This window comes from Mustela lutreola, chromosome 10 (assembly GCF_030435805.1).
Source record: "Mustela lutreola isolate mMusLut2 chromosome 10, mMusLut2.pri, whole genome shotgun sequence".
Lineage (NCBI taxonomy): Eukaryota > Metazoa > Chordata > Mammalia > Carnivora > Mustelidae > Mustela > Mustela lutreola.
In genome coordinates, this window is record NC_081299.1 from 27148232 (window position 1) to 27416932 (window position 268701).

The 268701-nt window shown below is 42.8% G+C and overlaps 6 protein-coding genes across 14 annotated transcripts; 4 read left to right on the forward strand and 2 right to left on the reverse strand.

The window, feature by feature from the left end:
* The first annotated feature begins 18718 nt into the window (after positions 1–18718).
* LOC131809804 (protein argonaute-1) lies at positions 18719–57219 on the forward strand. 3 transcript variants are annotated; one of them, XM_059137227.1, is made up of 19 exons: positions 18719–18910; positions 23900–24083; positions 27538–27658; positions 28086–28267; positions 28666–28802; positions 29034–29168; positions 29319–29406; positions 30063–30210; positions 34013–34132; positions 34500–34631; positions 34762–34895; positions 38866–39050; positions 45704–45863; positions 46048–46138; positions 47207–47401; positions 49511–49645; positions 50190–50291; positions 50811–51010; positions 51247–57219. In XM_059137227.1, the coding sequence occupies exons 1-19, from the start codon at positions 18886–18888 to the stop codon at positions 51353–51355; spliced, it is 2583 nt and encodes an 860-aa protein (XP_058993210.1). In that variant the 5' UTR covers positions 18719–18885; the 3' UTR covers positions 51356–57219. The 3 variants fall into 3 exon arrangements, with proteins under 3 accessions (XP_058993210.1, XP_058993211.1, XP_058993212.1); XM_059137228.1 differs by having other exon boundaries at positions 18721–18910; positions 34500–34622; XM_059137229.1 differs by lacking the exons at positions 18719–18910; positions 23900–24083; positions 27538–27658 and having other exon boundaries at positions 28130–28267; positions 28584–28802.
* Positions 57220–62057: 4838 nt separating this feature from the next.
* On the forward strand, positions 62058–194669 carry LOC131809805 (protein argonaute-3). 4 transcript variants are annotated; one of them, XR_009345307.1, is made up of 19 exons: positions 62058–62588; positions 87610–87781; positions 107502–107622; positions 112428–112636; positions 113476–113612; positions 145934–146068; positions 150141–150228; positions 150359–150506; positions 150920–151039; positions 153808–153930; positions 154310–154443; positions 157644–157828; positions 168302–168461; positions 169948–170038; positions 175856–176050; positions 176384–176518; positions 179106–179207; positions 180903–181041; positions 187036–187172. XR_009345307.1 is itself a non-coding variant. In XM_059137232.1 (19 exons), the coding sequence occupies exons 1-19, from the start codon at positions 62570–62572 to the stop codon at positions 187899–187901; spliced, it is 2484 nt and encodes an 827-aa protein (XP_058993215.1). In that variant the 5' UTR covers positions 62059–62569; the 3' UTR covers positions 187902–194669. The 4 variants fall into 4 exon arrangements, 3 of the variants coding, with proteins under 3 accessions (XP_058993215.1, XP_058993214.1, XP_058993216.1); XM_059137232.1 differs by lacking the exon at positions 180903–181041 and adding an exon at positions 187793–194669 and having other exon boundaries at positions 62059–62588; positions 175856–175951; positions 187036–187235; XM_059137231.1 differs by lacking the exon at positions 180903–181041 and adding an exon at positions 187793–194669 and having other exon boundaries at positions 62061–62588; positions 187036–187235.
* A 15524-nt stretch (positions 194670–210193) lies between these two features.
* On the forward strand, positions 210194–214182 carry TEKT2 (tektin 2). Of its 2 annotated transcripts, none has more exons than XM_059137680.1 (10): positions 210194–210351; positions 211099–211311; positions 211393–211518; positions 211719–211924; positions 212599–212742; positions 212823–212937; positions 213105–213212; positions 213302–213445; positions 213618–213697; positions 213863–214182. In XM_059137680.1, the coding sequence occupies exons 2-10, from the start codon at positions 211156–211158 to the stop codon at positions 214074–214076; spliced, it is 1293 nt and encodes a 430-aa protein (XP_058993663.1). In that variant the 5' UTR covers positions 210194–210351; positions 211099–211155; the 3' UTR covers positions 214077–214182. The 2 variants fall into 2 exon arrangements, with proteins under 2 accessions (XP_058993663.1, XP_058993664.1); XM_059137681.1 differs by lacking the exon at positions 210194–210351 and adding an exon at positions 210364–210448.
* A 757-nt stretch (positions 214183–214939) lies between these two features.
* On the forward strand, positions 214940–220304 carry ADPRS (ADP-ribosylserine hydrolase). The gene is made up of 6 exons (XM_059136797.1): positions 214940–215153; positions 217568–217664; positions 217934–218141; positions 218240–218424; positions 218755–218855; positions 219470–220304. Exons 1-6 carry the CDS (start codon positions 214940–214942, stop codon positions 219760–219762), a joined length of 1098 nt encoding a protein of 365 aa, XP_058992780.1. The 3' UTR covers positions 219763–220304.
* Positions 220305–221515: 1211 nt separating this feature from the next.
* COL8A2 (collagen type VIII alpha 2 chain) lies at positions 221516–243903 on the reverse strand. 2 transcript variants are annotated; one of them, XR_009345229.1, is made up of 5 exons: positions 243774–243903; positions 235900–235944; positions 226298–226506; positions 223298–225711; positions 221516–223138 (listed from the first exon to the last, which is right to left on the reverse strand). XR_009345229.1 is itself a non-coding variant. In XM_059136795.1 (4 exons), the coding sequence occupies exons 3-4, from the start codon at positions 226488–226490 to the stop codon at positions 223793–223795; spliced, it is 2112 nt and encodes a 703-aa protein (XP_058992778.1). In that variant the 5' UTR covers positions 226491–226506; positions 235900–235944; positions 243774–243903; the 3' UTR covers positions 221516–223792. The 2 variants fall into 2 exon arrangements, 1 of the variants encoding a protein (XP_058992778.1); XM_059136795.1 differs by having other exon boundaries at positions 221516–225711.
* A 9642-nt stretch (positions 243904–253545) lies between these two features.
* Positions 253546–264996, reverse strand: TRAPPC3 (trafficking protein particle complex subunit 3). 2 transcript variants are annotated; one of them, XM_059136921.1, is made up of 5 exons: positions 264937–264996; positions 256333–256430; positions 255982–256081; positions 254740–254922; positions 253546–254282 (listed from the first exon to the last, which is right to left on the reverse strand). In XM_059136921.1, coding segments are annotated over exons 2-5 (405 nt in total). In that variant the 5' UTR covers positions 256335–256430; positions 264937–264996; the 3' UTR covers positions 253546–254162. The 2 variants fall into 2 exon arrangements, with proteins under 2 accessions (XP_058992904.1, XP_058992903.1); XM_059136920.1 differs by lacking the exon at positions 264937–264996 and adding an exon at positions 264783–264930.
* Positions 264997–268701: the final 3705 nt, after the last annotated feature.

Genomic DNA, 268701 nt, shown 5'->3' on the forward strand with positions numbered 1-268701 from the left:
ACTGTAAAGTGCCTCTCTCTCTCTGCCTCTCTCACTCTCTGCCGATGCACACCCCCCCTACTTTCCTACTACTTTTAACCTTGTTGGAAAAGCCCACGTGGCAAGGAATTGTGAGGGCCATCTAGGAGCCAACGGTGGCCTCCAGCCACAGCCAACAAAAAATGGAAGCTTTTGGCTATACAGCTGCAATGAACTGAATGCTGCTAACAAGCGTACAAGCTAGAAAGTAGATTTTTTCCTAATCAAGCCTCTAGATGAGAACCCAGCTCTGGCCTATGCTTTGACTGCACCCTCTGAGATGCTAAGCAGAGGATCTAGCTAAGTTATGCCTGGACTCCTGACCCACAGAGAATGCGAGATGATAAATGTATGTTATTTTAAGCCTCCAAATTTGTGGTAATTTTTATTCAACAATAGATAACCAGTACAATACCTGATCTTGAGACTAATAAAGGTGTAATAACCAAGACAGTGTGGTATTGGCATAAAGATAGACAAATAGATACATGAAACAGAAATATATATATATATATATATATATATATATATATATATATATATATATATATATCACCAACTGATCTTCAACACAAGTGCCTGGACAATTTAATGGGGGCAATCTTTTCAACAACTGCATAGACTTGTGGGGGAAGAAAAAGAACCTTGACCTTTATATCTCACTATATATATATATATAAAAAATAGCTCAAAATGGATCATAGACCTAAATGTAAAAGCTAAAAGCTTCTAAAACTATAAAACTCCCAGAAGAAAACATGGAAGAAAACCTTAGTGACCTTGCATTTGACAAAGTTTTTTTCTTTTTTAAGATTCTATTTTTTAGTAATCTCTACACCCAACATGGGGCTTGAATTCACAACCCTGAGATCAAGAGTTTCATGCTTCACCAACTGAGCCAGCCAGGCACCCTTTGGCAAAGATTTTTAAAACATAACACAAAAAGAGTCAACTGTAACAGAAAAAATGTCAATAAATTTGATTCCATGGAAATTAAAAAATTTTGCTATTCAAAAGACATTGTTATGAACACAGTGAGGCAAGCCATTACCTAAAGAAAATATTTGCAAAGCATGTATCTGCTGAAGGACTTGTATCTAGACTATATGAGGAATTCTTAACAGTTTAGTAAGACAGATAACCCAATTTATAAATAGCTAAAATATTTGAACAAACACTTGACCTAAGAAAATACACAAGTAGCAAATAAGATGCTACACATAACTTGTCATTAGGAAAGTGTAAATTGAAGCTACAATAAGATACCACCACATTCCCACTGGACTACTAAAATTAGAAAGACTGAGCATTCCTGGTGTTTGGAAAGATGTGGAGCACCTAAAATCCTCACATACTTCTGGTGAGAATGTAAAATAATGCAATCATTTGGAAAACAGTTTGTAAGCTTCTTAAAAATTTCCTTATGATTTTCTTTAAAAGTGGGGCACCCAGGTGGCTCAGTCTGTTAAAAATCTGACTCTTGATTTCAATTCAGGTCATGATCTCAGGGTCATGGGATCAAACCCTTTATCAGGCTCTGCACTCAACATGGAGTCTGCTTGTCCCTCTCCCTCTGCTCCCTCTGCTCTCTTTCAAATAAATAAATAAAAATCTTAAAAAAAAAAAAAAAAGATCTTGTTAAAGGTTATGCACCTGCATTAAGATCCAGCCATTCCATTCCTGGGTGTTTATTCGAGCAAATGTCCAAAAGACTTGCAGGCAAATATTCATAACTTTTTGTTTGTTTGTTGTTGTTGTTTTCAATTAATGTACAGCGTTATATTAGTTTCAGGTGTAAATATAGTGATATAATAATTCTGTATGTCACTTGGTGCTCATCAAGATAAATGTATTCCTAATCTCCTTCACCTATTTCACCCATCCCCCATATTTCACCACCAGTTTGTTCTCTATATTTAAGCATGTGGGTTGTGTTGTCTTCTTTGTTTATCTCTTTTTTCTTTGTTTTGTTTCTTAAATTCCACATATGAGTGAAGTCCTATTTTTCTTTTGTTTTTTTCTAAAGATTTTATTTATTTGACAGAGAGAGATCACAAGTAGGTGGAGAGGCAGGCAGAGAGAAAGAGGAAACAGGCTCTCCACTACCCTGTGGAGCAGAGAGCCCCATGAGGGGCTGGATCCCAGAACTCTGAAACCATGACCTAAGCCAAAGGCATAGGCTTAACCCACTGAGCCACCCCAGTGCCCCAAAGTCCTATTTCTCTTTCTCTGACTTATTTCACTTAGCATTATGCCCTCCAAATCCATCCATATTGTTGCAAATGGCAATATTTCATTCTTTTTTTAGGGCTGAGTAATAGTCCATTGTATATATACATAAATCACATCCTCTTTATTGATTCATCTATGGATGAATACTTGGGTTCGTTCCATAATTTGGCTATTGTAAGTAATGCTACAGTAAACACAGGGGTACACATGTATTTTTGAATTAGTGTTTTTTGGGGTGCCTGGATGGCTCAGTGGGTTAAGCTTCTGCCTTCTGCTCAGGTCATGATCTCAGGGTCCTGGGATAGAGCCCCCCATCTGGCTCTCTGCGGGGCAGGGAGCCTGCTTCCCTCTTCTCTCTCTGCCTGCCTCTCTGCCTACTTGTGATTTCTCTCTCTGTCAAATAAATAAATAAATAAAATCTTTTAAAAAAAAATTAGTGTTTTCATCATAGCTGTTTTATTTCTAATAACCTAAAACTGAAAACAACCCAAATGTTCATCAACATGTGAATGAATAAACAAATGGTCATATATCCATGTAATGGAATACTATTCTGCCTTAAAAATAGGGAATATTGATACAAGATGGGTGAATAGCAAAACAATTATGGTAAGTGAAAGAAGCAGCCAAAAACGAAACTTATGTTGGTAATATAACATACTATACAATGAAAACTAAGGGTATGTTGACAGGAAGCAGATAAGTGGTGGCGGGGGTATGAAGGCTAGGTAGAATTTGCAGCAGCGTTATAAAGCCTTAAAAAGAGGCTTTTGAGGATGATAGATAAGCTCACTTTCTTAGTTGTGGTGACAGATTTACCTGTGTATGTTTATGTCAAAACTCACTGGATTGCACATTTCAAATATGTGCAGCTCATTGACTTATCAATTGAACCTCACTAGAATGGGGTCGGGGCGGTGGGCGGGGGGGGGGGGGAATGTAAAAAAAGCAAGGTTTCAGGAGAGGTTTGCGGCGGGAATGAAGAATGGGGCGGAGCTAGGCTGCGCATGCTCAGTCTTTCCTCCACGCTCACCAATCAGATCTCTTTGGGGCAACCCGGCCTAGCTGCGGCAGCGTGCAGACCTGAGAGGACGCCATGGCGCGCGGTAGCTCTGCGAAGTGCGAGGTGCGGGGCCGCATGAGGCCAGCCCCAAATTCTCTGGCCTTTAATCATGAGGGCCCAGGGGAGCCCGTGAAGGACTCCAACCAGGCAAGTGGTGTAACAGTTTGAAATGCTGTTTTGAAGCTGTGTGGAAATTGGGCTCGAGAGTGGGGGACGCCGGAAGCTGGGGTAATTTGTTTTTTTCCTTTTGGTCTGTCTCCTCCTTCAACCGTGAACTCAAGGGAGAGGACTGTTTCGCACTTGTCACCCAAGTGCCGCTTACGTGCGTCCCAGCCCTGTGGCTCGAGGTCAGTAAACTTATGTGGAGGGGGTTGAATTGCCTCAAGTGACACAGCTTGTGAGTAGGAGCCAGCACTCAAATGTAGCGCTTTTTGACTCAGGACCCCGAGGCTTTTCCGTCTAAGCGTGAGGAAAAATCTGGACAATATTTGGGATTCATTTTGGGAGTCATCGGTCTGGTCGATGCGATGGCTCTGCGCCCTCCGAAATGCCTGGGTAAATCCTGAGGGATTTCGGAGATGGTGCGGAGCGACTGGTGTATCTCAGGAAGGACACAAGACTGAGGCAGCAGTTCCTAGGGCCCCTGCTCTTTTCCCCGCTGTGCGTTTGGCAGTGAACCTGTCAGTGGGGAGGGGGGGGACACTGTCACTGCCCTCCTATAAAACAGAGTGAGAAATAACCAAAAACGTGTGCTAAGTGCTCAGAGCAAGCTCTAAGCTCTCTCTCTCTCTCTCTCTCTCTCTCTCTCTTTTTCCCCTGAAATTTTGCAATTTGTGCTCTTACGCGAGTTTTTTTTTGTTTTGCTTTGTTTGCTTTCTAAATGGTCTCAGTGTGCTGACTGAGCACAGATTGATCCCTTTCTGGGCACTGGTGCCCTTTCCTTCTGAGAAAGTTTTTTGTATTAGATCTTTGATGATTTCTTCTCAATTTTTTTCCCCGTCCTCCTTCCTCAACTGGATCTTTTTATCTTTCAGATGTGGGACCTAATGAATGGCTCTTCTAATTTTTTCTTTTCTTTTTTTTTAATTATAAAGGTTTATTTATTTGACAGACATGGATATGAAGGTGGTGATTAAAAAAAGGAGGATATGTTGGGGGGCCTGGGTGGCTCAGTCATTAAGCAACTGTCTTGGGTTCAGTTCATGATCCCAGGGTCCTGGGATCCAGCCCTGCCTGGGGCTCCCTGCTGGGCTGGAAGCCTGCTTCTCCCTCTGGCACTCCCTCTGCTTGTGTTCCCTCTCTTGCTGTGTTTCCCTCTGTCAAATAAATAAATTTTTTTAAAAAAAGGAGTATGTTGAAAGAATGGTTAAAGTCTGCCCAGGTCGTCTTCAGATTTTACAACAGTCAGCTGAGTGCCCATCTGGGCTATATCCCATCTAATAGATGATTGAAGGTTTATTCTGGGGAGGATAAAACAAATCTTAGTCTGGGAGATATTAAGTACATTAAGATAAGAAGTACTGCACTGAAAATAGGCAGTGAGTGAATCTGTACACCTTAAGTCGAGCCATTGCTCTAAGCATTTTATATATATTAAACAATTTCATTCTCCCAACATCTGTATAGAGGTGGGTATTTTTTTTTCTAAGATTTGCAGATGAGAAAACAGATGAGGCCCAGTGAGACTAAATTGATTGTATAAGATCACACAGATAATTATAAAAGAATAGTTATAATTTATGTATGATATAAAGAAGAATGCTGTAATGAACACCTATTACCATTTAGTTTATCAAAAAAAAAAAAAAGGAAAAGAGAGGGAGAATATTACTTATACCATGTTTTTTTGTTCTGTTTGTTTTGTTTTTAACCTAATCTTTCAAAATGTGTTTCTTCAAAATTTAGTCATATTTTTCGTTTTAGATGTAACTACCATCTTGAAATTTGGGTTTTCCATTCCCTTGCTTTTCTGTATTGTTTAAAAATATATAATTGTACCCTGTAACCACATAGTTGACTTCTGCATATTTTTAACTGTTGTGTAGATTCATATTGTATGCATTCTTCTGCAGCTTGTTTTGCCACCATGTTTCTGAGATTTATATACATCCTACTTTATTCTACTATGGATGTAGTGAGCGGTGCCCGGCTAACTCAGTTGGTAGAGCATGAGACTCTGATTCTACTATGGATGTAGTTAGTGTTGTTTTCAATATCTTGAGTATTGAAAATAACAGTGCTATTTCGATTCTTTTTTTTTTTAAGATTTTATTTATTTATTTGAGAGAGTGAGCAAAACAGAGGGCATACGAGCAGGGGCAGAGGGCGGGGGAGAAGCAGGCTCCCTTGCTAAGCGAGGAGCCCAAGGCGGGGTTCTATCTCAGGATTCTGGGATCCTGACCTGAGCTGAAGGCAGACAGCTTAACTGACTGAGCCACCCAGGTGCTTCTGCTGCTTAGATTCTTACGAGTATCTCCTATTGGTGAAAGCAGAAGTTTCTCTGGACCAAAGTAGTTGGGTTGTAGTTTATGCACATTTTCAGCTTTATAAGATAGTGTGTTCGTTGTACCAGTTTACACTAACAGGATCCAAGAGTTCTCATTATTCTACATCCTTGCATTTTACCCACTTTAGTAGGTGAAGTTGATGTCTCACTGTGATCTTACTACTTATTTTCCTCAAGAATAATGAAACTGAACTTTTTTTAAAAAAGATTTTATTTATTTGACAGACAGAGATCACAAGTAGGCAGAGAGGCAGGCAGAGAGAGGAGGAAGCAAGCTCCTTGCCGAGCAGAGAGCCCCATGTAGGGCTCTATCCCAGGACGCTGGGATCACCACCTGAGCTGAAGGCAGAGGGTTAACCCACTGAGCCACCCAGGTGCCCCAGGTCTCCCATTTTTAATTTTTCCATATTATTGATTAATTTGTCCTTTGCCTAGTGGTCTGAAATGCCACTTCCATCAGTACTGCATCCATCCATGCATGGATCTGTTTCCAGACTACAGAGTTATTTAACCCTAAGCCAATGTATCTAACCCTAAGCCCCTATCTCACTGTCTGTATTTACCATAGTTAGGTAATAAAACTTGATATCTGGTAGGATGAATTCCTCCACCTTATAATTTTTCTTCATAAGTGTCTTTGCTATTCCTTGGGATGCTATTGATCTATAGATTTTAAAATAAGCTTTTCAAGTTACAAAACAAAGTCACAAAGACTTGATGGAACCTTTTTTTTTAAGATGATTTATTTATTTATTTGATGAGAGAGAGGAAACACAAGCAGGGGCAGAGGGAGAAGGAGAAGCAGGCTCCCTGCAGCAGGGAGCCCGACGCAGAGCTCAGTCCCAGGACTCTGGGATCATGACCCGAGCCAAAGGCAGATGCTCAACAACTGAGCCACTCAGGCGCACCAGTGATGGAACTTTTATTATGATTCTTCTAAATCTGTAGATGAGTTTGAGAATAAAATAATGAGATTATTTATCTAGGAGCAGAGTTTTTCCTCCATTTTTTAGGTCTTAAAAAAATTTTTTTTCGGGGCGCCTGGGTGGCTCAGTGGGTTAAGCCGCTGCCTTCAGCTCAGGTCGTGATCTCAGGGTCCTGGGATCGAGCCCCGCATCAGGCTCTCTGCTTGGCGGGGAGCCTGCTTCCCCCTCTCTCTGTCTGCCTCTCTGCCTCTTGTGATCTCTCTGTCAAATAAATAAAATCTTTTAAAAAAATTAAAAAAAATTTTTTTCTTTTTATTTATTTTTGTGACAGAGAGATACACAGCGAGAAAGGGAACACAAGCAGGGGGAATGGGAAATGGAGAAACAGTCTTCCCACTGAGCAGGGAGCCTAATGTGGGGCTCCATCCCAGGACCCTAGGATCATGCCCTGAGACGAAGGCAGACACTTAATCACTGAGCCACCGCGGCGCTCTTTTAAAATGTTTTCTTAATAAAATTTTTGTAATTTTTTTCCCTGTACACCTGTCCTGTACGCCTTTTGTCATATTTATTCCTTGGTACTTACTTATTTCTTTTGCTATTGTAAATTACTATCTTTTTCCTGCAATGGATTTTTAAGAATATTAATCTCTTATTTATCAGTCCTGCTGAATTCTCCTTTTTCATATGCAGTAATGTCCGTAGGTTATTTTTGAGTTTTTTTCATAGACAATTGTATCATCTGTGGATAATACATTCTATTTCTTTCTAGTCTTCTAACTTTTCTTTTGTTCCCACTGTATTGGCTAGACCTCTAGCACAATGCTGAAATAAGTAAGGACCTATTTGTCTTGGTCCAGATTTTAAAGAGAATGCTTCCAATGTTTTACTATTTTTTTTTTAATTTTATTTACTTATTCGACAGAGGGCGAGAGATGAGAGAGAGAGAGAGATCACAAGCAGGCAGAGAGGCAGGCAGAGAGAGAGGGGGAAGCAGGCTCCCTGCTGAGCAGAGAGCCTGATGCAGGGCTCGATCCAAGACCCTGAGATCATGACCTGAGCTGAAGGCAGAGGCCTAAACCACTGAGCCACCCAGTTGCCCCCCAATGTTTTACTATTAAGAACAAAGTTTGTTGGGGCACCTGGGTGGCTCAGTTGGTTAGGCATCTGCCTTTGGCTCAGCTCATGATCCCAGGGTCCTGGGATCAAGTCGCACCTCAGGCTCCCTGCTCAGACAAGAGCCTGCTTCTTCCTCCTCCTCTGACTGACACTCTGCCTATTTGTGCGCACGCTCTCTCTCTCTGTCAAATAAATAAATAAAATCTTAAAAAAATAATAAAGTTTATATTTTGTAATTATTATGTCTGGATGATAGGTATATGATGGGTACCTGGGAGGTCATTATACTAGTCACTCTCCTTTTGTGTGTGTTGGAACATTTTCACAATATAATATTAATTTATTTTTTTAAGATTTGTTTATTTATTTTAGAGAGAGAGAACATGAGTGGGAGGGGTAGAGGGAGAGGGAGAGAGAATCTCAAGCAGTCTCCATGCCCAGTTCACAGAGCCCAACTCAGGGCTCAGTCTTAAGAGCCCAAGATCACAACCTGAGCTGAAGCCAAGAGTCAGATGCTTAACTGACTGAGCCACCCAGGCACTCCTATAATATTAATTTAAACAGTGTTTGCTACAGGGTTGTAGTAGATACCTTAAAAAAAAAAAAAAAAAAAAAAAGGCTCCATGCCCAGTATGGGCCCAGCATGGGGCTTGAACTCACAATCCTGAGATCAAGACCTGAGCTGAGTTTAAGAGTGCTTAACTGACTAAATCACCCAGGTGCCCCTTAGTAGATAGCTTTTAATAGCTTAAGAAACTACTTTTTCTTGGTTTGCTGAGATTTTTTAAAGATTTATTTATTTGTTAGAGAGAAGAGAGAGAGCAAGCAGGGAGGGGGCAAAAGGAGAGGGAGAGAGAGAATCCTCAAATAGACTCCCCGCTGAACTCAAAGCAAGATTTGGGGCTTGGTCCCAGGACCCTGAGGACCAAGGACCGTAGCTGAAATCCAGGGTTGGCCTCTTAATCAGTTGAGTCACCCAGGGACACATAAGATTTTTTTAAAAATCATAAATAGATACTGAATTTTATTAAATGATTTTTCTTTTCTTTTTTTTAAGATTTTTTTTTTCTTTTGGCAGGGAGGGGCAAGAGGGAGGGAGAGAGAGAGAATCTCAGGCAGGTTGCATGCCCAATATGGAGCCTGACACTGGGTTTGATCTCATGACCCTGAGATCATGAACTGAGCTGAAATCAAGAGTTGGTTGCATAACCTACTGAGCCACTTAGGCACCCCTTTTTTAAGATTTCTTTTTTGGTGGGGGCATCTGGGTGGCTCAGTGGGTTGGGCCTCTGCCTTCGGCCAGGGCATGATCTCAGGTCCTGGGATCGAGCCCTGCATCAGGCTCTCTGCTTCCCCCCACCCCAGCCTGTCTCTCTGCTTACTTGTGATCTCTCTGTCAAATAAATAAAATCTTTAAAAAAAAATCTTAAAAAAAACTTAAAATCTTAAAAAAAAGATTAAAAAAATTTTTTTAAGTAGTCTCTACATCCAATGTGGGGCTCGAACTCACAGCCCCAAGATCAAGTGTCACATGTTCTACCCAGTGAGCCAGCCAGGTGCCCCATTAGGTGATTTTTTCTCTGCATCTGTAAGCTGGTCATTTTTGGCTTTCTTCTTTAATGCAGCATTTGCAGATTTTCTATTGTTAAATCATCTTGCATTCTTGGGATAGGTATAGTTTGGTCATGAGAAACATATATATGGTTATAGATCTGGTTTCCCTCTTTTTTTTTTTTTAATTTTACATCCTTGACTAAAACTACCTTGTAATAATTCCTTCCCTGTATAACCTTTGTTGGTTTGGATATCAAGTTCTACTAATTTGGGGAGTATTCCATTTTTTCTTCTCTGGAAAAGTTTGTATAAGACTCAGATGATCTGTTATTCCTTGGATGTTTGGCAGAACTCTCCTTTAAAACTATTTGATACACTTTGTTTTGTGGGAATATTTTAAACTACTGACTCAATTTTTAAAATCACTGTATAAGTATTTAATGATTTGAAATTATTGCCATGTTGCTTTTCATAGGATCATACTGGTATAAAATGGCACTGTACCAGTTCCATCACAGTATCTTTATCATTAAGTAGGTAATTAGATTTTAAAAAATTAATGGGTATATAATTATTATTCTTTGTTGGCTTTCTTTTGACTGAGTGATAATTATATAGTCCTACTTGTACCAACTATCCTTTTCCTTGGCCATTGATATACTGAGGCCTTATTTATTTTAAATATTTTTCCATTGATCCCCCTTAAGGATTAATGGAGGTGAAGGAAGATAATAGGAATTAATTCTGCCCCTAACCTTACCAGTAATCAACAGTGTGGTAACATCCACCCAGATAGATTCTGGGTTGAAAGTCGAATTGTTAGTTTATATTTTCTAAGAGATAAAGATAGGACACCACAGGCTTACTGCCATCTTTGGGGTTCATTTGTTATGGTAAATCTATATCTACTTTTTAAAAATATTTTATTTATTTATTTGACAGAGAGAGATCACAAGTAGGCAGAGGGGCAGGCAGAGAGAGAGAGAGAGAGAGGATAGCAGGCTCCCTGCTGAGCAGAGAGCCTGATGTGGGGCTCTATCCCAGGACCCTGAGATCACGACCTGAGCAGAAGGCAGAGGCTTAATCCACTGAGCCACCCAGGCACCCCTATATCTACTTTTATATCGAAGAGGACGCCTTTCTTGGTCATACCTGACTTCAGTATCCTAGAATTCTCTTCCCAGACTTGGATGTTCCTAAGATTCTTTAGCCCACTCAGGGCTAGCCTGTCCAAAGGGATCTTCTATTCTGCTAGGTCAGGTTTAGGTTTTGGGAACCCATCTGGGTCAGTTCCTTTCCAGCCTGGGAGGAAATGAACTATGAATCTGAGTGGAAATACATTGTGAGAATACCTTGGTTGTCAGAACCAGGGACAGCTCCTTCTGTCCCTCCCCCTGCTGCCCCTACCCTGGCTTGGACTGGGGAGAGAGTGGGCAGATTTGAGCATAGTATACTTCCCTAGGCTCTTCTCACTGTTCTTGCTTCCATCTTTATGCTGGAATATTACAACTGATAGTTCCTGGAATATGTGCTGTTTCTCACCTTCATGCTCTCTGCTAATGATGCTTAGTATGTTTCCTATCATCCTTCCTTTGCCTGGCTAATTCCTGCTCACCCTTCCAGGCCTGTTTAAGTAGGTACCTCTTTTAGGAAACCTACCCTGATTATTCCAGACTGCACTAGATATATGTCTTCTTAGTTCCTATGACATGTTGCCTCTGTCATTATAGTCAGAATTTCATTGAAATGATCATCTGTGTTGTCCAATATAGTAGCCGCTAGCCACAAGTATCAAACACTTGAGATATTGCTAGTCTGAATTGAGATGTACTACAACTGTAAAATATACACCAGATTTCAGATTTACATAAAAAAGTAATGTAAAATATTAGTAATTTTTATATGGATGACATGTTAAAATAATATTTTTGGATTAAATAAAATGTTTTAAAATTGATTTCACCTGCTTCCTTTTTGTTTTTTATAATGTGGCTAGTAGAAAATCTAAAATTATATATGTAGCTCACATGATATTTCTATTTGGTAGCATTGATCCTATATATTTATCTCTTCTTAGGGGTAGTGACTAGCAGAATCTATCCTTAACTCTTCGTATTTCTGGAGTGCAATACATGGGGATGGGTGGGGATACCTGATTCTAGTCCTCAGAACTTGAGACTGGAGTAGCAAGGATCCAAAAAAATTATTACATTATTTGGTTTTTTTTTTCTATTCAGGAGCTGGGCCTCTCTCTACTTAGGCTTTTAAGTGTCTCTTTATTGATTCTTATAGACTTTCTCGGTCACAAATATATTAAATTTATTTCTAAGTTTTTAAAAAAATTATTTATTTGAGAGAGAGGAAGAGAGCATGAGCAGAGAGGAAAGGCAGAGGAAGAGGGAGAAGCAGACTCCCTGCTGGGCAGGGAGCCTGATGTGGGACTCTATCCTAGGACCTGGCCCAAAGGCAGATGCTTACCTGAGCCACTCAGGCATCCCCTGAATTGGATATTTTATCATTATATTTTCTAATTGTTATTACTTGTGTGAGCAGTGAATGCTACAGATTTTTGCTTATTTTCTTGAAACTTTCCACTTAGTCTTACTAGTTTTAGTAAAATTTTATATTTTCTTGTTATATAATTGCATCAAGTATAATAAAGATATATTCTTTTTTTTTTTAAAGATTTTATTTATTTGACAGACAGAGATCATAATTAGGCAGAGAGAGAGGAATGGAAGCAGGCTTCCTGCTGAGCAGAGAGCCCAATGCAGGGCTCGATCCCAGGACCCCGGGATCATGACCTGAGCCGAAGGCAGAGGCTTTAACCCACTGAGCCACCCAGGCACCCCAAGATATATTCTTATATACTAGTTTATCTTACTTATCTTAGTTATGCAAAGTTTATATTTCTCGCTCTACCACCTGTGCCCCTCCTCTCTCTTTCCTGACTAAAATATCTAAACCAGTATTAAAATAGTGTAAGTGGGAGGAACTTGGATGGGTCCGTCGGTTAAACATCGGACTTCTTGATTTTGGCTCAGGTCATGATCTTAGGGTTATGAGATAAACCCCTGCATTGGGCTGGGTGCTAGGCATGGAATCTGCTTAAAATTCTGTTCCTCTCCTTTTCCCCTTCCCTCCCTTCTAAATAAAAGAAATGAAATAGTATTAGTGGTATATAGTGACCTTATTTATCCTTGTTTTAAAAAGAAAAATATCTACTGCTTCCCCATTAGCTAAAAGTATTATCTTGTTAAGGATGAGTGATTTTAATTATTTTCTTAAGAATGGGTATTAAAATTTATAAAATATTTTTATCTATTACTGTTACCATGTTTGTTTTTATTTTAACTACTTTCATGGCATATTAAGGTATTTATTTTTGAACCATCACTGAATTACCCTTATATTTGTGTTATGCTTTTCTTTTAATGATGTCATATAGTGTGATTAAGAGTATTGACCCTGGAACCCTCCAGCCTGAGTTCAAGTTTTGCCTCTGCTAGTTACAAGTTGTGTGATCTTTAGGCAAATTACTTATCTATGTCTCCATTATTTATTTATTTATTTAGATTTTTGTTTTGAGGGAGAATATGTGCATGAGTAGGGGGAGGGGCAGAGTGAGAGAGAGAGAATCTTAAGCAGGCTCCTTGCTCAGTGTGGAGCTTGACATGGGGCTCTGTCTCGATCCTGAGATCATGACCCAAGCTGAAATCAAGAATCTGATGCTTAATTGACTGAGCCACGCAGGCACCCCACTGTGTCTCCATTTTTAGTAATAATACCTGCCTGTGCTGGTTATTTACCTATTGCTTCTCAGTCCAAACCAACCTATCTGTTTTATGTTGCACCAAGATTTTTGTGAGGAGTATGTGAGTTAACATATGTCAGGTGTTGGAATCGTACCTGGCCCTTAATATTAAGTAAATATTTAATAATGTTAGCTATTATTGGGGCACATGGCTGGCTCAGTTGGTAGAGCATGTGACCCTTGATCTCAGGGTTGTAAGTTCAAGCCCTAAGTTGGGCATAGAGTTTATTTTAAAATAAAATAGGGGCGGGCGCCTGGGTGTCTCAGTCATTAAGTGTCTGCCTTCAGCTCGGGTCGTGATCCCAGGGTCCTGGGATTGAGCCTCGTATCAGGCTCCTTGCTCTGCAGGAAGCCTGCTTCTCCTTTGCCCACTACCCCTGCTGGTATTCCCTCACTGTCTCTCTCTCTCTCTCTCTCTCCTTCAGACAAATAAATAAAATTTTTAAAAAGAAACCCAAACAATAATATTAGCTGTTATTATTATTATTTATTATTATTTTAATCTCTTACAGAATTCTATATGCTAGTATTTGACTTGTGATTTTTGCATCTTCCATATTCTTGAGATCTCTTTTTATAATATCATCTGATAAGTGATTATCTTTATCTGCAACTGTGCACAAATAGGAAAATTCCTCTTCCTCTTATGTCTTAGAGCCATTCATATAAACGGAACAGAAATTATTTCTTTCAAGAATAGTTGAAAGTATTTTTTTTTAAGATTTAATTTTTAAGTAATCTCTACACCCAATATGGGGCTTGAGCCCACAACCCCCCAGATCAAGAGGTGTGTGTTCCACGAACTGAGCCAGCCAGGCACCTCAGGAATGATTGGAAGTATTAAGCAGTGAACCTTTGGGGCCAGATGTTCTTCGGTCATTTTTGATAACTTCCTCAATGTCTTCTGTAATTGTTGCTCAATTCTTGTTTTTGATCCTTGTTTTTCATTTTTTGAAGAAAAAGTATGTATGTAATGTACTTAGGGTTTCAAATTCTTTAGTCTTTTATTTTTTTTAAATTTAGTCTTTTATTTATTCCTGGAGATAACTTTTAAAATTTGGGAGTGGAAGATATGTTCAATGTCCTGATTGTGGTGGTGGTTTCTTAGGTTGACATGTAAGTTAGAATTAATTAAATCGTACACTTTATATAGGTACAGCTTATTATCTGTCAATTATACCCCAGTTTAAAAAGAGTAATTTTGGGGGTACCTCTGGCAGGACTCAGTCTGTTAGGTGTTGGATTCTTGATTTCCACTCTGGTCACAATCTCAAGGTCCTGAGTGAGAGTTCCACCTCTGGCTCCAAGCTCTGTGCAGAATTTGCTTGAGATTCTCTCTCCCTCTCCCCCTCCCCCAGCTCAAATATGCAGACTCTCTCAACTAAATATTTTTTTTTTAAAGTAATTTTTAAAAAGTCTACAAATTTCAAATTTCACAAGTCTTTTCAAAGTACGGGTTGACATTTATTAATTCCACTGTTCATGATTTCTGATTTTTAAAATTATCTCCTGAAATATATGAGAAATATATTAATTATAGATAACAAGAGATGGTACATGTGAGAGCTGTTGGTGATTTTTTTCCTGATATTAGGATGTATGATTTATTTTTTTTTACGATTATTTATTTATTTATTTGACAGACAGAGATCACAAGTAGGCAGAGAGAGAGGAAGGGAAGCAGGCTCTCTGCTGAGCAGAGAGCCCAATGCAGGGCTCGATCCCATGATCCTGGGATCATGACTGAGCCGAAGGCAGAAGCTTTAACTCACTGAGCCACCCAGGCACCCCATGATTTGTTTTATTTCTGTTATAATACCTTGATTTCATTGTTCTCAGACTATTTTAAATATAAAAAAGAGGAAAATATAGATGGCCTTTGATCTCATTGTTCGCAGGCTGAATTTTAAATATAAAAAGAGGAAAATATAGATGGAGATATAATCTTTTTCCCAGGCCATTCTTGATCTATGGCCAGGAAACTCTGGCTATAGAGAAGGTATATAAGTGGAAAGATCTGGGCTCTGGCCCACACAACAGAGGCCTTTGAGTGTGAGTTAGCAGTGGACTGAGGTGCAAGGATTGAACTGGAAATAGCCAAGGACTCAGTAGGTTTCTAGGAAAAGTACATCAGGAGTTACTGGAAGAAGTTTGTCTGCATAAAAATACCAACATATTGGTGCCTGGGTGGTTTGGTCCTTAGCGTCTGCCTTAAGGATCCTGGGATTGAGCCCCACATGGGGCTCCCTGCGAGGCAAGAAGCCTGCTTCTCCCTCTCCCACTCCCTCTGCTTGTGTTCCCTCTCTCACTGTCTCTCTCTCTCTCTGTCAAATAAATAAAATCTTTTAAAAAGGCCTAAGCCCTAGAATTAAAAAACAAAAACAAAATGCTATGCAGATTTCCCTTGAACTGTACCTCTTTGCCTAGCCTAGAGTGAAATCCTGGGTGATGGAGATGGTCTGCCAGGGCCAAGCTTGACTCCATTAGCCACTTTGGAGATGAGTCAAAATAGTGACTAATGCCTTTTCACAAAGTTAAGTGTGAGACTTTAGAATGGGGATTCCAACTTTTCTAATAGAATGCTTGGTTATGCTGAGGCAGAGGACCTGCTATTTCTGAGGATGTTTTGATGCCATCTCTTTGATTCAGATCCATTCATATTTACTGATCATTGTAGGCACAGCTTGTGCCAGGCACTAAAAGGGGGCAGAGATGGATCCGATTCGGTCCCTTTTCTTCAGGAACTTAGAATATTGTGCAAGAGGCAGATAATGGTTATAACAGTGACTAATACTTCTTCTACATTCTTCTAGGTACTGTTCTAAGGTCTTTGTATATATTAACAGCAGACCATTGAGGTAGGCTATTTCTATCTCTTAAAATGGGGGAGGAGGAAATTGAGATACAGAGAAAGTAAGTAATTTGCCATGGGGCCCCTGGGTGGCTCAGTGGATTAAGCACCCCCTTTGGCTCAGGTCATGATCTTGGGATCTGGGATAGAGCCGCACTCTCTCCTTAGTGGGGAGCCTGCTTCCCCCTCTCTCTGCCTACTTGTGATTTCTTTCTCTGTCAAATAAATAAAATCTTAAAATAATTTGCCCCATGTTACACAGCTAGTAAATGGCAACACCAGGATTAAAGCCAAAACAGGCTCGCTCTGGAGTCTTTTCTTTTCCTTTTTCTTTTCTTTTCTTTTCTTTTCTCTTCTCTCTCTTTCTTGCTTTTTTTTTTAAGATTTTATTTATTTATTTGACAGAGAGAGACACAGTGAGAGAGGGAACACAAGCAGGGGGAGTGAGAGAGGGAGAAGCAGGCTTCCTGCTGAGCAGAGAGCCCGATGCAGGGCTGGATCCCCAATGCAGGGCTTGATCCCCGAAAGGCAGAAGCTTAATGACTGAGTCATCTAGGGCCCCCTTGAGTCTTTGTTCTTAACTTTATGCTGTAGAGCATTAGTTCTAGATCAGCAGCCTCATCTAGCAACTTACTAGAAATGCACTGTGAAGGAAAAAAAAAAAAAGAAATGAACATTCTTGGGTTCTACCCAAGACCTATTGAATCACAAGCTCTGGAGGCGGGGCTCAGCAATCTTTTAACAAGCTCTCCAGGGGCACCTGGGTGGCTCAGTGGGTTAAAGCCTCTGCCTTCAGCTCAAGTCATGATCCCGGGGTCCTGGAATTGAGCCCCGCATGGGGCTCTCTACTCAGTGGGGAGCCTACTTCCTCCTCTCTCTCTGCCTGCCTCTCTGCCTGCTTGTGATCTCTGTCTGTCAAATAAATAAATAAAATATTTTTTAAAAAAAGTATTAACAAGCTCTCCGGGTGATTATGATGCTTGCTATTTGAGAACAAAGTACACTATGGTAAGTGTCAGAAATTAATATCCTTATGGGTAGGGACTGGGTATGATCTTTCTCTGAAGTTCCTAGTCCTCTGCACAGCATCTAGTGTAAAGTACACATCAAAAAATACATGTGGTTGAACACACATGAATATATGGGAATATATGGGAAAGCTGGGTCTCTTACCACCTCTCATCTGCAGCAAACTGTATGAGAGAAATGTTCCCAGAAACTGTGAGACTAGCAGGGAAGTGGCTGTGTTACTTTTGGCAAGGTGCGCACCAGCACCAACGATCTGCACTAAAACAAGGAGCCTGCAGAATGGTGGTGGTGGGGGGGTCATGTGGGAGCAAGTCAGGGGGGTAAACATGTCAGGACTTGGTGAAGTGCTGAATGGGGTCAAGAAGCAAGGGAGAGAATCTGTCATTTCTGGAAACTGTATCTATTTACAGAGGAAGGAGGCATAGAACAAGCACATTTGTGGGGGAAAGATAAGGAGTTTGATTTTGGACTCCATATTTGAAGTACTGGAGATCCAGGTGGAGCTGTCCAGCATACACTTGGAAATATGAGTTTAAGATGTGGCTGGAGATAGAGATTTGGAGGGATGGTTGAGCCATAAGAATGGATGAGACCTTCGAGGAAAAAGTAGAAGGTGCAATACGAGAGCTGGATTTAAAACCACAGTGAACACTGTTCTTTACTGGGGCAAAAAAGCAACGCATAACCCTTGAAGAAGACTGAAAAAGATTAGGCAATAGGAGAGTTTAGAAAATTCTGAAGCCAAGTAAGCCTCAAAAAGGAAGGAGAGGTTAGTGCCAAATGCTGCAGAGAAATAAGAATAGAAAATTATCCTTTGAATTTTGAGACAAAAAGTATTTTAAGTGATGTGATGAGGACAGAAGCAGATTGACCGCGTTCAGGAGTGAGTTCTGGATGAAAAAGTGTAGGCAGGTGCTTCCCAGATCCCCCAGATAGAACTCTGTAGTCGCACTTAAGTTGAGGCTGTGACATCTTACAGGGTAGGCAGGGTCTCTTTCGTGTGTGGTCTCAGCGCCCAGCACTCGGCCTGGAAGAAGAGGGTGGCGTCAGTGAGTTCAGTGACTAGGGACGGAGAAAGGCTTCGCGGAGGCAGGCGCTTTGCAGCCGAAGCTTGAAGGATGAGGGTGATTGGGAGGAGAGGTGGGAGGCAGGGCCCCTGGGTGATGGGGCGCTCTGAGTGTGTGTGGGGGAGACTGGGAATGAGGTGGGGTTCTTGAAATATGCTTTTGGCTGTGCAAAGGGGGAAGGCTGTGTGTAGGTTTGGAGGAACCTGTTTGGGGAAAAGACACACGGCCGGAGGCTGCTGCCCGGGGTGAGGGGGGGCGGTGGGGGCAGACCCCCTCCCCCCACCGCCCCACCCCACTTACGCTACTGCGCCGTTCCGCGGCGCCTTTACCGGAGCCCTCCCGCCGGGCTGCATGGCGACGGGTGACCGCCAGGGGCCGCTGCCTCAGGTCCCCGGTGCTCCCGCCCCTCTCCATTGGCCTTTGTTGCCGTCGGAGCGCCCCGCTTGACTCGTTCCCGTCCGCCCCCTGGGCCTGGCGGTCGCGCCTGCGCACTGGCAGCTGGCCGGGCGCTCGCAGGGGGAGCTGCTGCAGGCTCCGCGGCGGCGGCGGCAACGGAGGCTGCGGGGGCAGCGGCGCGAGCGGCCGGGCTTGGGGGGGGTGCCGAGCCCGGCCCGGAAGCCCGTGCAGCTAGAGTGCGGGGTACCTAGGCCCCTCACTCTGGACTCCACAGTCTCCGGGCCGCCTGACCTCCGCACGGGTATATGGGATGGAAGCGGGACCCTCGGGAGCAGGTAAGGGCCCCCGGGAGTGGGGGACGGTGCGTGCTCCAAGGACCGGGGGACTCCCGCGTGAAGAACAGGATTTCCGAGTGAGGAAAGGCTTCCTGAGTGAGGAGAGGGGCTCTTATGGGATGGGGGGCCCAGTTTGAAGGGGGGCTGTATGCAGTTCCGGGGGAAACCTTGTGAAGGAAGCCCTAAGACGGGGGCTGTTTATCAAAGGAGGCTGTATGCACTCCTGGAGGTGGGAAGTAATCTGGGAGAAGGGCCTGAACGTACGTAAGGACTCCCGGAGATCCCGGGAGGCCTACGGGGAGGCCCGGCAGGTGGCAGGGGGCGGGCTCCAGGTGTCCAGGAGAGGAGGGGGTCGACACAGATGGGCCCAGTGCTGCTGCATGCCGGGGGGCGGGGGCTGGGCTGGGCTAGTGTCTCTTGGGAGAAGGCGCCAGAGCTGGGCTGTGAGCTCCGCCCCAGCCGGGCCTGACGCTGGGGCTAGGGTCAGGGGGCGGTGGGTGGGGATCCAGTCCCGGGATTCCCCCCCGTGAGTCTGGGGAGCTGGAGCGGAGGCGCCGGAGCATGCGCGGAGGTGGCAGCTTGAAGGGGCAGCCCGAAGTGGTGGGGGCGTGGCTGCCCGAATCCCCCCCCCCCTCCCCCATCCCGCCCGATTTGTCTTGGAAAAAGGAGCCCGCTGATGGGGCGCGTTCTCTCAAACGTTAAGTTGGCAGAGTGCAAATAGAAATGGTCCCCTTCCCCATCTTTGGGGCTCTTACACTTGATCCTGGAAACCCTCAGTCAGAATTTGCCAAGAACGGGTTGAGAGAAACTGCCAAAGTGCCGCCGTATGCTCCTTGGATGAAGAAAGACTGGAACCAAGGCAGTGTCCTCCCCCTGAAGAGAGAACTTAGAAAGGGTGTTGGTTACTGAAGGAGCAAGGCCAGGACCAGGTTTACCTGGAAGGGGTTGTCTGCCTGGCTTCCTCGTTTCTGGTCCAACACTTTGTAGAGATGGGACCTTTTAATCCAAAGACGATGATTTTTCCATTGAAATGTCTCCTCACGTGACGGCCTACTCTCTTTCTATTCTTTAATATTTTTTGTGGCTTCTATCCCCCCCTGGATATCTTTTCTTTCTCTTCTCTTTGTTCCCCAGAAACTGTCAGGGCCTTGTTATTAGACCCAAGGTTGCCAAGTTAGCCTTTTGTCACAGATAAGTTGTTTGGGGGAGGGGGAGTTTATAGCTCTCACCCTGGTGAGTTCCAGGTAATAGCCTTAACTTCTTATTCACAGGAAATCAGGGTGAAAGGAGATGAGAACAGAGAGACTGGTGTAGGGCTACCTGAAGACCAGAGTCTCCAGGATGGGCTGTGGAATAGTGGCACCTCCTGTGTCCTAGATCTCTTACCCTTTGATTGGAAGGAGCATTCTGAACCTGGGAATCCTTTAGGTCTTGTTCCACTACCTCCTTCCATTTGCTCTAGGGGTGGAAATAGGATTTCTATTCAGGACAAGAATTTCATTTCTTTTGGGACATGAATTTCATTGTTGGTGGAAAAATCATTATCTTTTTATGCCTGATCTTACACTCCCCCCATCCTCCCCAACGTCTCCCCCCCATTCCCCCAAAGAGATAGCTCCTACCAATTTACTCAGCTCATCCATTTAGTGATCTATATGTACTTAGTGACTAATTTCCCCCAAACAAAAATGACTTCGTAAAGGCTGTGTAGGTCTTCATGAAGAATGCGGGGAGCACCTGACTTCAGAAAACTGTTTCTCCTTCCCTTAGGATTCTTTCTCCATTCTAGTAATTCTCCTGGTTTTCTAGGCTGGAGACTATTTGAGCAACTTGTGTACTAGATAGAGTAGGAGTAGGTCACAGAGGTCCAGATGGATTGCTGGGAGCTGGCACCCATACTACACTGCTAATGACTTCATTTTGATGAATTCCTAGTAGGCTCTGGAGTGATGAAGACATTTACTTTTTTTTCTTATTGCAAGATATAATCTTCTTGGGAAGGGACTAGAGCCTGGTATCTGGAGTCAGCTGTAGCCTAGTGGGACCAGCTTTACCTCATCAGAAGGCATAGTTGAAGTTCAGTCTGGAAGCTGTGAATGGAGGGACCCAATAACTGCCTCCTTCCCAGGCTAAGACTATTTTTTTGAAAGTTGGAGGACACAGTACACAAAATTAAAGGTACTGGTGCTCACTTTACTGGGCTATGTCCTGATGTGTGCTTTCTGTGCTCAGGTGTGTTCCAAGCACATATATTGGATTGGGAGCTTCAGGAGGGTAGAGGTAATACCTAATTTATCTGTGGAAACAGTGAGTTTCTAGGCCCTGACACAAAGTACACATTTAGTAAATGAAGTGAATCACATTCCATTGTGAACATAAATGGTGAAGCACATGTATGGATATTTAGTAGTTGTATATACTCATGTGTGGATAAATTTTTTTTAGGAGAGGTTGGCTTCTTAGTCTTTGCTTACTGGACAGCTAACGCAGCTTTGAGTTTGTGTTTCGAATAGGCAGTCTGGCTCTCAAGGAGGTATGTGGGCCTCAAAACTGCAGGGAAGGAATCCCTGAGCCAGGCCTTTCAGCTTGGTTACTTTTCCTTCTCAGGGCTGGTTAGGGATGGGGGAGGGGGAGTGTCCTTTTCATGGCCCCTCCCTCCTTGCTTTTGTCTGCAAGGAAGGGCCCCGCCCCTTTTCCCCCAAGGCCCAAGCTTTGTCCTCCGTGCGGGGGCCCTCATCTGCATCACAAAGTGGCCGTCTGTCCCTGTCTGGGTTTGAAGGGAAGTGTCTCCCTTTCTCAGACTAAAAACTGGGGGCAGGGTTGGCTAAGGGGGGGGACTCTGTACAGCTCTAAGGCTTGCTGGGGGATGGGATGGGAGAGAGGTTCTCCCTTTTGCCTTCCCTAGTTTGAGGATGAAGGGGAAAAGGGGGTTCTTCTGTTTTCTCAAAGCCTCCTTGGAGTGGAGGGTGCCTAAGGCTGAATTTGATGTGTAGTCCTATGTCTGGGGAAGAGAAGCCTTTGAGTGTCCCATCCCCCATCATTTCCACCCAGCCCCCAGCTCTAGGGGATGCCTTTTTTCCCAAGAATCCAAATGATTATTCAGCCTGGAAGGCTATGGAGGTGAATGGAATGTAAAAATTTGGGGAAGGGAAGGGTATCTCTTATATCCACCAGGATGTTTATTTTTTGCAGGGTGTATAATTGTTTTTTAGCAGTTTGCAGGTGTTTGAATGTTGTGTATGCATGTGTGTTCTTCATGATATATCTGTGGATATTTGTTTATTCATTTAATATCTGTATGTTGGACACCTCCTATATGCTAGGAGGCAAGATACAGTCCCTGCTCTTGAAGAACTCACCATCTAGGGCGGTGAGGGGTATATATATAAAGGTAAACTGTCTAGGTTTAAGCGTGTGTTTGGGTGTGTATGACAGGAATGTGTCTTACTATGTGTTTGCATATATCTATTGCTTATGTGTAATTTTTGTCCAGCTCTTTCTGGGGTAGGCACCCAGGTGCTAGTAGTTATGCTTTCACTTCCCTATGTAGCTTGGTCCTTGATGGCCCTGTACTCCCAGGCTGAGCCTCCCTTTCTGTCTGCATTTCCCTGTCTGCAGAGTGGGGCTGGGCTTGACAGGTAGTTAGAAGGAGACATAGCAGCTTAGCTCTGGGAAGCTTGCCCCTCCCGAGAATGGTTCTGACCTCTTCCTGACCCCCCAGCTGAGGATATGCCCCATCCCCCCTGCCTGGCAGACTATGAAAGCAGAGCTATGATGATGGGAGGTTCTGGGCTGGTTTATTTGTCTCTCCCACCTGGGCTGGTCCTCTAGTGGCAATGACGATAGTAGCTATGGACAGAGGCTTCTCTTAGGCAGTGTCCCTTTTTCTTCTCTTTCCCCTCAAGCTAGAAAATAAAACTAGGGGCAGCAATCTAGCTGGTGGCAAAAGAGGAGAAAGTAGTGGAAGCTGGCCCTGCCCTAGCCCTTTCCCAGGGGCCTGCTCTATCTTGAAACTGATCCCTTCTGTTACTGTCTGGGCTCTCTGTGTGGCAGGAGCTGTGCCTGTGCAAAGCACCTTATTCTCCTCCTCAGAGCCAGTATCTCATTCTTCTCCAGCATGTTAATGGCTGCCTCTCCTTCCCAAGTCCTGTACACTAGCCTATTCTTAGTCCAGTTTCCTGTGTTCTGCCTATCTTCATTCCTTAGCTTTTTCTTCTTGTGAACTTTTTCTTCTTTGTCTCCCTAGTTGCAGCGTTGCTTCTTGCTCAGGCTCCCAACTCTAACCTTTATGTTTCCCAGGCCTTAACTCCAGCCTTCCCTCTTTCCTAGATCAAGCCTCTTTCTGCTGTGATTTCCAGTTGTGGCCTCTTTGTCAGCTTCCTGTTTCAGCCTCTCTCCTTTCTTTTGTCTCCAAACTGTATTTTTTTTAGCCTTTTCAACTTTAATGTCTCTCCACCCTCAGCCATTCAGTTGCCTTAATCCGTTCTAAAACATTGTCTCCCTCACATCCCCCTAGCCTGACCTTCTTTGGATCTTCCTCCTGCTTACATTGCAGAGGAGCATTATGATGTTGCTATTTCATGTTCAGGATGGTGATAAGTGAAGTGAGCATCTGGCTGGCAGAGAAGAGAATTCTTGGTCTGTTAGATACCTGGTGGAGGCAGGTGTCTTAATCTAGTACAAGAAAGAAAGTTTTATTATTGGGAGCCAGATTTAGCTCCTCTGCTTAACATGTAATAGAAACATATTAAGTATTCACTTGATGAATCAAAGAGAGACAAGAAGGATAATTTTCCTATCTGGAGAGAGGTTTGAAAAAAATGAACGTGGGTTGTCTGAGTCTGTGGAACCCCTCAGTTGAGTTGGGTAGGCAGGAAGGAGGCTTCCCTTATACTCTCCTGTTTGGTTCCGGGAGGCCTTGTGCCTTCTCTGATCAGAATGATATGAAGATTGCTAGACTCTACCCTCACCAGCCTCTTTATCTTGTAGCTGCAGGCGCCTACCTGCCCCCCCTGCAGCAGGTGTTCCAGGCACCTCGCCGACCTGGCATTGGTACTGTGGGGAAACCAATCAAGCTCCTGGCCAATTACTTTGAGGTGGACATCCCTAAGATTGACGTCTACCACTACGAGGTGGATATCAAGCCGGATAAGTGTCCTCGCAGAGTCAACCGGTAAGTGACGCACATAAGCTGTCAAATCCAGGGGTCTTTACTGTCCTGAGTCTCAGAATCTTCAGAGACTGTCCAGAAAACTGGTAGAGGGTGGTATCACCAGATTCAAAGAAGTTTTTGAGGAGGAGATTCCAGGTAAGGTAAACACTGAAAAATATCATTGAATTTGGCTATTAAGAGATATTGGTGCCTTTTGCAAAGGAATTTCAGCAGAGTAATTGGGTTAGTTAGTAATCTAACTATAGTGAGTTGACGAATAAGTAGAAGGTAATGTGGTAAGGACAGTGAGAGCAAATAGCCTTTATTAAATAGCTTGACAGTGAAGCATGGGGAGAGAGAGAGACTATGTTGGCTAGAGAGGATTTATAGGAGTCAAGTACAGTGCATTGTGCATTGCAGTACTTGTTAAAATGAATGAATGAACTGAAAGTTTTTAAGAAGGAGACCTAGATAAACAGGAGAAGAAGCTAATTAAAGGTACTGGGCAGAAGGGAGAGGAATGAGTTCCTACTTATTGCTAAGGCAGAAAGACATTATAGAACAGAAACATAGTTGGAGGAATTAGCCTTGGAAAAAGCAATACTTCTTTCGTTCTTCCCTTTCTTTTTTTTTTTTTTTTAAGATTTTATTTTTAAGTAATCTCTCTACCCAGCATGGAGCTCAGACTTAGAACCCTGAGAATAAGAGTCTGATGCTCTTCCAACTAAGCCATCTGGGTGCCCCGAAGCAATATTTCTTTTCAGAATTAATTTATTTCATTATTACTTGAAAACTACATATGCACAATGTAAAAATAAATAAAATATTACAAAAAGAGCAGCAGTGAAAAAGGTCTCCTGTTACCCTGGTCCTTAGTCCCCTAGTCCTTTTCCCTAAAGGCATTCATTGTTACCATTCTTGAGTATGCTCCCACATATTTTTGTTTGCATATGTAAGCATATGTGTATATAAAATGTTTTTTAAAATGCACAAAATAGGGGTACTGGGGTGGCTCCATTGGTTAAGTATCTGCCTTTGGCTCAGGTCATGTTCCCAGGGTCCTGGGATGGAACCCCACATTGGGCGCCCTGCTCAGTGGGGAGCCTGCTTCCCCCTCTCTCTCTGCCTGCCTCTCTGCCTACTTGTGATCTCTGTCAAATAAATAAATAAAATCTTAAAAACACACACATACAGGGCACCTGGGTGGCTCAGTGGGTTAAGCCTCTGCCTTTGGCTCAGGTCATGATCTCTAGGTCCTGGGATCGAGCCCCACATCAGGCTCTCTGCTCAGAAGGGAGCCCGCTTCCCCCGCCCACCACCCTCTGCCTGCCTCTCTGCCTACTTATGATCTCTCTCTCTGTCAAATAAATAAATAAAATCTTTAAAAAACAAAACAAACAAAAAAACCCATACACACAAAATATAGAATCCAGTAAGCCTTGTTTGTACCTTGCTTTTTTTCCACTGAACAATATATATCAGATCATGTATACCTGCCTTAGTCTTTTACATAGCTCCATAGATATTCCATTGAATGGATGTATTATAACTTATTTAATAAATCTATGGAGGAACACTTAGCTTTAACCTAAACTTTTGCTACAAAAGTGAAACTGTTGAATATTATCAAATGTAGATACATTTTTGCACTGAAATATGAGTGTATCTATAGGATAAATTCCTAGGCGTGGAATTGCTGGCATAATACATTGAAAAATTTGGAGATACTACCAGTTGTTTTTGTTTGTTTGTTTGTTTTGTTTTGTTTTTTTAAGGTAAATTGTACCAATTTATACTCCCATTATCAGAGTATTAGTGCCTCTTCCTTCTGTACCAGTCCAGTGTATTGGATTTTTTGACCTTTGGAATTCTGATATGTAGAAAATTATATCTTGGATCAATTTTACTTATTTTTTAAAGTAAGTTCTTTGCCCAGCTTGGGGCTTGAACTTACAGTCCTGAGATCAAGAGTTGCAGCTCTACCAACTGAGCGAGCCAGGTGCCCCAATCTTGGTTTAATTTAATTTTATTTCTTTTTTAATTTTTTATTTTTTTAAAGATTTTATTTATTTGACAGACAGAGATCACAAGTAGGCAGAGAGGCAGGCAGAGAGAGAGAGGGAAGCAGGCTCCCTGCTAAGCAGAGATCCCGATGGGGCTCGATTCCAGGACCCTGGGATCATGACCTGAGCCGAAGGCAGAGACTTTAACCCACTGAGCCACACAGGCGCCCCTTGGTTTAATTTTAAATTGAGTTTCTCTATTGAGTGAAGTTGAACACATTTTCATATATTTAAAAATTACATATGGAGGGGACATTTCAAGTGTGAGAAGAAAAGAAAAGAGGTCTGCCTACATAAATACGTTTATTCATATGTCTGGGAACTTGAAGGTGGCCTTGCCTATCTTGTGCTCTTTTTAGAGTCATTAGAGTTGATTTTTTTTTTTTTTTTTAAGATTTTTGAAATTTATTCATTTGACAGACAGAGATCTCAAGTAGGCAGAGAGGCAGGCAGAGAGAGAGGAGGAAGCAGGCTCCCTGCTAAGCAGAGAGCCCCATGTGGGACTCAGTCCCATGACCCTGAGATCATGACATGAGCCGAAGGCAGAGGCTTAACCCACTGAACCACCGGGGCTTCCCTAGAGTTGATTTTTGATTGGAGGTAGAAACGGGTTCTGGAGTTAAAGGGTAGAGGAGAAAATTTGACACAGTCTGTGAGGGATGGTACTGATCAGGGACATGGAAAAGATTGCTTGGTAGCACTGAAGCCTAATTAGGATTGAAACCATGTATTTATTGTTATTTACAAATACAGTTTGAGGGTTTTTTTAAACCAATAGTATTCAAGAGCTTTGGTTTAGAAAGTAAAGAGGTCAGATTGTTGGGTGGAATGGTATTCTGAAGGATAAATGGACATTCTGGAATCTTAGGGGCAGAGGACAGGAAGTAAAATCAAGAAAGAGATGATAATGAGGTGGGACTTAGAGCTTCAGAGAGATGGAAGAGATAGGGTTCTTCCACGGTTTATTCCTATTTCAATTCACACCTTTTCCTCATCTACCTTTTTTATGTCTCAGTTTGGGGATTGGAGCAGCCTGGATTCTGTTCCTGATTCTAGATAGACCTTGGGAATGAGTCCTTTTCTTCTCTGCCTCCCCACTCTGCCTCCAGAAGGCACATGTACTACTCTTTCAGATTCTTTAGAGCCTTGGTGATCTGAGAACCAGAAGCATCACTTGATAGCTTATTAAGACTGTAGAATTTCAGACTTTGCTCTAGACCTGAATTAGAATCTGCATTTTAATAAAATCTCCAGGTGATTCATATGAAAGTTAACATTTGAGAAGCACTACCACAGAGTAGAGATTAGAGTAGCTGCTAGGAGGGGGTGGACATTACCTGAACATCGAATTGCCTCCAAGAGCTTGAAGTAGTAGTCTCTCAGCTTCCATAGGCTGCTTCTATCCCCTACAGGGAGGTGGTGGAATACATGGTCCAGCATTTCAAGCCTCAGATCTTTGGTGATCGCAAGCCCGTGTATGATGGAAAGAAGAACATTTACACTGTCACAGCACTGCCCATTGGCAATGAACGGGTAAGCTGGGAGTCAGGCTAGATGTGCCAGGGGTCTGGGGTGGTACACAACTCATGTAAGTCTATTTGGAGTCTGGCAGTTCAGAAATACCTCTCATCTTTTATGATGAGAAAGTGTGTTTTAGGGTGAGGGATGGGTAGATGCTGATGTTTATTTAGCCAGTGTATATCTGTCCTTGTCCCAAACACTGAGGTTAGACTTAAAATAGACCTAAAGACTTCCTGCTAAGTTGAGAGGGATAGAAGTACTAAGCTAAGGTGGCTAGAGACTAAATGTCTGGATTTCCTCTGAAATCTTCATTGTTGGCCCTGTCAGTTTAAGGAGCAAGTGCATGGGAAATCTATGTGGTGGGGGAAGCTGGGGCAGGGCAAGGAATGTTGGACTGTGTGGAAAGCACTGGCAATCCTTCACCTCCTTTCTTCTGAAGGTTGACTTTGAGGTGACAATCCCTGGGGAAGGGAAGGATCGAATCTTTAAGGTCTCCATCAAGTGGCTAGCTATTGTTAGCTGGCGCATGCTGCACGAGGCCCTTGTCAGTGGGCAGATCCCTGTTCCCTTGGAGTCTGTGCAAGCCCTGGATGTGGCCATGAGGCACCTGGCATCCATGAGGTACTGGGTTTAGTTTGTAACTGGGCAACTAGTGGTGGCATAATTGCTATGTGGGGAGGTGGGGAAAATAAGCACTTATTAAGGTCCCACAATATGCATTTCAAATAAAACATACATTGAAGCCCTACCATATGCCAAACAGTATGCATATATATTTAGGTGGTTTAAAGCCTTGGCCCTGGCCCTTATAGATATCTTTGGACCTCCACCCCATCTGTCCCTGCGGGACAGAGAAAAGATAGACTTGTGCAAGGTCAGTCATACAACTAGTCAAGGATCAGAGCTGGAATTAAAGCCCTGGTGTCCTGCCTTCCAGGCCAGGGCTCCTCCGTGCCCAGGATGCCTCACAGGGTGGGGGCCTGTGCCCGAGGGACCAGTTCTCTGCCTGTCCCTGCCAGGTACACCCCCGTGGGCCGCTCCTTCTTCTCACCGCCTGAGGGCTACTACCACCCGCTGGGGGGTGGGCGCGAGGTCTGGTTCGGCTTTCACCAGTCTGTGCGCCCTGCCATGTGGAAGATGATGCTCAACATTGACGGTGAGTGGGGAGAGCTATGGAGCCAGGGGCACCCTGAGTCCAGTGACCACACTCCCAGCCTCATCCCTCCCAGCTCTGCAACCATACTCCTAGTCTAATCCCTATAGCCCTGGGACCCCTCCCCCATCCCAATACCCTATAAGGAAGAGGGTGTAAAGAGCAGTGCCTCCATTTATTCTGAAAGACCAAACCTGAGCTGAGCTATATCCTATATCCACCCTGTCCCCACAGTCTCAGCCACTGCCTTCTACAAGGCACAGCCGGTGATTGAGTTCATGTGTGAGGTGCTAGACATCAGGAACATAGACGAGCAACCCAAGCCCCTCACAGACTCTCAGCGTGTGCGTTTCACCAAGGAGATCAAAGGTGAGGACCCAACCAGGTGGGGAAGGGAAACAGCACCACTTTGTCTTTAGTCCTAAAAGGAAATCCCCTTGGGATATATTCAGGGGAGAGGCCAAGCCTGGGTGCATGAGCAGCCTTTTCCAACTCTGACAAGCAGTGTGTGTATTCCAGGGCTAAAGGTGGAAGTAACCCACTGTGGACAGATGAAGAGGAAATACCGTGTGTGTAATGTTACCCGCCGCCCTGCCAGCCATCAGACGTGAGTTGACAGGCTGCTAAGCCGTACCTTAGTGGAAGAGGGCTGATATTTCAGCATAACTTCTTTCACTCTTGTCCCTCTCCCCTAACCCTAACAGCCTTGAGGATGAGGCGTTTTTTTCAAAGATAAGCTGTGGGAGTTTGCCATCCATCCTCCAAACTTCCCAGATCCTTGATACTCTCCTTGACATTTTTACCTTCTTGGTCTCTACCTTTCCTCCTTGGGCCTTTACTATAGAACAAGAGTATTCCCCTGACTGCTGCCTCAGTTCTGTAAATGTAAGGATCTTTCACAACTTACTCTTCGTTCTGAAAAAGAAGTCAGGGCTCCTGGGCTAGACCTTGGGGAATTTGTTATTGATTCTATCTACCTCCTTGACCTCAGACTGCGACTATGAGTCTCTGCTGTGTGTAGGACTTTATGGTCTGCACTAGAAATGCATATGAGTCAGATATGGTCTTGAGTATTGTGGAACTTGCCTTTCAGATCTTTTGTCTTCCCTCTCAGAGCCCTGTCTTGCCTGTTTTCCTGTGAACGGCAGTGCTCAAAGAGGCTGGATAGGGATGAAGCCAAGTCTGGGGCTTCCCGTGGTTGTAAGTCTAAAGAGGTGGGATTAAGTGCTGGGCTCTGACACTTCCTTCCCTTCCCCCGAACAGGTTTCCCTTGCAGCTAGAGAGTGGACAGACTGTGGAGTGCACCGTGGCACAGTATTTCAAGCAGAAATATAACCTTCAGCTCAAGTATCCCCACCTGCCCTGCCTGCAAGTTGGCCAGGAACAAAAGCATACCTACCTGCCCTTAGAGGTGAGGCTGCCAAGTAATGGCTGGGTTGGAGAACAAGCATTGTACCTGCACACTGGTGATCAGAGGTGTGTTCTCCCATTCATAGTCTCTCATTCTCATTTTGAAGCTTGGAAAATTGACGTTCTGAGAGGTATGAGGTCATTTTGTGAATTGTAGGCCTCATTCTTACCTGCTAATTTCTTTCGTTATTCCCCATCCTGCTATCATGTTCTTTTAGGACTGCCAGGTAAGGTGAAAGCTGTATTTATGTTTAATAACTAAGTAGTTCATTCAGGACAGAGATTTCAGATATCTGAATTCATTTTTATTTTTATTTCTCTTATCCTGTCTTAACTTTCGATATTTCTTATCTGGAGCTGGGGATCCTAAATGATCTAGAGATACAAGTATACCTTATTTTCCAGAAAATAGAGATATCTGTTAGTTATGATGTGAATCCTACTCACTGTTACCACTGTGGTGATCAGTGTGTTCCTTTTGAAAAGGTTTTAGCCCCAAGATTTATCATATCTTAATGCTTTAACAGATCTTTGAAGCCTGCAATTCAAGAATAGAAATGCTATTTAAATCCTAAAATACAAATGCAGAACCATTGGGCTATATTTGATTTGGTATACACTAGCCAAAATGTGTAATGAGAAGCTACTGCTGACTTCTTCATTGTTTAGTCCAGTACTACTCAAAGTGTGGTCAGTAGACAAATAGCAACAGATATTACTTGGGGGACTTGTTTGAAATGTGGGACTTGTTGAAATGTGAAGCAAGTGGGACTTGTTTGAAATGTGGAATCTCAGGTTCCACCTAGAACTGTTGAATCAAAATCTTTTAACAGAATCCAGAGAGGATTCATATGAACATTAAAATTGGAGGAGCACTAACCTAGAATAACATCTCACTCTGTTTCCACAGCAAGAGTCAAATAGATGGGACCAAAGCTCAAGCCTTCCATTAGCTTCTGGGAATTTAGAGCTAACCAGAGGAAATTAGGCAGAGGGAAGAGAAGATCCCCAAACCTAAGAACTCTGACTTTAGTTAATAGCTGTTGGTGTGGGCACCTGGGTGGCTCAGTGGGTTAAGCCTCTGCCCTCCGCTCAGGTCATGGTCTTAGGGTCCTGGGATGGAGCCCTGCATTGGGCTCTCTGCTCGACGGGAAGCCTGATTCCCCCTTTCTCTCTGCCTGCCTCTCTGCCTACTTGTGATCTCTCTCTCAAATAAATAAATAAAATCTTTTAAAAAAAAAAAAAAAAGCGTTGATGCACGGAAAGTGGAATGAAGACAGTATGTTCTCTTGAGGTGAAAGCAGGAGTTTTCAAAGACAATCCCAGCTAAGTAGATAGGCTTTAGTTAATATCTTCTGCAAGCTAAGATTTTTAGCAAATTAACATTACTTCTGTGTAAACATTAGTTTCCAAGGTGATTAATTTATATAATGACATATTTTTATTCTTCTTATTATTTATTTCAAATATTAATTGAGCTCCTGCTGTGTGTTATTTGCTCTTTTAAGTGCCGGGAATGTAGAGATTAACAAGACAGACAAGGTCCCTGTCATAGAGTGTAATATTCTAGAAGGGGGAGATAGACAATAAATAAGATATTTTGACATAGCTGTAAGTGGTATCAGAATAATAAAACAGATAAAGGGGACAGAAGTAAGGAAGGAGGGGTTTGGAGAGCCACTTTAGTTATGGTCAGGGAGGATCTCTTTTAGGTGACATTTGAGTCCTAAATTTTGAGTTAGAGACAACCTTCATTAACCTGAGGGAAGATCCTTCCAGGCAGGAAGTAAATGATAAGTACAAACTCTCTAAAGCATCAGGGAGCTTGGATTTTTTTAAGAGCTAGAAGGCCATAGTGCCTGGTGTGTAGTATATGAGGGGAAAAGTAGTAGGGGATGATTTCAGAGAGAGGTGCAGGGTCCAATCATGTCAGCAATTGTAGCCAGGTGGGTTTTTTTTTTTTTTTTTAAATATCACTGTTTAGAATAACTTTATCAAGATATAATTTGTATACATAAAACTTACCCTCTTAAAATGTATAGTTCAGTGGTTTTGAGTATGTTTAAAATTGTATAACCATCATTATTATCTAATCCTAAAATATTTCATCATTTCCAGAAGAAAACCCATATCCATCAGTAGTCACTTACACTTCTCTCACCAGTCAGCCCTTAGTAATCACTAATCTATTTCTGTCTTTGTGCATTTGTCTGTTCTGGACATTTCATATAAATAAAATTATATAATATATGCCCTTTTTTGACTGGCATATTCCACTTAGCATAATGTCTTAAAGGTTCATTAAATTGTTATCATGTGTCAGAATTTTTTTTCCTTTTCAGGGCTAAGTAATATTTTTTGGTACATATATGCCACATTTTTTAATCCATTCCTTCATTGATGGATACATTAGGTTGATTTCACTTTTTTAGCTATAATGAATAATGCTGCTATGAATATAGGTGTACAGATATTCTAGTCCCTGCTTTCACTTCGAGTACATACTCAGATGTAGATTTACTGAATCATATCATAATTATGTGTTTAACTTCGTGAGGATTCACCATACTGTTTCCACAGTGGCTGTACGATTTCATATTCTCATGAGCAACACACAGGGCTCCAGTTTCTCCATATCCGTGCTTTAGTTTTTTCCCTAATGTTGATTCTGTAGCTTAAATAATCTGTTAAGAGTGCAACAACTTTAAGGTGCTTTTAAGAAGGCAACCTCCTAAATTTTAACAATTCTAGATTTTTATTAATTGAATTGACCAATTTGTATATTCTTTGGGATATGGAATTTAAGGGCAGGTGACCCTGTCCTGGTTTTCCTACCATTGTTCACAATAAACTTCGGAAATTAGGAGGAAAACCAGTACTTAAATAGTGTTGGCCCTCCGTGAACAAATTATACATTTCATTTTGTGTAACTCCTCACAACAACCTTGTAGACAGCTAGTGTTTTATCCTGTGACTGAAATTAAAGAAGCAGAGTCTCAGAGTAGTTAAGAGACCTGCCCAAGGTAATATCACCTAGAAATGGCAAAGCTGGACTTCAAACTCAAGTCCTTCCAACCTGCTGGCTCTCTCTGCACTGCCAAAAGGCTTCCTGTTCACAGCATCTTGAATATAGTATATTGGGGAATGGAAGTCTTGTACTCTACTAGAAAGTCTTTTTTCTGATCTCTGCTGTGTTCTCTTGGGTCCCAAAACAGGAATGCATGGTGGGAACTCACACCAATAGAGGACGCTGTCAGCCAATAGAGACTGATTTCTGTAGTCCAAGGGCTTAGTGATCATCTGTAGGCTGGGGCTCAAGAGTTAAGAGCCATCTCCAGTTCTACTGGTGGATTGCAGGGGAGCATCTGACTGCTTGTCATCACTGAAGGGCTGTCTACTACCTTTGGAATCCAGTTTGTGTGTATTGAGTTTTTTAGTATTCAGAAGAGCTCTATACTGGGTCCTTTGGTAAATAATAATTTATGCTAGAGTTTACTATATGCGGTCCTTTAAGTGCTTTATTTTATTTAGTCTCTGAACAACTGTATTGGATTGTTACTGTTCTCCCCAGTTAACATGAGGCCTGAGCTTAGATCTGGCTCTGGATTCCAATCTGTTAATGACAAAGTGGCTATATTGCCTTTTGTATTGTACATGGATATTTTCTAACTTGTCTCTGCACAAGAAATTTTGCAATCCCCTTCCCAGGGCTGACAGCCAAGGTCTCTTTCCTTCTTGTGGGGCTCTGGGTACAGGGTGGACTGTACTCAAGCCAGAGCTACCTGTCCTTCTCGTTTCCTCAGGTCTGTAACATTGTGGCTGGGCAGCGCTGCATTAAGAAGTTGACCGACAACCAGACTTCGACCATGATAAAGGCTACAGCTAGGTCGGCCCCAGACAGACAGGAGGAGATTAGCCGCCTGGTCAGTAGGGCTGCAGAGAAATGTATCCTTGGTTGCTCAGTCATTGGGGCCCCTGGTAGCATAGATGCTTTTCTGCCTTGGCAGGATCCTCAGGAGAACACAAAGTCTGGATTTGTTGCCTGGGATTCCATAGGACTGCTCTTGTTTCTTGACCCTGTAGCTACTTGGCTTCCTATTTCTTTTTCCCTCCTGTATTACTTCCCTGTGTTATCCACTCCCACTTACTTCGTTTTCCACTTTCCCCCCCTTTTTAGGGCTATTACTTGCCAGCCCCAGCTGTTCTTCAGGGCTTTCTCCTTGGGACCCAGAGGGTGAGCAGTATTGCCAAGCTGCTGCTCTCCTGAGATCCCCTCCTTTTGTCTTGCAGATGAAGAATGCCAGCTACAACCTAGATCCCTACATCCAGGAATTTGGGATCAAAGTGAAGGATGACATGACGGAGGTGACGGGGCGAGTGCTGCCGGCGCCCATCTTGCAGTACGGCGGCCGGGTGAGCAGGGTCAGGGCCAGACAACATCTCTGGGGCATATGGGAGAGGGGAATTGGGTTTATATAGCCAGGGGCTTTTGCTCCCCTACTCACCTGGCTCTACTGAGGCTCACCTGGGCGCCCCCTCTGCCTATCCCCAGAACCGGGCCATTGCCACACCTAATCAGGGTGTCTGGGACATGCGGGGGAAACAGTTCTACAACGGGATTGAGATCAAAGTCTGGGCCATCGCCTGCTTCGCACCCCAAAAGCAGTGTCGAGAAGAGGTGCTCAAGTAAGGAGTTTTGGATGTATGGGTGGAAGGGAGGGAAGCACCCTAGAGCTGCCTACCTTCCCCTACCCACAAAGGGCCAAGATTTGATTTGTGGTCTCTTCTTTCTGACTCTTGACGCTGCTTCCCTGTGCTTCCTGGCTCAAACTTCTGCCTGTTCCTTTTCTGTCCATCTGTGGTCAGAAGTCTCCTATAAGTTGTATTTGTGTCAGAGATGATGATTTTAGGACATGAATCTCCTAAAGGAGACCTGAATTATTTTATTGTTAGAATTACTAGCATTGGTAGTAAATAATACAGTGATGAATATAATGTTGCAGCAACACTACTTAATTTTATGTTTTCTCATTTCATCTTCACAGTGAGTAGGTGGTGGTATTTCCATTTTCAGGAGACTGAGGCTCAAAGAGTATCTTGTACAAGGTTTGCATATCAAGAAGTTGTCAGAGTTGGGATCAAATCCGATCTGAGGCTTCAAAGCTTGTATTCCTCATTGGAAACAAAAGCTCAGCTGGTTCTCTGGGCTCTCCTCTCCTATATACAGAATTTATTCATTCAGGTCCAGGTGACCTGAATTAGATAAACATGAGTTGTAAGGGCCTCTTAGCTACCTGTGGCTGAGGGGCTAGGGACAGATGACAGCAATGAAGAAAATGATATCGCAAATGATTTAAAGGAATACATTAGGGGAGTAATAGTCTTCAGTGAATGAATGAATAGTAAAGTCAGTTTTTTTTTTATTGAGATATTTCAAGTACCGCAGAATTAACCCATTTAAAGTGTATAGTTCACTATTTCCTGTAGTCTTTTGATGTGGTCGCTTCTTATTTGGATCTAGAGTAGGGTCGAAGGGTCAGTGCACACCTAGACTGAGGAAAAGTTGGTGGAGCTGACCACTTTGGGTATTGACAAGGATAATAGAGTATGTGTCTGGCAGGTTCAGCTGGCATTGGGGATTTCATCAGAATTAGTTACAGTAGCTCCTGATGAATGTAGGGACTCTGGCTGCCCTACCTGTCTTTCTCCCTTCTCCCCTCATAGATATATAACTACCACCATCACACTTAATAGTTTATTTTATTATGTTTTTGTTTATTTTTTTAAAGATTTTATTTATTTATTTTGACAAAGACACAGTGAGAAAGGGAACACAAGCAGGGCGAGTGAGAGAGGGAGAACAGGCTTCCCATGGAACAGGGAGTCTGATGTGGGGCTTAATCCCAGCACCCTGGGATCATGACTGAGCCGAAGGCAGATGCTTAATGACTGACCCACCCAGGCATCCTTAATAAGGTTTCTTTTCTTTCTTTCCTTTTTTTTTTTTTTTTTAAGATTTTATTTATTTATTTGACAGACAGAGATCACAAGTAGGCAGAGAGACAGGCAGAGAGAGAGTGGGGGAGTGGGAGTAGGCTTCCTGCTGAGCAGAGAGCCTGATGTGGGGCTCGATCCCAGGACCCTGAGATCATGACCGGAGCCGAAGGCAGTGGCTTAACCCACTGAGCCACCCAGGCGCCCCAATAGTTTCTTTTTTTTTTTTTTTAAAGATTTTATTTATTTATTTGACAGAGAGAGATCACAAGTAGGCAGAGAGGCAAGCAGAGAGAGAGGAGGAAGCAGGCACCCTGCTGAGCAGAGAGCCCGATGTGGGGCTCGATCCCAGGACCCTGAGATCATGACCTGAGCCGAAGGCAGCGGCTTAACCCACTGAGCCACCCAGGCGCCCCCCCAATAGTTTCTTTTAAATGAGTTCCTCTTGTCCCCCTTCCTGGGGTTTGGGGATTTTAGCGCCATTTAGATCAGGCTATTCGTAGCCTTGGCTTAGCATTAGAGAGCTGGCCCTTAGCAATGTCGGAAGGGCTCCCAGCTCTCTGCTTTTCTGTTGTCAGCTTGTTGGTAGCTCTATTCTCTGTATGCGTCTCTCATTCTCATGCTTTTTCCCTGCAAAGTTCTTTTGAAAAAATCCTTTGGGGTGTTTTGGGGTACAGAAACTGATAAACCTAGAATCTCAGAGTTGGGCATCTGTTCATCAGACATTCCCTTCTCCCAGTGATTCCCCAGATGCAAAGGGTAAGAATATGACTTGTACACCTGGGTCAGTGGTACCCAGTTGGATGTTTGGTTCTGGGCTAAAGATTAAAATCTGAGTCTTGGGACGCCTGGGTGGCTCAGTTGGTTAAGCAGCTGCCTTCGGCTCAGGTCATGATCCCAGCGTCCTGGGATCGAGTCCCACATCAGGCTCCTTGCTCAGCAGGGAGCCTGCTTCTCCCTCTGCCTCTGCCTGCCATTCTGTCTGTCTGTGCTCGCTCTCTCCTCCTCTCTCTCTCTGATAAATAAATAAAATCTTTAAATAAATAAATAAATAAATAAATAAAATCTGAGTCTTTGGGTATGGTAGTGGATGACATTATCCAGGGAGAATGTTCAGGGTGAACAGAGGCTGAATATAAGAACTCTGAGGAACTGGAAAGTAAATAGAGCAAAGTTCCTAAGTGTGAGTGAGGGGATGGGATCCAGAGCACAGGAAAAGGCATCCTTTCTGCTAAGATAGAGGGAGAAGTGAAGATGGCTGTGGAGGTAGAGAAATTGGTAATTGGGAATGGATGAGGGAGTCCTATGGTCAACCCTTAGAATTTTTCTTTTGGCTAAAGAAGTTCTGTTACCTCCACAGTATCCCTTTTAGGAGAAGATTTCAAGATCTTCCCTATTGTAGACTTCTTTCAACATGTGACCTCCAGCAGAGAACACAATAGTTAAGTGTGATTTGGTGGTAGAGAAAAGATTGGGTATACCACTTTCTTTGAAGTAGAGACCCACTTAATAAATTTGACTTACTAAGTTTGATACCTTTATATTCTCTGTATTAGTTCAGTTCCTCCCTCTTATGTAGTCACTATCATGAAATATTATGACCTTCCATCTAATTTATGTTTTATGTACCTGTATATAAATGATTTTAAAACATTTTTAAAGATTTATTTATTTATTTTAGAGAGAGAGACAGCTCAGGGGTAGGGAAGTGGGGAAGTGAGAAGGGGCAGAAGGAATCGGTGAGAGAAACCCAAGCAGACTCCAAGCTGAGCGTGGAGCCCAACGTGGGGCTCAATCTCATGACCCTGAGATCGTAACCCAGCTAAAACCAAGAGTCAGAGTTCAACCACATATGTCACCAAGGCACCCCTCAAGTGATTTTAAATTTTACATAACAGTATCATACTGTATTTATCTGTTTGCTTTTTTTTTTTTTACTAAATATGTGAAAAAATAGTTATTTCCTCACTATATAGGCTTCTGAATCTATCATATTTGTATTTATATACTATATAATGTCCCCTAAGTAATTGGCTTTATTCTCTGTATGTTGCTTTTACTCTAAATGTAGGATTTTCAAGTTAAGTTTTCTGCTATTCATTTCAATCTATCATCGTATGTATGTAGCTTGATATTTTAAATCTGCATGTGTACCCTTTCTTCCAACTTTGTCTTTCTTTCCTAGGGTAAAGCCCCAGAGCCAAAGGAAAGAAGCTTGTTTAATTATTTGCTCTTAGGCTTAAAAGAATCAGTAGGGGAGGAGGGAGCTCATTTTTACTGAGTACCTCCTGTGCTTTGATCACTGTTGGAGTTTATTTTAATGTGATCAGAGGCCTGTCTCTTGGGCATTAGCCTATTGCTATGGACTTAGTGCCCACGAATCAGCTACTTGAGTGGGACAAGGTGGGGACTCAGAATTCCCACAGGTCCCTTCTCTGGGCTCCCTTGGCTCTCTGCTTATACCATTGAATACTTAGCAAGTGTGATTTTTTGTCCTACTCAACTATAAATTTGTTTTTTTACACTGGCGGTAATCCCGTCTCTTTTATGTCAGAATTTCTCATTGGCTGTCCTAGTCCTAGGTACCTAAGATAGTGGCATTTGTTCAGTGGTATTGAAGTGGGACTCACCGCCTCCTGTCATGACCATACTTGTGCTGCAGGAACTTCACAGACCAGCTACGGAAGATTTCCAAGGATGCAGGGATGCCCATCCAGGGCCAGCCTTGCTTCTGCAAATATGCGCAGGGGGCAGACAGCGTGGAGCCCATGTTCCGGCATCTCAAGAACACCTACTCAGGGCTGCAGCTCATTATCGTCATCCTGCCAGGGAAGACGCCAGTGTATGGTACAGTTCTCTGGGGACAGTGATAATGAAGATAGGAGTTTTCTCAGAGTAGCTCCCTCGAGGGGGGACTCAGTGTGGGTTCTTTGCTCTAGCCAGAGTTCTTCCTTAATATCAGCATTCATTTTGAAGGAGAAATATTAGCCTGTATGAGCCTTTGAGTTATCCCAGGTCCTGCTTATCTGCTCACATTCCATCCCAGTAACATTTACTGGGGTCCTCTGTGTGTTGATCTTCATGTGAGGCTAAGCTGAGCCAGATACAGATACAGGTCAGTCCAGATTCCTTCCTGTTCCTAGGAGTGTGTTGTCTATCAGGACATTGTGTAGCACACTCAAGCAGAATTTGTGGGGGTTCAGTAAGTGGTTTGTTGCCTGGGAATGACTTAGACTTTCTGAGAAGTTTTCTCTCTCTCTCACTTTTATTTTATTTTTTAAAAGACTTTATTTATTTATTTGACAGACAAGTAGGCAGAGAGGCAGGCGGGGGGTAGGGGTGGGCAGGAAGCAGACTTCTTGCTGAGCAAAGAGCCTGATGCAGGGCTCGATCCCAGGACCCTGGAACCATGACCCGAGCCAGAGGCAGAGGCTTTAACCCACTGAACCACCCAGGCACCCCAGTAGATCTCTCCCGCTTTTAAGAATAGGGATGGCTTTATATATCTCTGGCTCAGTTCCTTTACTCTGTGTTCCCAGCACCTCTCCTCTTACCTTATTAAACCCATGTATGCTTTTGTTCCCATCTCATCCTGCCACTTTTGGGACTTAATACCCTTTCATCCTCAAACATGTTTAGATTCCCCATCCAAGAGTACATTACCACAGTCATGCCATCTCCTTTAGCTTTTGTCTTCCTGTTTCTTGTTTTTCTTCATCATACATTTTGAATGAGTTCTCCACATTCTCTAGACCCACTTCCTCACCACCCACTTACTCCTTTGCTTTTTTCGTCTGTCTTACCTCTTAACTTTCTCCAAAACTTCCCTGCAGAGAGCCATCTGTGACCTTTCTCACTTTTCTTCACTTGACTTTCTCCTGTCTCTCTTTAATTATTTTTGTCATTACCACATATGCCTGGTATTTTCCAGATTTCTATACCCTGCCTTTTCTATCTTTACATTCTAGTGAAATTTTCATTTATGTTAGTTGTTTATATCATTACCTCTTATTAATATATATTATAATGTATTATTAAATCTTGGTCCAACCCTTGACCTCTCTCCTGTTCCCATCTGTCCCTTTGATCTTTCTCGCTTCTATAAGCATTTATTAATCACCCACTGTGTGTCAAACACTGTGCTAGGTTCTAAATACATTGGTGAATGAAACAGATGTAGTCTCTGCTCTTATAATTTGTTTTGGTGGACATCTCTTTAGTAGCTTGTCTTCTCTCTTTATCAGTAAGCTCTTTATGTCTTCTGTGTTTGACATCGTAATTGCTTCTTGGTACTTTCATCCAAACTCTGGAGGCAGTCTGTCTTCTCTTTGCTTCATCTCCATCATCATCTTTTTTACTGTCTTAAGATCTATTCTCTGCTCTCCACCCACACTTCTCAACTGAATTCTAACTTTTTTCTTAAATCTTTCTTGAATAAGAAAGGTTTTTCAGGGGCGCCTGGGTGGCTCAGTGGGTTGGGCCGCTGCCTTCGGCTCAGGTCATGGTCTCAGAGTCCTGGGATCGAGTCCCGCATCGGGCTCTCTGCTCAGTGGAGAGCCTGCTTCCCTCTCTCTCTCTCTGCCTGCCTCTCCATCTACTTGTGATTTCTCTCTGTCAAATAAATAAATAAAATCTTTTAAAAAAAAAAAAAAAAAAAAGAAAGGTTTTTCATTTACTGGATGAGACCTTTTGTGACTCTGCTCCCCCCAAAAAACCTTCATTGATATGAATTAACAAAATAAAAATTTTCAGGGCCATGATCTTAGCTTTATCTTGTACTATTCCCTCTGCCACACATACTGGAAAGATCACTTGTTCTGGAATTAGATAGAAGTAGATTTTAATTCTGGCTATGGCAGTGTACTGATTTAGGCAAAGTACCTAACCTTTTTGAGCCTCATGAATTAATTATATAAAAAGCAACATCTATGGGGCACCTGGGTGGCTCAGTCATTGGGCGTCTGCCTTCCACTTGGGTTATGATCCCAGTGTCCTGGGATCAAGCCCTGCGTCAGGCTCTCTGCTCAACAAGGAGCCTGCTTCTCCCTCTTTGGCTCCCCCTGCTTATGTTCCCTCCCTTGCTGTGTCTCTCTCTGTGTGTCAAATAAATAAAATCATTAAAAAAAAGTGACGTCTAGCACAGTGCCTGGCACATAGTAGATACTCTAAATGCCTTCTTTTTTCCTTCCTTCCTTCCTTCCTTCCTTCCTTCCTTCCTTCTTTCCTTTCTTTCTTAAGACTTTATTTATTTATTCATGAGAGATGGCGACAGAGAGGCAGAGGGGAGAAGCAGGCTCCCAAGGAGCAGGGAGCCCAATACGGGACTCAGTCCCCAAACCCCAGGATCGTGACCTGAACTGAATGAAGGCAGATGCTTAACCAGCTGAGCCACTCAGATGCCCTAAATGCTCATTTCTTGCCTGTGCTTTCTAATCTCTGGCTTTGTTTACATCATTTGCCTTTTTCTAGAGTATCTAACTACTCTTCTTCTTATCCCCCTTGTTCCCCTTAAAATTCTCTCAAGTCTCATTTTAAGTGTATTTATTTCTGGAAGCCATCTCTCATCCTACCTAAAGGATAAATCTTTCTGGATTCCTCTGGAAATTTTATCAGGCTGCTAATCAGTTACTGCCTTCCTTGATACTATTTTGAGCATGGAGTAGATCTTATTTTGCTCTGAAACCTTCTTCCCTCTGCACATATAAACTTAAGGTAAAGCCTTCCACTGACATGATACTCAGTAATTGCTTATGGAGGGAAGTTGGTTGACCTCCACTTCATGCCTCTGGGCCTTTATTGATAGCCCTTGGATGCAAAATAAGGATACTTATTAGGAGAACTGCCTTGAGTAATTATTCACATTTCTAGTTCCCTCCATTAAGGGAAGAGTCCAGTATTGGCTTGCTTGGGGAGTAGTATAGTACAGCATGCTTGGGGAAGACAGTGATTACTAAGAGAATTGTCCCCCGCCCTGGACTCAGTAATGCTATATTCTCTCTCCAGTCACAACCTTGATTAGGACCTTGGGTTTCTTCTACTTACATTTTGTTATTTGATTATGTGCCATTTGGACAATGAAGACAATTAATTGCCTAGGAATTAAGCCAGCAGATAAGAGTAGCAGTTGTTCTCAAAACCCTCACCTTCCCTTCTTGGAGGCCAAAGCAAGGTCTAGTTGCATTGTGATTGCCCTGAGCGTATAGAAGGACAGTGTTACATTTGTTCAGTTCTGATCTGGTACCACATCTCATCCTGTCCTTAGTATTTTTAACTCCTTCCTCTCCACTAAATAGATGATATTATCCTTTTTTTTTTTTTAATGTAAACTTTTTATTGTAGCATACATAAAGAAATCCTAAGAGTTCAGTTGAATGAATTTTTACAAAATGCCACAGCAGGATAAACAGTACCCATTTTTGCAATCAAAACATTACCGCAATCTCAGGCTGCCAGTCACTACAGCTCCCCATCAATGGTAATCACTATTTTGGCTTCTAATGCCATAGATTCATTTTAACAGTCTTTGAAATTTGTGTAAATGAATCATTTATTAGGTACTTCTTTTGTGTCTGGCTTTTACTCAACATGCTTATTATGAGATTCATCCATGTTTATTTGTGGTTTGTTACAGTTTTTCCATTAGATGAATATAACACAATTTATATTCTTCCATCAGTGGTCATAATTGTGTTGTTCCCAGCTTTTATTGTTACAAATAAAGCCTCAGTGAACATTCTTGTATGTATCCTTTGAACATATATACCCATTTCCATTGGGTGTATATCTAGCAGGAATTTTATTTATTTATTTATTTATAGAGATTTTTTTTCCTGTTTGTCAGAGAATAAGAGAGCATAGGTGGGGGAATAGCAGACAGGGATAAGCAGGCTCCCAGCTGATTTTATTTATTTATTTATGAAGACTTTTTCTGTTCATCAGAGAGTATAAGTGCATAGGTGGGGGAATAGCAGACAGGGATAAACAGGCTCCCAGCTGAGTAAGGAGCCTGAAGCGGGGCTTGATCCCAGGACCCTGAGATCATGACCCGAGCTGAAGGCAGAGGCTTAACTGAGTGAGCCACCTAGGTGGTCCTCTAGGAGGAATTTTATTTTTATTAATTAATTTTTATTTATTTATTTTTTTTTTAAGAGATTTTATTTCTTTATTTGACAGAGAGGGATCATGAGGGAGAAGCAGGCTCCCCACTGAGCAGAGAGCCCAATGCAGGGCTCCATCCCAGGACCCTGAGATCATGACCTGAGCGGAAGGCAGAGGCTTAACCCACTGATCCACCCAGGCACTCCTAGGAGGAATTTTAAATGTATAGTTTACACTTCCACCATCAGTGTGTGAGAATTCTAGATATTTCATATCCTTACCAAACTTGATATTATCTCTTCATTTTAGCTGTTTTTGTGGTATCTAGTGATACTATGTTGTGCTTTTATTTTTCTGATGATTGATAAAGTTGGGTATCTTTTTATATGTTTGCTGGCTGTTTCATTGGCTTCTTTTGTAAAGTTTTTACTCAAGTCTTTCCCTTTTCTTTTCATTGCCTTAAGTACCTTTTTTTATTGATTGATTTATAGGTGACTGATTTTAATTGATTTATAATTCTTTTGTTTAATATATATGTGTCTTATATATATCTTTTCTGCTTTGTGGTTTGCCTTTTTATTTTCTTAATGGAGTCTTTGTTGAGCAGACATTTAAAATTTAAATGTAGGCCAATTTGTGTAACATTTTTTCTTTATGGCTAGTAATTTCTGTGTCCTGTTTAAGAAATCCCCAAATCGTAACATACTAGTCTATGTTTTTTTTTTTAAATATGTGTTATTTTATTTATGTTTTTAACCTTTCACATTTAGAATTAGTCTGTCTCCTTCAGAAACTCTTGCTTTCTCTGTTCCCTGGCAGCTCCTCTACTGGTACAAAGCCTAGAAACAGCATGTATACCCAGGGTAAAAGCAGCTGCAGAAGATAGCTCACCTGGGTGAGATTCTTTACCTCTCTGGAAGTTTATGCCCCTTCAGTTCTTGTCTCAGCACCTTTCTCTTGCCTTCAGAGGATGGTTTCTGTTTTTGTCTGGCTTTTCGAAACATTATCTGTAGAAGCATTGGTTGGTTACTAACTACTCTATCTCTCTTGGTAGTGGAAATGATCCTTTTAGCTTTTTAAACATGTCCAGGTCTCATTGAAAACATATTAAATCCTTCACTGATCCCACATCTCCTCCTTGGCACTTTATATCACAAAATAGTTTGTGTCCCTGTGCGTCAGTTTTTTGCCTTGATATCAATTCAAAGGACATTTATGGGGGCTCTTGGTTGGTTCAGACTGTTAAGTTGTCCAACTCTTGATCTCAGCTTAGGTCTTGATCTTACAATTGTGCGTTTAAGCCCCGCATTGGACTTTATGCTGGGCGTAACAAACAAACAGAAAAACAAAGGATATTTCTGCTCTTTATTTTACTAGATCTCTTAGTGTTTGATTTTGTTGAATACTTGGTCCTTCTTGAAACCCTCTCTTCCCTTGGTGTTCATGATACAATACTGTCTTCCTCCTAGTTCTCTGGGCATTTCTCCTTTGCAGACCCATCTTCTTAACAGTTTGGCAAATATTAGAAGTTCCTCAAGATTCAGATCTAAGCTCTGCTCCTTTTACCTTTTCTCTTCCTTGATGATCTCATCAAGATCATGCTTTTAATTACTACCTGTATAAAATATCTAACAAATTTGTATCTTTTTTCAAGATGCTTTTGAGCTCCCAACTATTACTCTCATTGCCTAATTGATATCCTCACTGGGATGATCAAAAAGCACTTCAAATTCAAAGTGTTTCAAAAACAGCTTATGACCTGTTTTATTACAAAAACTAGAAGCTTGACGTTATCCATAAAAATTCTTTTCCCTTACATATAATATCTCTGAGTCCCTTAAATATTTATTGAATCTGTTTGTTTCTTTCCATCTAAGTGACTGTTTTCTTAGTACAAGCTGTTTTTAATTCTTGCTAGATCAGTCTGATGACCACATTCTTTTCTCTCATACCATGGTTCCTTTGCTCTCCTTTTTAGTTACTTTGGCTTTTTAGTTTCTCAAACATTTCTTCTATCAGAGTGCATTTTTGCATGCTGTTTCTTTTGTCTGGAATGCTTTCCCCCAACTCTGCCTCTCTTCTAAGAGTGCTTTTCTCCCTCTGGTAGAAAAGTGCTTTTCTACCTTTGGGTTTCATCTCTATCATTATTTAATCCTTTCCTGGCTGTTATTACCCCCTATTATATGCTCTCATATTTTCATGAAGTTTTCTGTTACAGCATTTATCATTGTTGTACTTTTCATGACTTTTAAAACTAATCACTAGACAGTAACCACTATGATTAGGGACCCTGTGTTTCTGGTTACCATTGTGTTCTTACCACCTCCTATCCTGCCTGACATCTAATCACCATTCAGTAAATATTTGTTGAATGCACTAATTATTTCTCTCCCTACTTATAGCTGAAGTGAAACGTGTTGGAGATACACTCTTGGGAATGGCTACACAGTGTGTGCAAGTGAAGAATGTGGTCAAGACCTCGCCTCAGACTCTGTCCAATCTCTGCCTGAAGATCAATGTCAAACTTGGTGGCATTAACAACATCCTAGTCCCACACCAGCGGTATGAACTGTGTTGCCCACTTGCCCTGTCAAGCAAGGTACCATGTTGGGGATTGACAAAAATATAGGACTCTGGCCAGGCAGAGTAAATCAGACACAAGAGAAAGATGACCAAAATGGGTGCTAGATGGTGCCAGGAAGAGATGACCGTACTCCTCCTCATTTGTTTTCTCTTCTTTGTTTAGCTCTGCCGTGTTTCAACAGCCAGTGATATTCCTTGGAGCAGATGTTACACACCCCCCAGCAGGGGATGGGAAAAAACCTTCTATCACAGCAGTGAGTGATACTCTCCAGCTTCTTCTTAAGGTTCTCATTTTAGCTCTGAGTGCTGAAGACTACATATAATCTCCTTTTCTCAGCTCTGATGCTTGGCCCTTCATAATAACTTTTTTTTCAGCTGGTCATCCCCATTATCCACTCCCTTGGTATCTTCATAAAACTAACTCTATATGGTATCTGTTTTTCAGAGAGAGCAGTGAGAGTGTAGGCGGTGGCCAGAGACTTTGGCCAGTCTCCATCACTCTTGCTCTGTGTTCAGATTTCTCTCTCTCTGTGCCTACTTCTGGGATATGGGAAAGACCATGTCTCTTCTCTGAAATTCTTATGAAAGTGGTTACTTAGTTGCTGGAACTGTCGTTTCTCCTTCCCCATTTCTACCCCTGGTCCATCTAGTAGATTAAATGTCTTTCCAGTCCCTCTCCTGACTTCTGTGCTCCCCATCCCTAGAGGCTTCTGAATTGCTAGTGGGATTAAGCCTTCCTTCCCACTTCTCTTTTCTCAACCCTCACATTTCTCTAGGCAGACTGGGCTAAGCACAGTAAATGCAGGGAAATCCTGTACTATGCTTAACCTTGTTCTCCTTGTGGCCATCTGTCCTAGGCTCTGGCCACTGTCCCGTTTGAAAATTATGTTACTCCTACCTCTTGCAGGTACACTCTTCACTTTGGTTCCTGAGTAGATTAGTACTTGAATTGAGAAAAGGACAAACTTCTGGCTCTTTGAGCTAGTAGTGCCAAACCTTCACATGCCCTCCTGCAAGGGGTAAGAAAATTGAACTTACTAGGTACTTATAGTGGGCTAGGTCCTATGCAAGGTTTTATACATGTACCATAATAGCACTGCCGGCAGGTGGCTTTCTTACCTATTGAGAGGAGGAAAATGATCAGGTGAATTAAATAACTTCTGCATGCATGATAGAGAGTGAAACCAGGACTTACTGAATCCAAAACCCTGCTAATTCGATTACATAGTTTTCTTGCTAAGAAGCTTCCTCAAATCTACATCCTAACAGTGTTGGAAGGATGGAGATTTTGGAGCCTGATCCTGCCTCTTTTTGATTGTTAGGTAGTAGGCAGTATGGATGCCCACCCCAGCCGTTACTGTGCTACTGTGCGGGTGCAGCGACCCCGGCAGGAGATCATTGAAGACTTATCTTACATGGTGCGTGAGCTGCTCATCCAGTTCTACAAGTCTACCCGCTTCAAGCCTACCCGCATCATCTTCTACCGAGATGGGGTTCCTGAAGGCCAGCTCCCCCAGGTAGGGACCAAAATAGGTGGAGAAAAACTTCACACTGGGGCCAGAGGGCCTAATGGGTGCAAAGTGTACTGCTCTTTTTCTTTAAAAGCTGTTGGCATTGGGAGGTGGTACTTCTTTGAGAGCTTTGCTAAAAATGCCAGTAGGCTTAGGAGCAGAGATTATAACTGAGAGGTGGTGTGCATAAGCATCCAAAGACCTGTCTTGTAACAGAAGAGCCTCAGTGCATATTTACTCATTGATTCATGTTGAACACTGATTCTTTAGACTAGTAGTTCTCAAAACTTTAACATGCATCAAGGTCACCTGAAGGGCTTGTTACAACAGTTTGTAGGGCTTTAAGACTTTCTGATTCATCGTGGTTCTTTTTTTGTTGATGTTTTGTAAGGTTTTATTTATTTATTTGAGAGAGAGACACACAGAGAACATGAGTAGGGGGAGGGACAAATGGAGAGGGAGAAACAGTCTCCCCACCAAGCAGGGAGCCTGACTTGGGGCTCTATCCCAGGACCCTGGGATCATGACCTGAGCCAAAGGCAGATGCTTAACTGACTGAGCCACCCAGGTGCCCTTGGAGTTTGTAGTTGAGAAGTTCCTAGGTAGGTGATGGTCTGGAGGCTGCACTTTGAGAACTGCTATTGACTTGCCTTCAGAATGTTCCTACTTTTCTTTGTCCCTGCCAAGCCTTCATATTCTGTTGTTAATAATATATAATGAATTGGTCTCCTTGACTGACATTTAATATTAATATAACTGTCATTTATTGGGTACCTCTTATGTACAGTGAATTGTGGTAAGCACTTCATGTGTGTTCTTTTTTTTTTTTTTTTTTAAAGATTTTATTTATTTATTTGACAGGCAGAGATCACAAGTAGGCAGAGAGGCAGGTAGAGAGAGAGGAGGAAGCAGGTTCCCTGCTGAGCAGAGAGCCCGATGTGGGGCTGGATCCCAGGACCCTGAGATCATGACCTGAGCTGAAGGCAGAGGATTTAACCACTGAGCCACCCAGGCGCCCCATGTGTGTTCTATTTAATGCTTAGAATAACCCTATGAAATAATAATTATTATTGCATTTGTCAGAGAGGAGGCTTGGAAATGTTAAATGATTTCTTTAGTGTCAACCAAGCTAAACACTCAGGGAACTGGGATTCAGACAGATTGGCCTGATTCGAGTTTATGCTCTTAACCATTATGCTCAGTTTTCTCCAAGTCATCCAGTGTTCCTAAACAGCCGATGAATTTATCCTATCACTTCTCTGTTCAGGAATGTCTAGTGGCTTCACATAGTCTTGGGTTAAAATTCAAACTACTTAGCAAAGCAATGAGCCATTATTAACCCCTAGTAGGTTTTCTATGCTTTCACTTAATCTGTTATATTTTTCACAACAGTTTTATGAGGCTGGTCTTATTAGTAACTTTAGTAGATTTGGAGAAAATGAGACTTGGAAGGGCTAAGTAACTTGCTTACAGGAATACAACTAGATAAAGCTTGGGTTTATATCCAGTTCTAATTGATTTCCATCCTATATATTTTTACCATACCGTTTTGACTCCCTATATCTGACTTCTAAGACAACAAGGCAACCATTATATATGATTATTTACTTGTGGGTTCTTCTTTAGCTAGTCCATATTCTTATAATCCTGCTTCTTTGTAGGACTGAATTCATCTACTCTGTCTGTACCAGTTCCTGAACTATGTGTCTGCTCTTCTCTGGTGGTCTCAACACTGTCTGTTGTTAAAGCTCACAGGGGAATTCCTGTATCCTCCTGATCCTGAAATTGACCTTACTTTGGGCATTGTGGTTTTAGTGATATCTTTGTGCTTTGTTTCTGTGTGTTGATATTAGGTCTCTTTATACATAGGAACCAGGTGAGTGCTCTCTGCTGATGCCAAGCCTCCTGGCCAATTTTTTATAGCAACATATCATGTGAACTGAGTATAAAGCTGATTTTGACAGAAAGGCTGTGTCATCTCTCTAATGGTTGCATGTCTGTTTATAAAGGGAGACTGAGCAAAAATCCATATTACAAATGGCAACTCTTTAGTTCACAAAGATGTGACTCAAGAGGAGTTATGTCTCTTTGTCTCCCTCCATATCCTGTGCTTAGATCCTCCACTATGAGCTGCTGGCCATTCGTGATGCCTGCATCAAACTGGAAAAGGACTACCAGCCTGGAATCACTTATATTGTGGTGCAGAAACGCCATCATACCCGCCTTTTTTGTGCTGACAAGAATGAGCGAGTGAGTGAGAGATCAAGGAAACCACCCATATCCTCTTCCTGTCTCCCTTCTCTTAATATGGAAGAAGCCCTTGAGATAAATCGGGATTTAGTCTTTGGTTTGTCTATCCTCCATAACCCCTTCCGCTAGCTCTTGTCCTTCCTCTGCCACCTCTTTCCCTTTTTTCCTTTCTCCCCGCCTGTCCTTATACTTCCTCTCCCTCCTTTTAGCTCCCTGGCCTATAGACCATATATATGGATCAGTTCCCAGAAAAGAGAAGGGAACTACTATTTATTGAACTTCTCTTATATGTCAGACACTGTGCAAGGTGTCTTCCTCACAGCAGCCCTGTGAGGTAGGTACTATTATTACCTCCAGTTTAACCTCAGGAAGCTTAAATGACTTACTAAGGTCATACAGCTAATGAATGGTGAAATCAGCACTTACTGAGAACAGGAACTTCTGCTTTACTTTTGAGATTCTGGTGGGGTCAGTAGAATTGAGTTGGGGCCCTACTTAGGGTGAGGCAGATCTTGGGATCTTGTTTGTCTTTGTCTCTATACAGATTGGGAAGAGTGGTAACATCCCAGCTGGGACAACTGTGGACACCAACATCACCCACCCATTTGAGTTCGACTTCTATCTCTGCAGCCATGCAGGCATCCAGGTAGCTGGGCTATCCAGGGGATTCCAGTGGGTCAAAGATGAGTTGATTATTCCCATTGCCTCTAAAATACAACAGCCATCACAGAGGGCATTCAGAACAGGATTATTCTCTTAATAATCCCTTAGCGTACTGAACAGAAGTACATTTTGAACATCTTAGGGGTGCCCATAACAAGAGTGTTTTATGACATACTTGGCTTTGTGTCTGCCTTTTTGTGGGTGGGTCTCCAACCACACTCTTTCTTTCTTTCTTTCTATCTTTTTTTTAAGATTTTATTTATTTGAGAGAGAGTGAGAGGGCACAAGCAGGGGGAAGAGCAGAGGGAGATGGAGAAGCAGGGAACCTGATGCAGGACTCAGTCCTAGGCCCTAGGGATCATGACCTGAGCTGAAGGCAGACATTTAACTGAGCTACCCAGGTGCCCCCAACCACACTCTTAACAGAACAGTGATCCTGTTTCTTAGCACTGGCCATCTCTTCTGCCCAACCTGGGGCCCCCTCACCTTCCTATCTTCCCAGGGCACCAGCCGACCATCCCATTACTATGTCCTTTGGGATGACAACCGTTTCACAGCGGATGAGCTCCAGATCCTGACGTACCAGCTGTGCCACACTTATGTACGATGCACACGCTCCGTCTCTATCCCAGCACCTGCCTACTATGCCCGCCTGGTGGCTTTCCGGGCACGATACCACCTAGTGGACAAGGAGCATGACAGGTGAGGCCTGGAATCAAGCTGGCTTCCCTTTTGCTTCCAGCTCTGGTACCACATCTCAACTTTCCTTGGGCAGAAGGAAATGAATATTGTACAATATGATACCCTTGGGCTCATCTGCCAAAATCTGGGTTGGGACTTTCTCTTAAGTTGGTAGGGGAATTGGTACTCTGGATGGGGGAATGGATTAGCAGCAGCTCAGTGCACCAGGAAGGACTTCTTTCATTTTTGCTTTTCAGTGGAGAGGGGAGCCACATATCGGGGCAGAGCAATGGGCGGGACCCCCAGGCCCTGGCCAAAGCCGTGCAGGTTCATCAGGATACTCTGCGCACCATGTACTTCGCTTGAAGGCAGAACGCTGTTACCTCACTGGATAGAAGAAAGCTTTCCAAGCCCCAAGAGCTGTGCCGCCCAAATCCAGAGGAAGCAAGGAGGAGGAGGGAGGGTAGGGAGGATTCAGAACGCCTTGTTTCCTTCTACAAGGGGGCAAAAGGGTGGGGAACAGGGCCAGTAAGCCAGACCACCAGCCAGAAATCTCTGATGTCCACCTCATGACCCCCACCCCTCACACCATCTTGTCACATCTGGCCCTGACCCCACTGGACCAAGAGGGGCAGCACTGGTGCCCACCATACACACAGGTGTCTCATGTGACTCGCAGTGCTAAAGACTCATGCCTGACAACTTGGTAAGGTCGGCTCTGCAGCCTCGCGGACAAAAGCTGGTAGGTTTGGGTTTGATACTTTAGATGGGAGTGTGAGGGGCTTGAGAAAGTGGGTGGGAGGAGGGAAGGATTTTTTAGGAGCCTTAATCAGAAAAGGTCTAGATTTGTTTATGAGGAAAAACGAAACCAGACCCAGATCAATATTTTAGAATACTAGATGTTTTAATGGGTTGAAAATCCAGTTTGTAGGAAGATTTTTAATGCTAATGATTTTGGTTTCTCCTTCCCCAGCTGCCACCTCCCCTTTCCCTTATTCCTTCCTCTCCACCTTTTCTACCCCACCTTACACCTCCTCCCTGACAGACATCCAGCCCCTAGTAAGACTTAAGGCACTATGGCACTTAGCTCTGAAGTGACACGACCCTGTCTTCCTTCCGCCTACTGGTGGGTAACCAGTGCCTTCCCTGTAATGGTAATGCTGCAGAACTGCAACCTTTTGTACCTTTCTTTAGGGGGTGGGGTGGGGGTGGGAGAGGAGGTAGGTGGGGAAGAAATACCCCTAACCCAACAAGCCTCCAGCCAGAGCGCCAGCTATTTTGCATTCAAAGGAATTGACTTCCATATTCATTGAGCTTTTAAAAAGATCACAACCTCAAGATGGTTAAAGTCCATTGACATTTGCACTTTCAGACACGACAAGTCTTGGAGCTGCTGAGGTGACTGGCCCCTGGCCTTTCCACTTAACATTTCCTTTTCTCCCTGTCTCCCAGCCTCCCCACCTTCCTGGGTCTGGAGTTACTTTCATAGCATTTCTCATTCTTGGCTTCTTTTTTCCCCTGATGGTCAAGTCATTTATGTTTCAATATTTCTTAACTGGGGTGTCTTATAACAAATGATCTTTAGTTCTAAAATAAGAAAAAAGAGCAAAAACTAAATGTTATTTTTATACCATAACTTGAGTCTATTGCCAAAATCTGGAAATCCCTCCCATGCCCAGTAAGTTTACATCCCAGAAACATTGAGCCATGTACTTGACTTATTCTTTGGCCTGGCTAGGTAGAGGGTGGTTATCTCCCCATGGAGGAGCTCAGGCTCCAGCCTTCCCCTGTGCAGATAATATCTTTTTTCTTGCTATATGCTCCCTCCTCTGCACTGCCCTGCACTCTTTCCTGCAAGTGCATCTTCCCTTTCTCTGGACTGTCCTCTGACACTTTGGCTCATCCCAGATTCCAGTGTGTCCTGTGGACAGGCTGGGGGATTTTGCTGCTTCCTATTGCTTCTGTTTACACAAATGAATTTTTCCCAGTTTCCCACTAGGGCATGTGAGTGGGTGGCATGGGCCTTTGTTTTGTTTTGTTTTTTGTCTCCCTGGATAAAGATGGGGTTTGGCTGTCTTGCAGAACTGGAAAAGTAGGGGGTTTCTAGCTTGGTGCCTGCTGGCTTTGAGGCAAGGCCCCCTCTTTCCTTAACTGTTCATTTTTGTCCTATCCCACTGCTTGGGATGAGGAGTTGCAGCTTCAGTGTGGAAGTTCCTCTTTTTGAGGAGCCTGGGCTTGGGTTTGCCCCAGTCTGGTGATGAAGCCATGACACTTTAGACCTAGCTCAGGCTTGGAGGCCGGCCTGAATCCTGGCCTGTGTGCTTAGAGCTACTATTTCCCCTTCCCAGCAGCCCTTGTACAGACCCAGATTTGCTATGCAAAACAGTCTATCCCAGATTCTGTTCTGGTTGGCTACTTTGTTCAGCGACTTCACAAAACGTAGCACAAACATTGATTATGGAGAAGGCATCAGGACTGTTGAGTAACTCCTCTTCTACTTCTTTCCTACTGGCTACAGCATGGGATGCCCCATGGGCACAGCCCAGCTGAAGAACAGAATGGAGGGCTCTGGGAGGAGGCAGCTCACTGGAGAGCCTACATTCCTTACACAAGTGCCTAAAGAGAGTGATGCCAACACTCCATCTGCCCTGTCCATCGCCTTCATATACTGTCTACTTCATGTTCAGTCACCCTTTGGGGAAGGGAGCTCTCTTGGGACAATGGGCTCTGCATGTTCTCTTCTTGGGTGCATTTAGGGGCTGGGATCAGGGCACTGTTCCTGGAGGGTCCAGTCATTCACCAGCATTTGCAAATATCCATAGGGAGCTGGTGGTAGCCACCTACTCTCAGCAACAAGTTTATGTTCTCTCCTTTTTCTCTCTTTGCCTCACTCTCTCCATTTGGGTTTTGAGCTGGGGCCTGAGATGCATTTTTTAGCCCTTTGGCATTGCACATGCCATTCAAGAAATACAAAGCAAGAGAAGTGGTTTGGGTAATGGCGAGAAAATGACTTCTTGCTCTGATTTTTTTTTTTTTTAAATTTTTGTGACTTGAAAAATACCCCTGACCTTGAGGATTATTCTTGTTTGAAAGATGGTGCATGCAGATTGAGAAGTGGTATTAGCAGCAAGCTTTGGCTTTGGTTTAAGTGGTGCTTCTTACTTGTGCTCTGAGGAAGTGTTGGGGGGACCCCAGCCTCATCCTCCTAAACAGGTCTCTTGCTCCCTTTGTTCTACTCTCTTGCCTCTCTTTTCTACTTCCCTTTTCCCTGGCTCCTTTTCCTTTTCCTTTTTTTTTTTTTAATTCACTAAGCTTGTTTGCTGGCCTGCCTACCTATGTGATGATGAATTCTCTGCATGGCTATGATAATCCCACTGTTAGCTAGCAAGGTCAGGTTTAGCTCTTTGGCTGCAGAAGACAAAGAATCTGTTCCCCAAGCCTTGGTAATGTTCTCTCTGGGCTTGATTGCCATCAACGTTACACAAGGGCAGCGCAGCAGATCTGCCTACCTGGCATGAAATCAGGAGGGCTTCTGACAACTTCCACATCTGTCCATTCCTTGGAGCTGTTTTTTCTCATTGCTTTTTCTAGATCTGGTTCCATTTCTCCATCTCGGGCCTCCCTTTTCTGAGGCTGTCATAGGGTTGAGCTACTTGGTTTCCAGGATTGGAGGGTTAGGGGGATGGACATAGGGGAAGAAGAGAGTGATGGGTAGAGAATGGAGAGAATTTGGATAAAAGATGGGAAAGAGCACTGTTCATTGATCATTTTTCCAGTCCAGTCTGATCCATTGGGGGTTGAGGTGCTACTGTTGAACTCGGGTTAAGCCTGGGGCTATTGTTGATGGGAACTTAGGTTTAGAATAATGTTGACAATGAAGATACCTAAAAGCATGAAACCTCCCTAAAAAGCTCCTGGTTCCCAGCTACTAGATAGCTCCACTGTGGCCTCCTCTTTGCCTAAGCAACAATATTCTTGGATGGGTTTTTTTTGTTTGTTTTGTTTTGTTTTGTTTTGTTTTGGAGGGGGTGTGTGTCCAGAATGCTGTAAATGAGGCTAGCACTCAGGATGGGCAGCCACGGGGACATTTTGAATTCTTAGCTGGCCCATCAGATATCTATCTGCAAGGCTGGTGGGGCTGTATTTTAGACCTGGCATCATGTGTAACGAAGAATGGAAGTTCCTTCCCCTTCAGGGTGGAAAGTCATCTCAAACTAGCCAAAATGCAGTTTTGGAAACTACATTGGGGGAAGTTACTTTTAATATTTACTGGGGCTAGGCCAATCCAAGATGGTAGCTGAGATGGCTTCCTTCTTAAAGTCTGATCATGGCAGGGATATGCAGGGCACTCTTTCCTATTTAGCCTTCTAAGCAGATTGGGGAGATGGGATTCTCTGGTTTTCTCTTTCCCCCCTTTTATTAGGACTTGCCTTCTCCCTAGGCAGGGAGAGAGGCTAGGTTGGTGCTCTCCCCTTAACTCTATTCCTACTGACTTAGAACCTCTGGCTGCTGTTTGGGAGCCTAAGAATGGGAGTGGAGGGAATGGGCTCAAAACAGAATAAGGTGGGGAAGGCAGATTTCCTTCTTTAGAAAGGAAAATAGAATACCCTCCAAGGATTGTGCAAGTAAAGACAATGTGTCAAATGCACTGAGTCCCCTGGTGTAGTAGCAATAAGGAAAAATGAAATGACTTTCCTGTGCACACAGTCCAACCTGATTGGTGTGTGATGTTGCACTTAGCAGCCATCTGGTGGGCATGTGTGACTACTCTGGGTTTCACTTTAGTTTCTAAACTTTTTATCCCTCTCAAGTCCAGCATGGATGGGGAAATGTCCCTGAAGCCCCACAGCTGTGTACTTGTTTGCATTTGTTTCCCTTTGAGACTTGTGTTTGTGTCCTGCTTTGAGCTGTACCTTGTCCAGTCCATTGTAAAATTATCCCAGCAGCTGTAATGTACAGTTCCTTCTAAAGCAAGCAACAGCAGCAGCACAATTCTGTGTTTTATAAAGACAACAGTGGCTTCTGTTTCTAAAGTGCGGTCTCTCTCTCTCTCTTTTCCCTCCCATTAGCAAAGAAAACTGTTGGGATTTATTATGTCTCCGACAGATTTTAGAGTATTAGATGGTTATAACAGCAGAACCATCGCTTCTGTAGGAAAGTGGATTAAAAACAGCAGAGTGTTGAAACTACAGATTATATGTAACCATACTTCACAAGGCCTCCACTTACTCTTCATTCAACAAACCGTGCAAAGTACTGTGTCCAGTAATATTGTCGGGGGAGAAAGGAAGCACAGTTCAGAAAGGAAAAAGACCATGTCTCTTTCCTTAAGGAGCTTAAAGTTTGGTTGGGGGGATATGAGGGGCAAATTGGTTCCCTAGCTCAATGATGAGGGACAGAAACAAGGCGGTAAAGCTATAGTAGTGAAGATAGGAAAGGGAAGATTTTTGAGATACCTCAAAGAATTAATAGTACTCAATAGATGATGGAAGGGAAAGAGAGTAGAGGCTAATAATGCTCAGGTTTCTGCTTGAGCAATGAGTATATTGGGACATTCTTCTATCCAAGACTGGGAGAGAAAGGAGACTATAGAAGAGAGCTGGTGAATTTTGTGAAGACAGGCTTGTTTAGACTGAGTTTGGAGGTTCCCATGATGCAACAAGTTTAAGGTTTCCATTAAACACTTACATTTTGGTGCTCAGGGAAGACTACAAAACTGCAATTGTAGATAATGGCATTCATACTCCTATAGATGGTAGGTAAAGCCATAGGAATGAACAAGATGTCTTAGAAAAAGAGTAGAGCAAGACAACATAGTGTGCAACTCCAGGAAACACAGTTTAAAGGATGAGAGGAAGCTGAACCTAAGAAGACTGTTAAGTCACTAGTAGATAACTTGTATATTTTTTACTTAATAAAGTGGGAGAAAAGTCAGGAGAATGGAATAGGATCCAAAAAGGGCATAATTTTAACAACATGAACTGCTGTCTTGAGGAGGAGGTAATTTTTTCTACTCAGTTTACCATCCTCCACCCTAGTTTCTTTGGCATCTTACAACTATATGGTCATTCTCCAGTATTTCTTGAAAATGAGCTTTGAAAAAAACCCAATTTAAATAAGGCTAAGACTAGGATTTCCAAGTTGTTCACCATAACCTCCACCTCCAGCTTCCTCCTGTCCTCAGGAAATACTTGTAAGAATAAAATAAACAAACCTAATATTGTTCCTAACCAGTGTCCTAGATGTTGTTCCAGTGCACTCACTAGAACTTAGCAGCTGACTTTATTTTCATGACTTGTTTTACCCAGAGCCTATGAATTCCTAGGAACAAAAACTACATTCTGTTCATTTCTTGTCATCTCAGGGCTGTAGCATATATTAAGGGATCAATATTTGTGAATAGAATTGAAATGATCTAGTAATTGTGGTTCATAAATACAGAGGGGGAGTCAAGAAGTGATATTGAGTGCACAAGATGGACTCAGCATTCCTGACTCTTCAGGTAAGTAGAAACTCAAGATTACCATCCTCTTTTCTTACTTTCACCCCGACTTGGAGGTTCTATGGTTTTGTACCTTAAGCTGATGGTACAGTTGTCAAGCATGCAGCTTCCAGCATTCCTGGTATTGCTAGAGCCCTGTTATTTCTGTGTACTGCGGGAAGATGGATCAGAGATGGATTCTGGCACAGGGCCTACTGGGAAATTTTCAGTGACAGCTAGTGTGTACATCAATGGGCCTAGCGTTCCTCTGGAGGCCCAGTGTTGTGACTTTCAAATTCCAAAGCTAACCTGTGTTAGCTACCACCTGTCAGATTTCCTTGGAAGCAATCTAGCCATATTGAACTCCTTTTCAACAGCAAGAATTGATTAGGTTGATCAAACTTGAGCAAATTGGAACATGTAAGAGATTTTCCTAGTTGAAATAAAACTTAATCTATAACCCTTAGTGAAGCAGAAATAAAGTATTTAGCAGAGTAAGTGGGAGGATGATCAGTATGACACATTTTGCCATAAATTTCAGTTTTAAAAATGATTGATATTCGGAAGGTCTCAGAATTTGGCTCTTGGTTGCTACTCAAGAGAAAGGTAGTGAGCTCCCAGTATCCTGATTTTTCAGGTCCTAGAGGTCGAGGTTTTGAGTCCTGGCTTGTCCTAACGCCCCTGGACATTCCTCTTTAGTATTGGTTGAGCAGTCTTCCCTTTGCCCTGTCAATTGGCAACATATACTGCAGCACATTCTTGTCTGGGAATTACCTTGGAGCAAAATGAGGCTGGGTATTTGTTGAGAATCTTTTGACTTAACAAACCCCAGAATCTCATGGCAGTTAGGGTGGCTAAAAGAAAGGGTTATAGTGCAAAGAGGAGACTTTAAAGATCTGAGCCTGGGCCATCCCTAGACTGCTGTCTACTGCTTAAATGGAAAGTAGCATTGAATTGTAGCAAATAGATCCCCCCTATTTGATTCTAGCTTTCAAGCCAATTTATTCCTCTGGCTACAGGCTTAGGAAACCTGGCAAGCTTAGATGTTGCAGAGTGTGACAGAAGCAATCCTTTAAACTGGAAAAGTGGACTTCCTGGGATACATTTAAAAGTTCTCCACTTAAGAGCCACAGCTGCCTTCCCCCAGGTATCATATCAGAGTTTTTGGAACACTGGTTTACCCTACAGGAATATACTGTCCCTTTGTTCTAGACTGCAGGACCTTCAGCACTCTCCTCTTGGCAAAGTCTTATTTGGACAATGAAGCCTTGTAGGACCTTTCTAGGGAGCCCTCCATTCATTTTCCCCACCTTCTGAAGGCAAGCTTTCCCTCTTAAAAGAGACAGTGGGAGTTCCCAGCCATGTTTTTGGAAAAGACCAATGGCTTGTTAAGTGATCTGACAAGGAGGAACTTGGATACTTTGAAGTATATGAATAGGTATAGTCTCTGTTATTTAATTGCATCCTCACAGCATTCACCTGAAGTAGTTTATCTGTTACTTTCAATTGCACATAACAAGCCACCAATTAAATTGGTTTAAATAAGAAACCTGTAACATGACAAAGAATTTTTGATTTAATATGGCTCCAAGGTTTGTTAATGCAGTGATTAAAGTGATAATACCAACAAAGGTTCTTGCAGTGACTTTCCTCTGCTATTCTGTGTTGGTTTATCCTCATGTTAGTTTGCCTCAGGGTCCCAAAGTGGCTACTGTAATTCCAGGAAGGAAGTGCTGACAGAATAATGTGTAACAGAAAAGGTACTAATTTTTCCTTACATTTCATTTTAAAGTAAGGAAATCCTTGGAAGCCCCAGCAAATCTGGCCTCCTGTCTTACTAGAAATGGGTCATCTCACTCCTGTCATTGGCAAAGCTAATGAGATCATCCATCATGAGTGGCTTAGATTAATTAGGAATTACACTCTGAGCAGTTATCCTGCTTCATCAGTCTGGTCTGATGAGGGCTCCTGGGTAGGTATCCAGCAGTGTCTTCTCTACTTGGGTATTCTGACTTTTAGAGATGTAGGTTTAGAGTGCCTTTTGGAATCACATCGAATAGCAGAGGGCCTTTAGTCTAAGCTCTGTCCCTATGGGCAGTATGTTTTATATTGTGTTCTGCTGCAATACAAAAGAACTTTCTGCTATGTAAAAACTCCTGATGGTCTGAGAGAAGAGATTTGAATTCGAGTCAAATTGAGTAACTTCAGCCCACATAAAAGAGAGGATTCTATCCAGTTGCTGTCATCATCCAGTGGTGGTGTTTCTCTAGCTCAGGAAGCCTAAGAATGCAACTTTCAGAGGCCACTGATTTCCTTGTCCCTCAGATGTCTGTGCTATTTTATAGTTTTCCCTTCTGAAAGCAACCAGTGCCACAAAGGATGAGGGCAGAGTTTTAGCCTGCTTCCTGAGCCCCATTCTTGAGAGCCCACTTACTAATCCATTCATCCCACAAATCAGGGAATGTTTCAATGTCACAGGCACTGGCACTGTTCTAGGCATTGGGGCTATGACAAGATAAAGACCATGTTCTATGGCATTAAGAACCAACTTGTTTGGGAATGAGGTTATCCAAAAATAGGGTGTGCATGTGGTTGGGGGAGAGCCTCATACAATTTGCTTTTGATAGAATCACTGGACCTCTTGCCTTCCCACTTTTTGATATTCTACAATTAACGTACCTTTTACATGGGCTCACTCTGAAGAGGTGGTGGGGTCCCTGAATAGCAGAGGTAGATGGGAAGGCATGGTTGATACTAAATCATACTGAATTAGGAGATCAAAATCCTGCTTAGTCAAGGTCAACAGAGAAGAACACAGCCTACCTCAAGGGTTCATCACCATCACAATGACTATTCTGGGAGAGGACAAGGCAGCAATCACTTAGGCAATCAGTTCCAGAATGAGAGTTTGAGGGTGTGATTGATTTTACCCTGTCGGGATGCTGCTACTGACTTGGATTCCGTATATCTACGTATTGAAAATAACTTTTAGGATAGTGTTTCATCCTGTGACATTTAATATTTTGAAATTGATGTTCTTAAAGGGTTAATGTTGGGAAGAAGTGAGGCAAAAATCAGGCAGATGACAGTTTGAATTCCATCCATTTATGAAACGTTTACTGTAAGGTAGGTGCATCTAATAAGTGTTTTAAAATGTTAATGATAGTAAGCTTTATTCACTAACATTTAGTTACAGAGGGTTCTGGTTTATGTACATTCCCTAACTTAACAACAGTTATGTAAGATGTTAGTCTCTCCATTTCTCAGATAAGAGGCTCAAGTGACTGATCGAAAGCCCCACAATGATTGGGGGGAACTGAAGATAGGATACATTTTCTTTTTATCCCAAACTTTAAAAAATGAAATACTTTGATTTTTTAAAAGTTTGAATAACGTTACTGATATTTAGGGACTTGGGCAAAAATCATGAATCTTCAGTCTGAATAGTATCACTTTTTCATTAAAGCGACATATTAAGGACCTGCTATTTCCTAGTGAGTGTGCTGGCCATGGTAAGCTTATAAAATTTACAAGCTAGTGCAGAAGGGGGCACACAAACTTGTTTAAGTGAAACAAATTACAGATGGGGAGGATTATTAGGGGAATGCTGTAACAGAAAAACGGGCCTCCACCGTAGATAAGTAGTCCGGAAAAGACCTCTCAGATAAATCAGGCTGAGATACAGAAAGAAGTGGACAGGGGAGGGAAGAAGAGAGGGTGAGAATGGAGGGAAAGGAGAGGTTCTGTTCCTTGCCAAGAGAACCAAGAGCAGAGGGGAGCCAAGTCGGAAAGGAATGCGTTTTGGCGGTAGTGGGAATTAGAAGCAGACTAATATAGCTGTAGTATAGTGATAGGGAAAGTCTTGCTTGAGAAATGAAGGGTCCGTTTACGCGGTGCGTTTTGGCTCTGCAAAGAGTTTGATCTCAGTGTGACACGCTATTAAAGCGTTTTAAACAAGGAAATTACCCGAAGTGAAGTTTGTGTAATGTCTCGTTTCTTTTTCTTTCTTTCTTTTTTTTTTTTTTAATTATTTTGTTTGCGAGAGAGAAATCACAAGGAGGCGGCGGGGGAGGGGGGGGGATGCAGGCTCCCTGCTGAGCAGAGAGCCCCATGTGGGTCTCGATTTCGGAACCCTGAGATCGTGACCTGAGCCAAAGGCAGAGGCTTAACCCACTGAACCACCGGGCGCGTCTAATGGCTCGTTTCTTAATACTCTTTCCCCAAGCTAAATTGTACAACCCTCGCACCCGCCCACGGTTGTCAAAGCAACAGACTTGGAGTGATCAATTGCGGTGGTCACTTGACCGCTTACTGAGGAGGCGGCGCGAGGTGCCGCCCAACCTGGGCGGGGCGGGAGGGCTCCGTAAGGAGGGTGGCTCTTCCCCAGACGTGCTCGTCCCCGTCACTCCGCTGCGGGTCCCAGCCTTGCACCACGGACCCGCCACGCTCCACGCACGCTCCTCCCCAGGTAAGCTGCACCGCCCTCTGCGACGTCGCCTCCGGCAGGCACCGCCCCACGGTGGGATGGTGCTGAGTCCAGCTCCTCCGGGTTGTCTCCGGCTGGCACGGCCCTGCGGCAGACGGTGGGAGGGCCCGCCCACCGCGCGTGCCCCAAGCTCCGCCCAGGCTCCGCTCCCCGGCACCTCCCCCGCGTCTTCCGCGCCGGCTGCGCCCGCACCGACGTCGCGCCCACTGGGCTTGGGGCGGAGGAGCGGAGAGGCGAGGCCTGGACGTCTGGCGAGCCCGGGCAGCGGAACTGACGCCAGCGGGCTTCCGGGGGCGGCCCCCGGGGAGGTCGGCGGCAGCGCCGCAGTCGTGGAGGGGCAGTGGGAGCGTAAGCGGTCGCGGCGACGCTAAGTTCCGCACGGGCTCTTTCTCGTCTCACGCTTCCCCTTCCTCTCGCATAGTCGCGTGCTCCCTCCCCACGGCGGCTCTTCCCGACGGGATCTTTCGGAGTGCGGTTGCTGAGGAGAAGCCATCGCCACCTCGTCTTGGGGCCGAGTGAGGGTGCCTGTCGCGCCGCGTCGCCTCCTGCGCTGCCTCCTTGCCCCCAGAGGTGGGCGCTCTTCTCGTTCGAAGCACTCCCCCCAGCTCCATGAATGGAAATCGGCTCCGCAGGTGAGCAAGTCCGAGGTGCTTGGCCCGGCGTGGGGGGGGGGGGGTGCCCCAGAGCATCGTCTCTCCCTCCGCCCCAACCCAGGTGCGCGAGTTGAGCGCGGTCCGGGCGGCTCCTCCTCCCGCCCCCCGCCCGTCCCTCCTCCGCCTCCCCGCAGCCCCGCCGCAGTTCCCCGGGGCCACTGAGTAGGCAAAACTGTGGGGAGGGGACAGTGCTTAAAGGATTGAAGTTTGGGGTTCTCCAGACGATATTACTCTATTTTCTCGAGTCTAGAAGGGTTTGTCGTCTGTTTTGTTATTCCGATTGAAGGTGTAACGGTGTGCGCGTCCTTTAACCGGGTTGTGTGTCCCAAGGAGGCGCTGGGCGGTCTGCTCTCTTACCTCTTAAGGTAGTTGTGAAGCGACATGAAGATAACGGTGAGAATTAAGTTTGAGATAGGTGTAAGCGCAACGTCAAATGCAAGATGGCATTTCCTCCATCTCCGAGTTCTCTTCTGTTGTTTGCGGCAGTATTGTATATAGTTGCCTAGGATTTCGAAAATGTCATATTGGTCCGAATTACTGCTTACGTGAGGAGGTGGATCTTAAGATTGCTGACAATATATATTTTTTCATTCCCTATACCCTAGAGAAGCGGTTATTATATTCTTGGAAATTGGGGATTTAAAAAAAACTGCTTTCTCTCCTTCGGAAAACGGCAGTCTTGAGAAAAATTGCAACATGGGCAGTGCTTAACTTGAAAAAGAATTACCATTCTTTATGATTCTGAAGTAATTGATAGACATAAAGTAGGTGTTACATAATGGTTTGCTTTCCAAAGGGTCATACTTAATATGCTAAGTTTGATGGTGTGTGCTTCATCCAGATGGTAACACGTTTATAAGTTAATTTTCAAAACATTGGGGGTGGGGGATGGCTTGTTACTGATGGGATCACAAATTCTTGAATTTCACATCTATTTTTGCCAGTTTGGGAGGTACTTGAATTTAAGAAAAACTTAAATAATAAAGGAAACCAGTGACCTAACGATAATAAAGGATCTGTTGATTAGGTTAAGAAGTATAATTGTCGATTGCCTCAGTGGCTCAGTCGTTAAGCATCTGCCTTTGGCTCAGGTCATGATCCCAGGGTCCTGGGAACAAGACCAGCATCAGGCACCCTGCTCAGCGGGGAGTCTGCTTCTTCCTCTCCCACTCTCCCTGCTAGTGTTCCCTCTCTCCTTGTCTTTCTGTCAAATAAATGAAATCTTAAAAAAATTTAAAAAGTATAAATGTCAGGAAATGCTGACAAGAACAAATTTGTAGAGGTAGGATGGGGAGAGGTGATTATTGCAACTTTTAGTATGTGAAATTTTCTCTGATTCTTTTTCCTGATTCTTTTTTGTATGCTTCATTTTTTTTAATCTTCATATTTTTAAAAAATCTATTAATTGTGAAGTTTTAGGCTTTCATTTGTTTATCATTGATTTATATATTTCTGAAACTGCCCTGCCTTTGTTTTTTAATTTTGTATCATACTGTTTAGAATATGATGGTCTAGGGCTATAGATGACTTTTATGTAACTGTCCTGGTGTCAAACCTGCAAAAGAAAACATGAAAGTTAAAAAATGTATTAAGCACCCTGAGTTTTAAAGATAGTTTTGAGGGTTTTCAAGTTTTTTTTAGTCTTTTTCTCTTTTGGGCTTTTTGTATGCAATTATGCCCCAGTGTGTGGACAACGTCTTAGAAAATATTTCTGAAATCCAGTCACCTAGCCCACTGGTCCAACTACCCAAGTATGATTCAGTAAATGCTTCTGTGAATTCTTGAGCTATAGATAAGTTTTACATCTTGTTTTTGCTTATGCCATTGCTGAAATATATACCCATTTAACTATTTTCATATCTGGGGAGGTAGAATGAGATAATATCAACCACATGCTTAGATATCTTGAAATTCAAAGTTTGCTCTTCAGTGTAGTTTATACATGATTAACTGTAATGTAATAATGAAGATAAAGTATAATATAGCTCAAAATTGTCATCATCAAAAACAGAATTTTCATTCTTCCTTAGGCTTACATACAGTTGTTACGCTGCATATGAAATTGAAAGCATATTTGGGCAAAACATGCAACTGAGTTTTAAGTGAAGAATTTGACAGGTATCAGGGCACCTGCTTGGCTCAGTGGAGAGTGAGACTGTTGCTCTCAGGGTTTTGAGTTCAAGCCCCACACTGGATGTGGAGATTACTTAAAAATAAAACTAAAAAGGGAATTTGTCAGGTACATACTTTGGTTTAAAATATTTTAGACATGGGTGCACCTTGATGTCTCAGTCCATAGAGCCCAGGACACTTGATTTCATTTGTGAGTTTGAGCCCCACCTTGGGTGTGAAGATTTCCTAAAAACATTTTTTTAGACATAAGTGTTCTCTGATAGTTTGTTGAGTCAGTGTTGGATCTTTGCACCAATTTTGTTCTAAGGTTTATGTGTGTGTGTGTGGAGATTCTTAGGTATTACCTTATGAAAGGATATTTTAAATTTTAGTTGTTAGGAAGATACATAGAAAACTTTATTTATATTGGAGGACTTGGAGTTAGAATACAAATGCCATATAATTGTTTCTTGGTGAATCATTCCTCACTAAAAGTTATTATGTCTTTTTTTTGCATGTAATATTTTAAGTTATTTTTTAAGGTGTCTTGTACATTGTACTGATTTAGAACTTTGTGAACTTTTTTTTGTTGTTGTTGTTGTTGTTTAAGATTTTATTTATTTATTTATTTGACAGAGACACAGTGAAAGAGGGAAAACAAGCAGGGGGAGTGGGAGAGGGAAAAGCAGGCTCCCTGCCAAGTAGGGAGCCCAACATGGGACTTGAACCCAGGACCCTGGGATCTTGACTGGAGCCAAAGGCAGACACTTAATCAACTGAGCCACCCGGTGCCCCAGTTGGGAGAACTTCTGATGAAACCCTATTTTTTTTAATAGTTTAGTTATATTTGGACTGAAAGTGTATTTTAATTCTAAATAAGTGTGAATAGAAGCAGCAGAAATTTTCATCAAGATATCAAGTTCTCCTGAGTAGTAATGTTTTAGAACCTTACTACTCTAGTATGTATTTTTAGGTGAAGTCAGACTATTGTTGAGGGCAGAAGAAATTGTCATCACCTACCAATGGAAGAAAAACGTTTACTGTTACTTTAATGATATGCAAAGTGATTTGATATGTTTGGGTAGTTGTATACAGTTTTGCAGGAGTGAATAGACCATGTTTCTTAGTGATACTTTTTTTTTTTTTTTTTTTTAAGATTTTACTCACTTATTTGACAGAGAGAGATCACAAGTAGGCAGAGAGGCAGGCCAGAGAGAGAGGGGGAAGCAAGCTTCCTGCTGAGCAGAGAGCCCAATGTGGGGCTCCATCCTAGGACCCTGAGACCATGACCTGAGCCAAAGGCAGAGGATTAACCTACTGAGCCACCCAGGTGCCCTCTTAGTGATACTTTTAGGTTCATGTTTGGATCTGCAAAGTGATTTTAAGGCTCTGCATTTTTCTAATAATAAAATCAAGGGTCGCCTGGGTGGCTCACTCCAAGTGTCTAAGTCTTGCTCTCAGCTCAGGTGTTAGTCTCAGGGTCATGAGTTCAAGCCCCACATTGGGCACCACACATGGAACTTACTTAAAAATAATAATATTAATAATAATAAATAATCTGGAAAAATCATTTGAGAATAAATTCCAAAGAACAAAAGTTATGTGTATGGAAACTAGGTTTGAATATGAGTAAAAGTTGTGGATTCAAAATACTAAAATATATAATGCCATTAGGGTCTCAGTTTAGTATTTAAAGTAATCATTATGGGGTGCCTGAGTGGCTCAGTGTTTAAGCGTCTGCCTTTAGCTCAGGTCATGATCCCAGAGTCCTGGGATCAAGCCCGGCTTGGGGTTCCCTGCTTGGCGGGAGGCTTGATTCCCCCTCTCCTACTGCGTCTGCTTGTGTTCCCTCTCTTGCTGTGTCTCTATCAAATAAATAAATAAAATCTTTTAAAAAATAATCTTTTTTAATCACTTTGGGGTATATTTTCTTGCTTTTAGATTTTTGTCTTGAAGAAAAATTGTCAAAATGCTGCTCTGTCTGGAGGGCATGAATTTTGAACATGCAAAAGGTTTTTCTGCTTGGTTGCCACTAAAATTTTAACTTGTACTGTTCTTAAGTGGCCATCATTACTTTTTCTCTACTATTTGCTGCTCTTGACCGGCAGTGGGTCTTAAAAATATGCAAAATTATTTTGATTTTTGTTTTAGAATTGGATTAATTATTTTTTTCTCCTGAGGGAAAATTGAAAAGGAGGCAAGAAACAACTTTGTTGTTCTAAACAAAGACTTAAAGGAGAAAAAGAATATGTAGGTAGCTCTCAAATGTAATTTGATTAACATTGATGGAAACTTTTAAACTTTATCCATGATTCCATTACCCTGATCACTCTTTAAATCTCTAAGCCAGATTTCAAACAAATATCTATTTTTTAAAAATTAAGGAATTAAGTAATTTAGGAAAGCTGTTAGAATAAATGAAATTATTTCAAGATGCTGCTCCCTTTTGCTCTTTTGGAGAATTTTATGTACTAAGTTGTGAATTTAGATTTAGCTTATATTCATTTATGTTTTCCAGTGGGAATACTGTGTTTGTTTGGTTCTTTCTATAAGTGAGGGCTGATAGCATGCGAAGAGGCCTGGGGCCCTGTAAAGGGGACATTTCCTGGAAGAGTTCTCTGTTGTATATGGAAAAACTATAGTTTAGAATTCTTGCTGTCATAAACTATTGTATTCTGGTTGAAGACTGCTTTTTTCATTTTATAGCCATCTTTTTTCACACAGGTTCTTATAGTCTTCAGATATCTGAGGGTCTGTCTGAAAGATGAAGTAAATATTTTGTTAATCTAACAAAACATTTTCTCTTATAATACTTAAAATTGGGATCTAAAATAATTTACAAGGTTTCTTTTTGATAGATGGGAGAATAAGGTAAGGTGATAGTTCATTTTGGGGGAAGATAAAACTAAAAATATCGTTTATTTTAGAATAATATCCTTCTAAACCTATGTAGTTTCAGTTTGTTGGGATAAACAGCACTCACCAGACATTCCTACTTCTAATTCAGTTGTCTAGGATACCCAACAGACCCCCATTCTTGGCTCATTAACAAAACAGATGTGAGAAAGAATATTGTGTGGTTTTTCAACCATAATGGTAATGCTGTTAAGATACATGAACAGCCTTTCTGTATTTGGAGTTTCTGTAGTTTTCTGCCATTATCTGTGTTAATATTAATAACTTTCTTTGGCTACCCATTGCTTTAAAAAAAAAAAAAAGACTATTGAGATTTAGCAAAACCATGTCATACAACTGATGTTTTCTCTTAATGTGGGCTTTTTGTCCTTTGATTACAATAAAATTTATTTACATTATTCTGAAATAATAGTGAAATAATTTGGAAGAATTCTTTATTTTGACATCAGCCAGTTTTTTTCCTATATTGTTTCTAAGTTGTCAAGTTCTCAAGAAATCAGAAGGTATCTATAGAATATAAATATGGGATATTTTTATGTTTTTCATTTGTGGAAGAAATTTTGCAAGAAAATGTTCTCAGTTGTTGGCTTATATACATAGTACTATTTTTAAGTGATTACCAATACTTGATATTTTAACGGATTTCTAAATCATCTGACAAAAGAAGTTCATTAGTGTATCTGAATTTTTAAAAAAGTTTAAAGAATAGATTGAAAAATGGGTTATACTTTAGCAATGAAGTAATTTTTTCTTTTAAAAGAAACTTCTGGTTTCTAAATTAAGACTTGATTTCTATCTATATATTTAACATAAGAGTGGCATTCCTCTAAAGTTACTCAAAAATTTTCTAAAATTTTTGCTTGGCTGATCACTGTTTTTCAGAAGCTACCCAACCTTTAATTATGAAATAATCTCAAGGCATTTCCGTAGTGCAGGACCTACTTGGGTAATGTGCTGTCTTGTTTTCAAGGGGCAAAATGCCTTTTTAGCAATTGTTCCTCAGTACTGCCATCTGAGAAATTTTACCCTTAGCAGGCTGAATTTCTAGAAGTGATTATTTAGCTATAGTGAAATACTAAATGTAATATGGTAGGGGCGCCGGTGAGGCTCAGTTGGCTAAGCGACTGCCTTAGGCTTGGGTAGTGATCCCCGAGTCCTAGGATGGAGTCCCACATGGGCTCCCAGCTCTGCAGGTGGTATGGTTCTCCCTCTGACCTTATCCCCTCTCATGCTCTCTCTCACTCTCTCAAATAAATTAATCAAAAAATAAATGTAATATGGTAATATGTGCCCTGTTTGTACAGATTCATTGAGTGAATAGGTAGAACTAGGTGGGAGGTTACTAAAATCTCATGCTAATGTTTAATGCTTAGCCTTGTGGGTTTATGTAGTAAACAGGCATTTTATTATGTCAAATTTTGACACCAACCCAATATATTTTTCCAAAACATATCAAATTTTTTCTTGGGTATAAAAATACTTGTTTATTTTTAAAATGCAAACAGTATAGGAAAGTCTAAAATAGAAAGTGAAGGGGCACCTGGGAGGCACAGTGGGTTGAGCCTCTGACTCTTGGATTCAGCTCGGGTCATGATTTCAAGATTGTGAGAGATGGTACCCCACAGTGGGCTCCTTGCTCAGTGGAGCCTGCTTGTGACTTTCTCTCCCTCTGCCCTTCCCTTTGTGCTCTTTCTCTCTCAAATGAATAAATCTTCAAAAAAAAAAAAAATAATATCCCATCATCTGGATAAAACCATTGCTAATTTTTTCTTGTATATCTTCCCAGACATCCATCCATCATATTAATTTTTTTAACTTGTATTTTCTACTCAGTAGTGTATCTTAGATATTTTTTCCATAATAATGCTTACATTTTTACAGCAGTATGATAATCTTTACTCAGTACGTATTTAACCAATCTAATTGATGGTGGTTTAGGCTTCTTTCTTTTTTGCTTTTCATTATAAATAAAACTCTGGGGACACCTGGGTGGCTCAGTGGGTTAAAGCCTCTGCCTTTGGCTCAGGTCATGATCCCAGGGTCCTGGGATGGAGCCCCCATCCGGCTCTCTGCTCAGCAAGAAGCCTGCTTCCCCCTCTCTCTCTCTGCCCAACCTCTCTGCCTACTTGTGATCTCTCTCTGTCAAATAAATAAGATCTTTTTAAAAATAAATGAGTAAATAAATAAATAAAACTTTTGTAAGTATCCTAGTATGTACGTTTGTATAGTGGTCCAGTGATTGCTTTAGGATAAATTCCTAGAAGTGGAATTGAGATGCATTCCATGAATATTGAAGCAGAAGTTCCCAGTGAAAATCCGTTATTTTCATAATAGGCTATAGTATAAGCTGTAGTTGATTTATTCACTGCTTTTCATCATTCACATTTGCTGCAGGCTGTTATTTAGCTTTGGACTCAAAACTAGTACATGTTAAAAAAAAAAACCCAAAAACTAATACATGTTAGACTGTTAGGTCAGTGAACAACATATACACAGATACCCTTTGAATATGTATTGTTTTATATTTGAAGTTTAATGTTGGTTAGTTGATATTAGCCCATACTTCCTATAGCTACTGAAAGAAACATTTGAAGTGGAGTTTCCAGATAGTGCTTTGTATTTCTGTGTAATTACATCTTCAGATCCAGTGGGCAATATATGTATTTGTTAAATAACTGAAAAGTGTTTCACTGGGTGTATAATTTGTTGTATTCATTAATTTACATTAAAATATTTTTTGGATACTTGATGATTTTATAATAACAGTAGTTTATAATAACAGTAGTAGTAGTAGTTACATTGCTTATTCATGAAAGTTTTCGGTTTTTTTGCCATTTTGTATAAATAGCACCCAGCAAAATAATGGGGGGAAAGATTGGCAGTGTGATGTAGTATACAAAGCATTGATTTTAGAGACCAATCTTGGCTCTTAAATTAACTGACTTGATAATGATGTGTCACTGTAGATTCAGTGATTGTAACAAATCTACCACTGTGGTGTGGGGATATTGATTGGGAGGCTATGGGTATGTGTGGGCAGGAGGCATATAGGCAATCTACCATCTGCTTGATTTTGCTGTGAACCTAAAATTGCTTTAAAAAATAAAGTCTAGGGGTGCCTGGATGTCTCAGTTAGTTGGGCGTCAGACTCTTGGTTTTGGCTTGGGTTGTGAGGTCAAGCCCCATGTCAGGCTCTGTGCTCAGTGCAGAGGTAGCCTCAAAGATTCTCTTCTCTCGCTCCCCCTCTGCTCCTTCCCCTGGTTGTATATACACATGTGCACTCTCTCTCTCTGTCTCTCTTAAATAAGTGCAAATATATATATATATACATATATATATATTTTTTTAAAGATTTTATTTATTTATTTGACAGACAGAGATCACAACTAGGCAGAGAGGCAGGCAGAGAGAGAGGTGGAAGCAGGCTCCCCGCTGAGCAGAGAGCCCAACAAGGGGCTTGATCCCAGGACACTGGGATCATGACCTGAGCCAAAGGCAGAGGCTTTAACCCCCTGAGCCACCCAGGCGCCCCAATGCAAATATATTTTTTAAAAATCTGTTAAAAAAGTTAACTGTGGGGCGCCTGGGTGTTTCAGTGGGTTAAAGGCTCTGCCTTCAGCTCGGGTCATGATCCTGGGATTGAGCACCGCATTGGGCTCTCTGCGCAGCAGGGAGCCTGCTTCCCCCATCTCTTTCTGCCTGCATCTCTGCCTACTTGTGATCTCTCTCTCTCTGTCAAATAAATAAATAAAATCTTAAAAAAAAAAAAAAGAATTAAAAAAAATTAACTGTGACTTTGGGTGGTGCATTTAATATTCCTTAACCTTAATTTCCTTGTTTGTACAATGGGATGGTAAAAAGAGTTTTTAAGTATATGCAAAGGAAATGGCAAATCTTTTCTTCCTATTTTTTAAGACTTATTTTATAGAGAATTGAGGATGTATACAAATAGGTAGAATTATATAATAAATTACCATATACCCATCACCCAAACACAACAATCATCAACCCACATCCAGTTGTGTCTGAAGATTTCCCATCCTTTGTATTTTTTGAAGTATATTCTACTCATAATACTATTTCATTCATAAATATCTACTATTTACAGAAGATACAGGCTTTTTAAATAAACCATAGTACCATTATCACTGCAAAATAATAATAATATATATCAAATATCTAGTCAGTGTTAAAATTCCTGCTTGTCTTAGCTATACTTTTGTTTTCATTTGCCTTTTATTTATTTTTTCATTTTTGAGTTTGGATCCAAATATGTTTCACTGATTGTGATTGATTGTCTTTTTTAAATTCCAGTATAAATAATACATAGTGTTATATTTGTTTCATGTGTACATTATAGTGATTCAACAATTCTATACATTACTCAGTGCTCATCATGATAAGTGTACTTCACCAGTTTGTTTCCTATATTTGGTAGTCTGGGTTTTTGGTCTCTTTTTTTTTTCTTTTATGTTTCTTCAATTCCACGTATGTGTGAAATACGGCATTTGTCTTTAACTAACCTGTTTCACATAGCATTATACTCTCTAGATCCTACCATGTTGTTGTTGCAAATGTTAGAGTTCTTTCTTTTTTATGTCTGAGTAATACTCCACTACAGTGGTGTGTGTGTGTACACATATCACCTCTTTTTTATCCATTCGTAATTGATATATCTTTCAAGTGTCTTTTAATTGGTAAGTTTTCTGTCCTTTCCCCCACCATGTTATTTATGGATTGTTTGTCCTTTTAGAGTTATCACAGTCTGGATTTTGCTGTTCCATCTACATTGTATAATTTAACATGTTCCTTTCAATTTTCTGTTAATCACTAGGACCTAAAGTCTTGATCATGTTCAGGGCATTCTTTTTGAACTTACTCCAGTGAAGTTTTGGTTTCCTCACTTTGCTGAAATTGCTCTTATCAAGGTCAACACAGAGTTTGCTAAACCCAGTCGTCAATTCCCAAATTTTTATTTTATTTGTCTTCATTTGATTAAGTTGCTTACTTATTGAAACACTTTTTAAAAATATTTATTTTAATTTTTAGAGAGAGAGAGAAAGCCTAAGCAGAAGGGGCAGAGAGAGAGGGAGAAAGAATCTCAAGCAGACTCTGCACTGAGTGTGTAGCCGACACAGGGCTCAATCTCATTACCTTGAGATCACAGCCTGAATTGAAACCAAGATTTGCATACTTAACCAACTGCACTACCCAGGTGCCCTAAAACACTCATTTTTCCATTTCTTTCTGGGTAGCACTCTCTCCAGGTTTTCCTCAACCTTACTGGATACTGCTTTTCTGCCTCCTTCTACGCCCTCTTCATTTCCCCAATCTCTAAACATTGGGAGTATTCCAGGGCTTAGGGTTCTTCTGTATCCTACCGCAGTCTGGGTAGTCTCTAGTCCAGTAGTTTCAAATACCATTAATATGCCGAGGACATTCATGTCTCTAGCCTGGACCTCTCCCTTGAACTTTATACCCATCTAACTGCTTACTAGACACCTCATTGTATAGACGCATCAGACTTAGCATGTCCTAAAAATTTTCTTGATTTCCTCTCTGAATTTGCTCCAGTCACTGAGTCTTTCTTTCTTTCTCTTTTTCAGATTTTATTTAGTTATTTGAGAGAGGGAGAGCAGGTGCATGAGAGAGGGAGAGAGAGAGAGAGAGAGAGAGAGCACAAGCTGGGGGAGGGGCAGAGGGAGAGAGAGAAGAAACAGACTTCCATATATCAGGGAGCCTGATATGGGGCTCCATCCCAGCACACTGGGATCATAACTTGAGGTGAAGGCAGACACTTAACTGACTGAGCCACCCAGGTGCCCTCCCAATCACTGAGTCTTTTCTGACTCAGTAAATGACACTTCCATTCTTTTAGTTGCTTAGACCGGGAAAAACAAAACAAAACCCAAAACAACCCTTGAGAGCTCTTTTCTCTCAATTCACCCACCTAATCCATTAGCAGTTTCCATCAGGTTTACCGTGTAAATATTTTCCACATCAACATTTTTTCCCCCAACTGCTACCACCCCACCCTAGCCAGAATTATCCTTTGCTTGGACAGTCAAACTAGCCTACTAACTGGTCTCTCTGTTTGTACCTTTACATACAGTTTTTCATACAGCAGCCAGAGTGATTGTTTAAAAAAAAATTTAAGTCAGAGCAAATGCTTCTTGACCCTTTGTTGGTTTCTTATATCTCAGAATATGATCCAAAGACCTCATCATGGTTTTCAAATACTGTATGATCTGATCTCCCATCATCTCTCTGACCTCATCTCTTATTCTCTTCTTGTTCACTGTGCTTCAGGCGTAGTGATTTCTTTGCAGTTGACCAAGCAGGCTTCTGCTTTTTCCTTTATATTTAATTTTTCCTCTGCCTGGAATATTCTTCCAGATGTCCACATGACTCTTTTTCTCACTTCCTCTGCTTTCTGCCGACTTGTCACCCTTTCAAAGAGGCCTTCTTTGATAAACTCCTCTAAATTGATTAACTACCTCTTCTGTTCCACCCCGCTTTCTATCCCCTTAACATATTGTATTTTATTTATTTGGCGGGGTGAGGGGCAGAGGGAGAGAGAGGATCTTAAGTAGGTTCCATGTCCAGCCCAGAGCTTGATGCAGGGCTCTGTCTCAACCCTGAGATCACCTGAGTGGAATCAAGAGTCGTCAGATGCTTAAGTGACTGACCCACCTAGGTGCCCCTATCCCCTTAATGTGTTTTATTTTTCTTATAGCTTAACTACTACGTGATTGGCAAAAAGAAGTGCAGTATAGTCTGCCTATCCAGCCCTCCCATAAATGCTTCCTGAGGACTAGCTCTTCATTAATACTATTAAAATTATTGTTCACCTGAGCCTGAACAGTGCTTGATAGTTGGAGGCAATGATTCGTTGAACAAATTAATGATTCAGTGGATGAATGACTTAATAATGAATGATAGACTTTCAGCCAGTGTTAGTTTGTAATAGCCTAATGGTATAATGGTATAGTGTAATGGTAATTTGTATAGTGTAATGGTTAAAAATGTAGGCTCTGAATCAGACTATTTGCAAATCCTGGCTTTGCTACTTCTGTGATAGTGGTTTTTAATCTCCCTATGCCTCAGTTTCCTCAATATAATATAGTGTAGTTGCCAGAAATCACGTAAAATATATCAAATATTTAGTAATAAAGGTAGGGGTGCCTGGGTGGCTCAGTCATTTAAGTGCCAGACTCTTGATTTTGGGTCAGGTTATGATCTCAGGGTCATGGGATTGAGCCCTACCTGGGGCTCATGCTCAGTAGGGAGTGTGCTTGAGATTCTTTCCCTTTCCCTCTGTACCTCCCATTCATGTGCATGTGCTCTCTCTCCCTAAAATAAATAAAATAAATCTCTAAAAAAAATATTTAACAATAAAGGTATCTATTGTTAATATTAAATTTCCTTATATATTAAGGTGGAATATCCCCCCCCAATATGTCCCCTAATATATTAGGAACTACTTAAATAACTGTGACTTATTACATGTGTCTATAAAAATTTGAAAGTAATTGTTCAATAAATATTTAAAGTAGATAAATGACCTTTTAGGTTTTTTATTTTCTTTTAAAGAAGTTTTATTTAAGCAATCTCTACACTCAGCATGGGGCTCACACTCATGACCCTGAGATCAAGAGCGATATGCTCCTCTGAGCTAGCCCAGGGCCCCTATGTTTTCAATTTTTAAAAAAAAGTATCTAAGAGGGGCAGTGAGTTTCATAAGAGAATGTGGTATATAGGAAGAGTAAAATACTATTTTTAAGCCAGTTTTGATAGTAATTACTTGTAAATAAAATAGCAGGAAGCTATTTTTAACACATAAAAGGTATTTTAAAATTGTAATACCTAATGCTAGAGAGGGTAAAAGAGAGATCTGTGATAATGATGTGTTCACTTGCTAGTTTGGCAGTAAATATCAAGAGTCAGGAACACATTTTTATTCCTACCCTTTGATTTGGTAAGTCTACTGAAATTGATATGAAGGGGAAAAAATTCTGTATACTGTTTCCTGTTTTTACCTCCCTTCGCATACTAGGTGCTTAACGCAGGGAAATGCACTTAGTGTACTGTGTGACATGTTGTGGATGCTTCTTAGTATGTGTTAAAGAACTAGTCGTTTTTCTTTTATAACTTAAAGCCACGCACATCTGGAATGTATAGTTTTGGGTTTTTTTTAAAGATTTTATTTATTTATTTGACAGAGAGATCATAAGCAGGCAGAGAGGCAGGCAGAGAGGGTGGGGGGAAGCAGGCTCCCTGCTGAGCAGAGCCCGATGCAGGGCTCGATCCCAGGACCCTGGGATCATGACCTGAGCCGAAGGCAGCGGCTTAACCGGCTGAGCCACCCAGGCACCCTGGAATGTATAGTTTTATCTCATTTTTAAAATAAGGCAGCCGAACATACCTCAACATAATAAAGGCAATACATGAAAAGGCCATAGCCAACATATTCATATTCATGAATACATATTCATATTCAACAGTAAAAAGCTGAAAATAAGGTCAGGAACAAGACAAGGACACTAACCCTTGCCACTTTCAAGATAGTACAATTAGAACAATTGAAACAGAACAATTAGGCAAGAAGAAATTAAAGGCATCCTAATCTGAAAGGAAGAGGTAAAGATGTCACTATTTACAGGTGACATACGTAGAAAACCTGGAAGATTCCACCAAAAAACTATCAAATCTTATAAATGAATTCAGTAAAGTTGCAGGATATAAAATCAATATACAAAAAGTTGCTGTATTTTTGTACACTAAGTAATGATCTATCAGAAAGAGAAATTAAGAAACCAGTCTCATCTTCAACTGAATCAAAAAGAACAAAATACCTAGGAATAAATCTAACTAAAGAGATAAAGCACGTGTATACTTAAAACTTTAAGACATTGATAAAAGAAACTGAAGACAACACAAATTAATGGAAAGTGCTCATGGATTGGAAAAATTAATATCGTAAAAATGTCCATACTGCCTTAAGCAATCTGTAGGTTCAGAATAATCCCTGTCAAAACTCCAATAGCATTTTCCACAGAAATAGAGCAAAGAATTCAAAAATTTGTATCAAACCACAAAAGACCACAAATAGCCAAAGCAGTCTTGAGAAAGAAGAACAAAACTAGACACATCATGTTCCTGATTTCAAACTACATTACAAAGCTGCAGTAATCAAAACAGTATGAGGGCGCCTGGGTGGCTCAGTGGGTTGAGCTGCTGCCTTCGGCTCAGGTCATGATCTCAGGGTCCTGGGATTGAGTCCCGCGTCGGGCTCTCTGCTCAGCAGGGAGCCTGCTTCCCTCTCTCTCTCTCTGCCTGCCTCTCTGCCTACTTGTGATCTCTGTCTGTCAAATAAATAAATAAAATCTTTAAAAAAAAAAACAGTATGATATTGGCATAAAAATAGATACATAGGTCAATGGAACAGAACTCAGGTATAAACCCACATGTAAATGGAAACTTCAAATTTTCATGCCTGAAGATGTGAAGTGAACAGAAATTAAAGTCCAGAGTCTGCGCATGATGAAGATTATACAGAAGACCTTCTGTGCCATCAAATGCTGTACTAAGGGTGAAACTAATCTTGAGATGAATGACCCTCACTGGAAGGCTATCCTATAATCTTGAATTTATGTTAAGTTGCACTGGACTGATAGTATTCCCAGGCACCTGACAGAAACAAATGGAGATCTTGAGGAATATATCTTTATCCTGGTTCTCACATTATTTCTACAAATTACTTTTCAAGTACAATGACCATATACACATGCTAACAAAATACCATGAGCAAGAAAGACAACAGACGATGAAAACAAAATCACAGATTTCAGATATGGAAGCTGTCAGTAGCAAACTGGAAAACAAATGTTTACAAACAACTATACATATATAACTATATATGTAATTTTTAAAAAACTTTTTATTTTTTTACGATTTTGTCAGAGTGTGTGAGAGAGCACACAAGCAGGGGGAGTGGCAGGCAGAGGGAGAAGCAGGCCCCTATTGAGCAAGGAGCATGATGCAGGATTCAATCCCAGCACCCTGGGATCATGACCTGAGCTGAAGGCAGGCGCTTAACCTACTGAGCCACTCAGGCATCCCAACAACTATATATTTTGTAAAAATTTTATTTATGTGACAGAGAGAGCACAAGCAGGGGGAAGGGGCAGAAGGAGAGGGAGGCTTCCTGCTCAGCAGGGAGGCCAACACAAGGCTCAATCCCAGGACCTGGAGATCAAGACCTGAGACAAAGTCAGATGCTTAACTGACTGAGCCACCGAGGCGCCCCTAAACAACTATATTTATAGGGCTATGGTGGCAACTGGGTTAGATATAGCATCCATGCATGCAGACTACTGAGGGCAAATTTTAGAGGTGTTTGAAAAAGATAAAAATAAATAACAGAGGAACCTTTCTGAAATACTGATCTCAATTGAAAATTAAACATGTTATGGGCACCTGGGTGGCTCATCCAGTTAAGCATCTGCCTTTAGCTCAAGTCAAGTTTCCAGGGTTCTGAGATCCAGCCCTATATCAGGATTCCTGCTCAGGGGGAACCTGCTTCTCCCTCTGTCTGCCCCCTCCCTGCTTGTGCATGCACTATATATATAAATGTTTCAACCTAACAGACCACATAAGAACATATTTATGGATTCTCAAGTTTCATTTATAAAGAATGCATAAGAAAAAGCTATCACAATGCCAAATACTAGAAGACCATGTCTGTGGAACTTTGAAGATCAAATTGTTGAATGTATGGGTTCATTTCAGGGAGTTTGCATATGACGGTAATATATGTTAAATGTGTGAAGGGTTGGAAAATCTCTTCTTACCCGCCCCCATGCCTTTTTGTATAACACTATTTAAAGACATGCATTAGAATAACAAAAGATGAATTTGAAACCTGAAGAAGGGAGACTATTGGGAGTTGGAAAGGATTGGTAGTGAGCAAAGAACCCGTATAAACTTAAATATATTAATGTATTAAGGTATTGGTTTTCTTATAATGAGATATTTTCTCCATATTTTTCTACAACAGTGAGTGTTGTTGTTATCCATTATTGTATTAGCTTAAAACAACAGCAGCAATTTATTATTTCTCAGGATTTTGTGGCTAGAAGATCAACTGGTACCATTACCTAGATAGAAGTGGGAGTCTGGGCTCTTTGTACTTTGGTCTTTCCATGTGGCAGATTGGGCTTCCTTACAGTATGGAGACTGGGTTCCAAGAAGTAGCATTCCAAAACAAAGGGAGAAGCTGCAGATCTTTTTAAGTCTCAGAAGTTACACAGTATTACTTCTGCATTCTGTGGAACTCCGGAGACAACCCAGATTCAAGAGGAAAGGAAAAGCCACCAATTCTTGATGGAAAGAATGGTAGAGAATTACAGCTGTCTTTTATTGTTACATGAGATACTCAATTACTGATTATGATCTCTTTCCCTGAATGTAATTTGGAAGGGATGGTGGAATAGACTAAACAAAACTCTTATGTTCCATTAAGTGAATACCTCCATTAAGTTTACCTTCATTAGCAAGGTAAACTTTATCTTGATTTAAAAAAAACAGGTTATCATAGCATATGATTCAAAATTCAAAAAGATATAAAGGGATACACGGCACTTCTGCTATAATGTGATATATGCCATCATAGTAAGCCTTAATGGGGCAGGAGTGGGAATAGACTTGAAGCTAACCAGTCAAAATCAATGCAACTTTGGGGGTCCTGGCTGGCTCATTTGGTAGATAGAGCACGTAACCCTCGATCTCAGGTTTGAGCACCTCACTGGGTGTAGAGATTACCTAAAAGTGAAATCTTAAGGAAAAAAACTAATCTATGCCAGTTTGTAACTAGACTATAATAGAAACAGTGAAAATTCTAATAAAAATACCATAACAGTTAAACATAATAAATTCATAATGATTGGGAAACATTCTGCCAGTTCCTCAAAAGGCAATTTCATCCCTAGGAATCTACTCAAGAGAAGAGAAAAGTTATGCCCATATAAGGACATGATATGGGTGTTCATAGTGGCATTATTTATAATAGCCAAAAAGTGGAAATAATCAAAATGACCATCAAATGGTCATTGATAAAATGTGGTATATCCAAACAGTAGAAAATTATTGGGGAATAAAAAGGAATGAAGTCTGATACATGCCATGAGGTGTATGAACCTTGAAAACATGCTAAATGAAAGGAGTTAGTTATAAAGGAGCACATATTATATGATTCCATTTATGTGAAATGACCAGAATAGGCAAATCTCTAGAGACAAAGTAGATTAATGGTTGCCTTTGGTTGGGGGGATTAGGAGGTAATGGTCAAGGGGAACAGGATTTCCTTTTGGGGTAAAGAAGATGTCCTAAAATTGATTATGATGGTGGCAGAATTCTGTGAATATACAAAAGCCATTTAATTGTATACTTTAAGTGGGTGAATTGTATGATGTGAATATCTCCTTAAAAATATACTACAAAAAGCAAAAAGTATATATTTTTTTAATGAGTAAGTACTACTGTAAGCATAGGATTTTAAGATGTTTAAAGAAATGATGGTAGCTTGATCAAATGGGATGGGAGGAAGGATTGAGAGTGCCATATTACAGAGATAAAGGCAAATAGCACAAACTTCAGAGGGAATTGTGCAAAAGCTATTCTAAGTCTGAGCATGTGGCCAAACTGAACCAGAGGGAACACCTTACATGTAATGAGTATCATGGACAAAACTGTATTCCTCTGTTGTTTGAATATTCGCTATTCATGTACTTCATATTCAACTATCACTTGGTAATGCAAAATCACGTGTGAACCAAAGTAACATCTGTGCTAAAGTGACATAAATTCCCTACTTACAATTGCATATAAGCTGATTCGTGTTACAGAAACAAGTGTTGGATATCAGAATGGACTGAAAAAAATCAGAAAAAAATCAATCTTCTTTCTTAGGCCCCCAGCCATCTAGCTCCCTCTCTGAAGGCAGTCATTGCTCCCACTATCTTGGTGTCCTAACAGGTATTCTGATAGTGTGTATGCTGTATAATATGAGTGTATGTTATATATGTATGTGTATAATATGAATGTATATTCTGTTTTTTCTTGCAAAAGAACATGTATTTTATACCTTTTCCTATCCTGCATTATTTTTTTCATAAAACCTATCTAATCATACTAAGGAGCTTCTCTATTCTATTTCTTTTCTATTCTTTTTAATGTTAGTAGTTACATATTATTCCATTGAATAGTTCTAACATTAATTGGGCTCTGATGTATTCATCTAATTTATTTAACACTTTTATTTTTTACTGTATGCCAGGAATGGTTCTGGGCATTATAGATCAGTGAAGGAAACAGACAAAACTCCCGTGCTCATTGGGCTTACATTTCATTGTTTTTTGTTTTTCTAAGCAATACTGCAGACAAGGATATCTTTGTACAAATGTCATTTTTTGCATGTGAAAGTATATGTGTAAATAAATACTTAGAAATGGAGGGTGCCTGGGTGGCTCAGTCAGTTAAGCGTCTGCCTTCAGCTCAGTTCATGATCCCAGGGTCCTAGGATCAAGCCCTGCATTGGGCTCCCTGCTTGGCGGGAAGCCTGCTTCTCCCTCTCCTACTCCCCCTGCTTGTGTCCCTCTCTTGCTGTCTCTCTCTCTCTCTCTTTCTGTTAAATAAATAAATACAATCTTTTTAAAAAACCAAGAAATGGAATTACTAGGTCCAAGTGCACATGCATTTTTAAAAATTAATAGCAAAATTGGAAAGTAATAGGCATTCCCGTATACCCCCCTTATTCCTGTTCCAACCAGTTCCCCCATTATTACTTTAATTTGTTACATTTATTACAATTAGGAATCCAATATTGATACATTATTCTTCTCTAAAGTCTGTAATCTGCATTAGGGTTTACTCCTTGTGTTATGCATTCAGTGGGTTTTGACAAAAATATGATGACACATATCCATCAGTACAGTATCGTACAAAGTAGAATTAAAATCCACTGTGTTCCACCTGTTCCTTCCTTCTACCCCATAAAGCCCTGGAATCTTCCTTCCACCCTGTGGAAGCCCTTGGAAACCACTGAACTTATGTTTTCATAATTTTACCTTTTCCAAAATGTCATATAATTGGATCAGACAGTACATAGCCTTTTTAGATTGGATTTTTTCACCTAGTAGTATGGATTTAAGGTTTCTCCATGTATTTTTATGCTTAACAATACATTTCTTTTTAAAGATGAATAATATCCTGCTATCTGGATGTACCACAGTTACCCATTCACCTTGAAGGACAAGTTTTGGCCTTATGGCTAAAGCCACTATAAACATTCATGTGCAGGTTTTTTGTGGATATAAGTTTTCAGCTAATTGGGTAAATATCAAGGAGCATGATTTCTGAATAGAATGATAAGAGTATGTTTAGTTTTGTTTTTTTTTTTTTAAAGATTTTATTTATTTATTTGACAGACAGAGATCACAAGTAGGCAGAGAGGCAGGCAGAGAGAGAGGAGGAAGCAGGGTCCCTGCTGAGCAGAGAGCCCGATGCGGGACTCGATCCCAGGACCCCGAGATCATGACCCGAGCCGAAGGCAGCGGCCCAACCCACTGAGCCACCCAGGCGCCCCAAGTATGTTTAGTTTTATAAGAAACTGCTAAACTGTCTTCCCAAGTGGCTGTACCACTTTGCAATCCCACCGGCAGTGAATGAGAATTCTTCACATTCTTGTCAGCATTTGGTGTTAGTGTTCTGGATTTTGGCCATTTGTATAGATGTTTAGTGGCAGCTCTCTGTTTTTAAATTTGCAATTTCCTAATGACATATGATGTTGAGCATCTTTTTATATTCTTATTTATTATCTGTATATCTTTGGTGAAGTATCTGTTCAGATCTTCTATGCTTAAGTGCTTTTATTGATGAGGCTTTTTAAAAATTTTTTTAAAGATTTTATTTATTTATTTGACACAGAGAGATCACAAGTAGGAAGAGAGGCAGGTAGAGAGAGAGGGGAAAGCAGGCTCCCCGCTGAGCAGAGAGCCAGATGTGGGGCTCCATCCCAGGACCCTGAGACCATGACCTGAGCTGAAGGCAGAGGCTTAACCCAGTGAGCCACCCAGGTGCCCCTATTGATGAGTTTTAAAAGATCTTTGTGTATTTTGGATACCACTTCTTTATCAGATAAGTGTTTTGCAGATATTTTTTCTCACTCTGTGGCTTGTGTTTTATTCTCTTTAGCAAATCGGAAGTTAATTTTCATGAAAGCTTACAATTTTTTATTTCATGGATTGTGCTTTTGGTGTCATCACCAAACACAAGGTCACTTAAGGTTTCAGCTGTGTTATCTTATAGGAGTTTTATAGTTTTTCATTTACATTTAGGTCTTTGAGCCTTTTTGAGTTTTTGTTTGGTTGGTTGGTTGATTGGTTTGGTTTTGTTTGGTTTGGTTGCAAGAGAACAGGGGTGGAGGTGGGCAAGGTAGAGGAGGGGGAGGAGGGAGGAGGGATCCTAAGCAGGCTTCCTGATCTGCAGAGTCTGAAGAGGGGCTGGATCCCATGACCCTGAGATCATGACCAGAGTGGAAATCAGGAGTCAGTTGCTGGTTAAGTTGAGCCACCCAGGGGCCCTATTGAGTTAACTTTTGAAAAGGTGTTAGGTCTGTGTCTAGATTCTTTATTATTTTTTTCTTTTTTGTTGTTTTGCATGTGTATATCCCCTTGTTTAGCACCATTTGTTGAAAAAACATCCTTTTTTCATTGAATTGCCTTTGCTTCTTTGTCAAAGATCAGTTGACTGTATTTGTGTGGGTTAGTTTGGGGGCTTTCTGTTCTGTTCTTATATTTTTATGTGGTTTTTGACTAATAGCACAGTCTTGATTAATGTAACCTTATAGTAAGTCTTAGATTATAGAGAAATAATGAACAATTAGAATTTGAAGTTAAAAAGCACAATACTGTTTATATTAGCACCCCTCCCCAACAGACTTAAGTATAAATCTAACACAATATATGCAAGATATTAGGAGAACTACAAAATTCTGGTCAAAGAAATCAACGAATACCTAAATGTATAGAGAGATGATATTCCATGTACATTGATAGGAAGACTCAGTATTGTAAAGGTATCAGTTTTTCCCAGCTTGGTTTATATATTTAGCATAATCCCAATCAAAATCTTAGTAAGATTTTTTGTAGGTAGATATTTTGATTCTGAAGTCTGTACGGAAAGGTAAAATAACCTTTTATTTTAGCTACATAGCATAGCTACACAGTATTGAAGGAGAATAATGTCAGAAGACTGCTACTATCTGACTCCAAAACTGTACTTACTGCAAAACTAGAGTAATCAGGACAGTGTGTTACTTACTATAGAAAGGATAGATCAGTGGAACAAAATAGCTCAACAGGGTGGTTCCAATCCCAGTTCTGCTCCTTGCCTGCTATGATGTTTTAGGCAAATCATTTCTGTTTTCTTCATCTATAAATCAGTATAGGGTTTGTATGAAGATTAAATGAGATAATGCATATAAAGCATATAGTGTTTTGCCTGAGATAAGGTAAGAGCTTGATACATTTTATCTATTGTGCATTTTCTTTCTTATTTAAAAATATATTTTTTTAAGATTTTATTTATTTCAGAGAGAGTATGCACAAGCATAAGTGAGGTTAGGGGCAGAACAAACACCTTGCTGAGCAGGGAGCCCCACATGGGGCTTGATCCTGGGACCCTGGGATCATGACCTGAGCCAAAGGCAGAGGCCCAACCAACTGAGCCAGCTAGGTGCCCCACTATTGTACATTTTCTAATTTGATCCTGATAAGATTCATAAGAAGGTGACAGATCAGGTGTTAGTCCCATGTTACAGATCAGAAGATAGGAGTTTCAGGGCTACTTATATATATATATTTTTTAAAGATTTTATTTATTTATTTGACAGAGATCACAAGTAGGCAGAGAGGCAGGCAGAGAGAGAGAGAGTGAAGGAAGCAGGCTTGGCGCTGAGCAGAGAGCCTGATGTGGGGCTTGACCCCAGGACCCCAGGATCATGACTTGAGCCAAAGGCAGAGGCTTTAACCTACTGAGCCACCCAGGCGCCCCTAGTTTAGGATTTTTGCAGGTATATTCATGAATGGTATTATCCTATGACTTTATTTTCCTTTTTCATAATGTTTTTGTCCGGTTTTAGTATCAGAGTTTTTCCGGCATCATGTGTTGAATTGGGGTTATAATTACTTTTTTCCTGTTCTGTGGAAGAGTTTGTATAAGAACAGTATTTTTTTCTTTTATTTTTTATTTTTATTTTTATTATTATTATTATTATTATTATTCTAATATTTTATTTATTTATTTGACAGACAGAGATCACAGGTAGGCAGAGAGGCAGGCAGGGAGAGAGGAAGAAGCAGGCTCCCTGCTGAGCAGAGAGCCTGATGCGGGGCTCGATCCCAGGACTCTGGGATCACAACCTGAGCCGAAGGCAGAGGCTTTAACCCACTGAGCCACCCAGGCGCCCCTATTTTTATTATTTTTTAAGATTTTATTTATTTGAGAGAATAAGAGTAGAGAGAGAACACAAACGGTGGGGAGTGGTAGAGGGAGAAACACACTCCCTGCTGAGCAGGAGCCCGATGTGGGGCTCGATTCCAGGACCCTGGGATCATGACCTGAGCTGAAGGCAGATTCTTAACCCACTGAGCCACCCAGGTGCCTGATATTTTTTTCCTTTAATATTTGCTATAATTCTCCAATGGAACCATCTGGATCTAGGATCTTTATATATGGGAAAAAATTTTTTTAATTTTATTTTTAAGTAATCTCTGTACTAAACATGAAGCTCTCAAACTCACAACCCCAAGATCAAGAGTCACACTGAGCCAGCCAGGTGCCCCTGGGAAATATTTCTAAATGTGGATTTCATTTTTTTCAGCTAGTTACAGGACTTTTCAGATATTTTAAATGTTTCATTCAGGTAATAGTTACTAACTGAATTTATTGTTTGAACTTCATCTAACAAAGCTACAATATCTTGAGCTTTTTTTTTTTTTAAGATTTTATTTATTTATTTGACAGAGATCACAAGTCACCAGAAAGGCAGGTGGGGGGTAGGGGTGTGGAGGGGGTGGAGCAGGCTCCCCGCTGAGCAGGGAGTACTGATGCAGGGCTCAATCCGAAGACCTTGAGATCATGACCTGAGCTGAAGGCAGAGGCTTAACCCACTGAGCTACCCAGGCGCCCTACATTTTGAGCTTTAAATCTTAATGCTGGATGTCACTTTTTTTAACTGTGATAAAGTATACATAGCATTGAATTTACCATCTTAACAATTTTTTAGTGTACAGTTCAATGGTATTTAAGTATATTCACACTGTGTGGGACCAATCTCCAAAACTCTTTTCGTCTTGCAGAATTGCAGCTGTACCCACTATGCACTAATTCCCCATTCTCCCTTTTCCCCAGCCTCTGGCAATGATCCTTGTACTTTTTCTCTTTTTGACTACTGTAGGTATTAATAAGTAATATCATACAATGTCCTTTTGTGACGTAACATAACATCTTCAAGTTTCATGTATGCTGTAGAATGTGTCAGAATTTCCTTCCCTTTTTAAGGCTAATGCTCCATTTTATGTATATAACACATTTTGTTTATCCATTCACCTGTCAATGGATACTTAGGTTGCTTCCATCTTTTGGCTGTTGTGAATGATGGTGCCGTGAGCAATCGTGTGTGGTTATCATCTCAGTACCCTGCTTCAGATTCTTTTGGGTGTGTACCCTGCAGTAGAATTGCTGAATCTCATAGTAATTCTATTTTTAATGTTTTGAGGAACCACAATATTGTTTTCCATTTTATATTTCTACCAACAGAGGACATTTTATATTTTACATACTTTTCTGTGTCAGTAACCTGCATTTCTCTAGTAATTTGTCTATTTCACCAAACTTATTGACAAAATGTTTTGCCTTCAGTATCTGTAGTATAGCATATTTTTCACTGTAATTACATTAATTATTTTTCTCCTCTTATTTTTTTTTTAAGATCTATTTATTTGAGAGAGGGAGAGCATGCACTCACATTGGTTGGGGGGTAGGGAGAGGAAGAAAATCTCAAGCAGATTCCCTGCTGATTATGGAATCGATCTTTCTTACCGTATTGATCCTTTTATTATGTCATTTATTGTATTTAGTTCAGTTCTTATCCTTATTGTATTGTAGTTTAAGTTTATGTTGTTGGGGCACCTGGGTGGGCATTCAGTTAAGTTTCAAAGTTTTTTTTTTTTAAGATGTTATTTATTTATTAGTGTGCAAGGGAGGGAGGAGCAGAGGGAAAAGGATATGCAGACTCCATGCTTAATGCAGAGCCCGGCTTGGGGCTCATTCTCACAGCTCTGAGATCATGACCTGAGCTGAAGTCAGGAGTTACAGACTTGACCGACTGAGCCGCCCACAAGTCCCTAAGTGCCAACTCTTGGTTTCCTCCCAGGTAGTGATCTCAGGGTTGCGGGATCAGCCCTGCTTGGGACTCTGCACTCAGCTTGGAGTTGGCTTGAGATTCTAGCTTGCTCTCCCAACGTCCCTCTCCCCGCACGCATACTTCCTCTCTAAAGTAAATAATCCTTTAAAAAATTAAATTTGCATTGTTGTTGGTCTGGTACTCTTTGGGACTGGTTTGTGCTTACTCATGCTCACTTGGGTTTATGTGACTGCTCTCTCTTCTTTCTGCCCCTCTGAAACAACTTTACAGAGATACCCAATTTTTTGTTTGTTTGTATATCGATTTAAATGAGGAGAGTAATTTGGGGAGAAAAAAATGTTGAGGTGTTAGAAATGATGTCACCTTCCAGCACTAGGCTTCAACCATTCTTAGCTGTTCTTAAAATTCTAATATACTCTGATTTGACAACATTATCAAATGCAGCTTATAACAACGTTACTCTTTTTTTCCCCCTCTCCCTGGCAGGACCCGTTGGGGCCCAGCCCCTACTTATGGTGCCCAGAAGACCTGGCTATGGCACCATGGGCAAACCCATTAAATTGCTGGCAAACTGTTTTCAAGTTGAAATCCCAAAGATTGATGTCTACCTCTATGAGGTAGATATTAAACCAGACAAGTGTCCTAGGAGAGTGAACAGGTAAGAATCATGAAGTTGCAGAGATTATTTTGCTCTTAGTATTTGTCTTGCTTTAGTAATTATGCTTTTCTTTCATATTTAGTAATAGCGATACTGTCTAACAGTTTTACCAGGAACCGGTGGTGATTTGTTTTGAAATTGATTGTACTTCAGTGGTGTGATGTTGGGAAAAATCTACAAATAGCCTTGAAATTTTCTCATTATACCATGAGCTCACATGTTTTCTCTGTGATAATAGAGAAGGTTCAGGTCTTTTTTGTATGCTCTTGAAAGCAGACTAAGCATCTTTTCCATTGCTATCTGGTAACATATCTGTGCTTTTTTTCCCTCCTATCTCCACCCCCAGCTTAGTTATTCCTTTAAGATGATGGGATGGTAGCACTAGTGGGTAGAGCTAGAGATTGTCATGTTGCATGATTTCTGTTCTGATCCTCAACTCCCCTAACTTTCCTTATGCTTATATAGGAATAAGTATATATGATATACAAAGATTTATCAATCTGCTTTCAGTAAGCTGCTTCTCTCACCTTCCCCAAATGTATGTGTGTATATATGTATGTATTTATGTATGTATGTGTGTATATATATACATACCGTTGTGGTTTGGGTAGTAAGGGAATATAAAAGGAATTTATATTAAGAGTCTTCATTTAAGATAGAGGTGGTTCTTGCCTTTAAGAAATTCATAATTTAGGGGCGCCTGCGGGGCTCAGTGAGTTAAGTCTTGGCCTTCAGCTCAGGTCAGATCTCAGGGTCCTGGGATCAAGCTCTGCATTGGGCTCTCTGCTAACTGGGGAGCTTGCTTCCCCCTCTCTCTCTGCCTGCTTGCTGCTCTGCCTACTTGTGATCTCTGTCTGTCAAATAAATAAAATCTTTAAAAAAAAAAAAAAAAGAAATTCGTCAATTAGTTAAGACCCAAAGAAATACGAAGTGAATGAGCACTAAGACACTTTGTGATAACATGTTTTAAAAAAACCCGTCATGTGAATGTTTTAATTAATGTGGAGTGCAGAATTCTTTCCGAGGTCACCCTCCTACTATAAAATTTCACTCCCTCTGGACTACAAAATGACACCCCAGATTTTAGTATGGCATTCCCTTCTTAGTTTGGCTCTGATCTATTTCTTTTTCTATATTCTGCAGCTCTTACCTGGAATACCTTCTATGCCCTTTACTATCTGGTAGACTTCCATTATTTTTCAAGACATACCTTTTTTTTTTTTTTTAAAGACTTTATTTATTTGAGAGAGAGCAAGTGAGCAAGAGAGCCCAAGCAGGGGGAGAGTGGCAGACGGAGAGGGAGCAGCAGGCTCCCCACTCTGCAAGAAGCCCAATGTGGGGCTCAGTCTCAGGACCTGGGACCATGACTTGTGCCGAAGGCAAACACTTAACTGGCTGAGCCACCCAGGTGCCCCCTAAGACATTACCTTTTTAACTCTATAGTCAGAGGTAGTTCGTTCTTCTGTGACTCTGTAGTATCTGGTGTATACTCCTTTAATAGTATTTTTAGTGTTTTAAATACTTGTTGTTCCTTCTTCTCCCAGTATGACATCTTCATGAAAAGGAGTACTTTGTACCCCTGATATTAGCTTGATGATTGACACATAATACTCAATAGAGTGAACGAAAGGTTTATAAAAGTAAAATGAAAGGAGTATGATAGTAGGGGACAGGAAGGAGAACTGGATATTATAAAGGGCTATGTATGGCCAGATAGAGATTTTCAATGCCCTACCCTTCTTCTCTCCTGTGGGTCTCTAGGCTAGTCTTTTAGATTCCTTTCTCTCTCAGCTCTTTCTGTGAGCCATCATCCTGTCTTCATGCTGTGCTCTCAAATTCACTTTTTCTTGTTTCTCAAAATTGAAGTGTTCAATGTGTAAATTTGAGGGATAATCCTCACCCTTTTGGGGTTTTTTTCTTGAGATTTTATTCATTTATTTGAGAGAGAAAGAGGAAGAGCGGGAGCACACAAGCAAGGAGGGGAGGGACAGAAGGAGAGGGAGAAATGGACTTCTTGCAAAGCAGGGAGCATGACATGGGGCTCCATCCCGGGACCCCAGGATCATGATCTGCGCCGAAGGCAGACACATAACTGATTGAGCCACCCAGGTGCCCCCGACCCTTCTGTTTGATGTTTACATTTTATTTTATCTTATTTATTTTATTTTTTTAAGATTTTATTTATTTGACAGGTAGAGATCACAAGTAGGCAGAGAGGCAGGCGGTAGGGGGATTTGGGGGAGGGGCTGGTGTAAAGCAGTCTTCCTGCTGAGCAGAGAGCCGGATGGGAGGCTCCATCCCAGGACCCTGGGATCATGACCTGAGCCAAAGGCAGAGTCTTTAACCCACTGAGCCATCCAGGCACCCCTGATATTTACATTTTAAAAAGGCATTTATTGGGGTGTGTGGGTAGCTCAGTCACTTAAACATCTGACTCTTGATACCAGCTCAGGTCTCAATCTCAGAGTCACCAATTCCAGCCCCACGTTGGACTCCATGTGGAACCTACTTTTAAAAAAAAAAAAAAAAAGAAAGAAAGAAAGAAAGAGGCATTTATTAATCTAAGTAAATCTCTTAATTGATAGAATGTCTAAGGCAGATATTTGTCTTTTTTTGATACTTTTTTTTTTTTTTAAGATTTTATTTACTAAAGAGCACAAGTGAGAGGAGGAACAGCGGTAGGAGAGGAAGAGAAAAATAATCTCAAGCAGACTCTGTACTAAGCATGGAACATGAATGATCTGGGGCTTGATCTCATGACCCGAGCTGGAACCAAGAATCAATGCTTAACTGACTGAGCCGCCCAGGCAACCCTAAGGCAGATACTTCTGAACTGAATTCTTTACTACTGCCTTTCCTCCTTGCCCTGCCCAAAAGAATCACCCCTAATTTTAGCAGTATATAGTAAAGAATTGTTGAAGGCCATTTATTTATTTATTTATTTATTTATTATAAAGATTTTTATTTATTTATTTGACAGATGGAGATCACAGGTAGGCAGAAAAGCAGGCAGAGAGAGAGGAGGAAGCAGGCTCCCTGCTGAGCAGAGGGTCAGATGTGGGGCTCAATCCCAGGACCCTGAGATCATGACCTGAGCTGAAGGCAGAGGCTTTAACCCTCTGAGCCACCCAGGCGCCCCTGTTGCATGCAGGATATTTATTAAGTAGGAAAATTATATGATGAAAATGTTAGGAAAACAAAACTGCTTTAAAGACAAAATGGGTTGAAATTGAGAGAATAACAGGAGATGCAGGCTTAGGGCTTACAGATATCAGTGGAGGGTGGAGGGTCTTAGTTTTTCAGAGAAGTTCTGAGGGACTAACGCAGTGTCAGTAATATTAAGTAAAAAAAGAAAAAAAATTATTTACTAGATTTGTTCCTTCTATCTAACTTTTTGTTTTTGATAGGGATAAGGGAGTTATTTGTGTATTATGTAAGTATATATGAAATTGGTGCATCTGGGTGGCTTAGTTGGTAAAGCATCCAACTCTTGATCTTAGGGTTGTGAGTTCTAGCCCCATTTTAGGTATGGAGCCTACTTTAAAAAAAAAATTAAATAGTATTAAGTTTCACATGTAGATGTTCAACATATTGGTTAAATTTAAGAGAAAAATATATGTAATGAATTGGTGTGTACATTCTGGCTTTCAATTTATGATCCTGTTGACTTCTCTAATTATATTTTATCTTCAGGTTGCTTTGTTGTGTTACATTGTTTGCCAGTAGGAGTAAAGGATCTGTAATTTAGATGTTTCCACATGGAAATTTTTTATCTCGTATCTTTGATCAGAGTTTTCATAGGACCTACAGGATTTCTTTGAGACTCCTAAAGGGTCATAAATCAACTTTCTACTTTGTTAGTAATATTGACTTGATTTTAAGTCAACATCTGCAAAACTTATTCCCTTTATTCCTTCAAAAGACTAGCTTTTATCTTCACCTTTTGCAGTATGTAACTTACCAGTTAAAATTGTTGCTGGGCTTTTGAAATTGGTTCAGTTGCTATACTTCAATGGCTGGAGTTTGAAAAGTTAGAAGGAATTAGATAGAACTTGACAATTCCTATTCTGTATTAGTTAAACAGTTATAGGTTAAAATGCCCCAGTATTGAAATCAACACGTAGGAGGTTTTTCTTGTCCATATGCCACATGTTTAAATATTTGGTACCACGGCATTAATCATTATAGTAGACTTATGGGTTGTAGCCAAACAAGTTTCCACTTTAGTCAGAGGAGTTTTCTTGGACAAAATACCCAGGAAATGCTTGTGAGTCATTTTTTGAGTCAGCTTCCCTACTTCCGATTTTCTGTCTGTCTTCTTGTCCTTTCCTCACCCCTTTAGGGTATGTGTATATAATGCTTTTTTTGCCAATAAGATTTTGATTGAAAATGATCATTTGGTACGAGAGCATATTTGTTAGGCAGATTTTAAGTGTTTCTATTTTTTTTTAACAACTAACTGATCTTGGGGCCTGGATGGCTCAGTCATTAAGCGTCTGCCTTCAGTTCAGGTCACAGGGTCCTGGAATCGAGCCCCATATCAGGCTCCCTGCCAGGCGGGAAGCCTACTTTCCCTCTCCCACTCCTCCTGCTTGTGTTCCTGCTCTTGGTGTCTCCCTCTCTGTCAAATAAATAAACAAAATCTTAAAAAAACAAAAACCGGGCGCCTGGGTGGCTCAGTGTATTAAGCCGCTGCCTTCGGCTCGAGTCATGATCTCAGGGTCCTGGGATCGAGTCCTGCATCGGGCTCTCTGCTCAGCAGGGAGCCTGCTTCCTCCTCTCTCTCTGCCTACTTGTGATCTCTCTCTGTCAAATAAATAAATAAAATCTTTTAAAAAAAACAAAAACCAAGTGGATGATCTTTATAACTAAAAACCAAATATTTTTAGAACTATTATGACCTAGAGTATAAATTCTGTAACTTGAGTTTTTATGCTGGTTTGTCCAACTGCTAAATATGTATGCAGGTAAGCCTCAAATAGGTTGTTAGATACTTATTCAGAATCATTAGGTAGTAACATACATACATAGGGAAAATTATATAAAAGCATTATTTTATGACTGCAAGATCTATTTTAAACATGAATAGATTTGGAGGAATCTTGAAATAGTATTAAATTCTGTTTGAATTTTTTTGGTTCAGTTTTCTTTTATAAATGAAACATTAATTGTACTGTTATTATTACTACTGGTGTTGTATTGTGATTTGTGATAGAGTGCCAAATATTTGTACATATTGCATACAGTTGTCATGCGATACTGACGATTGAATTTTTGAAGGAAAAAATCTATATTGAATCCATTTTGGCTTTTAAATAGAAATCTCAGATTGGAGTGTTGGAAACAACTCCCTTTCTGCTGTTATTAGGAATGTCATTGACACAGTGTTATAAATAGGTAATATGCCAAGAGAGGGACATACTTTTTTTTTTTTTTTTAAATTTTGGCTTACTTCTTGGCATTGTGCCACAATTTTTTTTTTTTTTAAGATTTTATTTATTTATTTGACAGAAATTACAAGTACACTGAGAGGCAGGCAGAGAGAGAGAGAGAGAGAAGGAAGCAGGCTCCCTGCTGAGCAGAGAGCCCGATGCGGGACTCGATCCCAGGACCCTGAGATCATGACCTGAGCCGAAGGCAGCGGCTTAACCCACTGAGCCACCCAGGCGCCCAAGGGACATACTTTTTAAAAATAACTTCATTTATACAAAATTCACATACTGTATTACTCACTTGTGTAAAGTGTACAGTTCAATGGTTTTTAGTGTATTCAAAGAGATAGCATACAGCCATCACCACAATAAAAGTTTAGAACATTTCATCCTCTGAAAAAGAAACCCCATTATGGGCTTCTAGGTGGGTCAGACTGTTAAGCAGCTGCCTTTGGCTCAGGTAATGATCAGTGATCTCAGGGTTCTGGGATCAAGCCTCATGGTGGGCTCTCTGCTCACCATGAGCAGAGAGAAGGGGGGAGCCTCCTTCTCCATCTCCCTCTGCCCCTCCCCCTCCTCATATGTTTGCGCGCGCTTTCTCTCTCTCTCTCTTTCAAATGAATAAATAAAATCTTTAAAAAGAAAGAAGAAAGAAACCCCATTACTCCTTAGTAGTCATTCACCATTGTCTTCCCCAGTAGCCCCTGGCAACCACTAATATACTTTGTCTCTATAGATTTTTTTTTAATGTTTTTTTTTTTTTTTTTTAAGATTTCATTTATTTATTTGTCAGAAAGAGAGAGCACAAGCAGACAGTGGCAGGCCAAGTCAGAGGGAGAACCAGGCTCCCTGCGAGCAAGGAGCCCGATATGGGACTCGATCCCAGGACGCTGGGATCATGACCTGAGCCGAAGGCAGCTGCTTAACCAACTGAGCCACCCAGGCGTTCCTTGTATTTTTTTCATTTTTTAAAAAGATTTTATTTTATTTATTTGTCAGACAGATCACAAGTAGGCAGAGAGGCAGGCAGAAAGAGAGGAGGAAGCAGGCTCCCTGCTGAGCAAAGAGACCAATTCGGGGCTCAATCCCAGGACCCTGGGATCATGACCTGAGCTGAAGGCAGAGGCTTTAACCCACTGAGCCACCCAGGCGCCCCTGTCTCTATAGATTTAACTTTTCTGGACATTTCCTATAAATGGAATCATATAATATGTGGCCATTTGTGTGAATGACCTCTTTCACTTCACATGTTTTTAAGGTTCATCCATGTTGTAGCATGTATCAGTACTACCTTTTTATTACTGAATATTATTCTGTTGTAAAGATATTTTGTTTATTGATTCATCAGTTGATGAACATGTGTCGTTTGCATTTGGGGCTGTAATGAATAATGCTGTGAACATTTGTGTATAAGGTCTTGTGTGGACACATGTTTTCATTTCTTTTGAGTGTATTGCTAAGACTGGAATGATTTGGTAACTCTGTTTAACCTTTTGAGAAACTGCCTGACTCTCTTCCCAATTGGCTGCATCATTTTACATTCCAACTAACAGTGTGTGATGATCCAAGCATCTCCACATCCTTACCACCATTTGTTACCTATCTTTTTTATCATAGCCTTCCTTGGAGTTTTAGGTAGCATCTCATTGTTATTTTGATTTGTATTTTTCTGATGGTTGATGTTGGGCATGTTTTCATGTACTTATTGGCCATTTGTATATTTGGAGAAATGTCTGTTCAGGTCCTTTGCCCATTTTTAAGTTGGATAATTTGTCTTTTTGTTATTGAGTCTTGGAAATTCTTCATTAGGTATATTTAAAAGTCCCTTATCAGATGTAATGATGTGCAGCAATGTTCTTCCTTCCTGCCTGTTGGCCTTTCACTTTATTGATGGTGTCTTTTAAAACACATTTTTTTTTTTATTAAGAAGTTAATTTTTTCTTTTGCCAGTTGTCCTTTTGGTATCATTCCTATAGAGGAGCATAATTCTGATTAAAATGCTATAAAGAACATAACCCAGAAAACACTGCCGGTGAAAACTGAACAGTGTAGTTTTGAGTATTTAGCTATCTTAGGGAAACTGTACCGTGCAGTATATGTCAGTTAATAAGCAAGTTTTATTTTCCTTGTTAGTTAATGACTTGGAGGATAGGAAAGCTAACAGATGGTGATTATTTCAGACTTAAAAATTCTCAACAAATTACTCAGTAATAATTAGTCTTCTAGCTAATATTTCTACAATATATTTGAAGTTGAAAGATACTTTTATAAATAAATATATTCCTAAACATCAGGGACTAATAGGTAGAGTTTATTCCTAACATCTGTCCATTTGTGTGGATTTAAATTATAGTAACAGCTGTGTAGTATTGTTAGGCATGTAGCATGATTTGCTTATTTTTAGTCTGCTCCACTTTTTTCTTAAATTGAGTTAAATCAATTTAAACTAGCTGTCTGAATTTACCACATGATTGTACCAAGGTAGAGTACTCTCTGGTACTGGATTTAAAGAGTATATGGATCCTGACTGGAATTAAAGTTTAAATTCTGCAGTAACTTTTGAAACTTAAAAATCATTTTAGGATCCTCCCTATGTTTTCATTCATGTTTAACTTTTTGTGCCCCTTTTTTGTATCAGGTCTAGTGCTAGGTTCTGGAGATAACAAGGTAAATAAGATGTGATCCCTGTTAGAGATTTCATAATCTGTATGTAGTGACAAGTTCTGTGAGATATGCACTATGTGCTGTGGTGAAGGAGCAGAGATTCTTGCTTTTAGTTTGGAAGATGGGGTGTATATATGTGTGTGTGTGTGTGTGTGTGTGTGTGTGTGTGTGTGTGTATGGTATCTGAACTAAATAGTAGAACAAAAGAAAGAAAAATCTAGATAGAGTGGACATAACAAAACCATGACATGTTTATGTAAAAGAAATAGGCCAGTATGAATAGAGTACCTTGAGTATGAAAATTTAACCAGGGGTAAGTTGTGAAGGGTGTTTTTTTGTTTTGTTTTGTTTTGTTTTTTAGATCTGTTTGAGAGCAAGAGACAGTAGGGGTGGGGAGGAAAAAGGGAGAGAGAGAGAATCTCAAGCAGAGTCTCTGCTGAGCATCGAGCTGGACACGGGGCTGGATCTCAACCTTGAGAGCATGACCTGAGCCCAAATCAAGAATTGGACACTCAACCACCTTAGCCACCCAGGCACCCCGTGAAGGGTCTCAAATCCATGCTAAGGCGTGTGAATTCAGAAACAGTGGAGAGCCATTGGAGGCTTTGAACACACAAGGAGCATCCATATTTTAAAGCATAACTAATGGCAGGGTGGCAAATTAATTAGAAAACAGAAAGACCAGGGGCACCGGGTGGCTAAGTTGGTTAAGCCTCTGCCTTCAGCTCAGGTCATGATTTCAGGTTCCTGGGATCCAACCCCGCATTTGGCTCCCTGCTTAGAGGGGAGTGTGCTTCTCCCTCTCCCTCTGCCCCTCTCTCTGCTTGTGCTCGCTCACTCTCTCTCAAATGATTAAGTAAAATCTCTTAAATAAAAAAAAAAGGAAGAGGACGCCTGGGTGGCCCAGTTGGTTAAGCAGCTGCCTTTGGCTCAGGTCATGATCCCAGGGTCCTGGGATAGAGCCCCGCATCGGGTTCCCTGCTCAGCGGAGAACCTGCTTTTCCCTCTCCCTCTGCCTGCCGCTCTGCCCACTTCTGCGCGCTCGCTCGCGCTCTCTCTCTCTCTCTCTGTCAAATAAATAAATAAATAAATAAAATCTTAAAAATAAAAGCAGTGGGGAGGAGAGAAAGGAAAGAGGAAAGACCAGAGTTCTGGAGAACAATGGGAATGCTGTTTGCAGTAGTCTAGATCAGTGGTCTTCAAATCTTTGATTACTCATCCCCATCAGTTAAAATGTGTTTGACCATGGACTGAACAATAAATAGATAAATAAATGTATATGTACACATTTAAAGTTTTTAAATTTATAGAAATGCACCACTATTCTAACATAACTATAGAAAAATTAAAGGCAGAAAACAATATTTTGAAATAAACTATATAATAATATATTTAATAATTTGAAATTTTCAGATTCATGTACCAAAAATCAGATTGAATATATGCCACACACTTGAACTGAAGTAAGTTATAACATGCTGAAAGTGAGTGAGTGAGAGTTCCATTGTTGCTTCCTTTTTTCTGATTGAAATATAGTTGACATACAGTGTTATATTAGTTTTAAGTATACAACATAGCTATTTGGCAACTCTGTAAGTTATCCTGTGCTTATCAAGATAAGTGCATCTAACATCTACCACCGTACAATGTTGCTGCAGTACACTGTTAACTCTTACATGTTGCAGAAGTCCTGTTAGTCTCTTAGGGTTCCTGTATATCAGCTGTTACATCTGATCATCTAACATGGGCTAAGTGAAGACCTCAGTGTCCATCCATATCCATGAATGTTAGTAAATCTTAATTTCTTTTTTTATTTTTTAAGAATTTATTTATTTGACAGAGAAAGATCGCAGGCAGGCAGAGAGGCAGGCAGAGAGAGAGAGAGGAGGAAGCAGGCAGAGAGCCCGTTGTGGGACTCGATCCCAGGACCCTGAGATCATGACCTGAGCCGAAGGCAGTGGCTTAACCCACTGAGCCACCCAGGCGCCCGTAAATCTTAATTTCTAATTGTTAGATGAAAATTAAATATAAATATTTCTAACTTCTTTCCCCTCATACTCTAGCATACCCCATTGCATCTCTGATATATACTTTCCTAGATTAAAAGTAGTGGTTTTTAAGACTTAACTACCAGCAGTGGCAGTGGGGATGAAGGAAGAGCTTAGATGTAACATTTAGAAGAAGAATGAATAATTTAGGTGTGGAAGGAAAGGGAAGAGAGAAGAATGACTTCATCATTCCTAGTTTGTGCAATAGTGGTAGCTTTAACAGAAATACAAATGGTGAATGGACCAGGTTTTTTATTTTCTGTTTTGGATATTTGGAGGTTGAATTATATAAGAAACATCAAAACAGAGAGGTTCAGTAGATTATTGGAAATAAGTACCTAGAGCTCAGGAAATAAGTCAAGATAAAGATTTGAGATATATCAACATGTAGGTGATAGTTAAAGTTAGTGAAAGTGAATAGAGTCAAGATAAGAAGATTAAGAATGGATCTCTGGGGATACTATTATTTCAGGTTTGTCAGTGAAGACACTTAGATCAGGAAAAGTAGGAGAACCAGGACAAAGTATAAACTGTTTCAGAGAAGGTAAAGAAAGGATTGTGAATTTCAAGGATTGATCACAGTGGCAAATGCTCAAAGAAGCCAAGGTGTAAAAGCTGAAAAGAGACCGTGTCTTTTAAGAAGTCAGTGATGGCTAAAGAAGTGTTCTAGAATCAAGTTGTTATTGTAAACCAGATTGAGATAAAAAGTGATTTCTCAATCTGAAGTAATCTGTCAGTTATCTGGGAATACTAGTAATGTTTACTATACTGGATTAGCAAGTGTAGTTATATAAAATTATGAAAGAATTCATACCCATGTGAAATGATTTTGAAGATCGTTTTTAGTAAAATGCTCTGGTGTACTACAACTTTTATATTATAAAATACTAAAAACTTGATCTAAAGTATTACTCCTTTCTTCCTTACTCTGTATCTTTTAAGCTTTATGTTGATGCAAAAGTATTCATTGGCTACCTTCTCTGTTACTTATTGAAGAGTTATGAAGATAAATTCAGAGTTAGAAGGATGTAAGGAGAGACCACCAGCTGTTTTAGTTGTGTTTTATAAGCAAGCCTTGGGGTGATTTTACCATCTTATTGTACCTTAGCAGTCTTCCTTTCTGTCTATACTATAGTGACAGATTAATTTATTGGAGCTGTGAATACTAAACTGATGTGAATAGTCACTTTCAGGAGAAAATACGATTTCATACCTTCTTGTATTGACTAAAATAATATTTCCCGTTCTGCCTTTTGAGAGCAGAGAATAAGAGATAACTAGAAACGAGATAAAGGTGGGTCTCTATGAGCACATAGAATGATTAATAATTTCTTCTCCTTTTTACAATAAAATTTCCCTCTCCTACCATTTTTCTGCTGTATGAGTCAGGTGGTAAAGTGGAACTTACTGAAACCAATATTAAATTTTACTTTACAGTCTGTGCACCAGAGCATGATGGAGTCAAAAGACTTGGTACCAGAATGTAGGAAGTGGTGGTTGAGGTAAGAGTGGGAAAGGTAGGCTGTAGCCCTTTGTAAAACCTAATGTACTCAGGTAGGTTCCATTTTTGAAGTAATCCCCAGATATTCTTAAGGCTTTTTAAATTCTATCCCAAGGCTCTACAAAAATGCATCATATCGTACTTTGCAAGAATTCTTTCCTTTTCAGACTAAGGTCATTAGTTAAAGGAAACCACTAAAGATTGGTTAGAAGTTCTTATCCCCATTTACTCAGATTTTCTTTTCCAAATTGGCTTTCCTAAATACTGCTTTAGAAGTTAAAATATTTTGCATATTTTGGTAATTGTAATTTTACTACAATATACACTTAAAAGTTATACTAAAATTTCTACATTTGAACAGAAGATCAAAGGATTTTCCCCACTGATACAATAATAAACAACTGCACCTTAGACAAAGTTCCACAACTGTGACATAAGAAAATTCAGTTCACAGTTTATGTTAATTGCCAGACTTCATTCTCTGTATTAATTTACTTTGATACTAATACGTTGTGATGTATCTGTTTGTTGTTTGGAAGACTTCAGTATTTCAATATCATCTTGAAGTATATTTGTGAGATAATCATGCTTAAATTTTTACATAGAAATAGTATCATTGCTTTTTCACCCAAAAGTTCTTTCACTAATATTCCATATGATCTCTGTAACAGCCCAGAGACTATTATCCCATTTTTTTAAAAAATTTTATTTATTTATTTGACACAGAGAGATCACAAGTAGGCAGAGAGGCAGGCAGAGTCGGGGGGCGGTGGTGGGGGGAAGCAGGTTCCCTGCTGAGCAGAGAGCCCAATGCAGAACTTGATCCCAGGACCCTGAGATCATGACCTGAGCCGAAGGCAGAGGCTTAACCCACTGAGCCACCCAGATGCCCCTATTATCCCATTTTTATTGATGAAGGAACTAAAGTCAGAGAGGCAAGGTAACTTTCATAACAACATAGTGGCAGAGTGGGACTAAAGAGTCATGTCTACTTATTTATCTTCCAGTGCTTATGTTAGCACATGAAAAGGTTTCTTAAATTGACAGTTTCCCAGTTCAGACTCTCTTCATAAGACAGTGAGCACCTTTGCTGCTATCCCTCAATAGATGATTAGATAAATTACTATTTTAGAGTTTTTCTTTAGTTCCACATCCTTGCCTGATGAACATCCTAATACATTACTATTTGTTACAGTATCTTTTGAGATAAGAAGAAAAATTTGCAGTTCCTTGATTTGTCCTTTTGTTAACTTGCATACTAAAGTTTCATTAAAACTCTAAATATAAGGATGCATGGGTGGCTCAGTTGTTAAACACCTGCCTTCAGCTCAGGTCTTGATCCCCCGAGTCCTGGGATAGAGCCCTGCATTGGGCTCCCTGCTCAGTGGGAAGCCTGCTGCTCCCTCCCCGACTCCCCCTGCTTGTATTGCTGTCCCTGTCTCTCTCTCTGTCAAATAAAAAAAACAAAGAATAAAAAAAAACTTCTAAATGTATCAGTTACAAAATATTAGTGAGAGATTAAAGAGATAGAATAAATCATGGTCCTTAGAAAAGCTTATTCCCTTTGAAACATAGATTTTAGCAGTTACGAATTTAAAAGTAGTTTAATGTTAGAGCTGCCCAGTATATATAGAATTCTAACACCATTCTGTTAAGGCTCTGAGAGCTTGAGTTCAGTGTTTAGTGTAATTATTCGTAAAGAAGTTTTTATATCTGATGGCATGGTAAAATCTGTACTGTTTCATTATTTGGTACTCTCCTAATTAAATTTTACTGTTAGAGGGAATTGCAGAGATTATTCATTTTAGTCTTCTGGTTGGCATCTTCTAGGACATAAATGCTCCTTGAGCTACTCTAGCAAGGATGAACTTACTTTATATGAGTGTAATCCACTTGGGAATAATCCACTTGGGAATAATCCACTGGTGTGAAGAAATGTAGGAAATTTTTTTCCCAAAGCCTAGCTCCTTAAATCTTTCCAATTATTTGTGAGTTTTTTCCTAATTCTATCCTTTCATACAGGGTAGATTTTATGCTTAATGTATCACATGACAGTCCATCAAAATAGCCAGAGCCTTCTGTAATTTCCTTTGAGTCTTTCCTGTTCCAGTCCTGAAGTCCTTATTAGTTTGATGTATTTTTACCCATGTTATATGAACTTCTGTCAGGATTACCTTCTGGTTATGTTTCATTTTTTAGGGTCTTAAATTTTTCCAAATCGAACAGAATACTTCAGAATGTGAAATGACTATATATAATATGTGATGGGATGGTTACATGCTTTGTACCGGGCATTATTTAAATATATGCACCTAAATTTTTTAATTTTGAGGAAGCTACATCCCACTATTAGCTCAGTCTGGATTTAAGAGTCATCTAAAGCCCCTTTCCACAAAAGCAGTGAGTAAGTTCACATCCTCTAATCTGTTCTTTTTGCAGTTTTCTAAACAAATGTTTAGATTTTACAATTGCCCTTATTATATTTCATCTTCATTGAGTTCATTCTTGTAGTGTTTTAATAACTTTTAACACTCTCATTTGCTTTTAGCGCTCTAGCAGTGTCTACTTAGGATAAATAATTTGAGGGTTTCTTAACTAACAGGTATTTTTTTCTTATTTACTATATGTAGGGCACTAGATGTATTTCTTTTGTTTATGGTATTGATAGTTTGGGGGACCACTTTAGAAGGCTATTCTGATTAAAAGTTTCCATGAATGCCCTAGTTAACTTAGAAAAAGAAAAGGAACTTGCCCTGTCCCATGTTACAGTATAATAAAACACTTTAGTAATTGTGAAAACATATGACACTTATTTAAGAACAAATAGACTACTGGGACAATATAGAGAACTCAAGAGCCAGATTCATTTATATGTTGAGAACTTACAAAAATAGCTTTTTATTTATTTTAATGTGGGGCTCAAACTCATGACTGTGAGATCAAGACCTGAGCTGAGATCATAAGTTGGACACTTAACCAACAGAGCCAACCCAGGCACCCCAAAAAATGGCATTTTAAATTGATTGGTTATGTATAGACACCAGATGGTGTGGGACCACTGGCTTACTGTATAGAGTAAAATAAAATAGAGTCTCTTATATAACACTGTTTATAAAGAAAGACCTCAGATGGGGCGCCTGGGTGGCTCAGACTGTTAAGTCTCTGCCTTCAGCTCAGGTCATGGCTGAAGGATCCCCAGGACCCCAGGTCCTGGGATCAAGTCTTGAGTCGGGTTCCCGGCTCGGCAGGGGGCCTGCTTCTCCCCCTCCCTCTGTTGCTCCCCCTGCTTGTGCTCTCTCTTTCTTTCTCTCTCTCTCTCTGTCAAATAAATAAATAGATAGATAAATAGATAAATACATACATACATCAGATGGATTAATGGCCAAAATAATATAGATCAAACTATATACATGTGTGTGTGTAAGCTACGTATATAGGTAACCTATATATATAGATAACTAGAGATAGATATAAAACTATATATAGATAACTATATATAGAAACTATATATATATAGGTAACTATATATATATAGAAAAACTAGAGTTAATAAAACAATTTGTAATTTAGTATTAAGAAAGTAATTCTCTTTTTTAAGATTTTATTTATTTATTTGAGAGAAAGTGAGAGGCAGAATGAGCGGAGAGGGAGGGGCCGAGGTAGAGGGACAAGCAGACTCCCCACTGAGCAGGGAGCCTGACACAAGGCTCAAAAGCATGAAACCATAAGGTAAAAAATGATTCATTTGATGATTCTCTATTAAGGATTTCATCTCAATAAATACATAGATATTGTTAACAGGCAGAAAACATTTGGAACATATTTGCAATAACTAAACCTATTAATGAATTAATATTGGACTATCAGGCTATCAAAGAAACTCCTTCAATTCAACAAGAAGACTGGGATCCCAATAGAAAAATGAGCAAAAGAAACAAACAAGGAATTAGCAAAAGAACAGTACATGAAGGAATGCTCGAATTCATTAGTAATAGGAGACATCCCAATTAAAATAACATTTTAGTTTTATGTGCTAGGCTAGCAAAAAATAGAAAGCAGAGCTGCATAATAACAAATCTTGTCTGGGATATGGGGAAATAGGATCTCCAGAAATGTAGATCATATATCCACTCTGGAGAACAGTTTGGCAGTTCTTCATAATTTAGTTGATAAAATTCATTTGGGCCTGACGGTTTTGTTCCTGGGTATATAGCCAGAGATTAATTCTCACACAAGTCCATAAAGGGATATAGTAAGAGATACTGCAATGCACCGTTGTTTTTGGTGGCTTGCAGTTGAAGCCTGGATTGTTAGGTGAATGGATAGACAACATATGGACTACTTTGCACTAGTGAGAAACAATGAACTAAGTGTCCCACAGCAGTATGAATACATTTTTTAAACCTAGTGCCAGAGGATAAAGGTGGGAATATAAGCAAACAGAAGGATGTTCATCAAACACTTAGAAGAGATAACTTACTGGAAAGAAGAAGGGAATTTAGGAAATGGAGGTGGAAGGAAAGAAGAGAGATCTCCTACAGATGAATGATGAAAATAAGCCATGAATTGAGGAGTATGGTTAACTTAACCTTTTTTATCTGGGACATAAAAGTGGGGTTCAGTCACTCATTTGGCAGTGATATATAGGTTGGGTTGGAGAAGAAAAAATTAAAGGCATAAAAAACAAGAGACTTAAAATTTAATCTAGGTACTGGAACATGAGGTTATAATTTAGGATCGTGGTAATTGGGAATGAAAAGTAAAGGACTGATGTGAGAAATACTGCAGAGAGGTGAGGTCAGCAACTAATAGGATGAAGAGATGAGCCAGGTTTTGAATCTGGTTAAATGAGGAAAGGGAGGTCCCAATAAAGAGGAGCAGTGAATAGGATAACTAGATAACATGGGGGAGATATGTTGAATTCCGCTTTAGATTCCATTGGAGGTTCTAGCGGTTGAGGTAGATTGTCCCTGTTAGAACATTCATGAAGAATAATATACTGTGGGGATGTCTGGGTGGCTCAGTGGGTTAAGCCTCTGCCTTCGGCTCAGGTCTTGATCTTGGAGTTCTGGGATCAACCCCTGCGTCCAGCTCTCTTCTCCATGGGGAGCCTGTTTTCCCCTATCTCTCCGCCTGCCTTTCTGCCTACTTGTGATCTCTCTCTCTCTCTGTCAAATAAATAAATAAAATCTTTAAGAAAAAAGAATATGCTGTATTAGATATTGAAACAGAACATTTTTTTCCCCCTAAGTTGTTTTAGCACAGCTATTTTAACTCCTCCAACCATTTTGATTCTTAGAGTGGTTTGATTGGGCTGCCAGGATTTGGTAAGCTTAAAGTTATACTAATTTATTGTTGAGGAAAAATTACAAAATAGCCAAAACATTCTGACAAATTAGATCTGTAAAGTTTCACCTAAGAAACTGGACTTATAATGCCTGCAGAAGAAAATGGTAAATGGCAGAAAATTCTGAAATTTTTTTGGACGTAAAAATGGATCAGTGAGGGGCGCCTGGGTGGCTCAGTGGGTTAAAGCCTCTGTCTTCAACTCAGGTCATGCTCCCAGGGTCCTGGGATCAAGCCCCGCATCGGGCTCTCTGCTCGACAGGGATCCTGCTTCCTCCTCCCTCTCTGCCTGCTTCTCTGCCTGCTTGTGATCTCTGCCTGTCAAATAAATAAATAAAATCTTAAAAAAAAAGAATGGATCAGTGAGTTGAATCTTTTTTGTAAAATTTACTCTAGAAGAGGCTTGATCTTGATTTAAATAATTTCAGCAAAGTGAAATTGAAGAAGAGGAAAATAGAAATTTTAGAGCATGTAGGAAATTGCTCTAGGTATCAAGTCAGCTCAGTTATTTTGTATCAGAGAATGCCTTTTTCTCTCCTTTCTCCTACCTACCCATAGGCTAGAATTAAATCTTTTTTCCCCATTCTTTTAAATGTATTGTAAATTATATCAGTAATATATAAGCATACTCTCATCATAACATATTTAGATTATTTAGACAAAATAAAAAATCGTTTTTCACTTCCCTTACCAGAGATAGTCATTGTATCTTTTTGGTACATATTCTTCTAGGTAACTTTCCACTGCTTTTACAAGAAATATATGTACAAAAATAAATGTTGATTTGTGGAGATTTTTTATCATTCTCATTATAGTCTAATTTTTTAATGTAAAAGTCTTGAGTATCTTTCCACGTAAGTATATATAGTATAAAAATGTTTGTTGGGGGCGCCTGAGTGGCTCAGTGGGTCAGGTCATGATCTCAGGGTCTGGGATTGAGCCCCGCATCGGGCTCTCTGCTCAGCGGGGAGCCTGCTTCCCTCTCTCTCTCTGCCTGCCTCTCTGCCTATGTGATCTCTGTCAAATAAATAAATAAAATCTTTAAAAAAAAATAAAAAAATAAAAATGTTTGTTGGATGAAGATAGTTTCTGAATATTCTTACTGGCTACATAATGTGAGGGTGGGGAAAGAGGTTGAAAAGGATTGAGGGGGATACAAGGGTGTTTATTGTTCTCAAGAATCTCACAGTCTAATTTATGCAAAAAAGACATACAGATGACCAACAGACACATGAAAAAGTGCTCAATGTCACTCAGCATCAGGGAAATACAAATCGAAACCACAATGAGGTACCACCTCATACCAGTCAGAATGGCTAAAATTAACAAGTCAGGAAACGATAGATGCTGGCGAGGATGCAGAGAAAGGAGAGCCCTCCTACACTCTTGATGGGAATGCCTGGGGCAGCCACGCTGGAAAACAGCATGGAGGTTCCTCAAAAAGTGGAAAATAGAGCCACCCTATGACCCAGCAATCATACTACTGGGCATTTACCCTAACGATACAAATGTAGTGATCCAAAGGGGCACGTGCACCCAAATGCTTATGGCAGCAATGTCCACAATAGCCCAACTATGGAAAGAGCCTAGATGTCCATCAACAGATAAATGGATAAAGAAGATGTGGTGTATATATATATACAGTGGAATACTATGCAGCCATCTAAAGAAATGAAATCTTGCCATTTGCAACGACATGGATGGAACTAGAGGGTATTATGCTGAATGAAATAAATCAGAAAAACAATTATATGATCTCCCTGATATGAGGAATTTGAGAGGCAGAGTGGGGGGTTTGAGGGGTAGGGAAGGAAAGAAATGAAACAGGATGGGATCAGGAGGGGGACAAATCATAAGAGACTCTTAACCTCTCAAAACAAACTGAGGATTCCTGGGGGATGGGGGTAGGGATAGAATGGTTGGGTTATGGACATTGGGGAGGATATGTGCTGTGGTGAGTGCTATGAAGTGTGTAACCCTGATGATTCACAGACCTTGTACCCCTGGGGCAAATAATACATTATATGTTAATTAAAATAATTAATAAAAAAAAGAATCTCACAGTCTAGTAGAAGTGACGTGTACAATAAGTATAATACAGTGGAGTAAATGTTCTAATAGATACATGAACTAGATGGTATTTGGACCCAGCGTGAAGAGCATAACACTGTTTTTTTTGTTTTTTTTTTTTTTAAGATTTTATTTATTTATTTGACAGAGAGAAATCACAAGTAGATGGAGAGGCAGGCAGAGAGAGAGAGAGGGAAGCAGGCTCTCCGCTGAGCAGAAAGCCCGATGCGGGACTCGATCCCAGGACTCTGAGATCATGACCTGAGCCGAAGGCAGTGGCTCAACCCACTGAGCCACCCAGGTGCCCCAGAGCATAACACTGTTTGATAGAGAAGTGCATGTGTCAGGTAGTGCTCAGAGATGGTAAAAGGAATTGAGGATCATTTTCTGAGGATAATATTTTGCAGGTTTACTGAGGCCTAGAATGATTAAGTAATTCACTGGATTCGTTCTTTTCTGTCGTTTGTGAAATTCTTATCCCTTGCCAGAAATCAGTCTTTCTGGTATCCTACGGTATGGTGGTGAAAGCAATATCTTTATCAGTATGATTGTCTTTTAGAATTTTGACATCTTTAAATAGTGCAAGAATTACTTTATTTTGTATTTTGTATTTCATCATGGATAGGATTATGTGAATATATTTTTTTCCCCTTTTTTAGGGAGGTGGTTGACTCAATGGTTCAGCATTTTAAAGTGACTATATTTGGGGACCGTAGACCAGTTTATGATGGAAAAAGAAGCCTTTACACAGCCAATCCACTTCCTGTGGCAACTACTGGGGTAAGGTGTATTCCTTTATTGAAGAGCTATTCTTTGCAGTATCTCCCTTTATTTTTTATTTTTATTTATTTTATTTTTTTGAGAGAGAGATTGGGTTGGGAGGAGGGGGCATAGGGACAGGGAGGCAATCTCAAGCAGGCTTCACATCTGTCATGGAGCCCGACACGGGCTCAGTCCTACAACCCTGAGATCATGACTCAAGCTTAAACCAGGAGTCTGACCTCAATCAACTGAGCCACCCAGGCACCTAGCAATATCTCCCTTTAAATGCATTTATTACCGGGGCACCTGGGTGGCTCAGTGGTTTAAAGCCTCTGCCTTCGGCCCAGTTCATGATCCCAGAGTCCTGGGATCGAGCCCCGCGTCAGGGTCTCTGCTTAGCAGGGAGCCTGCTTCCTCCTCTCTCTCTCTGCCTGCCTCTCTGCCTGCTTGTGATCTCTGTTGAAAAAGAAATTAAAAATCTTTTTAAAAAAATGCATTTATTACCATTTTATTATAGTCCACATATATATGAGCATATTATTTATCTTTTTTAACTTTTTATTTTGAAATAATTTTATTTATATTTTTCTAGGTTTATGTTTTGTTTTGTTTTTAACTACACTTTTTTTTTTTTTTAAGATATTATTTATTTATTTGATAGACAGAGATCACAAGTAGGCAAGAGAGGCAGGCAGGGAGAGAGAGGAGGAAGCATGCTCTCCACGGAGCAGAGAGCCCAACGTGGGGTTCGATCCCAGGACCCTGGGATCATGACCTAAGCCCAAAGCAGAGGCTTTAACCCACTGAGCCACCCAGGCGCCCCTCTAGGTTTTTCTTTTTTAAGATTTTATTTATTTATTTGAGAGAGAGAGCAAGGGGTGAGGCAAAAGGAGAGGAAGAGGGATTAGCAGACTTCCTGCTCAGCAGGGACCCCTATGTAAGCCTCCATCCCAGGACTCTGGGATCATGACTTGTGCCAAAGGCAGACTCTTAACTGACTTAGCCACCCAGAAGCCTCTTGAAATCATTTAAAACATACTGAAAAGTTGTAAGAATTAAAGAACTCATGTAGACCTTTTACCCAGATTGACCAGTGTTCCTTAACTTTTACCACATTTGTCTTATCATTCTTTCTTTCGTTATCTTTGTAGATATTTATATAGGATGAAATACACATCCATGCTTATCTTTTCTTGAACCATTCAAGAGAAGGTTGTATGTGTCGTGCCCTTTAATATGTTTTTCTTAAGAACAAGGATAAAAATCAGAGTACGGTTATCCACTCCACTAAATTCTTCATTGGTATACTTTTATCTAATCAGCAACCCATATTCCAGTTTTGTCATTTGTTCCACTGATGACTTTTAGCATTTCTTCCCCTCTAATAAAAAATTCAGTACAGGTTCATGATTGTATTTAGATACCACATTTTGTTTGTTTGTTTTAAAGATTATTTATTTGAAAGAAAGCAAGGGCATGAACGGAGGTGGGGCAGAGGGAGAGGGAGAGATTCTCAAGCAGATCCCCATTTGAGAACAGAGCCCAACGCGCTCAGTTCACAAATCTGAGATCATGACCTGAGCCGAAATCAACAGTCAGATGCTTAATCTGCTGAGCCACCCAGTTTCCCCAAGATACCACGTCTTTTTAGTCTTCTTTATTCTGGAACAGCTTCATGACATTAACATGGTAGAAGATTACAGGCAAATTGTTTGTAGAATGTCACTCAATATGGGTTTGTCTGATTTTCTCTTGATTAGACTCTGATTAAACATTTTTGGCAGAAATAATTACACAAGTGTTCTTTCTTTATCAGTGGATCTTATCAGGAGACATTAATATGTATTTGTTCTATTAATGGTGATACTAAGTTTGATCACTTGGCTAAGCCAGTGTCTGCCAGGTTTCTCCTGTCAAGTTTTTCTTTTTCTCCTTTGGGGAGATAATATTTTTAACTGTGGTAAAATTTACCATGTGAGCCATTTTAGGGGCATGAATGTACATTTAATGTACATTTGTAATCGTAACCAGTCTTTATAACTCTATTTATCTTGTAAAACTGAAACTGTACCCATGAAATACTGAAGTCCCCATTCTCCCCTCCCCTCAGCGCCTGGCAGCCACCATTCTATCTTTTGTCTGTATGGCTTTGACTACTCTTAGTGCTTCATCTAAGTGGAATCATACGGTATTTGTGTTTTTGTGACTGACGTCACTTAGCTTTATGTCCTCAGAATTCGTCCATGTTGTTGCATGTGTCAGTATATCCTTCCTTTTTAAGGCTGAATAATACTCCATTGTGTGTATATACCACATTTTGTTTGTCCACATACCCATTGATGAACACCTTTTGGGTATTACAAAAATGCTGCTGGGAATGTATACAAATACCTGTTTCAGTTCTTGCTTTCAGTTCCTTTGTGTATAAGCGGTAATTTCTATTTTTAACATTTTGAGAAATCACCATACTGTTTTCCATAGTGGCTGCCCCATTGTTCTTTCACACCAGCAATGCACAAGCATTCCAAATTCTTCACACCCTTGCCAACACTTGCTGTTTTCTGGGTTGTTATTGTTGTTGTTTATTATAACCATCCTAATGGGTATGAGATTATATGTCACTGTGGTTTTGATTTACATTTCCCTAATGATTAGTGAGTTCAGCATCTTTTCATGAGCTCATTTGTGTATCTTCATCCTTTGCCCATTTTAAAAATTGGGATTAATTTTTACTGTTAAGTTTTAGGGTTTCTTCATACTTTCTTAACATATAGGATTTGCAAGTATTTTCTCACATTTTTTAGGTTGCCTTTTCACTCTGATGCACAGAAGTGTTTTGGGTTTTGTTTCTCGTTTTTTGAGTAGACTCCACACCCAGGGTGTGGCCCAACATGGGGCTTGAATTCAAGACACTGACTGAGATCACGACCTGTGCTGAGGTTACTTAAGAACCGGATGCTTAACCTACTGAGCCACCTAGGAGCCCCTAAGAAGTTTTTAATTTTTATATGGGAAATACTTTTTTTTTTTTTTTTAAAGATTTTATTTATTTATTTTACAGACAGAGATCACAAGTAGGCAGAGAGGCAGGCAGAGAGAGAGGAAGAAGCAGGCTCCCTGCTGAGCAGAGAGCCCGATGCGGGACTCGATCCCAGGACCCTGAGATCATGACCTGAGCCGAAGGCAGCGGCTTAACCCACTGAGCCACCCAGGCGCCCCTGGGAAATACTTTTTTTAAAAGATTTTTAAAATTTGTTTATTTTAGAGAGAGAATATGAGCCGGGGTGGGGATGGGGACAGAGGGAGAGAGAAAACCTCAGGCAGACTCGCTGCTGAGCGGGGCATCCGTGCAGGCTTCATCTCATGACCTTGAGATCATGACCTGAGCCCAGATGGGAGAGTTGGTCACTTAACTGAATGAGTCACCCAGTCACCCAGATATGGGAGATACTTTAAGGCTCCTGTTTCTCATTAGATTTTTAAGTAATTGATGATTCTTACTTGGAAGAATTATTAGTAATTAGTAACGCTGATTTTCTAGTTCTGTCATTCCTTCTACATTTATTAGTTGATATTGACTATAACGGAGAGCATTTTATTTTCCCTAATTTATTTGTCTTTATTTATTTCACTGCCCCATTTGGCCATTGGGAGCCCCTTTAAGATGATTCCTGTTTCCTTTTTGATCACACACTTTATTTTGTGTACTTCCTTACTTTCTGACACAAGATGATCCAGGCTTTTCTTATGTTTTCCCTGCTGTGGCCATGCAGCTGGCCCTTTCTCAGAGAAACAATGGTTTCTTTAAGTTGGGGGATGCAACTTACAAACCAAAATCTGGGTATGTATTCATGCTGCTAGGTTATAGGTGTTTCTAAAATGGATGAAGGTAGGAAATAAAAATATATAAGTGAAAGAAATAATATATAATACTATATGTCATGTAGTGAACCTGCCATAAGTATTCTACACAAGTACAACTTATTGTATAATATTATATATATAATATATAAATATAACAAATATATTAATAAATATATATATGAAGTCATGAGTTGAAACTGATTCTCTAAATTTCGGTTTATTCCCCCAGAATTCCTCCTTTACTCCCCACATTGCATATTTGTATCTTCCTTCTTTTTTGAACCATAGAACATCACTGCCTTTACACATCTGTTCATTCCTACCATACAAATAAAATTGTTTCAGAATTGCTACACCATACCACCCACCTCTCCTCCACATCCCCAGTTGAGAATATATTCAGTATACTGCGTTCAAGAGTTCCTTGCATTAATATTTTCTGTGTCTCCTCCTTTAAGTATGGTTAGGTAATTCATTTGAAACATTCGGTTCTATTTAATTTTCGTTATATTTTAATTTTTTCACTTTATCCTTCTTGATTTTATTTTTAATTTTTTTAACTGACAAAACTTTATTTTAAAAAAATTTATTTAACATGGTTCCAGAAATCAAAACTATGCTGAAAAATATACTCGGAATTGTTATTCTCCTTTATTTCTTCCCATCCTTTGAAAGTAACCAGTTTCTTTGTTTCTGGTTCATGCTTCTTGTGTTTCTTTTTGCAGAAATGAGATATATGTATATTTCCCACTTTCTTCTTTTTCACCAAAAGATGGCATACTATTTGTAATCTTGTGTACTTTTCTTTTTTTGCCTAACAGTACAACTTAGAGATTATTGATTTAGCATTGAGGTTGGCTTTTTATTTTTGCTCTGTTTTTTCTTAAATATCTTTTTAACTTAAAAGTAATTGTTCTTATCTTTTTCAACTTATCAGTTGATTGTTTCCCCATCAACAGGTAGATTTAGATGTTACTTTACCTGGGGAAGGTGGAAAAGATCGACCTTTCAAGGTGTCAATTAAATTTGTCTCTCGGGTGAGTTGGCACCTACTACATGAAGTACTGACAGGACGGACCTTGCCTGAGCCACTGGAATTAGACAAGCCAATCAGCACTAATCCTGTTCATGCCGTTGATGTGGTGCTACGACATCTGCCCTCCATGAAGTGGGTGCTTCTGGCTTTTTCTTCTTTTTAGATTTTCAGTGTGAAGGCTTTCTTCCCAAGAGCAGGTTGTGCAGCCCTTCTTTGATTAACCTTCACGTGTTAGATCTTTTGATTACTTCATTTAAAAAATAGCATGCATACAAGTTCATTGACAACAGAAGTATGTTACAGAAAAAATTCTGATTTTTGAAAGTGAATGCACATCATTAACATAGCTATTCTAGTGTATACCTTTTAGAAAAATGTCTAACCTTTATCTTAGAAGCTATAAATCTTGAATAACTGACATGTTTAGTTAAGTCCCCTTATTCTAAAGGTAATTTCATTATTTATACAATAATACCAATTTGTGTTGAAATTGCTACACTCTTAATCACACTGTCACCTTACAAGTGTATGTTTGTATTTATGTGCCTGTATATGTAGGATCAATGTGTCTTTTTAAAGAAAAATAGGTTTTGGAAACACATTTATAGAAATAGACTTTTGATCAATATTTATTTACTCTTTAGCATTTCCTAAGTTTGGAACTGGTTTTTCTTTTCACATGTTTCTAATAAAGTATTTTAAATAAAATTTATTCTTATGCAAACTAAGATGAATTTTGGAAGGGAGAATTTCAGTGAAGGATACTGATGGTTTTTGTTTTGTTTTTGTTTTTCATTTAGAGTGGCTGCTTTTTGCTTTCACAAATTTGGAAAATATTTAGTTTCATATATTCCTAATGATAAACATCGTTAGGATAACTTAAGTTTAGGTACTCTAGACTACTGTATTCTGCAAATTTATATACCTATATGGCAGTGAAAGGACTGAACATGACATTTTAATTTTTATAGATATACGCCTGTGGGGCGTTCCTTTTTCTCAGCTCCAGAAGGATATGACCACCCCCTCGGAGGCGGCAGGGAAGTATGGTTCGGATTCCATCAATCTGTCCGACCTGCCATGTGGAAAATGATGCTTAATATTGATGGTAAGGGAGCTAAAACCACATTCTGTCTTGGGTAGTTGAATCCTGTCTATGCGTTCTGTGTGTGCAGTTTATATATAATTATACGTACTGGTGTCTTGGGAGTAATATTTGGACACATACTAAGACAGAGTCGAAAAACCTTTGTATTTTTATTACGTTTTGTTTAGAAAGCCTTTACACAGAAGTTGTTCTGGAATGCCACTAAGCATGAAGTAAGCACATTAAAGCATGTACAAAAGCCTTGACATGATTATCTGAACAATCTCACTTTTGTCCTTTTAACTCTTAAGTCAGTATTTCATTATGAAATTCATGTTTTAAAGGAAAATAGTCTGTTGGTCATGGTGAGCCCAGGTGTTATACCTACCACTGATGCTTATAGTGGTGCTAATTGTACTTTCATTTTTAGCTCATAAATATTTTTGAGTATATATAAAAGTAGGGGGAATAGTATGATAAACTGCCACTTATGTGCTGCCTGTGAAGAATCTTCCACCTTCCTTAAACTTCCTATATTTCCTCTTCTAAATCAGATCCCAGATAACAAGTTATTTTGCCTCTACTACTTTAGTATGTGCCTCTTAAAAAATGGGTGTTTTCTTACATAGTCATAATGCCATTATCTTATATAAGAAAATTTTAGTAATCATTTATTTGTAGCCTCTAGTTCCCTGTCTGTAATCAGATGTCCTTGATTATTTTAGATATGTCCTTTTATAGTTAGATGGTTCTAATCAGGTTCCAAACAAGATCCACCTATCATGTTTAGCTGATACACTTTTTTAATGTAGTAGTCCCATTTCTTTCCTCCTGTTTTGTTTTGTTTTGTTTTGTCTTAAATGCCATTGACTTGTTAAGGAAGCTCTGTCACTTTTCCTGAAGAATATCCAAAAATCCACATTTGTCTTTTGTTCTTGTGGTGTCATTATGTTATTCCGCTGTCCCCTATATTTCCTGAAAGTGAAAGTTAGCCCTAGAAGTTTGGTTCGATTCTGGTTCAGAATACTTCATACGTGCTTCATATTGTATATTAGAAGACACAACAGTATCTAGAGGTTCCAGTTTTAGTGATACTAAATCAGTTGGCCTGATCTCTCCATTGTAAATCTCCCAGTCAACATTTCTATTACTAATATTCCATTCAATAATCATCATTACCCAGATCATCTGTTTCACTAGTGATTACCAAGCGGTATTTTTCCTAATTCTGTATTTGTTGTCTTTGATAGTATTTTGCTTTCTAGCACAGGAGGAAATTTCAGGCTCATCTTGTATTTCCTGCTCTGTATGTGGAATCAGCCATTCCTTCAAGGATCCCTAGATCTTTCCAGATCGCTCCCTAGTTTCTGCATTATTTTCAGTTGCTTCTACCATTGTGGGAATATGTCACTGAGGAGCTATATCTCAGAAGTCCTCTTTCAATGTACAGGAGGGGTGTTTAGTTTGCCATTTCAGAACATTGTTTCCTGTATATGTAGATACATCTTTAAGATAGATTTCAAGAGGGAAGATTAGTAGGTCAAAGGCAAATGTATTTGTAATTTTGATCATTATTGTCAGATTGTCCTCTGTAGAGGTTCTAAGTATTGTGCATCAGTGAGTGAGACTACCTGTTTTGTTGCCTCTAGAAATGTGAAACTCTAGATTCTCTTAATTGGATTTGTAAGAAATCATTTCCTCATGAACTTTTGCATTTGGCCATCTTTTCACATGTGTAAGGGTCACCTTATTTCTTTTTTTTTTTTAATTAGCTGTTTTTGTCTTTTGCCCTTTTTTTCTGTTGGATTTTCAGTTTTCTCATTTACTGAGAGCTTTCTAAATTAAGGATATTGACCCCTTGTATTGTGAATTGTGTTTATCCTTGATTATTGGTCTTTTAACCTGTAGTATGGTCTTGTTTTTATATTTTGCCATGTAGAAATTTGTGTCTTTGGGGGTTGAGGGATAGTAAATACATATACAAAGACACTTTAATGTAGTAGTCAGTCATTTCTTTAATGGCTTATAGTATCTTATAAGGCTAGTCTCAAATTTCTCCTCAGGCTTTTCTAGGCTATTCTTTTTTTTATTTTATTTTTTTTTATTTTTTTAAGGTTTTTATTTTATTTTACTTATTTATTTGACAGAGAGAGAGAGATCACAAGCAGGCAGAGGCAGGCAGAGAGAGAGAAGTAAACAGGCTCCCCGCCGAGCAGAAAGCTCAACGTGGGGCTTGATCCCAGAACCCGGAGACCAGGACCCGAGCCAAAGGCAGAGGCCTAACCCATTGAGCCACCCAGGCACCCCTCTAGGCTATTCTTAATTATTTTACCATGTAGACTGTAGAAACACCAGTGGATGTGGAAGAATGGTCTGTTATTTTTATTATTAAAATCTCATTACATTTATAAATCGTTAGGACAAATTGGCATCTTTAAGATACTAAGTCTTTCTGGCCAAGAAAACACTGTACCTTTTTATTGGTGCAAGATTACTTTTGTTTCTTTCAGGGGTATTTTAAAGTTTTCCTCATGTAAAAGTTGCACATATCTTGTACATATTCCCTCCCCCTTTTTTTGGCTATTAAATGGATTTATACATTCTAACTGGTTATTGTTCACATACATGAAGGCCTTTGACTTCTGTATACCTTCTCTGTTTCATTGAGTTCCATTTTTTTATAGTAGTTATTCAAGTAATTTTCTTGGTATTTCTAGGTTATAATCATTTCATCTACAGATAATGATAGGTTTACCTCTTCCTTTGGATTTTTATACTTCTAATTTTTTTCTTATCAGATTATATTGACTAATTAGACAGTGTTAAGTGATTAGTGGGCATCTTCTTTTTATTCCTTACCGTAGAAAGGAATGCTTCCATTGTTTCTACATTAAGTATGATATATACATATATATGTATATGTATAAGAGCATCTGTTGATTTCTATTTTATTAAGTACTTTTAATCAAGAATGGATGTTGAATTTGTCAGATTTTCTTCTTAGGATCACTGGAGCTAATGATATGATATTTCTTGTCTTTTTAACGAAACACTGAACCAAACTTGTGTTTCTTGATTCTTTTAATGTGATGCTGTATTCTGTTTGCTGATATTTTACTTTTTTAATCAAAATGCAAAAGTAAGTTTGATCTGATCTGTAATCTTTTTTTCTGTAATCTTTTTCAACTTTTGGTGTTAATCATTTATCTCATAAAAAATTTAGAAGTTTTATTTTCTAAAATGTACAAGTTTTTAAATAGTATTAAAATTGTTAGCTCTTGAAATAAAGTTAGAGACAGTTTATGATAACTTACTAATATGAGGAATTTGCAAAACAGGACAGAGGATCATAGGGAAAGGGATGGAAAAATGAAACAAGACAAAACCAGAGAGGGAGACAAACCATAAGAGATTCTTAATCTCAGGAAACAAACTGAGGGTTGCTGGAGTGAAGGGGGGATGGAAGGAATGGGGTGTCTAGGTGATAGACATTGGGGAGGGTATGTGCTATGGTGAGTGCTGTGAATTGTGAAAGACTGATGAATCACAGGTCTGTACCCCTGAAACAGATAATACATTATATGTTAATTTAAAAAATAATACATTATATGTTAATTTAAAAAGAAAGAAAAAAATTGTCAGCTCTTTCAAGATTTGGTAGAATTCTCCTATAAAATCTTGTTGCATGGTCTGTTTTGCTTGATGTGTAGTAGCTGTTGGAAAACTTCCATTCATTTTGTGAAAATCAGTTTGTTTAGGTTCAGTCTGGGGTTCAGTTTTGGTAGGTTATATCTTACTAGAAAATTATTTTATCTGTATTTGATTTTTTTTTTTTTTTTAAAGATTTTATTTATTAACTTGACAGAGAGAAATCACAAGTAGACGGAGAGGCAGCCAGAGAGAGAGAGAGGGAAGCAGGCTCTCCGCCGAGCAGAGAGCCCGATGCGGGACTCGATCCCAGGACCCTGAGATCACGACCCGAGCCGAAGGCAGCGGCCCAACCCACTGAGCCACCCAGGCGCCCCTATCTGTATTTGATTTTTATAGAGAGTTTTATATAGTTTCTTATTTTTTGAAATTATTTCTACTTCTCTGGTTTCCCCCCATTTCTTATTTTGTGTATTTGTGTTTTGTCCATTTTATTTGTGTTTTGTCCATAGTAGTTTAAATAACTGGTTTCAACACCTGCTGCCACAGGCCACCTGGCAAAAGAGCTTTTGAAACTTTTTTTTTTAAGTTCTCTGGCTTTCTGTTTTCTAAATTCTTAATTTCTGCTTTTAGCTTTATAAATGTTTTCTTTTTTCCTCTTTTGTTACTTTAGTTGTTTTTCTAACTTTTTGAGCTGTTAGTCACACATTTTCATTTTTTCTTAATGTTGACATTATTTAAAACAATGAATTTTCTTCAGATCACTATTATAGCTACATTCCAAAGCCTCTAATGTGTAGAAGGTTTTTTTGTTTTGTTTTGTTTTTAAGATTTTATTTATTTATTTGACATACAGAGATCACAGGTAGGCAGAGAAACAGGCAGAGAGAGAGGAGGAGGCAAGCTCCCTACTGAGTGGAGAGCCCCGCATCGGGCTCGATCCCAGGACCTTGGGATCATGACCTGAGCCGAAGGCAGAGGCTTTAACCCACTGAGCCACCCAGGCGCCTCTAATGTGTAGAAGTTTTATTATTGTCTAGAAACACCACAAATTTAATTTGTATTTTCCCTCTTATCCAAATGTTGATTGAGAGACTTTTTATATTTTCTGATTGAAGAACTTTTTATTTTCTGATTTTGTTATAAATTTCTAGTTTTGTGGGTTGTTAATCAGAGAATGTGGCTTATATTTCTCCTTTTAGAATTTGTTTAGGTTTATTTTGTAGTCTAGAGGCTCTTGGGTGGCTCATTGGGTTGTGTCCAACTCTTCATTTTGGCTCAGGACATGATCTCAGGGTAATGAGATTGAGCCCTGCATCAGACTCCCTACTCAGGACAGAGTCTGCTTGAGATTCTTCTCCCTCTGCCTCCTGCCTCTTTGCTTTTCCCCATGCTCACAGGTATGTGAGCCCTCTCTCTGTGTGTCTCTCTCTTTTTTTTTTAAACTTTTTTTTTTTTTCAAAGATTTTATTTATTTGACAGACGGAGATCACAAGTAGATGGAGAGGCAGGCAGAGAGAGAGAGAGAGAAGCAGGCTCCCTGCTGAGCAGAGAGCCCGATGCGGGACTCGATCCCAGGACCCTGAGATCATGACCTGAGCCGAAGGCAGCGGCTTAACCCACTGAGCCACCCAGGCGCCCCTGTGTGTCTCTCTCTTGAAGGAAGGATTTGCTGAGGTATATTTTGTAGTCTAATACATAGTCAAATATTGTGAAAGCTCAGTATGTATTTGAAAATACATATATTCAATTATCAGAGTTGAGTTAAATGAATATCCATCAGTGCTTACCATTTAGATTATATTATTTCTGTTTACTAGTTCTCTCAGACTGGGAGAAAAATTTTAAAATTTCTGCTATTACTATGTTTCTCTCTCCCATATCTCCTTTGATTTCTGCTTTCTTAATGTTGCTGCTGTATTATTAAGGGCTTTTATATACCTCTTTTTTCATTGTGAACTGTACCCTTTACAATGATAAAATGACCTTTTTATACTTTGGGGTAAAAGTCTGTGTAATCTAATGAAAGAATTACAATCCATTTGTTTGTGAACCTATCCTGTCAACTTTTCTTTTCCTTTATCTTTTTTAATACTTTCTGAATCACAGATGTATCTTGGAGACAGCATAGAATGGTTTTGCTTTGTAGGTCAATCTAAAGCTTTTTTTGTGTTAATGCATGAATTAAGCTAGATAATAAGAAGGACATACATGCTTGGTCTTAGTTGTGTAACATTATTTTATATTCTATTTTCTGATTATATATGTTCTTGAAACTTCAGATGGTCTGTGTGCTTTTTATTTTATTTATTTATTTTAAAGATTTTATTTACTTGACAGACTGAGAAAGAGAACACAGGCGGGGGCGGGGGTGGTAGTGGGGTGGGGGTATGGGGGCAGATGCAGAAGCAGGCTGAGCTGGGAGACTGACAAGGGGCCTGATCTCAGGACCCTGGGATCATGACCTGAGCTGAAGGCAGACACTTTTAACGCCCCTGTTTGTATGCTTTTTAAATAATAGTTTTGATATCAAGAAGGGTTTTTTCCCCCCACTATGGTAACTCTTTATACTTACACTTTCATATAATACTCATGTTTGTTTGGTTTTTTTAAACTACTATTTTTTTTTTGAAGTGTGGTTGATAATGTTATACTAGTTTCAGGTGTACAACATAGTGATTGGACAAGTTTGTATATTATGCTATGCTAACCACTCATCTTTCTCTCTTTTAAGCAGTGTCTTTTTTCCTTTATAAGTAACAATTATATTAGCTTTTTTCTGTTCCTTCCCTTGTTTCCTCTCCTTTACTAACTTGTTTTAGCAAATATACCATTATTTTATTGTTCTTTATAATTTTGCTTAAACTTTTATTATTTGACTTTCAACATTGACTCCTCTGTTACTGTAAGGTATAGTGAGTTTATCCTGCTTCTTATTTTCCACTATCATTGTATATTGTATTTGTATGTATTATTATTCCTACATTATTAGAGTATGTAACAGTTGCATTCCATTCTATCACTAGTATATCCATTTGCTTTCATCTGAAATCTATAATTAAGTGTATTTGTGCTGTCAGTCCTTTTGCTGAAATTTTTCTTGTCATCTCTTGGTTGCAGTTGTCCTCAGTTATTTCATGTGTATATGTGTTGTAGTAGTTTTTTTATTTTTTTTATTTAGATTCAATTAGCCAATATATAGTACATCATTAGTTGTTGTTTTTTTTATTTGGCAGAGAGAGAGAGAGACCACAAGTAGGCAGAGAGGCAGGCAGAGGGGTCAGGAGGGAGGAAGCAGGCTTCTTGCCCAGCAGAGAGCCCAATGCAGGGCTCAATCCCAGGACCCTGAGATCGTGACCCGAGCTGAAGGCAGAGGCCTAACCCACTGAGCCACCCAAGCACCCCAACATCATTAGTTTTTGACATAGTGTCAGATTCTTCATTAGTTGCATCTAACACCCAGTGCTCATCAAAACACATGCCCTCCTTAATGCCATCACCCAGTTACCCCATCTCCCCACCCCTCCTTTCCACAACCCGTAGTTTGTTTCCTGGAGCCAAGAGTCTCTCATGGTTTGTCTCCCTCTCTGATTTCTTCCCATTCAATTTTCCCTTCCTTCCCCTATGGTCCTCTGCTCTATTCCTTTTATTTCACTTAGCATAATACCACCCAGTTCCATCCATGTGGATGCAAATGGTAGGTATTCATCCTTTCTGATGGCTGAGTAATATTCCATTATATATGAATCACATCTTCTTTATTCATTTATTCATTCATCTGTTGAAGGACATCTCGGCTCCTTCTACAGTTTGGCTATTGTGAACATTGCTGCTATGAACATGGTGCATGTGTCCCTTCTTTTCACTACATCTGTATCTTTGGGGTACATATCCAGTAGTGCAGTTGCTGGATCATAGGGTAGCTCTATTTTAACTTCTTGAGGCACCGCCATACTATTTTCCAGAGTGGCTACACCAACAGTGTAAGAGGATTCCCCTTTCTCCACATCTTCACTAACATTTGTTGTTCCCTGTCTTGTTAATTCAGTTGTTTCTTCAAAAAGAGAAGGGCTCATGAATAAGAGCTAAGTGTTACCATACTGAAAACCATTTACTTACAGCCTTGTTCCTGAAGGATTGTTTGTCTAAGACATAAAATTATTGACTTACACTTTCTTGACTATCTGCTAAGTATTTGTCTCCTGTCTTCTGACATTGATGTTCAGTAGAGAAGTATAATATCAGCTTGATTTTCTTCACCCTAGAAGGGACCTATTTTTTCCTCTGGTTGCTAAAATTATATTTTTACACTTCTTTCACTGGATTTTTTTGTTGATCTTGACCATTTTAGGTCAGTTTTCAAAGGATTCCCTTTGAAAATGTAGGTTCAAGTATTCTGGGGTTTTTTTGTTGTTTAATTTTCTTATAAAACATTACTATTCTATTTGCTCCTTGCTGTGCCTTTTTTAGTGTAATTTTCACCATGTGCTCCTTTTTTCAACTTCTAAAAATCTTTTTCTTCCATTTCTTTCATGAATCAGGTCTATGATACTTTTGTCTTTACTTCTTTGACTGGCTGTCTCTTCTCTAAGTTCTTGAATTGCTGCTCGGAGATTTTCCTCTCCATTCCTTCCCTTTTTTTCCTTCCTTCCCTTCTTCCTTTCTTCCTTCCTTTTAATGTTTATTTATTTATTTAATTTCTACACCCAGCGTAGGGCTCATACTCACAACCCCAAGATCAAGAGTCCCATGCTCTTCTGACTTACCCAGCCAGCCACCCTTGTGAGATTTTCCTAATAGTTGTATTAAGAAGTTTTAAATTCATGGGGCACCTGAGTGGCTCAGTCAGTTAAGTGACCAACTCTTGATTTCAGCTCAGGTCATGAACTCAGGGTCCTGAGATTGAGCCCTGCATTAGACTCCCTGCTCTGTGGGAAGTCAGCTTAAGGATTCTCTCTCCCTCTCCTTCTGTGCACTGCCTTCCCCCCCCCCCCACTGTTAATATATGTGCTCACATATGCACTCTTACTCTCAAAATAAATAAATCTTCTTTATTAAAAAAAAACATATTTTTTAAATTCATGTTAAAAAGTAGTGTTATGGGACGCCTGGGTGGCTCAGTTGGTTGAGCAGCTGCCTTCAGCTCGGGTCATGATCCCAGCGTCCTGGGATCGAGTCCCACATCGGGCTCCTTGCTGAGCAGGGAGTCTGCTTCTCCCTCTGCCTCTGCCTGCCATTCTGTCTGCCTGTGCTCGCTCTCTCCCCACCCTCTCTCTGATAAATAAATAAAAAATCTTAAAAAAAAAAAAAAAGTAGTGTTATGAGGGCGCCTGGGTGGCTCAGTGGGTTAAAGCCTCTGCCTTCGGCTCAGGTCATGATCCCAGGGTCCTGGGATCGAGTCCCGCATCGGGCTCTCTGCTCGGCGGAGAGCCTGCTTCCGTCTCTCTCTCTGCCTGTTTCTCTGCCTACTTGTGATCTCTGTCTGTCAAAAAATAAATAAAAAATCTTTTAAAAAAAAAAAGTGTTATGGGTTTCCTCTACTTTGTGGTAATTTTTTGTTGAGTTTTGTCAGGGATGTTGACCGTTTGACCTTTTTTATGGCATCTTTCTGCAGATACCACTCGTTTTTTACTCATATTTGAATTAGATGAGCTTTTCCAAACTACATATTGGAAGACTCTGGAGTGAGGAGAGGAGGAACAGGACATTAGGAGCAAGGTGGTTTCCCAGGTTTCTCTTTTCAAGGCCTCTGTCCTCTGTTCTGATGGGTTCTTTCTAAAAATATAGCTATGTCTCCTTTGCCTCTTAGTAATTTACGTGTATATGAGGTGAGAACTACCAGCCACCAGGTCCTTACTAGTTTCTGCTACCAAGGGATACAACTCCTGCCTTTTAAACTGCCTGCTTCAAATGTTAACAGAATTTGTGAAGGGTGTACAGAAGATCTTTGTGGTGTTCTATGAACTTTTCTGTAAGCTGAAGTTACAGATGAAAAGTGCGTGCCTTGCTTTTAAAGGAGTACTAGTGTCTGAGATCTTTCGCTTCCAGACCACCCTCCACTCATTCTCATGGCACTTTTACACCTCCTTTTTTCTACTGTCTTCTGAGATTTTCCCGGTAAATCTCAGTTCTAAACATTGCAGTTCCCACTTAGGATAGGACCCTCTCTTTCTGGGAGTGAAAATTTGTTATTCCCTTACTAGACTCTTTTTATACTTATCTTGCATAAGTTCTACCACTACCAAGTACTTTGGGCCATATTCACTTATAATTTGGTATTTCACTTTTTCACTGTCTCCTGGGTTCACCAAATATGTAGAGGGGTTTTCTTTTCTTTTTAAATACATTCTCTTTGTTGTTCTGTATTGGGTTCTAAGGAGAAAAGTGGAAAAATTTGGAAATAAAATGCTATTTTCTTACTGGAACTTAAAGTCTAGCTTTGGATATTATTAAATAATTTCTAAATAAGCCATTGGTCATATAAATCGCAAAGAAAATTTTAAGTATTTTGAACTTAATGATAATGAAAATAATACATATCAGAACTGGTAAGGATAGCTAAAAACAATGCTAAGAGAGAATTTAAAACTTTAAATGCCTTTCAGAAAAGAAGAAAAGCATCAAGGACCTAAGTATTCATCTCAACAAGTTATAAAAATAGAAAATAAATACAAAGCAAATAGAAGGAAATAAGAGTTAAAAACAGAAATTAATGAAATAGAAAACAAATTTATTTTGTAGGTAGGAAGACTTGAAAAGTTTTTAAGAAGGATAGTGACATGATCATATTTGTTTTCCAGAAAGAGACCTCTGGCAACAGTATGGAGAATAGATAGAGGAGAAAAAACTAATCTCAGAAGCCAGTTAGGAGGCTTTTTCAATCACTAGTTCAGGTAAGAGATGGTGATGGTCTAATGTGGGATGGAGAGAAAGGAACCATATTATAAGCAATAAGCTGAAAAAATAGATTTAAGAGCCATGTCCAGAAAATAACTTTGGGTATAGTTACTGGCACATGGAACTAAGTGGAAATGAACAGACCAGAGGATTTACTAGGTTTTTGAAAGAATTGCTTTTGGAAATAAACTTATAACCCTGGTATATTTGTCAGGTTCAACCAGGGAAACAGAACCTGTAGATCTAGAGAGAGATTTGGCTTACGTAGTTGCAGGGCCTCGTGAGGCAAGTCTGAAATCCATAGAATAGGCTGTCAGGAAGGGCAGACTGGGACTAGTGGGCATGGGCTGAAGCTGCTGTTCACAGATGGAAGTTCTCCTCTGTCTCTCTTGGGGAAACACCAGCCCTGCTGTAAGGCCCTGCTGTTCAGCCCTGCTGAACGAGGCCCACCCACATTATCCAGGATAATCTCCTTTACTTAGTCAACTGATTATGGATTTTAATTACATCTATTACTTATGCTATAATACCTAGATTAGTGTTTGAATAGCTGACAACTAGTAACCCAGCCAAGTTGATGCATTTGAAAAACAAAAATATACCTGACCTGCAAAGTTACTCAATCTTTGAAACAATCTTCATGTTCCCAACCCTTCAGGCTCAGTGACTGTGCTATATTATAAACTAGCTTCCAAGAAGGGCATACTCACCAACCTATAATCGGAATAATGATTCATTCATACCAGGTGTGAATGGTAGTGCTGTCAGTTGAATTGGGAGATAGATGTGCTGTTGCTGATTAGTTGGCAGTACATACCGTATATAAATAAATCAAATGTTAATATGTCCATAGCTTGAAAATCCTCTGGGACATATGGATAAAGATTATAATAGGTAGTTGGAAATGCAGATAAGAAAATCTGTAGTGGTGGGAGCTAGAAGTAAAAGTATGGGAACTCCTCAGTATACAAATTTATATTTGAAACTATAGAAATGGAAAAACTTCTTTAGGAATAGTATTTAAAATAGGAATGAGGAGGATAAAGCCATTGGGAATCCTAGCATTTAAGGAAGGAAGAAGGACCAGTGAGCAGATAACGATTATCACAGGCAGTATGAGAGCTAAATAATGGTGTCAGGGAACCCAAGGGAGGAAACATTCATAGAGTAGATAATTTCACAGTTAAGCAGTGGGAACTTTTCCAGTAAAATCAAGAATAAAGGAAGGATATCAAGGCGATGATATTTTAGTTATTTTGTGTTTGCTAACCTCTATTCTTCTTACAGGTTTCAGTCTACATGTTACTTCCTTGAGAAGCAGCATTTGACACCCTCTCCCTCCCCATATCCAGCCATCCCCCAAGTATGAATTAGGTATTTCTTTTCTGTATTCCCATAGCACAGTGTACTCCCCCTGTAATATAGCATGTGTTCCTCAGCATTATAAGTGTTTATTGTTCTTTGTCTCCTGTTAGAATGAAAGCTCCACAAAGCTAGGGACTGTCCATCTTAATCACCAGTGTACATACCCTCCATGCTTAGCACAGTTCTTGGTCATATTAAGCAAAGAATGAATAGATAAAATCAAGAACCTCTAAATTATCCTGGAAAGTTAAAAGAATATTTGGACAAGTAAGTGATACAATGAGATCAAGAGTTTGAATTGAAAAGAAGGTACACATAAATAAGATTTTTGAGAGGTCTCTAAGATAAAACTTGATTGAAAGACAAAAGAGAAAATCTAAATGAATGAAATTGAGAAGACTCGATTTGGTAAGATGTCAGTTTTCCCCAAATTAATCTGTAAATGCAGTTTCAAATAAAATCTCAGGGACGCCTGGGTGGCTCAGGGGGTTAAGCCTCTGCCTTTGGCTCATGTCATGATCTCAGGGTCCTGGGATCAAGCCCTTCATTGGGCTCTCTGCTCAGCATGGAGCCTGCTCCACATCCCCCTCCCCAACCCCCCACCTGCCTCTGCCTACTTGTGATCTCTGTTTGTCAAATAAATAAATAAAATCCCAGCAGGGTATATCATGAAACTTAATCAGTAAATATTAAGGTTTATATGGAAAAATAAGTGTCCAAGAAAAGCCAATATAATTTTAAATAAGAGTAAAGAAGGAGGAATTGCTCTCTTTATTTTAAAACTATAACAATTAGTATTCCACAGTGCTTTAAGTGCAGGGACAGACAGATCAGTGAGGCAGAATACAGAGACCAGAAATAAGCCATATGTATGCATGGAAACCTTGTAAAATGTCTGGCAGCATTTCATATCATTGAAGAAAGAGAATATTTAATAAATGGTGTTTAGGTGGCGCCTGGGTGGCTCAGTGGGTTGGGCCGCTGCCTTCAGCTCTGGTCATGATCTCAAGAGTCCTGGGATCAAGCCGGGCACTCTGCTTAGCAGGGAGCCTGCTTCCTCCTTTCTCTCTGCCTGCTTGTGATCTCTCTCTGTCAAATAAATAAATAAAATCTTTTAAAAAAATTAAAAAATAATAAATGGTGTTTATACAGTTAACTACATGAGAAAAATAAATTAGAACCATTCCACATCACATCCAAAATCTATTTCTAGGTGTATTTTAATCCTAAATGCGTAATGCAAAACTTAGAAATGCTTTCTTTCGAAATTCTTTTAGAAGAAAATAAGAGAATTACCTCTAATGTTGTATAAAATATAAAATGTATAAATCAGAAGATAATAGTGATAAGCTTGGCTACATCAAAATTTAAAACTTGTGTTATAAAGGTAATCATAAACAGTTAAAATGCTAGGAGAATATTTATAGTACATACAACCAAGAGTTTTACAAAATATAAGGACAGATCAATAGTAAAACAGGTAGTTCAGAAAAGAGGAGACCCAAATGATCAATAAACACATGAAAATCAGATTCTCAAAAAAAAAGAAAAGAGGGGCGCCTGGGTGGCTCAGTGGGTTAAAGCCTCTGCCTTCGGCTCAGGTCATGATCCCAGGGTCCTGGGATCGAGCCCCACATGGGCTCTCTGCTCAGCAGGGAGCCTGCTTCCTCCTCTCTCTGCCTGTCTCTCTGCCTACTTGTAATCTCTGTCTGTCAAATAAATAAAATCTTTAAAAAGAAAAGAAAAGAAATCAGATTCTCAAATTCATTAGTGATTAGCAAATGAAATAAATAAATTTTCATTTCAAACCCAGCAGGTTTATAAAAATTAAAGTCTTTTTTTTTTTTTTTTTTTAATATTTATTTGAGACAGAGATGATGAGAGAACATGAGCAGGAAGGATGAAGAGAAGCAGACTCCCCGCTTAGCAGGGGCTCGATCCCTGGATGTTGGGATCGTGACCTGAGCTGAAGGGAGATGCTTTACCAGTTGAGCCATTCAGATACCCCAAAATTAGTCTTAAATCAAATGTTAGTGAGGATACAAAGTTAAAGGAACTCACACACTATCTATAGTAATATCATTTGGCATAGCTACTTTGGAGAGCAGTTTTCAGTATCTAGAAAGGATGAAGTAAAGATTAAATGACACATATCTTAAAACCCATAATAATATACGATAGAGATAATCTGGCATATGTGCTTGAGGCATTATTTGTTAATAGCAGAAAACTGGAAGCAGCCTAATTCCTTATCAGTGTTTCCTTGGGAGGCATTCTGAATACATAAATTGTTATAAAATATTGTGGTATACTCTATGACAGTTAAATGAGTGAACCAGATCTACACGTATCAGCACAGATCATCATCAAAAACAACGTTGAGGTGGTAGCAGATACTGAAAGGATAGGTTATCATTTTTGTAAATTTAAAACAGAACAAATATATATACTGAGCGCATACAGGTGCAGTACAATTATCAAAACATAGTGAGACAAATGACACCAATTTCAGAATAATGGTTCCCTTTAGGAAGAAAGAAGGAAGAGGAATGGAATAGATTGGTTGGCATAGAATAGATGGACCTAAGGGCTGTATGTTTCAAGAAAAATGTGGGAGTATGTTTATTTTTTTGAAATACTATGTATTTACTATCAGAAGATAGATAGCATTTTCAAAAAAGATCTGTGGTATATTAATGAAATGAAAATACAGCTTAAAAGTTGAAATGGGTGGGGCGCCTGGGTGGCTCAGTGGGTTAAGCCGCTGCCTTCGGCTCGGGCCATGATCTCGGGGTCCTGGGATCGAGTCCCGCATCGGGCTCTCTGCTCAGCGGGAAGCCTGCTTCCCTCTCTCTCTCTGCCTGCCTTTCTATCTACCTGTGATCTCTCTCTGTCGAATAAATAAATAAAATCTTTAAAAAAAAAAAAGTTGAAATAGGTTTGCTTTTTTGTTGTTGTCTTTAAGATTGTATTTATATATTAGAGCAGAGCACGAGAGAGAGCATAAGCAGGGGCATGGGGAGGAGGAGCTGACTCCCAACCCAGCAGGGAGCCCAATGTGACGCTCAATCCCAGCACCCTAGGATCATGACCTGAGCCAAAGGCAGACGCTTAACTGACTGAGCCACCTAGGCACTGTGCCTAGGGTTTTTTAATTGTTTTTTAATTACTTTTTAATTGCCAATAAAATGTAGTTGCTGCTATGAAAAATAAGGAGTGAAAATATTGCACTGACCACCTGACTTGCTTATGTTTCCTTTTTTTTTGTTTTTGTGTGATTTGATCTGTGATTGATACCAAGCATCCCTTGTGCTTAGTATATTGCACTGAACAAAATAGCCCTCGTTGAACTTGAAATCTACTGGAAAAGACTAGTATTGATCAATACAAATATTATGAAGGAGAAGTGCTGAGTACAATGGGAGCATATAACATGGATCCATTCTAGTCTCAGGATTTGAGGAACATGTTCTGAGGAAGTGACAGATTCCCTCTAGGGGAAATTGGTAGTAGAATGCAATAGTGAAGGATACCTGGGTAGCTCAGCTGGTTAAGCAACTGCCTTCGGCTCAGGTGGTGATCCCGGAGTCCGAGGATCAAGTCCCACATCGGGCTTCCTGCTCAGCAGGGAGTTTACGTCTCCCTCTGACATTCTCCCCTTCCATGCTCTCTCTGTGTCTCTGTTGAATAAATAAATAAAATCATTAAAAAAAAAAAAAAAAAAAGAATGGCAGAGTGAAGAGTACTCCTAAGTGAGAGAGCAGTTTAATTCTGATTATGTGACGTAATCTTATCTTCAAAATGATTGTTTTTTGTGGTATTTAATACTCTCCCAACTATGTAATTGGACTTAACTGTAATTTTACCAATCTAAGACTCAAAAATATTTTTTCTTTGCATTTCATCATCTCTGAAATTGGGAGATGTCTTACAGTTGATGGTTTGTCACAGTTTAATTGGCAGGTTTCTTTTTTAGGATACATGAAATACTGATTTACCTTCCCATCACTGGTGTCTTAGAGTCAATGAAATGTGGAATATATATATATATATATTTTTTTTTTCAAGGTTTTATTTATTTATTTGACAGAGATCACAAGTAGGCAGAGAGGCAGGCAGAGAGGCATGGAGAGGGAAGCAGGCTCCCTGCTGAGCAGAGAGCCCAATGCTTGGCTCGATCCCAGGACCCTGAGATCATGACCCTAGCCGAAGGCAGCAGCTTAACCCACTGAGCCACCCAGGCACCCCGTGGAATATATTTTTAATTTAGCCTGGATTTAAGCCAAACTCAGTTGGAACTTCCATTTTATTACATTTTTAAAACCATCACAGTGAATGTGTGGTATTTATTCGTAGTAGTTCACTTAAGATACTTTTATTTACTTAAGATACTTTTATTTTATTTACTTTAATTTAGCCTTCTGTAAAACATTCACTGTTTTGCTCCTGGAAGAAAATGGAATATATAAATTATATACCAGATAGAATGCTAAGCATTTTACATTAATTATCTCATATAAACTCTACCACAGTTGTATGAGTTAAGTTTAGAGAGAAAAAAATCTCTATAAACTTTCTCTCTCTAAATTGACTTTCTCTTTCTAAAGGTCAAGGTAGTTTGACCTTTAGAGGTCAAGACCTTTAAAGGTCAAAGTAATTTGACCTAAAGGTAGTTTTTATTTAATATTTATGTTAAATCTGTATATTTGTGAAAAGTTTAGAAATAACAGAAGTAAAAGCAATGAATTACCAAAGTAATAATTAATAAAAGTTTATTGTACACACACCAAAAACAGTTTGCAAACTGGTAGCTTTCAAGCCAAAACATGGAATGAGTCTCAGGAACATACTGTTATAAAGCAGTTTATATAGAGAGAAGCAGTAAATGTTTATTCTTTAGTGATTGGTTATAAAATTAGAATTTTCTTAAATGATAGGGATTTGTTCAGTAGTTATCTAATATCAAACTTGGGAAACAATTCTTTTGGGGGGAGTTTTGTCTGTTTTTTTTCCAGTTTAAGTTTTGCTTATGATTTTCAGAGGCATGAGCAAGAAATGACCCAGGTCAAGTTAGTCTTGCAAGATAAGCTATATTAAGCTTTGTTTGTATGGCTAAACTGGTTTTGTCTGCTCAGGGAATTTTCAAGGCTGGTGTCCATTTGCTTTTGATTTTAACAGTGTAGTATAACCTAGTAAACCTGTATTAGAATAAAACCGTAGCTTATATTTAAGGCTCAAGGTCACATAGTTTACTTTTAAATGGTAGAGGTTAACTTCTGACTCCAAAGTTATGTCCTTAATATTCACAGCTCTATACTACATCCCTTAAGAAGCAAAATTCCTAGCAGACAGATCTCAAACTGGGCACATCTGAATTGAGAAATATTATGTTATTTTTATTTACTTACTGTGCTTTTTATTAAGAATAGCCTTCTGTAAAACATTCACTGTTTTGCTCCTGGAAGAAAATGGAATATATAAATTATTGTAGAATTTAGTAATTGTAATTTATTCTGCTTCAGAGTCAAAAGTTCACCCAGAATATGCTCCCTTTGCAAGAAAACATATTTCTAGTAAATATTACAGTATTAGTGTTGCTTGCATCATATATTTGTCTTGAGTTTGGGTATAAGATCTCTAGGACTAAGAAATAATTTATATTATTCAAATTAGTCCTTACTCAAATTAGCAATAGATCAAAGCAGAACATTTCTTGAGGGTGTAATGAGAGTCTGATTTCAGGCAGCAGAACAGGAACTTTATCAACATATGGTCTAGCCAGGCAAAGTAAATATATCTGTGTTGGGCTTACCCAGACTATTCTCATATTACAAAAGCAGAATAATGGCAGCAGAAATCTTGGTGACAGTCTTCATCCAATCTGTTTCTTGATTCACAGTGTTTCAGCTCATTGAGTATGCCATTCATATTTGGTACACAGCTGTCCTCTTAGAATCTCATATCACTATCCCTCTGGAGAACTTTATCTTTTTCCTTTATAGATCTTCTGTTTCCTATATCCTTTTTCTCTCTGCCCCTCCTTCCTTTTTTTATTGTTAAGAAGTTTCATGAGAAAAGGACAGACAAGACCAGAGGGTCATAGGGGAGGGGGAAAATTGAAACAAGGCAAAACCAGAGGGGGAGATAAACCATAAGAGACTTTCAATCTCAGGAAACAAACTGAGGGTTACTAGAGGGGAGAAGGGTGGGAGGGATGATGGCCCATTTAGGTATGTATCCGTTGTCTTTTTGTTTCATTTATTTTGTTTTACCTTCTAGAAATTTCCTCAGCTTCATCTTTTAACCCTTTACTCACTTTTTTCATTTCTGCTATTATGTTCTTTTCTAGCTGCTGTTTTTTATTTCCTGAATGATGATGTACCGTAGTCTTCTTGTTTCACAATGCAGTATTCTCTCTTAGTTCACTGAGAATTATTTATTTTGGACTTTTCTTTTTTCTACACATGTTTATGCTTCTCCCAGACTCCTTTTGTTTTGATCTCTGTCTTCCATGTTGGAGGCTTTCTTCAGGTATACACTGTCCTTGATTATCTACACGTTTCATTGGGAGTCTGAAACACTGACTAGATGCTCTGAATGCATCAGTGGGGCCTGTTGACTTTGAGCTTCATCATAGAGTGATTTCACTGTGCTGTTGTTAGGGGACCTGCATTTGTATCCTCAAGTCTCTGCTTGGCTGGTCAAGTTACTCAAAGATAAGGGTCTTCTGAGCTTCTGCCTCAAGGATAACAGTCTCACTGTCTACATTCTAGAAGCCAAATTGGACATTCTGGTTGGGAGAAGGTCTGCATTCAGCATTTAATGTTTATAGTCATTTAATCCCTTGTTTTTGGTACAGTTGTGTGCCCACTACTGTGCCTGCCATGCTCCCTCCAAAGAGTGTTTCCTTTATTTTTTCCAGAGAATAAACCTCCAGATTTATGCAGGGATGACAAAGGAGCAGTTGTTCAGCAATGTGGAGTTAGGGGATCCTAGGACTCCACCTGCTTCTCAAATAGCTTTCCTCTTTATTTTTTGCACCTTCCCATTCTGTCACGAGTTCAGAGGTACTTAGTGCCTCCACTTCTCATATCTTTTGAAGATTTTGTCTTTCTTTGGTTCTTATATTTCCCAACATAGCACCTCAGGATTTCATTTTCTTGGATCTGTTACGTCAGTTACAACCTGTCCACCCGCTTTTCGTCTTCTAAAATATTAATGGACTTCCTATTTTCTGTTCTCCTAAGATTATCTGTCTTTCACAAAGTTCCTCACCATGGTTATAGCAGAGTTTGGGGATTGCGGAAGGAATGAAATGAGCTGCTTGTTGGTAATCTGTTATCTTAACCCAGAATCTGTTCTTAAAGGGCAGAGGCTTTGTCTGGGTCATCTCTAAATTTCAACCCATAAGGGAGTCCATACAGTACAGTAGATACTTAATAAATGTTTACATGAATGATTAAGTCTTGTTTAACATCTATAAAACGATTGATAGCAAGTTTGTGATGAAAGCCTAGCTTCTTGCCACATGGATCTTTGTATAGATTTGGTTAAGTGTCCTAACAATATTGTGGGTGTCTTTCTCTGGAGCAATTAATCCATGATAGAGCAGTTAGAAGCTATAATGACTTTAAGGCCTAGCACTGAAAGTTACATTCTGTCATTTTCATAATATCCTGTTAGTTACACAGATAGTTATACTTAGTGTAGGAAAGACTTACACAAAGGCGTGAATCCCACAAGCCAAAACTTACTGGGGACGTATTGAAGGCTGGTTATCACACAAAGTTTCTATCTAAAGTTAAAGAACAAATCAGAGGCACCTGGGTGGCTCAGTCGGTTAAGCAGCTATCTTTGGCTCAGGTCATGATCCTGGAGCCTGGGATTGAGTCCAGCATCGGGCTCCCTGCTCAGCGGAGAGTCTGCTTCTCTCTCTCCCTCTGCTGCTCCTCCTGCTTATGCTCGCTCACTTGCTGTCTCTGTCAGATAAATAAATCCTTAAAAAAAAAAATCAAATTAAGTAGAAGGTAAGAAATAATAAAGATCATCAGAGCAAAAATTAGTTAAATAGAAAATAGTACAGAAAATGCATGAAGCCCCTTGGTTCTTTTGATAAAATTAATAAAATCCTAGCAAGACTAATGAAGAAAAATAGAAAAAAAAGATTATTGGCATGAGGAATGAAAGCAAGGGTATCACTGAAGATCCTTCAGAATTGAAAGGTTAATAAGGAAATGTTATGAACTTTATACCATTAATTTGATAACTTAAACAGAACTTTATAGAAATTGATTTGGAAGAGTAATCTGAATAGCTCTTTATTAAGTTCATTATTCCTTGAAAATTCCAGTGACTTAACTGTTGGATTTTATCTAACATTCAAAGAAAAATAGTACCAATATTTCACAAATTCAGAAAATAGAGGAGGAAAGACTTTCCAACTCATTTTATGAGGCTAGTGTACCTGTGATACAGACACTTGACAAAAACAATATAATCCTCTCAATAGAAAAATAATTTGACACATTTTTAACATTCTCCTGATAAAAATTTGCAGTGAACTAGCAATAAAAGGAAACTTCAACTTGATAAAAGCATGTAGAAAAACATAATGGGCATCAATATAAAAGGTAAAAATGTTTAATGCTTTTGCTCTTAAGATAAAAAACAAGGCAAGGATACTTGGTTTTCACTGCTTGATTCAACATTGTGCTAGAGGTCCAAACTAATGCAGTAAGGCTAGAAGAATAAAGACATAATATTGTAAAGGAAGAAATAAAACTGCCCCTGTTTGCAGGAGACATAATTCCTTCTGTAAAAAATCCTAATGAATCTATCCCAAAAAAACTCTACTGGAATTAATAGATGAATTTAGCAAGGACACAGGATACTAATAGCATGTACAAAAATCAGGGTAAGCAGTATAATAAGAAATAATACCAGCATTCACCACTTAGAAAAATAAAAATGCCATTTATAATAATACCAAAAAATGTAACATTTAGGAATAGATCTAAAGAAAGATGTGTAAGGCTTCTATACTGAAAGCTACAGAGCTTTCCTGAGAAAGACAAGGAAGATATAAATAAAGATAACCATGTTCTTAGACCAGAACACTCAAATTGTTAAGATGTCCATTCTTCCAAGGCACCTGGGTGGCTCAGTGGGTTAAGCCTCTGCCTTCGGCTCAGGTCATGATCTCAGGGTTCTGGGATCAAGCCCCGTGTTGGGCTCTGCTCAGTGGGGAGCCTGCTTCCCCATCTCTCTCTGCCTGCCTCTCTGCCTACTTGTGATCTCCTCTCTCTGTCAAATAAATAAATAAATAAATAAAATCTTAAAAAAAAAAAAAAATGTCCATTCTTCCATGAGGATCCTGGGTGGGTCAGTCAGTTGAGCGTCCAACTCTTGGTTTCCACTGAGGTCATGGTCTCTGGGTCCTGGGATCAAGCCCTGCCTGGGACTTTGCACTCCACTGGGAGTCTGCTTGGGAATTTCTCTCCCCCTCCCCCTTTCCCTGCTCACACACTAGTGTTTTCTCCGCCCCCCCCCCTGCTCTCCCTTTTCCCCTCCTTAGAACAGATGAATAAATCTTTTTTTTTAAGTTTCCATTCTCCCCAAATTGATCTGTAGACTCAACACAGCCCCTATGATAATTTCATCAGATTTCTTTTTAAATATGAGTTGATACTCTGAGTGTTCATAAGATTTATATGGAAATACAGAGAACCTAGAAGAGCCAAAAACATTTTGAAGAAGCACAAATGGGAAGATTTATTACTACTTGGTTTTAAAGATATGCTATAAAGCTATAGTAATCAAAACTGTGATGTTGGAGTAAAGGTAGCCATTTAAATCAGGTTACAATAATTCGATATTACTCGATATATAGTAATAACTACAGATACTTGATCTTTTTTTTCCTGAGATACTTGATCTTAGATCATCACAGGCTGAGAAGCAATTAGAATAGATATAGAAGTAGGCCCACTCATGCGGTTGCTTGATTTTTTTTTTTTTAAGATTTTATTTATTTATTTGACAGAGATCACAAGTAGGCAGACAGGCAGGCAGAGAGAGAGAGGAGGAAGCAGGCTCCCTGCTGAGCAGAGAGCCCGATGCGATGCAGGGCCTGATCCCAGGACTCTGGGATCATGACCTGAGCCGAAGACAGAGGCTTTAACCGACTGAGCCACCCAGGCACCCTGGTTGATTGATATTTGACAGAGGGGACAATATAATTCATTGAAGATACCATACTCAAGAATTAATTCTAGATATATCACAGGCCAAAACATAAAGCTAAAACTGGGAAATTTCTAAGAAAATAGGAAAAATATTCATGTCCTTGGAGTGAAAGAGTTCTTGATGTACTGGAAACCCCCTTTAAGTGTTCTTCAGAAGACTTAAGCAACTACTGGGAGAAAACATTTACGAAACATATATTTAAACAAAAGATTTATGTCTAGAATATGTGAAAAACTTATACCAGACAATTTTAAAAAGTGGTCAAAGGCAGACACTTCACAAAAGGTGTATGTGAATGGCAGATAAACACTTGAGAAGATGCCAAAACATCTTTGCTCATCTGAAAAATGCAAATAACCCCGACGAGCTATCACTTCACACCTAGTACATTGGCTAAATTAAGAAGACTGGCAATACTAATGTTGGCAAAGATGTGGAACAACTGGAAATGGTAGGAGTGTAAATTGTATAACCACTTGGAAAAATAATTTGGCGTAGTCTTTTCAAATTAAACATGTCCTTGCCTTATGACCCACCAGTTTTATTCCTAGGCCTTTCCCCAAAACAAATGAAAAAAGTCATACAAAGATTTGTGTATGTATTTTTGTTTGTTCATAATAACTAGAAACTGGTAACAACCCAAATATATAAAAACAAGAATGGAGAAACAAATTGTGATCTGTGCATATAATGAAATACTACCCAGCGGGGCGCCTGGGTGGCTCAGTTGTTAAGCATCTGCCTTGATCTCAGGTCATGATCCCAGGGTCCTGTGATCAAGCCCTGCATCAGGCTCCCTGTTCAGCGGGAAGCCTGCTTCTCTCTCTCCCACTCCCCCTGCTTGTGTTCTCTCTTTCACTGTGTCTTCTATAAATAGGTAAGATCTTTAAAAAAAAAAAAAAAATAGAAAAGAAGGGGCGCCTGTGTGGCTCAGTGGGTTAAAGCCTCTGCCTTCGGCTCAGATCATGATCCCGGGGTCCTGGGATTGAGCCCCACATCGGGCTTTCTGATTGGCAGGGAGTCTGCTTCCCCCTTTCCCTCTGCCTGCCTCTCTGCATACTTGTGATCTCTGTCAAATAAATAAATAAAATCTTAAAAAAAAAAAAATAGAAAAGAAATACTATCCAGCAATTAGAACTAACTACTGGAGCACCTGGTTGACAAGTCAAGTTAAGCATCTGACTCTTGATCTCAGGGTAGTGAGATCAAGCCCCACATTGGGCTCCACCCTGGGCATGGAAGGTACTTTTTAAAAAGAGAACTAGAGGCACCTGGGTGGCTCAGTGGGTTAAGCTTCTGCCTTTGGCTCAGGTCATGATCTCAGGGTCCTGGGAATGAGCCCCGCATTGGGCGCTCTGCTCAGCAGGGTCCCCCCCCTCTCTGCCTGTCTCTCTGCCTTCTTGTGATCTGTCAAATAAATAAAATTTTTTAAAAAGAGAACTACTAATTTATATGGTAGTTTGAATCTCAGCTAATTAAAATGGGCAAAAGAAGGCAAACTCAAGATGGTATACACAGTGTAATTCCATTTATGTAAAATCCTGGATCCAGTTAATCTATTATGAAAGGAATCTGATGTATCTTTACCTGAGGCAAATGTGGAAGGAACTGACTACATAGAGGCAAGAAGGTACTTTCTGGGATGATGGGAAGGATCATTCTTGATTGTGGTAATAATAGCATAAATGTATACATTGGTCAAAATCATTTGAACTTTACACATAAAGCTCATTTTATTGTATTTAAGACTGAAAATCCTTTTTAAAAAGTAAGGTATCCCTACCTAACCCACCAGAAAGGCTAAAATTTATGCCTGGCAGTAACAGCAGTTAGAATTTAGCACAAAAATGATATATACTGCTTATGAGAGGATCAGTTGTTAAAACTACTTTGGAAGAGTTTGGCGTTATCTAGGAAAATTAAAGATACATATCCTTCATGAGTCAGCAATTTTACTTTTAGGTGGAGCCTTTTCCACTAAAGAAATTTTTATGTGTATGTGCATCAAAAAAGACCAACTATAGGAATGTTCGTAACATTCTAGTAACAAAAAGAAAGTACCAACACAGATGTCTATATGTTATAGTAGTAAATTATGTAGTTTACTTCTATCTATCTATCTAATTCTTTAGAGTGGGGGAGAGGGATAGAATCCTAAGCCGACTCCATTTACAGCACAGAGCCTGAGCTAAGGCTCAGTCTCAACAACCCTGAGATCATGACCTGAGCTGAAATCCAGAGTTGGGCACGCAACTGAGCCACCCAGGCACCCCAATAAACTTTATTTCTTTACCACAGTATTAGAGAAGTGAAAATGAAGAAACTTTACATTATAGATGAGCTAGAGACAGTCCTTAACAACAGCCTCAAAAGATTACATGCTTTGTATTTCTAGTTACATAAAGTTTAAGAACTAGGAAAACTAAAACTATTTAGGAATCTGTATTTAAGTTGTAAATTTAAAGAAGAAGTGATTACCATAAAAGCCAAGACTTTGGTTACTTTGAAGGAGAAGGGAAGTTAGGATTGAGAAGGGGTTAGGGAAGAGGTTTCTAAGATACAGGCAATATTTAGTTGTTGATCCAGTTTTGGTTTTCTAGGTATTTACTGTATAATAATTTAAGTGACACATATATGTTTTATATACTTTACTAAATATGTGGTATTTTACATTAAAAATAGAAAAAAATCTTTATCAATATCTCCTGAGTACTATATTAATAATATTTTGCTAAGTGATAATAGGAAATGCAAGGATGTTTAACATGGCATCCTAAGTGCTCACTAATTATACCATAAAAGGCATTGTGTAATGAGTAGTCTTAAGTTCTGTTCTCATACTTTCAGAGCCATAGGAGTAAGCCTATAAAATTGAGGCAGAGAACATCCATACCATGTAACCTCTCAGGAGGTAGGAGGTGTACATAAAAAAAAATTGTGATTATGTTTGTACCAGCCCCCATGTTCATTTCTGCTCTATTTTAGACTGTTCATTTGCCCTTGGTCTCATTTGGTAGTCTAGTTATTTTAAATATGGCAGATATCTGTTACTTTCTTCTTCATATCTGTTATTTTCTGCCATGTCTTTTGAAATAGTAAAACACAAATTTAAGAATTCTAATCTCTTCTTCATGGAACACTCTCCCGTAAAACCTCTTCAGGAAGTTAGTTTACATCACGAAATGACTTTGCCTGGAATTAAGACCAGTTGATCAGTGAACAAATGACATGAGTAGACAGTTCTCTGTTGAGCTGCTGTCATGTCTGAGTACAAGTTGTTACTTTGCATTGAATCTCTACCTTAATGTTATGAGTAGTAGGTATTCTTCCAATTTTACAGATGAACAAATAGAAATTCAGAGAAATAATTAGTGTTACACCTAGAATCAAAATCTATTTTATTTTAAAGCCTGTCCTTTTTTTTTTTATTATTGTAACACTGCTACCCATGAAAAGAAGAAAATTAACTTTGTTAAAAAACAAACATGCAACAAACAATAAGAAATTAAAGGATGTATTTCCAACAACAAAAATTCTATCATTTATTAATCTGTTAAAAGATACATGACAGTTAATAGAGTGTATTATAAAACCTTAATGAAATTTAAATGACCTTAATTCTGAGATCTGTGTTGATAAATCAAAAGTCTATCCCACCAGTATTCTATACATAGTCTCTTTTTATGAATTTTTTTTCCTTAGTTGTAGATTATGCATATTTAGTACTGGCAGTCTAAGTAGTAGATAATACCTCCTTTTCCACCAAAGCCCTCTCAGTAATACCTGTATTTTATTTCTCAATTTTATTTATCTGAATTCTAACACCTGCCTAATCAATTTTAATTATATGCATATACTACAAATTTACCCATTCTATTAACCGATATTTTGGTGGTTTCCCTTCTTTTTACTATTAAAAACAATCGTAAATAAGCATTCTTACTCCTCTGTCCTTTTGCAAATAGGGAATCTAGAGTGTATTTCAATATAGTGGAACTGCTGGACTAAAAATTAAGCATCATATGTTCAAATTTATTATATGTTACTCTTTGCTCTTCTAACTGATTGTATCACTTTATATCCCTTAAGAGCTTTCATTCTTCCATTGGCTTGTTGTCAGTTTGTGTTCTAGGTCTTCAAAATCTTTGCCTATCTTGAATGGTGTAAAATGATAGGTCAGCATTGTTATGTGTATTTCATTAACTACACATAAGATAATTCATGAAAACTTAGACATGTTGACATTTAGATTTCTCTTTTATGAAATGCCAGCTGATGTCATTTGCCACTTTTATTGTTTTCTCTTGATTGTAGGAACTCATTACATATTCTCAAAACTATTTGTTAAAGATACAACACATGTCCTCTACCAATCTATAGCCTGGGGTTTGATTGTCTTTTGTTTTTGTTTTGCTTTGTTTGTGGGTTTCTTTCTTACAGTTTTCTTTCGTTTGTTTTCTTACAGTTTTTCATAGTTAATGTAATTTAAGAAATTCTTTTTTTTTTTTTTTTTTTAAAGATTTTATTTATTTGACAGACAGAGATCACAAGTAGGCAGAGAGGCAGGCAGAGAGAGAGGAGGAAGCAGGCTCCCTGCTGAGCAGAGAGCCTGATGCGGGGCTCGATCCCAGGACCCTGGGATCATGACCTGAGCCGAAGGCAGAGGCTTTAACCCACTGAGCCACCCAGGCGCCCCTATTTTAAGAAATTCTTATACTTTCAGTTGTTTGTAATTTTTGTATCTTGTTTAAGAAATTCTTCCTTAGCTCTAACATCATAAAGATATTCTATATTTTCTTCTAAATGTTTATTTTTCTTTTCATAGTTAGTTCTCTGAATAGGAATTTATATATGGTATGAGGTAGGCATTCAAGTCTGATCTGATGCTGTGAATCTGTCCTCACTGTCTCTTGACTTCAATAGGATTATAACAAATCTTGATGATTTGTAGGTAGGACAGACCTTAGTCTTAAAAATTGTCTTGATTGGGACGCCTGGGTGGCTCAGTTGGTTAAGCAGCTGCCTTCGGCTCAGGTCATGATCCCAGTGTCCTGGGATCGAGTCCCACATCGGGCTCCTTGCTCGGCAGGGAGCCTGCTTCTCCCTCTACCTCTGCCTGCCATTCTGTCTGCCTGTGCTCGCTCTCCCTCTCTCTGACAAATAAATAAAATCTAAAAAAAAAAAAAAAAAATTGATTATTCTTGTTTTGCTGCTTTTTCATGTTAATTTTAGGATTTTCTCCTTAATTTCCAGAGGTTAAGGGGGTTTATATCCTGTCAGTATTTTGATTGAAATTGCTTTCAATTTGCAGATTAACTTGGGAATAATTTACATGAATAGGGTATATTGCTCCATTTTTAAAATCTTCTGTAATATCTTCCGTTAGTAAAGATACCTATTACTTCTTCCCCAAAAAGATACCTATTACTTCTCTAGGTCTTATACGTATTTTATTTGAATTTCATCCCAAGTCCTACTGTTTTTTTGTTTTAATTTTAACTTGTATTTTTTTGAATTACATTTTAAGCTGATTGCCAATATATACAAGAATGTAACTTATTTTCATATAGTGATCTTTTTTTAAAAAATATATTTTATTTATTTATTTGACAGACAGAAATCACAAGCAGGCAGAGGGGCAGGCAGAGAGAGAGGAGGAAGCAGGCTCCTTGCCTAGCAGAGAGCCCGACATGGGGTTTGATCCCAGACCCTGACTGAGATCATGACCTGAGCCGAAGGCAGAGGCTTTAATCCACTGAGCCACCCAGGCACCCCTCATATAGTGATCTTAAGTCTAGCAACCTTGCTGACCTCTCATTAATTCTCTGATTTGTCTTTAGATTTTATTGGGTTTTCTGTGTAGATAGTCATATTGTCAAGAATAATTTTTCCCTTCCTAGTCTTTTTACCTTTTATTTCCTAACTTGCATTACTGCACTAGCTAGAACTCCCTAATAAATGAAGTTGAATTTACCATAGTTTTGTTTTGTTTTTAAGATTTTATTTATTTGTCAGAGATAGAGCACGCACAAGCAGGGGGAGTGGCAGGCAGAGGGAGGGGTAGGCTCCCTGCTCAGCAGGGAGCCAGATGCAAGGCTCAATCCCAGGACCCCGATCATAACCTGAGCTGAAGGCAGAGGCTTTAACCCACTGAGCCAACCAGGCACCCCTTATAGATTTTTGATAGATAACTTTTCTCTTTTCCAGTCCTGATACAGTGTAAGTAGGTATGGCATTGAATTTTATTTAATGCTTTTTTAGTACCATCATTTATAGAAATGGTTGTATGCTTACTTCCTTTAATACATTAATGGGGTTTGTTTTGTTAATAGATTTTTTAAACTGTTAAACATAAACATTTCTTTTCAATTAAACTAGCTTATTTTTGAGAGGGCAAGAAGGAATAGTGCATAAATGTATAGGTTTATAAAATGTTAAGGATTCAGCAGAAAGAAGCTGATCTTTGCTAATTGAAATTCACTCCTAATTCAGCTGTACTCACTGATTTCAACCCACCTTTTAGAACTTTTTTCTTTTTTCTTTTTTTTTTTTAAAGATTTTATTTATTTATTTGACAGAGAGAGAGAGAGGCAGGCAGAGAGAGAGAGAGAGAGGGAAGCAGGCTCCCTGCTGAGCAGAGAGCCCGATGCGGGACTCGATCCCAGGACCCTGAGATCATGACCTGAGCCGAAGGCAGCGGCTTAACCCACTGAACCACCCAGGCGCCCTAGAACTTTTTTTTTTAACTAACTTTAATTTTCATCTGAAATGCCCACATTTCTATAGAGAAGATAATAAACAGTAAAATGATAAGCACAGTGGTATAAACAGTAGGGGAAAATAATTGAAGAATGTTAAAAAAGATAATGTTTGTTTAGTTGCAGTTCAGTGATGTAAGACACGTGAGTTGTGAACACTAGTATTATAGCAGTTTAGTGAAGAAAATTTACCTGAAGGATTAAAGGAAAGGCAAATAAGCATGCTACTTACCATATTTTTATTTTCCTTTACCTATATACTTCTTTTTTTTAAGATTATATTTATTTATTTGACAGAGAGAGGCAGTGAGAGAGAGAACACAGCAGGGGGAGTGGGAGAAAGAGAAAGCAGGCGTCCTGCTAAGCAGGGAGCCCAGTGTGAGGCTCGATCTCAGGACCTTGGGATCATGATCTGAGCCAAAGGCAGATGCTTAACAACTGAGCCACCCAGGCACCCCTACCTATTTACTTCTTAAAAAATTAACCCAGAAGCAGTATGTGCTTATTTGATAGGTATCCTGTCAGCTTTTTTTTAATACATGAAAATATTCTCACATTTTTAATAGAATAATATAATGTATACATTTTTCTAAAAGATGTATTTATTTGAAAGAGAGAGAGTGAGCCTGCAGTGGGGAGAGATAGAGGGAGAAAGAAGCTCAAGCAGACTCCTCTGCTGAAGCATGGAACCAATGTGGGGCTTGATCTCACATCACCGGGGTCACAACCTGAGCCAAAAGCCAGAGTTGGATACTTAACTGACTGTGCCTCCCAGGTGCCCCTAATGTATACATTTTTGAAACCACTATGGATTTGAATATGATATCTAGAATGCAAATACAGTCTATGGCTCCTGGCTGGGTCAGTTGGAAGAGCATGTAGCTTTTGATCCCAGGATGTTGAGTTAGAGCCCCACTCTGGGTGTAGAGATTACTTGAATAAAACTTTAAAAATAAAAAATAGAATGCTAATATAATCTTATCAGTCTCTTTTTTTTTAATTAGTTAGAAATTTCTAAAGTTTATCTGGATAGAAGTTTAGCAATGAGTACTGTTTTCTCTTAAATCTTACCTATAGAAGTACTCAAGGATGTGTACATATACAGACACACACACAGGCAAATAAAATATATATAAGGGCATCCATTGGAAAACTTTTGCAATCTTAAGAACCAATTTATGATCCATCATTAGGGACATGAAATACATTCATGTAATGAGTTATCCTGTAAGTGTGAAAAAAAATGATGTGGTTTCATACCATAAATTTATCTGCAAGATCTATAATGAGAAAAAAATAATAAAAGCCCAGAATAGTGTTCCTAGTATTTTACCATTTGTGTTCTTTTTTATTAAGAGGAATAATGCACCAATACTGTGGAATAATATGAGGCCATTAAAAAACGTACTGACATGGAAAGATTTCTAAGATATACTGTATATTTAAAAAATAATAAAGTGAGTCATGGAACATTTATTATCTGATTTCATGTCAAAAGAAAGTTGCATGGGGGCATCTGGGTGGCTCAGTCACAGAGCATGCAACTCTTGATCTCAGGGTCATGAGTTCAAGCCTCAGGTTGGGTAGAGCGCTTAATTTAAAAAGAAAAAAAATTCATGTACATTGTTATCTTTGCCTATCAAAAAAAAACAGGATATGTACATAACTACTAATAATGGTTCTTTTTTATTATTTTTAATATTTTTAATTTATTTATTTGACACAGAGAGATCACAAGTAGGCAGAGAGGCAGGCAGAGAGAGAGGGGAAAGCAGGCTCCCTGCAGAGCAGAGAGCCCGATGTGGGCCTCGATCCCAGGACCCTGGGATCATGACCTGAGCTAAAGGCTGATGCCTAACCGACTGAGCCACCCAGGCACCCCCTAATAATGGTTATTTCTTTTTTTTTTTTTTTTTTTTTTTTTTAAGATTTCGTTTATTTATTTGACAGATTGAGATCACAGGTAGGCAGAGAGGCAGGCAGAGAGAGAGGAAGGGAAGCAGACTCTCTGCTGAGGAGAGAGCCTGATGCTGGGCTCCATCCAAAGACTCTGATATCATGACCTGGGCCAAAGGCAGAGGTTTTAACCTACTGAGCCACTCAGGCGCCCCAATAATGGTTATTTCTTAAAGATACGTGGAGAGGGGAAAGTTGAGTTGGGAGGAAATCTTTATTCTGTATATCTGCATTTTTTATGAGGAGACATCATTCATATAGTCTGGAGTAAAGGAAAAAGTACTATATGCTCACTATAATAATGAAGATACAAAATTAAAAAGAAAATAACATGCATAATAGCTTTACCTCCCACATTTATCCTGAGGTAACTACTGTTAAAGCCTTGATAAACATCCTCCCAGAGGTGAGGGACATTTTATGGAGGACATTTAATCCTTAAACCAAGGAGAGGGAAAGAAGGAGCACCACATTAAATGTTTATACTTAGCAGCAAAAGACTTTTTTTTTGTTTTTTTTTTTAAGCAGAAATATAATGTGATAGTGTGTAGCTTCTTGCCTGTTTTGGTTTTGATTTTCACTGTATCCCCAATACCTTTATGGCACATAATGGCCCCCAGTTAAGTATGTGTTTAAGAAATGAGCGATGGGGATGCCTGGGTGGCACCATTGGTTGAGCAGCTGCCTTTGGCTCAGGTCATGATCCCAGTGTCCTGGGATCGAGTCCCACATCAGGCTTCTTGCTCAGTGGGGAGCCTGCCCCTCCCTCTGCCTCTGCCTGTGGACTCTATCTGCCTGAGCTCACTCTCTCGCTCTCTTTCTCTAACAAATAAATAAAATCTTAAAAAAAAAGAAAGAAAGAAAGAAATGAATGATGGTGTTCTACTAACCATTGGTGAAGCTCTTCCAGTTCTGAAGCCCAAGATTAATAAATTGTGGTGGTTGACTATTAGAGAACCAGACAGCTAGATGACATTGGGCAGATACTCTTTATTTATTACTTCCTGTAGTTCAGATTAGGACCAACAACATGTAATACCACTGTCTTCTCACATCTGTACAAGACAGGGAAAGCTTTCACTAGAATAGATTAAGCCAGGGTGGCATAGGAAGCTTTAAGAAGCAATATCTAACTTTTTCATCTTAAGGGCTCTGGCGTTTATCCCCTTACAAGGCCTTATCTCATACCCAGAACACTTCTCTGGGTATATGTAGCAGAGAATGGTATTATTCACTTACCCATGAAGAAAGCTAGATTATAAAAACTGTAGGACTTGGCTTTTCTTGTGTCTTCCAGTCAGACAGCCATTAAATTGAAACTGCTCAATTCAGTAGTGCTTCTTTATATATATAAGTATGCATAAAGAATAATTATAATTCTATAATTAGTTAATTATCATGGAAACTGAATGTAATTTTCTGAATTTTCTTATGGAAACATTAACTCATACTATTTTTTGTTTTTCTTTTTAGTTTCTGCCACTGCCTTCTACAAAGCACAACCTGTAATTCAGTTCATGTGTGAAGTTCTTGACATTCATAATATTGATGAGCAGCCAAGACCTCTGACTGATTCTCATCGGGTAAAATTCACCAAAGAGATAAAAGGTGAAATAATTAGCATTTGGAACAACTTAACAATAAAATGCATGAATGTAACAAACTTTTATTGAAAAAATATTTTTTAAAGTCTATCCATGTAACATCATCTGTGAAAATATAGATTATAAAATGTTACATTAAATTCATTGCCATTACATCTTAGTGTTTGAATGAAAGAAGTGCCAAGTAATGAAGTTAATATTGATACCAGCTAATTTTTCATTAATACTTTCTGTTAGTAGCCAAAGGTATAAGAAGAATATCTCATGGGAAAATGTTTCTATAATACTGTTAAAAGTTACTCCAAAAACATTGTTTTATCAGAGCTGGGGTCATTGTTTTAACATATTCTAAAATAGTGACTTCCTTATTTTTCTGAAACGATTGAATATTTTATTCCTTTGAAACTTTATGGATACAGGGCTAGCCTGTTTCATGTGTTATTTTGGAGTTGGAACTTCGTTGTTTTGTGTACATTATATAGTTGTTCATTGACGTTGCCTATATTAAATAGTAGCTAAGATCTGTACAGTGGTGTTGCATCCTATGTATATTTTACTAACATAAATTCATCTCTACATAGTCTTCTAGAGAGAAAAAGAAAAATACTTTAATAGTGTTCTAAAATTTGTATTGTGTTTATTTCATCTTTATATAAATGTACATTTCTATATACACTTAAATACACATTTACCATTTCATATGTAAACCCATAAATACTGTACTTTATCAGTAATTTAAGGAATTTTTCAAGAGTAATTTTGATTGTATAAAATTCTTGTCTTGTTCAAAGTTAGAACCTGTTGCTCAAGTAAGATGTGACTCCACTGTATTTAGTTCTTTATTTAGGCATGAAGAAGAATTAGATATTCTCTAATTAGAATTAATAGTATAAATTCTGTTTATAAAAATGTCAAATCTTAAATAGTCAGAAATAGTTATTTTTTTATTTAAGATTTTAACTGTTGCAAATAATTTTCAGCTTCTGGTTTGAATGAAACATTGAAGTTTGTTCACTGAACATCTTTCAGTTCCCCGAATGAGTTAGAATAGCTCAATGCATCCTGCTTGCTCCAATAATCATTCATTCAATACCTAGGAGAGAGATAGTCATTGTTAATGAAACATTTAAAAGGAAAATCCTTCCTGCTTTGAAAATGAGCATCCATTTATCTAAAGTTACTTAAATGCCAAAATAATAAAGTGTTATATATAGTGTATTGCAACCATACCATTGTCCTTTCATAATCTGTATTAACTGCACAGTTAGCATTGTCAAGAGGTTAGTGCATTACCCACCATTAATGTGTGATCATCAAAATGCCATGGTTTCCAGTTGAGTTGCTGCTTAGTTACCACCTCTGATATCATGAAGTCACTTACATTATTTTGCGGTAACTATGCAATCAACTCATATCACCACTCTATCACAGAAAATACAAGATGTACAGAACAAGGATGCAACTGCTGCCCGAAGAGCATGGACTCGATCTTAACTTCAACTGCTCAGGGGCCCAAAGAAATGACTGAAAAAATGACTAGAAAGCATTATAAAGTTGATGTTATAGTGAAGGTAAAGCCAAGTTTATAGGTTAAATATTTGATTTATTAAAGCCAAAATTTTTTTGGTTGGATGGAGGGCTTTGGGAGGGACTGGGCAGAGAATTATCTAGTCCATTTTTTTAAATTTTTGCTAACCCCTGGGTTGGGTCAAATCCTTAGGCACCTAAGACCCTAGATATGGGGTAGAAAATTCTGAGTTGGATCTAACTGGCCAACTGATTATTTTTTTTTCCCCTCCATTCAAAGTCCAAAAGACTTTGTTGACTTTTTGGGGGGTTTTTGTTGTTGTTTTTTAAAAGAGAGTTCTTTAACATACATCATATAACCCTACCATGGAAATTCAAGAGAATCAGAGTTATGTATTCTGTGCTATATATTTGGGCTTAATTTTTAGCCAGCATAAAGAATTTGATGATAACTGTTAAATAATGATACAAAGTGTGCTATAATGAATAGATTTCCTTAGCATTTATTTGGTTCTAGTTGAACTTTTATCTAAATATTTAACAGTAACTTCAGGGTGTTCCTTTGTACAATTATTCATCATGGTTAAACAAATATTGGGACAAGTGTATGGCAGAAGTACCATATGTTTATAAAAGAACCAATTTATTTTTGGTAAAACCTTTCTTAGTAGGCTATTAGAATCTTAAAATAACTTCTGTAATTCAGGGGAAAACTAGTAGAAAATAGCTAAGTGGTGTAGATAACAGAAAAAATTTTCTAAAACATAGTATTTCAGAACATAATATTTTTTACATGCTGCTTCATGTTGTTACTTCATATTGCTTCCTTCACATTTCCTTCTTACGAGACCTTCTTTAGATAATATTTTCTAGTCTTCTTTATAATATAAAGGCATAGTATATGCTCTAATCTGAAATTTTAGTTTTATAAAGGTAATTACCAATAAAAACTACTTACCACTGATTGAGTTAGGAGTACTTCTCAAGAAAAATCCATACCAATTTGGTACAATGACACTATGTCCATTTAACATCTTAATTTGTGCTGATACATTAGAAGAAAATATTACTATGAGTGAACTTTGTGTTTGGTACTGCAGTTAATAATTAGATAGGAAAATAAATAACACTGTTGCAGGATTTCTCAGCCTGGCCAGTATTGATATTTTGGGCTGGATAATTCTTTGTTGTGGTCTGGAGTGGAGGTCATCCTGTCCCATGCATTGTAGGATATTTAGCATCCCTGGATCCAAAAATCCCTAAATCTAGCATCCATTAGATGCCAGTAACACACCCCATTCCTAATAATTAAAACTATCTTCAGACATTACCAGAGGTTCCCTGGAGGGCAAAATTGCATGTGGTTGAGAACCACTGCACAATAGGAACCACAAATGTAACAGGGAAATAATACAAAAGTAATACCATAAATACTATCAGGAAACTAAAAGTTGTCTTTCATCTACCCCTTTCTAGATTTTCTGCCTTAGGAGTCTAGGCTATAGTAATAGAGTTGCTATAAGTGGTGGCCACAGTTTGTTAACTCTTCTGTAGGTAGCTCCAAGATGGCACTCTCAAATACCATAGCACCAGCCACATGTAGCTATTTAAGTTAATTAAATTAAAATAAATGTTCACTTTCTTAGTTACACTACCCACATTTAATGTGCCAGACGTAGAACATCCCATCATCTCAGAAAGTTCTATTGGACAGCATTGCTTAAGAAAATTAATCCCAGAGAATTTCACCAGTGGCTTAAAAAAACCATTGCTTCACTTTCTAAAGAAGGCCTGGGATCTTCAAACTCCTGTGGTCCATAGATGAACTAACTGCAAGGATCCAGGAACATCTAAAATCATAAGCTAAATTATGTGTTTATGCAATTTTCTGAGAGTTTATTGCTTTCATCAGATTCTCAAAGGGGTCAGTGATAAGAAGATAGGGTGCTCTAAATTATTTTGGTTGCATTTAATTTCTGATAAGTCAATATCAGCTGTGTCACTCTCGTACACTTCAGATAAATTGTCACTCTCCTTCTGTTAAAGGGACCTGGAATTTTTTTTCTTCCTACTTTAAAAATCTTTGAAGGACTTCCTTCTTGAGATCCATGAAGTTCTAATCTTCAGTCACTATGTGATGACTGGCATACTTTGAAAATTATAGAGTATGTTGAGAATTATTACAACTCCTCTTTTATTCCTCCTTTCTTCTCCCAGCATAAGTACCTAAATTTATTATAAACAGGGTTGGTTTGTTTGGTTTTTTTTTCTAATTAATGGGGAACTTTGCCCCTTGTTCTTTAGGCTTTGCAAATTTTATGCTTCTGTTTTTTAATGTGTAGAGCTTGATAAGATAGGGAAAAATGTTTGGAGTTAGATCTATCAATATTGTAATCTTTACTAGCAATGTTATTTATAAAATCCTTTATTAATATCATATTGCCTATATCACAGATTTTCTGTTTAGAATTTGAGTTTGTATAGTAGTGAATAGGCTTTAGAAATACTCAACATGTATACTCAACCTCATTTTTTCTTGTTGGGAACAGGTCTGAAGGTTGAAGTGACTCATTGTGGAACAATGAGACGGAAATACCGTGTTTGTAATGTAACAAGAAGGCCTGCCAGTCATCAAACGTAAGAAAAGCTGGTGTTTGTCAGAGCAGAGATTGATGTGAGGCAGCTTGGTCTAGTTAGTGGTTTGGGAGTTTTGCTCACCATAATGAGATGAGAGTTGTTAATGTGTACTTTTTTTTTTTTTTCCCAGCTTTCCTTTACAGTTAGAAAACGGTCAAACTGTGGAGAGAACAGTAGCACAGTATTTCAGAGAAAAGTATACTCTTCAGCTGAAGTACCCACACCTTCCTTGTCTGCAAGTGGGGCAGGAACAGAAACATACCTACCTGCCACTAGAAGTAATGTGTTTAGGCTGTTTTTTAATATTACCTTGTTCATTTTTTCTTTGGGGGTTTTTTATGGCATATAACTTCATGCTCTCACATTTATTTTGGAGATTGAACTGTTTCTAAATTTTACTTTATTTTAAAATTTTAATAATGAAATAATATGGAAAATTTCATCCATAATCCTACCACTCTACAGTAACTACTGTTAACATTTTGGTACATTTCTTTTCAGCCTTTTTATCCAGTGTACATTTTATCTTGTTAATAATCATACTGTAAAACAGTATTGTTTACTATTTTATTTAACATAATATTAAAAAGAAGTTTAGTGATAGATTTTAAAATTTTAATTTTGCATGTAATTGGCAGTGAGAGTTAAAAAAGATAAATACATCCAGTACAAAACTTTTTTCTGTTTGTAGGTCTGTAATATTGTGGCAGGGCAACGATGTATCAAGAAGTTAACAGACAATCAGACTTCCACAATGATCAAGGCAACAGCAAGATCTGCGCCAGATAGACAAGAGGAAATTAGCAGATTGGTTAGTACTCGACTCTAGAAATGGGAATTAAAAATATTTTAGGGTGGTGGCTCCTGGGTTGCTCAGTGTTAAGCATCTGCCTCCGGCTCAGGTCATGATCCTAGGGTCCTGGGGTGGAGCCCAGAGTCAGGCTCCCTGCTCAGCAAGTAGTTGGCTTCTCCTCTCTCTGCTTCTTCCTCCATTTGTTCTCTCTCTCTCTCTCTCTCTCTCTCTCAAATAAATAAATAAATAAATAAATAAAGTAAGTTGGGGTGAGGTACAACTAAAGAGCCATGTCCTTATCAGCTCGTAATCATTTCACAGACTGTCAGATTTAAAAGGGATCATGGAAGTCGAAGTCATCTAGTGGTGTTCTAGGGGTAACCCTTAAAGTGTTCTATGAGAGCCATTAGATCCTTGTAATTTAACCTAGAGCTCTTTAATTAAATCTAGAGCAGCTGCTCTCAGAACCAATGTTTCAATTTAGTGAACTGAACTTCATTACCTCCCACCTAAAAGAGAAAGGGCGAAGGAAAAAAAGCCAGTGTATTATGACTAGCAATGGTGAGTCTTAACCCTCAGTACGATTGTTTAGCCGCCTTCATCAGACTGGTAACTGTATAGGATGAATAAAGAAATATGAGACTGCTCCAGTCATTTTGAATACCCTTTGTATTGTGCAAGTGAAGAGAAAAAAGTCTAGAAATAGGAATATTACTTTGGGTAATAGTGAAGATTGTTATAAAAGGATTATAAAACTGGCCCTTTGGGGCGCCTGGGTGGCTCAGTGGGTTAAGCCGCCGTCTTCGGCTCATGTCATGATCTCAGGGTCCTGGGATCGAGTCCCGCATCGGGCTCTCTGCTCAGCAGGGAGCCTGCTTCCCTCTCTCTCTCTGCCTGCCTCTCCGTCTACTTGTGATTTCTCTCTGTCAAATAAATAAAATCTTAAAAAAAAAAAAAAAAAAAAAACTGGCCCTTTCATTTTATAAGCCAATTACAGGGAAAAAGAGACTTTTTTCCAAAATGGTTTTATAAAGAGTAAAAATTATTATATGATACTTAATTAGGAGAATGTAGGTTGGTTTTCATGATGGATTTTTTTCTGATCTATTATGATGGGATTTTAAGACATTTAAGAGGCTAAACCTCTCACTATCTCTAAAATTTCAGTAATTAGTTCTAACTCAGTTTATTCTAACTTTTCTTCCAAAGAGGTAATATTGTACCATGGCTAAAAGCATAGGCTTTGGAATCTTAACAGCTCTGGGTCCAAAGTCTATCTTCTTCACTTACTTACTGTTACTGTTACATTATTGCAATTACAGCATCCAGAAGACTAGTGCAGTGATTGAGTAGGAACTCTAGAATCAGAACATACACGGTTTCAGATTCTGTGTCACTTGCTTAGCTAGATGGTTTTTAGGCCAGTCATTTAACTTTATTAAATTTTAGACTTATCCTCTGTAGAGATTATAACAGACCTCCTTTTATAGTTACAAAGTTGTTGTGGAGAAATTAATTATAAAACTTAACACCAAGCACATCATACAACAAGTTTTTATTTATAGTAGTTGTTACTCTTTGTAACCTTACTATGAAGATACACTAAAACACACCAGAAATGAATGGCATTTAAAGAAACATTAGTGCCTAACCTTAAACAACCACTTCTGCTTATTGTGGGAAGATTCTTTTTAAATATTTAGATTACATAGGGTTTTTTTTAATGGTTTGTTCCTCAAACACTTGAACACCACCTTTATTTAGTAACCTCATTTGACTTTTACTCTGAAACTGAGTAAATATGTTTTGAAAAACACAGTTACTATAGCATGGTATAAACATGAATTATATTCTGAGGTCCAAGTCTATACTGAATTAAATTTTTTTTTTTTTTAAAGATTTTACTTATTTGTCAGAGAGCGTGAAAGAGACCACAAGCAGAGGGGAGAGGCAGGCAGAGGGAGAAGCAGGCTCCCCGCAGAGCAAGGAGCCTGAGGTGGGACTTGATCCTAGGACACTGGGATCATGACCAGAGCTGAAGGCAGACGCTTGAGCGAGTCAGCTCTCCAGGCATCCCAAAATTCTTTATCAACCAGTATTGCACTGTATGTTAACTAACAAAATTTAAATTTAAAAAAATCTTTTTTATCTTTGTAACTGTGGATGTATCATGTAAAAATTATCATCTGTATCATATTGGCTTTCTTAACTGTCTCAAGTGTATTGCATTGAATAATTTTATAATATGGTACTTTTTATCTGAAAATATTCAAGTAATTTTATATAAGTTGTAAATCAAGTAATTAGGGGAAAAAAGCCTTTAAGATCATCAATATCTGCTATCAAACTCTATGTAAAATAAATTTTAATAACATATGTCTGGATCTTCTAATTAGAAGTCCTTAACATTTTTTAGGTCAGGAATTTCTTGCTCTTTTGATCTCTAGGCCACCCTCTCCAAAGCGCATTAGATTTAATCATGTAGAATTGGCATCTTCATAGATTGCAAATAATTGAAATTTCTTATTTTTCAGCCTAATACATTTAAATTTCTGTAAATTACCAGTAGGTTCACAAATTTCCTGTGGTCCATTCATGATCTGTCATCCCAGATTAAGATTTCTCATCCTATACTTAGGGCATCATTGACTAGATCCAAAACATTGTGGACATAGTGAAGAAAAGAAAACAGAGGCTTCTAATGAACGAAGCGGGGACTTGGTTTCTAATGAACGAAGCGGGGACTTGGGGGAAGTTCTGAAAGTAACTACGATTTTTTCTGTTAGGTAAGAAGTGCAAATTATGAAACAGATCCATTTGTTCAGGAGTTTCAATTCAAAGTTCGGGATGAAATGGCCCATGTAACCGGACGTGTACTTCCAGCACCTATGCTGCAGTATGGAGGACGGGTAAAACCTCTTGATAATTTTTTAAATATAAACATACAGCTTCTATTTACAGAGAGAAGAGCATCCTAGCTAAGTCTGAGTTTCGGAAAGTGGTGTGTTTTTTTGTTGTGGTTTTGTTTTTTGTGGGGGGGGGAGGTTGGTTTTTTTTTTTTTGCTCCAACAGTACTTTTTTGTTTCAAGGTATTTTTGCTTAAGTTTATAGTTTGGGGTTTATATGATTAAAAAATATAACTAATACTGATTTAGAGCAGCATTTTACATGATTATCAGATATTTATCAATTCTGCAATTTGAAATGCTTTATCAGCTCAGTGAAGTAAATTGTATATTAAGTGTTTTCTTCTTTTTTGCCTTATTTCTCTTTCTCCTTTTTCTGTAGAATCGGACAGTAGCCACACCAAGCCATGGAGTGTGGGACATGCGGGGGAAGCAGTTTCACACAGGAGTTGAGATAAAAATGTGGGCTATAGCTTGTTTTGCCACACAGAGGCAGTGCAGAGAAGAAATACTGAAGTAAGGCGTGTCATTAGTTTGGTTTGGGGAACTTTTTGTGTTTCAGTTTTATGTTTCGATTTTAAACAACTCAGCTAATGTTCTAACCAGTGTTGTCTCAATAGGGAATATATTTAATCACTGAAACTTTGAAAATGTTTCTTCTCAATAGTTTGATGGAGAATTCTGAATTTGTTAGTCGGTAAAATCATTGATGCATTCTCCTAGGCATCCTAACAGTCTAGCTTATGTGGTACAGGAGCATCATTGGCTTTTTATGGCAAATAGGTTAGGTTTAATTCCCAGCCTTACCAATTTGTAGCTTTATTACCATGAATAATTGATATAATTTCATTATGCTTCAGTTTTCACCTTTTTAGAGATAACAGTACCTATCTCTTAAGTGAGGGTTAAAGAAGGTCCTTATTTCTCAGTTGAGGTCCTTAAAAGATTGACTCTTCGTTTTCACTTACTTACTTCTGAAAATTTGGCCTCCATCTCTACCACTTTCCCTGTTCCCCAGATTCTTTTCCTCAGCATATAAGTGCTCAATAATCTTCTGTTCAAATTAAAACAAAAATTCATCAATTTTCAATTTACCTAATTGAAATAAATGCTTCCAGCCTTCTATTTTCTCACTGTCTTAGAAATCCTAGTGCTGGGGCACCTGGGTGGCTTAGTGGGTTAGGCCTCTGCCTTCTGCCCGGCTCAGTGTCTCAAGGTCCTAGGATCAGGCTCCCCGTCGGGCTGTCTGCTAGGCAGGGAGCTTGTTTTCCCCCTCTCTCTGCCTGCCTCTGCCTCTTTGTGATCTCTCTCTCTGTCAAATAAATAAATAAAAATCTTTAAAAAAATGAAATCCTAGTGCTCTTCTGAAACTAGTTTCTGGAAGATCTCCAATCGATTATAAATTCTAATGGTCTTTCCTCAGCCATTATTTTTCTCAAAATTTGTGCAACATTAAATACAGTTGACTATTTCTTTACATACTCTCCATTCTTGCCCTTCTGGTTTCTTTTTATCACTTTGGCTTTTCTTCTTCTGGGTCTTCCCTCCTTGGGACCCTCAGGTCTTTGAGACCTTGGCAGTCTCGAAGGCTTCTGCTGTCATTCTTGTTTGAGGAACAATGCTGTCATGAAAGAGTACCACCTCCATTTGTGACTACAGCCCCCCTAAAACTTTCAGGATTTTCTTAACAAAGAATAACAATAAAAACTAGTAGGACATTGAAAATCTTTCACCTGCCTCTTAAGCCCCTTCTCTATTTTCCCATATTCTGGACAAAGAAACTGAAGCACTGTATTCCCTATATCTCCCTGGCACTTTTTTTATTTTTATTTTTATTTTCTCTTTTTGATCATGCTGCTCTTTACTGAAAATGCCTCCTTCCTATCCCTGCTTCTCTAAATAATACCCAATCTTCTGTGATTGTGATGCTAGAAATAATCTGTCTTAACTCGAAACATACTAGTTCATCAGTATTTTCTCTCTTTGCTCTTGTCACTTTCTCTGTGAAATACAGTTGTTCTGTTTATCTGTAAATTTACCTCTCCTCTAAAATCTAATTTTCTTAAGAAAATGATTATTGTCTAATTTAAATCTCCACTAATAAGATCCTAAAAATATACCCCTAATGAATAGTTCTTCAAAGAAATAGAGGCCAGTTTACCAACAAGGCCAGTTCAGAGTTTGCCTTACCTTCTTCGTATGAGAAATAATAAGATTTTTTTTATTTTATTCTGTTTACTTTTTTTATTAGCTCCAAATTTCTAAATGTATATCTTAAGGTTCACTTAATACACATTTTTTTTAAATTAAAGATTTCGTTTGTTTATTTGTCAGAGAGAGTGAGCACAGGCAGACAGAGTGGCAGGCAGAGGCAGAGGGAGAAGCAGGCTCCCCACTGAGCAAGGAGCCCTATGCAGGACCTGAGCCGAAGGCAGCTGCTTAACCAACTGAGCCACCCAGGCGTCCCTAATACACACTTTTTCCCCAAAGTTTTCATTCCCTGCTTTCAAGTAAACTGTCATAAAGACAGTTTACTACAATGCTGTGATCATCTTATTCGACCTCCAGAGTCGAATAAGTTTCTCAGTTGTTCCTCAAGCACAGAGTTATTCTTTTCGTTTTACATTTGTTATTTATGGTTTGCTAGAACTCTCATAATCTTTTGGCTTATGGTTCTTGTTCAGGCTGACTGAAAATACCCAACTTCATACCTTTTGAATTAAACATTAATAAGGAAAAGGAAAAGAAAGGAATTCCTACAAGCTTCATCTCTGAGGGAATGAGTGTTTTTGCTCAAATATAACTCAGATCCTTGACTTAAGACCTTACTCTTGTTTTAAAAACAAGTGAAGTGATTGTTAAATCATGACATCATTACTTATCTTAGGCTAAATGCAGAATTTTGTTTAAATATGGAATTATTAGTCTTTTGTTGTTTTTAGTGTGGCTAAAAGTACATTGAAGTACTACCTGCTTCATTTGTTTTTAAATGTGGTTTCACTTTTTATTTTTTTTAATTCTTAATTTTTTCTGGGAATACAATCTTTGCTGCTATCCTAGTTTCAGATACATAGTATTGTGGAAACAAATTTTGGATTAGATCATACTTCTGACTCTACCATTTATCTAACCTTTTGACATTGGTGAGATATTTAATGTCCTTGAAACTATGTCCTGATCTACTAAATGGGAATAATAATTCACCTACCACCTTCTTATGAATGTCATCATGATCAAATTAGAAAATGTACAACAGTAGATTAAATTTATGAAACTCTTACCATGTCTTGGGTGGTGTTGCTGAGTTCATGTATTATGTCATTTATTATTGACACCAGCCCTATAATAGAAGTAATCATCTTACAGATGAGAGGAGCTGAAATATTTGTCTTACTATTTCACAGCTATCAGGTAACAGAACCAGAATTGAAACCTGTCATCCTAACTCTAGAACTGAAGTCTTAACCAGCATACTCTATCACTAGTGCCCTTTGTAAACTACGCAATGCCACATTATTATATAGCAGTGTTCCTAGTTTGCACAATCGATTACTGACCAGCCACTCCTTTAATATCAGTAAGCCTTGGTGACCTCTTCATATGCGGAGCACACAAATCGTTGCTTCATTCTCTATTCACTTCTCAAACTTTCCATTCCACTTTGTAGGTGTGGATGACTAGACAAAGGATTTAGTTTTAGTGATTTCTTCTCCTAGGGGTTTCACGGACCAGCTGCGTAAGATTTCTAAAGATGCAGGGATGCCCATCCAGGGCCAGCCTTGCTTCTGCAAATATGCGCAGGGGGCAGACAGCGTGGAGCCCATGTTCCGGCATCTCAAGAACACCTACTCTGGGCTACAGCTCATTATCGTCATCCTGCCAGGGAAGACGCCCGTGTATGGTAAGGATATCTTAAGATTGCATTTTTCCTCGAGTACTTGGTGTTCCTTTTAAAATTTTGCTAAAACATATCCTAAAATTTTGAAACATTAAAACATATTTTAATAGCTGCTATATTTAAAACCTTGTAGGGTTACTTTAAAAAGACAAATCAGTAAAGGAGGCATCACAAAACAATGGTTAAAGAATTATTTCTTTAAAATGGCACTAAGAGGGGCACCTGGGTGGCTTAGTCAGTTAAGCCGCTGCCTTTGGCTCAGGTCATGATCTCAGGGTCCTGGGACTGAGCCCCACATCGGGCCCTCTGCTTGGCGGGAAGCCTGCTTCTGCCTTTGCTTCTCCCTCTCCCTTTGCTCCTCCCCTTGCTCATGCTGTCTCTCACTATCTCTCTCTCTCTCAGATAAATAAATCAAAAAATTTTTTTAAAGAATGGCATTAAGATAACTTGCATATCAATATAATGTAGTGGTTAAGAGCACAGACTCCAGAGGCACCTGGGTGGCTTAGTCAATTAAGCATCCAGCTCTTGATATGATCTCAGAGTCATGGGATTGAGCCGTATGTTGGACTCTGCTCTCAGCAGGTAGTCTGCTTGAGATTCTCTCTTTCCCTCTTCCTCTCCCTCTGCCCCTCATCCGCTCTCACTCTTTCACTCTCTCTCTCGGATAAGTAAATCCTTAAGGGTTCCAGGGGAAGCACAGGCTCTGGAGTCAGACAGTTCTGCTTAAGACCCAGGCTCTGCCAGATAACTACCTGTAGGAATCTAGCTGAATTACTTAACCATAATAGGCTTTAGTTTTCTCATCTTTGAAATTGGTATTCTAAAAATAACTAACCTATACAAGATAGGTATAAAGATGAAATAAATTTACATCTGTAAGCAGAGTGTAGAATAATAACTGTTACATAGTAAGTACTCAGTAAATGATAGCTATTATTTTTGTTAACAAATTAAAATTTAGTGAGATTAATAAGTTAAACATAAATCATTGAATTGTAGAAAAATACAAAGGAAGTATAATTTTCAAACTACTAACAGTGTAATTGTCTAAGTTTAGAAATGAAAGAATAGTTCACCCAAAAAAATTGTTAGTTTTACTGCATAAAAATTGAGTTTTCTGTAGGTCACAGATACATAACTAAATTTAAAGGAAACCAAATAAAATAAATAAATAAGTAAATGGAAACCAGTAGAATCTAAAATATATTTGCCACAAATGCAGACAACAAAAGGCTCATTTATTATTAAAATATCTGTATTGTTCCGTTGTTGTGATCGAAGAAAATAATCCTATGTCCTTTTAGATTAATGAGCAAAGAGTATAAACCAAAATTTCTCAAGGAAAACAAAACCAGTAAATATATAGAAAGTGTTGGTTTGGGGCACCTGGGTGGCTCAGTGGGTTAAAGCCTCTGCCTTCGGCTTAGGTCATGATCCCAGGTCCTGGAATCGAGCCCCACATCGGGCTCTCTGCTCAGCCGGAAGCCTGCTTCCTCCCTCTCTCTGTCTGCCTCTCTGCCTACAAATAAACAAATAAAATCTTTAAAAAAAAAAAAAAAAAAGTGTTGGTTTTCACTAATAGGTAATGAAAACTACAAGTAAATAAAAGTGAAATTTTATGTTACGAAATTAGCATATGTGTTTAAATATTACAATATTTAGCGCTTGTGACGATGCAGTGAATCTAGAATTTTAATATATCACTGATGGCCTTGTTCTTTTTTTTATATATATATATTTTATTCATTTGACAGCACAAGCAGGGGGAGCAGCAGGCAGAGGGAGAGGGAAAAGCAGGCTCCCCACTGAGTAAGGAGCCCGATGCGGGGCTCGATCCCAGGACCCTGGGATCATGACCTGAGTCGAGGCAGACAATTGGCTGAGCCACCCAGGCACCCCAATATAAATTTTTTTTAAAGGTTTTATTTATTTGAGAGAGTGTGTATGTGCACAAGCCAGGTGGGAGGAAGGAGAAGGAGAGGAAATTTCAAGCAGACTCCATGCTGATTATGGAGCCCAACATGGGGTCTCAATCTTATGTGAGATCATGACCCAAGCCAAAATTAGGAGTCAGGTACTTAACTGACGCAGCCACCCAAGCGCCCCAGCAGAATAAATTGATAATATCCTTTCTATCAAAAGTATAAAAATGTGGTTTTAACCTGTGATTCAGTATTTTTAATTACAGAAATGTGTTCACTGGAAAGAATTCATAATAGTGAAAAATCTGTATGTACAAATTTTCATAATTATATCTGTGATATTAAAAAATTATTAAGATCTGGTTTTAACGAAACAGGACAAAACCAGAGAGACTCTTAATCTCAGGAAACAAACTGAGGGTTACTGGAGTAGAGTGGGGTGGAAGGGATGGCATGTCTGGGTGATGGACATTGGGAGGGTATGTGCTATGGTGAGTGCTGTGAATTGTGTAAGACTGATGAATCGCATACCTGTACCCCTGATACAAATAAAACATTATATGTTAATTTAAAAAAAGAAGAACTGGTTTTAAACAATGAGTAAGTTACAGTATATTGATGAAATAGTGTACAGTGATTATAAATGATAGTTATGAAATTCCAAAGATATTTTTTAAGCTGTGATAAAATATAGAAGGTTTTAAAGTCAAAGAATTTGTAAATCAGTAAGGAAAGGGCAAACAACTCACTGAAAAAATAGACAAAGGACATAAAACAGAAAAACAAATGGTCAGTTATCTTATAAAAAGATGTTCAGGGCCACATAGGTGGTTCAGTCAGTTAAGTGTCTTCCTTCAGGTCAGGTCATAATCCCAGGGTTCTGGGATGGAGCCCTGCCCGAGGCTCTGTGCTTAGCAGGGAGCCTGCGTTTCCCTCTCCTTCTGCCTGCTACTCCCCCTGCTTGTGCTCTCTCTCTGTGTCAAATAAATAAAATCTTTAAAAAATAAAAATAAAAAATAAGTTTTAGATTTACAGAAAAATTAAGCTGATCACATAGAGAGTTCCTACATGTTTACCCCTTGCCCTACACACAGCTTACTGTATTTTTAACATCTTGTTTGGTATGTTTAATGAACCAGTACTGATAAATTAATATTAATATGTTATCCACAGTAGGTATTAAGGTTCACTCTTTGTGTTGTACATGTCTGTGGGTTTTGATAAATATATAACATTGTATATACAGTATTGGGTCCCCCAATAATGGGTCCATGGTCAAAGGAGCGAGACTGATACAAAGCGAAGGTCAAGCAAAGCTTTATTTTGTGCCAAGCATCAAGATTCAGACCAACTGTCAAACAGACCGGTGGGGGCCGCCCCTTACAGAGAGGGCGACCCCTCCCTGCTTTCCAGACAACTTTTATAGAGCAAAGGCCATGTGGTTGGGCCTGGCCACACACAGGTGGCCAGTGAGATTGCAATACACAGAGAAAGCTGCACAGTCATGCTAGGTCACATATGGGTGGCCAGTTGAACTACAATTCACCCCATTGTAGACATTTGCACTAGCCTATCACCTTGGTGAAAAGTGGTGCCCAAAAGGTGGGGATCACACTCCTTAGTAGTTAGGAGACAGTATGTGCCCCCCACTGATTGGATACCTCCACCTGGCCTGATCCACCCTTGTATCTAGACTTTGTTACCTGGGATTGGCTTCCTGAACTTGCTTTTAAGTAAGTTCCCCTGGGGGAGGGGGGAGTCAATTTAAGTTTTACAACAAAATGGCAGTTCAGCTGGGCTGGGGCCACTCTGACTGAATAGGCCCTTACAACAGTATCATAAAGAATAGTTGTACTGCTCTAAAAATCCCTTGTATTCCACCTTTTCATCCCTCCTTCCCTCTCCTCAAAACCCTGGTAACCACTGGCCTTTTTATGTCTTTACAGTTTTTCCTTTTCTAAAACGTTGTGTAGTTGGGACTCATGCAGTATCTACCCTTTCCTAATTGCCTTCTTTCACTTAGCAATATGCCTTTAAGGTTCCTCCATGTCTTTTCGTGGCTTGTTACGTAATTTCTTTTTACTGCTGAATAATATTTCATTGTATGGATGTGCCACAGTTTGTTATCCATTCATCTATTTTTACCTTGCTTCCAGTTTTTGCTGTAAACATTCATGTGTAGGATTTTGGGTAGGCATAAGTTTCCAACTGCCTTTATTAGTAAATCAGTAGGAGCACAAATGCTTTATCAAATCGCAATACTGCCAAATTGTCTTCCAAAATGGCTGTAGCGGCACGCCTGGCTGGCTCAGTTGGAAGACCATGGGACTCTTGATCTCTGGGTTGTGAGTTCAAGCCCCACATGGTGTGGAGAGATTGATTACTTAAATAATTAAACTTTTTAAAAAACAGCTGTACCATTTTGCATTCCCACAGCAGTGTTCGAGTGTTCCTGTTGTACTGCATCCTCAGCAGTGTTTGATACTATCAGTTTTTTGGATTTCAGCCATTCTGATAAGTGTATGGTGTATCTCATTGTTGCTTTAATTTGCAATTCCTTAATGACACAAAATGTTGAACATCTTTTCATAAGCTTATTTGCCATCTGTATTTCTTTTTTTTTTTTTTAATTTTTTTTTTAAGATTTTATTTATTTGAGAGAGAGAAATCACAAGTAAGCAGAGAGGCAGGCAGAGAAAGGAGGAAGCAGGCTCCCCGCGGAGCAGAGAGCCCAACATGGGGCTCGATCCCAGGACCCTGGGACATGCCCTGAGCCGAAGGCAGAGGCTTTTTAACCCACTGAGCCACCCAGGCGCCCCAGCCATCTATATTTCTTTAGTGAAGCGCCTTTTCCAGTCTTTTGCCCACTTTTATGTTGTGGAAGTGTTCTTAACTTTTCAGTTTTAAGAGTTCTTTGTATATTTTGGTTTTAAGTTTTCATGTATATATTTTGCATATATGTTCTCTCAGTCTGTGACCTGTCTTCATTCTCTTAACAGTTTCTGATATTAATAAAGACCAAACATCTTTAATATTAATAAAGTCCAACACATTTTTTCTATCGCAGTTGGTGTTTTGGGGGTTATAATTAGAAACTCAGTGGCACCCCAAGGTCACCTGAGTTTTCTTCTGTATTACTTTCTAATGGTTTTATAGTTTTGTTTTTACCTCTAAGTTTATAACCCATTTTGAGTTCATTTTTGTGAAAGATAAAAGGTCTGTGTCTAGATTCATTGTTTTGCATGTGGATGCTTTCTCAGTACCATACCAAAGGCTGTCTTTCTCCATTAAATTGCCCTTGCTACTTTGTCAAACATTAATTAACTGCATTTGTGTGAGTCTGTTTCTTTTCTGGTATCTTTATTTGTTTTGATTGGTCTGTATGTCTCTCAATTTGCTAATACTACACTGTCTTGATTAATGTGGCTTTTTAGTAAGTCTTGACGTCAGGTAGTATCAGTTCTCTGACTTTGTTCTTCACTATTGTGTTAGCTATTCTAGGTCTTTTGCCTCTCTATGTAAACTTTGGAATTAGTTTGCAATATCTGCAAAATAACTTGCTGAGATTTTTAGTGGGATTACATTGAATCTATCAGTCAGGCTGGAAAGAATTGACATCCTAAAAATGTTAAGTATTCCTGTGCTTGAAGATGAACTTCCTCTCTTTTTAGAGCTTCTTTTATTTCTTTATCAAAGTTTTCTAGTTTTGTATAGATCCTGTACACATTTTGTTAAGTATATCTTTTTTTTTCCTTTTGGTACTAATATAAATGGTGCTGGGTTTTCGTTTTAAATTCCTGTTGTTTATTTTTGGTATTTAGGAGAGCGGTTGACTTTTGTGTATTTTTGCCATGTATCATGCAGCCCTACTAGTTCCATGTATCATGCACTTTGTAGTTCCAGGCTTTTTAAAAATTCTTTTGGATTTTTCTGCCTAGACAGTCATGTACTCTGTCAACAAACAATTTTGTTTCTTCATTCCCAGTCTGTATACTTTTATATCCTTTTCCTTTTGTTAGCTAGGAGTTAATAGTATGGTGTTGAATAGGAGTAGTGAGAGGAGACATCCTTGCATTCTTTCTTATTTTAAGGGGAAAGAATCTAGTTTCTCAGGGGTATGAATAATGTTAACTACCGGGGGGGGGGGGGGGGGTTCCTGTGTACCTCAGTAGGTTGAGCCTCTGCCTTCGGCTCAGGTCATGATTTTGGGGTTCTGGGATCGAGCCCCGCGTTGGGCTCTCTGCTCAGCTGGGAGCCTGCTTCCCCCCTCTCTCTCTGCCTGCCTCTCTGCCTTCTTGTGATCTCTGTCTGTCAAATAAATAAAATAAAATCTTTTTAAAAAAAATAATAATAATGTTAACTACAGGTTTTCTGTATTTATTTTTTTAACCAAGTTGGGGAAGATCCCCTCTAATCGTAGTTTGCTGAGAGTTTTTGTTTTTGTTTTTGTTTTTTAAGATTTTATTTATTTATTTATTTGACAGACAGAGATCACAAGTAGGCAAAGAAGCAGGCAGAGAGAGGGAGAGGAGAGCAGGGAAGCAGGTTCTCCGCTGAGCAGAGAGCTAGATGCCAGCTGGATCCTAGGCCCTTGAGATCATGACCAGAGCTGAAGGCAGAGGATCAACTCACTGAGCCACCCAGATGCCCCTTGCTGAGAGTTTTTATCATGAGCAGCATGAAGAAGTTTGTTAAATGCCTTCTCTGGGGTGCCTGGGTGGTTCAGTGGGTTGGGCCGCTGCCTTCGGCTCGGGTCATGATCTCAGGGTCCTGGGATCGAGTCCCGCATCGGGCTCTCTGCTCAGCGGGGAGCCTGCTTCCCTCTCTCTCTCTCTGCCTGCCTCTCCATCTACTTGTGATTTCTCTCTGTCAAATAAATAAATAAAATCTTTAAAAAAAAAAAAAATGCCTTCTCTGTATCTACTGATATGATCATGGTTTTTCTTTCTTAGTTGCTTAATGTGATCAGTTGCATTAATTGATTTTCACATGCTAAATCACACTTGGTCATGGTGTATAATTACTATACATCGTTGGATTCAGTTTGCTAATATGTTGAAGATTTTTACATATACGTTCATGAACTATATCAACCTGTAATTTTCCTTTCTTGTGATGTCTATACCTTGTTCTGATATTAGGGTAACGTTGGCCTCAAAATAAGTTAGAAAATATTCCTTCTGCTTCTGTTTTCTAGAAGATAACTGTAGAGAATTTGGTATCACTTCCTATTTAAATGCTTGGGAGAATTCATCAGTGAAACCATCTGGGCCTGGTACTGTCTTTTTGGAAGGTTCTTAATTGTGATTAAATAATTATTGATGGAATAATTCAATAAAAAGTGGGGCTTAGACTCATGACGCTGAGATCAGGAGTCAGCCACCTAACCAACCAAGCCACTCAGGCGCCCCTGATATAATTTCTTTAAAAGAAACAGGCCCATTCAGATTTTCTATTTCTTCTTTGTGAGTTCTGGTAGTATCATTCAAGGAATTGTTCCATTTCATTTAAGTTATCAAATTTGTGGGCCTATCATTCATAATATTCTTTAATTGTCCTTTCAATGACCATGGGACCAATAGTGATAACCTTTTTTTCTTTTTCTTTTTCTTTTTTTTAAGATTTTATTTATTTGACAGAGATCACAAGTAGGCAGAGAGGCAGGCAGAGAGAGAGAGGAGGAAGCAGGCTCCCCATGGAGCAGAGAGCCCGATGCAGGGCTCGATCCCAGGACCCTGGGATCATGACCTGAGCCAAAGGCAGAGACTTAACCTACTGAGCCACCCAGGCGCCCCTTTTTCTTTTCTAATATTAGTAATTCTTGTTTTCTCTTTTTTTCTTTGTCTGCCTATTTTTCAGTTTCATTGACTTCTGCTCTGATTATTAGTATTTCTTTCCTTTTGCTTGTTCCAGGTCTTTTTCTTCCCCTATTTTCATAAGGTAAAAACATAGATTATTGATTTTGGATCTTTTTCTAATATATTGAATTCCATACCATAAGTTTCCTTCTAAGCACTGTTTTCACTGCATCCCACCACAAAAAAAATTGTCTTCTTAGTTAAGTAAGCTCTACACCCAACATGGGGCTCAAGCTCACAACCCTGACATCAGGAGTCATGTGCTCTACCAAGTCAACCAGGCACCCTACATCCCACAAACCTTTGTTAGATTGTGTTCCATTTCCATTTAATTCAAAATATTTTTAAATTTCCAAGACTTCTTTGATCCATGTGTTACACAGAATTATGTTAATATACAAATATATTGAGGGCACCTGCGTGGTTCAGTCGGTTAAGTGTCTGCCTTCGGCTCAAGTCATGATCTCAGGGTCCTGGGATCGAGCCACACATCAGGTTCCCTGCTCAGCAGAGAGTTTGCTTCTCTCTCTCCCTCTCCCTCTGTGCTCTCTCTTTCTCAAATAAATAAATAAAATCTTTAAAAATACACACACACACACACACACACACTATATTGGGAATTTCCAACAAATACATTTGTATTTCCTAGCTGCCCATTACTGATTTCTATTTTAATTCCACTATGGTCTGAGACCATACTTTGTATGATTTCTGTTCTTTTAAATTTGTTAAGGTATGTTATTGGATCAGAATATGGTCTGTCTTGCTGAATATTCCATGTAAGTTTGAGAAGAATGTTTGTTCTTGCTGCCATGGAATGAAGTATTTTATAAATGTCTTTTAGATTCAGGTAATTAATGGTGCTACTCAAGTTAACTGTTTATACTTTTTTTACAGCAGCTGCACCATTTCGCATTCTTACCATTAACGTACAAGGGCTCCAGTGTTTCCACATCCTGGCAACACTTGTTGTTTTCTTTTCTGTTTTTTTCTTTTTTTATAATAACCATCTTAATGGGTGTGAAGTGGTATCTCATTGTGGTTTTGATTTGCATTTCTTTTTAATTAGTGATGTGGAGCATCTTTTCATGTGCCTATTAGTCATTTGTTTCTCTTCTTCAGAGATATTGTATATTTAGAGTCTCACACAGTACTAACATATATTAGATGCACATTAAATATTTGTTGAATGAAATAATGAACCTTTTCGGAGGGCAATTTGTCAGTATCTATAAAAATGTTAAATATAGGGTGTCTCAGTGACTGAGTTGGTTAAGCGACTGCCTTCAGCTCAGTTCATGATCCTAGAGTCCCGCATTGGGCTCCCAGCTCCACAGGGAGTCTGCTTCTCCCTCTGACCTCCTTGCTTATGTTATCTCTCGCTGTCTCTCTCTCAAATAAATGAATAAAATATTTTTTTAATGTTAAATATATATGTCTCTGATCCCTCAATTCTACTTGTAGAAATTTATCCTGAAGCTGTAAGTTATAGAACCAAACAAAAATAAATGTATAAGGATATTATTTGTAGCATTGTTTGAAACAGTGAAAACCTGGGGGCACCTGGGTGGCTCATTTGTTAAGTGTATGCCTTTGGCTCAGATCATGATCCTGGGTCCTGGAATCAGACTCTGCAAAAGGCTTCCTGCTCAATGAGAAGCCTGCTTCTCCCTCTCCTGCTCCCCCGGCTTGTGTTCCCTCTCTCGCTCACTCTCTTTCTGTCAAATAAATAAATAAAATCTTTAAAAAAAAAAATGAAAACCTGGAACAGGCTAAAAATATATCAGTGTATGACTGGTTAGATAAAATGGCATTTAAAAACAGACTAACCAAAAAAAAAAAAAAAACAGACTAACAGGGTGCCTGGGTAGCTCAATGGGTTAAGCCTCTGCCTTCGGCTCAGGTCATGGTCTCAGGGTCCTGGGATTGAGCCCCTGCATGGTGCTCCCTGCTCAGTGGGGAGCCTGCTTCCCCCTCTCTCTCTGCCTGCCTCTCTGCCTACTTGTGATCTCTCTCTGTCAAATAAATAAAATCTTTTAAAAAATAAAAACAGACTTACTGCTATTGTTACAAATAAGAGCAACTTATATATTAAGATTCAGAATATACTATATGATTGAGTGAAAATGACAGTTTGCAAAATAGAATGCAAGTTTGGTTTTTAAATGTTTTCCATATGTTTTATAAGAAAAGTATGTACACTGAACTCTTTATGGTAGTTACAATGGCTAAGGGGGGAGAAGTTACAGGAACCTTTTATTCTGTACACTGTAAAGGCTCTATTTTCAAATTGAAAGTTGGAAAATAGGATTGAAAATTCTAAGTATACTCTGAGTATAATTGTATTAAAATAATATAAATGAGAAAATTATTGGAAGAAAGTGCAATAAAATGCTAATGGGATTATGTATATTTTTCTTTCTGGTTTTTTAGTTATTATGGTTATACTGTTTTTATGATGACAGAAATATACTTTCTTCTCTAAAGAATAAAGCAACTGGGAAAACTGTCACTAAATGTGTAAGCTAATCTTCAAGGCATTATACTTTGAATTTTAACAGCATTGTTATGGTGTTTTTATAATTTCTGGTGTCCTGTAATAAAGTAGTGTATTTCAAGGGGGAAGTATAGTACCTTAATTTTCAATAGTTTGACCTTTTTTCTAATTAGAGGTATTTGCATTTGTTCCATAGCGGAAGTGAAACGCGTAGGAGATACACTTTTGGGTATGGCCACACAGTGTGTCCAAGTCAAGAATGTAATAAAAACATCCCCTCAAACTCTCTCAAACCTGTGCCTAAAGATAAATGTTAAACTCGGAGGGATCAATAATATTCTTGTACCTCATCAAAGGTAAGATAAGCTAATCACTTAACTAAATTTTAATTATTTTCTTAATTTTTTTGTATATTGTTATATCTAAGATCAGTGTAAGAAAGGGACAATATTGTTGATTCTTGCTATGGAAGATAAGTAAACATTTTAGAAAAGGATTTCAGGCAAGATTAAGAGATTCCCTTGGGAAAATCCCCTCCCATCCTCATTTTTATTTAGTATATGCAGAGATCCTCCTGCCTAGTTAGAAAGTATTGAGCGTTTTATTTATTTTTCTGGGGAGCTCAGCTTAACGAAGTTTCTCATTATTTGATAGTCATCTTCAACCTGGAACTGTGAGGTTACGCACTCACCCTGCAAGTTAGGAAAGAAGGGAGGGTCTTGAAGGGGGCATATGAATTAATTATCAATCCCTGCTACAGTCAGTGGGACAATAGATTTTACTGTTAGATCGCAGTCATGTCTAAGAGCTCTTAGGAAGTGTGACATAATGACTAGAAACAAGTGTTGGGGAAGACGTTATTTGGAGAATTGGACATCTGGTTTTCTTTCAGTAGTTAAAGCAACTAGGGCTTTAAAAAGTTAAATATCTGCACCAGTGCTTATCTGCACCACAGGTAAGCATTAGAATAAGGATAGACCCACATATATTTGACACAAAGCCCTTTTTTCCCCGTTTTTCCTCTGCTTCCTGTTCCTGTTAAATAGATGAGAATCATAAATGAGATGGCTACAGAATTTTATCAACAAGTCCACAAGCTGAGAGACAGTCATTTGAATCGTAAAGGATATAGTTTTTTATTTTTTTTTATTTTAAAGATTTTATTTACTTATTTGACAGAGACACAGTGAGAGAGGGAACACAAGCAGGGAGAGTGGGGAGGGAAAAGCGGGCTTCCCATAGAGCAGGGAACCCATTGTGGGGCTTGATACCAGGACCCTGGACCATGATCTGAGCTGAAGGCAGACACCCAACAACTGATCAAGCCAGGCATCCCAAAGGCGACATAGTTTTTTAAATAAGATGAACAACTAGCTACTTTAAATAATACATTCTCAAATTTATACTTTTGCACAGGGGAGGGGGAGTAGTACTTTTTCAGTGTAAAGTTTAATGATGCTTTTTCTCATTAAGAGATAACATAGTTTAAATGTGATAACATAGTTTAAATGTAAGTAGATTACAGAGTGATACAAGCTGGTGGGTTAATATAAGGAAGTTTATCATTTTTTGCCTGTTATGAAGAATGCTAGCCCTTTGCAACCTGCAACATCACTGGTTAAGGCAGAAAGTTGCTCTGTGTAAGACATTGGATAGACCCATTGTGATAGCTTTTACTTCAGTGAGTTAGGAATTCATGAATCAAGAAACTAAAGCAGTAGTTCCAGCCTTTGAGGCTGTTCTGTGCTGTGTCAGCGGCTTGCAATTGTGTTTCAATAGTATATACAGATAAATGCATAATGAAAATAGAATTATCTAACTCGTTTTAAAAATGTGTTTAAGACCTTCTGTGTTCCAGCAACCAGTGATCTTTTTGGGAGCAGATGTCACTCATCCACCAGCTGGTGATGGGAAGAAGCCTTCGATTGCTGCTGTAAGTGTCATTAGGCAGGTTTATCTTGTCTAAAGTTTAGATGATCAACAGTTTGGTTTCAGCTTTTTTTTTTTTTTTAAATTTTAATGACACTCTCTTTGAAACCAAGTTTTATAAATATATATCTCTAGACTCACCTTTCGGGGCACCTGGGTGGCTCAGTCGTTAAGCATCTGCCTTCGGCTCAGGTCATGATCCCAGGGTCCTGGGATTGAGCCCCGCATCGGGCTCCCTGCTCAGAGAGAAGCCTGCTTCTTCTCATACTCCCCCTGCTTGTGTTCCCTCTCACTGTGTCTCTCTCTGTCAAATAATAAATAAAATCTTTTAAAAATTTAAAAATAGAATCAACTTTGAAATATTCTTTGGATTTTTCATTCCTGATTTAGGGCTACAGGTTACATATATGTTTATTAAATGAAGCTTATTAATTGTATTACTCAAGTCTTTTGTTTCCTACTTCATCTATCTGGCCTATGATTGTATATTTTCAGTTAGTTTTTGTTCCAAGAGTTTATGTATTTCAGGAGTGTCTCTGTTACAGAAAGATGAATTGCGTAAAACCTTGGTATATTGCTTTTTTTTTTCAGTGTACAGTATCTTCTACCTTTGTCCAATCTAATACTTTTTCACCTGAATTTTTTGTTTTAATACTGCCACTCTGGGCACCTGGGTGGCTCAGTCAGTTAAGCATTTGCCTTCAGTTCAGGTCATGGTCTTGGGGTCCTGCTATAGAGTCCTATGTCTGGCTCCCTGCTCGGCGGAGGGAAGTCTCCTTCTCCTTCTTCCTCTACCCCTGCTTGGGTTCATGCTCTCTCTCTCTCTCTCAAATTAAAAAAAATAATACTGGGGCGCCTGGGTGGCTCAGTGGTTAAGCCGCTGCCTTTGGCTCCGGTCATGATCTCAGGGTCCTGGGATCGAGCCCCGCATCGGGCTCTCTGCTCAGCAGGGAGCCTGCTTCCTCCTCTCTCTCTGCCTGCCTCTCTGCCTGCTTGTGATCTCTCTCTGTCAAATAAATAAATAAAATCTTAAAGATTTTCCCCGACATGTCAAATAAATAAATAAAAACTTTGAAAAAAAATTTCTAAAAAAAAAAATAAATAAATAATACTGCCACTCCTCCTTTTAATATTTGCCCACCTCTGTGTTTGGTATAGTTTCTGTGTCAGTTCTTTTTTTTTTTTTTTTTTTTTTTTTTTTTTTTTTTTTTTAAACATTTCTTTTTTTTTTTTTTTTAAGATTTTTATTTTATTTTATTTGACAGAGAGAAATCACAAGTAGACGGAGAGGCAGGCAGAGAGAGAGAGAGGGAAGCAGGCTCCCTGCTGAGCAGAGAGCCCGATGCGGGACTCGATCCCAGGACCCTGAGATCATGACCTGAGCCGAAGGCAGCAGCTTAACCCACTGAGCCACCCAGGCGCCCCTCTGTGTCAGTTCTTTAAAGTGTATTTTTTTTAAGATCCTATTCATTTTTTTTTATTTTACTTTAAAGATTTTATTTTTATTTATTTATTTATTTGACAGAAAAAGAGCAAAAGAGGGACCACAGATAGGGGAAATGGGAGAGGGAGAAGCAGGCTTTCCACGGAGCCAGGAGCCCTATGCAGGGCTCGATCCCAGGACCCTGGGATCATGACCCAAGCCAAAGGCAGATAGGGAAAAGGTGCCCCCTACATATTTTTTCTATTACCCATTATAATCTTTATGTAAATTTTAACAATCTGGTATATTTTATTTATCCATGAAAATGATAGTAATGTTAAAATTTTTACCTAAGATTCCAAAGCTATTTTCACTAGTGGAGGAAATTTGCTTTTAATCTGTTAATACATTAATTATATTGCTTGGGCACCTGAGCAGCTCAGTTGGTTAAGTATCCGACTCTTGGTTTCTGCGCAGGTCAGAATCTCATGCATCCTGAGATAGAGCCCTCTGTAGAGTCCTGTACTTAGTGGGGAGGGGAGTCTGCTTGTAGATTCTCTCCCCCTGTTCCTCCCCCAACTCATGCACATGCTCTCTTGAGCTCTCTCTCTTTCTCTCTAAAATAAATAAATTTTGGGGGTGCCTGGATGGTTCAGTTAAGCATCTGCCTTCAGCTCAGGTCATGATCCCAGAGTCTTAGGATCGAGCCCTATGTCAAGCTCCCTGCTTAGCAAGGAATCTGCTTCTTCCTTTCCCTCTCCCCCTGCTTGTGCTCCCTCTCTTTGTCAAATAAATAAAATCTTTTAAAAAATAAAATAAGGGTGCCTGGGTGGCTCAGTGGGTTAAGCTGCTGCCTTCAGCTCAGGTCATGATCTCAGGGTCCTGGGATCAAGTCCCACATCGGGATCTCTGCTCAGCAGGGAGCCTGCTTCCCTTCCTCTCTCTCTGCCTGCCTCTCTGCCTACTTGTGATCTCTCTCTGTCAAATAAATAAATAAAAATCTTTAAAAAAAAATAAAATAAAATTTTTTTAAATAAAAATTAAAAAATAAAATAAGTCTTTTAAAAAATAAATTATGTTGCTTTTTCTTCTTACATTTATGCATGAGTTGTCATTTCAGATGTCCTACAGGTAGTATAGAGCCACTTCTGATATTCATAAAAATGTTCTTATGGAAAATGGAATTATTTTTTCATAGAAGAAATTCAAAAGACTTACTTTGGATTTGCTATTTTGAGGCCTATTTTCCAAGAAAGTTTAATTAAGCGTAGTTGGATTGTTGGACTTCTGGGTAGTCTGTCCTTTTCTACTGAATTCATTTCTAACAAATATCCACTTTCTTTTATTGTTAGTAGAATTTATTCGTTGATTCTTTTTGCTATATGGCTTTATTCCCAAGAACTTGAAGACCAGTGTGAAAAAATAAATTTAAATGATAATTGCCACATAGTATAATAGATATTTAATAGCAATATAAATTAAAATTTAGATTGCAAAAACCTGGTGTGTTTTGAGAATGTTGAGAAATGTAGGGAATTAGAGTGTAATATAACAGATTGTGAGGCCTAATAAGCTTTTGTGTGACTGTGCCTTCAGAAGGGATATATATAGATTTATTCTTTTAGTAGTGAAATACCATTCAGAAGAAACAAATAGCTAGGTTCCTTTTTTTTTTCTTCTTTAGAAGATAAAGTAAAAGCAGATACAATCCCATGTACATAGACAAATTCTAGTTCATTTTTTTAAAAAAGATTTTGTTTATTTATTTGACAGAAAAGAGAGACAGCGAGAGGGGGAACACAAGCTAGGAGAGTGGGAGAGGGAGAAGCAGGCTTACTGCTGAGCAGGGAGCCTGATGTGGGGCTCGATCCCAGGACCCTGGGATCATGACCTGAGCCGAAAGCAGATGCTTAATGACGGAGCCACCCAGGTGCCCCTCTAGTTCAATTTTTGAAAAACTTGATTATTTTCTAGTCTGACTTAACACAGAAGAGAAACAAGAATTTTCCATATTTTAGTTTCAAGTAATAAGTCATTAAGTTATGGACAGGAAGTTAAGGACTCTTTTGAAGTACTATTTTTATTTATTTTTAATTGAGGTATAACTGACATATAATAGTTTGAGGTGTGCCACATAATGATTCAGTATATGTACATATTTTTTAAAGAGCACCATAATAAATCTGATTAACATCTGTCACTATGATTATAAAATATTTTTTCTTATGATGAGAACTTTTAAGATTTACTCTGAGCAACTTTCAAATAGTACGGTATTATTAATGGTAGTCATCATACTGCATGCTAATACAGTTACATCTCAATGACATAATTTATTTTTTAACTGGAAGTTTGTACCTTTTGACCCCTTTCCCCATTTCATCCATCACCCACTCCCTGCCTCTGGCAACTACCAGTTCATTCACCAAATCTATGAGCTTGGTTGTTTTTGTTTTGTTTTGTTTTATTCCACATGTAAGTGAGGTCATAGGGTATTTGTCTTTCTCTATCTGACTTTTCTCACTTAGCATAATGCTCTCAAGGTCCATCCATGTTTGCACAAATGGCAGGATTCCATTCTTTTTTTTTTTTTTTTTTTAAAGATTTTATTTATTTATTTGACAGAGGGAGAGAGATCACAAGTACGCAGAGAGGCAGGCAGAGAGAGAGGAGGAAGCAGGCTCCCTGCCGAGCAGAGAGCCCAATGTGGGGCTCGATCCCAGGACCCTGGGATCATGACCTAAGCTGAAGGCAGAGGCTTAACCCACTGAGCCACCCAGGCGCCCCGGATTCCATTCTTTTTATGACTGAATAATATTCCACTGTGTATCTATGCCATATTTTTTTTATTCATTCATTCATTGATTGTCACATAGGTTGTTTTCACATTTTAGCTACTTTGAATAATGCTACAGTGAACGTTGTGGTGCAGGCTCCCATTTTTTTTTTTTTTTTAAGATTTTATTTATTTATCAGAGAGGGGGGGGGAGAGAGCGAGCACAGGCAGACAGAATGTCAGGCAGAGGCAGAGGGAGAAGCAGGCTCCCTGCTAAGCAAGGAGCCCGATGTGGGACTCGATCCCAGGACGCTGGGATCATGACCTGAGCCAAAGACAGCTGCTTAACCAACTGAGCCATCCAGGCGTCCCCAGGCTCCCATTTTTGAAGCACTGGTGTAAATATTACCCTGGGAGAAAGAGAAACTGGAGGCAGAGTGTCCACCTGCTTCTCAGCCTTGGCTCTGATCAAAATGATGTATAGGCATTTTAAAAATATTCAGGTTCCAGAGATTATTCTTCAGTAGGTCTGTGAGTAACAATAGTCAAGGTGAATTTTTAAATTCATGCTTCAAAGTTTCCTTTACTCCAAAACACGTAATAATATTAAATAGTATACACACAAAGAAAATTATGATAGTTACTCTCAAAACCAAGATTAACTTCTTTAAGGATTGAATGTAAAACACAAACATTTAATGCAGTAAGAGGACCAATGGATTCAAGCCTCTGGTCTAGGATGCTGCAATAAGAGGAAAAATTCTTTTAAAGTTTATGAAGCTTGGGACGCCTGGGTGGCTCAGTTGGTTGGACAACTGCCTTCGGCCCAGGTCATGATCACGGAGTCCCGGGATCGAGTCCCACATTGGGCTCCCAGCTCCATGGGGAGTCTGCTTCTCCCCTCTGACCTTCTCCTCATGCTCTCTCTCACTGTCTCTCTCTCAAATAAATAAATAAAAATCTTTAAAGTTTACGAAGCTTAACAGTTCTAAGATGGTATTTCAGAGTCTTAAGCATGGCTTCTGGAGTGGTTTACTAAAGATAGAAAGAGAAATCCAGGGTTTGAATGGGTCCTTTTATCTCCTTTCTCTTATTCTCCTTATCAGTGTCTTTCTGTCTCTTTATTTATTTGACAGAGAAGTCACAAGTAGGCAGAAAGGCAGACAGAGGGGATGGGGGAAGCAAGCTCCCTGCTGAGCTGAGAGCCTCATGTGGGGCTGGATCCCAGGACCCTGAGATCATGACCTGAGCCCAAGGCAGAGGCTTAAGCCACTGAGCCACCCAGGCACCCCTACACCTCATGTGGGTTTTGAACTCATGACCTCGAGATTAAGAGTCACACACTCCCAATAGCTATCCAAGTCAGCCAGGTGCCCCAGAAAATAGGTCTTAACTCTGTAGTAGATCTTTTATTCTGCTCTTCCCTGGGAATTATTGATTTTTTATTACTCTCAAAATGAACTAAAAATGAACTTTTATTACTCTGAAATAATAAGATTATAATAAACTGCAAATTTAAATGAAATCCACATACTTTTTTTTCTATTTTTTTGTGGTAAAATTCTTACTGGTGTAATTTTGATTGTCTTAATTTCTATTTTTCTTTACTTTTTCTAACCTAGGTTGTAGGTAGTATGGATGCCCACCCAAGCAGATACTGTGCCACAGTAAGAGTTCAGCGACCCCGACAGGAGATCATCCAGGACTTGGCCTCCATGGTTCGAGAACTTCTCATTCAGTTTTATAAGTCAACTCGGTTCAAACCTACTCGTATCATCTTTTATCGGGATGGTGTTTCAGAGGGACAGTTTAGGCAGGTTGGTTGCCTGGGATCTCATTATACTATAGTTAAATCAGATACTGTGTTTATAATATTGTGTCTAGTTTTGAAATTTGAAATCTTAATTAAGTTGAGAATTCCACAAGTCAAAATTTGATACTTCCTCAGATTATCTCTTCTAAAATGTTTACTATGGATTTGTAAGCCTTGATTGCTAAGATCATGCTCTGGTAATAGTTAAAATGGAACAGAGAAGTGTATTTATCTAAAAGTGATAAGATTAAGAAGTTCTAAAACCAAATCATCTTACTTTGAAGTATGTATAAGAGAACAACTGATGTATCAAATCTTTCCATTTCATCTCCTCTAGGTATTATATTATGAACTACTAGCAATTCGAGAAGCCTGCATCAGTTTGGAGAAAGACTATCAACCTGGAATAACCTACATTGTAGTTCAGAAGAGACATCACACTCGATTATTTTGTGCTGATAGGACAGAAAGGGTAATCTTACATCTGTTGTAATACTGTTATAAAACAAGCTTATCTTATATAGTTCATAGAGCACTAAACAAAGGCTCTCTGCCAACAGAAGAGGTTCCAGTGTATAGTAGCAGATCTCAGCATACCTCATTATGAATAGAGAAGCATCAAACTAGGTTGTTACTTTTTAACTTCCTAGAATTTCTGTTAACACTCCAAGTATTCAAAATTCTGTTAATACTTTTTGTTATTGTGAAGAAACTCATAGTTTTAAAATTGCTCTTTCTATTACTGTGTGTCTTAAATGTCCAGAAGAGGAAAGGTGCATTTATTTTTAAAAATGTCTTGTAAAAATTAGTTTTTTAAAAAGCTAGAGACTTTTGAGGATGACTAATAGAAATTCATGCAAACAATCTTCTATATAATGCTTCTTTTAAAATTCACAGGATTTTTTTAAAGAATTTATTTATTTTTAAATAATCTCTATATGCAAGTGTGGGGCTCAGACTCACTACACTGAGATCAAGAGTTGCATGCTTTACTGACTGAGCCAGCCAGGCACCCCCTCACAGAATTACTGTTTATATTTTGTAGTATGACTACGTATTTTCATAATTAAAGAAGGAGGGGTAAATACCTGGGAAAATCTGTCTTGTCTACATGCAGCATAGCAGTCTTGGCTCCCATCTTTTAAACCTTGAAGCAGAGAAATCTGAGGATTGTAAGCGTTGGTGTCTCCTTGGGGAAAGGATTCAACAAAAAGACAGAGAAGTGTATCTCTGCTTTGGTATATACTTAGTCTTTGGTTACACTTTCCATGTAACTTTAGGCAAGTAACTTAACGTCTCTGTGACTGTTTCCTTCCCAACAACGTTTGGGTGATAGTAATACTTTCCTTTACTGGGTTGTTAAGAGGATTAAGTAAATTAAATTATGTTATTTATCCAAAATGGTGTTTGGCACATACTAAGTGCTCAGTAAAGGTTGGCTAGTTAGTTGTAGAGTGGTTGTGATGGTGGCCATAATAGACAAAAAGAAAAAAGAATAATAATAGAGGAAAAGAAATAATAATAGCAGGCATTGTTCTAGGTATGTGTCATAAATGTAACTTATTTAATCTTCACAACACCATGAGATACTTACTATTACTATCATCATTTTCCACAGAAGGAAAATGGGGCAGATGAGGTAAAAGAACAAGGTTATAAAGCTAGTAATTGGTAGAGCTAGGACTCAGGTCAGGCAGCATGGCTCTTAAGTACTCATTATCACTGTCCTATAGCACCTCTCTAATAACAACTCTTTCAATAAAGAGAGTTGTTAAAGGCATTTGACCCCAAATTACTAGGTACATTTTTGTAGCTGTAAAACCAAATGTTTCTTCAAAAGTAGGATTAGGAAAACCTAACTTAGATTTAATGATTAGTAGCATCTGATGTTCAATCATGTTAGTCCTTCATTTGTCTACTTCTCTTTCACCTTTGTTCTGAATACTACTACTAATAGGTGAGAGATCATTATAAATGAGGAATCAGAGGCACAGAGGGTAAAGTACCATGCCCTAGGGAGCACAACTAGAAGCTGATGGGGCTGTGATATGAACCCATTCTACTTCTCTGAGTAGAGTAAAACTTTTTATATGTGTTAATTTGATTTATGTATTATGAATAAGGATAATTTAGTTGATTATGAACTAATGAACTTTGTTTTATACATGGTAAGGGCTAAGCTGTTAACTCAAGCCACTACCTGATAGTAGTCCTTCACATGCAGAAAGAATATCTGAGTAGTAAAATAGTTTCCACTTTGTTAGTCTTGTAATTGTAAGCTAAAAATTCTTGGTTTTAAATGTTTTTAAGGATAAAGAGGTAAAAGTAAATATATATGTATTTTAAAGTGTTTAGTTAGAACCCTTTCATTATCAGAAATTTTGAACCATTTCATTTATATTCACATCATAGGTGGTGTGCCTGATGCAGATTCCCTTACAAGATATTGAACTGCTAGTGTGAAATAAAAGGAATAGGGCCTTTGCAGTCAGTTCTATATTTGACTCCCAGTTCTGCCTTTTATTGTGTGCTGTTCAGGAAATTATTTCATATTCCTGAGCCCAAACTTCCCTAACATGTAGGAAAAATACGTAATTCACATGAATTTATTGATTGGAAATTATGTTTTGTGCCTGGCCCATATATGGTTAACAAATGGTGGCACAGTTGTCATTGTCAGCATTCTTTCTCTCTAAAAACAGTATTCTCGAAGAAAAATGCTGGTTTTCATGAATTACACATTCAAGAGTACCTGTTGTTCCCAGGTACCATAAATTGGAGCAAAAATAATTTTAAAAAATTGTTTTCAAGTGTTCTACCCATATTGGGATCACCTACTTGCTAAGCACCAGTAGGCCCTAGTAACTCTTTGTTGTTTATCAACTCTTTCAGCAACGTATAAGACTAGGAACCAGGACTAGAATAAGGTCTGCTATTAATGTCTGCTCAAGTAATACTTGAAGGATCAGCCTATATATATTTATTTATTTTTAAAAGTGCTTTCAGTTACATTCTTTACCTTTGTCCTGTTTGTTTAAACTTTGACCAAACAAATCTAGGTTGGAAGAAGTGGCAATATCCCAGCTGGAACAACAGTTGATACAGATATTACACACCCATATGAGTTTGATTTTTACCTCTGTAGCCATGCTGGAATACAGGTAAGCCTACCCTTTGGCTGAAATGTTCTAATTCAGGAACTTCCATTCTTATGTATGTATTTTTTTAAATCTCAGAAAAAGGAGAAAGAAACACTGTTCTCTACACTCCAAATTGTTTCCACATTTCACTGAGGTGAAACTCAGTAAATAAATTTCTTCCCCTTCTTTACCTTGAATTAGGGGCTTACTTCTATAAAAATACCAGAATATAAGTAGTCTAATAGAATGAATCTTCTCAGTTTAGCCTAAAACTTCAAAAAATTTAAATATACCTGATTCTTCCTTTGACATTTGCTTCTATTTGGTAATACTTCACAGAAAGCTTTGGCATTTACTGGCAGATATTGAACATGTAAAGAGTTTAATTGTAGATTTACAGCTTTAAGTTTCAGTTAAAATAATTTTAAGAGTGTTATTCTTTTCATAAAATCATTTTATTAATTTGCTAGCTTTGTCCCTTAGTAGAGCATAAGCTTTAATTTAGTGCTTCTCAGACTTTCCAGCAGCACAGTATATCCATGTTCCTTGAATGTCTAAGAGAATGTAGCCCAAAACTATTTTAGGTAACTCACTCTTGATTAAAATAAATTGCAGGCATGCCTGGGCGGCTCTCTGTTAGGCGTTAGGCATCTGCCTTCAGCTCAGGTCATGATCTCAGGGTCCTGGGGTTAATCCGGTGTTGAGCCCTGTATCAGGGCCCCTTGCTCAGTGGGGAGTCTGCTCCCTATGCCTCTCTGCTCCACCCCCTACCCCGCCCCTGGCTTGTGCTCACTTGCTCGTTTTCTCTTTCAAGTAAATAAATAAAATCTGTAAAAAAAAAAAATTTTTTTTTAATTTTAAAAATTGCAGGACGATGTCCTATACTGAACAGCTGTATCTTAAAGCTTTCTATGTTGTAAATACACTAACCCGCATTTCAGTCTTACAGCTTTAAAATTATCCCACTCATTTATCCATATTCTTGTATCTGTTCCTCTTAAATCAGTGTTGTACATCTTCACTGTGGGTGGTAACAGTCAATTAGCAAAGCAAAAGTTAAAAGTACTTTCTAGAGATAAAGTCTGTAAAATTGGAGAGCATGTTTTTAACCTAGTGTTTCCATCATTGTATCCAAAAGAACACTACTGCTCTGACTTCTCAGTAAATATTGTAGAGTAGAAAAAACAATATGCTGTTCAGATGAATTCTGGAAATACTGGTTAAAAAGATTTTTTCACTACAGTTTTTGGATAACACTGATATACAAGTGGTCATTATGAGTCTTAAAGACAGGGATATTTCTATAGTTTATTTAACCAGAAATTTTAGGGACCAGTTTTCCTTTAGGACACCAGATTGAAACTTTGCTTTAGTCAGCAAATAACCAGGTATATTTCACAAAGACTAAAGATGATTTTTACACATCTTCCCAGCTTTCTTAGAATTTTCAAACTCTCAGAGATCAAAAACAGGAGTCTTTTTACCAGCTAAAATTAAAAATCCAGTCATTTCTAACCAGTATAAAAGATTATTTTTTCATATCACTGTTTTTAACTTTATCATTGGTTAATAGATCCTTCAACAGCATTTTAACCAAATTCCATAGCTTCTTGACATTTCTGTTGGTTTTATTGGTGTTATTTTCTCCTTTCCCCATTTTATTTTGAGGTAAAATTCCCCACTCATTTTTTTTAAGATTTTATTTATTTATTTCAGACAGAGAAAGAAAGAAAGAGAGAGCAGAGGGAGAAGCAGTCTCCCCACTGAGCAAGAAGCCTGACGTGGGGCTCGATCCCAGGACCTTGGGATCACGACCTGAGCCGAAGGCAGACTTTTAACCGACTGAGCCGCCCAGGTGCCCCTCCCACTCATTTTTACCACATTTTTAAAACTTAAATTTATAAATGAGTTCAAAGCTTACTACTCCTACCCTTCACCTGCCCAAGGCAGGCCAGAGCTTTGGTCCTGGTAACTTTGAGTAGAAGAAAGGACCATGGCCTGACTCTAAGATACTCTTTCCCCTCGTCCTTCTAGGACTCTTAACACATCTGGTATTCTTGACTGCCAACCTGTTGATGGTTAGGAGCTGACAGGTTACAGCTTTCTGTAGTCCATTCTGATACTTTCTGGTGTCATAGCCTCAAGATTGAAGACCCTCAAAGGGCAGCGGTATCTTTCTTGGGCTCCATCAATGGTATAGACTCTTCCTTTAGGTTACATATCCCATTGTGTGGCTCCATTGCTCCTGCTTTTCTGCTCATTTTCATTCCTTTAGGCTCCCAAAACTCTTTCCAAGAATTCTCTTTCCAAGAATTCTCACCATTCTCAACCCTCTGGAGTTGCCAGAGTGGTCCTGTGGGCTCTGAGCTCAGGAAGTGTCCAACTAGGGCATGAGTTGATAGCCTCCCTTTCCAGCAGGCTCTTATCTTTTTAAAAAATTTATTTATGGGGTGTCAGGGTGGCTCAGTTGGTTAAGCATCTGACTCTGGCTCAGGTCATGATTTCAGGGTTCTGGGATCAAGTCCTGTGTGGGGCTCCCTGCTCAGTGGAGAGTCTGCTTGTCTCTCTCTCTCTGCCCCTCACCCAGCTCATGCCTGTGTGCATGCACTCTCTTTCTTTCTCTCTCACAAGTAAATAGTTTATTTATATATATATATATATATATATTTTATAAATTTTTATATATGTAATACTTATATATATTGAAATAAGATAGACTTTATTTGAGAGAGACCATGTATGAGTGTATGGAGAGGCAGAGGGGGAGGGAAAAGGTGAGGGAGAAAATCTAGCAGATTCCATACCAAGCACTGAGCCCATAGCCGGGCTCATTCTCACAACCCTGAGATCATGACCTGAGCCAAAACGAACAGCTGGACGTTCAACCACTCAACCAACTGAGCCACCCAGGTGCCCCAGGCTTTTATCTTTATAATGGATTCTCTTGGAGTCCCCCTTATATGTCTTCATGGGAGAGAGCATACCTTTCCTCACAATTAAAATTCCATGTTTTCAGAAAATCCATAATCACTCTCTTCCCCTACTGGGAGGACGGAGGTTAGGTGGGAAGAGGCCAGAGCCAGGGTATTAATGACGAAACCAGTCCTGAACTGGCTCCTCCTAACAAGCCTTAAGGGGAGGTGGCTGGCTTCAAAGATTGGTAGCTCTTTAGACTGTGGGATGCCTAGCATCTTTGATCCTCTGCTTTGGGCCTTAGTTAAAATTCCAGAGTAGAAGAAGACATACTATTAGAAACATGTTAACTGGGTGGAGCATGTGACCCCTCTTGAGCCTTCAGATGGAGTGTCTTAAAGAAATACATGCTCCCCGTTCAGGAATCAGAGCAGGCAGTGTCCTAAATTATAACTTCCTACCACAAAGCACCAAAACTTCAAAGATATCCTTCACTATTATTTAATAATCCTTTGACTCCTCTTTTGTTAGCTCTTACTACCATTTTCCATGGGTCCCTAACCTTAGTCCCTTGCCCCGACACTCAGCACAGGACCTCTTCTTCAGTAAGAAATTATATGGTCAGTCATACCTACTTTCTTTGCTTTGTCATAGGAAAAAATGTTCAATATGTTCACATTGGCTCTGACCTGCCTTGAGTTGGTCTTAGTTCACGGGTTACCCTCTTGCTTGTATCTTCCGTCTGTTGGAAGCTTCTGATTGCTTTCCCTTAGCGTACAATTGCCCCATCCTAAAACGCAGCTCCTTAATCTAATCCTGCCATTTCCCTTCAAGTTATTTTCCCTTATCTTTCTTTCATTTTTAACTAAACTGTTCTTAAAACAATCGCCTAAAGACACTCACCTGAAATTTAAAAAGACAAATAATATAAGGATATAGAACGATTGAAACTTCACATTTTGCCAGTGGGGGTGTAAATTAACATGATCATTTTTGAGAACTGCCTGTCATTATCTACTAAAGTTAAATATATGCATGTTCTATGACTCAGGATCTCCATTCCAGGATAGCGAACAGAAATGGGTATCCGTGTTCACCAAAGGATAGTACATTAACCTGTTTATGGTAGCACTGGTCATAGTCAAAAACTACAAATGGTTCAAATGCCCATCATCAGTAGATTGGATAAATAAATAGTGTATATTTATATAACAGAATATTCTACAACAAAGAGAATGAGGCAACAGTGTGAGTGGATTTCATAAACATTGTCAAACCAAGGAAGTCAGACCCAAAGGGCCTATGAAGCTATTTATTATAAAGTTCAAAAGCAGACATAATCTATATTGTAAAAAGTCTGGTTACCAAGAGCAGAGTAGATAGGCTGTGGTAACCAGGAAAGGCCACCAAGGGGCTTCATGGTTACAGTTAATGTTTAATTTTTTTATTTTCATACTGGTTTCATAAGCATTTTTACTTTGGGAACAGACCTCATTCTGTACACTTATGGACCACGGGCTTTTCTCTGTATATTTATACTTCTGTCAAGTGTTCACGTTAAGAACAGAAAAGACTACCCTTGGCTATTTCCTCTTCAATTTACAGCAGCCTGCCATTACTGCTCCTTGAGCTCTACATCTGATACGGTCTCACTCACGCATCAGCACCATCTGCCACTTGACTTCCACACCCATTTTTCTCCTTTCATCTTGCTTTTCCATTTGTTCTTGGTTTATTGTAGATCTTTAAGTTTCAGTAGTGTGTATGGCTTTTAAATCTCTCCTTCCAGACACAACTTTTCTACTGATTTCCAGACCTTGAGGTTGCTTTTCAGCTGCACCCTCTTACCTGCCTCCCCTATCTACGCAACCTCTCAGACCTGTAGAATTTACCTTCTCAATCTCGAACCTTCTCCTCACCACTTCCTCTGCTTAGTTCCAGCTCTCATTATTACTCTCCCATACAATTGCAGAATGATCCTGAGTGCCCTCATCTAATCTGTTCTCCCTCTGATTAATTATAACGGAGGTAAGACCCTGTCATTCCTCTACTTCGTGCACATAGCCAATGGTGAAGTCGCATTTTCTTAGGACAACATACAGACTCAATTCCTGATGTCTGCATCCTGCTCCCTTCACTTCTGCTACACCCTCAGTCTATCTTGCTTTATCTCCCACTCTTCGCTCCTACTCCGCCTTTCCTCTCTTTTTCTCTTCTCTGTTATCTCTTCCCTTTCACATACACAAACACACATAAACACAACCTGACTGCAGCCTCTCTCAACTGTTTTAAGTAGTTCTCATAACTTTCCCCTGCATGTGTTGTTCCCTTACCTTAATTATTCCTGCCCTAACTTACTCCTGTTCATCCTTTAAGACCCATCTTGAATATCACCTTCTCTCAAAGCCTTATATCCTTCCCCCAGACAAATGCCTGTCCTCTGCACTGCCTGAGCACCCTATATATACCTCTTTGTTGCATTCATTAGACAGCATTGTAACCATGCTTTTGTTTCTCTCCCTCTTCTCATAGTCTGTAAGGTCCCAAAAAGGAGAGGCTACTCACCCATTCAGTCAACAGATATTTATTTTGTCTACCTCCTAGAAGATAGGTGTTTTGATACTATGTGTACAGAGTGAAAAAGTAAATACAATCCCTTCCTCTTAGAGCTTATTGGGGGAAGACATATACTAATTAAGTAATCTCACAAATATATATTTAAAATTGGGATAAGCACAATAAAGGAAAAGTAAAAATAGGAAGAGAGGTTTTAGTAGGGACCTGATTTAGACTGGGAGGTCACAAAAAGTTTCTTTGAGAAATGACACTTAAGGTAAGATCAAGAGGAGTAAGTTGGAATTATTTAACCAAGCCAAGAAGAGGGGAGAAAATTTCTGCCAGAGGCACATACATACATACTTGGCGGGGGGGGACACATTATCCATTGAGGGGATCAAATAAGGCTGTGACCACAGCATTAAGGTAGGTTAGAGAGACAAGACCAGCCTGGGCTGGATGTATGGGCATTTGGGGCAGAGTTAAGGACCTGGATTTTAGTCAGAGTGCCTTGGAAAGCCATTAAAAGACTTTAAGCTGGACATTAATGTTACTAAGTGTGTGTATGTGTATGTTAATTCACTCTTACTGAAGATTCTGCTGGGGAGTAAAAGACTTAGGAGTCTGTTAACATAGTCCAGGCAAAAGATGATTGTGATTGGGACAAGAACAATGATAGAGAACCGAATGAATCACATTTAGGTAGGGTTTTTGCTGTCTCTTCCCTGTGCCTGAATGGTTCTTTCCCCGTCTCACAAGCCCTCTTTTATCATTCAAAGCTCACATCCATATCTCCTCTTTCATTTCTGTGTGCCTAGCACCCAATATGGGCCACGGCATACAGTGAGTGTTCAGTAAATATTGAGTGCGTGAATGTACAATATAAATGCATTATAAGGGTATAATTTGTGGGAGATAAGATTTGGTAATCATGAATTTTATCAGAATCTTGCACAGTGTCTGACAAATGATGCTCAAGTATTTGTTAAAGTATTGGCTCATCTTTCTCCTTTTCTCCTTTGCCACTGCCATTTCTTTACTTCAGACCTTCATCATCTCATGCTCGAACTAATGCAGCAGCCTTCTCGCTGCTCCTGTTGCTTTTAGTCGCTTACTGTTTCTAATCCAACCTCCATGTTATTACTGTTAGTTTTATAAAACTCCAGTCTCATCATACCTAAAATCTCTCCTGTTAAAAAACAAACTGTGCAGTACTTTCCAGGCTGCTTATAGGTCAAAGTCCAAATTCCCAAGCATGTCATTCAATCTGATCCCAGTCTTTACTTTGGAAACTTCATCTTTTTTGCCCTCATGCACCAAACTTTGCTCATACTGGTTTGTTAACTATTCCCAAATATACCATGAAATGTTATGCCCCTTGTGCGTTTTGGTAAGGCTGTTTATTCTCTGTGCTGTGCTCTCCCCCTAACTGCCCAAACAAGGCCAGATCTCACTCACTCTCCACTTCACTTGGTGAAGAACTGTTACTTCCTTTGGTATTCTCATATTGGACTAAGTGCCAGTAGTACTATAGCTTTTATTAGTTTTATAATTATAGATGCTGTATCTCCTCTACTAAATTGTTTTCCAAAAGAAAGGAAACCTTTGACTTGTTTGACTTTGTTTTTCTTTGAATCTGCAGTACCTAACATAGTAACTAACAAAGAGAAACTCAACTAAATGTTCTGGATTTTTTATTACAGCAAAATTACATAGCATAAAACATACTTACCATCTTAACCACTTCTAAGTGTACAGTCCTATTGCATTAAGTACATCCACATTGTGTGCATGCATACCACCGTATATCGCTAGAACTTCATCTTCTTTGACACTCTGTACCCATCACACACTAACTCCCCACTCCCCCTTCCTATGGCCATTGGCAACCACCTTGTACTTTCTGTCTCTCAGAAATTGACTACTCCAGTTGCCTTATGTAAGTGAATCATAAAATAGTTGTCCTTTTATGACTGATTTCATGTGGTGTAATGTCACCAAGGTTCCTCCATGTGTCATAATTTTCTTACTTTTTAAGGCTGAATAGTAGTCCATTTGTGTGTGTGTGTGTGTGTGTGTGTGTGTACCATATTTTATTTATCCATTCACTCATCATTGGATAATTGGGTTGCTTCCACCTGTGAACTATTGCAAATAATATTTCTTTGAACAGGGGTATGCAGATACTTGTTTTGAGTCCCTGCTTTCATTTCTTTTGGATATATACCCAGAATCAATTAAATATTTTAATGAATTATTAAATTAGAATATGTTTTATTTTATCAATGTACAAAGCTGTTTTTGTATATAACTTAGTCTGTGCTGAGTATTTATTTAGAAGTTTAGAAGTCAACAGAATATGCCATTGCCTTCTCTGCAGGGTACCAGCCGTCCTTCACACTATCATGTTTTATGGGATGATAACTGCTTTACTGCAGATGAACTTCAGCTACTAACTTACCAGCTCTGCCACACTTACGTGCGCTGTACACGATCTGTTTCTATACCTGCACCAGCATATTATGCTCACCTGGTGGCATTCAGAGCCAGATATCATCTCGTGGACAAAGAACATGACAGGTAATATAAAAGCACAACAAACAAATTTTCACTCAAATTCAAGTATGGTGGGCATGTTAGGGCTTTCTTGAGAAATCTCTCTCAAGTGTTTCCATGTATATTTCCTCCTTGTTTACCATAAAGTACTGCCATTTAAAATTAAAGTTCCACAAGCTGTTCGAGGAGTCAGCAATCCATACAAAAAGCAGCAATAGTAGAACTGACTGCCCAGAATAAAGGTTTCCATTAAAACGTACACTTTAGGCTTATTAGTACTAGAATGGTATAGTGATTTAGTTGCTTTACCAAATTAATTCGAGGGATAGATTGTTGCTGACAGACAAAATGTTAGTATGCTTGGGATTTACTTCTAAACAGTCCTGAGGAGGTGAGAGAAATAAAACAAAATTGGCCTTGAGTTAATAATTATTGAAGCTGGGTGATAGAAATGTAGCAATTCATTTTACTAGCCTCTATTATTTTTTTAATATTTTTGAAATTTTCTACAAGTTATATTTTTCAAAATTACTACATCAGAATAGGGTTTGTTTTTGTGTTCATCGCCACTTCTCTTACAGTGCTGAAGGAAGTCACGTTTCAGGACAGAGCAACGGGCGAGATCCACAAGCTCTTGCCAAGGCTGTACAGATTCACCAAGATACCTTACGCACAATGTACTTTGCTTAAAAAGTCCAAGAATATTTCTCTGAGAGGAAGAACTGAAAGATGCATCGACATACAGCATATGTTTCCGGTGGAGTCAGTTGAGTGGGGATGCCTCCAGCCATACAGCAGCCAACACTGTGTGGGGACCAGGGTCTGATTTTTATGTTGATACAAGAAAGATTGTTTACTTCATCAAGGAACACAGCACCATTATGCAATATGAAACCAGCCAACTGCTTTTTTGTGCGGTCTCCTTAGGAAGTATCGCCATTGTTTTGTTTTCACTTTCTTGTAGTCTAACCCTTTTAATGCCTTTACCTCAAGTTGCTTGGCAGCACAACTATCTTTGCAAAAAAAAAAAAAGTAAAGAAAAAGTAAATGACAGTTAAAAAAAAAACACACACCTACGTGAATAATCTAAGTGATTGTTCATGATTATGTGTGCAAAAAAATTAATGTGCATTCGTGTATTCTTGTAAAAGGTATCTGTGTATATTTTAAATATATACATGTATACTTCATGTGCATATATATCTGGATCTACATTGATAATAGATATATATGTGTCTGTGCGTGTATTTTATAGTTCATTCCATTGGGGAACTTAATTTCCCTTTTATTATCTTCCCACCACCACTTTGATTTTTCTCTCTACCTCCCTTGCCTTCATTACCTACATTTTTTTTTCTTAATGCTACCAGTGACATTCAGATGTTCATGTATCTGGTTCATTTGGATATAAAGCATGGCAAACTAGATTTTTATTTTATTTTGCACACCCCACTCCTGTCTCTTGTCTCACGGGCAATTCCAAGTCCTCAACTCTTGATATTGCTTTCTGAAGAAACAAAATTACTATATATATATAAATATATATATATATATATATATATATATATATATATACAATGTTTCTGTGAGAATGCGAGTCTGCCCCCTCCTGCTCTGAATTTACATTTGCCATTTGTGCAGTGTGTACATAAGCAGTAGCAACCTTAAACTATTCTTTTTCTTTAGTCTGTTAAAGCTGCTATAAATATAAAACCTTGTCAGAAGTTGTAACTCAGAAATTTCTCTCTATAAGTGATATGTATTCTAAAGCCTTCTGTTTCTATGGGTTATACATGAAAGTCCCTTATAACTTTTATAAAGGGCAAATATTCTAAATGATTGGAACTCTTTAAGGTTGAGGCCTCTGAAATTGGGTGGAGAGAGAGAAGGGGTTATTTGAGGGGTTTTTTTATTTTATTTTATTTTTGCTAGTTTACTTGCTGCCTCTCATACCTTAATGTGATTTTCATATATATATATTTTTATATATATGTGTGTATATATAAACATATATGTATGTGTTTTGAAGTACAGCTTCCTTTTCTTTTATATTTATTAGAATAGTGCTTTAATAATTAGAGAACTGTATTGGCAACGTCTTTTATAGAAATGTAATCATGTTTATTTTAAGAACTGACAACTTGTTTTTGCTGTCTTTTAGTGCAATAAGCAGTTTTAAAGGAAAGCTGTGTCTGTTTGATATCTTTACCACGGATAGTGGGAGAAACAGGCACCTCCATAATTTTAAAAGGGCAAAGTAATACAGCCTTAATTTCAGAAGGAAAGTTTTGTAATTTTTCAAGTTTAAAGCATGTCTTTTAAAAATCATAATGAAAATCAAGGAAGTTAAATTTCCTAATGAGTCTGACCGTGATTATTAGAGATAGAGTTGAGCTTTGTTTTAAGAAATGACAGTGAATGGGGCACCTAACTGGCTCAGTCACTAGAGCATGTGACTCCTGATATCGGGGTTGTAAGTTCAAGCCCCACATTGGGTGTGGAGCCTACTTTAAAAAAAAATAAGTGAATAGCTTAAGATTTAGAAAATATTTAATTCTTTGAAAATGGATCACATTTATTGAACAATCATACTGGTTAGGTGCCCATTTTCATATATTCAAATGAATCAGGAAAATATAAAATGATATTTTCAAAACATTTTTTTGCCAATTTATCAGCAGTGTAACTTTCCTTTTAAAATTAGGGTTCTGGTGGCAAAGAAAGTTAGGACTTTGATCATTTTTAAAAAGTTAAATCACTGAAATGTGGAAAAAGTTTTATCAAACTTCTGTTTTATTGATTTCACTTTAAGATATTAAAAAGTATTATAGAGCTGTCAAAATCGAGTTCATCAGTAACATTGGATTCAGGGGAGCTTTGCACTTTGTGACTCATGAAAATTGCATTTTAATTTTTTTTTCTTTTTTGCACTGGTTCAGAGTATAGATACTGCAGATTGTTTCCAGTGGGCATTGTTAAACCTTTCAGAATTCCATCTGCACATGATAACAAATGGATTAGCTCTTTAGTTTCTCTCTTACCTGTAATCCACTCTTATTGCCAATTTACTGTATTTTGAGCCTAAAATCTGAGCCCATGTCCTCCAACAGGTATGAAATCTTTCGTTCCTCTGCCAGAAAACTAAGAAAGTACTGTATTTTGTATGTTTATTATTGAAGTGTCTGAAATGCAATTTACAACACTGTTTCAAAGCTCTTTACATGAAATAATATTTGTACAGTATATACATTTTTTCTTCCTACCCTCCCCCCTCCTCCAAAAATTTCCTGTAAAGCACGTATTTTTTTTTAACGTCGACATTTCACTGAATACAGTCAGGAACGTGAATAGAAGAAGAAAATAGTATACCCTCGATGCTAAAGCATTGATTGCTATATGCTTTCTCAGTAGGAGTAAAACACCTTCATTTACCAGTGGAAGTTAGCCAGACTTACTATGGGAAACTGTAGGCCCAGGAAAGAACTGTCGATACCTTTTCTCTATTTACCATTTCATCTAATTTCCAGTTACTTAGTTTCCATGTGCTAGAATGAAACCCATAATTTAAATCTATTTAGAAGGACTTTTAATGAGGAAAAACAATTTTTTTTAATATAAAGCTTTACCTTTAAAGTGAGTTCTTTTTTAGGGTTTCTTTCTTACAGTTTCACATTGCTAGTTTAAAGTTGGTTACCCTGAAAGAATATGTATAGTATATTTTGCTTACTAACAAATTGGAATATCAAACTTAATTAAAAGAAGACTTGTGCTTAGAATTTAAAAGACAAGGTGGCAAGTACTTTTTGAAATTTGTTTTAATTATTATTGCACTTCTGGTGTCGAATTTCTGATCTTTTTTTATTGAAAGTTTTTTAAAGGATTGTTTTGAATTTAAAGGTCATGAAACTCAATGACCTTTCTGTTCCTGCCTTTGCTCACTAAATTATATAATGAATGCTAAATTTTGGTCTGCTGTTTTCTATGATGCATAAGAGTGACTTTAAAATGTCATTCCCAGCCACTGCTATAATTGATTTTCATGTGAAGAAGAGCTGGGAGTTTAATGTATATTCTGGGTGGCAGATGTGTCTGGGTAAAGTGCCGATATATGTTATTATGTATCAAGTTACTGGCATTGAGGACTATACATTTATAATACTGTAGCTGCTATATTTATTTAATTATGTAGAGTCTGACAGTTACTGCACTAAAGGATACTAAGGAGATGAGCAGGATTGGAGGCTGGTGTTAAGACACCCCCCCCTTTTTTTCCTAAATAAGATTAAGAACATGAAATAACAAGGTAACAAAGGGTGCTGCCGTTTTAGTTTCAATTAAATATTAGGATACTCTGTTTTAGACGTGCGGATTTTTACTTTAGCGGTTTTGCAAAAGGGTACCTCAACCTCCTCAGTACTGGTTTTTGGTATATTTTCACAGACGTACAGATGCCCTTTATTTTTTAATATATTACCTTTTAACAAATTACTCAGAAAAAAAAAAAGTTCTTCTATGGAAATCTACCTGTTTGTAATCTATTAATTTATTTCTCTTCCTAGAAGAGTCTGGAAGGGATTCTAGTAGGAATGTACCAGGTGTTGTGGAAGGCACTTGATAAAGATTCATCTCTACCTTCTAGCATAGGGACTCCTAGCCTTCTAAAGACCCATACTAGTTCTCCAAACTAGGTTCTCTGATGGCCCACCACTGCCTGATGTTTACTTGTATATTTTGTAGTAAATTTTAGGATGACAGACAGCATGACAGGCTTAGTCATGACAGACTTAAAGGAAATAAAATCTGAGTTGCCATTCAGTAGAAATGGCTGACAGAGGATCTCGGTGTTTAAGGAAGAGGTCAATACTCAGAGTGCCCATAACAGATCTGAAGTAATTAGATGGATTATAGGCCAGGAATTAGAGACGATTGTTAAAGAAATTTGGTGTTTTCGGAGGCTAACATGAATTTGCCAAGGGTGGTGATTTTTATGAAATCCTTCAAGCTAACCGCTTGGGTTCAGCTAGAGTATTTTGTAATCTTGCTATTTCAAACTTGATAGAAATATGTTGCCAAAAAGCTTAACTGATAACTCTGTATAATCTTTTTTTAAATTTTATTTCTTTGTTTGACAGACAGAGATGACAAGTAGGCAGAGAGGCAGGTAGAGAGAGCGGGGAAGCAGGCTCCCTGCTGAGCAGAGAGCCTGATGCCGGGCTCGATCCCAGGACCCTGGGACCATGACCCTAGGACCATGACCCTAGCCGAAGGCAGAGGCTTTAATCCGCTGAGCCACTCAGGTGCCCCTATAATTTTTAATCGGTATCATTAAACCTGAGTTAAATATTTGGTTAAGTCATCTCTTAGATGTTCTCCTATTGAGTATTTTTAAAAGACAGGTTGCTCCTGTGAATAACTTGGTACTTAAGTTATCTTTTTTGAGTTATCAATCAAGCTGCAAAAAGACATCGTTGGCTTGGCATCTTTATTTTGCCTTTTTTATCCATATAAAGTTTTAATCTTTTTCATTCTCTTTGAGACTTCATGGATGTCTTAAAGTTTCAATAATAAGAGTTGGGAGACTTTATATATATCCAGTGATTTCTCCCTGAGTGGCAGTATAACCCTGACTCTAGAGTCTGTCTTTATTTTCCTATATCCCTCCCATTTGATCATATAAAGCACTTTCATGATTCTGTAGGAGTCAAAACAAATAAGCCAAGAATAGATGAGTAAAATCAGTACAGAGATGTGAAAGAGTTTTCTCCAAAAAATCTTAAAAAAAAAATTTCTGCTTGTACTAAAAACATTCTTGATCAGTGATGATGTTAGAAATAATACCATGATTAGTGAAACCTAAGCTGACTCTCAGGAGAAAAAAAATCTCTTTCCCCCTCTCACTCCCTTTCTCTTTCTATAGATATCTCAAAGGGAAAAAATATTTTTTGACTTTTTCCTACTTTTAAAAATGGTACATTTCAGTTTATGACTTTTTTTTAACTAATGTATAATGGTCAAGGCTTGTGCTAATACTATCTACTGCTAGTTGAATTTTATTTTTCTTTACCCAGCAAAGAATAGTACTCTAGATTTTTACAGTGTTCATTAAACCTCAAGAATCTAATGTTCTAAAGTATGAAAACTAAATATTTTAATTTGAATTAAAAATAGATAATAAATTTAATATGGAAGGTTGAGATTTACCAGTAAGAAGCTCACAAAATTAAGATTCTGTTAATTGATCTGTCCAGCCATTGGTCTCCCTTCCTTTTTGAAATCAATGTCTGAAGTAACCAAAACCTAATGTATCTATGTTGGGATCTCAGTAAAGCAAAGATGTTCTTCAGGGTAGAGCTGAATTAAATTTTTAAATCATTTTTTAAAGCAAGGCGGTTTTTAGAAAGTGCCTTTTCAGAAGATGGTGCTGTAGATTTTTATTTTTCAAATACCATGAGACTAAAAATTTAAAAGATAAATTATTTTAGAACTCGAAGAGTGTGACAGTTTCATATAAATAATGTTATTTGTTGTCCTGAATCTGGTCCAAGGGAACCAAGTAAAGGTTTTATTCAGTAAAGCATCAGGTAAATGCTCACCAAATGAATTTTGTAGGTTTGAAAAATAAATTTTTAACAGAATTAACCCTTTCAGTTCTCAGCTTTGTTGAAGGTAATCTGTAAGGCACATAAAACAGCAAATCTGCTAAACTTTTTAACAAGAGTATAAGTATGATAGCAAGTGCCCAGAGGGAAAGGTAACTTGCCAGGGAATTATATGTCATAGACTACTTTTCTTTTTTCTTTATCCTTTTTCTTTTCTTTTCTTTTCTTTTTTTCAGCATAGATTGACCCTTCTGTAAATATCTATTGGTATCCTTTTCTAATTAATATTTATTAAAGACTGCTTATATATAAAAGGAGAGCCAAATCATCATGGAAATTAGTGTAAGAGAAAAAATAAAGTGATTTTTATCTCTATCTTTAGGGAAATTCGCTTTTTTAGACACCAAGAAATATTTTAAGTGATTGTCTCTTTTTCTACTGGGGGTGGGGGGGAGACTGTGAAAAATGATGACAGTGCATCTAAAAGGGTATGGTCAGTTAATTAGAAATGCAACATGCAAAATTGGGCCTTGGAGGAAATAAGCAATATGAAGGGTAATAGCAGAACCATTCATACTTAATAGAAATGTAGCAATCTACCAGAAAGCAGTTTTCTCCTGGAATGTTTACTCCACTAGTACTAGTAAACAGCAGTAAATGATCACCTAACCAGTTCTTTTTGTGAATTTGGTGAGCATTTCTCCAGAAAAGAATAGACTAAAAACAAAAAACACCACACCTCAGTTACCTTGTATGCTGCATTATGTAATAATGATAGTAAAATTATATCGATTGTTTGGAGTGTACTGTGTCTGTTTGCAAATATACGTGCACATTAAACTTTTTCATTTTTTATAATGTCTTAATAGCAATTATGAGTTTATTTTTAATATTAATTTTTCTATTGTGATGTTTATATTTATTGGCAATTTGTGTGCAACTTTTATATTTTGCTTAGATGTTGGTTTTAAGATATTTTATTTTTATAGATATTTCTAGCTTTTCCTCTTTCTTTGTAATATTAGCAAAGATTAAGATGGATGTTAATATACCAACCAAACTACTAATTCCATAAAGTCTAGAGTTTGGATTTTTACCAATAAACCGTTAACACTATTTTTTAACTTAGAATACTTAGTGTTGTTTATATAGTGGGCCTTAAAGACAGTCTTTAGACAGATTTCTAAGTGTGGAGGGGAGATGGGGCTTTTCTATAAGTTAGATTTCTTTCCCTTAAGTAGCAAACTAACACTAACAGATTGGATTTATTTTACCTGATCTGCAGTTTTGGGGCAGCTTGTCAAATAAATGATTATTACATTTCTTTTTTTAATTTGAACTACATTGAAGCTATTTAAATAGTCACATCATCCGGCATTAAGATTATGATTTTTTTTTTTATTTTTTTTTTTTTAAAGATTTTATTTATTTATTTGACAGAGAGAGATCACAAGCAGGCAGAGAGGCAGGCAGAGAGAGAGGAGGAAGCAGGCTCCCTGCTGAGCAGAGAGCCCGATGCGGGGCTCGATCCCAGGACCCCGGGATCAACGACCCGAGCCGAAGGCAGCGGCTCAACCCACTGAGCCACCCAAGCGCCCCAAGATTATGATTTTTTTATAGGCCTGGGAAACAAGTAACAATTGATTCCAGAAGTCACTGATAGTTGACTTTGAAATGAGATTTCCTCCCCGCACCCATAGTTCTATTAAATGAAAGATTTGCTACCCCGATCATTTCCATAGCATAAAAGTTGATTCAGCCCTGAGCATCAGTGAAGAAACAGAGTCGAAGTGGTTAGGTAGAAAAGCAGATAGACTGAATAATACAGTATTTCAGTTAATTAAAAATCTAACTAAGTAATAATTTATGAATGCAAATTAATTCAGAAGACAGTGAAAATTTTGATTATAGAATATTAATTTCAAGCAAATATGGTCTTCATAGTGGATAAAATTACTTGCATTACAATGCACACTAACTTTTTAACAAAGGCACATGAAAAGAGTGAGTTCTCTTAAGTAAAATATTTCTACAGTATTTTTACATTGTGAATTTGCTTGGAAAGCCACTTTTCTTTTAATCTCTTAAATTCTTTTAAGAATTTAAAAGATAAATTTTATCTCATCCTCTGAGTTTTAAATTCTAAACTATTGGGCTCAGTGTATGACATTTTGCTGTACCATGTTCTTTTTACTCGGGGTAAATGAGAAAGTTTGAAGTAATTACAATTAAGAAAATGTTATTTTATGTTATATAAAATTTTATAATTTAAAGTGAATCCACATATGAGTTCCTATAGACATTAGTCTTTTTTTTCTGCATTTTTGCCAGTTACAGTATTTTTTTTTTAATTATGTACTATTCTCAGCTACTTCCTGCACCCCTACATTAAGTATTAATTGAAGACTAGTACTCTGGTTATAGGAATTTGTCACTACTAAATATGTTTAAGCAGTCAAGATATATTTTTGTTCCAAGTATATGCCACCTCTTGAGGATATTTATTGTGCTTATAACATTAATAGTTTTATTCATTATGTTTCAACATTGTACGAGGTTGACAGGCATGTAATTCTTGTAGCCTGACATTTTTAAAGCAGCCTGCAGTGGAAAAAGTAGTCCTTGATTTTTATTTTTATTTTTCCCTTCTGAAAATTCATAGGAACCTGACACATGGAGCTTATTTTGCTCTTTTAACTGTTGGCTCCATAAATCAAAGTACCTGGCGTCAGTACTGAATTACCACAGTGAAGTACTTAGTGACATGTTCCTATTTCTAGTCCACCTCCTAAGAAAGAAACACTTGTGCAGTAATAGCTATCCCTAAAAAGAACTGTCGTGAACAGTCCTATATGAGTGGAAAACAGATGGGTGTGTTGGTATTAGAACTTCGCTGGTTTTGGTTTTATTATTTCCAAAAATTAACTGTGTTCACATCTCTAATTTGTATTTTTGAAGTTTAACAGGCTGTGGCCAGAGACGAGAGAAGGAGATTACGCTGGTATTTAATGCCTGAAACTTTCCATCCTTATTTAGTCCATGCTTTAATTGGAAGAACAAGTGAAATTCCTTAATTTGGCCCCTTAATAATATTTTTAGAACCAAACAAGGAAAAACTCTACCAATGTTGCAGACGTGACTATCTTTATTCTAAGAACCTATGGGAACAGGAGGTCTTTGTAAAGAAATGGACTGGTGGGACTGTGAGAGGTGGGTAGTGAGGGGATTTGGGAAAGGCTTCTTCGCTGGGATCCTCAGATACTTCACAGCTGTGTTGTATTTGCCTAGTTCTCGAACCACGTTGTAGAAGAGGGACTTGCTCTGAACCTGCAGAAGGGACCTGAGGAGAGTTCTCTGTAACCTAAATATATTTTCTGCTGTTGTCCCAGACCTAGAGCTGCATCTCTTCTCATTAAGTTAGAGAAGTCTTGGAAGTTGCTTCTGAATTATAACAAAGCAACTTAATGAAATATTTACCCTTAAATAGAGTCATGACATTGCTACTGATGTGGCTTTTCCCTTCAAGCAGGACCTTTCCAGACAAGGTAGACTTTCCTGTAAAGAAAATGTTTCTGGTGAAAGATTTGGGAAAACACAGATACATTCTAATGAAGGGGAAATCTTGCCTAACGTAGTTCAGCCGGGTTAATGCATACAGTTTGGACCCAGGTTGCTTAACAAGAGGAAGCTTTGGTTTTGGTAGAGTTGGATCTCCAATGGTAATTAACTTGCATATATTTCCATTTCCATTTCCATTTCAAAGAATTGGGTCATTATGGAGCATGACCCTGCGATTGTGCACGTTCTCATTTTCTTTTTTTTTTTTTTTTTGTCAGAGAGAGAGAGAGAGCGCGCGAGCGAGCACAGGCAGACAGAGTGACAGGCAGAGTCAGAGGGAGAAGCAGGCTCCCTGCGGAGCAAGGAGCCCGATGTGGGACTCGATCCCGGGACGCTGGGATCATGACCCGAACCGAAGGCAGCTGCCCAACCAACTGAGCCACCCAGGTGTCCCACGTTCTCATTTTCTAACTCAAACACCAGGAATAGTAAGCACTATGAGAAATTTTCTAATAGTTTGTCCCTAAAAGAAGATTCTTAGACTGTTTTCCAGGAGCTTTCTCATTTTGTAGCCCAGAAGAAGAAAAGAAAAAGGATTTAAAGGTCATTTATACAGAATTCCACTAAAAATAAAAGTCTTTAAGATATTTGGGGGAGGAGGATCACACACAAGTTCTAGTTTAATTGAGAGACGATCCAAGCACTATTTTCATGTTTGGGTTCCAGTTTTTCCTTTGAACATACCTTTCTTTAATTTGCTTGAGTGCCATCATTCTGTTTTGTGATATAATCTATGTTTTTGCCATTTATGAATTGTGCAGTTTTTCTCTCCCCACCCTGACCCATCTTCTCTCTCTCTCTCTCTCTCTCTCTCAAAAATAAAAGGGAGGGATAAAGCAAAAAAGAAATAACAGTGAGAATCGTTAGAATATAACTTTAATTTGCAGATGGAAAGAAACCCTAACTGTTCAATAAAAATTAAGATTGAAAGTGTTAATGGCACAGATATTATCTGTGGCCGTAAAAATTTTTTACTAACTAGAGAGTGATAAAGTGAACAGAGGATATATATTAGAAATATATTAAAGTGATAAATTATTCTTGAAAGTAATATTTCAGCCTTCTGTAACAGAGATCCCCATATTCTTAAGGCAAATTAATGTAGCTTCTGGTTTTAATGAATCAGACAGACCGATTTATCTTTTAAATGTTTGTAATTTTTATTCTGACACATCTTAAATATATAAAAATTATATTGGATGAACACTTGACTGTTCCTTTCTCCTCCATTACGTATTGATATATTCAGGCTTCAGTTACATGGATATATCTCTCATCTGCCTCTTAGTGTGTTGCACAGTTCTGTATAAAAAACTTTAACTCAATGCAATTCCTAGTCAAGCCTGAGCTATAAAGGAGAAAGTATAAGGTGTTTTGGAATGCAGGAACTTTTTAAAAGACCACAACTGGGAAAAGACTATTGGAAAACGTGTTGCCTTTGAGAGTAGAGAGGGCTCTAAACATGAGCCAGAGACTTGGGAGTTTAGTTAGAGCTTGGCCACTAATTTGCTCGGTCCTTAGGCAATCTCCTCCATCTCTCCAGGTCTAGTTTCTCCTTGTAAAACGGTAGTGATAATGCGTGCCCTCACCTACCTCACAAAGTTGTAAGAATTGGATAATTTTTGTGACAGTGCTTGCGTTCTCCAGAGGAAGAGTTTTCAGAAGTTCAAAATCATAGAAGAGTATTGTACAAAGGGTTCATTTCTGGTTTGCCTCTATGAAAGTATCTTCAATAACCATGGATCATTTTATCAAACAGGTATAAGAGAAACTTAGGCCTTATCCTGGTATGATGTGCACTTACAAACGTATACTGTTTATTTCTCCCCTGCCAGATACCCAGGCTGAATTTTTCTTTATAATAATCCTGGGCAAAAGTGTCACTTCAAAAACCAAACTCCTTGTAGTGGTGCTATAGCAGCTACGATTGTATTGAATTAGTGTGGTAAAACCATCAGATAATCAGAAATTAACTTTGCCTTTGCCTTCAGGCATTTTTGCTACATGTTGGCATTAGAGGCTGGTGGTGTACAACCAGATAGTCATCCCTTTGTTTCTTGTCAGATTTTTGGTACCTCTTTTTGGAGTAGAGGCTTAGTTTTAAAGAAGGAAAGTGTACTTATTTCATTCATCACTTTGCAGAGTTGAATCTTGCTTTCCAATCACCATGTATCTGTAAAAGTTTTTCTCCATTTTAGTTCAGTGATTGGTGCCTGATCCAGTTATCTTTACAGATCATTGGGAGAACCTTCATATTTTGACAGACTTACCCATTTTTCTGGAGGGAAGGGGCTCCTGTTTCTAGGAAGTAACAAAGGGTACATCACCACAGGTTGTGTAAGCTATTCCTTTTTTGCAACAGACAAGCCTGTTTTTTTTTTTTGTTTTTCACTTGTTAAGAAAAAAGGATGCATTTTAGGTACACAGGGTATGGATGCATTCAACACTTACTTTAATCAATAGATGTTGACCTCCTTGTTGCGGCCGTTGGGCTTTTCCCAGCTTATCACTAACATGAGTGGTATCTGTCTTCATTTTAAAGGGTGATGAGAATTACAGGTACTGAAAGTGAAAAGTTGGGTAGATTCCGGCTTAGAAAATGAACAAAAAGTCCATCTTGCTGAATGAGATAGCTAAGAACATTGATACATCAGGAATACTTTTAATGAAGCAATGTGTGCTGTAATGTGTCACTTAAATGTCTCTCTTCAGTTATGGACCCATAAAAGTATTACTGTATCTTGTGAGTAAAGATCATTCTTGTGGACTAGTATATGGATGGGAAGCAGTGGGGTGTGTGTGTGTGTGTGTGTGTGTGTGTGTGTAAACTTTGTTTATAACACTGTGTACTACATAAATTTATATAGAAAAATAATGTGTTTCTTTTGTGTTTGGGGGACTAAAACTGTAATATAACCATTCCAGTGTAATCTGACAACTCACTCAAGAGAAGATTTATATTACACACAAATGCATACCCTTAAAGCATTGCTAACTGCTCCCACTTTAGATAATTGCTGCTTTTTTTTAAACCCTAAGTAATGGAGGAGGAAATAGCACTCTTTTTAAAGGGGCTTTTCTGAAAAGTAAAATGTAAATAGAGGACATGTGGGGAGGGTGGGACCACCTGCAAATGTCCTGCAGATGGACAAATAATAGCCTTTTAAAATGTTACTTTCTAACCATCTTGACCGTGTGTGCCTATTTGTATTGCAGATGTGAACTATTTTTGGGGGTTGATATCCGTATGTTTTAAAACTGAATTACTACATAAAATCAGAGTAACCTCTTTCTCCATCCTCCTTTCCACCCTATTCTTGCCAAATATTTCCGCTGAAACCAAGGTTCAGCATGGTAAAATGACGGACTCTCAAACCTCCTTCCTCACCTTCCCCATCCTGTCTTACACCTGGTCTGGCCTTATATTTTTGTTGGCTTTTTCAAAAGTAAGATCAATTTACTGTAGTAAGATAAAGACTGCAGAATCTCAAAATGTTTATAAGCCGTTCTTTGTTAATGTTTGGGTTACACAGGAACATCAATTAAAACAGTGGGGTCTGAGTTTGTAATACGCTGTGTGACCAGATAAGACCTTGAATGATAGGAACCTTGACTGCCACGTTTTATGAAGAGGAAGGTGGAGGTCGGAGCAAACTACGACCTGTATGTAATCGCGTGTAATTAGAAACACCAAATGCCGAATTCTATCACTGTGTACTTGGGGGTCAGGCTTTGGATTTGGTTGTCATTTTAATTCCGTGAAGACTATATGTAATTAGGATGGGCAGAAGGCAAATAAAGTTTTTAAACAAAAGTGCTTTTTTTCGGTCATTAAAGTTTGGTAGCAAATTTTCTACTTTCAGTTAAGTTACCTTCCCCCAAGAAATTACTACAAAATACTTAGGGTTGAGATTGAGAAGCTTGAAGATGCTTTTTAAGCAGTTCAGTCACTTGTAATATTTTATGTTAAAGAAATTGTCATAATTCTTCCTGAGCCAAACTGTCACTAAAATGTCCTGTGACAGTACCAGTCCCCTTTTTTCTGCCATTATGCATATTGGAAGGGTTCTGTGTTGTATTTGTTTTTAATCCTTAATTTAAAAAAAATAATGGTTTTAGTGTTGCTTAGCTTCAGTTGAAAGTGTAAATTTCACTAATTGCAATAAAAAGAAAAGCTTTGCTCCAGACTTTGTATTGTGTGGTCATCATTACGGCTCTTCTGGTTCAGGTACAGGGAGCCAGTGGGTGCGGGGGAAAGGGTCATGAAGTCCTGGCTTCAAACCCTGATTGCATGACACTCTGGACAAGTTCCTTGATGCTTCTAAGCCTCAGTTTCCTCCATTAAAAGAAGATAATAGTAAGGCTTTTGGGACATTAAACGAGATCATCCCATTGAGGATGTACTCTCCTCCCTTGAAGGTAGCTCACTACTTGGAAGCAGTCCAGCTTAGTGGGTAGAGGGTGTGACCCTTGATCCTCAGGTTCATGGGTTCGAGCCCCACATTGGGCACAGAGCTTTAAAGAAAGAAGAAAAACTTGTCCCTTCGTAATTTCCACTAAGCCTATTGATGTCTTCCAGAACATCCCTTCCTGTTCACATGTATTCCCCACCCAGTCTTCTCCCAGCTACGTGTCCCCAGACTCTAACCCTAACAGTATAGATTGTGATCTTGTTACCAACACTAAACAGAATCAGTCAGCTTACTAACAAATGCTGTTGGGTGGTGGTAGTTTGTTTTGTTTTGTTTTTTTTTAAAGATTATTTATTTGACAGAGATTACAAGTAGGCAGAGAGGCAGACAGAGAGAGGAGGAAGCAGGCTCCCCGCTGAGCAGAGAGCCCGATTCGGGGCTCGATCCCAGGACCCTGAGACCATGACCTGAGCCGAAGGCAGAGGCTTAACCCACTGAGCCACCCAGGCGCCCCTGGTTTTTTAAATATATGTGTCAGTTGATAAGTTTGACAATTGAAGAGAATCACCCTAATGTCAGTCTTGGCCTACTAACTACACTAGTATAGAAAAATTCCCAAAAAATTAGTAATTATACCAAAGTTTGTACAGTTAAATGGGGAAAATACAATGACATGACAATGAAAATACAATGATATACAAATATAACAATGAGGGGCGCCTGGGTGGCTCAGTGGGTTAAGCCGCTGCCTTTGGCTCAGGTCATGATCCCAGGGTCCTGGGATTGAGCCCTGCATCGGGCTCTCTGCTCAGCGGGGAGGCTGCTTCCTCCTCTCTCTCTGCCTGCCTCTCTGCCTGCTTATGATCTCTCTCTGTCAAATAAATAAATAAAATCTTAAAAATATATATATAACAATGACTCTGAGGCCATGCTCTGAAAAATCAAAGAGGCTGTCATGTAACATAGGTGAGTGCAGAAAAGCAGCATAATTAATCAAAGCATACCTCAATCAACCTACTCCTCTGATTGTTTAGGAAGACATGAACAGAACAGAACAAATCAATTACATTGGAGCTCACCTGCTTGAAGCTTTCTTCATAGAAAAGGGTGCTCAGAGCACTACACCTAAGTGCAGAAATAAAGTGGCAGTCCAAGTAAAATCCCAGTGGGGTTTTGCTTTTTTTTGGAGGGGGCGGCCATACCTCTTGAACTCGTGGTTTCCGTCAGGATCATTCTGTGTTTCTGATCATTTCACAGATTCTTCATGGCTGCTGAGACTTGCATACCTTGCAGATGCTTTCAGAAAATTAGTTAGGTTCGGGACACCTGGGTGGCTCAGTTGGTTAAGCCACTGTCTTCGGCGTGGGTCATGATCCCAGGGTCCTGGGATCGAGTCCCACATCGGGCTCCTTGCTCAGCGGCGAGCCTGCTTCTCTCTCTGCCTCTGCCTGCTGCTCTGCCTGCTTGTGTTCCTCTCTCTCTCTCTGACAAATAAATAAAATCTTTAAAAATTTTTTTTCTAAAAAAAAAAAAAAGAAAATTAATTAGGTTCATCTGTCAATACCAGGAAAGGTTATGATCATTTGTACAATATTTGCTAGATGCTTTTCTCATAAAGAGGACTGAAAATCCTTAGCCTTATCTGTAGGACAAAGATGATTGTTTTTCTATCTTCCATCACTTTTGTTGCTTCTACAATTTTCAGTTTCTAAAATCTCTGTGATGCCTTTATACAGCAGCACTTCTCTCATATTTGTCTCTATTAAAATATTTTCTGGTAAGATTAATGCTTGGATTCAAAATGTGTTTATAATTATAAACAAAACAGACACTTTAGAGGTATAGGATTATGAAGCCTAATATGACATCTGATTCTCATATGAAATATGAGATATGAAATAAAACTGTTAACAAACTTTTTTGCTAAGTGATTTAGAAATAGCCTGAAAGTACTTGAAACTTATAAATGTACAGTATTACTGCCTTTAATCTTGCTAAATAGAATTTGCACATTATCTTGCAAAAACCAATACCAAAACAGAACATAGGAGTAGTTTTTGTTTGGGGGACAATTTTTTTGGTACCCCAGGTGGGACCATAGGAATAGTTTTGATGCTGCCCCAGACAGGATTTCAGTAACTACTGTCAGTCAGACATAATTCAAAATATTCTTTGTATTTTATGGAAATGTAACATTAAGTTTGTTTAACCATCTTTATATATTTTGTGAGTTGAATTTTTCTAGTTTATTTTTGTACTTTCATAAAGATTTTAGATTATAAAAGTTAAGATTATAAAGGATTATAAGACGGGGTACCCCTTTGAATAGTATCTTTAAAAATCTAGTAAGAGGTGCTATCTAAACCTTTAATACAAAAGTATGACTGCTGTCTATGTTAAGGCCATTTAGTTTGATTATTTTAAAAATCTGCATAAAAGGGTGCCTGGGTGGCTCAGTGGGTTAAGCCTAGGCCTTCGGCTCACGTCATGATCTCAGGGTTTTGGGATCGAGTCCCGCATCGGCTCTCTGCTTAGCAGGGAGCCTGCTTCCCCTCTCTCTCTGCCTGTCTCTCTGCCCACTTGTGATCTCTCTCTCTGTGTCAAATAAATAAATAAAGTCTTTTTTTAAAAATCTGCATAAAAGTATAGCATTTTACTTTGAATATGCAAGCTACTTTCCATTCATTTTAACTGAGAGATTTTTCTTTCTTATGCAAGAAGAATGGGCTCTGAAGATACAAAAAGAAAACCAAGTGGGGAAGTAAAAATTGTTAGGACCTCCAGGGCTAATGTAACAGGAGCAGCAGCCATTTCTGGCTACCATGCTATGCAAAACAAATGAACCTCACCTAAGACTCCTCCCTGGCAATCAAGACAACTACAAGACCAGCTGAAAATAAACTGGAAAAAAGCCTACAGTCAAGCAGTTACCTTTGGAGTAACATACATACAAAGAAAAAAAATGCCTAAAGTGAGAGAGGTCAAGTATTTCCACTCACTCTGAGATCAAAAAAAAAAAAAAAATAAAGTAGGAAAAGGTAGGAGGTACCTGAGTCAGTCTGTAGAGCATGCAAGCCTCACATTGATTTAAGCCTTATATTGGGCATAAAGCTTACATTAAAAAAAAAAAAAAAAAAACCTCAAGATCTTCCACCAGACTTTGGAGGAGGGTTACTAAACTATACACAGCCAAGTCCAGTCCCAGTTTAAAGCAAAACTTTTAATGTGACACCAAGTTATTGTTGCTTGAAAAACATTTTCACTGGGCACCTGGGTGGCTCAGACAATTAAGCGACTGCCTTCGGTTCAGGTCATGATCCCAGGATCCCTGCTCATCCGGAAGCCTGCTTCTCCCTCTCCCTCTGCCTCCCCCTGCTTGTGCTCGCTCTCTCTCTCTCTCTCTTTGTCAAATAAATAAAATCTTTTTTTTTTTAATTTTTAAGGTTTAAAAAAAAGAAACATTTTCACAAGCACAGCATTTCTAAAACAGCAATTTTCAGAGGGAAGACCAAAATTTGATTCACTAGCAAACCTCAACTTCAGGCTTCGCTGTCCTCTACCAGGCAGGTTAGTAAGCTGTTTAGGACTTAACTTTGATTATCTACATAAGACAACAAAGAAGAATAAAAAAGAAAAAGAAGAAGAAGAAACAGGGAAAAGAGTCTTCAAATTTGTACTTTTGTTTTTCCACTTAATAAGAAGGAAGAGGGACGCCTGGGTGGCTCAGTGGGTTAAGCCGCTGCCTTTGGCTCAGGTCATGGTCTCGGGGTCCTGGGATCGAGTCCCACATTGGGCTCTCTGCTCAGCGGGGAGCCTGCTTCCTCCTCTCTCTCTGCCTGCCTCTCTGCCTACTTGTGATCTCTCTGTCTGTCAAATAAATAAATAAATAAAATCTTAAAAAAAAAAAAAATAAGAAGGAAGAAAGGCTGAAATAAAACAGCTTTTAAGATGTTCAGTTTGGGGACGCCTGGGTGGCTCAGTTGGTTAAGCAGCTGCCTTTGGCTCAGGTCATGATCCCAGCGTCCTGGGATCAAGTCCCATATCGGGCTCCTTGCTCCGCAGGGAGCCTGCTTCTCCGTCTGACTCTGCCTGCCTCTCTGTCTGCCTGTGCTTGCTCTCGCTCGCTCTCTCTGACAAATAAATAAAATCTTTAAAAAAAAAAAAAAAAAAAAAAAAAAAAAAAAAAAAAAAAAAAAAAAAAAAAAAAAAAAAAGATGTTCAGTTTGGAGGGGCACCTGGGTGGCTCAGTGGGTTAAGCCTCTGCCTTCGGCTCTGGTCATGATCTCAGGGTCCTGGGATCCAGCCCTGCAATGAGCTCTCTGCTTGGCGAGGAGCCTGCTCCCCTCCCCCACTTCTACCTGCATCTCTGCCTGCTTGTGGTCTCTCTCTGTCAAATAAATAAATAGAATTTAAAAAAAAAAAGTTCAGTTTGGCATTTCTGCATATTAGAAATAACAAATATTTTTGCATGCTACTAAATAGGAAAGGATGAATGAAATTGTTCATCCTGTTAATTGTCTTTACACCCATTTTCCTGTTAGATTTAAAAAGAAAACAACCTCAAGTCAACACCAAAATGGGAACTGCTATTTTGTTAGAGATTAGCCCCTTCCAAGAAAAAACAGGAAAAGATAATTTATGTGAAGTCTCTCCAGAAAAAAGGAAGTTAACAATCATGGAGAGATTATAGTCTGGTAATCAGTTAGTTTATGTCTGCAATGGTCAAGCAGCAAAGTAGCAAACCTCATTAGGAAATTCTTGGGCAAGAGGACTAAGTCATACTGTATTTGCCTCTGGGGATTGGAATTGCATTCTACAGAAAGATACTTAGGCTTCAGAAGACAACACACAGGGATGCCTGGGTGGTTCAGTGGGTTAAACCTCTGCCTTTGGCTCAGGTCATGATCCCAGTGTCCTGTGATCCAGTCCTGTTTTGGGCTACTTGCTCAGTGGGGAGCCTGCTTCTCCCTCTGCCTGCTGCTCCTCCCCCTGCTTGTGTGCTCTCTCTCTCTGACAAATAAATAAAATCATAAAGAAAAAAATAAAAAGACAACACACAAAGTTGGCTGAGCAAAATACACCTTCAGGAGAGGCAATATAGTTATCCTCGGTAGCTAGATATGGGGTACCTTATTAAGGTATTGTTTTTCACATTAGAATAAGATCAGCTGACCAACTAACAGAATACTTTGAAACATTGTTCTGATTGAATAGAAGTTGTACTTCTCTGAGTATCTGAATCATTGGAATTCACTAAATTAGGTAATCTTGGGCACTTACAGGGAGGAGAAAATTAAGAACAGAGAAGATACATATTATCATACTTCACAGATTTGGGAGAAAATGGCTTCTTGTTGCCAAAGCACTCCATGTCTCCTGTGGCTAAATCTCAATCACGTTAAAAAAAAAAAAAAAAAAAAAGTTATGAGTTCTCATTCTCTTTCATGGTTTTCTTTTTTCCTTCACATTTTTTTCACATTTTAAGAAATGTCTCACTTCACTGTCTATATTTCTAGAATCCTTTAAAACCAATGAGGAAAAAAAAAAACAAAACGAGAATGCTGAATGGATACTTAGGTTCTTTAACTCTGAAGACCAAAAGAGCAGCCAACTGAAGAAACCACAACTAGACCCGTGCCGTCAAGATCATTATCTTCCTCTGTATAATGTTCAAGCAACACGTGGCTGCTTTAGCTATGAGCACCGTTCCCAGGATAATGCATACATTAAACAGAAAAATGATGTATATTTCTGGGGCAAACAGAGTAACCCACTGCATGAATACTGTGCATATGTCCTGTTGGAAGGTCCCTGTGAGCATATGGGGCTCTTTTTATATAAGTCCGCATTTGACCAGATGTCACCACGATCACAAAAGACAGAGCTAAAGCTGCCCACAAGTTTTTGTTAAAAATACATCTCCTGGGACGCCTGGGTGGCTCAGTTGGTTAAGCAGCTGCCTTCGGCTCAGGTCATGATCCCAGTGTCCTGGGATCGAGTCCCGCATCGGGCTCCTTGCTTGGCAGGGAGCCTATTTCTCCCTCTGCCTCTGCCTGCCTCTCTGTCTGCCTGTGCTCGCTCGCTCTTTTTCCCTCTATCCTTGACAAATAAATAAATAAAATCTTAAAAAAAAAAATACATTCCCTATTCCATTTCCATAAATACACAAGTCCACCAATAAGAGCCAAAAATATCCCCAGCTTGAAGGGGTCCTGGTAATCTGTAGGGTGTCTGAGGCTGATGGTGGTCTCTCTTCTCTCAGCTCTCTCGGCTACCCATCCAGCCATGTGCTCTGCTGTGACAGCCCTTCCCTCCAAATGGTCAAGGTCATCTGACATAAATTTCCTCTTAGCAGAGAAGTGAAGGACACTTGGAACTGACATCAACGGGTGTATCTGAAAGACCTCAGGGCTTTCATAGTAATCCATCATCACAAAAAATACCTTGTTGTTGAATGCACTGGAATGCTGCCAGGTATCTGTCAAGATCTGAAATTCTTCAGCCACACTTTTGCATATTTTTAAAAGATTTTATTTGTTTCAGCGAGAGAGAGAGAGAGAGAAAGCACAGAGGGAGAATGAGAGGGAAAAGCAGACTCCCCACTAAGCAGAGAGGCCAAGGTGGGGCTCCATCCCAGGACCACGGGATCATGACCCTGAAGGCACTTAACCCACTGAACTACTCAGGCATCCAGGCATTTTTGCATATCACACATGATCTAAACTTCTTCGGTAGTAAACACAATAACAGAGACGTTTCTTGGTGTTTCTATTACAAAAATGATAGAACACGGCATCACTAGTTCTCATCACTCTGTTTTTCTTGGTCCAATCCATCAGCTGCCTGGTGTTTTCTTCTAATATCTTCTTCCCCCGGGCCAGGATGGGCAGGAACGTCATGGATGGTGAACACCAGGCCCACCACCATAGCCACAGATACATGCCAAAGCCACCACCATTCTGCCATATTTATTTACTGCTCTGTTTTAAAATGTTTCAGGGGTGCCTGGGTGGCTCAGTGGGTTAGGCCTCTGCCTTCGGCTGGGGTCATGACCCCAGGGTCCTGGCTGATGGTGGTCTGATGGGATCGGGCCCCGTATTTTAGAGAGAAGGCAGCACTTAGTTATGTGACGCTGGGCGCGTTCCTCCCTTCTCTCACGGATAAGACCACCTCCTACAGCACGGTCCTCACAAGAGGCCCAGGCCCCCTGCGGGGAAGAGCAGTCCTCTCGGTTTCCAGAGCCACCACTAGAGGCAGTGTGGAGTCGTCACCGAGAGAAGGTGGGACCTGGGTTCCCATCCCTGCCTTTCCGCAGGGCCAGTTTCTTGAGTTGCCTGCGAAAACGGGGATAGTGCCTTACCTCTCTTATTAGTTATGAACATTAAATCTTAACATCTTCCACGGCCTCGAAAAGTACTGGCATGGTTGAGTTCCATCTCGTCCTCTTAAAAAAAAAATGGTTTGGCGGAGCATGGGTAGCTCAGTCGGGCTCAGGTCATTATTTCAAGTTATGAGATCCACCTGCCATGCTGCTCCCGGCTCCCAGCTTAGTGCCTACACTGCTTCTCTCCCTCTCCCTCTTGCCCTCCCTAATCGTGCTGCCTTCTCTCTAAAATAAAAAAAAAAAAAAAAAAAAAAAAAAAAAAAATCTTAAAAAAAAAAGGTTAGATTTTGTAATGTATAAATTGTTAAATCACTATATTATACACCTTAAACTAATAGAACTCTTTATGTAGTGGAACTAAAATAAAAAACTTTAAAAGAAGGGGTGCCTGGGTGGCTCAGTAGGTGAAGCCTCTGCCTTCGGCTCAGGTCATGATCTCAAGGTCTTAGGATCGAATCCCGCATGGTGCTCTCTGCTCAGCAGGGAGCCTGCTTCCTCCTCTCTCTCTGCCTGCCTCTCTGCCTACTTGTGATTTCTCTCTGTCAAATAAGTAATCTTAAAAAAAAAAAAAAACTTAAAACAAAAAGAAAAAAAAGGCTGGATTTTGAGCTTTGTTTCTAACACCCATTACCTCGCCCTGGGATGTGGCCCCTCCAAACGCAAGCCTCATTCCTTCGGTGCCATCAGGCAGATGGATGCAAATGTTGGGCAAGACAGGACCAAGGGATGTGTTCAATCATGTCAAATACACACACATTCTGGAAGGATATCTGCTGAGTACTGAGCCTGAGCGGGATGTTACTTTTCCTACGTATTACGCATTTGTTTTTAACCTTGTCGACGCGTAACTTCTATCAAAATACAAATGTTTAACATGTACATGGAGTGAACGCGACACCTCGAAGCGCTCCTCCTCGGGCCCCCACCGGGCGCCCCAGCCCCGCGGCCCCCGCCGCCTTCCTACCCCTTGGGCCTCCGGGCCCTGCCGCCGCCGCCGCGCCGCCGCGCGCTGGCCAAACCAAACACCAGGCGGAGGGAACGCGCGGGCGGAGCGCGGGTGCCTAGCAACCGGGGGCGCCGAACCGAGTTGCTGCGGACGCAGAGCGGAAGTGCGAGCGGGGCTGGAGGTGAGAGGAAGAGAAGAGCCGGGAGGTGGGGGGCCCTCGCCCAAGCCGAGCTCCCTCCTTCTCCCCTTCCTCCTCCTTTCTCGGCGCCTGCGGCGGGGTATTAATTCAAACCAGAGGAGAGGACGGCTGGGACCTAGACGGACCCCATTTCCTGCCAGTGGGGACCCTCACACACCTGCCCCTCCTCCCCCACAGAGGGCAGAGGGAGGACGACCAAATGGGCAGGAAGCCAACCCCCCACCCCCCAACTCCCTAGTGCCAACCCATGTCCCCTGCAAAACTAGCTCGTGCTCTTCCTGGAGAACGGGGCTCCTTCTCTTAGATCCTCACGGTCCTGGCCCAAAGCTGGGGCGGACAAAGAAAAGATGTTTCCACAAGACTTGGTTGCTGGAAGTAGAGGTGGAAACTGGATTAAGGGCTATTTTTCCTGCTAAGCGCCCCAACCCCCAGCCCCACTAAGGGCTTGGCAACACACACACACACACCTCAATGGACTCCACTGTTCCCTTTCACCTGTTCCAGGACCAGCAGGGTCCAGGAGTTTGTGTCTGTGGATGGATGGGGGGGGGCAGGAAACCTAGTGGACACCTCTCACAAAGCTAAGTAAAGCCAGGGCTGTTCCCAAGCCAGCTTCCTGCAGGAACGGGCTGGGAGCAAAATGGACAGGAGCATGTACTTTGGAGGGGGTTTTTGATCTAGGACAGTATCTCCTGAGTGGCCTCCTGCTGCTTTGTTTTCCCTCTCCAGCTGAGGTGGGTGACTGGAACAGGCCTCGGGTGTTCTGACCCCTCAACCCCCTGCGCCATGGCCACACTCAGCGTCAAGCCCAGTCAGCGCTTCCGGTTGCCGGACTGGCACACCAACAGCCACCTGCTGTCCACCAACGCCGAGCGGCAGCGAGATGCTTCACACCAGATCCGCCAGGAGGCCCGGGTCCTTCGCAATGAGACCAACAACCAGGTTGGAGGCCAGAGCCCTACTGGGTGGGCAGAGGAAGAGCCCCAACCCCGCACCTTCTTTATCCGGCTCTGTCTCTTCCAGACCATTTGGGATGAACATGACAATAGGACTCGACTGGCGGAGAGGATTGATACTGTCAACCGTTGGAAGGAGATGCTGGACAAGTGTCTGACAGATTTAGATGCTGAGATTGACGCCCTGACCCAGGCAGGGAGCCGGGGGAGGGAGCTGGGAGACCCTGCGGCCAGGACCTCCCCACACTCCCCACTTCAGGGTCCGCACACCCTTGATGGGGGGTGTTGGGTGGCATGTCCACTGAGTCGCTCACGGGCCCCTCTGTAAAGTGGGGATGAGAGCTGCTTCCCAGGGGATGGCCACACGAGTGTCCCGTGCCCTCTCTTTTCTAGATGAAAGAGTCGGCAGAGCAAAACCTGCAGGCCAAGAACCTGCCTCTGGATGTAGCAATTGAGTGCCTGACCTTGAGGGACAGCCGGCGTGACATTGATGTGGTGAAGGACCCTGTGGAGGAAGAGCTGCACAAAGAGGTGGAGGTCATTGATGCCACCAAGAAGGCCTTGCAACAGAAGATTAGCCAGGCCTTCGAGAAGCTCTGGTAAGGGAGCTCTATCATCTCCACGTTCAGCTGCACTTGAAATCTGCATGTCTGTCTGTCTGTCTGTCTTTTTTCTGTAAGATTTTAAAATCTATTGTTTGAGAGAAAGAGAGAGACCAAGGGGAGGAGCAGAGGGAGAGAGACAAGTGGACTCCGGGCTGAGCGCAGAACCCAACGCGGGGCTCGATTCCACAACCCTGAGATCATGACCTGAGTAGAAAAAAATTGAGAGTCAGACTCTTAAGTGACGGAGCCACCCAGGCGTCCCAAGGCTGCATGTCTTCCACATGAAACATGTATTGTGGGTAATGAGTAGCGGGCTCTTGGGCTCCCTTCTGACCCTGCCGTGCCCATTGCGGAAACCACTGACTGTAGCTCCCACCGCCTGGATGCCGTCTCAGAACACTTCATACCGCCCTGCTTTAGGCAGCCATCAACAGCTGACTGGGAGTGGGAGAGATGAAGCCCATTTGTCACCACCCCTGGGTACCCTCTCGTGAGTGTGTATGTGTGAGTCACACATGCATGTGCCCCCGGGGGTGTGCGCAAGCAGGCAGGGGTCCGCATTCTGTCTGCCCCAGCTGGCCCAGACCTCAGTGTCCCTTCAGGACCACGGGGGCTGTGTCCTGGGGCCTTGGCGGAATGGTCCCTGATCGAGTCTGTTCCCTCCCCAGCCTCCTGCAGGAAGTCCGACAGCAGCTCAGCTCTGACCATCGGGACAAAATGGAGACACTGGACATTGACAGAGGCTGCCTCTCTCTCAACCTCAAGTCCCCAAACATCTCTCTGAAGGTCAATCCCACACGTGTCCCAGACGGGTAAGAAGAAGTGTTTCACTCAGTTTCTCCTCCCCGCGTCACAGCCCGTACTCTTCTGAGCCCAGTGTTTCCTGCCGCAGCTCCTCCACCCTCCAGCAATGGGACGACTTCAGCCAGTTCAACAAGAGCCGCGCAGAGGCTGAGATGAAAGGGGCCGTAGAGCTGAGGGAGGCCATGGCCCTAACCATTGCCGAGGTGACCGACCACTCCCACACCCTGCTCTTCCAGGGCCGGCTGGTGGCCCGAGCGGTCCCGGTGGCCACATGGTGTCCCACCACACACACCACTCCCCAACTTGAGCGATTTCCTCAGATGGCCCCGAGCTTACAGCCCTCCCTTGGCCTGCCTATCCTGTCCTTCAGACCAACAATGAACTCGAAGCCCAGAGGGTGGCCACAGAATTTGCCTTCAGGAAGCGGCTGCGGGAGATGGAGAAATTGTACAGTGAGCTCAAGTGGCAGGAGAAAAATGTGAGCCTTCTCGGTTTCGTCCCGGGGTTCCTCCTGTGGGACGAGAGCCGGGGCTCAGCTGGTGGAGACCAGTCACTCTGTCCCTGCAGACCTTGGAGGAGATCGCCGAGCTGCAGGAAGACATCCGGCACCTGGAGGAGGATCTGCGCCGAAAGTTACAGAACCTGAAGCTATGCCATACCCGGCTAGAGTCCAGAACTTACAGGCCCAATGTGGAACTCTGCCGGGACCAGGTGCGAGGGTACCCCCGTGGGGCACTGGCCCCCCCTAAGGCTTCCTCCAGATCACCCCTCCCCCCCACAGCACATATCCCTGGACAGCAATGGGAAGCAGGGGTGCTGGTGGAGGGCAGTATCCAAGCCCATAGACTGACCTGGGCCTCCCAATGCACCCGTCTGCCTCTAGGCACAGTACGGCCTCACTGACGAGGTTCACCAATTAGAGGCAACCATCGCTGCTCTGAAGCAGAAGCTGGCGCAAGCCCAGTAAGTTGGGGAGTGGGCAGGGGGCGTAGGGAGACACCTCCCACCCATGGGGCCTTTTGCAGCCTGCTGGCTTCCCTGGTGTCTTTCTTCCTGAAGGCCAGTGAGTTTGGCCTTGACCTCCCCTTGTGGGGCAGGGGTGATGGGCTGTTCATGCCTCCTCCCCAGGGATGCTCTGGAGGCTCTCTACAAGCACCTGGCCCGGCTGCAGGCTGACATCGACTGCAAGACCAACTCCATGCTGCTGGACACCAAGTGCATGGACACCCGCAGGAAGCTGACTGTGCCTGCAGAGAAGTTTGTGCCTGAGGTGGACACCTTCACCCGAACCACAAACCGCACCCTGAGTCCGCTCAAAACCTGCCAGCTGGAGCTGGTCTAGTCTTGGGGGGCTGAGGGATGAGAGAAGGGTCCGTGGGGAGATGGAAGAGGGAGGGGGGGTGGAGAGAATGAATTTAATAAATTGTGGAGAGAATGAATTTAATAAATTGTCAGTCCAAATGCCTTTCTGCTATCCCTGCATACAGTCGGCGGGGAGTGAGAGGGCTCTTGGCTCTGCTGTGTATGGAGGAGCAAACTTGGGGAACATCATTCCTCAAGCTCTATGTTCTAAATCTGAGTCCTTTCCTCCTCCCTCCTCAGGGAACCCCTCTCTGGACCAGGCTGACATCCCCCTGGGCTCTAGCACCATGAGCTCTCATCAGCTCGGGGCCCCAGCTGGACCCTTGCCTGCTCTCTTCATGCCTAGGGGAAGCCCAGGGGAAGCGGGGTAGGCTAGGATCACAGTGGGAGGGCTTGGGGGTGGGGACCCAGGCCTGAGGGAGCCAAGAGCCGGGAAAGCAGTGGGAAGGTGGGCTTGGAGCAGGCTACAAGGAGCAGGGGTGGGGGTGGGGTGGAGACAGTGGCCTTAAGGGCAGGGCTGCCAGGGTCCGATGGTCTGGCTTTGGGCCCTCCTCTCGCCTCGGGGACTCTTCAGTGGCCATCCCGCCCATCTGTGAGCCATTTACAAGTGGGGAGAATGGGGCTAAAGCAGAGGCCTGGCCCAAGCCAGTGCAGCAGGACTTGGGAGCTGCAGCTCCGGGCCGCTGGGCGGCGCTGTGGGTACGGAGAGGTGCTGCGGCTCCGGGCCGCTGGGCGGCGCTATGGGGCCGGCCGGGGGGGCGTGGTCGAGCGGCGCGCGCCGGACGTACCGGAAGTGGCGACTGCTCCGCGCGGATGGCGGCGGCGGCAGCGGCAGCGGCGGCGATGGCGGCAGCGGCGGCGATGACGGCTTCGGGCTGCGCGGGGGCTGGGGCGGCCCGCTCCCTCTCCCGCTTCCGAGGCTGCCTGGCCGGCGCGCTGCTCGGGGACTGCGTAGGCTCCTTCTACGAGGCGCACGACACCGTCACCCTGACGTCAGTCCTGCGTCACGTCCAGAGCCTGGAGCCGGACCCGGGCTCGCCAGGGAGCGCGCGGACAGGTGGGCGGGGCCGGGTGCACGTGGGGACGCGTTGGCCGGGGTTCCCGGGGGCCTCGGGACAGGAGGGACAAACCTCGGAGGTGAAGCTGCCCGGAGCTGCCGGGGCCGGGTCTGGAGGAGCCGCGGACAGCTCGGACTCAGCGCGTCAGAGTCCGAGTCCCAGCTTCGCTCTCGCCTGGAAAGTTCCCCGGTGCCGGGCCTGGCAAGCCGGTCCTGGCAGCCGGTCCTTCCAGCCGTGCAAGCCGGCAGCCTGTGCGTCTTTCCCCTGCATCGCGCCTGATCCACCCTGTGCACCACCAGTCCATTCTCCACGCTGCAGGGAGTGATCTCGAAAGAGCCGAGACGGACCTTCCCCCGCTGGAAGCTTTGCCGTGATTTTCCCTTACTCTTAGCATAGACCAAATTCTCTAACATGTCCTACCTGGTCGGCCCTCGCCTAAGTCCCTGTTTCACCTTCGGCCACCCTTGGCCTTGTGTTCTGTGCTCAGCTGCTCTTACACCAGCTTGCCAGGTCTTTGCAGTGCTGTCCCTTGTATATAAAGCCTGTCTCCTCCCCTTGTGCATCCAGGTCCTCACCCAGATCTCTGATGTCAAGGGGAGGATGTTTCTTGGAGAGCATGTAGAATAGTAAGAAGAAGGGGCCAAACTCGGAACCCTGGAGGAGCAAAAGGAGCTAGACTTGGAAAGGGTTTGATGGGAGCTGAAGCATGTGGGTAGAATAGCAACAAAACCTGGGAGAATTTCAGGATGGTCACGGTGAGATGCTACAGAGAGGTTAAGGAGAGGGAAATCTGGGTTTTAAAAACTATTTCAGTAGAATGTTGAAATCTGGAGGTAAGGTGTCAGTGGGTTTAGGAGGAAATGGAGAAAGGAAATAGAGTAGAAGGTATGATGAGGAGAAATCGGAGCTGTGGTTGAGGCAAAGACAGGATGGAGGGATGGTTTTTAATTTCATCTTTGCTTTGAGGTTAAGATGAAGGAAAAACATTTTAGGTGTTTTAGAACCTTTTGGTTGCACGTAGCAGAAAACTCAGCTCATAATGGCCTAAGCAAAAGGAGAATGTGTTGGCTGGCATAAGTGAGAAATCCTGAGGTAGGTCTGGCTTCAGGTGGAGCTGAATCCAGGGGCTCAAGCCACGTCCTTAAGACCCAGCTCCCCTCCTTATTCAGATCCCTGTTCTGACAGGTTGGCTTCACTCGCTCTGGCAGACCCTCCGCATAGGGTGGCCCCAGCAGCTTCAGCAGAGGAAGAGTCTGTCTGCAGCAGCCCCAGCAGAAATCCAGATCACATTTTCTCAGCCTGGCTTGGCCATCTGTCCATCCCTGAACAAACGAGTAGGGTGTGCTATTTGAGGAGGCTAGTGGTGGTGTGAACCTTATGCCCCAATCATATGGGCTGAGAAGGGTAGAGAAGTGGCTCCCTGGGGAAGCCGAGTGCAGGGACCAAACGAAGAGAGCATGGGTGCTACTCCACCATGCAGGAAGAGGTGGAGAGGAGAGGAAGGAAGAACAAGTTCACTGGGAAGCTGGGCTGGGTGGGCTGGAAGAGAAACTCACTTGGTCAGGAGGTAACAGGAGAGTGTAGCTATGGGTAGGAGGCCTGTCGACCCCTCTTCCTAGTGAAGCCAGGATGGGAGCCCTCTAAAGAGTGAAGGGGGGAAAAAGAAAGAGTGAAGGGGAGTAAGTGGGGCTGGGGGCTTGCAGTACACAGAGAGGAGTGGAAGTGGGGTCGGGGCTTGCTAGGGCGTGTGCTTCCTTCTCTGTAGCCTTCTCTTCCTTCAATAAAACCAAGTGCCACCAGTCCCTTGCCGGCTCCCAGACTACTCGGGACGTCTTCATTTGCAGTGTCGGAAGTGCCAGAGCAGTAGTCCCGGGCACCCAGAAGAAGGAGCGGGGCTTGAGGAGGGAGGGTCCCAGACTCCCAAGGTTGGTTCTGGGGATGTGGAGGGGAGCGGTGGGATAGAACAGGGAAGGGCTTCGAAGGCCAAGGCAGTGAATTTGGCCTAATCCTGAAAGCAACAGACAGCAATTTTGAGCAGCAGAGAGATGAGGAAAGGGATATTCTACTTTTAGGAAGAATCGTCTGGCTGCACATACAGGCTGGGTTGGAGGTTGGGTGTGGTGCAGGAAAGCTATGGTCATAGTCAGAGGGGAGCAGAAGATTTGCCTTTAGAAATCAGCAGGAATAAAGAATTGCTGAGAATCCCAAGGCCTGGAGCCCAGGAAACTGGGCAGAAGAGAAAGAGGGAGTATGCTTCTAGTAGAGTATGCTTCTCAGTCTCAGGGTCATGAGTTCTAGCCCCACACTGGGTATAGAGCGTACTTAAAAAAAAAAAAAAATAGTGGGGGGCCAGAGCCCCCACCTTCAAGCCCTGCAGCACGATCTCACCCTCACCCCCACCCTGTTCCTGCAGAAGTGTTGTACTACACAGACGACACGGCCATGGCCAGGGCCCTGGTGCAGTCCCTGCTGGCCAAGGAGGCCTTCGACGAGGTGGACATGGCTCACAGGTGAGGGGGGCGGACCTGAGGGGGAGGTAAAGCAGGTGGGCTGAGCATCTACACTTCTTGGCCAGAGTGATGCTGCAGGTGCATGCTGGGGCCCCAGCTCTCGGCACGACACTGGCACTGCGTGGCTTCCCAGGGCAGAACCAACTGCACCGGGAGCTTGGGCCTCAGTCCCTAAGGCTTCCTCTTTTCCCAGGCCAGCCAGAGCTCGCCCCTCCCAGCCCTGACACATGTCTTTTCAACCCTCATCCTGTCTCCCTTCTCTCTCTTAGATTTGCTCAGGAGTACAAGAAAGAGCCCGACCGGGGTTACGGTGCTGGAGTGATCACTGTCTTCAAGAAGCTCCTGAGCCCCAAGTGCCGCGACGTCTTTGAGCCTGCCCGGGCCCAGTTTCACGGAAAAGGCTCCTATGGCAACGGGGGTGCCATGCGGGTGGCCGGCATATCCCTGGCCTATAGCAGTGTCCAGGACGTGCAGAAGGTAGTCCGGGCGGGCCGGCTGCTGGGCGCTCCCCTCCCTCCTCTCTGCAGCCCGGGTTCTGTGACAGCCCGTCTTTGCTCCCACTGCCTCTGCCCTAGTTTGCCCGGCTCTCAGCCCAGCTGACACACGCCTCCTCCCTGGGTTACAACGGTGCCATCCTGCAGGCCCTGGCTGTGCACCTGGCTTTGCAGGGGGAGTCGTCGAGTGAGCATTTCCTCGAACAACTCCTGGGCCACATGGAAGAGCTGGAAAGTGACGCCCAGTCTCTCTCAGATGCCAGGGAGTGAGTATGTGGGAGGGAGGCAGGCTGGAAGGGCGTTTGGGGGTGTGCCTGCCTTGTGGGGTCCTCCGGCATTGCCACAGGCTGAAGCCTTTTTTTTTTTAAATTGCAGACTTTTGGGAGAGTGTGGGAGGAGCCCCTTTGCCTTGACTCTGCGTTGAGGCTCTTAGGTTACCAGAGACTGGGACGGGCAGCTCATCCCCAGGGTGCTCCTACTTGTTGTCAGGACACCTGTGCTGGGTGTCAGCCTGATCACCTCCCGCCTCCGCCCTCCCACACCTCTTCCCCTGCCTCCCATCTCCACCCTGCTGAAATCTCACCCCTGACCCACAGGTTGGGCATGGAGGAACGTCCCTACTCCAGCCGACTGAAGAAGATCGGCGCTCTTCTAGAGCAGGACTCTGTCACCAGAGAGGAGGTGGTGTCCGAGCTAGGTGGGTAGACCCTCACACCTGTCATCCTCGGCTCGTCCTGGGCTTAGGGACAGATGGGAGCCGGGAGGCCCGCCTGCTGTCCCATTTCTTGCCCGAAGCTGTGGGGACAGCGGAGCCTGCGCTGTGCCATCCTTGGCAGGGCTGGGAACACATGCCTCCTTGCTGGGGTTAACTCCAGGGCTGCCACGCCACCAGCCTGGCCGCTGAGCATCCCCCGGAGTGGCAGGTGGCCGTTAGTTTTCACAGTTGATGTTGATAACCGGTACTTGTTTAGAGAGCACCTGTACTGTGTTCTGGGCCCCGTATGGAACACTCTCCCTGTGGCCCGTTTCACCCCCACACCAGTCCAGAGAGTCGCTGCCTTTATTCCCTCTCTGCCTGAGGAGTCAGATCTCAGAAACCAGAATCTCAGCCATGAGGGAACTTGCGTGGTCCCATGCTAGCAGGAGGGAGAGCCAGGATTTGAACCTGGGTAGTCTAAGTCTAGAGCCTCTGGACTGAATCACAGCCCAGCTTGAAACTAAGAGTATTGACTTGGGGTGAGTGGTGGGAAGATGGCTGGGGACATAGAGGGTGGAGGAATGTGGGGTCCCCATGTGCTGGCTTCCCTGCAGGCAATGGCATTGCTGCCTTTGAATCTGTGCCCACTGCCATCTACTGCTTCCTGCGCTGCATGGAGCCTGACCCCGAGATCCCCTCTGCCTTCAACAGCCTCCAAAGGACTCTTATCTATTCCATCTCACTCGGGGGGGACACAGACACCATTGCTACCATGGCTGGGGCCATTGCTGGGGCCTACTATGGGATGGAACAGGTGCCAGAGAGCTGGCAGCAAAGTTGTGAGGGCTATGAGGAGACAGATGTCCTGGCCCAGAGCCTGCACCGTCTCTTCCAGAAGAGTCCATGAGGGCCTCAGCTGCTGGGACTCCGCTGTGTCCAGCCGGCCCAGCTGCAGCTCAGACTGGAGATGCTGTGGTTCCTTGGGCACGGGTCTTTGCCTCCGTCATCCTGCAGTGGGGGTGAAACACGCGGCTGGCCCGGGGTGGAGGACTGGTACCTCCCTGGTGCTGGGTTCCGGGCTCACTGCCGAGCCTGGGGCCTTCCTGGCTCCCTGGGCAGAGGGGAGGGATTTGGACAGGTTTTATTATGGAAGGGTGTCTGTGGCATTTTCCTGTCTTACCCAAGACGTGGGATTCTGGGGGTTGGGGTGGGGGCAGAAATGATCGGCAGCGGCGCTGCTACTTCTTGTTGAGATGTGGCCAGTCTGCCAGAAAGCACGGCTCTGGCTGGGTGGAGCCCTGGGCAATAGTATGTTCACGTGGGTCAGGGAAACCAGCCCTGGCATCCAGCTGATCTAGATGCACACCTGGCCTTTGGCGGTCATGGGGCGTGTTAACAGCTTCTGGTGGAAGTCACAGCAATAAAAACAGTTTTTGGTAAGTCCTGCCACTGGTGCCCATGTTTCTCCTTGGCCCTGAATGAATTTCCTCCCCCCTGTACCCCTGTGACCTTTTCAGGCCATGTACCTCTTCATCTGCTCTACTGGGAGCCAGTAACGGAAGGGTGTGGGGTCTTGGGGCAGATCCCTCCAGTTCTTCCAAATGGCTGTGCTGTTCAGCCAGGAAGGGCAGAGTGGGCATGTTTTAGTGCTTTTTCCTGTTGGAGATCATTCAGAGTGACCCAGGCAGTGGGCAGAACAAGCCAGATGTCCCTGTTCTCGGGGGCTGACTTCTTCATAGCTTGTTCCCCAAATAAGACCCACATCCAGCTGGCCGAAGAGCAGGACCCCAGTAGGAGGGTGCAAAGGGCACCCCCTCCCACCAGACTGCCGACCCTCGGGTGAGGAGGGTGCATCGTGTTGGTGTCCTAGGTGGAATGAAGGATTTGGGCCTGTCTTTATCTTGAGCTCCAGTCAGAGGCCTTGGCTTGAAAGGAAGTTTTTACACACCATTTGTTTTGAAGAAAAGAAAATCGAAAGGGAGAAGACCCCTCCGCTCCAACTAGGGATGTTCTCCAGTTATCCTTCCGGGCTCAGTGGAGAGAAGCACGCCAAGCTCTGCAACTAGCGTGAGGTCCGCGGACTGATGGGCAGGTCTGCTTTCAGCTGAGATGGTGTCCTGCCAGGCTGGGGCAAACCACGGGGCTCTTCAGAGCTTGGATTGTTTCAGGTTTGCTGTCCCCATTCCTCAAGCCAGGGACAGATCTTTATTGCTGAGCAGTGCAGGCTGTGGGCAGGTGATTTCTGCCATGGACAGCACCCCCCGAGTCTGGCCTTCAGCAGTGGGCCTGGCACTGGCCCCCACCCTCAAGATCAAAGATTCATGATTTCATTCATAATTTCTATCAAATGTTGAAACTTGGTCCCTGGGACCCTGAGCCAGCTGTCATGCTCCACTACCCCGAGAGCTCGCAGGAATGTTCCAGGGAAGCTCGGAGCATCTGCCCCAGCTCCAGTCACTGTCTTGCTTTGATTGTCTAAAATGCCTCTTGGCATTTCCGTGGTGCAGAGGCTTGGCAGCCTAGGATCACGGAGCATTTCTGACATGGCGACAGTAGCCCGGCTGGGGGCCTGGGGAGGAACTCATGCTCCTTGAGAGAAGGCGCAGAGCAAGAGCCCCAGAGGCTTGAGACCCCCATGCATCGCTACCAGGCCCGCATGGCGCTGTTCATACAACAGGTTTTATTGGAGTTGTGTCAGTACAGACAGTCAATACTGCTGTTTTTCTTTTCAAAAAGAAGCCCCACCCCCCTTTTCGATTCCCAAGTGCATTTTTCCCAAATCTGTGACACAGGGCACATAATAGGTATGTAGAGAACTAAGCTTCCTATACCAGGTTAGAAATGAAATTACTAATGAAAACATTCAAACCTTAATCTTAAAAAAACAACAACCTAGGAATCAGAATATAAAAAATGCACCAAAGTACCATAGTTTTCATAGTTAAAACTTGGCATCGTTTATCAAAGCTAGTCAAGTGGACACCTGGAACTAAATTCCCATAGACATTTCGGAAACACCAGGCACCCCTCCCCCAAAGGCTTCTGGAATGACATTTAGCCGAAGCTAAGTTCTGTGAAACAGCTCTTTTTCTGGCTTCCCCAGTGCCCTCCTTAGTCCCCTGGGCTCCCCCTCAGAGGTAATGAATTTCCACCCATTGGAACCCCTCCCTAGCTGGTCAGATGGTGGCAGCTTTGGCCCAGGAAGGAGGCTGAGTAAAGGACCCCACCAGGCTTGGTGTGACTCTTTAGTTCTCTTGGGTATCCGGGATCAAGCGATCCACCATGAGGCCCAGCCAAAAGCTGTTCAAGTGTCCCTCGCACAGCTTTGGGTTTCACTTTTGAAAGACAAAGCGAGCGGTCAAGGGGCCTGCTTTGTTGGGAGAAGTGGGTTGGGAGGAGGCCGGTCCAGGAACCCAGAGCTCAGCGAACCAAAATTCGGCCACCACCATGTCCAACATGGACAGTCTGGTGCCGGCCAGAATCAGAGCAGTGGAAGACCACACTGCGTGACCCCAGTTCACACTTGGTACGGAGACGTGGGTTGGCTTGCGGCAGGCTGAGGGAGAGGCCCCGAGCCCCACCCCCGCCCCCGGAAAGTGGCCATCTTTGCCCCAGCATTAATCTCAGCTTTATCCATTGAGCTTGAACTAGCAGATAGGAGAGGGATCCTGTCCGTTTCCTGCAGGGGGTGCTCTGCTTGGGAAAAACGGCAGAAACATCCCGAGTCAACTCATTCCAAAGGAGGACTGTTGGCACTGTTTTCCTCAGAGTCCCAGCCTTCTGGGCCCTAATCCTGCTTAGAACAGGAAATTGGAACCAGAGGGGAGGAGAGGAAGCCCCCTCAGATTAACCCCTCTAGTAGACACACATACCCACCATATGGTTCTTGTTAAGGAGAAGCAGGGGGGAGCCTTCATCATCCCCGAGCTTGTGTGTACCTTGTTCCGAGGGCCGAAAAAGAGGCTCTCTGCCTTGGGGACACTTGGGTTGCGGGGGGCAGGATACCTTACAATTTTGTATGAAGAAATCAGCCCTCCCCCAGCAGGGGAAAGGAGAGGGAGGGTACTTGAGTTCGCCGCTGGTCGGTCCTGCCCCGTGCCTGCTGAAGCAGTCAGTCCCCAAGGGCTTGCGCGACTGCGCTTCTGCTGAGCAAAGCCAGTGGGCGGGAGCAGCCTGGGAGATGGAGGCTGCCATCGGGTCCCAGGTCCGTGCTCCTCCCGTCACAAACCACCGCTCCTGTGGCTGCAGCTGGAGCAGAAACGGGGTTGGCCCTTTCCAGGAGCCTGCAGAGAAGGGGCCGAGCTCCTGCACCTGCCATGGACAGGCCTGTTGCCACAGCATCGCGCTGGGGGTGCAGTCCTGGCAAGGCATCCACTCTAGCCACCTCGATGCCCCCCACCCTTTGCTTTCCCCCGGAAGCAAAAACTCTTCATGGGACCCACCATCTGCTGCTGGAATTCCCAGGGGAGCTGGAAGAGCCCCAGCCGAGATCCGAGGTGCCGTCTGGGGGCCAGCAGGAAGGGCAGGGCTTGGGCCTGTGTCTCCCTGGCGGAACGGAATGGGAAGCTCAGTCCCCTCAACGCTCTGACCCAGAGAAGCAGCATCCTTCCCCACCCAGCAGAGCCCAGGACTCCTGAGAGGGCAGGGGGCTCCGACAGCGGGGCTGAGTGTCCTGGGGGCCTGCCTACAGCGGGGGCGCAACCCACACACTGCGCAGACACTTGGGGGAGAGGAACTCAGGCCAGCCTCTTCCAGAAACCACCTCAGCCTGCGTGGAGGGAGAAACCAAACCAGTCTCCTCGGGCCAAGGCCACGGCCGCTTCTGCTTCCACATCTGTTCAGCCTTTGGTTTTTTCTTTAAATGGAGGTTCTTGTAACTGAGCAGGTCTCTCTACCACTAAAGAGGAGGAGGCCAAGGAGGCAAGGCCCCCGTGGTGTTATGTGGGGCAGAGCAAGAACCCTGAAAAGGAGGAGTGGATATACTCAGTGGAGTAGAGGCCGTTGGCCTGGTCCGATGGCATCTGTACCCAGACCTGGTCGTTGGGCCGCAGCTGGAGCACAGCCCCACCAGATGCCTGGTCCAGGTAGCCCTTCTTGTACTCGTCATAGGTGTATGTGGCTGGCACGTTGTTCTTGTACAGGGCCACCCACACGTTGGTGCCCTTGACGTGCACGTGGTAAGCAAAGTAGTAGACCCCACCCACAGGGCAGGTGAAGATGCCAGTGGCTGGGTTGTAGCCACTGTGGCCGTTGTAGAGAGTCCGGTCAAACTTGACAGGCATGCCCGAGGTGGGGAAGGGTGAGGTGAGTACGGCGGTGAAGGCGGGCGTGGCGTGGGCTGACAGCTCTCCCAGCCCGAACTGCGGCTTGCCCCCCTTGCCCAGCACAGCGCCCTCCACGCCTCCATTGGGCAGGTGCAGGCCGGCGATGCCAGTCTCATCAAAGGCCCCCGGGGCGCCAGGGGGACCAGGAGGCCCAGGAGGCCCGGGAGGGCCAGTGAGTCCTGGGGAACCAGGGACCCCAGGGGGCCCTGTAGGCCCAGTCACTCCCGGTTCCCCCACTTTCCCCTCGCCTGGGGGCCCTGGCAAGCCGGGTTCACCCTTCAGGCCTGGCAGTCCCTGGGGCCCGATAGGACCAGCTGGGCCCTGGAGCCCTGGGATTCCTGAGGGGCCCCTCAGGCCTGGCTGCCCAGGGAGCCCCAAGTCACCCTTCTGTCCCAGGGCTCCAGCCACCCCCGGTCCCCCAGGGCGGCCAGTGAAGCCCGGCTCACCTTTGGGCCCAGTTGGTCCAGGGGGCCCATGGGCCCCAGGAAGTCCCCTCTCTCCTGGGGGCCCAGGTTTCCCAGCCAGGCCATTAGGTCCCTGGTCACCCCGAATCCCAGGCACTCCTGGGGGTCCTCCGGGCCCTGTATCCCCCTTGGGCCCAGGGGGCCCACGTCTGCCAGGGAGTCCTGCAGATCCTGGAAGTCCTGGGGGTCCCCCAAGGCCCTGTGGGCCTTGCTCCCCTGGCTCCCCATCCTCACCTGGCTCACCCCTGTCCCCCAAGAGGCCTGGGACCCCAGCTGGGCCCCTGTCCCCCTTGGGGCCTGGCAGTCCTGGCACCCCATAGCCAGTGGGGCCTATCAGACCAGGGGGTCCACGGGTTCCTGGCTCCCCTTTGGCCCCTGCTGGGCCCTGTGGCCCTGGCAGCCCTGCTGCCCCTGGGACCCCCACACCATCCACCCCGGGGGGCCCTTTTGGGCCCAGAGCCCCTGGCTCCCCCCTGGGTCCCGGTACTCCCGGAGGCCCCGACTCACCCTTATCTCCAGGGGCCCCAGGAAGCCCATCCAAACCTGGTTTGCCCAAGCCAGCTGGACCAGGGAGGCCAGGGGGTCCAGGGGCACCCCCCTGCCCTGGGGCCCCAGGTAGCCCTGGCCGACCCACTCCATTATCCCCCTTGAGACCTCGATCACCTGGGGGCCCCGGCTCCCCCTGGGGCCCTGGCTCCCCTCCGAATCCTGGGGGCCCTGGCACCCCCTGGGGGCCTGGCTTCCCAGGGACAGCAATGCCTGAGGGTCCAGGGAGGCCAGGAGGTCCTGGGGGCCCCCGAAGACCCTGGTCCCCTCGTATCCCTGGCTCGCCCTGAAGCCCTGGCTGTCCTGGTGGCCCAGCCTTGCCCGGGAGCCCTGGGGGACCAGCCTTGCCCATCCGGGAGAAGCCAGGGGGGCCGGCGGGGCCAGGCTGCCCATGGAGTCCTGGTTTTCCGGTGCCTGGTTTTCCTGGGAAGCCAGGAGGGCCAGGGGGCCCTCGAGGCCCGGGCTTCCCAGGCGGACCAGGCTCGCCTTTCAGGTCCATTGGCAGCAGCGGTAGAGGCATTTCTGAGGCGGACAGAGAGAGAGAGAGAGAAGGGCCATCAGGGGCCCCGCCCGTGGAGACATGGGTGGCACCTACCCACGCCCCCATGGGGCAACACTACATCTCTTCATAAAGACCACACTCCCTCTCCCCCTCCGAGCACTCATGGGAGATGGGGTTTAGGGGTTTAGGTCCGACGGCCCTCTTGGGGGCTCCTAGTACCCGACATACCCAGGCGGGACCTTCCCCAAGAGCTTGGAGGGATTCCCATCCCTGCCCGACCTGTGGGCTGGAATGGCCGCCAGGTGGCGCCAGCAGCCCTCCTTGGAGTCGGCCCCACTGCCCCCCCACCCCGCCAGCTTCCGTCCCGCCCCCTCCCCACTCCCGCCGAAGACCACCGCTGCCGGCGGGGCGCGCCCCACTTCCGGCCACTCCGAGGTCAGAGGCTCCCGACCAGCGTCAGGAGGAAAAGGGAAGGATGGTGTAGATCTCAGGTGGGGATGGAGAGGCTGTGACTGGGGGCCAGGGAGGGGCTGGTGGGGGGTCAGGAGGCAAGGAGGTGTGGGGTCAGGAGCTGTCCAAGGCCCTGCGGGGCGGGGAGGTGCTCACCCAGGTACTGGCCCTTGCCCTCGCGGAACGGCGGCCCCACAGGTCCTTTGTGCATGGGCTGCACGTACTTCACCGGCGCGTAGCCCGCGGCACCGCCGGCACCGCCTCCGGTGGCTGCCCTCGGCCCGCACCCCAGCAGCAGCAGCAGCAGCAGCAGCAGCAGCGAAGACAGGGGCGGCAGAGCCCCCCACATGGCGGCCGCGGGCGTGCTGCAGGGAGGAACCGAGAGGAGCCGTCAAACCAGCCCCCGCGTGGCTTCGCACCAGGCCCAGGGACTCCCCAAAAGATCCGAATGGAGGTGCTGTACACGAGCAACGCCCGCCGTGTCCGAGTCCGCGAGAGTCACCCTGAAGCTCCCGCAAGCCCGCCCGGGACTCTCCATCCACACGCACGTCCCCGGGCACCCTCTCCCCTGGACTTCAGCCGCCCCCATGCCAGCGGCTTGGCAGCCAGACGCCCCCTGCAGAGCAGGCATCTGACCCTGGCGCACCCCTGCTGAGACCCTTGGATGACGAGACCCGCTACCATGTTCTGGGCCTGCTTTCTGCCCAGCGGCGGGCTGAGTTCGCCAGAGACAGGAACTCCCTTAAAGCTCTCAGGCCTTGAACAAGTTATCATTTCTGTCATCCCCATTTTCCAGATGACAAAACTAAACCAAAGGGCAACAGAACTGGGGTCTCCCTGAGGTCTGCCTGACTTCACATTACATTGGTGAGTCCTCCTGGGGCTCCCCTCTGCCTTCAAGATCAAGGCTGTGGTGCCTAGTAGGGATTCAAGGGTAAAGACTAAAACCTAGTCAGCGCCTGTCTCCAACCCTCTCACCCACCACCCCCTTCTCTGCCTCTCCACTCTGCAGGCAGCCTGACACTTCTGGGCTTTTGTCCCTGCTGTTTCTCTACCCTCCATGTTCTTTCAATTTCCTACTCGTCCTTCAGGGCGCGGGGACCTGTCACCTTCTCCTCTGGAAAGCTGACCCCTCACCCCTTTGTGTCCCTGCCTAGCCCTGTCACAGCCTGCAGCCCAGCACCGAGAACAAGGCCTGGGTGGGGAAGACTAGAGGTGGACATGCAGCCTGAGCACTGCCACTCCGGGAACCTGTTTCCTCAGGGGATAAGATGTCCTCACAACACAGATGTGCATCCTCGGCTGAACGGACAGACCGCGGCCGAGCCACCCCGTGGGACAGGATTCAGCCACGCAAAGCAATGGCGTGCCACTTCGTGCTGGGACCCAGGGAAATCTTGAAACCGTCATGCTGAGTGAAGCAGCCGGTCACAATCATATCATACACGATTCCATTTCTGCGACGTGTCCCGAAGAGGTAAATAAAAAGAGACAGAAAGTGGACTAGTGGCTGCCTAGGGCTGGTGGGGAGGGGAGAAGCAAGCAATCACAAGCAGGCAGGGTTTCCATCAGAGGTGATGAAAATGTTCACAAATTGACTGTGATGACAGCTGCCAACATCTTAAAACACATTTTAAAAAGTTATTGAATCGGACACTCTAAATGGGCCAAGTGTATGATATGTGAATTGTATCTCAACGAAGATGTCATTTATTTTTGCGAGAGAGAGAGAGAGAGAGCAAGCACGAGCAGCAGGGACGGGCGGAGGGAGAGGGAGAAGCAGACTCCCTGCTAAGCAGGCCTCCATCCCAGGACCCTGGGACCACGACCGGAGTCAAAGGCAGACGCTTAACCAACCGAGCTGCCCAACTTAACCAACTGAGATGTCCTTTTTGAAAAGCTGTACTAACATCCTGCTTCTTGGGGCGGCCCCGGCGGTCGGAAACACTACCAGGTGCCCCTCCATGGCACTTGGAACATCCAAGGAAAGTCCCACGGCCCCTGCCTCCCTGCTCCGGCTCCCCTCCCCCTGGGGGCCTCTCCATACCGGGTGCCCGACTGCAGGAGGGTCTGCGGGTGGGTTGTGTACCCGTGTACCCGGGGATGCATGTGGGGAGCAAGGCCTTCCCCGGGCCTGGGCTAGGTCCTGAGGTTAACGTTCCTCCCAGCTCAGTATCGCACTGAGCTCCGAAGGAATGAATGCCGGGCTCCAGAGAAGGCCGGTGAAGCTGCCAGCCCAGCTCTGCCATCAACCTGTCTTGTGACCTTGGGCAGGCAGATGTCCCTCAAGCTCCCCCTAAGCTTGAAACAGGAACGTCCGCCACCTGCGGGGGTCTCCAGCCCAGGGCTCTGCGGGCTCTACCTCACTGAGTCCTCCCACTCGCCCGAGGCTCACACTGTTCTTACCCCCGTTTTGTAGATGTGGAAACAGCAACTCAGGCAGCGCGAACCTTGCCTGGGACACCACCCTCACAGGCACCCTGTTCCGTCTGCACCGTCTGCACCGTGACTGACGCCAGGATTAAGAGGCCGCAGCCTATGGGCTCGGTCCTCGGGGAGGTCTGGCTGATGGAGTCTCTGGCCGGGCACTGCCCTAACCTTGCAGCTCCGAGAGGCTTGCCTCTCCTGCTCTCCACGTGAGGAAACACACACGGTCCGAGCCCCTAACCACACCACATGGTCTCACCTCTCTGGAGAAGGATGAGGGTCCTCCTGCACTGGCCATCTGCGCTGGGCAGGGGAGGGGAGGGAGGACTGGAGTAGGGGTGCTCACCCATACACACAGCCAAAATGTTCTGCCTGGAGGGTGGGCAGGGAGGGTGGGGGAGCAGGCAGAGGGGGCGGAGCTTGCAGCAGAAAACAGGGAGAGGTGAGAGGGCAGTTCTGGCCTGGGTAGGCCACAGGCGAAGGTCATGGCACCGCCACCCGTGGGCTCAGGATAGCCCTGGCTCTGGGAGCCCTGACCCTCTTCCCATACGGAGCTGAGGCCAGTGAGGGGCGAGAGGGCAGATCAGGCTCGACTGGAAGGGGGCTTAAGGCAGAGGACTGTGGGGGAGTACAGGCAGGCAGGACACCAAGGCCAGAGCCCCAAGTGCAGCCAGGAGCCCAGGCAAGCCCCCCTAGCAGCCTCCCTACCTTCCAACCTCCTTGGCCGTGCCAGGCTCTGGCAAGCATGCCTCCCTCACCCCCTGTGCCTCGTGAGCTGTGCTGTCCTGGCTGGGGGCGACAGGACGGCTACAGGACCTGGAGCAGATGTCCCCTCTGCAGGGAACAGGGGCTGCAGGAGGATGGCAGCTCCCACTCGCCGCTCCAGGGCCTCCGGTCAGGCACCGGCTAGTGCTTTGTTCAGTAAATGCTTCCATTCCCACAAGGCCCCTGGGAAGGAGGACCCCCACACACACCCCACTTCTCTTTCTGCAGATGAAGAGCCCGATGTTCAGGGAGGTACAGCGATGTGCCTGAGGGCGAGAGCGGGCAACCACATCTGAGCAGAGGTCCGCGAGAACTGCCGAGTGGAGGCAGCCAGGACAGGGCAGCAGCTAAGACAGACAGACAGACAGGCTCCAGGCTGCCTGCCTGCAGGTTTAGGAGAGAACATCACTCCAGCTCCTGGAGGGAAGGCTAGGGAGCTGAGCAAGCCCATGGCCTGGAGAAGGAGTGTGCCGAGCCTGTTCACGGGGCTGCCGAGAGGCACCATGTCCCTGGAACGGCCCGTCGTGACAGCCTCTTGGGACACACTGCCCCCAACCCAGCCACCCTCAAAGCCGAGGGTGCCTGGGTGCTCCGTGTCCCCTGCCTCCTCTCCACTGGCCTACTTTGCCCTCAGCTCCCTGAAGCTCTGTGCCTTCTGGACATGGGCCTCCAGACTCCGACTTATCCTTGCACTTATCCCCGGGAAGCCTGTCAGGCACTTGTCCTGGTCCCCACCCAGGCCTGTAAGCCCCGTCACAGCTCTGCAGCCCTCTTTGGCTGTGTCCCTCTCTGTCCCCACTCTGTGCCCAGCACAGGACTTGGCTGGCACACAGCGACACTTGACAGAAGTTGGATGCGCTCAGGTCACTGGAAGTTTAAAGACCACACCGATAACTTCCTCGCTCCTTTTCTTCGTGCAGATACGTGTCATGGCCCTGGGAGCCCCCCTCAGCCTGGGCCAGGAGGACACAGGTGAGCTAGAACGGGAAGAGGTGAGGGCACACTCACGTGGCCTCCGTCAAAGAACTTGAGCTAAGAGCAGCCTGCGCAGGAAGCAAAAGTGCAGAGAAAAGAACAATTCACTTGGAATTCACAATTCCAGCAGCGGTGGCCAAGCAGTATCAGGGTTCCAGGCCGGCTCTGCTGTGCGACCTTGGGCAAGCCATCACCCTCTCTGGTGACCTCCGAGGGGGGAAGGCAGGAGCCAGGGCAGCTGGGAGGAGGCCCGGCTGGCAGGGGCATGAGGTGGGCTGCGGAAGGAGACGCTGATTCAGGGGATGGAGCAGCGGCGGCGGCCGGGAGCCGAGGTGTTTGCACAGCTGCAAGTCCTTAGTGGGGATTTCCCCCTTTTCAACAAATCCCCGTAAAACAGCGTTTTGTCCAAGTCAGCGTTTTGTGGCAGCCTGGGCCTCCTCCTGGGGCGGCCAAGGAGGCTGGCTGGGAGCACAGAGAGCTCCAGGGTCTTTCAGAACCATTCGGGGTAGCGGGAGGATGGGGCACCAGCAGCAAGAAGTGCCACCAATAGAGACCCCTCTCCTCCTGGACGGGGGGTTGAGGGAGGGGCAGAGCCACCAGCTAACAGTGACCCCCTCCCCACCCACGCTGGCTCTCTGGGGGTGCTGTCCCAGGGGTGACCAACAGAGCCCCCCATCCGACGGAATGTAGAGGCCTGCCGCCTGCTCCCCGTCCTCCATTTCACAGACGACCTACCAGAGGTCCAGATGGAATGGTGGGGGGGGGGGGTTGAGGGGGAGGCTCCCGGGGACCATGCAGAAGGGAGCCAGTGTCGCCCTGGTGGCCCCCCTCCTGAGCTGGGGGCTGGACAGAACGCAGTCCTGCACAGCCCTGCACATCGCAGCCGGGCTGGGGGAACGTGGGGAGCCACAGCAGCCCGGGGGCCGCCAAACCACAGGTATGTTATGAGACACTTCCTGTTGTGGAGACATTTCTGCGGGATCAGGATCGCCAGCCCCGCTTGCTCCCCTGGTGCCTCTGGTCTCCCCACCGGCTCAGCCTCCTTCTCTGCTGTCTCCCCGGGTCTCTGGCCCTGACTCATTTCTCCCGGTCTCTGTCTCTCTCCCCAGCCCTGTCCCTGCCCCCTCAACAGGTGAGCAGCAGTTCTTGCTCAGGCTCTCTCTCTCTCGGGGGTCCGGCCCTGGGGACCCCAAACGCCCTCCTACCTGCCGGCAGCCCCTGGACTCCTGTTCCAGCACAGCTGCGTATGAGCTGTGTGATTTGGTCAAGCAACTTAACCTCTCTGAACCTCTGTGTCCTCACCTGTGAAAGGATTCCCTAAGGTGATCGAAGCCATTGTCCCCTCCAGGTGTGCCGCTCTGTCCCGTTACCCTGAAGGCCAGAAAGTTCTCCCTTCGGTCTCACTTCAGTTTCTCTTGCTGCAAACCAACAGCTTCTCCAAACCCTTAAAAATCTCAGCTGACTTACTGCCAAAGGCCAGTATGAAAGTTCCAGAGTCCATTTTCTGGTCTTCCAGGCCTTTTTCCCTTGACGGCTCCAGAAGTGGGACAAACCGGGGGTCCCACAGCTGGCTCAGGACTAGGGTACACTCATGGGTCTCGCACAGGAGCAGAGGAGCTGCCCTCCTCACCCACTGGGCGTGATGCCTGCCCCCCATTGCCCAGCAGGCAGCTCCGCAGGCCCTCCTCCCCCACCTCCTCCCTCGCTTGTGGGAATTAAGGAGCTCTCTCCTGTCCTCCTGTTTGTTTTCTTCTTTATGTTTTATTTATTCATTTGACAAACACAGAGGGAGAGAGCGAGCGCACAAGCAAGGAGAGTGGGAGGCAAAGGAAGAGGTAGAAGCAGGCTTCCCATCGAGCAGGGAGCCCAGCTGCGATCATGACCTGAGCTGAAGGCAGAGGCTCAACTGACTGAGCCATCCAGGCGCCCCTCCTGACTCCTCTACTGAATCTCAGATGAGAAGGGTGTGTGCCTACTCAAGGCCCAGCCACCTCCACACCCCTTCCCCAGGGCCTCCCGCTGTCTGCATATGACCCCCACCCCATCTCCAGCCTCTCCATCACCTGTCCACACAGGCCCAACTGACCCCTGACGCCAGCCACCCTCATTTCTCCCCAACCTTCTCAGCCAAGTTCCTTCACAGACAAGGACTGTCTCTAAACTTCATCGCTCTCTGCTCCCTGCCCCCCACAGTGCAGAATCCTGCCTGGGGGCCTGCTTTCCTCCTTCCTGGAAAGGCTCCTCCTCAGATTCTCCACTCCCTTCCCCTGCCCACTCTGCAGACCCAGGCTTGCCCCAGGGAGCTGCCTCAGGCCTCACCCCTTGTCTCTGGATGTTTCTTCTACAGTTTCCAGCTCTTGCCAGGCAGGCCTACAGTCCCAATCCCACCACTGAGGGTTCCCACATCTGTCTCCAGGTATGACCTCGCCCTGAGCCCGACTCTAATGTTCAACTTTGAGCTGAGCATTTTCACCTGGCTGGCCCTTAGACACCTCTGCCCGAACTGTGGTCATTATCTTCTCCCCATTACTTGCTCTTTCTCACTCCCAAGTGCCCAGGCCAGATATCTGGACATCACTTCTGACCCTTCCTTCCTTACAGGGCAATGAGGAATCTTTCTAGCCTGTACAGTGCCTTAGCGCAATTAGAAAGGGGTACCCCTCCTTCCAGCAGATTCAGGTACTCTCATTGCCTTGCCTTTCCTGGGTGCCCTTGTACAGTAACCAACCTGTACAACTGTACCTGACAGCTCTGTTCCTTTACACACCCAATCCAATCCTGTAGGCCCTCCTCTACCTCTCTCGCTTCTATTGCTGCCTCTCTCTCCCCATAATGTCTGCCGTAATACAGACCTTATACTCTCCCAACACACCGCGCAGGAAAATCCCCGCCAGTTGGTAAAGGTTTGTTATATTAAGTCGCCAAATCCTCGCCTGCATGATCATAGCAGCCTCCCCCGCCATCCTCACTCAGCTTCTGTTTTTCCATAGATCCCCCAACCACACTTCTTAAACTTCAGTGTGCGTCAGATAAAACACAGGTTCCTGGGCCCCATGCCCAGGGATCCTGATTCAGTGGGTTTGGGGTAGGGCCCAACATCTGCATTTCTAAAAAGCTCCTAGGTGAGGTGATGCTGCCTGTGTGTGGACCACACTTTGACACAATTCTGCCCATGGCCCTCCCCTGCTCTGGATTCTCCAGTGGCTCCCTAGTACCGACTTGATAAGTTCCACACTATTCTGCAATTTGAGTGGCTTTGTGGAGGCATACGTCAGACTCAGTAGGATGTGGATCAATTAAAATGGAGGAGATGGAGCGGGCAGAGGTTGATGGTGAGCTTGGCAAAACCCTGAGATCACCGTGGGTCATGCACTGAGTAAGAAGGTGGGGAGCAGCTTGCTACAGGCGCCATGTGGGTGTGTGCCGCGGCCATCTGTGCCCCTTCCTCTGTGTCTCAGTGTCACTAAACCCAGAGCCTCACCTGCCTGTGCCTCTCAGGCATCTCCTGAGTGTCTCTCTCATCCCGTCTCTGTGTCACTGTCCTATTTCTGCCCATCTCTGGGACCCCTTTTGTCCCTCTCCTCTCCTATGTCCTTGAACCTCGATCCCCGTCTGAGTTCTAGCCTCTGTAAGTCTCTAGCTGTGGGTCACTCGATGGGACCCTCTGGCAGGCCAGCGGTTATGGCCCTAATACTCAAGCTGACGTCAGTTCTGTGTCGGACCTCGCTGGGTGAGACTTGTGGAGTCCAGTGCCTACAGCGCCCGTGAGCTGAGCTCTCTGTCCTTCAGGATCAATCGGAGACTCAGAACCCCTCACGCCTCAAAGCACAGGCACAAGGATTGCTCTAAAACCAAAGAACCACCTGGAATCTGGGACTTGGGGGGTGGAGAGGGGCGCCAGGTGGGGGCAGGGCTGTCTGAGGGCCACCTCAGCTTCCAGGTCGATGGCAGGACTGAGGCATTGCTCTCTGCCCACCCTGCCTCTCCTACCAGGCCTCGATCTGCTAAGAGTCCAGCATCCCTTCCCTCTGCAGGTGAGGCTCCCGGACGCAGGGGGCTCAGCCCGGGAAGCTGCGCTGTCGGGAGGCTGGGAGGGCCAGTCAGAGCTCTAGAGTCCAGAGGAGTAGTGGTGGAACATTTCAGACTAACAGCAGCGCATCCAGGAGGCAGAGAACTTCGGGTCTGGAACTCGACGGGGAGAGGCATGGACTAGAGATAAAAATAGGCCCTCACCAGCCAGATTGCTGTAGCCTGGACAAGGCCATGGACCCTCCCTTGGGGAAAGCACCCACATTTAGGGGTGGGAGGAGCCCCCTGCAGCCCTGAGCCCCAGTGTCCTCATATCCAGAAACCTCAGCCTATTCAGTATTTCCTTCTACCTGCTTACCTGGCTGCCTTTGCCTCACGGCCCTCTCTGCCCAGAGTTCCCTTCTGATCTTTCTCCTCCAAGCAAACATGTTATTTCTCATTTAAGACAGCTCATGTGCTTCCTCCTCCAAGCAGCCTTCCCTCAGCTCCTCCTCCTGGGCACCTCTCCCCCACCCCACCCCTGCCTCATCCCTGACTGGGGCTTGGCACACAGTAGGTGTTCAGTAGGGTCTGCAGCCTGGGTGTGCCAGCTCCAGGCCTAGGACACCCCCCCACACACACACACACCTCCAGCCACGCCCACAGGATGGCTTTCCAGAGGCCTTTGTTCTTTGTGGTTCCTCCAGAGTCCTTCTCAGCTCTGGGGCATAGGCGGCTTGGGCGGGATCTCCCTCCCCGCAGAGGATGAGGTCCATCTCCCCGGCTCCAGAGGCTCCCCAGCTCTGAGAGTAAAAGGTAGAAGCCCCACTACTCTCCTGGGGAGAAGCATCTTGGGGCAAAAAACTCTTCCAGGGAGGAAGGAACAGCCAGCTCGGGGCAGAAGAAGAAGAGGCCCAGCAGTGGGCAGGACTCAGAGCAGTATGTGTCCTCAGGCAGGTGGCCAGGGGACTGGCCCTTCCCTGCCAAGGGGCTCAGGCCTCGGCTGCTGACATCGCCCACTTCCCAGCAGAGGCTTTGAACTTCTGAGCGGACAGAACATGGAAATGCTCCCCCACCACTGCCAGCCCCCAGCCATCCCCAACCCCCTGCCCGGCCTTCCTTCATGGCAGCCAGTCCCTCGCCTTCTGGTTCATATTCGCAGCCTTTTCCGGAGCGCCACCCGCCGCCCGCTGCCTCCTCGCGCCGGCCAAGATTCCAGAGCCTTCGCGGCTTCCCTGCTCGGTGGCGGCGGCAGGAGGAGCCGGGCTGGGCTGGGAGGGGGCCTGGCGGGAGCGCCGCCAGGCCACTGCACCCGGGCAGGCCAAGCAAACACAGGCCCCGCCAAGGAGCTGGGGCGAAATAGTTCACAAATGAGAAAAAGCTGCTTCCGAGCTGGGCTGGGGTTTTAAAGCCTGGGGCCACAGGGAGCTGAGGTCACCTGTGCGAGAGGGGCTGCCCGCTAGGACACCCTGAGCCGGGGAGGGGCTTCTGCTGCAGCAGGAGGGAGCCGAGTGAGACAGCAGCAAGCACCGGCCTCATCCAGCCACGGCTGTCAGAGAACCCTGCCCCCATATCCAGCTTACCTCTCAGGTCCCAGGGGCCTCCGAAGGTCCCAGCAAAGCCAAGGCCTGGGGATGAAAGAGGGAAACAGACAGTGAGGAAGCTGCCGGGAGCCTAGAAGCCTCTGGACCCTGACCCACGGGCCCCCGGGGCCTGCCGCAGGTCTCTTACCTGGAGCCCCTGCTGGAAACTGGCCCCAATCTCAGCCCCTCCTCTGTGGGAGCCCGAGGGAACGGTCTTCCTTTATTTGTTCCACGCACACTTAGCAAAGCCCATGGGTGCCTGGGCTGGGGCAGTGGAGCTCCTCCTGTCCCCGGGCCCGGGCTGAGGAAGCTCCTTCTCCACACCAGGATCCACACTGGAGAAGTCCCTATTCCCTATCGGGCCCTGGGCTGGGGGGCCCCTTCCACAGGCTAGGCTTCCTGAGAAAGCTCCTACTATGTGAGGAACCGACCAAGGCTGGGCCTTGGGGGCACAGAAACAGCTCAGCCCCGGGCCCTGCCCTAAACTAGCATTGGACAAGGGCCTGTCACACAAGTGGCTGACATCTCCCAGCTGCAGGAGCCCAAAGGGGGGACCATTGCCTCCCCCTTGAGCTCTTCCAGGGGCTTCACGGAGGAAGGGACACTAGAACTGGATCCTGAAGGGTGAGTAGGAGTCTGAAAGGCAGACAAAGTCAGAAAAGGAGTTTCAGGCAGTGGGAAGCCACTTGGCAGATACGGGGAAGGTCCAGAAGGACCACGGGGTTGACAGGACAAGCAGGGGCCCAGAAGGCAAGGGCGACACAGTGAGGAGCCTTGATGCCATGCCTGCATGTCTTTGGAAGGCAATGGGGAGCCACGGGAGGTTGCTGAGAGGGGAGGTGAGGTGGGCAGAGCCATGGATGCCCAGGTCCCCATTTCTGCCTCCGTCAATCATGCCTCGTCTCTGTCACACACAGCTATACACAAGGGAGCCCAGGCTGGAGCCCAGGCCCAGATGGGACTCCCCGGGTGGGTGGGGAGGGGACACCTAGCCAGCCCACCTGGCAGGGAGGCCAGCCGCAGCGTCACTTTCTCCCCCAGCTGCTTGCTCGCCTCTGCGCGCTCCCATGGAAACTCTGACACCCCGGCCCTGTCTCTTGCTGCACAAGCAGCCAGATGCCGAACCCAGCAGCTCCCAGGCTTTCCCTTGGATTCGGCTAAGACCTGCCCCCATCCCCACCATCAAGCTTTGAGACCCTAGAGGTGCGCCGTGAGGCTCCTCTCTGAGGGCCCAGGCCGGCCCACGGCCGAGCGCGAGGTTCTCACCGGCCAGCTCAAGCCCGGCCTCTCTCCATCCCACTGCCCCAGCCCCAGCCCCAGCCCTGGGCTCAGGGAACGGGGAAGGACTCAGGCGGGCTCTGGGCTTCAGAGGATAACTTTGTGCCTTAAATGACGTGGTGGCAAGGACAGGCCACACGTCCAGGCTGAGAGGACAGCATGGATGAGGGCGTGAAGATGGGGATGTCCCAAGCCTATCCAGAGGGTGGGAAAAATGAAAAGAAGATAAAGGAACAAAAGAACTCGCTAATCTTAGCTAACGTTTATCTGGTACCCAAGACGTGTGGGGCTCTGGGTTTCTGTGCTGGATTATCTCCTTTAATCCTCACAACGACCCAGTGAAGTGGGTCCTTTGTCTTCCCTTTTCACGGATGGAGAAGCCAAGGGACAGAAAGGTTGAGTAGTGGGCTCCAGGGCCCACAGCTCATGAGGGGTAAAGACTGAATTTGAATCTAGGCTCCCGTGGCCTCTGATGGACAGGTGACTGGGAATGACAAGGGTTAGCCAGCGGCAGCCCGAATATGCCTGAATATCAGGATCAGGGGGACACACTGGGCCCAGCCTAGAGCTGGCTCCCCAGCCCGCCCCACAGGAGCCCTTAGTAACAACAGCCTCCCAATCCCAAGCCCCGTGCACCCCAGACACAGCACGAGGCAGGCTCCTAGCTTCCTCTAACTATTTCCTCTAACTCCCGCCTAACCCTGTAAGGCAGGAATTGCTGCCCCATTCTTCCGAAGAGGAGCACTGACATCCAGAGGGGTGACATCTGTTCAGCAAGGTCACAGGGCTGGGAAGCACAGGGGCCAGATCTGAACTTCTGGGGCTCGCTCAGCCCCCAGGTGGCTGAAGAGCCCGTGTAACTGGGCTTCCGGGACACCTCAGGCTCGGGGCCCTTGTCCCCGGTTCTCTTCTACCCCACCTGTGCAGCCGTAACCTGGATGGCCACAGGGACAGGCCAGGCTGCAAACCACGACGGGCAGCGACTAGGAAGGGCATCAGAAACCTCCTCCTGGATCACCTGGCTCACCCTCAGTCCTGCAAAATGGGAAGCTGGGGCGGGTGGGTGTGCCGGGGGTGGGTGGGCGCCGGGCCCCAGCCGACTTCAATGGGACTCTCTTCTTAACCTCCACCCACAGCTGCCTTTCCTAATCTCCTCCTTGAGCCCCTCCCCTGGCGACATCTCCTCTTTGCACGGAGCCCACGGCCTGGCCGGCTAAATCCCAAACCCAAGGTGGGTGGGACAGTCTGTACCCGCCCCCTCCCGGCTTCTCCGCAGGGGGCTCCCACGGAGACTGGTCAGGGTGCGCCCCACTCCTGCGCCCCATCCCAACTTTCCAAACTGAGGTGCAGATGGGGCTGAGACAAACAGTCGGCCTCCCCTGGAGATGGGCTCATGGTGGGGAGTCCCCATTTTCGGAGCAGGCCCAGGCTGAGCGTCTTGCTCGAAATATCAGCTGAGAGCCCAGCTGCCTGGGTTCTTCTCCCAGCCCTGCTGCTTCCTAGCCTGTGACCTCGCTCATCCGTGCCTCAGCGGCTTCATCCATGAAATGGGGATCAATTCCTATTCATAGAGCATGTGTGAGATTTAAGTGAGTTAATGTCATAGAGCGAAGGTCCAGCGGTATTTGCTGCATAGGAACGTTCAATAAATGCTCGCTGCTATTATTATATCTGTCATCACCGTGTGCCTCCCAAAAGCCGTGTGAAGTTAGTATTTTTATTTATTTATTTGACAGAGAGAGAGCACGTGCCAGAGAGCACAAGCAGGGGGAACAGCAGAGAGAGGTAAGCCGGCTCCCCGCTGAGCAGAGAGCCCGATGTGGGGCTCGGTCCTGGGACCCCAGGATCATGACCTGAGCCGAAGGCAGAGGCTTCAACCCACTGAGCCACCCAGGCGCCCCTGAAGTTAGTATTATAAACCCTATTTTACAGATGAAGAAACCGAGGCTCGGAGAGAAGTCACTTGCCCAGGTTCACCCAGCCAGTTAGTGGGCGTCTGGAGCTAAGCTGATGGAGTCTGCAGAGGATGAGGGCAGGCTCGCAGCTCCCTGCAGCAGAAGCACAGTGGGGGTGGTAGGGGAAGGTGGGGGTCCCCACACCCCTCCTGCCTGACCCCCAGGAGCTCCCCCTATGCCCCCCCACGCCCAGCCCCTGCTGCCGCTGCAGGAGGGGACTCTGCATTCCTGGCTAAGCAGCCGGATTTGCTGTGCTCCCGGAACTATGAAAAGAATGTTTGCCACGAGCTGAGCCACGGTCGCCTGTCAGAGGAGCGTGGCCTGAAGGGCCCACGCAGAGCTGCACAACGGCCAGCAGCCGCCACGGTGGGAGGGAAGAAGGCTAGACACAGGGAGAGCTTCTGAGGCCTGTGGCTGTGGGACAGGGATGGACATCACCGAGTAGGCCTCCTGGGAGAGGAGACATGACCTGTGCCCCCCCTCCACATCGGCATTGCTCCCCGCCACAGGCGCTGAGGAGAGGCAGGACGGCATTACTGGCCCATCTCATAAATGGGATTATGAGGACCTGGAGAAGTCACCTGAGGTCACACAGCAGCCAGTGGTAAAACTGAGACCTGAACCCTGGATCCCTTCCTTCCAGATGCGGTCCTCCCTCGTAGAGCCCCCCAGGACCACAGCAGGCTCTTAGCTACTGGAAAACACCTTCCTGGGCTCCTCTCTTCTGGCCTTTCTCCAGGCCTGACCTTCTTATGCCCGCTACTCATGTTCCCCACCCCCCAGCAGGTGCTTTGGGCTGTGAAAATGCCTGGGGCTCTGTGGATGCTCAGCAGTTAAGTTTCCATCCCTTTCTGCACCAAATCAGGTCCTGGAAAGGGCAGAGACCCGGGAGGTCAGCGGGAAGAACATCAGCCTCACATCCTCATGGACCTGGGAGTGAATCCCAGCTCAGCACTCAGCAAGGTGACACGTGGCCTGATTACTAATCTCTCTGAGCCTCCACTTTACCCTCTGTAAAATGGGCCACTGATTCCTGCCTTGCAGCATTGTGACAAAGACTAAATGAGACATGTGAACATAGACCAAGTACACAGTAGGTGCCCAATAAACTCTTACTGTGACCCTCTCCCAAGGGGACAGAAAGAAGCGATAATAGAAATCCTCAGGGGACAAAGTTTCTTCTGCCCCAGAAACCTGATGGGCCCTGCTCCCGGGGCAGCGTGGGGAGGAAGGGAGGCCTGAGGCCAGGATCCTGGCCTCTGGTTCACTTCTGTCACTGGCCGCTTGCTGTATGACCTCAGGCAGGTTCCTCTGGGAGTCTCCATAAGCCCACCCATGGGATGAGCTCACGAGCCCAGGAGCCCACAGCACGGCCCTGCCCACAAGGCACGAACCCTCTGCCACTCCCCCTGACCTCCAAGAGCCCAGAATCTCCACCAGTTCAGGCTGCATGGGGACAGTCACCTCCCAATTCAAAACTTTCCAAGAATCTCAGCAGAAGCAGGGCCAAGTCCTCTCACGTCCCTTCCCAGGATCCACCCAGAGAAGTGTAACCGATACTGATCAGAAGTCTGGGTAAACGTCCTGGGTGCTACTGCTGTGACCTGGGATCACTCCTTGCCTGTCTGCAAGTATAACAACCCCAGAGATGAGTATTAGCATTCTCATTTTATAGATAGGGAAACTGAGGCACAGAGCTGGGAAGCTGCTTAGCCAAGGTCACATGGAAAGTAACCCAGGTCTGTCCGACGGCCCAAGCCAGCTCTTCCCCTCTTTAACCCCGCTGCCTTCATTCAAGACCCACTGTCCACACCCAGCTCCTTGGAAATGCCCACAAAACAGAGTGGGTCTGGAATTCCCTTTCTGGGAGTGCGACTTCCCTGGGTGATGTCTGGGCGGTCGTGTGCTCATATAGGGCCTCACCACCCACTCGGGCTTCTGGACACACCCCAGGCCTCCCAGAAGCTATGTCCCTGAACTCATGGCCACGCCCCACATGGAGTCCCTCACCATCTCAGCGTACCAGACACCTGGGTCCAAACCCACATTCTCCCCTTCGCCTGCCTCCTCTGCGGATAGGCCATAGCCACCTGGGGCAAACGTCCTGGCCTACCCTCTCCTCACCCCCATGGCCAGTCAGTCACTGAGGCCCGACCAGTCTCTCCCCCTCCTCCTTTCCATCTGGTTCTTCCTCTCATCCCCATGGCAACCACCCACCTCAGCCCCCATGGTCTTTCCCCTCCAAAGGCCCAGGCCCCTCAGTGAGGTCCTTGCCTATAACATGCCCTTTCATCTTGGTCCCCAGAGCAACCACAGAGACTCCCAGGGTGCACTGTTTCTCTGGTCAGCGTCCTTGGAAACCTGACCCCAAAGGAGTGCTCAGTCCCACTGGTCCCCCCACTGTGTGAGCCACCAGTTACTCACTGTCCCCTAAGAGAACCTTGCTCTGCCACACCTCTGTACCTGCTCTTCCCTGACTGGAATGGCCTCTCCTCACCCTGCCCACCACCTGCACTTGTCAGAGCTCGCATTCTCCTTCACGGTCCCAGCCAGGGCTGTGTCTTTGGTGCTGCCTCCTGGAGAGTCCCTCCCTCCCACCCTGTGGCTTGCATGGTGCCTCCCTCCCCCTCGATGGGCACCCTGGGACACAGCTGCACCCCAGGAGAGGGCCCTGAGCCTCTCTGGTTCTTCGACTCCAACTCTGTAAGTCCCTCAGGCCACACTCATGGTGTGGGCGGGGGACCCACTCACTGAGGCCCCAGCGTCCCACAGGGAGAGCCCCACGCCTGCCACTGGAGGGTCTGGAGTCAGACCAGGAGCAGGGGAGCTCGTGGAGGGTGGTCAGGCTAACAGCCCTGTTTGGTATCTTTCCCCTCCCTCTTGTGAGCAGACACATTTACTTCCATTTTTTCTTTCCCCTTCCACTGAGCCAAAGAGCGGAAACGCTCATTTTCACTCTGGTGGACAAAGTGAAACCGGAGAAAGAGACCCTGGTGAGTGTGTCTGAGTGTGAGTGTGAGTGTGAGTGTTGTCCTGTCTGAGTATGTCTGGCTGGGCTCAGTGGGGCCCACCACCCGTCTGGAGGAGTTTGGGTGTGAATGCGGGTGCACACACACGTGCCCGTCATTCTAGCATCCGTGGTGGTGCGTGTTCCGAACATGTGCACACGTGTATTTGTGTGTGACTATCAGTAGTAGGGAGCATAGCTGTGTGTGACGTGTATGTCTGTGGTGTGCCGTCATCATTTTGGGGTGATCGTCCAAGGATCTGCTGCTGTGCCCCAGCCTAGCAGGAGGCCGGTGGAGGCATCTGCGGCCTGACTGAGATCGCCAACTCCCCCCATAGCTGGTGCCCACCAGACCCCCACCCTTCTCCTGGGCTCTAGAATGGGCTCCCTGAGGGCACCCCCATCAGATCAGGAAGCTAGGGTCTGTGCCCAGAGAGAAACCCCAGGCTGCCTGACCACCCCTCACCCTGGCCACCCCAGCCCCTAGCCCCCAGCCGTTCTGAATGCCGGTGGCAGCTCTTGGGCAGTTGCCCTTGCTAAGGGCACTGGGCGGGGGGGGGGGGGCGGCGGAGTGGACCCTGGACACAGGGCACAGGTCTTAGGAAGAGGCACTGCAGGCAGACGGGTGGAAGCCCTTCTGGGCCCCCAGGGCCCCCTGGAAGGCAGTCACTGGCATCACCGGGAACCCAGCAGGTTCTCTCACACTGGGGGTCTTACCCAAGCACACAGAGACAGACATACACATTAATACCATACTGGTGGACACTCACTGTCCCCCGCACACCCCACAAACACACGCACTGACAGGCTCACACACAGGGACACACACACAACCAGCAAACTCAGAGGGTTTGCCTTTCCCCAGCTGGCAACTCCGGAGCCCGTCTGGCTGAACAATGCTTCTGTACCCGGGGACTCCCGGGGCCCCTGTGTCTCCAGCCCCCGAACAGACAGATAGGGAAGGCGGTTTTGGGGCCCTCGGATCCCAGCCCCTCTCACCCCTGCAAGTCTCAGGTCTGAGCTGCCGTGGGGGTGTGCTGAGCCTCTGGTAGGGACAAACCAGTCTCCAGTTTGGGGGCACTGCCAGAACACCTAGCACAGGGGACTTGGAGGCAGAAGCAGAAAAACAGAGGAACTGGAAGGTCGCCAGCGGGCCAGGAATGGGAGAAAGATGGGAGAGGGGGAAGGGAGGAGCTGAGGGGCTTCCCTGGCCTGGGGCTGGAGGGGGCTCTAAGGCCCCTCACCCCTCCTCTCTCCTCCACCGCCCTGTGGGGTAAGCTTGGTCGCTCCCATTTCGCAGGTGGGAAGAGAGACTCCCAGAGGTGAAGTGATGTGCCCAGAGCCCCATCATGGGAGATCCCACCCAGCTGTCTGTGGCTGGGGCCCCCACTTCTGGCAGAGGAAGGAAGAAGACGGCTTTACCCGGGATTCTGCCTGGGCATCTCTGGCCGGGGAAACGGGGAGCAGGGAACGGGACAGGCTCCCGCACCCTAGCGCCCACCCCCTGGCCTGAGTCCCCAACTCATCCCCACCCCGCGGAGCCGCTGGCCCGGACAGTCTCATGGGCAGCTTAGGCCGGGTCCTGCCCTCGAAGCCCCCAACCCCCGCGTCCGCGCCAGCCTCCCCGCCTTTACCTGCAGGGGCGACCGCGGGGCGCCGCTCCCGGCCCTCGAGGGCCACCGGGGCGCGCGGGCTCCGGGCAGGGGGCGTCGTCGAGGTCCGCACCGGCGGGGCTCCGCGTCGCTCTGCCGGCCGCCCCTCGCGGCTGCTGCCGGAGTGGGCGGGCGGCGCGGGGCGGTAGGGGGGTGCCGAGGCGGCGGGAGGGGCACGGCGGGGCGGGGCCTCCACCCTCCTCTTTCCACAGCCACGGCCAAGGCCTGCGCCCCGCCCGCCCGGCAGAGAGCGCTCGCTCAGCCTCGACCTGCGCCACCCTCTCTGCGTCCGGAGCAGAGACCCCACACACCCGCGTGTTCCCATTCATCCTCGCGCACCCTGTGTCTGAGTCTGGGCCGTCTGCCCCAGAGGGTTACCGTCTAGGGGGACACAGACCCTGCCACTAAGGAAGGCATGGTCAGTTCGGGGATGGGGCAGTACCAGAGTTGTGGTCCCTAAAAGACCAGTCCACGTCTTCCTGCAAATGGTGACCTCGGCTGAGGGTGGAGGGCTCGGGCCCTCAAAGGAGAGGGAGGAGGAGCTGTCGTGGGCTGCATCTTTGGGTCAAGGGAGGTGAGCCTGGGTGTTCAGAGGCAGGCAGGGACTGATGCCGCGCAATCTTGTAGGCCGCGCTGAAGCTGGTTTAGACTTCCCCTCAGGGAAATGGGGATCCACCGAAGACAGGAGCAGAGCACAGGGACATGGTCAAGACTGTGCTTTAGAAAAAGCCCGCCCCCCTCCCGCTGTCCGTGCAGAGCACAGAGGCAGGGACACGGTGGTGGGGGAGGGGAAGCGCTGGGAAAATCCTGCTGGTCCACCCAAGCAGGTGAAAGGAATTAAGGAGGTGGATGAGGCAGAATTTGGGTCGGGGTGAGGGGCCTGGAAGGAAGGCGGTATCAAGGACAGCATCTAGGTTTGTGGTTAGGCAACGGGGAGGTCCCTAAGAGGGAAGGTGGTCAGATGCTTTGAGTTGGACACACCTGTGGGGTATCCATGTATCCAGAAGGGAGGTGAGAGTTCTGGGCTAGGGGATTAGGGATTAGGGGCCCATGGTGACACATGATGACTGATGTCACTTAGGCAATGCCTAGGGAAGGAGGGGAGGGAGTGGGGAAAGCCCACACCGGGACCAGGACACAGGGAACACCGACACTCACCGGGCATGCAAGGGAAGAGACATCAGCAAAACAGCCAGAAGGTAAGGGGGTAAACCAGGAGAGCAGTGACTCAGAAGGCAAAGGCACTGAGCGTTTCTAGAAGGCCCGTGATCCCCCAGGGTCAGGTGTCACAGAAGTCCAGCAAAGAGGGACTGCTGGTTGGGGTGGGGAGGAGCCAGGCTGCAGAGAGGGAAGGAAAAGCCTCAGGGGAAGTAGAGACAGTGAGTGCACTGGGGGAGTTCAGATGAACTGAGGTCAGCAGAAGGAGGTTTGGGGTGAGGGTGTGTGTGGGGTGTGTGTGTGTGTGTGTGTGTGTGTGTGTGTGTGTTTTCTAAATGGGAAATGGCTGGGACCTCAATAGGTCTAGAAAAAGAATAAGGAGGGCCAATGGCAGCCTGTCTCTGGGTCTGGGCTGCCTCCATTGCCCACCCCCCCTTCTACTGCCTGCCCTCCAAGGGCCTCCCACTTTGCTGTCCTCCTGCCAAGGTACACACCAGCCCCACCACTCCTCAGCAGGGCCTCTTACTCTCGCCCACCTCTAGAGCCTGAGCCCATTCCTGTCCTACCCCTCAGACTGGGGAGGTTACAAGAGGTCTTTGGCTCTGGCCTCCTGACCTGAGCCAGCCTGGAGGGACCATGGGGAGCCAGGCCAGACTGGGGCACTCCCCTAAGAAGGGGAGGGAGCCAGGGGGCAAGGGACCCGAGAGGACACTAACCCTCCACCAAGGCTGATTTGAGAACTAGGGATCAGATGGGGGCTGGTGAGTGTTCGGGAAGGGGGTGGGAGCTGAGGAGCAGGGACTGAAAGTTGCCAGCCTGGACTCTGAAATTAGACTGCCTGGGTTCAAGTCCGAGTGCCCCACTCCACAGCTGTGCGCCCTGCAGCGCCCTGCAGCGAGGTCCCTAACTTCTGGTGCTCCATTTCCTCATCTGAAGAGCTCTCAGGGGGGCTGGTTGTGAGGATTACACCCCTCAGTCCATGGAGAGAACTTAGCTCTAGGTGTGAGCTGTTCTTAGAGAGGGGAGGGGCACTCATGGAAGAGGAAGCTGGCGGGTGGGGGTGGCACTGTGTTGGGGAAGGGGTCCCCTGGGCTTCATGCACATGGACACTGACACAGTCAGCCAGCGCCCACAGGGTCCCACCCCTGCTTCTCCTGACTCACTCCTTGAACATTCCTGAGGCCCTGGGGCCTGGTTCTCTGTGGCACACACGGTCCCCACTCTCTCTCTTCTTCTGCCCAAGGCCCTGCATCGGGAAAGAGTTCGGCTCCTTCATTCAACCCACCCTGGGAGCCTGGCCTGTTGTCCTGGAGCCCTGGTGTTTTCCTGGACAGGTGGGCCTCAGCTGCCCATCCCCCAACAGAGGCTGAGACAGCCTTGCCATGACCTTGCCACAGCTGCCTCCTTGTCCACCAGCTCTTTGCATAGCAAACTTTAAGACAGGAAATGAGTGTCCTAGAGCCAGATGTCTGCAGACTATCCCGTCAAAGCTCACCTCTGGGCTAGGTCATCCCACTTGCCAGGGGCTTCCACTTTTGGTTTGTTTCTGGTGGTGTCCGGATATCAGTGGGTTAGCTCTGCCAGGGGTCACCAGCTGTGTGGCCTTGAACAAGTTACTGCCCCTCTCTGGGCTTCAGCTCCCTCAGCCCCGAGAATCAGATGCTGGCAGAGAGGATTCAAGGACTATTCTAGGACACCTGCCTCCTGGCTCAGTCAGTAGAATGTGTGACTCTTGATCTTGGGGTCATGAGTTTGAGCCTCAAATTGGACACAGATATTACTTAAAATTTTTAAAAATTTTATTATCTAGGGACGCCTGGGTGGCTCAGTTGGTTAAGCAGCTGCCTTCAGTTCAGGTCATGATCCCAGCGTCCTGGGATCGAGTCCCACATCGGGCTCCTTGCTCAGCAGGGAGCCTGCTTCTCCCTCTGCCTCTGCCTGCCATTCTGTCTGCCTGGGCTCACTCTCTCTCCCTCTCTCTCTCTGATAAATAAATAAAATCTAAAAAAAAAAAAATTATTATCTAAAAAGGTTTTTAAAAATTTTTAAAAAGGATTGTTCTAGACCTGAGCAGGATTACCAAATGGGGTGGGGGTTTAAAATGAACCAGACAAGGCATATAACCTGCTTAGCATAGCCCCTGGCAGAGCCAGTGCTGGCACCCGCCCTACGGTTCAGAGCATGGGCTGAGGAGTCAAGCAGACCTGGGTTTGGATCCCAGTTCTGCTTCTCTGTGACTGTGGGCAAGTGACCTCATTTCCCCAAACCTCAAATTCCTCCTCTTTAAAAGACGGATAATGATAGTCCCGAATGATAACAGCTAACTCTCATAGGGCCCTTCCTCCCTGCCAGCCACTATTGGGAGGCACTTATGAGGATGAACTCATTTAATCCTCGCAAACCCTTTGAGATTGGGATCATCACAGTTCCCATGTTGTAGATGGGAAAACTGAGGCACAGACAGGTTAAGTGACTCACCCACAGTGACATAGCTGGGAAGAGGGTGAGCTAGGAGCTGACTTCAGGCAGACTGGCCCTGTCTACCTACTGTGTCACAGGGGATGGAAGAGAGTTAATACAGTCTACACAGGCCAGGGACATAGAAGTGACTCAATGTGCGTAATCTTTATTGCTGTTACCATAAGTCTTCCATTCATTCTAAATGTCTATCTGGGGCGCCTGGGTGGCTCAGAGGTTCAAGCCTCTGCCTTCGGCTCAGGTCATGATCTCAGGGTCCTGGGATCGAGTCCCGCATCGGGCTCTCTGCTCAGCAGGGAGCCTGCTTCCTCCTCTCTCTCTCTGCCTGCCTCTCTGCCTACTTGTGATCTCTGTCTGTCAAGTAAATAAATAAAATCTTTAAAAAAAAAAAAAACTCATTAAAAAAAAAAATTTCTATCTGGATCTGCCAATAAGAAAACTCTCCAGGCTCCCACCACCCCTGGGGAGGGCCTAGGTAGAACCTTCTTCTGGCCACCATTCCGTCTGTCTGGCAAGCTGAGGAGGGGCAGGGGATGTTTGCACAGATGTGTGGCTGAGGGTGTGCAGATAGTCTGGGGAGGGGTGTGGCGCTGGCAAATTCCTGCCCGACCAGGGCCTTGGCGATTCTGCACCCCCCATCCCCACCCCCAACTCCCACATCTGTTGGAGGACTGACTCCTGGTTCTACAATTCCTGGGAAGTCCTTCCCTCTGTCTCGCCCTCCTACCCTCCTTCTCTGTTGCCAGAAACCTCTTCTACAGGACTAGAGAAGAAAAGACCCTCCTGCAACCCCAACACACTTTCACCCCGGGGGTCTCTCAGCCCCATCCTCAAAAATCCCAGTAATGCTGGCGAAATTAAAGGTACCTTAAATGTTCTAATCTTATAACAATTTTGGTTCAATCAACATTTAAATGTGACCACATGTGTCCAGACCACCCAGTGCCCTAGTTGGTGGCTTGGTGGGGGGAGCAGTGAGCTCCTGAAGGTGGAGGGCGGAGGGCTGCTGTAGGCCTGGCCCGGCTCTGGAAGGGCTCCCTGGGGAAGAGGTCTGCAGGTCTCTGGCTCCTCCCTCTGCTTTCTCCCCATGCCCTCCCTTCCTTACCTCCCCTCAGTCAGGTGGGAAGCATGGCAGACCATGGCTGGAGTCTGCTTCTTCTCTCTCCAGGACATGTGGGCTTGGGAACAGCTGCGGACTCAGGCAAATGGAGGCCAGGGCTGGCTTCGTGGGCATGCCTGCCTGTGCAGTCACACAAAGCCCCCTGCTCAGATGGGCTTGGTTTACTGCTCTGTTGGTCATCTTGAAATTCATAATCATTTTTGAACAAGAGGTTCTACATTTTCATTTTGCACTGAGCCCCATAAAATGGTGTAGCAGGTCCCAGTGGAGGCCCACACACCCCTCTCTGGGTGGGCCCTCCTGGCTTCTTCTTCACTCAGTCAACACGCCATCAATAAACATTTCTTGAGCACCTACTTTTTGCTGAAAAGTAGCCCTGGATGCTTGGGGATACGATGATGAACATCCCAGACACAGCCCTGAGTTCACAGAATCACTCTTGGCACACACTCCGCCCCTCAGATATCCACACATAGTAGTCTTACAAGACAGTTTCATAATAGCAATCCTGTTCATCATAACTGCCAATTAGGGAGCACTCGGAATACACACTGCATCTTGGTTCATCCTCAAAACAGTCCGTAACATGGGCATTACTATAATCCCCATTTTGAACCAGAGGAGAAACGGATGCTCAGAATCAAATCCTTTGCTCAGTGTCTTGTAGGCAGTAAGCAGTGAGTCAGAACGTACCTTTGTCTCTTGTTTTCAACATCTCTCCTCCCGGCCACCATCTCCCTGTCCTCTTGTCCCCGGGCCCAAGCCCCCAGCACAGGGCTCCGTTTTTGTTAAATGAAAGAGTTTACATACAGACACTCTCTCCAAGGAACACAAGGAAACAGACACACACTGAAACCCACTTATACACAGAACACATAACGTAGGGCTTGGGGCCTGAATCTACTATGCCCTAGCTGTGTACCTCAGTTTTCCCATCTTCAGAATGGGCACAGGGATGGGGTTGTTGTGAAGGCTAAAGGAAAAACATATGTGAAGCACTTAGACCAGCACTGATTGGCACGTAGTCACTCTTCGATAAATACTCGCTGTTGCTATGAATAACATTTGTCACCCACATTCACTCACACATACTCTCATGTCACCACCAGCCTACTCAGCCCAGCTCAGTCCCAGATGTCTCCATGGCTGACAGTCCAGACCCCCAGAGCCAGGAGGGAAGAGCAGCGGCTTCGCTGGGCATCCCTGGGGCTCTACCTGGACCGGCCCACACGTCTGGTGGAGTGAAGATGCTGCTCCTCAGCAGCTCAGGGTCCATGAGAGAAGGCTTCCTGGAGGAGGCCTCTGCCCAAGCCAGTTCAGCGAGCCAGAGGTGGTAAGATGGTGCTGCCCTATGCCTTGGCTCCCTCCATAGTCCCTCGCAACACCCACCCTCTAACTTCATCTGCTGCGCCCTCTCTCCACCCCCTTCCCCACAGTCAAAACTTTCCTCTCCTCCTGCCAAAAGGGTAAATTGCCCCCAGGAATGCGCTGTGTCCCACAGCTCCCCTGGCAGTGGCCATCGGCTGTCCTAGGGTCAGGCCTGGCCCTACATCAAAGGCTGGGGATCGGTAACAGCGAGGCTCCTCGCCTACCGCCACCCCCCCCCACCCCAGCCCTTTGGCTTCCAGGGAACAGCACATGGTAGCACTTAAGCTCCAAGAGAACGGGAGGATGCTTTTCCTGCCCCACCACCCCCAACCGTCCACAATGAACTGCTTGTTAGGAGACTATTTTAATTTTACTTAATGCAATTTCTGTTGCCACCTCCTTCTCTGGATGCCCAGTACAAATAGAGGGGAGGCCAATCCGCGAGGGAAAACGTTACTGATGGGGGTGGAGGGCAGGAGTAGGACTCTCTTGCAGCAGGGGAACAGTGCTGGTGCTCTGGTCTCCACTCGGGAAGTAAGGGGGTTGATGAGGGGAGGGCTCAGCGCTAGCTTACACCACTGAGGCCAGCAGGAGAGCCTGGGGTAGGCACAGGGGCGACATACTTCTTTGCCAAAGTGCTCTTCCCCAGGCTCTGGGTTCAGCAGGCAGGCCCTCAGCCTGGCAGCACGCAAGTTTTGCTGTCAGATGCTACGGGAGTGGCTGGAAGAAGGGGGTGCTTCCGGGTTCTGACCGGCCTCTGGGAATTGTCCCATCAGGTGCATGTCCTAGCAAATTATGGAAACCAGGGGTCCAGTGGTCACTCTGGGGCAGTAGAGTGGTGATCTGGAGACCCCTGGTGGCCAAAGGCTGCAGAGCAAGGCCTTTCCTTGGAGCTCTGCCTAGCCTGTGTCAAGCCCAAAGGCCACCAGGACCGTCTCCTGCAGCCCCAGCCAGAACTCAACCAGGCCGCTGGCCTCATTGTTCAGCCCCTCCTAGAAAGCCAGCAAACGTGTCCCATCTTGCTTGGAGGGTGTGCCAGCACATCACAGAGAATGTGGAATGGCCTAGGCGGGAGGGGGCTGCCCCAGCCTCAGAGCCAAAGCAGAAGTAGAGAACTCTATGATCCCCCGTGAACTAATCCGGGGGGTGGGGGAGGGCCTGAAGTTAGGTTGCTGAGACTTGTATGTTTGGCTCACTTGGAAGAGATGATGAGGTGATGTTCCAAGCAGTTCCACAGTCCAACAGCCCCTCCCTTTCTTCAGCCTCTGGGCGCACATCACACAATTGTGGGGCTGCCATTGGAGAAAATCACCATGGGGGCTTTGTTCCTGCAGTTTGCCGACTCTGTAATGCTGCCTGTGTTTAACTCTGGAAAAGGAAAGATCTAAAACCTCATACCAGACAACGGCTGCTGAAAAATAGGTGTGGTTCAAGAAGAGGAAGGGTGTGCCACCCCCCCACACACGCAGAAGGAAAGGGTGGGGTCACTCCCTTGTCTTGGCAGACCCCCCGATACCACACAGTGCGTCCACATCGGGGCCCAGCATCCGTTCCCTTAATCTCCTTCATTCACACACTCTGGAGTAATTGACCAGTGGATGCTAAGGATACAACTGACCTGCCCTGGGGTCCCAAACTGTACCTGGAGGGCGAGGTAAAGAGGCTCAGAGGACAGTATCTCAGTGGGAGCTTCCCTATACTTGGGAACACAAAAGTGACCTCTCCCTCCCCCGGCTTCAGTGGCCTGACCCAGCGGGAAGAGGCAGGTCTTATGCAAACTGCCTCTAGACAGGTGTCCCAGAACCCTGGTCCTAACCTATGCAATCAAGACACACTTCACAGGGCGCCTGGGTGGCTCGGTGGGTTGGGCCGCTGCCTTTGGCTTGGGTCATGATCTTGGGATCCTGGGATCGGGTCCCGCATCGGGCTCTCTGCTCGGAGGGGGGCCTGCTTCCTCCTCTCTCTCTGCCTGCCTCTCTTGTGATCTCTCTCTGTCAAATAAATAAATAAAATCTTTAAAAAAAAAAAAAAAAGACACTTCATGCACAACATCTATAATGGCTCTCCTCAACTCAGGCCTGTGCCCTAACCTTGGGAAAAGACTGGGGGCCCCTTCCCCCAAAAAACCTGAGTATCTGGACTTCAAGGGCCTAGGCTGTCTCCAAGAACAGTGCTGCCAATATGGCCTGACAATCTCTAATCCCTCCTTTGAAAAGCTATCCCAAGTTCTCTTTTTTGTTTTTAAGGTTTTTATTTATTTATTTTTTAAAGACTTTATTTACTTATTTGACAGACAAAGATCACAAGTAGGCAGAGAGGCGGCCAAAGAGAGGGGGAAGCAGGCTCCCTGCTGAGCAGAGAACCCGATGCGATGTGGGGCTTAATCCCAGGACCCTGAGATCATGACCTGAGGTGAAGGCAGAGGCCCCAACCACTGAGCCACCCAGGTGTCCCAAGATGTTTATTTGAGAGAGAGAGAGAGAGAGAGAACAGGGAAAGGGACAAGCCAATCCATCACTGAGCACAGAGCCCAACGCAGGCCTTGATCTCATGATCTAAGCAAAATCAAGAGTCCAACGCTCAACTGACTGAGCCACCCAGGCGCCCAAAAAGCTATCCTAAATTCTGTAAGGCTTGGGGAGGGGGCTGCAGGACTGCTCCCCTCCTTCCCCACAGGGCTAACCAGGCATCATGGTTAAGAACATGGACTCTGTGCACTAGATTCTCCACCTAATGGCTGTATGACCTTGAGCAACTTGTAGTCTCCCCTCTAAAAATGGAATTATTGTAAATAAGGAAATTATTGTGGATTTGGTAATGTAAAGTGCTAGTACAATGTCTGACATGTGATAAGCACACAATAAATTGTACCCAACCTCAAAAGTTTAACTTTCCTTTGACTTCACACCCCCCTCTAGACACTACCCTACTTCTTCGCTCTTTTTTCCTCCCTCTAAAGATTTATTTTGAAAGAGAAAGCGAGCGAGCACGTGAGCAGGAAAAGGGGCAGAGGAAGAGAGAGAATCCCAAGCAGACTCCCTGCCAAGCGCGGAGCCCAGCATCCGGGGGGCTACCTCTCACAACCCTAAGATTCGGACCTGAGCCAAAGTCCAGAGTCAGAGCCTTAACCACCACCACCCACCAGGCGCCCCCAAAGCTCTTTGAAAGAAAAACTTGGTACCCTTGGTGCTCTTTAATTCTCTCAAACCTTTACCAATCTGGCTTTCATTCCCATCGTTATTTTCTAAGTAAACTCTACACCACCCATGGGGCTTGAACTCATGCCCCTGAGATCAAGAGTCACACACTCCACTGACTGAGCCAGCCAGGCACCTCTCCCTCGCTCCAAGAAAGACAAGGTCTTTCTAGCCACGCCTTCCTACTCAGTGGCCAAGAACTCAAGATAGTCCTTTTTAGGTATATCTGGGATAATGGTCCGCTTCCAAGTTTTGCTAGACAATAGACCCAAAAATGACTTTGCAGGGGTATTTGCATCCAGGTCTCCCAGACTCTCTGGTCTGCGAGGAGGAGCCATTCCTAGACCGGGTAAGTGTGTGAGGCAGGGCCCAGGAACTTAGTTGGCCTCCTCACTCCACTGTAGTAAAATTCCAGAAAGAAAACAGGACATGATTAGTATTTCACTCAAGAATGTGTATTTATTGAAGAATCTGTAAGAAAAAAGGATGGACCCTCTGTAAAAAGAGGAGATGTCGCCTCCAAACAGCAGGGAGGAACGAGACCTGGGTGGCTTCCCAGAAGTCAGTGTTCCCGGCATGACTCCCCTTTCCAGGCAAGCACTAGAGTGTCCTATCCACCCCATCAGCTTCCCCTCCCCCACCCCACAACCCTGGATTCTCTCAGCCATTCACCATTGGCATTCCGAAGGCTGAGGAATAGATGCGCAAGGCTTGCCTCTTAACAGGGTCAAAATGGGTTTTGCTTTGGAAAATCCGAACGAACGGGGAATGTAAACTGGCTGAGCTCTTTCTAGTCCGACCAAAGATGATTGCATCCAACCCCTCTGAAGGGAAAGGGAGCAAAGAGTTTCCCTCCCGAATGTGCACACTTGGGGGGTGAATGGACTGTTATCACAGCCTGCTCTTTATTAGCTGGCAAATGGAAACAGAGTTAGGAGAATATGTAACAACCGTGTTAACGAGTCACTGAGTTCTAAGGGGCAGAGGGAGCTCTGAGGCTTCTGATTCCAACAAGTGCTCCTGCTAGCGACCCTCAAGTCCTGGGGACGGTCACTCCTCTCCGGCTGGGAGATTGTCCTCAATCCGCCTGATGAACCTCATCCGGATTTCTGTCACGCCGTCTCCTTTCAGGGTGTCTTGGACAAACTTGGCCTCCACGGCCATCTGGACCTGGGGGACAGTGGGAAAATGAAGGCGCAGCTGCCAGCCACAGCCTCTGGGGAGCCACAGGGGAGGGGCCATAACTGACTCATCCACAGCAGTCCAGCTGAGGGGGCTGGTTTCCGCAAGGACGAGATCACCGGTTCCACCGTTCCCTTGTAGAAAGCAGTGGCCCCGACCCGTAAAGACAGACTTAGCGAAGAACACCCACAAATGAGATTGTCGCCAAATGAGCCAATCTGGGAATGGGTGTTCCCGGGCTTTGGGGGCTGACAGCGCCACTCTCAGGGAGAATCAGCACCGCATAGAGACACCCAGCTTGGATCCTATGCTCGGTACCATCACATCTCAGGCAGCAGAGTGCTGAGATGAGCCAAAGCCCTTTCTTTTTTCTCTCATTCATGCAAACATTTTCTGAGCCCCTTTTAGATCTCCAGTGTCCCGGAAGGTAAGGAGCTGCACTCACCATCTCCAAGGCTCCCCGCAACACCCCACACAAGAGGTTAGAATAAATAAGGGATGAGTGGTTATCAGGAAGTTCCACAAAGTCCACCAAGGGGTTATTTTCCAAAATGAGGGAGAATTCGTCACCAGCTGGGCTCCAATTGGTGATGCTTGGAGTGATGCCCAAGTACATCTTGAACGCCACCTGTCAGAGGAACACAACAGCACCGTGGGGAAGAGCAATGGGGGCTGCACACCAGGGAAGGGACGGGACTGGTGAAGGAGAGGTAAGCGGCTCGGGGAAAAAACTGTGGCCTCTGCAAAACACTGGGGCTTTAGGTATTCAGGGCAATAAAGGAAAAGCATCTATGCACAATTCCACACCCCTTTCCTTCAAGGCCTCATACAATCAGGCAACCTCCTGTCCGCCTACACTTCTGACACGGGTGGCTTCCCGGAACCAGCATGTGAGAGGCCGCAGCCCACTGCCCTGTCTTCTGTCTGTGCTACCTTGAACCCTTCTTCATGAAAGCAAATATGGTCACTGTGACCGAATTGGTCTGAAGACGTCCTTCCCTCTATCCACTCTCCTACTTCCAAACCTTCACAAAGTGCTCTTCCCTGCCAGCCCTCTCTAGGATTTGGGCCAGCATGCTCTACAACACAAAGAACCAACCTTTAGGTAACAGATGCCACAAAGCTAGAGGCGTAATACCATTTATTATTAATTTTACAAGATGTAAAGCTGATACTATCAATAGCGACCCTTTACCACAAGCACACTGCGTTAAGTGCATTTACCTGAATGCTCACGTCATTACTTCATTTACTCCTTACAACCATCCTATGAGGGAGCTCTTATTTTCTTTTAACGTTGAGGTAAGTGGTAATTAAAAAGATAAAAATTTACTTACCCTTAACTAGTAAGTACTGGAGCCAGAATCTGAAGCCAAGTCTATCTGAGTCCAAAGCCTATCTACCTCACACCCATGCTACTCTGCCACATCTTCACAGCCGAGGAGATGTGGCCTTCGCCTCAGTGGGGCTTTCATCCACACGGATGATCTCAACCACTCTTCCCTTTTCGAAACGCGCACTATTCCCCTACCACCAGGAAGGCTTCTTTGGCCCAGACAGCTGCCTAAGCTGCCAGACTTTTGGAATAGTCCGAAATAGTCTCCATCTCTCTAAGGGAGATGGAGAGTGGTCAGCAGTGCCTCCCAATGACATCCTTCAGCAAAGCCAGGTGGCCCAGGATAATGACCTTGGCAATGACATCTGCGGTTTCCCGAAAGTCGTGGCACCTCCCAACATTTGACCGTGCCAAGAAATCTTCAATCAGTCGGACTCCAATGTTATAGCCCCTGGGAAGAAAATGAGAGAACAGACTCTATCATGGGGTATGAAATTCTTACGTCTGAACGTAAGGCTGCGGGTGGTAAAGGAAAAATGGGGGATAATCCCAAAGCATCCCAATAAATGAGCTCAGTGGAAACCATGCCCAAAATGTTGGTTATGAGAGAGAACCCTAAAGGCCCTAAAGGCTCTAAAGGCCCATGTAGATTGCGTACTAGAGAGCCCCATTCTTGTCTCTCCTGCAGAGGAGCTTACTCACATTTTGTCCAGCTGTTTATTCACATCTTCATCATTTTCATAGTCCTTGCACAGCTGTGTGACCAGAGCCCCATAGGTCAGGGTGAAGAGCTCAGAGCTCTAAAAGAGGTTCAAAAGGCAATCAGGCTCAAGAAGCACAAAAGAAAAATTTTAGTGAGTCTAGGTCAGCCTCAGTGCAGCTGTCAGGATTCAAAGTAAGGTCATCTGTGTCTGGTGGGAAAGAGCAACGTCCCCTGTGGGGTGGCCAGAGTGTGCCCCGCCCCCAGGGTCAAGGTGGCAGGGCTTTAGCCATGCCCACTATAGAACGGGCTATAAAGGGCACTTCACACATGGGGCAGACACTCTTCCAGCACATCAAGGTGGGTTTCTGCTAACCCAGGACCCCACCACAGCTGCCAAGCCTAAGCTCAGGTCGCCAAAACTGGAGGGGGGCAGGGGAAGCAGCAGCTATCCACCGGATACTATGACACACAGACCGGAAGAAGACATTTACATATTAGCTTCTGTGCCTTAGATGGTGAGACCCATGGCTTCTCCACATCTAAGAATGTCTGCAGTGTCGGGGCCTAGAGTGCAGCTGCACTCCCAGGCCCCCACCCAGGAGCAGCAAAGGACCCATGGGCCTGGTCTGTGGGGAGGAAAGGAAGTCCCAGAGTCCATTGCACTGATAAGCCCCCTCCTAAGTCACCAGCACCAGGAAAAATAATGTTCCTCTTGACACAGAGCGAAAATGTTTCCAGGAAAGGGGTAACTCTGAGAGGAATCCAATCTTTTATGTACCTGGAACATAATACTGATCTGGACTGGTTTCTATTACAACCACAGTTAAAATCACAGAAACCCTTTCTCGGATAAAGACTCCTGGCACCTACCCACCAAGAAACAGAAGTGTGGAAGGTGACAAGGTCAGTAATGCCAAGACTACAGAATGAAAGCAGGAGGTGGGGGAAAGGCACTAGCAGAGCTAAACAAAGTAAGAAACATGCTAACAGAACATCTGGACCAATGGATTCACAGAGAAGCAATCACCCAGCCACTCCCTTCTGAATGGAAGCACGTCAAACTCGGAGCACAGCACCTTTCTGTCCTCAGGTCTTCTGGGGAACAAAGTCCACGTCATGTTAAGGCCCAGGCTCTCAGCACATCAGGGCCACTCATCTCATCCTCATGGCCTGGTGGCAAGGTCACCGTAAGAACAGTGACGTGAGTGCCTTTTGCTTATACACTGCGTTCTATTTTTTATCACGTCATTTTCCATCCCACAAGAATTCCGTAAAGCAGAACGGGAAGGAATTAATCTCATTTTAGAGATGAAGAAATGGAGACTCAGAATGATTAAGTGATCTGCCCAAGGACAAACAGCTACTGACAAAAGTAATTCTGGGAAACAAAAAAACAAGAGTTTCTAAGCCAATGTTCATTATATCCACTGATCCCCACAAGTGCAATATTAGTAACTCCCCATACCCCAAAACAGTAACAAAAACTTAGCCGCACTAGGAAATCAAAGACAATCAGTTTCAGAATCAGGAAGCTTTTTGAACTCAACTAAAACAGCCCAGATCAGGGTGTCTCTAAGAGACCATTTACCAAATATGGCAATTAAGGGAAGCTATTAGGGAGGACAATGTTTTTTAGTAAAGTTAAGGGTTTGGCACTAGAATGGCTTGGACATGAATGGATGGAGACAATCCAGCAGTTACCAGTCCATAGAGTTAGCACCGCTGCATTAAATCAGGACAGCTCTCTTTCCATTATTAATGAGCCCTTGGATGGAGACTCCTAACAGCCTCACCCCACCATGATGCCAAGTAACATCCATACCGTGATGCTGTCAACTGCTTCTACATGCAGCAGCCCCCAGTTTACCAATAAGAAAATCCAAGGTTCTAGATAGATCTGTCCACAGCCACAGAATCAGTAAGCCTGGGATCTGGGAATGGGATTCCTGACCCAGGCTCTCCACACTCACTCTTAATTTGTAAGTCTGTCTCCATCTCTGAATATGAACCAAGCCTACTTGAAACAGTGCACAATTCAAATATGCAACTTGAAGGTGTTCATACTTTAAAAATATGAATGGGGCTGTGGTATAGAAAAAGTCATTCATTCAATGTTTACTATGTCAAGGGACTATCTAATAGGAGGGAGACAGATAATATACACACACACACACACAAACACACACAGAAAGAGAGGAGGGAGGGTGAGTGAGAGATCAGTTTTTAAAAAATATTTTATTTGGTTTATTTAGTTAGTTATTTTATTTTATACTTATTCTATTTATTTATTTATTATTATATTTATTTGTTTATTTGATTTTATATTTATATTACTTTATTTAGTTATTTGACAGAGAGAAAGAGAGAGAGAGAGAGATCACAAGTAGGCAGAGAGGCAGGCAGAGAGAGAGAGCCAAAGGCACCTTAACAACTTAACAACTGAGCCACCCAGGCGCCCCAAGAGATTACTCTTGACCTGGGTTTTCAGTCCTGTGACCCTTGTAACCAACAGTTCTATGGGACCTTAAAGGTCAGCTAATTCAACCAATCCAATTTCTTCACTAAGCATAGTAACTACCTTATCCCTCCCAGAAGAAAACTTGAATCTCTTCTGCAACATTTCTACGTTTAGGTGCTTTAATTATGATTAATAATAATGGCCATAAACATTTATAAAACCTCCAGAATGCTTTCAGAGTTTCTCACTGATCCTAATCATAACCATGAGAGGTTAGCAAAACAAACATTATTCATTCTCACTTTACAGGTGATAGGTTAAGTAACTGAGACTCAGTCCTCTTATAGTTGAGCACCATCCTGTAAAAAGTTATGCCATCCACACCACCACTTAGTATCTTGAGTCAGTTCTTCCCCATCTGCACGATGGTGACAATATTATCTGCCCTTGAAAGTTACTGTGAGATCCCAGAGAGATAATGTTTGTAGAGCACCTGCTGCACAGCACCTACACAAGTAGCTATTGCTGGGGATGCCCAGGTAGCTCAGTTGGTTAAGTGTCTGCCTTCAGCTCAGGTCATGATCCCGGAGTCCAGGGATCAAGCCCAGCATCGCACAGTATCAGGCTCCCTGTTTGGCAGGGAGTCTGCTCCTCTCCGCCCCACTCATGCTCTCTGTCTCTGTCTCTATCATACTCTCTCAAATAAATAAAGAATCTTTTTAAAAAAGTAGATATTGGGGGCGCCTGGGTGGCTCAGTGGGTTAAGCCTCTGCCTTTGGCTCAGGTCATCATCTCGGGGTCGTGGGATTGAGCCCCCATCGGGCTCTCTGCTCGGTAGGGAGCCTGCTTCCTCCCACTCTGCCTGTCTGCCTACTTGTGATCTTTCTCTCTGTCAAATAAACAAAATCTTTTTTAAAAAGTAGATATTGTTTTATTTATTTAATTTATTTGAAAAAGTGACAGAGAGAGAAAGAGGGAAGGGCAGATGGAGAGGATCTTAAGCAGGCTCCAGCCTAGCCTGGAGCCCGAAGATGGGCTGGATCTCACACCCTGAGATCATGACCTGAGCCAAAATCAAGAGTCACATGTTTAACTGACAGAGCCACCCAGGGGCCCATTTTTATTTTTAAACTAGTTTTCTGGGGCACCTGGGTGGCTCAGTCGTTAAGCGTCTGCCTTTGTCTCAGGTCATGATCCCGGGATCCTGGGATTGAGTCCCACATCGGGCTTCCTTCTCTGTGGGGAGCTGCTTCTCCCTCTCCCACTCCACCTGCTTGTGTTCCCTCCCTCTGTCAAATAAATAAATAAAATCTTCAAAAAAAGAAAAATTAGTTTTCTGTGGTGTGGTATCTGAGAGTACCCTGAACTAAATTCAAGGAAGGAGATTTTGAATCAATATAAAGAACTCGGTAACAACCAATAAGGCATACAGAAAGAAGACTGGGTTTGTAGTCAGAAGACCTGGTTCTGAGTCTGGACTGCCACTTACTCATGGTGAGATTTTAGGTCAATCACTTCACTTTGCAAATCTCAATCTCCTGACACAAAAACGGTTAACAGTAAAATCTGTCATGCTGACTACAGGACTGTTGGGAGGATCTCATGAGATAATGTACTGAAATACGCTTTGCGGATCAACAAACCACAGGAGTGGTTTCATACTGAACAGCTGATCTGATCTCCAAGTACTCCCGGCACAACCTGAGCAGAGCAAGTTAAGCCAAGGCCTAGTTCAGGTGAGCTGTGGCACTTGAGGGTTTTCAAAAGTCTTTTCAGTTAGTGTCCCAGACACATAACAAATCTCCCTAAGGGGGCTGATCTTTGCAGCTACTGCTCCTAGAGTCGCATTTACTATTTTTATCAACATAAGTGACTCAGTGTGACTGCCCCCAAAAGCTGGGAGTGAAGGTCAGTGACAGGACGGAGTGAAGGTCAATGACAGGACGGAGTGAAGGTCAGTGACAGGACGGAGTTCACCCCTCTCTCTCACCCTCCGGCCTCCCCTTAGAGACTCTGGAGTGCTGCTGTCCAACGAGCAATTCACCAGAGCACTGGAGAGCAGAGCCGCTGGGGTTGGGTTACTAGTAACGTGACACAAAATAAGGGAAGGTTTGATTGTCCAAGGAATTCAGGAACCAAACATGATACAGGCACATAAAGGCTACATCTGCACTAACTAAGATGCTTGCCGGCTGACTTTCACTGAGTGCCAAGTGCATTAAGTACACCATCACACTGCTATCTTTTCATGCATCACCTCAGTGAATTCTCAGAACCCCATGACAGATATTATTACTACACTAACTTATTTTTAATTTTAATTTTTATTTATTTTTAAGATTTTATTTATTTATTTGACAGACAGAGATCACAAGTAGGCAGAGAGAGAGCCTGATGCGGGACTCAATCCCAGGACCCTAGGATCATGAACTGAGCCAAAGGCAACGGCTTTAACCCACCGAGCCACCCAGGCGCCCCTCTAACTTATTTTTTAAAGATGATGAAACTGATGCTTACGACAATGAGGAAACTTGCCCAAGGTCACACGTCAAGTAAGCGGTTAAGCTGGGACTCCACACCAGACAGTATTATGCCGCTGTGTTGTATACTTTCCTGCCTCATGGAATGTGCTCCTCAAGGTTACAGAATAGGACTGCATCTCTCACAGCACCCAGCACAGAGTTTGGGCTGTGGAAGAGTTTAGGGCTCAGGAAGAGTTTGCCAGATACATCGGTTATTTCTGTTCACACGGACTGAAAGCAGAGATCTAGTTCCTTGGCATATTAGTCATTTTTTTAAAAGATTTTATTTATTTATTTGACAGAGAGAGATCACAGGTAGGAAGAGAGGCAGGCAGAGAGAGAGAGGAGGAAGCAGGCTCCCTGCTGAGCAGAGAGCCCGATGCGGGACTTGATCCCAGGACCCTGAGAGCATGACCTGAGCCGAAGGCAGCGGCTTAACCCACTGAGCCACCCAGGGGCCCGAGGCATATTAATCATTTAAGTCTTGGAAGGTTTAAGTGGGAACATAGCAATTAGCAGAAGGTACAGTCAACTGGGAAAGAGGGCTGCTAGAGGGGGAGACTGCCTGGGAGGAGAAGGGCAATTCAGAACCAGATGGCCACAAAGAGGATCATGTGACAAGCCCTAAGTAGCCGCCAGCAGTAAGTGAATGAGAGGCTGCACCAAACCTTCAAGTCATTCATTCACTAAATATTGATTGTCTAGTGCCAAGCATCATTCTAGATGCTAGGAATAGAGCAGTGAACAAAACAAATCCCTGCTCTGGTGGTTAAATTCTCATGGGGGGAGCTGAAAATAAACTATGTAATTCATAATGAAAAAGCGCTATGAAGAAAAATGGAGTAGAGTTAAGAGGACAGAAAACTAGTCAGGCAGTCAGGGAAGGCCTCTCAGAGGAGGTGACATTTGTGTAACTGTGAATGAAGTGGGGAGCAGTTAGATGAGGATTAGGGTTACTCATTGAGGAAAGGAAGGTTTTTTTTTCTTTCTTTCCTTTTTTTTGTTTTGTTTTGAAGTAGGCTCCATGCCTAACGTGGGCATGAACTCAAAAGCCCCCCAGAATCCCATGGACCCTGAGATTAAGAGTCGCAGGCTCTGTGGATGCTCTACTGACTGAGCCAGCCAGGTGCCCCGGGGGAAGGAAGTCCTAAATAGAGACACTAGGAGTTGCAAAATCCTTGAGATGGGAGTGTGCTACTGGCCCTTCCTAAACTACCACACTTACCAAAGCTGAGTGAACACTGGAGGTTAAGGGTGGAACCTGGGGGTTCCTGTTTAAAATATTATTAAAGATTTCAATAAGGATTTCAGGTTTAAAAAGGGGGGGGGGCGTGCCTGGGTGGCTCAGTGGGTTAAGCCTCTGCCTTCGGCTCAGGTCATGATCTCAGGGTCCTGGGATCAAGGCCTGCATCAGGCTCTTTGCTTGGAGGGGAGCCTACTTCCCCCTCTCCCTCTGCCTGACTCTCTCCCTACTTGTGATCTCTCTCTCTCTGTCAAATAAATAAATAAAATCTTAAAAAAAAAAAAAAAAAAAAAGAAAGGTGAAAACTAAACAAGAAGACCTCTTGTATCTGCTCTTATCTTGGGAAAAGGAGGAGGAAGCATTTACCATGCCCCATACATTGTACACTGCTATCTCACTTAATCCTAAGTAAGCATTATTGTCCCCAGCTTACACATAAGGAAACTGAGGATCAATCAAGACAGGACTGTTTCCTAGCAAAATATACTTTTTTCTTTGAAATTCTTGGTATTTCCTCCAAAACAGGAATTCTCTTTTAAAGATTTTATTTTTAGGGTACCTGGGTGGCTCAGTTGGTTAAGTGACTGCCTTTGGCTCAGGTCATGATCCTGGAATCCTGGGATCAAGTCCTGCATCAGGCTCCCTGCTCAGCAGGGAGTCTGCTTCTCCCTCTGACCCTCTCCCCTCATGCTCTCTCTCTCTCTCTCTCTCTCTCAAGTAAACAAAAAAAAAACACTTAAAAAAAAAAAGATTTTATTTTTAAGTAATCTCTACACCCAATGTGGGGTTCATACAACTCTGAGATCAAGAGCTGCAAGTTCCTCATACTGAGCCAGCCAGGTGCCCCCCAAACAAAAATAACCTGTTATCCATGGAGGAGCTTTAGGGAGCCCACAAATCCACCCAAAAGATAAGTAAATGTCTGTGTTTATGTTTGTCAATTTATTATTTCTAGGAAGAAGTTCCATAGGCATCAGCAGCTTCTCAAAAGGGGTCTGAGAGACAAAAAGGGTAAGTACTACTCTGAAGTACAAGGGCCTCCTGCAGCCCATTTTGGGTGCTGTTCCTGTTGTTAAGAGGCCACGGTGTAAGGGATGCTTAATCACACCCCTCTAGAGCTGAGTTTCGGCAAAGGGCCCCTGATCGGCTGGCCCAACCTGCAACCTTGGATATTTAATTTCTAAATCTGAAAACAAATAGCATGGGCAATTCTGGAGGAGGGAAGAACATGGCATAGAAAAGAACACTTATCAAGAAGTCTTAACTTGGGGGTGCCTGGGTGGCTCAGTGGGTTAAGCCGCTGCCTTCAGCTCAGGTCATGATCTCAGGGTCCTGGGATCAAGTTCCACATCCAGCTCTCTGTTCAGCAGGGAGCCTGCTTCCCCCTCTCTCTCTGCCTGCCTCTCTGCCTACCTGTGATCTCTCTCTGTCAAATAAATAAATAAATAAATAAATAAATAAGTCTTAACTTGAAGAAAAACGTCGTCTACCTTACTTTCCAGTCCCAGCTGCCACCTGCAGCCAACCTTTATGAAACTACATGGTGTCCCACTCTTCCCAGGACAAGAAAGGAGCCGCCCCCACTCACCAGAGGGGCACCACTTAACTCCCTACTCGGGCCCACCTCTCACTCCTCCAAACAGAAAGTTCTTTCTGCTAAGACCAGTATCTGAGCGTCTCTTGCAATGCCCAGCATTGCTCTCACAGCGTGAGAGACAGGGGGTGCCCAGCAGTCTGAAGTCTCGCAGTTAGACATGGGTTCAAATCCTAACTCTTCCAAGCCGTAAATGTGGGCAAGTTATGTAAACTTAACTGAGCTGTAAAACTGCGATAACATTATCCACCTAAGAGAGTTACTTTGCGGATTAAATGAGCTAAGGTAACGTAGAGTGCTTGGCCCAGTGCCGAACACCCCGGAAGGGAGCGAACGACGGTGGTAGCTACCGCTACTACCGCCGCCGTCGCGGGTCCTGCTCACGGCGCTCTCGGGACCCGGGGGAGGGGTCTCTGAGCGGCTCCAGCGGCCCCCCAACCTGCCCCAGGCCTGCGACGCCCGCGGTGAACTTCTCCCCTGCCACCCACCGGCAGCCCCCACCTCCTTCCTTCCCGCAGAAGCACCCTGCGCTCACGCGAGGAGCCCCTTTTCCAACTGCGCCCCCGCGCCGGGCCCCTTCCCCAGAACCCCTCCATTCCGCCCGCCCGCAGAGGTCACGCGCTCCGAGTTACCATTTTCTTGCTCTCGGTGCCACGGTTCGCCTGCCTAGACATGGTGCCGGCCTCCCTACCCCGCCTCGCCACAGACCCGCTTGGCCACCCCTCCTGACACCGCTCGACCCAGCCGCGGCCCCTCAGCCTTCGGGACTGACCGGCACCGACTCACCGCGCCTGCGCGGCCTGCCGCGGGGCACCACGGGACTCGTGGTCCGGACGACGAGGATAATTCCCGCCCAATAAACGTCAGACTACAACACCCAACAGCCTCACTGGAAGCACCGCTGGACTACAACTCCCAGAGTGCTTCGCGCTCAGTTGTCTCTTAGAGCCGGGCTCCCCCCCACAGGGCTGCATTCTGGCCACTGGGTGGCGTCCGGAGCTTGCGATAATCCTGTATCGTCCACGCACTTCCCTCTCTTCCCACCCCCTCACCCTCACACATGCTCCGCAAATTCCTCTCTCAACGGGTTGGTCTTGGAAAGTCCCACTTTCGAACTGACTTCTTCCGCTGTTGCTGCAATTCAGAGCCAGAAGCTCCCAGGATGTCCCAGAAAACTAGCTGTGGCTCATACAGAAATCTGGCTTCTTACTGCAAAAATATTTAATGACAACCTATGTGCCAAGCATTTCACTCACTAGTAGTTTTCTCTTCAAATTGTCATCTGTCCCCCAGACTCCAAAAGCAGCCAGTACCTGGATCCTACCACTGTGGCCTCATGATGGAATATTGAGTCTGTTGCTAAAATTCGGGTCACTTTGTCCCCCTCCCTTCCTAAGAACAACAACACTGCCTGGTCCCTGGAAAAGAAAGATCGCCAGAGTTGGTAACAGCCAATCCTGGATTTTAAGTTCAGCTTTGCCATTTTAGGCAACTTGCTGGACCTCTCCCAGTTGTTGTGAAGATTGGTAAGACACAAGGGCAGAGCGTTTGGGCACAAAGTTAATGCATATTCCCTTTCTTCCAGCCACTCTCTCAAAACAGACCAACAAACAGGTCCCAGAAACGCCAGGGGAATGTGCTGGCCACACCCTCAGCTCATCACCAAGGGGGAAGTCTTACAGTCCCTGACCACAGCTCTTTGGTTTCATCTCCAGCCATTCCCTCTGGCTGGTCAGTTGTGGGAAGGCTGGCCTGGGAGTCCCTGAGCAACCTCTCCTCCTTTAAGCCTAGTAGCTGGACTCTGTAGGCAGCTGCATTCTAGCCCCTAGCCTTCACCATGACAACCAGCCATGAGCTGGCCAGCCTGGGGAAGACTGGGGGACCCAGGCTGCTCTGGCTAAAAGGGCTGCTCTGGCTAAAAGCCAGTTCCCAAGAGTCCCCCAATTTCTTCTTCAGGGTGCAGGACCAATGGCTATTATATCCTTCTCCCTGCGACACAGACATTCTGGGCCTCCCTAGATGCAGTGACCTTTGACTCTCCCCTTCTCTGTCAGCTCTTTGGCTGACAGTTCTGGGAAGGAACAGGAGGGTCGGCTGTGAGAGGAGGAAGTCAGGGTCAGCTAGCACCCCCCAGCCCCCCCACCCCCACCCAGGCCAGCATGGCCAGGCAAGGACCTCCTGCATTCCCAGGAGAGAGGACAGCTGAGGTGAAAGCTGCAGTTGGCTGGCCTGTCTGTCGGTCTGGGCTCCTCCCTGCCGGCTGCCCTTGGCTGCCCACAGAAACCTGAGTCACAGTCACGGCCAGCCGCCTGACCCCACCCAGCCTGCTGTCAGGCAGGGTGGTTCTGGAGAAGCTGAGGCGGAGTCTCTCCCTGCCTATCTTAGGACCTCTGAGATTCTTCCCTTGTCTGCCTCTGATTGTTCCTTTTGGAGTCTTTTTTGTTGGGACTCCTTGCGTCACGAGCTGTGAATTAAGGATGGGGATGGGCTCCATTTCAAGCTGATTTATAGGGTCTCCTCCTTGCTCAGATGGGAACCTAAACCTTCTTAGACAGCTGCTCCAAGGATTCTCAGTTCCGCTGCCGTCATTCCCAAATCCCAGTGCCTCTCCACCACTGCTCAGAGTCAGCACATTTAGGAATGCTGGGCGCCTTCTTCCCATCCCCATTTCCCTTCTCCCTAGGAAAAAAATACAGCAGGGACAGCTTCCCATTCTTAGCAGGGGCTCTAGACAAAGACCCTCCCAGAAATCCAAAGCGTTGAGCCTATTTGATCCTGGATCTCAGTTTCTCCCCCCTCCAATCTGTCCCTGTTCCTTCCCCTCCCCAAGCTGGAGGGAGGCCACCCTCAGTCCCGGGGAGTGAGCCTGGAGGACTCCCTAGGAGAGCCATATGGGTTAGAGACCCATTTATCGTGCAGTGCCTTGGGGGTGGGGTAGGAGTGAGAGTCCGGTGACTGGTGTCTGTTCTCTTTGTGGGGCCCCTACTATGAGGCCCCTCCCACTTCCTACTTTGTGAGTGTGGAGGCAGCCTCCAGGGCCTTGCTCCTGATTCATATCTCCTATCTCTGGGTCGATTTCACAGTGATTTCCTTCACCCCTCCATCAGGTTCATCCTGGACCCTGCCCCACCAACCCAAGGAGGCTGTGAATGCTCTTGCTCCTGCCCTCCCCCTAGAAGGATCAGAAAGGGGACATATTTCTGATCCCCATTCAGCCACCTGACCCATAGCACCAGCCCATCCTCGTGGTGGTGAGAGGAACAGCTCATTCGTGCCTGCTTTGGAGGAGGAGGGCACTGCCCTAGGTGGTGGGGGAGGCACAGAGTTCCCTGTCCCTCACCAAAAGGGCGGGGCATCCTGTAGGGGGTTTCGGTCCCCGATATTGCAAATGCCTCATTTGCTCCTTCTCTGGGATGTCTAATATTCAGGGGGGGGGTGCAGATGAGGCTCCCAGACACCATCATCCAGCCCCAAACTCAGAGAGACACATACTCCAAGCCTTCTCAGTTGCTAGGGTGTGGGATCTGCCAGGGATCCTAGTCAGTCTGGGGGTAAACGGAGAGGAACGGACTCTATCTCTCCATCTGTTTGCTTCGACTTAATCACGGGACCCTGGTGCTCTCTTAGCTGCCGCTTAGCCATCCTCCCAAGACTCACTTTGGACCCCTCAGCTGTACAGGAGGCCTGGGGCTGGCCAGGAGAACGGTCCGTCAAGTTGGCTAACTCCCAGATATCTTGTCCCCGCCATTAGCATCTTGTAAAAGGGGGTATAGCTGTCTCTTCCCACAGTCTAGGGAAGAGTTCCTCTGTGTTGGCACCGTTGATGTTTTGGGCCTAATGGTTGCTCTGAGAATCATATGGTGTTAAATGGCATCTCTGATGTCTAAGCACTGGATGCTGGTGATACCCCGACTTGGTTCTGACAACCCAAAGTGCCCCAAAATATTGCCAGAAGTCGTCTGTAGGGCAACACTGCCTCTGGTTGAGAACCACTGACATATGCTGATACCACACACTACCCCTTTGCAATGATTCCTCAAAGTCCATCCCAGATCGTTAGACACAATAATTTCCAGTTCTAAAGCTCTGCTTACCCCTCCCCTTGCAAAAAAAAATCCTTCCACAACTCCCCATGATCAATGTCGTATAGATCATGATGCCAACTGGCATTCAAATCTTCCTACGGAGACCATCCCTCACTTATCTTCTCATCTTTAGTTACTGTTTATTGCCCCCTCCACTATTGTTGAGGTCTAGCCCATGCAGGTATCTATCTCACTGTTCCCACCCAGGGTCTTCATCCCTGAAGTCATCTCAAGTTCACCAGGGCCGGGGGAGGGCGTGGGTGGGGAGACGAACTATCGCAGAGGGCTCTCCCTTCTGTTGGGTTCTGTTCACGAACACTGAGTCTACTCACTGTCTGGCTCAGGTCAGGGTAGACCTGTGTATATCTGGAAGATACAGGCCGTGAGGCCTCTGACCTCACAAAGCACAGCTCTGGATGCCATCATCCACGGGGTCCCCTCACCCTGCAGGGGGGATGGCTGACAA

Excerpts from the sequence above, each read along its gene's own strand:
- ADPRS (XM_059136797.1), top strand. The coding sequence starts at position 214,940 with ATGGCGGCAGCGGCGGCGATGACGGCTTCGGGCTGCGCGGGGGCTGGG. Across the intron at positions 215,154-217,567 it reads GCCAGGGAGCGCGCGGACAG|AAGTGTTGTACTACACAGAC; the intron begins GTGGGCGGGGCC and ends CTGTTCCTGCAG. Across the intron at positions 218,425-218,754 it reads TCTCTCTCAGATGCCAGGGA|GTTGGGCATGGAGGAACGTC; the intron begins GTGAGTATGTGG and ends CCTGACCCACAG.
- TEKT2 (XM_059137680.1), top strand. The coding sequence starts at position 211,156 with ATGGCCACACTCAGCGTCAAGCCCAGTCAGCGCTTCCGGTTGCCGGAC. Across the intron at positions 212,938-213,104 it reads TGGCCCTAACCATTGCCGAG|ACCAACAATGAACTCGAAGC; the intron begins GTGACCGACCAC and ends CCTGTCCTTCAG. Across the intron at positions 213,446-213,617 it reads TGGAACTCTGCCGGGACCAG|GCACAGTACGGCCTCACTGA; the intron begins GTGCGAGGGTAC and ends GTCTGCCTCTAG.
- LOC131809804 (XM_059137227.1), top strand. The coding sequence starts at position 18,886 with ATGGAAGCGGGACCCTCGGGAGCAG. Across the intron at positions 46,139-47,206 it reads AAAAACCTTCTATCACAGCA|GTAGTAGGCAGTATGGATGC; the intron begins GTGAGTGATACT and ends TTTGATTGTTAG. Across the intron at positions 47,402-49,510 it reads CTGAAGGCCAGCTCCCCCAG|ATCCTCCACTATGAGCTGCT; the intron begins GTAGGGACCAAA and ends TCCTGTGCTTAG.
- LOC131809805 (XM_059137231.1), top strand. Across the intron at positions 113,613-145,933 it reads AATGATGCTTAATATTGATG|TTTCTGCCACTGCCTTCTAC; the intron begins GTAAGGGAGCTA and ends TTTTCTTTTTAG. Across the intron at positions 153,931-154,309 it reads TGCTGCAGTATGGAGGACGG|AATCGGACAGTAGCCACACC; the intron begins GTAAAACCTCTT and ends CTTTTTCTGTAG.
- COL8A2 (XM_059136795.1), bottom strand. The coding sequence starts at position 226,490 with ATGTGGGGGGCTCTGCCGCCCCTGTCTTCGCTGCTGCTGCTGCTGCTG. Across the intron at positions 225,712-226,297 it reads GGGCAAGGGCCAGTACCTGG|AAATGCCTCTACCGCTGCTG; the intron begins GTGAGCACCTCC and ends TGTCCGCCTCAG.
- TRAPPC3 (XM_059136920.1), bottom strand. The coding sequence starts at position 264,824 with ATGTCTAGGCAGGCGAACCGTGGCACCGAGAGCAAGAAAATG. Across the intron at positions 256,431-264,782 it reads GCACCGAGAGCAAGAAAATG|AGCTCTGAGCTCTTCACCCT; the intron begins GTAACTCGGAGC and ends AACCTCTTTTAG. Across the intron at positions 254,923-255,981 it reads CCGCAGATGTCATTGCCAAG|GTGGCGTTCAAGATGTACTT; the intron begins GTCATTATCCTG and ends TTCCTCTGACAG.